General features: G+C 43.9%; 1 protein-coding gene across 1 annotated transcript; it reads left to right on the plus strand.

The window, feature by feature from the left end:
• The first annotated feature begins 30,461 nt into the window (after positions 1 to 30,461).
• On the plus strand, positions 30,462 to 162,323 carry GRIK3 (glutamate ionotropic receptor kainate type subunit 3). Its single transcript, XM_032227932.1, has 15 exons — positions 30,462 to 30,630; positions 50,899 to 51,156; positions 53,286 to 53,467; positions 58,077 to 58,130; positions 82,714 to 82,887; positions 83,340 to 83,483; positions 88,122 to 88,229; positions 102,849 to 102,962; positions 108,728 to 108,931; positions 130,338 to 130,561; positions 144,959 to 145,077; positions 147,711 to 147,928; positions 157,916 to 158,138; positions 159,621 to 159,871; positions 162,129 to 162,323. Exons 1-15 carry the CDS (start codon positions 30,495 to 30,497, stop codon positions 162,321 to 162,323), a joined length of 2,604 nt encoding a protein of 867 aa, XP_032083823.1. The 5' UTR covers positions 30,462 to 30,494.
• Positions 162,324 to 288,358: the final 126,035 nt, after the last annotated feature.

Consider the following 288,358-nt stretch of genomic DNA (forward strand, 5'->3'; position numbering starts at 1 on the left):
GAACAAAATCTGAAGTGTTGAAATAAAAGAAAAGTAGAAAAAGAGGAAGTAAAGAGTGACAAGAGAAAATACCATGGTAGCCCTTTTAACTAAGGATAAGTTTCCTGACAGAACAATTAATCAGTGCAATGATTTGCCTCCAAAAATTGTGGGGGGTTCAACAATGGAGGTTTTTAAGAAGAGATTGGACATTCGTTTCCTGCTTGAGTGGCGGTTTGGAATGGAAGTCTTTCAAGATCACTTCCAACATATTTTGGGGGAAATTAATAGTTTGGCCACTGTTGATGCAACATTAAGAATGTTTGACAATTTCCAAGTTTAATTGAAGACTTTCAGGAAATTTTTCTTAGCAAATATATAAAGGATGGTTGGATGATTAGAAAAACAAAATGTCCCATGGCAAAAGGAAATTTTTCAATGTAAATAAAGCATTTTCTATGCAAATCTCCCTGTTCAAGTCAGTTCGGTTTTCCAGAAAACTAGTATCACCCTAGCCCAGTGTTTTTCAACCTGGGCCATTTTAAGATGTGTGGACTACAACTTCCAGAATTTCCCAACCTGCTTTGGGAGTTGAAATCCACATATCTTAAAGCAACCCAAGTTGTGAAGCACTAACGTAGATCTAGTCATTGTTTAATTTATGGCTTATGGAAGGCACATCTACTCCTTTTTATTAAAACAGAAAGGCTGTAACAATTATTTTCATAATTAACTGGCTCTCCAAATTAACATCAATTACACTGTGTAATCATGATTAAGATATGCATTAATCAACAGCTCTAAGTTGGTGATTAGTCTCTTTAATGACTTGCAAAGAACTTGCACAGAGGTGTGAATTCCTGGGTGACTACAGCTATTTCACAGCAAAGTGGAGGAATGTATTAGTAGAAGTCCCAGGATTTGAAGCTCTCCAAGACTTTGAGTCAAGTACTTCATGCCCAAAAATGTTGTTGGGGTAGGCAAAACATCTTGTATAAGTTTTGGGTTGATCATGCCAGGATTTGTTGCATGATTGTTCTGATCAGTTTATATTTACTTCCGGTCAAATAATAGACAGCATTTGAGAAGAAAATCCCACTTGATAAACCTCAGTATTCTGCTAAGGCATCCAGATGGTAAAGGGCAAGGGTGGGTTGCTGCCAGTTTTATTACCGATTCACTTCCTGCTCATGCAGTTCAATGTAAACTGTTTTTTTAACCCAAGGAGTCCACCTCCAATCTGGCACTATGAACCCAGGAGGGAGGTGGTCTCCCAAATTCGACACACCAAGAGGCTGCTTTCACTGGACTCTTTTTATAGCCCTGTCCAGGGGTGAAATCCAGCAGGTTCTGACAGGTTCTAGAGAACCAGTAACGGAAATTTTGAGTAGTTTGGAGAACCGGCAAATGCCACCTCTGGCTGGCTCCAGAGTGGAGATTTTGCAGCATCATTCCCCTGGAATGGGGTGGGAATGGAGTGTCCTTCCCCTACCATGCCCACCAAGCCACGCCCACCAAGTCACACCACGCCCACCAAGCCGCGCACACAGAACCGGTAGTAAAAAAAAATGAATTTCACCACTGGCCCTGTCCCCTCTCTTTCCACTTCCACCCCTGGCATTGCTTAGTTTAGGCATCAGCAAGAGAAGGTTAGAATGCATTAATGAGGATTAAATGTCTAGCAGGTCTTAGGCTCCTATGATGGCAAAAGGGGGAAATAATGATCTAATTGGGATTAGAACATTAAGTATGACAATTTGCAAGAGTAATTAGCTATGGGAATAGAATGGGAATTCATCAGATTTGCGGATGACACTAAGCTGGCAGGAATAGCCAACACCCCAGAAGATACGCTCAAGATCCAGAAGGATCTAGAGAGACTTGCACACTGGGCCCTATCTAACAAAATGAAATTCAATGTAGAGAAAAGTAGCTTCAAGGTGCTAGTTGTCACCTACAAAGCCCTTCATGGTATTGGATCTGGGTACTTGAGAGACCACCTACTGCCAATTACCTCCACTAGACCAATTAGATCCCACAGACTAGGCCTCCTCCGAATTCCATCAGCCGGCCAGTGTTGACTGGCGACTACCCGGAGGAGGGCCTTCTCTGTGGCTGCTCCGACCCTCTGGAACGAACTCCCCGTGGAGATTCGTACCCTCACCACCCTCCAGGCCTTCCGCATAGCCCTTAAAACTTGGCTGTTCCGACAGGCCTGGGGCTAAAGACTCACTGCCCCACTTCAAATGGTATGACTGTTGTGCTTTTTTAATTATGCATGGTTTTTATGTTTTTTGTAACTTTGTTTGTTTTTCCCCTCCCTTTGAGTTGTGAGCCGCCCTGAGTCCCTTTCAGGGAAAAGGGCGGCATACAAATAAATTAAAATGAAATGAAATGAAATGAAGAGTTTTATTCTTACAGAATAGGTGAAATATGGCTTGATAGCAGTAACTGTGATCATCAATCAGAGTGTGCTGCGACAACCCAAAAAGCCAATGAATGCCTAGGCTGCATTAACAGAAGAATAGCCTTAGTAAGACCACACTTGGAATACTGCATCCAGTTTTGGTCACAGTATTGTAAAATGAAGTGTAAAGAAGTAGTGCATGTTGCAGAGAAAAGGGGATGTTATTTCTAAATGGGGGTAGGAGACCTGGGCTTGTGATAAGATATCCTTTTCAGGGTTTATGGCCATTTCGTTGACTGCTATTAGACAGTCTATGGCAGGGAGGCCTAAGGGTGGTCTAGCTTGTTTGGTCTCTACTTCTTTGAAAGTGGAGACAGTGGAACTACGCCCCTGTGGCTCTTTAGCTATGGCACTTTTAATTAAGAAAGGACGCAACAAACTGTTAGTGTTCAATGTCTATCTTCCCCTGACGAGGAGGCAAGCCGATATCAAGGCTCAATGAGGCACGCTGGAGAACTATATTACTTGTATGGAAACTAAATTCCTAGTGTTGTACATCCTTATAGGGGGTGACTTTAATGCCGGCTTGGGAGCTCAAGTCCCCCCAGCGATAGAGGCATTCTACCCCCAAGAAACCCTCCAGGCCATAGGTCACCTGACTTCAGCCAGACATTCTAAGGATGAATTAACAATTTTTGCTGGCATTCAGTTAACCCTTCTAGCAACCCAACACAACAAGGTAATTCTTAATGGGTGTACCCTAGGTGATCGGGCTGGCGAATTTACTTTTAGCTCCTTACGTGGGAGTAGTGGTTATTGATTTTGTGCTGGTATCTCAGCCTTTAAGAGAGGCAGTCCATACTTTTTATGTGGACTGCCTTACGGAGAGCGACCACTACCCCCCTGGTTACAATTATTGAGCTTTTTTCAAATATACATCTCCCTAGGGGCCCTCAGATATTAGATCCCTATGTGGCCTCGTACACAAGGAGGATCAAATGGTCTCCCAATACTGAAAGAAAGTTTCACTCCTTTTTATCATCTCCGGAGTGTCTCAACTTGTATAATCAGCTACTAGCAAGTAGTGGCTCGGAGATAGTCTTGGCCTTTGAATCACTAATTAACAGTGTCCAAAGGGAGTTTGGAGCTATCTGTGGGCCAAGTGGTCTATAGCAATCACGAAGTAATTCTTGGTTTGACAAAAATTGCCTGATGCTTAGGAACCAGATTAAACGGGTTTACCTGCTCTACCACAACCGAAGGGACAAACGTCCACCAGAGGACTACTACCGCGTGAGTACAAAGGATTAATTGCTAAGAAAAAGAAATCTAAAGAGAGAGAGAAGTGGGATCTACTTCTCCTCTCCATCCAGCAGAAGGACACCCGATTATTTTGGCAAATTGCTGCTCTTTGCCGGGCCATCAGGAACTCCCTCTGCTGTATCTCTAACAGAGACTGGGAAAACCATTTCTTGGCAATTTACCAGGCGTCGGCAAGTTCAACCGTGCCTGACCTAGAGCTGTCTCCTGTAGCCCATGACTGGCAACCTGGGACCCATGCTGAGATCACCGAGATTATCTCCGAACTCAAGTCAGGCAAAGCTCCTGGCCCTGATGCTATTCCCCCTGATCTGCTAAAATCCAATCCTGAATGGTGGATTCCTCTTTTGGCAAGACTCTTTACTTATATTAATTCCACTGGCAGGGTACCTACCTCCTGGAGCTCAGCAATTATTGTGCCAATTTTTAAATGAGGAAATAGAAACAATCCAGCTGACTATCACCCCATAAGCCTGCTCTCCATTATTGGGAAATTGTATGCTAAATATCTCCATCACAGACTCCTCACTTGGGTTGAGGAATCCAATATTATTGGTGCCGAACAAATTGGGTTTAAAGTGGGTTGTGCCACACTGGATCACTGCTTTGTCCTAGCACACCTGGTCGACAAATATACTACTACACCAGGTGGCAAAGTCTTCACTGCTTTCATCGACCTAAAGAAAGCATTTGACTCAGTCCCTAGGGGTCTATTGTGGTCAAAACTGTTTAAAAGTTCTATCGACAGACGTTTGTTGTTCTTAATTAGATCCTTGTACAATCAGACTTCCAGCCAGGTCAGTTGTGGTCTGCAGGGAGAACTCTCTAATCCTATCCTGATTAAGAACGGAGTAAGGCAGGGATGAGTAAGGCAGGGATGTGTGGCTTCTCTTCTGTTTAATATATTTTTATCTGACCTGGCCAGTTACATTGGACATATTGAGTCCCACGCCCCGAAGCTGACAACTACAAAGATCCCGTTTCTTCTTTACGCTGATGATGCAGTTCTCCTTTCATTGTCAAGGCCAGGACTGAAAAGATTATTTTCTGCATTTGGGTCTTACTGTGTTGAAAACCATTTGGCTATTAATTATGATAAATCTAAAGTATTAGTGTTTACTAGAGCCCGAAAATTGTATAACTGGGATATCAGTGGCAATGCTGTTAAGAAGGTTTTCCATTTTAAGTATTTAGGTATTCAATTTCAGAACACCGGTGCCTGGACCAGACACCGAATCCAGGTGCTGAACTCGGCTTCCTGTAGTCACCAGCAGATTTTAAGATTCTTTTATACACAGGGTAGCCAGTTCATTCCTTCTGCCCTACGTATTTACAAAGCCAAAACATTGGCCCAAACTCTTCACGGTATTCCCATATGGATATGGGGCTTCAAGGATTGCATTGAAAGAACCCAGGCTGCTTTTCTTAGAAAACTTCTGGGTCTTTCCCCTTGTGTTGGTTTTGCCCTGATGTACCTGGAACTGGGCATTCAATCAGTGGAATGTATGGCCTGGATTAACACCTTTAAATGGTGGTTTTGGGTGCTTTTTCTGACAGTACCTGGCAGTTACCTCTCCTTGGCATTTGTGGATTCCCATATTTCTTGCTGGGAGAAAGAGCTGCTGAAGAAACTACATCTACTAGGTTTTACAGAGGATGCCTTGGGAAACTATGGCTTAAGGATGCCCAATTTAGGGTAGTCCAATGGCTTGTGGACATTGATTTACAATATCTACGAGACAGAGCCTACAAAACCTGCTCCCCCCTGACTCTCAACCAACTTAATAATTATGGATTGAGGATGGCTGCCTAATCATGCCTTGGAGCAAGATAGGTTTTGTGATGTCTCCGTATCACCCTGCAAAGTCTTCTGTGTTTCAAGGTGCTCCTTTGAGACATATGCATCAACTGATCTGCAGCCCAGGAAGGCTTTTCCCCCAGATGTCACCCTCTCCCTCTCTCACCCAGTTGACAGTGACAATTTGTATGAGCTGAACAATGATTCAACCCCCTTCTGGATGGTGCATTTTCCCAAACAGCCTTTTTCTGGAGCATTCCCCACTGCAGTTAGGGGAACTCAACTCTCCACAGCAGACTGGACCTTCAGTTCCCAAGAGATGCAGCCTTTGGAAAGAATCCCCCCCTCCTGCTCTTTTGTCACTTTATGAGGACCAGATGCTCCTCCAAGAAAGAAGCTTGCTTTTCAACTCTGTGTGTGAATCCCAATTACGATGAAGAACTAGCTACTTATCTGTAACTGTAGGCATTTGGATTTGTAATCATGTGGAATTGAAGAGCTACAGTTAAAGAAGCTGCAGGTTGGTGCTTCTTCAAGGCTACTTTATCTATGAATCACCATGAATGTTCAGCATTGATTTAATCTCTTTAAGAGCAAGCAAGAGTGTTTGGGCCCTTGAGGGTCCCACTTGCCAATGTGCCTTCCCTAAGGGTCTCACAATTGGGTGCTTCAGAGCAACATATCTTTTACCTTCCCCTTCCCAAAAATTAAGCTTCCTTTAATTCCCTTATCCTCATGGTCAAGCTTAATTCTGGCTTTAGGGAGACAGAAACTTCTCCAATCATTTCTTACAGTGTGCCTTATATGAGATCCTAAGGGGTGCTTTGCTCTCTCCAATTCTAATATTTCCAAATTTGATACACAGACACATTTCCTGTTCATTATCTTTTTCAATGATGTTAATCCTTCACTGGTATTCTGGACTAAGGTAAAGGTAAAGATAAAGGTAAAGATTCCCCTGTCACATATGTGCTACTCATTCCTGACTCTAGGGGGGAGTGCTCATCTCCGTTTCAAAGCCAAAGAGCCAGCGCTGTCCGAAGACATCTCGTGGTCATGTGGCCAGCATGACTAAACATTGAGGGTGCACGGAACGCTCTTACTTTCCCATCAAAGGTGGTCCCTATTTTTCTACTTGCATTTTTTACATGTTTTTGAACGGCTAGGTTGGCAGAAGCTGGGACAAGTAATGGGAGCTCATTCCATTACGCGGCACTAGGGATTTGAACCACCGAACTGCCGACCTTTCTGATGGACAAGCTCAGTGTCTTAGCCACTGAGCCACCATGTTCCTTAGTCTGGAATATCAACTGCCAATTTACTGAGCCATGCAAATACTGCTAAATCTTTGACTTAAATGTACTGTTCTATTGTTTTATGATAATTTTTGGTAATGGGTTTGCTGTAGCAATACATTTTCTTTCCCTTTCTAGTAATGTTGGCCAAAGACTGTAATAAAGTCATTTCAATTTCTAAAGCTTCCATTTCCTTCCCAGCAGAAGCCAGTTCCTTACAGCCCACTGAGCATCAGACGGGTGGGCTGCCTGGAACAACTCAGAAGATGAAAGACAGCTTTTCTGTAGGGTCGATTTTGTACGGCATTTTCTTGAGCCATTGACTCATTTTTGATTGCAGCAGCATACAAATATGCTGAATAAAGAAATATATAGCGTTCAAAGGCAGAGGGGGTGTTGTATTATATCTGAATGGAGTGCATAACTCTACTGAAACCAGGAATCGGTATTAAAGAATGAAAGTACAGCCCATGATGTCTGCAGAAGAATAGAAAAGTAGTCGGGGGGGGGGGGGATATTGTTGTACGGATGTGCCAGTAGTTCACCAAACCGGGCAGAAGATCAAGCTGAGGCTCTCAGATCTGATAACAGAACTTTTAGAGAGGAGAGACACTGTAATAAATGGGTATTTTACCAAGGCCCCCTGAATTTTCCAAGGTTTAAAATAGAAAACCTTCCTCTCCCTCCCTCTTTCTTGTCACACTGATTATTCCATTTCCAGGTGGTGAAAAGAGGAAGGTTTTTAAGGAAAACCAGCTGCCTTAAATTTGATCCTAATCAATAAGGAAAAGTTAGTTGCAGAGATAAAAGCAGCGGGAACCTTGGGAGGAATTTAATACTACAGAGAAAAAAAACTGGAATACAGTAATACTAGGTGAGACCCCCAGAGAGCTCCCTTTGAAACATGTTAGGATCTGTTAGGGCAGAACAATGGAAGGAGACCTGCCTTCTTGCAGTGGTAGTGGTGGGGGGAGTAGTGCTAGAAAAATCCCATGGTTATCAGTGGGTGATCTGTCCAGGACAGGGAACCCCCAGAGATGTCCCCCAATTCCAGAGCATAGTGTCACTGCCAGGACAAGAAGACCAGATTGAGTGTGTGAGTCCACTTGTTTGTCTTTGGCCCTGAATTACCTGGAATAGGCCTATGACTGTCAAGATGGCCATGAGCTCCTGAACTACCCCAGACCCCACTTTCAAGAAATGCAGACTAAACCTCCAGGACCATAAGCCCAGGAAATTCCACTCCCAACCAGTGGTGGGATTCAGCCGGTTTGCACCGGTTTGGCCAAACCTGCTGTTAATTTTTTGCATAGTTTGGAAAGCAGGTTGTTTCCACCACTGGTTGGCCCCACCCTGCCCACCAGGGTTGCCATTCAGGGTGGGGAAGCTGCAAGGGCATGACTGGGAGCTGCACTGATCATCTGGGAGGCGGCAATGGAATGGCTGCCCCATCAGCTGGGAGGCTGATCAATCAGTTCAGTCAGACCTTCCAACTTCACGATATCTCCCCCTCCCCCCCCCCAAGAAGTTGGAAGGTTTGACTGAACTTTTTTAAAACTGGTAGTCACATGGTCTTCTTTTGCTGCCCTGCATGCAGGAGAACAGAGCTGGAAAGCAGGTTAGTGAGGGAATGGTGGTTGCTCTGAAATGAGGTGGAAGTCAGGATTTTGCATTATCTTTGCTCTTGGATGGGGTGGAAGTGAGAACTTTGCATTAAAAAAGTTCATTCAGACCTTCCAACTTCTCTGGGGGAAAAATCTCATGAGGTTGGAAGGTCTGAATGAACTTTTTTTAAACTGGTAGTCACATGGTCTTCTTTCGTTGCCCTGCATGCAGGAGAATGTCTCTGGAAATCAGTTTAGTGAGGGAATACTGGTTGCTCTGGGATGCGGTGGAAGTGAGGATTTTGCATTATTTTTGCTTTGGGTTGGGGTGGAAGTGAGGATTTTGCATTCATTATTGCTTATAAGTAAGTAAGAACCAATAAAAGAGGAATGGAAAAATCCCTATATTCATCTCAGCACTTTTCAGTGTTGGCAAGTTTAAGATGGATGAACTTCATGGTGCCTGGGGAATTCTGGGAATTGAATTTGCCAAGTTTGAGAAGCATGAGAAGCTTAGGATTTTCCATTCCTGATGTATTTAGAGTTTGGTGCTATTAAATAACAAATAGTGATTTAAAGGGATATCAACCATTCTGGACTTTTTGTTAGAAACTGAAATTAAAAGTTGATCTGGGCTTTAATGATTAGATATAGGATTATGGAAATAATGTAGACAAACGTTACTCATAGAGCAAGAGTTTGATATATTTTTTACTTATATCTGTACCAAAGAAAGTTTTGGTTTTCCTCTTTCTTTCTTACACTTTCACTCTTTTTCTTTCCTAAGCCTTTTCTTTTTTCAAATCTGTTTTTATTTTGTTTATCCCTTAGCTTTGTATTTTTTTTAATGTATGAAGGATCAAATACTCAGCCATTACAAGTCTACATTCCTTATTTATAGAAATCATATCAAAATATAGAATGAAATCCACCGGGAGCCATCTCATATAAGGCAGGCTCTGAGTCCCTCTAACCAAAAAGTGTTTATCGATAGAAGAGAATATTTGTAGCTCAGGGTTCAACTGTGGGGTCTTTGGTGCTCTCTGAGCTTGATGGTTTTCTTGCAGATGTTTCATTACCAAACTAGGTTACATCATCAGTACTAAAAGGAGTGGAGTTTGTTTGTGAAGCAACTGATCAATACTGACAGGGGAAGCCACTAGTATATGAAAATAAGAGCCAGGCCTCTATAACGTCTGGCAAAGAAGGGCTAGTCTGCACCTCTCCCTCAAATGTTCTTTAAAATATAGAGTTTCCCAGCATTCCTTTAGGAACCGCCAACATGCAAACTGTGGTTACTCATCCTAAAATAAAACCACTACCTGGAGCTTCAAATTTTGCTGTTTTCTGGGAAGATGTGTAGTTAGCAGTCTATGTTTAGTGTTCTTCTGATTTTGGAGATATTTCTTCATAACCAAACAAAAGTGTATTTTCTGTGCAGTTCACACCCCTTGCTTGCTGGATGTCACAAATCAAAGCCCACATTTTGTAATTAACCCCCATGCCCTATTTTGACTGACAGAGTGCTGCAGAGAAGGCTTTGACAGGAGAAATGGGGTTCCTTTGTCTTTTCACTCCTTTATAATTTTTCCAGTTGGGTCCCACAAATGTATAATCTAGCTGGGGGGAAAAACAGAACAAATGACATGAAATAACAGCGTTGAAAGGGACCTTGGAGGTCTCCTTGTCCAGCCCCATGTTCAAGCAGCAGACCCTATACCATCATAAATATTTATAAATACTAGCTATCTGAATATGGGGGTGTAAAATATTTTTCTTATAGTCAATACTGTATATTGTTTTACATTAGGACCTGTTTACGTCTCTTTTGGGGGGCTTCACTAAAATCTTGGTCAAAAGATGAAAGGGAGATCCTGGGACAAGGTGGTGGGATTACAGCAGAATTGAGTATCTGTACAAACTTTGGAACTGCAGATCTGGCCCTGGCATCCATTCTGAAGAGCCGGCAGAAGCTCTGGCTTGTACAGCTGCCAAGTTGAGGTTAAGGAATTAGATGAAAATTGAGAGCCTGAAGCACATTTAGGCTTCATTTATGAATCAGCAGACAGAGTCAGTTACAGGCTTCTCTTTCATATCTACCCCAAAGAAAACAGAACATATATGCAGACATGCCCACCCTCCCTCCCCCTCTCTCTTTCTTCTCTTTCTCTCTCCCTCCCTCTCCTGTTCTTGTGTAGAACAAGCTCACCCAAAGTCAAAAGGAGATTCCCTTGCATATCCAAGGTGGGAATAACTTTAGAAAAACACTGAACATGGATCCCGCCTGCTCTCAGCCTCATCCAGTTTACAGGATTGTTCGTAGAACAGAAGGAGGCAGATCTCATATTTTGCTCCTTGAGCTCATTTGGAGGAAGAAACTGAGAAATACAAATCAATATAATCTAATTAGGTGCCTAGAGAATTGCAAATGTTAAAATACAAAAGCCAACAAGGTCTCCTGACACTGAAACAGAAGATCTGCTTTCTGCTAATGAATTGGCGGATCCATCTGTTCCTGGCTGCATTTGTGTTTTTCATTCATCTATTAATTATTTTGAGTTGCGTATTACTCAGCGAGAGCTGGGTTTCAGTCCCTCTACACAGTTGTGGGGGGGGGGGAGATGCTTCCTACCAATTAGATGCAAGTTTGCAAGGTCCTGAAATTTTGGGGTGGGGGTGGGGGAGAGGAATTCTGGACAAGAAAAACAGTTTATCACCCAAGGAAAGGGGAGGAGAAAAACTGTCATGGCTATTTTGTTTGCCTGGTTTTGTTTTCTATCATTTTAAAAAAGTAGGGATAAAGTTGTTCAGACATTAATTTTAGCAATTGCTTAAGGTGCATCATTTTAAAAAGTCAGGATATTTTTGGCTGGAAGAATTTGGGTCATTTTAGGATGGGGCTTCTCTTCATTTCACTTAGTGATGAGACAGGGAAGGCTGAAGGTTGGTTGGGCAGCTTTGCCCCCCACCCTCAGTCCAGCTGGGTTTCCAGCCCAGGAGAGGCAGGAAGGCCTCAAAGTAGCCCTCCCTTGTGGTGTCTCTGCTCACGTTCAGTGCCATTTCCAGCAGAAAGGAAGACTCACCTCCTGCAAGTCATGATCTATGGAATGACCAATTGGATTGGGGACATTGGGCAAAGCTACAATATTTTTCAAAGTATAAGACGTTCCGAATAATGGTGGGTTATGACCGGTATGCCCCGATATGGGCATACCGGTGCCTGCCGGGAACACTGGGTACCGTTTCGGTACGGTGCTCCGGAGGGTCCACATGCCCGCCGCCGTCCTTACCTGTATTTGAGCTCTTTGGGGCTTCCACGCATGGAGCATACGGTATCTGCTGAGCAGCTGGAGCATTGCGGAGGTGTCGCCAAGTGTTGCGGAGGTATCACGGAGCATTGCAGATGGTAAGTACGCATGTGCGCGCTGTGTGCGTGCATGTCGAGGATGCCGGGTCCCGTTGCACTGTACTGGTTGCAATGCGATCCGGAACTCACCACTGGTTCCAAAGCATAAGACGCACCTACTTTTGGGGGAGGAAAACAAGAGAAAAAATCTGCCTCCCAGCAATTTGCCTCCTTGCACCAAACAGCAAACAGCACAGAAGATATGCACTGTTTCTGGTGTTACATTTCAGACTATACTTGTACAGATGCTGTTAAACCTGATGTGGCTTTCTGGAAATATAGTTAATCTCTGCTATTTAAAGGAAGATACAATAGCGCTGGGCCTCTTCAGATCAAGCATTTATTTTGAAAAGCTTCTTCATTTTAAGTTGTCTAGAACAATAACAAAGCAGTCTTTAAAAAGTAAGTCTAATAATTTGAACACTCAGTAGGCATTTATAGTGATTGACTTGCTCCTTGCAGCAAAGAGCAAACAGCCTGTTTCAGTTTAGCCCAATTAGAAGGGGGAAAAAAATCTACCTCTGCCTTCCAGCAATTTGCCTCCTTGCAGCAAACAGCAAGTTCACTTTCAATTTCAGTACCAGCCTCCCAATTGCCATCTCTGCAAGTCTCATTTTCTCCATTTGCTGCAAGGAGATAAATTGCTGGGAGGCAGAGGCCAAAGGGTGGAGGCCAGTGGGTAGGTGTGGCTACATTCGGTGCATAAGAGGCAGTCAAATTTTCACCCTCTTTTAGCGGGGGAAAGGTGCATCTTATACTCCAAAAAATATGATATCTGGGCCCCAACTCTCCTTCCCTCCGACATTCCATATTCAAGATTAGAGTTACAAAGGCGACCTTCATCATAACCACCTGCATCCTAACAAATTTAGAAGTAAATGAGCTTCTCAACTAAACATGTTCAGTTTAGATTTTGGCAACTAACCTTTGTTCCCCCTGCCCCTTTGATAAGACTCTGTGTCAGGCTGGATGACTGTGGCAACTTTACAACTTGTGGATTTCAACCCCCAGATGTTCTGAGCCAGCCATGTTGCCAGGGTTGCCCATCCCTCCCCATCCCAGGTCAGTCAAGCTTCTTTGGGAGTAAGCAGTGATGGGGGCCCAGGATCAGCTCAAGTTCTACTGGATTTTCTAGAGCCACGGCAATTAATATTTCATTCTGGTTTGCATCTTGACTGAGCAATGAAGGCCTGGGCCTTAACTGCATTTGGCTCACTTGATTGGTAGAATAGTGGATGTTCAACTTCTAATGCTGCTCTTGGTGTCTTTGTTCTGATCTAGGCTTCCTGAGACAGTAAAAATCACACGCTTAGTCCCCAAAACTCTCTTTTATTTAAACGGCTGTGAATTGTGGTCATTCACAGCCCGTAATGATTCACAGTCTGTGAAGAGTCTGACATAAGTCTGCCACAATCTTTCAGGGTAAGGCTGATAAGCACCCACCTTTATCTCCAGTGGTGGGTTTCAAAAATTGTTGGAACCTACTCTGTGGGTGTGGCCTCCTTTGTGAGAGTGGCTTGCCACACATGTGACTGGATGGGAGTGGCTTGCCGCCCATGTGACCGGATATGAAATTATGAATTAGTACTTAGGTCGGTCCAAGTAGCTATTCAGAAACTCTGGCATTGAAGCATGCAAGTCTTAAAGCTGTCAAGTTACAAGACCCTTGCACCCCTAACCCTTTAGAAAAAAAAACCTAGGGGTCTTCAAACCTGACAGCTTTAAGACTTGTGGACTTCAACTCCCAGAATTCCTCCTCCAGTCATGTTGGCTCAGGAACTCTGGCATTGAAGCATACAAGTCTTAAAGCTGTCAAGTTACAAGACCCTTGCACCCCTAACCCTTTAGGAAAAAAAACCCAGGAGTCTTCAAACTTGACAGCTTTAAGACTTGTGGACTTCAACTCCCAGAATTCCTCCTCCAGTCACGTTGTGGGGATGTCATCTGCGCAGATCTGCTCCATCTTCGGCTTTTTTCACAGGGGGCAGGGCTGCCACTGAAGATACCGACGAGCCCCCGCCGCCACCAGAATAACTGCTGGTGCCTCCTCCTCCAACAGCACCACCACATTTGCTGCCCGGTGCTGCGGCTGAGGTGAAGCCGCCAAAGCCACCAAGTGGCAGCAACAGTGGCACCCCCCCTCTGCTTGGAGCACCTGAGCTGGGCCCTGCATTACCCCTGCCGCCGCCTCCTCCTCCTTCGCCGTGCTTTTGAGAAGCCATGAGGCCGTTTTTTTCCTGCTCCAGCCCCCTCCGCCGCCTTCCTACTGGCTCCCACGGCCTCATGGCTCCCCAAAAGCACGGTGGAGGAGGAGGGGTAATGCGGGGCCCAGCTCAGGTGCTCCGAGAAGAGGGGGAGGCACCACTGCCACGGGCGGGGGTGCCGGCAGGAGCTTTGGCTGCTTTACTTCAGCCGCAGCATTGGGCGGCAAATCCGGCAGTGCTGTTGGAGGAGAAGGAGGTGGCAGCAGATATTCCAGTGGCGGGGGGGGGGCTTTGGGGGTCCACTTCAGCCGCAGCACCGGGCACAAGCAGCTAGGACTGGCCACCCACAAAGGACCTTCCCAGGCTTGCTTTGCTGAACATGGGGCTACTGATGCTAGTTTGAGTGACCGCGGCCGGTGCAAACTACCGTCAATTGCCCAGTGCTCGACAAAACAAGTCTGGGGAGGTCCTTTGCAGGTGGCCAGTTCTAGCCACCTGCAAAGGACTTCCCCACGCTTGCTTTGCTGAAAACTGGGCGACTGATGGTAATGATATTTGATATTTTTTGATATTTGAAAATTTATTTATAGGCCGCCCTTTTCCCTGGGGGGACTCAGGGCGGCTTACAACCCAAAGGGGGGGGGGATACAGACAATAACACATAAGGACAATACATAATTAAAAATAGAACACAACATTCATACCATTCGGGTGGGGGTGAGTTACATTCTTTAACCCCAGGCCTGACGGGATAGCCAGATTTTAAGGGCTGTGCGGAAGGTCTGGAGGGTGGTGAGGGTGCGAATCTCCATGGGGAGATCGTTCCAAAGGGTCAGAGCTACTACCGAGAAGGCTCTCCTCTGCGTAGTTGTCAGTCGACACTGACTGGCAGATGGAACTCGGAGGAGGCCTAATCTATGTGATCTAATGGGTCGTGAGGAGGTGATTGGCAGGAGGCGGTCTCTCAAGTATCCAGATCCACTACCATGAAGGGCTTTATGGGTGGTAAGTAGCACCTTGAAGCGCACCCGGAGATCAACAGGTAGCCAGCGCAGCTCGCGGAGGATAGGTGTTATGTGGGTGTACCGAGGTGCACCCACGATCGCTCATGCGGCTGCATTCTGGACTAGCTGAAGTCGCCGGATACTCTTCAAGGGCAGCCCCATGTAGAGCACATTGCAGTATTCCAGCCTAGAGGTCACAAGGGCATGAGTGACTGTTGTGAGAGCCTCCCGGTTCAGGTAGGGTCGCAACTGGTGCACCAGGCGAACCTGTGCAAATGCCCCCCTGGTCACAGCTGATAAATGATGGTCAAAGGTCAGCTGTGGGTCCAGGAGGACTCCCAGGTTGCGAACCCTGTCTGAGGGGTGTAATGTTTGACCCCCCAGCCTGAGTGATGGAACACTAACCAAGTTAGTGAGAGGGAAACAAAACAGCCATTCAGTCTTATCCGGGTTGAGCATAAGCTTGTTAGCCCTCATCCAGTCCCTAACAGCTTCAAGGCCCCGGTTCATCACGTCCACCGCTTCATTGAGTTGGCACGGGGCGGACAGATACAGCTGGGTATCGTCCGCATATTGATGGTATATTATCCCGTGCCGCCGAATGATCTCGCCCAGCGGTTTCATGTAGAGCAGCACAGCCGGTGCCTAGGAGGTCCTAGGAGACTGGCTGTGCCGCATAAGCTCCTGCCGCCGTTCCCGCACCCCTCCTAACCCTAGATTTTCTGGGGCTCCTCAGCTTCCGGAGCCTGTGACAGAAATCACTGCTGCACTGTGTTTTCTTGCCAGGTGCGTGGCCGCGCAGCCACGCACCTTAGAGGGAACATTGCCGGGATTCCCAGAAGTTAACTACTTCTGGGTTCACCAACCAACCGGTCTGCAAGGACCGGCAAGGACCGGTAGGAACCCACCCCTGTTTATCTCCCTTGAAATCAGTGGTGGGTTGCAGGCGGTACGCTCTGGTATGGGCATACCGTAGCCTGCCCGGAGCACCAGTTACCATTCTGGTACGGTGCTCCGGAAGGCCCATCCGCCCTCCCAAGCTCCTTACCTGTCTTTAAAGCCTTCGGCGCTTCCCTGCACATGCATGGTGCATATAGCGCCTGCGCGACACTCCACCTAGCAGCTGGAGCATCATGGAGGCTTGCAGAGGTGTCGCTGGAAGGTAAGGCACATGCACGCTCTGAATGTGTGCGTATGCACACCACACGCATCCATGTGGAGGATGCTGGGCCCCATTGCAACTGTACTGGTTTCAACGGGATCCAGAACCCACCACTGCTTGAAAAGCTTCCAGAGATCTAATTGCTAATTAGTTTTGCAAGGCCAAACAGAGCACAAATGGAGCTTCAGAGTTTAAACCGATCAGAATGAACAAAATTGCTTCCTGCACAGGCTCACGTGCCTTTGCTCCTCCTTTATGTCCCATGCAGGGGCCAATATTGCCCAAGCCTTACTCCTGAGTCACTCCTTTTGTCTTACTATTCTTGCCTTCTGGCAACTCTGCACATGCGCACACTGGGAATAGGCTCCCCCTGTTCCTCTACCTCACTGATGTCAGACTCCAGAGGCTCCAGAAGCATCACATAACTCCCAGATGCTCTGCCTCTGATGAAGACCCCTCATCTGAGCCTTCCTCAGACCCAACCTCCTCACTGTCCAACTCTGCTGCCAGCTTTGCAGGCTGCCAGCAGATCACAACAGTCTTTTAATCTAGATAAATTCCCGTGGTTTGAGCATCACCACAGATGAAGCTTTTTGTGCTTACATGGATTAGTTGACAAAGAAGAAGGGGGATGCAAGCACATTTCCTGGGGATAAGAAACTCTTCTGCTGAATCCACCATAAGCTGATCACCAAACTCAGCAATGCTTCAATGACCAATCATTTGTATCTGTTCAAATGGGAGCATTCCATAGCAGCACACGATGGTTAAAAGGGTTGTATGTTGTCCAAAGGCCACAATGACTGTGCCTGTGATTTGGCATTGATTAAAACTACATTGGGTTAAGGTCAACATTTTGCCCACCCATGGCTTTCCTGATTGAGATCCAGTTTCTTTAGTTTGAATTACTTTGGCTGAAGGTATGACATACTGGGCGGGCCACGGCAATCCGGTGTGTAAATCGTGAACCACAGAAGGATATGTGGGTGTGCCAGTTGCAAATTTTATAAAGGATCCAAAGCTCCACAAGAGTTCTAGAGTGGGAGACTATCCAAGAAAGAGAAGATAACAATATTTTGAATAATCTAAGCATGGTGATGGTGGTCAAGGTTGTGGTCATGGTGAATTCTGCACAAGAGCCCCTCGAATGCCAGTCTCAGTGGGTCTCCATGACTAACACCTGCTAGAGCTGGTCCCAGTAAGGTGGCAGTGAAGGATTCTTCCAGAGTGGAGTTGCTGGTCCATCTTTGGAAGTTGACAACAGAATTTTAAGAGTTATTCCAAGGTGCTTGATTAGCTCAGGCTGAATGTCACCCAGGCAGACATTTTGCCAGATTTCATAAGCTTAATGGCATTTTCTAACTCCATCACTACAAAATGTATTTGAAATTTTCATTCTCTCAATGTTCTTGCCATTAAATCTCTCTTCCTGTAATTTGTTTCGAGGGTTTCTGTTTAGAAAGCAATTGCTTTATTGTTGAGCTGGCTGGTACAGTCTGATGCGGTTCCATTTTCTTTTGGTTATTGTTCAGCTCTCCCGCTCCCTCTCCCTCTCCCTCTCCCTCTTCCTCTCCCTCCCTCCCTCCCTCTCTGTATTAAAGACTGTTTAAAAAGATTAAAATGTAATGCGAAGTGAGAAAAATAAAAGAAGAAAGAAATCAAAGAGAAAGTAAAAGTAAAACATGAATCATAAGTTCATTTTTCCTGTTTCATGCAAAAAGTCTACAAAGAGTGTTCAGTCAGCATTTTTTGATCACAGAAGTCAATCTGCACATCTCGGTTCCCTCCCTTCATCAAACATTCCTCCATTGTAGGTGGTACCAAATGTTTTCAACTTTGTGCATGCAATAATTTTGCTTATATAAAAACAGAGTTCCATGCCCTCTTTCCAGCAGTTTGTCTCTCAGACCCCAAAGAAAATTCTCTGGTTTCAGTTGTATATTAATCTTTAAAATCCTTTGAATTAGTAGATGCATCAGAATCCAGGATTCTTTCGTTGTTGTTTTTTTCATATTGACCAAACATAAAAAATGTTTCTTCCTGTTCAGATTTCCAACATAAGTTTGAAGTGCCTTTGTACTGTCACAGAGAAGGGTGGGGTGGGTGGGGGGGTCAACCTGTTCTCCAAAGCACCTTGGTGTAGGACAAGAAGTAATGGAGGGAAGCTTATCAAAGAAAGTTCCAACAATAGCAATAGCAATAACAATAGACTTATATACCGCTTCATAGGCCTTTCAGCCCTCTCTAAGCGGTTTACAGAGAGTCAGCATATTGCCCCCAACAATCTGGGTCCTCATTTTACCCACCTCGGAAGGATGGAAGGCTGAGTCAACCCTGAGCCGGTGAGATTTGAACCGCTGACCTGCTGATCTAGCAGTAGCCTGCAGTGCTGCATTTAACCACTGCGCCACCTTGGCTCAACAAGAACTTAGGAGAAGTTTCTTGACAGTGGGAACAATCATATTGTGGAATGGCTTGCCTTCAGAAGTTGTGGGTGCTCCCATCACTGGGGGTTTTGAAGAAGAGATGGCACAGGGTCTCCTGCTTGAGCAGGGGGTTGGACTAAAAATTCTTCAAGATTTTCATCCATGGAATCCTTCCCAGGCTCTTTCTAATGTTGTGGAAATCAGCTCTTGTAAAGTGTGAGGCACATTTGACTTTTTTCGGTTGTTTGTGTCTGTATTATATTGAATTCCACTATGAGGTGGTCATTCTCTCCCAAAGTTCTCGCAATTTCAATCCCTTCTATCATTTCTTCTCTATTAGTAAGAATTAGGTCCAGTATAGCTGACCCTCTTGTTCTCTTCTCTACTTTTGGGGAGACAAAATTGTTTGCTCGGTTTGTCAGGGATTTGTTTAATGTCCCAGTTGCTGCAGAGTTTGTCTCCCAGTTGGTAAAAAGATAGTTAAAGGTCCCCATTACTACTATGGTGTTTTTTCTGCATATATTTGTTAACTGGTTAGCAAAATATTCATCTATTTCTTCTGCTTGGTTTGATGTCTTGATGTCACTTATGGCAGTGCCATTCTTTTTTATTAGCTCATATGCATTCTAGGAGTTTTTCATCTTTACTTTGCATTTCCAAAGAGGTGTATCTATCTCTTACATATATTGCAACTCCAGCCCCTCTTTTATTAGGTCTATTTCTTTTAAGCACTTTAAATCCCTCAAGCTGTAAGTTGCAGTCATGGAAGCATGGCAGCCTGAAGAGAGAGCCCTTTGCATCCCATTCTTGCAGTGCTAACTTTAGATTTTTAACTATCAGCCAGTCTTTATTCACTTTTGGGTGAAGCTTATTGAGAAAAGGGTAGGATGGCAATTACAAAAAAGCTCTGGAAGAACTAGATTATCTTTTGCAGAATTGAGATCAAGGCATGAGATGGGATCTATTGTTTGCTCTTATGGATGACCTATTATGGATTTACATGGTGGAACATTGCCTTACTTCTCCTGCTGAGACTCTCATTTCCCTTCAGTATCACTGTGGTATTCTTCAGAACCTTCTGTGAAATTCGGTGATTGGAAGCATCATTTTGCAGTGATCCACTCCACTTATGATGCTCAAATCTCTTTCATTTCTTTAATATCCATATAAAGCTACTGGGAGGATTAATCTGATGGTTTGTATGATATCATCTGCAAACTGATGATCCCCAGTTAAACAAAATATCCATCCTAGACCAAATGTGAGATAGAGTGAAAATCTTGACCTAGGCTCTGAACTCTATAAGGTTTGGATGTGTTGTGGCCTGCCAGCAGCCTGTGGAGCTGGCAGCAAAGTCAGACAGTGAGGAGGTTGGGGAGGAACACGGGCCAGTCCTGGAGTCTGGGGAAGGCTCGGACGAGGGCTCTGTGTTGGAGGCAGAGGGCGAGCAGGGCTATCTGGGAGTTATGTGCTGTCTCCAGAACCTCCAGAGTCTGACATCAGCAAGGCAGAGGAACAGGGGAGCCTGTTCCCAGTGTGTCCATGCACAGAGCTGCCAGAAGGCAAGAATAGTTAAGACAAAAGGGGAGACTTGGTAGTAAAGGAGGAGCAAAGGGACGTGAGCCTTTGCAGGAAGCAACTTTGTTCATTCTGGTCGGTTTAAACTCTGAAGCTCCATTTTGAGACTGTGCTCCATGTGGCCTTGCAAAACTGATTGGCAATTAGGTATTTGGCAGCTTTTCAAGGGAGATAAAGGTGGGTGCTTATCAGCTTTATCCCAAAAGACTATGGCAGATTTCTGTCGGACTCTTTACAAACTATTTGTGACTCATTCAGGGCTGTGAATGAACATAATTCACAGCCGTTGAAATAAAAAGAGGGTTTTGGGGACTAAGCATGTGATTTTTATTCTCTCAGGAAGCCAAGGTCGGAACAGGATGAGGATGAGGATGAAGCTCAAGCCAAGCAAAACAATATGGATTCCAAAATGGTTTCAGTTTTAATTCTAAATATAGTTGAATTTGCACAAAGGAACTGTTTTGTAACCTGGGGGGTCTTTCTGGACTCATGGCTCCAGCTGAATCAGCAGGTGAACAAAAAGGCCTTTGTATAATCTTGTTTGGAGTTGAGTTTAAGTATGACGTTCATGAGATAGGAGGCACTTGGGATACTTACTCATACCCTTATCATCTTGCAGTTGGACTATCTTAAATCCCTTCTGCATATGATTGTCCTTGAACTTCAGATTGCTGAGAAACTAGACTTGGTGTGGATATGGCAGCCTAGATACTAACAAGAGTGTTGTAATACTCCCACATAACTTTTCTTCTGTAAGAGCATCGTTGATTGTCTTTTTGTCTCTGGGTCCAATTTAAGGTGGTGGTAATAACTCTATGAAGTCCTGCATGGCTTAGTACCTGTCAAACCACTTGTTTCTGGAAGACTCTGACTGACCAAGGTAGGCCAATAGAGAGTATGTGTTAAGAGTCGTCACCCTCCTTGCAGTATGTAAGTGGGGATTTAGAGATTAATGTGTGGAGTATCCTTCCTGTGAAATCATTAGATGCAAGCATTGCAACCTCACTATTAATATCGAGAAAGCTGTTAAAGAAAGCTGTTATGCAGATATTTAGGGATTAAGGATGTGATAATTAGCTATCTCAGATGTGTGTGGTGTTATTTACTATGATTTTATACTATTTTGACTTGCTCAGCTGAACAGCATGGAAGGATATAACTTCTATAACAAATACAAACAAATAATGAATAATAATCCTGACTCAGGTGTGAGACCAAGAACATATCTTAGTACATATGACCTAGCATTAGATTGCGGGCTGTTGAGAAATACTACAGTTTTCTTAAATATTTGTCATTGCACCAAGAAGAGCTATGAAACCCTAAAACCTGGCTTTTTAAATCTGAACTAGGGTTAAAAAGTGTAATTATTAGGGTGCTCTTGAAAAGAACAAGCCAACAATGAGGATTTGGCATGGGATCTAAGACAATCTTAATCCATGGTATTACTTCTGACAAAAATGAAATCTCATCTGGAACCTTCTTTCCTTTAAGAATCACGTATCTGGCTGTCCTATTACCTTAATGTCCTCCTTTATTCAAGTTATAATCCCATTTGTTTGGGTTTTACTATTTTACAACTAGTATTAGGGTGGACTTCCCTGGCCATGGCAATAGGTTTGGACCAGGGGTGTGTTCCGGCTTCTGTTCACTCAGGAACGTGCTTTGCATGCGTGCTTGATGTAAAAAATTGCTTCTGCGCATGCGCCGAAGCAAAAAACAAGATAGGCACCGCTGATAGAAGCAGTTTGGGGGCGTGGCCAGCCGACTTACTACATACTTGTCTGAACCAGTCTGGACTGGTAGGAACCCACCTCTGGTTTGGACTCTGCAGAAATGCAGCCTGATATTTAAGGATAGCAGAAGTTCATAGCAGGGGTGAAATCCAGCAGGTTCTGGAGAACCGGTAGTGGAAATTTTAAGTAGTTTGGAGACCCAGCAAATACTATCTCTGCTGGCTCCAGAGTGGGGAGGGAATGGGGATTTTGTAGTATCCTTCCCCTGCCACACCCACCAAGCCACGCCCACAGAACCGGTAGTAAAAAAAATCGAATTTCACCACTGGTTCATAGACACGATGCACCTCATTTAGTTTCTTTATTACAGTCACGAGCTCTGTATCCTGCAGAAGAGAACAGTCTCTCTGGGCCTCATTTGCAGCATTTCAATCCTAGGCCTTTTTTCCTGTCTTTTGAGTCCGTGGAGTCTTAGCTGTTCTCATCCCAGTTTACATGTTGCAGACCTATGGTGGGTTTCTTCCAGTTCGGACCAGTTCTCCCAAACCAGTAGCTCTGCCGTCAAGCAGAGACCAAACCGGTTCTTTGTTGATTTGAAAGTGGGCCCGCCTGCCTGCCTCTGGGTTATACTTATGATAAAAAACATGAAGACATGGTTTTGCCAGCAGGCCAGAGACCCCAGAGCACTACGAAGCCCACCAAGAGGCTGGTCCAATTGTTATCATCAGGGGTATCATTATGCTTTGTCAATCATGAAAGACAGGGAAGGGCTTTTGACTATATAGGTATCCTTACTTACTGACTTCTTTTTCAGCAACCATTTGAAGTTACAACAGTGCTCAACAAGAAGACTTATGGCCGGTCCTTGAAGTTGTGGCAGTCGCAGTGTCCCCACAGTCACAGGATCATGATTGGGGCACTTAGCAACTGGCACACAGTTACAATGGTCACAACGTCCCACAGCCACATCATTACCTCTTGGGATTTTACTGCCAGCTTCCAAGTCAATGAGGAAACCAGACACCACCTGATGTTGTGCTTAATGACTGCATGTGATTCCTTAACAACCACAACCTGAACTGTCATTGTACACTGAAGATCACATTGAATTTTGTTGTGCAAGATGCAATGGCAATAAACTAAATTAAACTAAACTTAGCTTTATTTCAGCTTCTGAAGCCCAGCTGATCAGGGGTGGCCGATTAAATTGCTGCTTCTCAGCTGTTTTCCTTGCTTTCTGAGCAAATTTCTTTCAAGTGCGCACACGCACATGTGCAGCGAACTGGTAGGAATGCCAGTAGGAACCCACCACTGTTGCAGACCCTGGTTCCACATTTATGCAGTACCTCTGCCTGGCCTAAGCATCACCCATCCCTGACTTACGTTGGAAGAAAAATCTGGTCCAGTTCCAAGCTGGGAGAAAGGCGCTGGAAATGAAATGGAGGCTACAAGGAAATAAGGTTTATTTGGATTCCAGAAACTTCACTGATGGAAGGATGTTTGTGGGGTGGCTGACCCCTTGGCTTAGAAATGGGTGGATTTTTTTATAGGGTTACGAGATGCTCTAGGGCAATGTTTCTCAACCTTGGTCACCTGAAGATGCGTGGGACTTCAACTCCCAGAATTCTGGGAATTAAAATCCACGCATCTTCAGGTGGGCCAAGGTTGAGAAGCATTGCTCTAGGGGATTGTGCAATGTAGGAGCCTTGTGCTTTTTTCTATTCTAATGGTTAATCCTATTGTGTCCTAGAGGCCATGTCCTGTTCTTACAATCTGGGTGGGGGATGTAAATTCTTAATCCCATCAGCATCAGCCTGGTGGAACTGTGGCTGAAGGCATTTTGTGAATAGATTGGCCCAGTCTTTCTTAATAGGCACAAAATATCAATTTCTAAAGACTTCAGGCATCTGCTGGAGGCTATTCCAATATTCAGGAAGACTGGGGCTGCTTTCTGCCTTTAAGAACATGTTTCTCCAATTTTCCTTTGGTAAAAATATAATATTCTGCCTCTTTTAATATCCCCCAAGATATTTCATTCTTGGTGGGAGGCGGGGTGGGGGGGTGGGCTTCCTTCACTTGCCAGCTTCAACCCCGGGGCCAATTATCACTTGACTTCATTGAAAACAAATTACTTCTTACTCTCAATAGAAGAGAATATTTGTAGCTTAGGGTTGAACTCTGGGGTCTTCTATTCTCTCAGAGCTTGGTTGTTTTCTTGCAAACATTTCATTACCCAACTAGGTAACATCATCAGTGTGAGTAGGGAGTGGGGATTTTGCTCTCATTTTATATACTAGTGCAGGGGTGTGAAACTCGCATTGTCACAGACTTTTTTCCCCTTCACTAAAACAGGTGGGGGCAGAAACAGCACGTGATGCATCTGACACCCCTTTACTAGTGGCTTGCCCTGCCAGTGGGAGTGGTTTTGGTGATTCCTTGATTGGGCCATTATTCAGTGTTAGCTTCTTTGTCAGTTCCTTGATTGGGTATTGTTTGCGTCTTGATTATTGGCCTAATGTTAATCCTGATGTCAATCTCTGCTCATCTGGGTGTTGATTGCTGATGAAGTGGTCTTTTTGTTTTCTTTTTTGGCCCAATCAAGGAACCACCAAAATCACTCCCACCAACCAGTGACAGAGAAAGCCACTAGAATGTCAATGGAAAATTTCAAAGGTGATGCTGGTGGAAGCCTTATTGCCCTTTAAAAAAAATTGTAACCATCTTTGAAATTGGATTTCAGCTTAATTTTGTGACATGATATTAGTAGGATCAGTGATACAACAGAAACACAATTTCTCTTGGTTCACAAATAGGATCGTGGACACTCCTGCTATGGTCCTGCAGAGCTAATAATTGTGAAGTGTTGTGTTTATAGTTACAGTAAATCAGGGAGAAGGAGATGTCAGTGGATTGCATGTAGGCCTTGATTCTAAAAAAATATTGATCCAGAAATGTAGCAGTGATGGACATGTCAGCAGGGTCCATGAAAGTCTTGGTGGGATGAACATGTGTAGGACAATCATGAAGACTTTGTACAAAAGATTTAATGAACACCAGTTTGAAATCAGTACTTTGTTGGATGTTGGGATTAAGGCTCCAGACTAGAAACTGAGAGACTGTGAGTTCTAGTCCCACCTTAGGCACAAAGTCAGCTGGGTGGCTTTAGGCTAGCTCTTCCCTTTCAGTCTGGGAAGGAGGCAAGGTCAAACCAGTGGTGAAATTCAATTTTTTTACTACCGGTTCTGTGGGCATGGCTTGTTGGTCGTGGCAGGGGAAGGATACTGCAAAATCTCCATTCCCTCCCCACTTTGGGGCCAGCCAGAGGTGGCATTTTCTGGTACTCCGAACTACTCAAAATTTCCACTACTGGTTCTCCAGAACCTGCTGGATTTCACCCCTGGGTCAAACCTCTGGAAAAAATGATGCTAAGAACACTGTGGGGACTTGTCCTGGCAATTGCCAGAGTCAGCATTGACTAGGAGGTACAAAAAAAATTACTCACATACATCAAAAGGTTTCCCACAATCTCAGAAGGTTGCAAAAGCATAATGTGTTATTAACCTATTATAATTGTTAATTGATGAGATACTTGTAATCTGTCCCACATGTAACCAGTATTTGCATAAGCAACCTGTCCTTCCCTGCCTTCTGCTCCCTTTGCTCAGCCTCCCAATTTAAATCCAGATCAGTTTAGCCATTCTGTGTGGCTCTGATGAGGTGGCTGCAGTTCACAAAAGCTTTTGCCTTTTTGGTAAAGCTTGTTTATCAGAAAAGATGCAGGCAATCTTTTCTAGGATATATATTGAAAATGCTTAGATGGAAATATAAAAGTTTTAAGATGTAAGTGTTCTTTTGAAGCTTCAACATCCAGAGCAATAATATTTTTGAACCAAAGAAAAGATTTTATACTCTCTATATACTACTAAAATCCTCCTATCTATTTGTAACCTTTAATTGTGTGAAACTGAAAGGCATAGCGCATCAATTATTGAACTAAGGCAGTGGTTCCCAAACTTGGCAACTTTAAGACTTGTGGACTTCAACTCCCAGAATTCTCCAGCCAGCTCTGAACCACTGAACTAAGGTATAGTAACTTAAATGGTTTAACTTACAGAATGCCATAAACCCATAACTCACATGGGAATAAAATGTGGGAAATTGTGGGTGCTTGAATATTTCCAGGTTGCTGCTGCTTCATTGCGGCTGCTATGTTGCCACAGTCAGCTGTGATCTTATGATCCTCACTTCCAACAATCTCTTGACAGCTCCCCAATAGTCAGTGGGGAAATCGGTGGGAAATCAAAAGTTGCACTGTTTGCTTGCCCATTGGTGGTCATTTTATTTCTCTGTTTCATTAAGGAATGATCTCTGAAAGGTCACCCAATAGTGTACAGATTGTCTAGTATCGTGATGGTGAACCTTTGGCACACATGCTACAGGTGGCACGTGGAGCCATATCTGGTGGCATGTGAGCTGTCAACTCCAGCCCGCATGTGTGCACCAGCCAACTGATTTTCGGCCTTCTGGAGGGCTGGGGGAGGCAGTTTTCACCCTCCCCAGGCTTCAGGAAAACCTTCGGAGCCTGGGCAGGGGGGAAACGGGCTCCCTCAGCCAGAGGCCCTCCAGAAGCCGGAAATGGATCATTTCCGAACTTCTGGTTGGCCCATTGGGCACGTTTTTCACCCTTCCCAGGCTTTTCTGGAGCCTGGAGAGGGCGAAAATGGCCACTCCTGGCCCCATGGAGGAAATACCAAGCTCAGCCTGGCAGCGAGTAGTGCGGCGCATGTGGTGGGGGGAATGTGTAGAGTGCTCCTGGAGCTAGCACAAAAACAAGTCAAACACTACCCATTTTTCTGAGAAAACCGGCCCATTTTTGGTCAAAAAAGGGGCATGCAAAAAAAGGAGGCTTATAAAGTGCTCCTGGGGGCTGGGGGGGCATAATTGAAAAAGGCCCATTTTTCTGCCCTCATTTCTGCCCTACCCAGCCCCCAGGAGCACTCTGAAAGCTTCCTAGAGGCTCTGCATGGCCATTTTGGTGAAGGGGGTTTAGGGAGGCAAAAATGCTGTATTCAGTGTATAAGATGCACCGAGATTTTCAGCCTCTTTTTTGAGGGAAAAGGGTGTGTCTTATACTCTGAAAAATGAGGTATGTTTTTGTTTCTTTTCTATCCCTAACTTCTACCACAAACTAATTCAAGTCTAGAAGAAATGCTGTTAAAAAATAAACCTTTGAATTAAACTGTAGTCCACTTTTCTGCTATGTTGAGATGGGGAAATGAGAAGAGAAGGCTTAGCACCCTTTTACCAGACAGCAAGAAAGAGATCTAGTTCAGTAAGTCACAAAATTTAGCAGAGGAGAGAGATTCTGGTCCCGTCATTTTGACCCATGACAAGAAGTAGATCAGGCAAGACTGGCTGGAAAGTGGAAACTGCTAAGATTAGATTCAGCAACAGCCTGGTGAACTTCAGAATTACATAACCTGAGGAGGAATTAGTTAAAAGGGAAATTGGAATGCAAGTTAATCACTGCAGGACTCTTGAAGGTGACAAAAGCTTATTGTGTGATTCAGGCACAGAATCAAGGAGGTTTAAGCCCTGAAAATAAACAAAGAAAGTAGAACTGTGTTAGTAAATACAGAAAGGTCAGAATAATTTCTAACAATTGAAACATGCTGGAAGCAGAATATCAGCCAAGAGGTTGCTTGGTCTGTTAGAAAATAATGGAGTAAAACAGCTGTCTGAAGAGGGAGGGTCAACTTATTTTCCAAAGAACCAGAAGGCCAGACAAGAAAAGAATAGATGGAAAGTAATCGAGGAGAGAAGCAACCTGGAATTAACGAGAAACTCCCTGACTGTGAGGACAATTAACCAGTTGAACAGAAGTTGCCTTCAGAAGTTGTTGGAGATTCATCATTGGAGGTTTTTAAGATTGGACAGCCACCTATCTGAAATGACATAGGGTCTCCTGCTTGTGCAGGGGGTGGGACTAGAAGACCTCCAAGTTCCCTTCCAGTCTATTCTGATTGATTAAAAATCAGTTTAAAAAGGTGTTTGAATTCCTTTTAAATAGGTGCTTCAAAAGAGAAGAAAAGATCCCCAAAGAGCCTGTTTGAATCTATGATTAGATGTCTGGAGCATATGATGAACAGTTGCGAGAACTGGGTACATCTAGTCTAATGAAAAGATGGACTAGGAGAGATACAATAGCAGTCTTCAAATATCTGAGGGGTTGTGACAGTGAAGAGGAATTCAGCTTATTCTCCAAAGCACCTGAGGACAGACGAGAAGTAATGAGCAATGATTAAAAAGAGATCCAGGCTAGAACTAATTTCAGGGGTCTCAGGCCTAAGCCAATGAGGGTTGAAGCAATAATAATCTTAAGATTAGAACAGTCTTCTAATGTCTTTGGAAACTGCTGGGATATCTCTACAGGAGATTCTTGGGATGCAGCCTTTACAGAGATTTCTGTCTTCTTCTGTAACAATGGTGACAAGTTAGTTTGTCCATCCATGGCAGCAAAATGCAACTTTCAGAGCTAAGACTTTCCTAAGATTGCTTTGTTTGTTCTGAAGAGAGCCTCAGAATCTGAATGCCTCAAGAATGGCCTGCAAAGACTGGCTGGAAGGGTTTGCTCTATTTTTAATGTTGCTCTAAAAAGGAAGAGTGGAACAGCAGCAGGGGTGAATTGCAAGGGTAAAAGAAGCTCGGTGTGCTTGCTGGAAGAACATAAAACCAGGAGGAGAACTGAAGCCTCTCTCCATGTTATGTAGTCCCTTTTCTCATTCTTCTTTCATAATATCTATGATATTTGCATTTATTATGTCGGATCCTGCTTTTTCTCCATTTAGAAAGATAAAGACAGTTTTGGGTTTGACATTGATTGATTTTCTTAAGCAGATCAGTCACAATTCCTGGTCCATATACGGTGATGACCAAAGTAATTGTTTCTCCTTCAGTGGATATGTTCACACAGAGGCTAGTCTGACATTGACTGGCATGCTGCATTGGGGAAGAGCCTTGAACTCAGTTGCCTTGTGTATGATTTCCCGGTGTTTCACTAGTTGTTGTGGGCAGCTCACATAACACCCAGAGCACACCCGAGGGTGCCACTGAAAATTAGCAGCAAAATTGGTTAATTGATGGCAGTTCTTGTTGAGCCACCCAGAGAGAGGACTGTGAGAATTAAGGGAGGAAATGGTCATAATCTGTTTTCCCACCCTCAATTTTTCAAACAAAACAAAGAGTTAGAAAACTCTCATTCCACCCCACCCCTTGCAATTTCAGACATTCTTCTAGGAACATCACTGAAAAATCTTCTAGAACTCCAGAAAATCCAGAGGTTGAATTGAGGTCTATAATTCCAGCACAGCAGTTGATTCTGAAGGAGGCCTATTAATTCTGTTTAGATGATTAGTATCTATAGCAAAGGAGTGTTAGTTAAAAATAGGGCATTTCACTCCAAGAATGGACAGCAAAACAGAATGTTGTACATTCTGTGATATTGAAATAAATACAGGGTAGATGAATGGAAACTAGTCACACAGTAGGTTGTCAGACTCCCAAGTAGACCAGACAAGTAACATGACCAGATGAGCTAACTGTACTTTATTGTATGACTATATTAACAGAATCTTGCAAGTCTGAAAATACAAATCTCTCGCTGTTGCTTTTTACTTTCTGATAACTTTGAGCAGATCCTTTCTAAGTTTCTTTCTCTACCTGTTGTTCAGTTGTGGTCTCCCTCCTCTTTGGTGGCATCCCATCCCCTTATTTCCCAAGGTCATTCCCACACATGACTACATAGGCACAAGCCAAGGACAAACAACAACTATGTTTGTATCTGTCTGAGACATATTCCCTGTGCTGGTCATCTCACTTCTGAACTACTGCAATACGCTTTACATCTGGCTATCCTTGGAGAACATTTGGAAGCTTCAGCTGATGCAGATTGTGGAGGCAAGGGCAGTTCTTGCACTTCCTAGGGCAGTGATGACAAACATTTTTCTTATGGCGTGCCAAAATTGTGTGTGCATGTGCTATCACATGTACATGTGTGCCCACACCAATTCAATCCTGCCCGCTCACTTGTGCATGTGTACGCATTAAAATGGATGGTTTCTGAACTTATGGTTCGTCTGTTGTGCCTGTTTTTTGCTCTTCCTAGTTTCCGGAGGCTTTCCTGAAGCCTGGGGAGGGCAAAAAACGGGCCCAATGGGCCAACTGGAAGTTCAGAAACATCCGTTTCTGGCTTCCAGAGGGCTGGGGGAGGCCATTTTCACCCTCCCTAGGCTTCAAGATAGCCTCTGGAGGCTGGGATGGGCAAAAAACAGGCCCAGCAGGCAAACTGCAAGTTTGTTCCCAAGCTTCCAGTTGGCCTGTTGGGGCCATTTTTTGCCCTAAACCTAAACCAGTTTTTTATTGCACTGTTTGAGGGTTCATGTATCTTCACATTTTTTCTTCTTCTGGAACTGCAATCTCTGCTTGGGCCTGACTGGAATTGCAGGTGGCCATGACAGTCTGTAATTGTCTTGCAGGAGGAATCTTTGAATATGCCGATGGACCAAATGCCCAGGTAATGAATGCCGAGGAACAAGCATTCCGATTCTCAGCCAACATCATCAACCGGAATAGGACTTTGTTACCCAACACAACCTTAACCTATGATATCCAGAGGATACATTTCCACGATAGCTTTGAAGCCACTAAGAAAGGTGAGTTTGGGTGGGGTTTTGTCCAATGAAGGATTTTATGCAAGTGAACTTGTGAGAAGCCATCCTTCTTGGCTCCAAAGTCCATGGGAACTGCAAGTTCATGGAAGCCCCAGATTGACTGTTGGTCCCAAATGGGGACTTGAGGAAGGAAAGTCAGTGATGGAGAAATTAATGGGAAAACATACTTTAAGGGTGGAGGGCAGCAGAGACTATGGAAGGATGGTGGGTGAGGAAGTGAGTGAGGGTGCTGGTAAACCAGCAGTGAGTCAGGTGCCAAAGGGGACAAGAGGGGTAAACGTTGGGAGAGAAAAACACCAGAAGTCAGAAGTTCAAGGAGCTAAATTGAAGAGTGTTTGGGTTCTTTCAGCACTTCAGCAGCTGAGTGGCTGCTTGGTGATTGCTACTTTCCTTGCATTGATTTTGCATTAAAGTCAGACTGGTGCTCCACCAAGAGCCCACTGTGCACAGAGAAGTCAAGGAAATGAGGTGCAGAAGCTGAAATCCGTTTCTTGGCTCCAATACGTGGAAAATCTTTGTGGAATCTTTTTTTTTTAATTATGTTGTACCTAAATTTAGAGGGACGCGGTGGCTCAGTGGCTAAGATTCTGAACTTGTTGAACAGAAAGTTTGGCAGTTTGGTGGTTTGAATCCCTAGCACAGAGTAATGGAGTGAGCTCCCGTTACTTTTCCCAGCTTCTGCCAACATAGCAGTTCGAAAGCACATAAAAAGTAGAAAAATAGGCACCACCTTTGGTGGGAAGGTAACAGCATTCTGTGCACCTTCAGCATTTAGTCATGCCAGCCACATGACCACGGAGACATCTTCAGACAGCGCTGGCTCTTCAGCTTTGAAAAGAGATGAGCGCCACCCCCTAGAGTTGGGAATGACTAGCACAGATGTGCAAGGGGAACCTTTACCTACATTTAGCTGATTCTTTTTGTTGAAGAATTTTAAACTTTTATATCATGCCACTTAGAGGCTATACTGATGAAATGTGATGAATAAATAAGATTAATCTTTTAAAAAAAAACTCTTCTTTGTGTTAGTGTTCCATGTTCCTCTGCTTAAGGCTTGTGAATAAGATTATGATGACAGCTTCCTTTGCACAAGAACTGCAACCCACTCTCTGTAAGCATATTATGCGTGAGCATATCTGTGTTCACACACTCACAGAGTGAAGCATTGGAGCAGATGGTTGTGATATGGCTTCTAGAGCTACAGTATTTGTCTCCCATAGATCGGTTCCCGAAAGTGCCATGAATCAGGAGAAGGGGGACTCCTTATTGCGGGGAGACTCTCTGCCTCAAGGACTTGGCTGGCCTTAGCAAACTCAGAACGCAAGTAGCTTCCTCATCCAAATTCAAGATGGGAGCCAACATTTCCCGTTTTAAAATAGAATTTATTAAAACTTTTAAGAAAAAGATAAAAAACTTATAGAAATTACTATAAAGTGAGATGAAGAGAAAAAGAAGAGAGAGAGAGAGATCAATGAAATAACTAAAAGTGCAAAAAAAGAAAGAAAATACAAAGTGGCTCCTGGTTTTCTTTAGAACAGTTATAAGTAGAATTATAAATTTACCTCCTGCGTTATGATTATAGTGTAACTCAGTTTTTTCTATAATCTATTCTAATCATCAAAGGCATAAATGTTCTTTCTTTTCCACTTCATGCAAAAAAATTACAGAGATGCCTTGTTAGCATTGTCTTTGTTCAAAGAAACCTCAAAAGTTTCATCATCTTCACCCATAATTTTCTCCATTGTGGCAGTACTGAACCTCTCCATCTTTGCCCATTCAAAGTCTCTTTTCTTCTGCTTAAAATTTCAGTAGCAGTTTATACATTTTAGCATTTAAATATTCATTATACACAATTCTGCTTCAACCTCAATATTGCAATGCTCAAACCTAAATGTTCTTGTATCTACATTAAATCTTTTTAATACATAAGAACATAAGAAAAGCATTGATAAACGTTTCCCTCTGCCATCATATCTTCTGATCTTATCTTACATTCCTTCTGACAAAATTGTTGTACCTTATGATAAATTAGCCATTTGAGATTGATTGATTTCTTTTTTTAATATGTACATGTTATTAAAAGTTTTAAATGAATATAAAATATTCTTAAGAGAATAAAAATAATACAAAAGAAAGAAAAGAAAGAAAGAAAAAAGAAAGAATAAAATGCAATAGAAAGAAACTTCAAATTCCCTCTGTAGCAAATGCAAATATTATTACAAAGTTATCCCTTAATCTCAAATTACAAAACAAGCTCACTTTTTAAAACCTTTTTTCCCCTAATCTTCAAAACCACAAATCATAAATACATTGACTGTACATAAATACAACCAACTGTCCCGCCATTGTGGTAGCATCTCATCTTTCCACTTTGGGGCATATAATAATCTCACCACCAGTGTCATATATAAAAGTCTAGTGACTTTTTTTCTAGTTGCTCTTCTTTAGTCCCAAAAGACAAACGTCTGGTTTAGATTTTAGTCTTTAAAATCTTCTGAATTAATGTATATATTTGTATCTACATATTGTTGACATTTCTAGACATCTATCGGATGCTGAAATCTCCATTCATTTACATCTCCAGCAAAGATTCAGAGTACCTGAATTATAAGCAATTTCTTTGGTGAAAAATACCAATAATAGATGGTTTGATTAAAAAAAATCTTTAAGATTAGAACATATTGTAAATTTTAATCCTTTCAATCACATATTCACACTGCATAATGAAATATTGAGATCCAGTATGCTACACTGGTTAAGGTGCTGGCCTAGAAACCAGGAGATGGTGAATTCTGCCTTAGTCATGAAAGCCAGCTATGAGTGACTTAGGGCTGGTCATTCTTTCTCACTTCAACCAACTTCACAGGATTGTTCTTTTGGGGAAAATATGAGAGAAAGGAATATTAGGTATGTTTGTTGCCTTGAGTTTCTCATAAAATAATAAAGGTGGGGTAAAAATCTAATAATTTCTCCCATTGATCCATTTGTATACTGTAATCAACATTTAACCTCATTTTATCATACATTCTTTTACTTGTTTTTCATCTGCATATGGATGAATATGGGTCAATATAAAAGAAGAAAAAAAGAATGACATGGCCATAGGTGTATGCTACAGACCACCCAACCAAGCAGAAAAAATAGATGTACTTTTTGCCAACCAACTAACAAATATATGTAGGAAACACACTACAATAGTAATGGGGGACTTCAATTACCCTGACATCAATTGCAAGACTAATTTTGCACCCATTGAGAAATTGAATAGGTTCCTGGCCAACTTTGTTGTCCAAAAGATAGAGGAGGGAACTAGAGGGGCAGTCATACTGGACTTAATTCTTACAAACAGAGAATGAGAGATAGAGGGAGTTGAAACTGCAAGAACCTTGGGTGAGACCATGTCAAACTAGAATTCAACATAATGCAAACACAAACAATAAAACACAATGATACCAAAGCCCTAGAATTTAAAAGAGCTGATTTTAATAAACTTAGAGAGAACTTGGGAAAGATTCCTTGGATGAAAATCCTAAAGGGGAAAACAACTCAAGAAGCTCTGAAAAATATGATCATAAAAGCCTAGACCAGCACAATACAACTGAAAAAGAAAAACAAGAAATTCACGAAGAAACCAGCATGGTTGCGCAAAGATCTCTCTGACAAATTGAAAGACAAAAAGGACAAGTACAAAAAATGGAAAGAAGCACACATAACTGAGGCACAATATCAGCAGATAGCCAAAATCTGCAAAGACGAAGTCAGGAAAGCAAAGGTTCAGAATGAACAAAGAGTTGCAACAAAAGTCAAAGATAATTTTAAAAGTTTCTTCCAACATATAAATAACAAGACAAAAATTAAGGAAACAGTTGGTCCACTAAAGAGAGAAGACAGCAAAGAAGTAACAGGCAGCAGAGAGAAAGCAGAGCTGCTTAACTCATTCTTTGCATCGGTCTTCACACAAAAATAAACTATGGCCCAACCTACCAAAAACATAATTGTAAAAGACAGTACAAATAAAAGTTAAAATAAGCAAAGCAAATGGTTAGAGAACACCTGTTTGATCTTGATGAATACAAATCAAAGGGCCTGATGGATTACACCCTAGAGTTCTAAAGGAGCTGGCAGATGTCATCTCAGAACCACTGTACCCACCATGGAACTACAAGCAATCCTAGGCTCAATCAGCAGATGGATAGCATCAAGATCATGAGAAGTGATAGTACTGCTTTATACCAGATTAGTGAGGTCATACCTAGTGAGGAAAACTCTGTCCAGTTCTTGTCACCACAATACAAAAAAGATATTTAGAGACTAGAAAGATTTCAGAGGAGACAAGAAGAGGTCCGGAGGCTAAACTATGCAATGAATAGCTAAGGTAATTAGGTATGTTTAGCCTAATAAAGAAAAGACTTAGGGGAGACCTGATAGCTATTTTCCAATACTTGAAGGGCTGTCACAGATTGACTTATTCTTCAAAGCAAGAAGCAATGAGTGGAAGCTCCTCAGAGGGAGACCCAATCTGGAACTCAGGAAAAATTTCTCAACAGTGAGAACAATTAGTCAATGGAACAGCTTGCCCTCCAGAGTTATGGCTGCTCTGTCCCTGGAGATCTTCAAAAGAAGATGGAACAACCATTTGACTAGAATGGTATAAGGTCTCCCACCTTCTATTAGGAGTTCTACAAACTCCCCTCCAGCCATATGATTTTATTTCTGTTTCCTGTCTATGAAATGCTTCTTGAACTTTAAGTCACAAAAGTGTTTTCGGGCAGAAGCTGGGTATGTTCCATATTCTCAGTATGGCAAGCTATCATAATGATTGTTAAATTCTACATTATCCTTACCTTCATTGTGCCACAAGTATCTATGCTACCCAATTCTCAGGCTGTGTCCTTGTAACTCCAAAGGACTTCTATTTCTCAACAAACTTCTATTTCTCATCCAAACCAAACAACACACTGCAAAATGTAAGTTCAACTCAGGTAAACCCGATCCTTCTCTTTCTTCCACATCTTGAGGCACCTTGCATTTTATTCATGTTTTGTTCCCCTGCCATTCAAACTTAAATATGACCTTCTGTCATTGTTTAAATGGCACATCAGTTGTCAGGATAGGTATTATCTGAAACAAAAATAACATTCATCTTAATCACCAAAATTTGCCCAAGAAAGAGAATTGTACTTTGTCCCATCTTAACATATTTTTTTAAAACTTCATTCTATGTCTTAACATAATTACTGTGAAATAGCATACAGTACATTTCGTATTTGTCATATTGATACCCAGGTATTTGGCTTCTTATTAACCCTATAACCTGTTTTATTCTTCAGTTCTGTTTGTGTGATCGTGTCAGATCCCTATCTGCCATTTCTGTGGGGAGGGGGGGGGACTGGATCATTTATTCACTTATTCTTCCTGTTTCCTACATACCCTGTAATTCCTTAGTTTATAACCTTAGCTCTGACACCTACCTGCCCTGTGCTTTGATTTATGTGTAATGTGTAAGGGGGAGCATCTGTTTGGTCTCAGTTTTGAAGCCTCCAGAAAGAAGCACCTGGGAACCGTCCCTTATCTCCTTCCCAGGATGACCGGCTTCACCCAGGGAAGGACTTGAGGAAAGTACAAGCGGGTTTGCAAACTTCTATTGACAATTTATTCCGGCTTTCATGCAAATTGCACTCCCCATCACTAATCTTTTGAAAACAAAAGGGGGAGGCAAGACAAAACTGAAGCAGCCCTTAAACTGGACTATGGAATGCCAGGTGGCATTTGAGAAATTGAAACAATTATTCTGGGCTGAGCCAATCGTAAAGCACCCAGACCCAGAAAAACCTTTTATCATACAGGCAGATGCCAGTAACGTGGCTGTCAGGCCAGTCCTACTCCAAGAAAACGAACAGGTCCAATTACAACCCTGCACATACACCTCTAAAAAGCTAACAGACACTGAACAGAGATGGGCTATCTGGGAGAAAGAGGCATATGCATTGCTATGGGCCCTCTTTACCTGAAGACATTTCTTAGAGGGGAACAAAATCCCTTTCAAAATGTGGACTGATCATAAGAATCTGGGGGCTCTTAAGACCCCGCGGAAACTCTCCCCAAAACAAGTGTACTGGGCTCAATATTTTAAATGTTTCGACTTCGGCCTCCAATATTTTCCTAGGGGAAAAAACTTTCTAGCAGATGCACTGTTTGAAAACCTCAGTATAATAGCAAAAAGCCCGAAGTGACCAAACCCCTTCTCCCAGCCTCCCAGCTGGCAGCCAAGGTAATAACCAGGGCACAAGCTAAAAAAAGACCCCCTAATGGATAATGCCACCATTCAGGTGTTCAAACAAGCCCTACTTAACAATGAATGGTTCCAAGCCCATAAAAATACCTGTTTACTTAGAGATGACTTGGCCTGGTTGGGGTGGGGGTTTAAATTATATGTTCCAGCTTGCCAGAGGCTTCCTCTCATGAAAGTGTGCCACAATTCCAAACTGGCCACTTTGGCTTCGTAAAAACCCTGCATCATATTAAAAGACAGTTCTGGTGGTCATCCCTCAAGAAAGACATGGAAAGCTACGTTGCCAGTTGCCCTGTGTGCACAGCAGCAAAAGGGAGGCAGGGAAAAACCCTGGGACTCTTACAAACTGTAGGCGAGCCTTCAGCACCTTGGAGAGAGATCACTATGGATTTTATTGTAGAGCTGCCCGAAAATGGGAGGAATAGCAATAGCAATAGCACTTAGACTTATATACCGCTTCACAGTGCTTTTACAGCCCTCTCTAAATGGTTTACAGAGTCAGCATATCTCCCCTAACAATCTGGGTCCACATTTGACCCACCTCGGGAGGATGGAAGGCTGAGTCAACCTTGAGCCTGGTGAGATTTGAAATGTCAAAACGGCAGCTAGCTGAAGTAGCCTGCAGTACTGCACTCTGACCACTGCACTACCTTGGCTCAATACTGTCATTTGGGTCTTAATGGACTGGTTTTCCAAGCAGGTCCATTTTGTCCCCTGCCAGAAAATCCCCACTGCCAGAGCATTTGCAAAAATGTTCCTGCAACACATTTATTGCCTGCATGGGCCCCCAGAAAGAATGATATCTGAAGGGAGGGTGAGGTCAGTTCACTTCAAAGTTCTGGAAAGTTTTTTGGACCTTCTAGATACTGGACAAGGCCTGAGTTCAAGTCATCATCCGGCCACTAATGGTGGATCATAGAGAACGAGCGTTCTATAGCAATATTTGAGGTTTTTTAATTAAGTATCAACAAGATAATTGGATTGACCTCCTGCTCTTTGCAGAGTTTGCATACAATAACTGTGCATTCTAGCACTGGATTCACCCCCGTTCTGAGTTGCAACAGGCCAGGATTTCACCCCAATGCCAGAGCTCCCAGTAGAGGAGTCAACCACGCCCTACTTTAAGGAATGCATACAACTTGGCCAGTAGTAAGATTAGCTCTGAATGAGGCTAGGGCCACTTTCAAAGCTCAGGCTGACAAAAAAAGAACAGAACAAAACCCTTTTTAAATAGGGGATAAGGTCTACTTATCCAGCAAATTCCTACAGTCCTTGCAACCCTCCAAAATTTTGGACTTGAGTTCATAGGACCTTTCCCTATAACCAGAGGTGACATGCAGAGCCCTTTCTGTGGGCATGTGAGTCTTTGCCAGCTGCTCTTCTGGTTTCCAATGCACACATGCACACCAGCCAGCTGGTCTTCACAGGTGTCGGAGCACCTGAAAATAGGCTGAAAAACAGCCAAAAAACAGGGCTTTTGGGGGCCATTTTGAGGCCAATTTTGGCCTAAAAAAAGGCCTCAAAACAGCCCAAAATATACCCTCAAAACGGTTTGAAAACAGCCAAAAAAACCTGCCAAGAAACAGGCATGCATGTGCCAGCAAGCTGGTCTTCCGGTTTCCAGTGCTCTGCCGCATGCACATGCACACACATTCTGATTTGGGCACTCAGTGTTTTGATTTACCTTTGGGGAATATGTAAGGGGAGGGAGGGCCATCTGTTTGCTCTCTGTTCTGAAGCCTCTGGAGAGAAGCACCTGGGAACCGTCTCTTATCTCCTTCCCAGGATGGCTGTCTTCACAACATCTTCGCACCTGTGGATTGGCTCATTCAACATCGAACTGAGGGAAGGGGTTTCTAACTCCTTTACCCTAACAGAATCGCCTAAGGGGACCTTAGAGCCTGCTTTGCTTTTGTCCTGCAATCACTTCCTTTCAATCAAAGGTTCATTTTGAAACGCTGCTACCTCAAGAGTCCGTACTTTCTTGAGTGTGGAGTAGAGGCAGGACCTTACAGATAGAATATGCAGCTAGAGAAGGAAGGGTGGAATTTGCATGGCAAAAACTAAGCAGGTACAGGTAGTCCTTGACTTACGACCAGAGTTGAGCCCCAAATTTTCATTGCTAAGCAAGGCAGTTGATAAGTGAGTTTTGGGCCATTTTCTGACCTTTCTTACCACAATTGATAAGCAAATTACTGCAGTGAGTAAAAAAAGTAAGCAAGTAACAGTTATTTGGTAAGTGAGTCTGGTTTCCCCTTTGACCTTGCTTCTCAGATCACAAAAGGGGGTCACGTGACCCCTGGACACTGCAACCATCATAAATATGGACCAGTTGCCACGTGTCTGGATTTTGTTCACATGACCGTGGGGGTGTGGCAACAGCCAGCAGTTTGGCAATTTGATTCTCACCAGCTCAATGTTGACCCATCCTTCCAATCTTGATAAAATGAGGAACCAGATTGTTGAGGGCAATATGCTTACTCTGTAAACTGCTCAGAGAGGGCTGTAAACCACTGGGAAGTTATATATAAGTCTAAGTGCTGTTGCTATTGTGAGTAGAGTGGGAGTTTGCTCACAGGGGACCCAAGGGCAATGTCAAGGTTCCAAGTAACACCCCCAATGAAAGAAAACTCTGAGGCTAGTGATTCCTCAAAGTTCCATTTTATTAGTGATGGCATATTGGCACATATGGGAAAACCTAAATCTGAGAGTTCTGGGTTTTCCTCACTGCACCCATCACATGGTCCAATCATTTCAATATCCCAACTAGAGACACCCCCAGTCACTCCCATCCAAGTGCAGTGTGAGTGTCCTTGGCTCCCATAGAAAACAATGTTCTTATAGCTAATCTGCCACTGGCTCCTTGCAATCCTCCCTCCCGTCTTCCCAGGCCCTAAATGTGGCAGCCCTGAAGTTCCAATAAAAAAGATGGCTTCCAGGACTGTCAGGCAAGATGAAACCAAGGCCAAAAGTCCCAGGTCTTTTACCATAGGTATTCACTTCTCAAGGGAAAGTGGGCAATTTTTCTCTAATCCTGTGGCTGTTTTGCAGGGCAAGTCATTTGACTTGGGAGGGTTGTCAAGCTCGTGACAACTGCCTTCACTGTTCAGCAATCCTGAGAATTTGGAGGGGAGGGAAACAATTTTGAGGAGGGGAGTGATGTGATGGAATGTGCTGTTGGAGGAGGAGAGGAGATCTCATTAGTTGCACCATGGCTTCCTAGGGATGGTGCAACACATTCCAGAGGGAGGGAGGGAGGGAGGGAGGGAGGGAGGGAGAGAGAGAGAGAGAGAGAGAGAGAAGAGAGAGAGAGAGAGGATCTTCAAATGCACCAAATGCTATTAAAATTTTAAAATTTCAAGTTTCTTTACAGAATCTTCCAAAACCAAGATCGAGTCATTTGCAAAAGCGTGTAGGTTCCTTTTCAAATCTTTATTCCTACAATCCTCTCATCTTTTTATGCGTCTATTCAGTATTTCAAGATCTTGTCTTATTCCTTTTTGTAACTTGCATGGTTTTGTTAGAACTCCATTAACAGTGATTTGTGCTTTCTGTGAAGGGCAAATCGATCTCACTCGTTTTATAAAATTCTCTCCAAAGTTGATGCCTTTCAATATCTTGAACAAGGAAGCCCAATTCAAATAGCCAAAAGCCTTCTCTGTATTGATCCAAGATCAATACAGTTTGCTTTTCATTGTGTTGCTCCTCACATTGTCCCTTAATGGTTTTTTAGATAAAAACGCACATTGATCCTCATGAATAAATTATTGCAAAATTATTTTCAATCTTTCAGCTGAAATCATGGTGAACACTTTGTAGTCGTTATTCAGTAGTGGTATCATTCTCTAGTTTTTTGTTAAAAGTTGAATTTTATACCTCTTTGGATATTAGTGCTATATTAGCTTCTTGATAACTGTCTGGCATCTTTTCTCTTTATAAGATAGAACTCATCATGTTTTGTGAAGGATATAAAATTTCATCCTCAGAGCATTTACAGTAAACCACTGATAATAATCGGTCTTGTCTTTCCTGGCTTTTTATAGCTTCAGAAATTTCCCTTATTGTTATAAGTGCATTTATACATTGTTCTTCTACAATCCTTGATAAATTTTGTTCTTTAGATCATGTATTTTCTCTTTGTATTTTGATTTATGCAAATTAAAATAATATTGATTTAAAAATTTTATATGACCACATTGTACATTAATACTGTATATCCCTCTTATCATTTCAACATCATGTTCTTTTCTTTTTATTTTCATGATTTATATGTGAGTTACTTCCTTGGTTTATTTGCAAATTCAATTTTTTCCCATTTCTCTTACTATTAACATAGATGACTCTCATTGTAATAGCTTAATTTATTGATAAATACTAATCTTCTCTGAAAAATTCTTTAATTCTTTTTTTGTCCAAAATAGCTTGTATTTTCTCTTGACTCTTCTTTTTGAGTTCACTATTTTATTATATAAAATAACTTGATAAAAGTTTTGCTTTCATCCCAAACCATTCTTAAATCAGTGCTTTTGCTTAAATTATCTTTAAAAAATTATTTTAATTTACATCCCTCCACTACTGCTTTGTGTAACAGCACTTCATTTAATCTCTATCTAAAGGAACTGGATTTCTTTTTATAAACCAAATTTACAGAATTAAAAACCTTAGTAAACACGTTCTTTGAAATGCAAATCATATCTATTCTTAAAAAGAATCTGTCCTTTTGGGAAGTAGGTCTACTCTCCTGAGTTGCCATTTTTCTGTCTCCAAATATCAACCAGCCCAAACCTGTTCATTAAATTTTTTTAAAAAGTTGGCAATTTGTCTAGAATGAGTTTACTCTTTTTTTTAGAAATTCTCCAGTATTTCTCAACCTGGGCTACTTTAAGATATGTGTGAACTTCAACTCCCAGAATTCTCAGCAAAGCAAAGAATTCTGGGAGTTGAAGACTACACATTTTAAAGCAGCCCAGGTTGAGAAACACTGTTCTATCCAGTTATGGGAAATTACTCAATTCCAATCCCCTGTCAACACCAATGCCAGTTCTGGTATTAGTATGCCTGATGTGGTTCCCATCTCCAAGAAAGGAAAAAGAACCACACCCAGGAAACTATAGACCAATCAGTGTAAAGTTAATACATGGGAAGATCCTGGAAAAGATAATCAAAAAACAGATCTGCGAACAAGTGGAACCAAATAAGGTTATAACTAGTAGCCTGCATGAGTTTTTAAAAAACATCATGCCAAACCAATCTTATTTCATTCTTCAATAAAGTGACTAAATTAGTAGACCAACAAAATGCTGTGGACATAGTATACTTAGATTAGAGTAAGGCATATTTGACAAAGTAGAACAAAACCTACTTCTTGGTAAGTTAGGAAAATACGGGATAGACAACATCACCACCAGATGGATTTGTAACTGCCTGCCAAACCGAACTCAATGAGTAGTCTTTAATAGTACTACATCCACATGGAGGGAAGTAAGCAGTGGGGTGCTATAAGGCTCCATTTTAGGCCCAGTACACTTCAATATCTTCATAAATGACTTAGATGAGGGAATAGAAGGGGAACTCATTAAATTTGCAGATGATACTAAGCTGGCAGGAATAGCCAACACCCCAGAAGACAAACTCAGGACCCAAAAAAATCTTGACAAAGATAAACAATGGACCCTATCCAACAAAATGAATTTCAATGTGGAGAAAAGCAAAGTTTTACACTTAAGCAGGAAAATTCAAACATTATAGATTAGTGAGACCTGACTCAAAAACAGTAACTGCAAGAGTGACCTTGGAATTCTAGTGGATAATCACTTGAATATGAGCAGAGAATATGTGCAGCAGCACAGCAGCCAAAAAGCTGATATAATTCTGGGTTGTATAAACAGAGGCATAGAATCAAGGTCACATGAAGTATTAGTACCATTTTATAAAACCTTTGGAAAGCCCCACCTGGAATACTGCAACCAATTTTAATTACCATATTACAAAAAAAGAAGTTGAAACTTTGGAAACAGTTCAAAGAAGAGCAAGTAAGATGATCAAAGGTCTGGAGATTAAAACATGAAGAACGGCTGCAGGATTTGGATTTGACTAGTCTAAAGAAAAACAGAATTATGGCTGATACGATAGGAATATTTCAGTTTTGGAGGGGCTGCCACAAAGAAGAGGGAATCAAATTATCCTGCAAAGCACCAGAGGACAAGAAACATTGGTTGAAAACTAATCAAAGAGAGCTGCAACCTGGAATTAAGGAGACACCTCCTAAAAGTGAGGACAATTAACCATTAACAGCTTGCCTTCAGAAATCATGGGCACTGGAGGTTTTTAAGAAAAGATTAGACCACTGATGGCTAACCTTTTTCGGATCATGTGCCAAAAGCGGGGGGAGCACAGGGGGGCATATGTAGGCATGCCGGTTCCACCACAAAATCGCGGAGGACAAAATCGTGCTCGACGAAAGCGCGCATTTGACGTCATCACAGCGCGACGAAAACATCGCGCTGTGATTGAAAAATGTAAAAATAAAGCTAAAACCTTACCCTAACCCCCCCAAACCTAACCCTAAACCTAACCCTAAACCTAACCCTTAACCTAACCCTAAATCTAACCCTAAACCTAACCGTTAACGTAACGCTAAACCTAACGCTAACCCTTAACCTAACACTAAACCTAACGCTAACGCTGTAAACCTAACCCTAACCCTTAACCTAACCCTAACCCTAACCCTAAACCTAACCCTTACCTTTATGTGAATCGGCTTGCTTTAATTTTAATTTTATTTCAATTTTTAATTTTTTTCGGCGTGCTGTGATGACGTCACATGCGCGCTTTCGTCGAGCGCGATTTTGTCCTCCGCGCTTTTGACGGGTCACGGGCATGCCCACACCCATAATGCTATGTGTGTGACCCCCCCACCACCATGCATGCATGCGCCCTCAACCTCCCCTGCCCTTTTGGCCCGCAATGGACCCATTTTTTGCTGTCTCTAGGCTCCAGAGGCTTTGTAGGAGCCTGGAGAGGATGAAAACAGCCTCCCCACCCGCCGGAGGCTTCAGGAGGCTTCCCTGAAGGCTCCAGAGGGCGAAAAATGGCTGTACGAGCTACCTGGAAGTTTGAGAACTGTGATTTCCAATTTGTCTCTAGGGCTGTTTTTTGCCCTCCGAAGGCTTCAGGGAAGCCTCCTGAAGGTTCCGGAGGGCAAAAAGCAGCCATATGAGCAACCCAGAAGTTTGGGAATGGTAACTTCCGGATTGCCTGTAGGGCCATTTTTCACACTCGGGAGGTTTTAGGAGGCTTCCCCAAAGGCTTCTCTGAATCCTTTGGAGCACAAAAAATGGCCCAATCTCAAACCGGAAGTCTGTTCCCAAACTTCCAGTTTGTGCGTTGGGAAGCCTCTGGAGGGTGAAAAATGGCTGAAAAAGAAGGTAAATATAGGTTGGCCAATGCGCACATGTGCCGACAGGGCAACATCATGCGTGCCCTAACAAATGGCTCCACGTACCACCTGTGGCACATGTGCCATAGGTTCGTCATCATGGGACTAGGCAGTCACCTATCTGAAATGGTATAGGTTCTGGTTGAGCAGGGGGCTGATCTAGAAGACTTCCAAGGTCCCTTCCAGCTCTATTTATTTGATTGTATTCTATTCAAGAAGAAATTATCTTAAATTATAGGAACTATATTAGGAAGTTTGGAAAAACTCTCCTGAGGACTGCAGATGTCTGCGAAAAGTTGATAATTATCAGTTGTGGATTCTTCAAAGTAAATTCTTGCACCCAGGAATCTAAATCCCTGCCCTTGGTAAACTAAAATGATCCATCCTATGATTTCACATTAGAGTTCTGAGCAGAAATTCTGCACAGTCTGTATAAAAATGCAGAAACAGACAATTGTCAGATCCCTAAAAGTAATATTGCCATTCAGTTAGGAGGTGGGGGGCCTTGGAGTCGATTTATTAGCAGTGCCTGTGACAACTGATATTTTACAACTGGTTTCCTGGTGCCAAAGTGCCTTGCATCACCCCCACCTTTTGGGGGAATGTTTATGATAGCCATGTGGGATGTTTCACTTTAATGTCTAACGGAAGATAACCATGGGAATGTATGTTTATTCTCAGGGCAATTGATAAAGGAAACATCTTCACATTTGTGTATTGGCTAAAATTTGCATTCTAAGTAATGGGAGGGGTCTCTACTGCTTTAATTCTACTTGCATTGCCTAAGGGGATTCAGATGTTGCTTTGAATTCAATGGCTGCTGTTGTGGTCTGGCAGGAGCCGTTGGAGCTGCCACCAGACTCCGACAGCGAGGGGCCCTATGAGTTGACCCTGGAGGATGTGGAGGACCCTGGACAGGGTTCCGACTCCGAGCAGGGCGCAGAGAGACTGGTTGGCTACCAGGTGGCGCCTGAGCCTTGGATCAGTGGGGAGGAGAAAAGAGAGAGTGATCCAGAAACCACATGTGAGTTTTTCCGGGATGCACGCCATCGAAGGGCTTCTCGGCGTCAGGAACAACTGCGCAATTACAGGAGGTAATTGCACTCAGCTGATGGTCATTAAGCTCCTCTCCAGACTATAAAAGAGACTGCTTGTTGCACACTCTTCTTGCAGAAGTCAATGCTTGGACTAAAGAGAAACGAACTTGGCAGGCTAGATTGCTGCCATAGTTTGTTTGCATTGCTGCCAAGGTTTGTTGGACTTGCTGCCAAGGTCCTTATCTATTTGTTTATTTGACTTTCAGCCACCGAGAGTCTGGTCTTGTTATTAAAGGACATTCCATTTTACGCTTGTCTCGGCTTTCGTTACTGAACGGAGGAGGGGGTCAGAACAGGCTGCCATTCTACTTACTAAAAGGTTCCTTTTGAAATACTCCATTTCAAGAGTCTTCACTTTCTTAAGTTAGGAGAGGTGCCCTTACCCTTATTTTGCAGTTGTGTGCTTCTCCTGCAACTGAAGACACCCAGTAAGAGAGAATCTAAACTGTCTTTTATATCTTCCAGGTTTTTTTGCTTCTGCTGAATATGTTCTTCATCCGAATTTTTAAAATCAAATGTTTTATATCATTTTTCTAATATGTGTCTCTTGTAGTCAGATTGTATCTTGCTTCTATTTTAAAAAAAATAATAGAATATTTCATCTCTTTTGAGGAGCATTTGCTCCATTTATATTCACATTTGTAATCATAATCAAGCCATTTAAAAAAATCAATATTAGTAACAGCTAGCATCACCCCTTTCAGTTTCTTTCTCGATGGATTTTTTGTGTAGTCTCCTCTGAATGCTCCATTTGCATCTCCTTCAATTCTTCTTTGAATACAATTATCTCATCATCTGGACAGAATTCAGCCTAAACCTCTGCTGCTTACACATAACAATCACACTAAGATTCTGATAGGAATTCCTTTAAGAACATAATATTTGTATAATGCCAACAAAAATGTGTAAAGTCAAGGCTACGGTTTTCCATTGCAATGTATGGCTGTGAAAGCTGGACCATAAGAAAGAGTGAGCACCAAAGAATGGAGACCTTTGAACTCTGGTGCTGGAGAAGACTTCTGCGAGTCCCTTGGACTGCAAGGCGATCCAACAGGTTGGTCCTAGAGGAGATTAACCCTGACTGCTCTCTAGAAGGCCAGATCCTGAAGATGAAACTCAAATACTTTGGCCACCTGATAAGAAGGAAGGACTCACTGGAGAAGAGCCTAATGCTGGGAAAGATTGAGGGCAAAAGAAGAAGTGGACGACAGAGAATGAGGTGGCTGGATGGAGTCACCGAAGCAATCGGTGTGAACTTAAATGGACTCCGGGGGATGGTAGAGGACAGGAAGGCCTGGAGGAACATTGTCGATGGGGTCATGATGGGTCAGACATGACTTTGCAACTAACAACAACATTTATATTATCAATTTTTAATCTTATATTAAAATCCTGCTGCAAAATCTGATCCCTTGTCATTTTCCTTTTATTTTTTATTCTATAAAAATCATCAATTTCTGCCTCTGCATCCTGCTTCCCAGTCCCAAAAAATTGTCAAGCTTTAATAATCTTTTCTCTAATATCTTCATCAGAAGCATCAAAGTCTCAAGCAAAATTCCTTCACTTTCAATTCCAGGGGTGCCAAATTCTCCGTCTTTCCAATCTCAGCCTATGGCATCTATCTTACTCAGTATAATTTCCTTTGTCATTAGTTTGTTTTATCTCACCAGAGGTTTGTTGTACAGAGATTTCCGTTTTATTAACTTCTTGTTTTACTTTCTCTTTCATCTTTACAAGTCTTTCAGCCATTCTTTTTTTAAAAAAACTGTCAGTTTGGTATCATGTGCTTCCAATTAAATATTTCTTATTTGCTCAATGTCTGCAGAAATTCTGGAGTAATTCCTTTCTGCACATTGCTCTAACAATCCCATCCTCCCTCCATTCTTGTAGTTTTTCAAGTAGTTGCCATTATGAAACATTCTCACTCAAGGTAAAAACAATATTTTCCCCTTTTCTTTTTTCTTCCCTTTTATTTTGGGGAGGTCTTCTTTTGCCTTTAATACTTTTTATCTTTAAGGGTACTTCAAAGTTGCAAACAATATCACAATCCATATCTTCATGGTTACAATCAACACCATATTCTGGGTTATATTATGGTTTTGTTTTTGTATAATTTGTTTTGTATACATCTGCACTCCTTGAGAATAAACAAAAAGCATTTCCATGAAGACCAAGTTCTTTTTCCTAATTTAATTTACTACAGTTTGGTTTAGAGCAGTTTCACTAAAAACAGTCATTCAAAATAAATGTCCCCTTTAACTGTCAAAATCTTTCTTACTTTAATTCCTTTTTATGCTTTTTGTCAGAAAACTGTAAGCCAAGGTGGTGCAGTGGTTAAATGCAGCACTGCAGGCTACTGCTAGATCAGCAGGTCAGCGGTTCAAATCTCACCGGCTCAGGGTTGACTCAGCCTTCCATCCTTCCGAGGTGGGTAAAATGAGGACCCAGATTGTTGGGGGCAATATGCTGACTCTCTGTAAACCGCTTAGAGAGGCCTGAAAGGCCTATGAAGCGGTATATAAGTCTACTGCTATTGCTATCTACTGCTATTTTCATTTATTGCTTTCTAATCCAAAAAAAATGCTAACTCATGAAGTGAAATCTTTTCCTGTCATTCAAAAAATTCCTCTACAGTTATAAGTTCATGAACTCTAAAGGGATTAAGAAAGAAAGATAATGAAGTTCACCTGAACTTTATGTCCACATATGCTACACTAAGGTTGTGAGCTTAAATGGTTAGCTTAGAACAGCTGCTCAGTTTGTGAGCTAACTGCAAAAACTTCCATTTCTGCAGTTTACTCATATGAGGAGCAACTGTCCAGAGTACTAGTGGGCAATCTCACAATCTCTCCTTTATCCAGAGAGACTTTATCAGCCACCATTCAACCTCTGGCTGCTGTTCATCTCACAATGTTGTCCTACTTCTTCAGAAAACTCTAGAGTTTATATATACGCATACGTAGAATCATAAGGCTGGAAGGGACCTTGAAGATCTTTTATTCCAACTCCCTGTTCAAGATGGAAGACTTTATTGCATCCCAGGCATATGACCATCCAATCTTTTCTTTAAAATCTCCAGTGATGGAGAACCCACAACCTCTGGAGGCAAGCAGTTCCATTGATAATTGTTCTTAATATGAGAAAAAATCTAATTATTTCTAGATTGGATCTCTCTTTTACAAGCTTCTACCCCTTATTTCTTGTACTGCAGTTTGGTTCTTTGGAAAATAAGTCAATGTGAAAACCTCTCAAGTACTGGAAGATACCTATCATGTCCTTCCTAATCCTTGTCTTCTTATTTTCTCCAGTTCACTACGATCCACACTGGAAGCCAGGAGCCAGTATTTTCTGTTATTTCTGTGCATTGCAAAATTGACATTAATCAATACAGATTAATTCTGTTACTGTATTTCAGCTTCACATTATGGCAAAAATCATTTCCCATATGTACTTGGGGAAAGACAGTTCTTCACTATCTCACCTCCACACAGAAATACACATAGCATTACTTATTCAGTGTTCTACAATCTCTCTCTCTCTCTCTCCCTCCCTCTCTCCCCCCCATCTCCATCATGATGTTTTCTTTTATAGTCTATCCTATCCAGTTGTCAAAATCACAAATCATTTTTTCTATAATAAATGTACAGACTGGAAACGGTTGTTTGCTTCTGCTCTGATCAAACAGGTCAATTGGACCATCTCAGAAAGTTCTATCATTTTCACCAACTACTCCTCCATTGTAGTATTGCAGATCTTTCAATCTTCATGTGTACAATAAGCTCCCTGCAGTTATCATATATAAAAGCAAAGTTCCATTTTTTCCAACTATTTATCCAGTAGTCCCAGAAGGAAAAGTTCCAGTTCCAGTTTTATATTAATCTTTAAAAACCTCTGAAGCAGTGTATGCATTTGGACCAGTGGTGGGATTCAGGCGGTTCGCACTGGTTTGGCAGAACCAATAACTAATTTTTTGTTGAGTTTGGCAAACCAGCTCTAAAATGGCCAGACTAGCATGCATTCATGTTCCTCCAACTTTAGTGTAGCCTGTGTGGACATAAAGTTCACATAGATCAGTTGCCACAACTTCAGTTCTCTGCCTAAACCAACATTTGCATTAGCAATGTTGTAAGTTTCAATGGAGGCATTTGATTTAAAGATGTTGATCAAAATCAGTCACGAAAACAGATCCATGGCATGATATACTTACATGTGGACTGGAACAGATATATAGCTGATCCAGTTCACATGTACAAATGCCATATTATGGATCTGTTGTCATTCCATTGCTTCTCTTCAGCCCTTTCTCTGGACCTTCTGCATGTCCTCAGTGCATAAACAGATGCCATTTGACTGACAGCCTGGATGAAGCCAATCGACCTTGCTTGATATGCCATGCTGTTGGATGGCATTTGGAGTTTCTCTGTTTGGCAAGGCAGGTCAGGTGGCTTTTATGGCTCAAAATGAAGTACAAAGGCTGATTCATGCCTTCTGCATAACCTAATTTGCCTTCTTGGTCTAGAAATGCCCGCAGCCCATTCCTGAAGGCCCAGGGGTCCTTTTCTGTAGACTTTGTCAAATCATCTTCCTTCAGAAATCTCTTTCCTCCAGTCTCATGGTATTCTGGAAACATTTCAGTGTTGCAAATCATTTTGCTGAAGGATGTGTGTACTCAGTGTGTCACAACCCTGGAAAGCTGAGGTGATAACAAACATAAAGCTCTGGGCTACAACTCTGAAGATACACAATTCTTCTGATCTGCCTTTAATAGTTGGGAATGGAAATTCCATATATTCTGATCATAGCTGAACCCAAAGCCAGAGCCAACATCTGTGTTCTCTTTATAATATTTGTAAAATGTTTGCTCTAATACAGACTTTTGTGAATAAAATTAAATGATGTATGGGCAGTTACTAGAATGGCTAAGCTTATGCCATTGGACAGCACTGCCCTCAAGATGATGTAGTTCTCGTAGGGATCCAGGAAGCCTTCAGAGGAGGCATAACACCAATTTGCTATGGTGATATGCCAGTTCCACAACAAGCAGGGTCAAGAGATAGCTTAGTCTGTTGTTTAAGCATCTTTGCATCATGTGATTCATGCCAACTGCACCATGTACACACCACTGAAACGCTGTGACCAGTATTGGTAATGGATACAAACACAGTCATAGTGTAAAAACTACTAGGGAAAATGAAAACTTAAAGTTAGAATGGAAAGCTAATGGATACAGAAAGAAGCATAGAAAGACACATCATGCTTAGTACTTAAGTGCTAAATGAACATTACAATTACTTGCTGGTGAGGCGGAATAACACCTGGGAGGCTCCTGGGCTGGTTGGTCAGCCACACCATGGCTTCTGTAAGTTACACCTGATATCCTCCAGAGTAAGCCTGGCTAACGGTCTGGATCCTTTTCTTCCCAGCCTGTGACCAGCTTGCCCTGGGTGTTGTAGCCATTTTTGGGCCTTCTCAGGGCTCATGCACGAATGCGGTCCAGTCCATCTGCAATGCACTGGAAGTTCCTCACATACAGCTGCGGTGGAAACATCACCCTTTGGACAATAAGGACACCTTTTATGTCAACCTCTACCCGGATTATGCCTCTCTCAGCCATGCCATCTTGGACCTTGTACAGTATCTGAAGTGGCGGTCGGCCACTGTGGTGTACGATGATAGCACAGGTAAGTTGGACTGTTGTCAAAAATGTCTCCATTGGCCTTATTCCCTAAGCCTCAGGGAAAATATGGATGGTGGCTACAAGAAAGGGAACAAGTGTTAAAGTTGCCCACATTCAGGAGAATGGACTAGATTGGCCCTGTCACCAGAGTCTCTTGCAGCTATTTCCTGGGCTCTTCCAATGGTGATAGTCCTGTTTTCACTAGTGTGGGCTGCCCTTGTGCTCCAACTCCTCTTTTGTTGGGCAATCTTTAATTTTCTCTCTGTGTTGTAAGTTCTGTCATGTGATGTTTCTTTGAGTAAAGACCTGACTCTGCCAGCTGGCTGAAGGCTTCCCATTGGGACGGTTGACTGACTAATAACAGATCTCTCACACACACCACTCATCCTATTCCCACCCACCCCTTTTTAATTAGGGTTGAGTAGTTATCTTTTTATTATTATTTAGTTCCTATAGTGTATAGGTTTTGTAAAATTTTATCTTTTTAATATTGCAAATCACCTAGAATTGCCTTGGGGTAAGGTGGGTGGTCAATACATTTAATTAATAAATAAATAGTATAAATGTATTAAAATAATATTAATATGCTACTAAATAATATTTCTAACACTTCGGAGTGGCTGCAAAATGAGTGCTACTAGCATATTAAATAATAATGGTTGCCTCTTCTAATCTGCTAGAACTTATTCATTTCTTTTAGTGGGTCTCCATGGTCATGTATATGGAGATTCTCAGTCACCCAGGTCATGGTTGTCTATGTTGCCATGAACTGAGGAAGCTTCTCGGATGAGAAGCAAAACATCTTCAAGGAAAAACAAAGTCCAGTTGCCTTTTGAAAAAGCACCTTTGAGCCTCCTTGGTAATGGTTCTCCTTGGCTACAATAGGAAAAGGCTGTCCCTCTCCCTGCCCTTAGTCTTTCTCGGGGCAGTCTGATGACCTCCCTCAGATGACTGCTAGGCTAGACTTTCTCCTTCAGATCTCAAATAGGGAAGGGTCCAGTTTTGCTGTCTTTCCCCAGAGGAGAGAGAACTGGTGATTCCTCCATCAAGGAGATACTTGAGCCAACAGCATGCACCCATTTTCTGGAGGAGATGTCAGAGGATTGCTTCTGGCACTAGATGCCATTTAATGACACTTGTTCTTTTCAGCTTTCATTTCCTTAGCTTAAACTTGCTGCTGCTGTTGCTGTAATTGCAAAACCTGCTCACCTATGTAGATTCAGCAATACTTCGTCTGGGCCAGGTGTTTTTCTGAATTGTTTTGGGATAACACAATAGCATAATTGCAATCACAGATTATTCTTCTGTACAATGGAATAAATTTTCTCTAATGAGCATTTGTCTGAACTTTCAAATCCATTTGACATTGGGAAGACAGCTTTTTATGGCCCTGTATAATTCAGAGTGCTAGATTCACCAACCTGGATCAGTCCAGAGCACCCCAGAAATTCTCCAGTGAAAAAATTCTGTCCTCTCATGACTCTGTACTGCCTTGTTCTCTCTTAAGAAGCAGTAGTATGGGTGTTGTGGCCCATCAGAGCTGGCAGCAGATTCAGACAGTGGGGAGGTTGAGGAGGAACATGGACCAGTCCTGGGGTCTGGGGAAGGCTCTGTGTCAGAGGCAGAGAGGGGACCAGAGCCCTATGCTTTCAGAGCATATCAGCTGCTTTCAGAGTCAGACATCAGTGAGGCAGATGAACAGCTGGAGCCTGTTCCCAGTGTGCCAGATGAAGGGAACAACTAAGGAACAGGGGTCGACTTGGGAGTAAGTCCACAGGTGAATGATGAATGGCCCCTCCCATGGGAAATAAAAGAGGAACGAAAGGGGAGTGGAGTTTGCAGGAGACAATTAGTTCACTTAATTGGTTCATGACTCTCTGAGACTCCTTGCCGAGTTTTGCAGATCTCAGCCTGTCAGTTCTCCAAGCCAGATAAGGTCTGTGACCGTAAATCCTCCCTTGAAAAACTTTGATGCATGTGAATGAGCAGAATTCGCAGTAAATTAATAAAAGGGGTTTTTGTTGGGACAAGAAGTTTGCTTCATGCTCTTGGGAAGCCTCGGTCAGAAGAATGGGTCAAAATGCCCGCATAACTGCTACCCACTATTTTGTGTTGGTCCCTGTCTTCCCCAAGGCCTTATCCGACTGCAGGAGTTGATTATGGCTCCATCCAGGTACAACATCCGTCTGAAAATCCGACAGTTGCCCCTCGACACAGAAGATTCCCGGCCTCTGCTAAAGGAAATGAAACGGGGAAGAGAGTTCCGGATCATCTTTGACTGCACCCACACAATGGCTGTGCATATCCTCAAGCAGGTAGGGTGTGTGTGTGTGTGTGTGTGTGTGTGTGTGTGTGTGTGTGTGTATGTGTATTGCAAGGCCTAGCAGTTCTGATGGTGCTTTTCATATCTCTGCTCAGTGATGAAGCTCAGGATTGTGACTGCAGGTCAGTCTTTCAGTTGCTAGCTATACTGGCTTCATTTGGAGCAGATATGAGAAGTAGAATGAGGAGCAAGATCTGGGAGCAGCTGTAATATCTCTGTAGTTTCTGGTCCTGGTTTTTACATCATAGAAATTGTTGTTGATAGTTCATTTTCCTTGTAGCTCCTCATGTACCTGAATGTGGCTATGATGTCTCCTTTAAGTTGTCTGTTTTCAGGGTGAGCATTTCAGTTTCCTTCAGCCTATCCTTATAAAGTGTGTCCTCAAGTCCCCGAGTCCTCTTCGTTGCCCTCTTCTTAGTCCTTCCTATTCTGTCAATGTCAATTTTCAGATGACACTAAGCTGGCAGGAATAGCCAATAGCCCAGAAGATCCAGATGGACTATGAGAAACTGAAACAACCTGAAAGTGAATGGAGAGAAAAGTAAGGTTCTACACTTAGGCAAGAAAAACCAAATGTAAGGTTCTACACTTAGGCAAGAAAAACCAAATGTACAGCTACAGATTAGGTGAAACCTGGCTCAATAGCAGTAACTGTGAGAGGAATCTTGGAGTCCTAGTGGACAATCATTTAAATATAAGAAAGCCGTGTGTGGCAGTAGCCAAAAAAGCCAATACAATCATAGGCTGCATTAATAGAGAGATAGAATAGGCCCAGTACTCTTCAATATCTTCATAAGTGACTTAGATGAGGAAATAGAAGGGAAACTCATCAAATTTCAGATGATATTAAGATGACAGGAAAAGCCAACACCCTAGATGATAAGATCAAGATCCAGGTCAATCTTGACAGACTTGAACCCTGGGCCCTAACTAGCGAAATGAGATTCAATGTAGAGAAAAGTAAAGTCTTACACTTAGGCAAGAAACTTTTGGTTAAGTACACACAGAGCTTGGAGTATGAACTTAGTAGTATAGGTTGTAGGCTTATCTTTTCAGAGGTTTTACCTATATATAAGGAACAAAAAGGGAAAGGCCAGCACGTAGTAGAGCTTAATGTGTGGCTAAAGGAATGGTGTAAAAGGGAAGGCAGCTGGTCCAATGGAAAACTGTACAAAAGAGATGGTTTGCATCCATCAAAGAAAGGGACTGAGTTACTTGGCATTAAATTCACAGATTTTCTGGATAAACATTTAAACTGAACAGTGGGAACAGAGAATTAATTGATACAGAACATTTCTGTCCCCAGCAATCTAAAATTAATACAGTTATCAGTGCATGTAACATAGATATTTTGCGGGTAAGATTATCAATCTTGCTGTCAAGCAAAACCAAGTGTTTAATCGTGAGTGCCATACCATGTGCTCTAATCAAACAGGTGGCAGGAAAGTAGGGTCAGTCAGGCACAACAGTAGACACAGGGTCAATCAAAATGGACTCAAATGTCTATACACCAATGCAAAGAGTATGAGGAATAAACAGAATTAGAAATTCAAGTAAATGAGGGCAGATATGATATTGTTTCCATTATGGAAACTTGGTGGGATGAAATCCACAAATGGAACATATGAATAAAAGAGAAGGTGGAGTTGCACTATATATAAGAAAACTACATGTCTACAGAAATAGAGCACAACAATGATTAAAATTATTTTGAATGCATTTGGGTCAATATTAAGGGGGGGAATTGTATTTATTAAATTATTAAATTTTATTAAAATGACATTGCTATAGGTGTGTACTATAGGCCACCCAACCAAACAGAGGAAATAGATGAACTTTTTGCTAGTCAGCTAACTAAGGTATGTAGGAAGCACATCACAATAGTAATTTTAACTACCCTGCCATCAACTTGGAGACAAACTCTGCCCCAAGTAGAAGATCCAACAGGTTCCTAACAAACCTAGCAGACAACTTTATTTCCCAAAAAGTAGAGAAGGGAAAAAAGGGGATCAACCATATTGGACTTAATTCTCACTAACAGAGATGAAATGATAGAAGATGTTGAAGCTGCAGGAACCTTGGGAGTGAGTGATCATACAATATTGGAATTCAACATTATGGAAGCATAAGCAATAGAACAAAGTCAAGCTAGAGTCTTGGACTTTAAGAGATCTGATTTTAATAAACAGAGAGAACTTGGGAAGGATTCCATGGATAAGAATCCTCAAGGGGAAAACAAATCAAGAAACTTGGAAAATTTGAATTGTCTAGTTTAAAGAAAAGAAGGACCAGGAGAGACATGATAGCAATCTTCCAATATCTCAGGGGATGCCACAAAGAAGAGGGAGTCAAGCTATTCTCCAAAGCATCTGAAGGCAGGACAAGAAGCAACGGGTGGAAACTAATCAAGGAGAGAAGCAACCTAGAACTAAGGAGAAATTTCCTGACAGTCAGAACAATTAATCAGTGGAACAACTTGCCGCCAGAAGTTGTGAATGCTTCAACACTGGAAGTCTTTAAGAAGATGTTGGATAGCCATTTGTCTGAATTGGTGTAGGGTTTCCTGCCTAAGCAGGGGGTTGGACTAGAAGACCTCCAAGGTCCCTTCCAACTCTGTTATTCTATTCTGTTCTAAAGCATATAGACTGGGTGAAATAGCAGTAACTCCAAGGGATCTTGGAGTCTTAGTGGACTCCAAATGTAAGAATGCAGTGTGCAGCGGCAGCCAAAAAAGTCAATGGAACCCTAAATTGCATTAAGAAATGGATTCACTCAAGATCATGTGAGGTACTAATACCATTCTATAAAGCCTTAGTAAGACCACACCTAGAATACTGCATCCAGTTTTGGTCTGCGTACTACAAAAAAGATTTTGAGACTCTAGAAAAAGTAAAGAAGAGCAACAAAGAGGATAGCAAAAGCACTTAGACTTATATACTGCTCAACAGTGCTTTACAGCCCTCTCTAAGCGGCTTATAGAGTCAGAATACTGCCCCAAACAATCTGGGTCCTCATTTTACCCATCTTGGAAGGATGGAAGGCTGAATCAACTTTGAACCTGGTGAGATTCAAACTGCTAAATTGCAGGTAGCTGGCAGTCAGCAGAAATAGCCTGCATTCTAACCACTGCACCACCACAAGCTCTTGATTAGGGGACTGGAGGCTAAAACATATGAAGAACGATTGCAGGAATTGGGCATGTCTAGTCTAGTGAAGAGAAGGACCAGGGGAGACATCATAACACTCTTCTAATACTTGAGGGGCTGCTAGGGGGGGGGGGATAACCTATTTTCCAAAGCACCTGAGGACTTGATAAGGAACAATGAATGGAAACTGATCAAGGAGAAATTCAATCTAGAAATAAGGATAAATTCCCAGCATTCCATTCTCAGTTGCTTATTGATTTCTTTCACAATTTCTTTGACCCAGGAAATATTTCTAACAAGATTGGAAGTTGGTACATGACAACTGGACTTATTTTCTTGTTGGTTTGAAATGTTTCACCGTTTGTCCTAGTAGCTTCTTCAGTCTGAGCAAGTTGGTTAGGGGAAATCTGAGTAGGCAGAGAGTTGTTGGAATGTAGCAATTCCTAAAATTCTAATGCTAAAAATTCTAATCCTAAAACTGGAAAACTCTTCCCTCAATAGAGGTGGAAACTTTATACACCTGTCCCTCATTTTTTTTATGCTGCTCTCTCATCAATCCCCGGGAAGAGTAAGACCACTTCACAGCTTCACCAGGGGGGGGGAGGGGGAGGTTCCATGACGCTCAGCTGTCCTGTGTGATCATCGTAATCTTTTTTCCCACTTTTTAAAGCATTTTACCACCTATTCGCAAGAACCGGTAGTAAAAAAATGCTCTAAAAAGTGAAAAAAAGGTTCCAGCAATCACATGGATCACCTGTGAGCTGCACAATTGTTGGAACCTTCCCCCCCCCACCACCACCACCACTTTTTAAAGCTTTTTTTTCCTGCCGGTTCGGGTGAATAAGTAGAGAAAAAATGTTTTAAAAAATGAAAAAAGTTGACCATGCCCACCCAGTCACATGACCCTCCCACCAAGCCATGCCCACAGAACTGGTGGCAAAAAATTAGATTTCACCACTGTCTTAAGGGTTTTAGGAGTTGGTACATTCCAATTGCCATGACGCAACTTCCATACAACTCTGAGACTGAGAATCTTCATTGACATTTCTAACTAGAGTTTCCTCACATTGATGAAGTGACCCAGGATTATTTTTTAAATAGCTGTATAGTAAATGGCAAATCAGTACTCCAACTACCCTATGTCATTGTGCTTCTCATAACCCTTGGCCTTCTGATCCAGTTCGGCTTTATCCCTTTGTAGTTCTCAAGATGACAGCTGTCATGGTGCAATCAAACCTCTGGCAGATGTTTCCTATTGCAAGAAGGGTCCTCAGGCCTAACAAGCAGGGATTCTTGACCAGCATTGGTCCTCCTAGCAATGGGGATGGTCTCAGCTTCCAGGAACTGCTTGTCCATCAGCAAAGGGGTCCTTTCTGATCAGGCCTTGGGTGCCTCTTCCTCTGGGTTCAATTTCACAAGTAGTCTTTTAACCTCCTTCTCTCTGCATTTTCCCAGGCCATGGCGATGGGGATGATGACAGAATACTACCATTTCATCTTCACCACACTGGTAACGTATCTTTACTCATTTAACAGTCTTGCCTTCCACAAACTGAGTCTGACACTCTTGCTCTCTGAGAAATTCACTCTAATCAGGGCCAGAAAGGGGCAGATGTTCTTGAGAGACATAGAAATGAGGATCGTGTGCACTGTATTTTTGTGAATGAGTATATAGACATTCTGAAAACAAATGTTCTGTGATGGATCTTGGGTTCGGATCTAATCTGGCCAACAGAGTAAACTCTTAAATATTGAACATACTCTCCATGGAAACCCAATTTTTTGGGTGTGTGTGTGCATTTTTGAGTTTATAATTCTTAGCTTATGTGTGCCTATATACTGTATGGGGAAAAAGAAGTCTAGAATACATTTTATATCCAATATACACTGGTGCAATTTTTAGTCCTTGGCATATGACTACAATTGGGTCCACAATTTCCATCACTAAGCAATGTGGTTCTTAAGTGAGTAATGGCATAATCAGAGCCAATTTTATGATCAATTTTATCACAGTCTAAGCAAATGTAATGGAATGCATGGATGACCTTGGGGAAGGAGGGAAGAGATGCTATCTAGGAAACAATGAAGGGCAGCAGGGAATCCCTGTCACTTAATAGTCCAGAGGAAGAAACTTAGAAGCACCTGTCCTAATAGATCAAGCCATTGAAGGTGCCGGGCGGCAGCAGTGGGGAGTTTGTGCCTTTAGACCTGTTAGATTCTGTGACAATAAAGCTGTCAGGCTCACGAAAGCAGGAGCCAGGATAGAGTTCAAAAGCACTTAATGATACAAGAATCTGATCTACTAACAGCCAACTCCAATTGGCACCTGATAAGAGTCAAGTGGGGGGGGGGCTGTACTTAGGTCTCTTTTGGGGGCATAGAGATTCCAAACTGATCGTGGCCATCTCCTACATCAGCCTTACAATGAAATAAAATTAGTTCATGTTGTGTCTCCTGTCTGGTTTACCTGGGAGGGTTGATAGCAAACCACATGGTCCTTAAATGAATCACGTGGTTGCTAAGCAAATCCAGCTTTCCCCAATTGACTTTACTTGTCAGAGGCTGGCAGGAGAGGTCATAAATCATGATCATGTGACCAGAAGACACTGCAGCTGTCATAAATGCAAGTCAGTTGCCACGTGCCTGAACTGCAATTTCATATGACTAAGGAATGGTGCGATGCTCATCATTTCAAGGACAGCCTGCAAGTGTCTTTTTCCAAGGCCATTGCAACTAACTTCAGACCATTATTAAATGAATGGTTGTAAGTTGAGGATTACCTGTACCTGGAGTTACTCCCATTCTTTTGTGCTTTGCTGCAAGGAGCTTGTTTGGGGGAAGGAAAGGAAAATAGCTTGGGAAGAGACGCAGAGTGATCCGTCACAGAGGCCATGGGATGGCCCGTTGGTTGAACAAATGCATCTTTTTCAGCCAGGGAAGTAAACTTGGAGGGGTGAGGGGGGGGGGGAAGAATCTCTTCAGTTTCTCTTGTTGTTCCCACCATGTCACTTCCAGCCCCCGTAACCTCAGCTGGGGTCTGCTGGGGCCTGACTTTATCTCCAGAGCAAACTTGTCCATGGAAACAACATTTCATTTTTAAAATTACATCCTCCCCCTCCCACCCCCCCGCCCCCCCCGGTACTCAGCCCTGCCAGTAAAGTGATATTTTGGTGACCACTACCATTGTTATCTTTCCTGAGCAGCTTCTGCAACTGTCTGATAGCTTCAGAGCTGGAACCTTGTTTCTGAAGTCAAAATCGAAGATAAGGAAGACGGTGTTTTGGGGCAGGTGAAAATAATGGAAATAAAAGACCAGATAAACCACCGCAACAAGTGTTGTTTTCCTGAAATGTCAGCTGAAGTGTAGACAAGATGTAGGTCCTGCTCACAGGTGCCCATGCTGTGGGATTGCTGCAATGCTCTCTCCCCACTGGCTGCCCTTGGAGCATATTTAGAAGCTTCAGCTGGTGCAAAACACAGCAGCAAGTGCCGTCGTGCTACTGGATGCAGCGTATGCCTACCACTGCTCTATTAGCTGCATTGGCTTCCTAAGTGTAGCCAGGTGCAATTTAAAGTGCTGGGAGTCACCTATAAAGCCCTTCATGGCTTCAGCCATGTGACCTATGGGACTTTTCTCTCCCCACCAGTATCTACCTGGCCCATTAGATCGCAGAGGAGAGGCAAGATCTGGGTCTCGTCCATGACAGAGAGCCATCTGGCAGGACCTTGGAAGAGAGGGTGGGATTGACCATCAGACCAGTCTGTGGACCCTCATCCCCCTGGAGGGCCTGCTGGCTTTTTGCAAGGCATTTATTACTGAGTCATGCAGTTGAACCTGATAGTTTTAAAGCCATGCTGCAGAAAATTAGTTCAGGGTATGCTATGAGAAATATATCAGTAGCATTGAAAAGAAAGCCGAAAGCAGAACTGGGCAGAATGGAAATGAGGGGAAGAATTCTTTGGATTGAAGAAGCAACTGAAGGAGACATTCCCTGGCTTTAGCTCACAAGAAAGATGGAAATCTGAGGATTTGCCCACACCATAAATAATTAAACAAATATGTTCAAGCAGAGTCTTATAATAGCCTGATATGAGTGAATTCTTAGCAGAATCTCCATAGATTTCCTTAGATATTCTGAGCAGAACTTGCAGGCACAATGCTGAATGAATCAGCTAAATTTTGACATATACTACTGGATGAAAAACAACAACATAGCTTTGTATTTTTAATACATCAGGTCAATTTTCAGTGCAGGCGGGCAGGCCGGAAGTGTTTCAGTGCACCACACAATTGATGAAAGGCACTCCAAGAATCAGGATATACATGAAGGACACTCTTGTGTAACACTGATAAAAGCTGATTTAAAGAAACAAAACAAAACAAACAGGTTATCCAATATTAAAGTACAAGATGTACAGTATTTTGTAGGAATATTAGTGAAAGATGCCATTAAATCAGACAAGGCAAAAAAAAAAGGCAGTTGCAGTTATGCCAAAACTGACATGCTAGAAACAAACTTAGAAGTTCATGGGAAAATGTAAATAATGTCACAAAACTGAAGAGTAGCTTGAGTGATGTTTTATTCCAGGAAAAAAGATCCTGCAACAAGACACACATTTCATGAATCAGATTTGGGGTGGGGGAGGGAAACCAATAGGTTAGAATGCTACTTAGATTCAAATATTTTCATTTCTATCTATATGGAAGAAAGTTGAGAGGGTAACCAATCACAAATTCTTGATTATCATCCTGCTGAGAGAACTAATTTATATCCAGAATAACGGGGTGAACTGTGATCCTAAAAGCTAGGGAAGTAGCTTACAGCAGAACCACCCACTGGGCCATCACATCTGGCGGCAATTCACATAGGCCACAAAAGCAGGAGAAGTTCTTCAGGCCGTTTGTTTGGTGATTTGAGGGCATGCCAAGGATGCTGGATGTTTCAGTCTCTCTTGTCTGAGCTGTCCAAATATAAAGGCTTTTTTGTCAAGATCACCAGAAGATCATGCCTCACTCATTACAGGATACAAATTTAATTTGCCTGAATGATGTTAACATAGGGTTGGGATGGCGAACCTATGGCACGCAGAGCCATTTGTCAGGGCATGCGAGACATTTATTTATTTATTTATTTATTTATTTATTTATTTATTTATTTATTTATTTATTTATTAGACTTATATACCGCTTCATAGGGCTTTCAGCCCTCTCTAAGCGGTTTACAAATTTTTTTAGCAAATTGAGTCAGCAACTTGCCCCCACAGTCTGGGTCCTCATTTCACTCACCTCGGAAGGATGGAAGGCTGAGTCGACCTTGAGCCGGTGAGATTTGAACCGCTGAACTGCAGATCACAGTCAGCTAAAGTGGCCTGCAGTATTGCACCCTAACCACTGCGCCACCTCGGCATTGCCCTGTCAGCTGGCCAGCACACATGCGCACACTGGCCAGCTGAGTTCAACTTTTTTTAAAGCCATTTTTTGCCCTCCACAGACTCCAGAGACTTTATAGGAGCCTGGGGAGGCCGAAAAGAGCCTCCCCCCCCCCCCGAGGCCCTCAGGAGGTTTCAGGAGCTTTCCTGAAGCCTCCAGAGCGCAAAGAAACGGCCCTATGGGCAAACCGGAAGTTCAGGAATAGACTTCCTGTTAGCTTCTAGGGCGGGTTTAAGCCTTTCGGAGCCTTCAGGGACCTTCAGGAAGCTTCCCTGAAGCCTCCGGAGGAGGAAAAACAACCCAATGGACAAACCGGAAGACACTCCATTCCCGAGGGTGGAAAAAGCATGCAAAAAATGGGGGTTGTATCTGTCATGCGCGCATGTGCGCTGGGGGTGTCGTGCATTGCATTATGGGTGCAGCACGCCCGTGCACGACCCCCTGTGCTCCCCCCGCTTATGGCACGAGAGCCAAAAAAGGTTCGCCATCGCTGACATAGGGTTTGAGAAGTCCAAGTAATGTTCTAAAGACACTCTGCACCAGCTTATAATGGACTCCTAATAAAATTTAAGTGGGAATTTCAAAGAATAAAGTATCAGATATATCATCCTAACTACCAATCCTTCAAAAAAGAGGTTTTGTTTGGCCCCATAGGAAAAGGTAGGCATTGAGTTGTTCCCACAACATAAATATCATGTTAGGATAAAGGATCATTATTCAAAAGAAACTCAACTAGAGGACTTGTTAGCGTAAGCAACTATTCATCCCATCAAAACTGTGATTGTTAAGTCCATTGCTCAAAAATGTCCCTAAGTATGTTCAATGCTAGGATATTTTGCTTCATTCTGTACCTGTAATTCAAATTTATGTATTCTTATGCTTTAATTGCAATCTTTACTTTCCTCTAATTGCCTCTAGTGCCCAATTTTTAAAACCTGAATATTATTATTTTAAATCAAAACAAAAGTATTTCCCATAGAAAGGTCTTAAACTTGTAGTTAAAACTTTCTTTTGCAAAGGACTGAAGAAAGCTTCCCCACTGCTATCAAATTTGTCGACCCAAAGATTCCTACTGCTGAAAAACAATTAAGAAGCAATTTCTAAAACTAATTAGAAATGGAAGTATACAAATTTAATGTCAAGCACAGGAAATCAGGAATCCAGACAGTTCAAATTTCATTTCATTTCATTTCATTTATTAAAATTTATAGGCCGCCCTTTTCCCTGAGGGGACTCAGGGCGGCTTACAATCACAAGGGAGGGGGGTGCAGTATCAAAAAACAAAACAAAATGTGAACAAAGAAAAATAATAAAACACAACTTTCGTTCAGCAATCAAACACTCGGGCGGGTGAATTGGGAACCTATCCCCAGGCCTGCTGGGAGAGCCAGATCTTGAGGGCTGCGCGGAAGGTCTGGATGGTGGTGAGGGTACGGATCTCAATGAATATAAAGGTTTATTGCAATCTTATGCTTTCTAGAAGAATCTGAAGAGCAGTGGCCAAAGCAAATTGGCGTAGATAAGAGTCAATGAAACTCAAGGTGGTTTGGATTTAGATCTTTTGAGGCCTCAAAGGAACTTGAGACTGATGATGTTTTTGACCCCTCCCTTGAGCTCAGCTGAGTCATCTCCTGCATTTAGTGGTAAGTTTGAGAAAGGTGGCTAATCCCTTGTCTCCCAAAGCTCTAAACCCACCACTGCCACTGCTCTGTTCATGAAGAGCAGCTGCCTGGAGCATTTGTAGGTGATCTCAAAATCACTTCTTTTCAGGAGCGGAATTATTAAAGATGGTCTATATGCTAACTGTTCATTCCAGTTGTCAGCTCTGCTCTTCAGAACTGTCTTCAGTTTGCCATTTCTTCCTCTGAAAGCCATTAATTTTAATAACAATAGACACACCTACTTCTATGGAGAAGATGTGTCTAAAAGGTATGGAAGAGGAACATATTTGACTTGACAAGTTTGAGAGTGAATTGAAAGTTCATTTAGAACAGCAATGGAGAATCTTTTTTGGCTTGCGTGCCATAAGGGGGGGGGCGCAGGTGGGGATGGGCATGACAGGCTTGACCCCTATTTTTTGCATGCTTTATTCCGCCCTCCCCAGGCTCCAGAGGCTTTATAGGAGCCTGGGGAGCATGAAAACAGCTTCTCACCCCCGAGGCCCTCCGGAGGCTTCAGGAACTTGCCTGAAGCCTCCTGAGCACAAAAAAACGGCCCTATGGGCAAATCGAAAATTCAAGAATGGACTTCCAGTTTGCTCGTAGGGCTGGTTTAAGCCCTTCAGAGGCTTCAAGGACCTTCCGGAGGCTTTCCTGAAGGCTCCGGAGGACAAAAAACGACCCCACAAGCAAACCGGGAGTGACTTCCGGTTTGTCCGTTGGGTCATTTTTTTGTCCTCTGGAGCCTTCAGGGCAGTGGTGGGTTTCAAAAATTGTTCGAACCTACTCTGTGGGTGTGGCCTCCTTTGTGGGAGTGGCTTGTTGCCCATGTGACCGGATGGGAGTGGCTTGCCGCCCATGTGACCAGATATGAAGATGCCGATAACACTTGTCAGAACCACCTTAAATTACCTCACACACAGCACTGGCATGCATAAGAATGTGATGTAAATTTGTTTTTTAAAAGGCATCTTTAGTTTGCGTTAAAACAACTTCAACACACGCAATGTTCTGATTGCAACACAAATGCAGTAGTCATCCTTACCTTTCACAGAGGCACTGAGTTTTATAAATATGAGCATGATAGTGTAGAATAATCATATCCAAGGACCAGTGGTGGGTTTCAAAAAAATTTGGAACCTCTTCTGTAGGTGTGGCCTGCTTTCCGGTCCACTGGTGGAACCTCTTCTAACCGGTTCGGTAGATTTGACAAACCGGTTCTACCAAATAGGTGCGAACTGGTAGGAACCCACCTCTGCTTCAGGGAAGCATCCAGAAGGCTCCTGAAGGCTCTGGGGGGCTTAAACCGGCCCTATGAGCAATCTGGAAGTCTAACCATATAGTCTGCAGCATTGCTTGTACACTGCAGTCTTCACATCCCTGGAGCAATGTTCCCTCTAATTTTTTTTCCGTGTGTGCGGAAAAGTATAGTGTTCGAGCAGCACATTTTCATGCCTGAGCACCTGAATTTTTTTTAGCCATAATTGCCATCAGAGCAGATGTTGGGAGGGGGCAAGGAGGAAAAGGGTCCCCTCCCTCTCCCTCAAACCCACAGGAAGGAAGGGAGGGGAGGGGGAGGGAAAGGAAAGAAAATGGGAAACAAGAAAAGGAAAGGAAAAAGGAAAGGAAATAGAAAAGAAGGAAAGGAAAAAGGAAAGGAAAGGAGAAAGGAAAGGAAATAGAAAAGAAGGAAAGGAAAAAGGAAAGGAAATGGGAAATAAGAAAGGAAAGGAAAAGAGAAAGGAAAGGAAAAAGAAGAAATGGAAAAGAAGGAAAGGAAGGAAAGGAAAAGAGAAAGGAAAGGAGAAAGGAAAGGAAAGGAGAAAGAAAAGGAAAAGGAAAAAAAGGAAAGGAAAAGAGAAAGGAAAGGAAAGGAGAAAGAAAAGGAAATGGAAAAGAAGGAAAAGAAAAGGAAAAGAAGGAAAGGAAAAGAGAAAGGAAAGGAAAAAGGAAAGGAAAGGAGAAAGAAAAGGAAATGGAAAAGAAGGAAAGGAAAAGGAAAAGAAGGAAAGGAAAAGAGAAAGGAAAGGAAAAAGGAAAGGAAAGGAGAAAGAAAAGGAAAAGAAGGAAAGGAAAAAGGAAAGGAAAGGAAAAGAGAAAGGAAATGGAAAAGAAGAAAAGGAAAAGAAAAAGAAGGAAAGGAAAAGAGAAAGGAAAGGAAAAAGGAAAGGAAAGGAGAAAGAAAAGGAAATGGAAAAGAAGGAAAGGAAAAGAGAAGGGAAAGGAAAAAGAAAGGAAGTTAGAAGAAGGACAGAAAGGAAAAGGAAAGAGTGGAAAGGATTGGTACTGCTCAAAAATCAAGTCTCAAGATCCCATGGACCCCTTTGGCTCAGGCAGTCCAATCCCACGCTGCTTCCCTCTCTCCCCAAAGTGAAGGGATCGCAGAAGAAATGCTGAGCCCAGAACGGGGCTTCAGATGAGGCAACGCCTGAGAAACCCCAGATGTGCAGAGAAACGCAGGCTACAACCAGCAAATCCCACTTTCCCAGGAACTGACGAAGCCCCAGAGGACCAATGGGAATTCTCCCTTCTGCAGCGTCATCGGTCTCCGGGCAGAGTCTTCCTTGATTTCACAAATCAGAAATCAGAGTTCAGAAGGGAGGGAAGGGGGATATTTTCAGTCACATTTAAAGATATTAAAAAACACTGCGCTGCAGTTTGAAACTTGTGCGTGGTGTTTCTTTGTTACCTGTGCAGCCGCTCACGTTCGCAGCTTAGAGGGAACGCTGCCCTGGAGAAGACCAAGGGGACTTTTGGTGTGTCATCCCTTGGTTTTGCCAGTTGAGAAGACTGTGGGTGGACTCTGGGCAAGATGGATTCAGCCAAGTAGAGATGGACCAATTCTGGATGATTTATTGAGCCCAGCAGAAAAGCAATTCTTATTCTTTTATTCTGGGTACCATCCCTGGGCATAGTGAGGCCCACAGGCAGTTGCAATGCAAGCCCTGCCCTTTGGTACTTGTGGTGTTGTGATGTCAGTTTAACAGTGGCAGAAGTTGCATCTCCATGTCAGGATGCCCTCAGTTACCCCATAGATGCCTGTACTGGAACAGGTGACATTTGTGGATCATTATCTTTGGAATCCTCTCTTCAGGTCAGTTCTGTTGCTGACCTTTTAGCCAAGCCAAACCGTGACCTGACAAAAGCGCGAACGTCATAAGTGCGCCGACAAAACCGCGGCGCTAAAACCGCGATGTCAAAAGCGCATTGACAACAGCGCGTTGACAACAGCACACCGACAACAATGCGCCGACAGAAGCGCGATTTAAGTTAAGGTAAGGTTTAGGGTTAGGTTTAGGGTTAGGGTTAGGGTTAGGGTTAGGTTTTGGGTTAGGTTACAGCGCGCTTCTGTCGGCACGCTGTTGTCGGCGCGCTTCAGGGCTCATTCGTCGCTCCTTCATTGCGCGGTTTTGTCGGCGCGGTTTTGTCACCGCAGTTTAGTCAGGCGCGCTTTTGTCGTTCGCGCATTTGTGGTGGAACCAAGCCAAACACACCTTCTCCACCTGAAAAGCAGCAGGAAGGTAAGCCCAGAATGCATCAGGCAGGGATCAGGCTTGTATATCTAGGGAAAGCCAGAAGACTGCTGGGCCCTTCACCAGGCTTTGCAGAGACCCTCCTATCTACACAGAGCAGCAGGAAGGGGGAGAGGCAGGCAGGTAAGCAGGCAGGGTGAGTTTATATCTGAACTCTAATTGCATTGAAAATACTAGGATTTAACCACCTAATGAAGCACCTAACTTTTATTGATTCTTTGGAAATAAAACTTGAGGTGCATAATTATGGTTTAAGAACAAATGTGATTCCCAGATTATTGTATGCATGTATAATTATTTGTTTCTTTAGCATTTGGGGCACAACATTGTAGCTTCCCAAGTCAAAGCCAAAGTCTAGTTTGGATTGCATATGAGGCATCTTAACTTGGGACATCTTACTTTCGGAATTATTTTATTTTTTCACAATTGTGGAACTCTGCATGCAGGAGAAAAAATAGCAAATCTGTCATACCAATAATAAATGGAAATACTTGAATTAAAACCAACAACCCACAACCTTCCTGAAACTATGTACCATATCAGCAATATCAGAAGCAAGATGAAGTTAAAGGGGAGAAATTCTCTTTAAGCATTCCCTTCACCATGCACACTTAAGAGGGATATCAAGATATCTCTCCTCTCTTCTGCTTGCTGAGTAAAGGGCCAAATTTTCTAAGCTTTTATTATAAAAAGTCTACCAACTAAAAGGAGGGTCTTTGTGTGGAGTATCTTTTCCATTAGTCTTTCATCCCAAGGCCATTATTTATTTGTTTGTTTGTTTGTTTGTTTGTTTGTTTGACTTATATACCGCTTCATAGGGCTTTCAGCCCTCTCTAAGCGGTTTACAATTCTTTTTAGCAAATTGAGTCAGCAACTTGCCCCCACAGTCCGGATCATGTTGCTTTGAGGATTTCAATTTAACCATTTCAATTGTATTGTGGTATAACTCAGTCTGGATTTCTTTCTTTTTTTATTTATAAAGTTTTTTTATTTTATTTTTATACATCTCATTGCATGAATGGTTTGATTCCTGGGTGTCATAGAGTTCTATACAAATAAACATAATAGTATTCCTAATAATTACATTTCATTTTCATTTTTAGTTTTACTAACACATGATTTCTATTATCATCCTTCCATTCTAAACCTTCTCATAGTTCTGCCATATTTTGATTCATCTTAACATCTGTTCTTACTGTTTTTTTTACTAACATAGTCTGGATTTCTAAGGGGGAGGGGCTGCTTTCCAGAGGGCAAAGAGGCAGCAGGATGTCTGGTAGGCAGGAAGAGGGCGAAGACAGCCCCTCCCTGACAGTTCACAGAGTATCTATCTATAGCAGAGATGGTGAACCTTTTTTGGCTCGCATGCCAGAGGTGGGTTCCTACCAGTTCGCACCTATTCGGTAGAACCGGTTCATCAAATCTACTGAACCGGTTAGAAGAGGTTCCACCAGTGGACCCGGAAAGCAGGCCACACCTGCAAAAGAGGTTCCAAACTTTTTTGAAACCTACCACTGTCGCATCCCCTAAGCAGGGGGAGTGCAGAGGGGTCGGGCACGGGCGTGCCGTACCCATAATGTAATGCACGATCCCCTAAGTGCACATATGGGCATGACAGGCATGACCCCCATTTTTTGCATGCTTTTTTTGCCCTTCCTAGGCTCCAGAGGCTTTATAGGAGCCTGGGGAGGGCGAAAAGAGCCTCCCCTCCCCGGAGGCCCTCCGAAGGCTTCAGGAGCTTCCCTGAAGCCTCCGGAGTGCAAAAAGCCAGCGCTATGGGCAAACCGGAAGTTCGGGAACAGACCTCCAGTTTGCTCATAGGGCCGGTTTAAGCCCTTCGGAACCTTCTGGGGCCCTCTGGAGGGCTTAAACCGACCCTACGAGCAAACCAGAAGTGACTTCCAGTTTGCTCGTAGGGTCCTTTTGACTCCTCTGGAGGCTTCAGGGAAGCGTCCTGAAGGTCTCTGAAGCCTCCGGAGGGCTTAAACCGGCCCTACAAGCAAACTGGAAGTCTGCTCCCGAACTTCCAGTTTGCCCATAGGGCCGGTTTTTTTGCATTCCAGAGGCTTCAGGGAAGCTCCGGAGGCCTCAGAGAAGCTCCTGAAGCCTCCAGAGGGCCTGGGTGTGGGGGAGGCTGTTTTCGCCTTTCCCACGCTCCTATAAAGCCTCTGGAGCCTGGGGAGGGCAAAAAATGGCTTTAAAAAAGGCTGAACTCATGCGTGCTGGCCAGCTGACAGGGCAATGCCTCATGTGCCCTGACAAATGACTCCGCATGCCATCTGTGGAATGTGTGCCATAGGTTCATCATCCCAGATCTATAGGTATGCAAATACAGGTAGTCCTCAACTTACAACCACAATTGAGCCTAGTTGCTAAGTGAGAAATTTGTTAAGTGAGTTTTGTCCCATTTTAAAAATTTTCTTGCCACATTTGTTAAGTGAATCACTGCAGTTGCTAAATTAGTAACACGGTTGTTAAGTGAATCTGGCTTCCACATTGACTTTGCTTGTTAGAAGGTGTCAAAACATCGCATGACCCCGGGCCACTGCAACCGTCATAAAAGCGAATCAGTTGTCAAGCATCCAAAGTAAATCACGTGACCAGGGGGATGCTGTGAGGGTCATAAGTACAAAAAATGGGCAGGTCATTTTTTTTCAGTGCCATTGTAACTTTGAACGGTCACTAAATGAACTGTTGTATGTCAAGGACTACTTGTAGTTCCTTCAGTCTGACAAGGTTCTGGCTACAGGTAAAGAACAATAAGGGGAACCACTCCGAAGTAACCCTACATGTCATTCATGGGGCCTGAAGGTTTTAGAGCAGATAGCTGAGGTTTGGATGCCAAGGTGATCTTCCTTTATTCGTGTCACAAGCAAATTATATAGAATGTTTTAACACTGAGGCAGTAAAATAATGCCAAGGGGCTGAAAAAAGACAGTCCTGTTTAAGAAGGGGGGTTGTATCTGAACCCACAAAATTCGAGGACCTCTTTCTTACGGAAGTAATTCATCCGTTTTCATTTATGTTGGCATCATGCAGCTTTTTAAAGGATGTAACAGATTAATAGAGTTGGAAGGGACCTTGCAGGTCATCTAGTCCAACCCCCTGCCCAGGCAGGAGACCCTACATTTGCCTCTACCTAGGGTCGAACTCACAACCTCCTGATTGTGAGGCAAGAGCTCCCAGCCTCTCTTTGCTTCATTGATCTACCCACTAGATCCGTGATGGCAAACCTATGGCTACATGCGTATGCCACAGATGGCACACGGAGCCATATCTGCCGGCACATGAGCTGTCAGCTCCAGCGTGCATGCGCGCACTGGCCAGCTGACCTTTGGCCTTCCAGAGGGCCGGGGGAGGCCCTTTTCACCCTTCCCATGCTTCAGGAAAGCCTCCGGAGTCTGGGGAGGACGAAAAACGGGCCCAATGGGCTAATCGGAAGTTCAGAAATGATCTGTTTCTGGCTTCCGGAGGGCCTCCGGGGGGCTGGGTGAGGCCATTTTTGCCCTCCCCAGACTCCAGGAAAGCCCCCCGGAGCCTGGGGAGGGCAAAAATAGGCCCAACAGGCGAACCGGAAGTTCAGACACGTTGGGCCAGTTTTTCGCCCTCCCCGGGCTCCGGAGGCTTTCCTGGATGAGCACGACACCCGCCTCCCATGCACAGGGGGTTGTGCATGCATGCATGGGGTTTGCATGCACATGCGCAGGTGGGCAGGACATTGCATTGTGGGTGTGGGGCATGCAAGCACGCTATCACAGGTGCGCACACAATTTTGGCACACATTTACAAAAAGATTTGCCATCATTGCACTAGATATTTCTCATTTCAAACGACTAGTGTGACAAATGGATGGGGGAGCAGCTGTTGCCTGATCTGGATGATCCCTCCGTCCCCCCTCTGCCTGGCAGTGTTGCACAGGAGGAAATCCAGGGCAACCCTTTGGGAACTCTCAGGAGGAGAGGAACAGGCGGTCTTCGGGTCTGCAAGACTTGAACCCGGCACCGAAGAGAGCAGCAACTTTTGGTGGGCTGAGGAAGAAAAGGGCAGGATAAATGGGGTCATAAAATACAACATGAACTTTTGGTGCATGCCTTTTAATCAACCAACGTATTTCATGGGGTTAAGGTTTTAAATCATAGCTCATAAAGTGAGAAAAGTGATGGGAATATTATTATGCATAAAAGATTTTTTAAATGATAACAAAAGCGAGATGCACATAATGAGCCTCACAGTGAATCTTAACCACCACCACCCAAATCCCCTTATGGCTCCCATGTGATAACGGGGGAGGTTTCCCTGTCTGAAAATGATAGCTTGTAATTATTAATTACCTTAATTACTGATGGTAATCAAGTTTTTGATTTTATATTTGTTTATCATATTTATATTTCCGCCTATCTCACAGACCATGATTCTGAGTGGTTTGCAGTAAAAAATGGCAATATAAAAGCCAATTAAAACAATAATATATGGTTAAAAGGCAAGGGTAGAGCATTATATCTTATAGAAAATGGAACCATCTCATTAACTCACCAGTCCCTTGAGACCTCGGTGCCCAATGACACAACACAATCAGGTCTTGCGAGGTTTACAGAAAATTAAAAGCACCTATAAAATATGGAACTTGGAGCATGTAAAATATGTTTATACAGCACAGCTTTTTACAAATAACACAATAACTAGCTCCTGTAATTTCCCCGCTGGCTTGGGATGCCTGTTGTGCAAAAGACTCGGTGAGCAGACACAAAATCCCCTTTGACAGTGAATTTCAGGTCTTACTTTGTCCATTTTCCTCTCTCATCAGTTGTCCACCTCTTGTTATATTCATACGACTTATTAGGTGACTGGTGTCAGGTATCAGGTGACTGAACTGAAGAAGAACACACTTGGGAGAGTTTCTTCCCTTTGGGCCCAGTTGTATTTTCTCTTCATCAGGCAGAGTAACAGCCATTTAGTACTTTGACTAACAGGGTTGGAAGGAACTGTGGAGGTCTTCTAGTCCAGTGGTCCCCAACCCCCGGTCCGCGGACCGGTGCCGGGCCGTGGAGTACCTGGCACCGGGCCGCGCAGCGGCCGGGGGCCATGATCGCTGCAGCGGCTGGGGGCCATGATCGCTGCAGCGGCCGGGGGCCATGATCGCTGCAGCGGCCGGGGGACATGATCGCTGCAGCGCAAAGGCTCCTGGGCCGTGCGCAAAAGCTCCTGGGCCGTGCGCAAAGGCTCCAGGGAAGAGAGCCCCGCGCAGGTACGCAATCAATGTGTCGTTGCGAACAACGCCCCCCCACCCCTGCGCGTGCTCAGCGGGCCACGGTAAAATTATCAAAGGCTGACTGGTCCGCGCCGATAAAAAGGTTGGTAGTCCACCCACCAGCTAGAGCAGGAGACCCTAGACTCCTTTCAGTCTGGTTTCAGGCCTGGATACTGCACCGAAACCGCCTTGGTCGCGCTGACCAATGATGTCTGGCGGGCCAGGGATAGAGGACATTCCTCTATCCTGGTGCTCCTTGACCTCTCAGCGGCCTTCGATACCATCGACCATGGTATCCTTCTGCGACGGCTGGAAGAGGTAGGAGTGGGAGGCACCGTTTTACGGTGGTTCTCCTCTTACCTCTCTGGCAGGTCACAGTCGGTGTTGGTTGGAGGGCAAGGTCGACCCCTAGGCCCCTTAAATATGGGGTGCCGCAGGGCTCGGTCTTGTCCCCCCTCCTATTCAATATCTACATGAAGCCACTGGGTGAGATCATTCGCCGGCACGGGATTAAATACCATCAATACGCGGATGATACACAGTTGTATCTCTCCGCCCCGTGCCAACTCAGTGTAGCGGTGGAAGTGATGTGCCAGTGCCTGGAAGCTGGATGGGAGTGAACAAACTTGCACTCAATCCTGACAAGACCGAGTGGCTGTGGATGTTGCCCCCCAAGGACAGCCCAGATAGTCCATCCCTAAGCCTGGGGGGTGAAACTCTACACCCCTCAGAGAGGGTCCGCAACTTCGGTGTCCTCCTGGATCCGCAGCTGACATTAGAACATCACTTGTCGGCTGTGACCAGGGGGGCCTTTGCCCAGGTCTGCCTGGTGCACCAGTTGCAGCCCTACTTGGATCGGGAGGCACTTCAAACGGTCACTCATGCCCTCGTCACCTCAAGACTTGACTACTGTAATGCGCTCTACATGGGGCTGCCCCTGAAAAGTGTTCGGAGACTACAACTGGTCCAGAAAACAGCTGCACGAGCGATACTTGGTGTACCAAGATACACCCATGTTACACCTATCCTCCGCGAGCTGCACTGGCTTCCTATCGGTGCTGGTTATTACCTTTAAAGCCCTACATGCCTAGGACCCGGATATCTGCAAGACCATCTTCTGCTGCATACCTCCCAATGGCCGATAAGATCACACAGGGTGGGCCTTCTCCAGGTGCCGTCGACCAGACAATGTCGGCTGGCAGCTCCCCGGGGGAGGGCCTTCTCTGTAGCCGCTCCAACCCTATGGAATGATCTACCCCCAGAGATCCGGATCCTGCCCACTCTCACGGCCTTCCGTAAGGCTACCAAAACCTGGCTATTCCGGCAGGCCTGGGGCTGTTGACCTCATGACTGAGGTCCAGCCCCGCCCAGATTGAGTGCATGATGTGGTCTTTTAATCTGTTTTTTCTCTGTTTTTTTAATTCTTTATTTTTTAAAATGTATTTCTGTAAGCCGCCCGGAGTCCTTCGGGATTTGGCGGCCTATAAATTTATTAAATACTTAAATACTTAAATACCCTAGGGCCTAGACCATTCTGGATAAAATGCAGTCCATCCCTCCTTGAAAATCTCCATTGAGGGAGCATCCACAATTTCTGGGGGAAAGCCATTACTCTGATTCTAATTGTCAGGAAATTTCTCCTCCAAGTTCCATCTCTGTTTGAAAGTTTCCATTGTCACTTATTGTTCTGCCCTCAAGTACATTGGATAATAGATTGACCTCTCTTTTCTATGACAGCCTCTCAAAAGAGAAAAACTGTTACCCCTCGTCCTTCCTTTTTAAAAAGTAGATATACCAGTTCCTATATCGTATGACTTAGCCTCTAGTTTCCTAATCATCTTTGATGCTCTTCTCTGCACTCTTTCTAGAGTCTCAACATCTATTTGTATCATGGTGATTAGAACTGGGCAGAGTATTATAAGGGTGGTCTCACCAGAACAGTGTGAAGTGGTACTAACACTAATACCTGATCTTGAATTTATCCCCCTGTTGTTGTAGCCTAGAACTGTGTTGGCTTTTTTGGCAGCTGCAACACACTGCTGGCTCATATTTAAGTGATGGTCACCTAGATTCCTCTCAGAGTGGCTACTAGTGAGCCAGGTTTCATCTCTTCTATACCTGTACCTTTGGTTTTTCTTGGCTATGTGCAGGATGTTACTTTTTTCACCACTCAACTGCATCCAGTTGAATAGGGCTCAATGGTCAGGTTTATCAAGGTCCTTCTGTATCTTGAGTCTATCTTCTAAAGTGTTGGCTATTCACCCCAGCTTGGCATTGTCTGTAAATTTGATGAGTTCCCCTTCTATCCTCCCATCTAAATCATTTATGAAGATGTTGAAGAGTATTGGACCTAAGAGAGAACCTTGAGATATCCCACTGTATGCTTCCCTCCATGTAGATTAATTTTTGAGGTCTAGATGTTGAGTGCCATTGATCAGTCAGTTGCAAATCCATCTAGTAGTGATACTGTCTCCCCCACAGGGTTCTATCTTACCAAGAAGCAATTTGTGGTCTACTTTGTCAAATGCCTTACTGGTCCAAACATTGTCAAGGAATGCAATAAGGTTTGTCTGACAATTGTTTATCTTATTATTATTATTTTGACAAACCCATGTTGAAAAGAAAAGAAATCTGGAAGGATCTTGGAGGTCTTCTAGTCCAGCCCCCTGCTCAAGCAGGAAAAAATAGATTATTTCAGATAAGTGGCTTCTTCTTAAAAAACTCCAGTGATGGAGTGCCCATGATTTCTGAAGGCAAGCTGTTCCACCGGTTAATTGTCCTCAATGTTAGGAAGTTTCTGTTTAATTCCATGTTGCTTGCCTCTTTGATTAGTTTCCAACCATTGTTTCTCTTTGGCAGCCTCTCAAATACTGGAATACTGCTATAATGTTACTCCTAATTCTTCTTTTCTTTAGACTTGCCAAACCCCAAACCTGCCGCCATTCATATGTTTTGGTCTCCAGGCCGTTAATCATCTTAATTGCTCTTCTCTAAACTTTTTCCAAGGTCTTAACATCTTTTTTATAGTATGGTGACCAAAATTGGTTGTAGTATTCCAGGTGTAGCCTTACAGGGTTGTATAAAGATTTATTTTTATAAAGGTTTTATTGCTCCAGGATCTTTGAAAGATATGGTTCAGTGACTCTGAGAGCACATCTGTTAGCACACCTGTTGGCTCCTTCAAGAGTGTCTAGACTTGACTATAGACCCTTAACTGTTTCCTCTAGACTCTAACTTTTTCCTCAAGTAATTCAAGTAGTTTATATTTGGTACAAATATAATTAGGGTCTTCTATGGGTACGAATATTTTACACACACACACACACACACACACACACACACACATATATATATGTGTGTGTGTGTGTGTGTGTATGTGTGTATATATATGTATGTATGTATATATATGTATGTATGTATGTATATATATATATATATGTATATGTATATGTATATGTATATGTATATGTATATGTATATGTATATGTATATGTATATGTATATGTATATGTATATGTATATGTATATGTATATGTATATGTATATGTATATATGTGTGTGTATGTATGCATGTATATATATGTGTATATATATATGTGTGTGTGTGTATGTATGTATGTATGTGTGTGTGTGTGTGTATATATATACACACACACACATAATATTTTAATATTTTCATTTAAAAACTTTAAAGATTTACAAGGTATATTTTTTAAAAAAATTGAACAATTTACCCTTTTTTGTTTTAATATTTTTTAATTATACAAATTCAAAAAACTATTTTTTAAAACATTCAAAATTTAATTAAAGTAATATTTTTGTAAATTAAAGTTGGATTCCAACCTGTTGAGGTTAAAGTTAGTCCTGAATTCAAGTATTCTTGAAGTGAAACAGTTTATACTCCTCAGCTCCCTCGTGACTAGTGTCGTAATGATACTTTTGTACTCCTCAGAGGGAAGAAGAAAAAAGGCATAGAGAAAAATGAAGCGAGAAATAGACACACAGAGAGATCATAGAATAATAGAGCTGAAAGGGACCTTTTCTGTAGGTCTTTTGCTCTCTGGAGCCTTCAGGGAAGCCTCCTGAAGGTCCCTGAAGGCTCCGGAGGGCAAAAAACAGACCTACGGACAAACCAGAAGTCAGTTCCTGAAGTTCCAGTTTGCCCGTAGGGCTGGTTTTTCGCACACTTCAAGCCTCCGGAGGGGGAAAAATGGCCTCAAATGAAGGCCGAAATCAGCTGGCCAGCTGACAGGGCAGCGCCTCGCATGCCCTAACAAATGGCTCGTGTGCCATAGGTTTGCCATCACGGCCCTAGATCATTTCTGACAAATGGCTGTCCAGTCTCTACTGGAATGAGAATAATCACAATTAACATAAAAGTATAGAAAAAACATACGTATTTACCTATATACTTAGAGATGCAGTGGCTCAGTGGCTACGATGCTGAGCTTGTCGATCAGAAAAGGCCGGCAGTTCAACAGTTCAAATCCCTAACGCCGCATAACGGAGTGAGCTCCCATTACTTCTCCAAGCTTCTACCAACCTAGCAGTTCGAAAGCATGTAAAAATGCAAGGAGAAAAATAGGGACCACCTTTGGTGGGAAGGTAACAGCATTCCGTGCGCTTTCGGCATTGAGTCATACCGGTCAGATGACCACGGAGACATCTTTGGACAGTGCTGGCTCTTCGGCTTAGAAATGGAGATGAGCACCGCCCTCTAGATTCAGGAACGACTATCACATATGTGCGAGGGAAACCTTTACCATATAGAAAAATAGTAAAGTGTCCTTCTTTTCTTTGTTCCTTTGCTTCTTAGTGTCTCATTTTAACTTCTGCCATTCTCAGCTGTCATTCTGCATGTCCCGCTGTCTTTCCAATGCCATTCTTTCTCCCTCTCTCCCTTTTTTCTTTCCTTTGCTTTTTTTTAACGTTTACCTAACCATTTTTTCTTTACTCTTCCACTCTAAATACCTCATTGCACCTGCTGCTGCTGGCCTTCAGAAAGCATCTCATTACTGCCTTCGGTAAATGTCTTGTGTTGCTACCAGTATTGCCACTGGTTGTGCCAACTACCCAGTTCTCGTGTTCTGCGCTTGGCACACCTGCTGCTGTCACTCACCCTTTGCACTCTTAACAGCTCCTGCTGTTCCTTTCGCCTTCTCCTGTCTTCTTTCTCCATCTGCTGACTTTTCCTTTCTTCCCCTCTGGTCATTTGCACCTGTTTGCCAGCTGTGCTCACTGGTTGTTCCCGCTCACCTTCTCACCAGTTGCAGTCATCCAGGTGCCCTCTCGCTGATTGCATTCGCCCAGGTGCCCATTCATCCTCTCAATGCTTGTGCTCACCTGGGTGTCCTCTCACCTTCTGCCAGTGGGTGCAGTTCCCCTCTCATCAGTTTTACTCACCTGGTTGCCCTCATCCTTGTTCTCCTGTCCTACCCTTCTGCATTTCTTTGCAGCAAATAAGGGCACCATCCTTGTGTTGGCAAGAATGGCATTAGCAATGCAGATAGCTCCATCTCTGTTTCTCCATGTCATTAATTTCTCTCCCGATCCTATCAATGTGATTCTGGTCTTTAGTGGTGTCAGAATAAGGGGCAAACACCCTTCTATCTCCCTCAGGGTTCAAAGCAAGTCATGCACATGAGCTGGGACTAGGATGAAGGCAACTTCATGAGGGCAGGGCAGAAAAAGAGGTTGCCAGGGCATGTTTGTAGCCTGGGTAGGTGAGAGTGGGCAAAGGCCTTTAGATTCAGCTTGTGGAGTCTGAATTTCAGGCTCCCCAGCTTGGGAGTGAATGTTCTGCTCCAGGACTTGAGCAAGTGAATGAAGGCAAGACTTGCAGTGATCCCTTGTGCTAAGCACCAAATGTGCTGCTTCCTCTCTGCTGCCTGTTGCTTCCTTGGCATCTTCTGTCTTAAGTGGACCCGTTGCTTCCTTGATATTTTTCTTCTTATTATATGTTGAAAGAACCTTTTTTTAAAATTACCATATTTTTGGACTATAAGATGCACCTTTTTCTCTCCCAAAAGGGGGTGAAAGTGTCTTTGTGTCTCATAGATCAAATATTGCTGAAGCCCTGCCCTCCCATTTTTTGGCCTCTGAATGCCCATTTTCAGGCCTTTTTCAGGCCTTTTTGGGCTGTTTTTAAGGCTTTTTGGTCGATTTTTGAGGCTTTGTTGGTCCATTTTTGGGGGGGGAATGGCCTGAAAAAATCCTTGAAAATGGGCTGCAAAAACATCAAAAATGGCCCCCAAAAGCCTTAAAAATGGCCCAAAAATTATAAAAAATGGCCCAAAAAAGCCTTAAAAATGGCCTGAAAAAAGCCTCAAAAACGGGCCAAAAAGCCTTCAAAATGGTTTTTAAAAAAGGCTGGAAAAGGGCCAAAAAGCCCCCCAAAAGGGCTGAAAATGTGGCATGTCAAAGCCAAAATCCTTTTTCCCCTCTTCTAAATTTCGGTGCATTGTTTATAGTCAGGTGTGTCTTGTAATCCTAAAAATACGGTATCTGACTTTTGTTGCAAGTCTTTGTTCATTCTGAGCCTTTGCTTTCCTGACTTCATCTTTGCCAATTCTGACTATCTGCTGATATCCTGCCTTAGTTATGTGCCCCTCTTTCAATTTTTTGTACTTGTCCTTTTTGTCTTTCAATTTATCTATCAGACCTGCCCAAAACAATCATTTAGGGAAGCAAACTCTCTATTCCAAATGTTTGAAGTGAAAAGAACTTTTACTAAAGATGTCAGTTACAGGAAGGTGAGGTGGAATCTGATACAAAAAGGCACCCTCATCTCTCCCCCAAAGTTCAGTCCATTGCCAACCAATCCAGGATCACCACAATGTTGTGGGAAACTCTGGATTGTTTAGGATGCTGGAATTTCACACCCAGGGCAAGTGGCCTTGAAGATGCTCGGCCTAACCTGTACAAACATGTCAGCTTCCCTCCCCATTTTCCACCATTAGGTACATAGATGTGGATTACCCTAAATGCTTCCTCCTCCCTTTCCCTTTTATGGCAGGATGCCGGCAAGGCACCAGATTGAGATCCTGACATTATGAAATAAATTTTTGTGCAACCATGCTGGATCCTTTTTGGATTTCTCATTTTTGTTTTTCAGTGATATTGTGTTGGACTAGGCTTTTATGATCATATTTTTCAGTGTTTCCCATGCTTCTTGAGTTGTTTTCCCCTTTAGGATTTTTATCCAGGAAATTTTGCTTAAGCTCTCTCTGAGTTTGGCTGGATTATATTCTATTGCTTGTGTTTAAATTATATTGAATTCCAGTATAGCAATAGCAGTAGCAGTTAGACTTATATACCGCTTCATAGGGCTTTCAGCCCTCTCTAAGCGGTTTACAGAGTCAGCATATTGCCCCCAACAATCCGGGTCCTCATTTTACCCACCTCGGAAGGATGGAAGGCTGAGTCAACCTTGAGCCGGTGAGATTTGAACAGCCGAACTGCAGAACTGCAGTCAGCTGAAGTAGCCTGCAGTGCTGCACTCTAACCACTGCGCCACCTCGGCTCAGTGGTCACTCTTGCCCAAAGTTCCAGAAACTTCAACTCCTTCTTCTTCTCCTCTATTAGTAACAATTAGGTCCCGTATAGTTTTTCCTCTAGTTCCTTCTGAACTTTTGAATGACAAAGTTGTTAGCAAAGTTGATTAGGAATCTGTTTGATCTCCCACTTGCTGCAGTGTTTGTCTCCCAGTTGATATCAGGGTAATTAAAGTCTCCTATTACTACTGTGGTATATTTCCTACATACATTTGTTAATTGATTAGCAAACAGTTCATTTCTTTCTTCGGCTTGGTTGGAGGGCCATATGTCCATTGCAATGTCATTTTCCCCCTTTTATATTGACTCATATGGGTTCCAGGAGGTTCTCATCCTTGGTTTTGTGCATTTCTGTAGAAATGTAGTGATTTTTTTAATATAATGCAACTCCACCTCCTCTTTTGTTAGGTCTGTTTCTTTTGAACAGTTTGTATCCTTCCATCAGTACATTTCAGTCATGAGTTTCATCCCACCAAGCTTCAGTAATGGCAACTACATCATATCTGCCTTCCTGTACGAATACTTCAAGTTTACCCAGTTTGTTCCCTAAACTTTGAGTGTTCATTTGAATCCTTTATGGGTCTTTGGTATGTTTCTTTTATTTCTTATTTTGTAAATGGATTTTCCATCCTTTTCTTCACTCTCTACTTCCTTATGATTTTCTTTTTTTATTTCTTCTTTCTCTTTACTCTCTACCTCCTTATGGGATTGGTTATCTACTGGTTTCTGCTTGGAATTTCCATAGGTCATGAAGATGGGGCGCCTTCCCTCCTCAGTTAAAGCCTTTTTGAGAAGCCAGTTGTTTTCCAAATACATTCTTTCCAGTTTTTGTGAGGTACAGTCCATCCCTTGCCAGGAGCCCTACATGTAGGTAATGCAGACCATGGTCTAGGAAGCAAAAGTTCTGTTGTAGACACTGGTTTTTGAGCTACTGGTTCATTTCTAAAATCCTTTGCTCCCTCATAGGATGTTGGCCTTTTGTTGGAAGTATAGATTAAAACATCACTTGTGTGCCTCATTCTTTTAACTTTCTTCCCTAGCTTTTCGTAATCTCTCGTTATTAAGCTGTCCCATTATCCCTGGTCAGGGTGCGGCAAGACGCAGCTGATAGGCACATATATGGGATCCCATGTCAAACCAGAGACCACATGGAAATTGGCTGTAACCTGAGGGCATACAGGTAGTCCTCAACTTACAGCCTTTTGCTTATTGACCATTTTAAGTGACTTCTTACGGTTTTTCACACAAGATCATTGCAGCAGCTCCATAGTCACGTGATCAAAATTTAGACACATGGGAACTAGCTCATATTCACAACAGTTGCAGTGTCCCAGGGTCATGTGATCATCTTTTGCAACTCTCTGATAAGCAGTCAATGGGAAAGCCAGATTCACTTAACAGCCATTTTACTAGCATAACAACTGCAGTGTTTCATTTAACAACCACAGCAAGAAAGTTCATAAAATATGGCAAAATTCACTTAACAACTGTCTCACTTAGTAATAGAAATGTTGGGCTGGAGTTGAGGACTACCTGTATACTAGTCTAGAATCTTTTTTTTTCATATAAAGGATGCTTTAATGATTAGAAAATAGAATAGAACTGGAAGGGACCTTGGAGGCTTTCTAGTCCAGCCCCCTGCTCAAGCAAGAGAACCTATACTATTTCAAATCAGAGGCTGTCTAGTCTCTTAAAAAACTCCAGTGATGGTGCACCCAAGATTTCTGAAGGCAAGCTGTTCCATTAGTTAATTGTCCTCACTGTTAGGAAGTTTCTCCTTAATTATTAATTAATTATTAATTACTTACATGGCCTAGACCAGGAGTGTCAAACTCAATTTCATTGTGGGCCGCATCAGGGCTGTGGTTGACCTTGGGGGACCGGGCAGGCATGGCCAACTTGATCCACTCCCCAAGCTGCTGGCATGTTTCCTCTTCGCATTGGGTAGACTGGGCCGAGGCAATGCGGGTCAGCTCCTTACATTTTCCAGGACAGTCCCGCGGGCCGGTTCTGACCACATTGTGGGTCGGTTTTGGCCCACAGGCCTTGTGTTTGACACCCTTGGCCTAGACACTGGTATGTGAATATAGGTCTTTTTAACATTCATATTTTATTGTGTTATTTTTAATCTAGGCATAATGTTAACATGTATCGCAAGTCCACATGTGATATGCCATGCACTAAATAAATAAAGAAGGCATATATGGAGAGGATGATTTTCAAGGCTAGAAGTTCACTGCTGTGTCTCAGGCACCCAAGAGAAGACTTACTATTCCACACACTTTGGCATTTCACACAGTTTTTGATTCCTGCAAGTGCTGATAGCAACAAGGCTTAATATCAGAGTTTCCCATTCATTGATTTTTCTTTCAAGCATTTTGTCTTTTCTCCTTATGCTCAATTAATCATCATAATTAACTGATTCTTGGCTGAGATTGGGAGGCTGAGGCTTCCCAATTGGAACCAATACTGATTTCTGCACCTAAATTTTAAGGTTGTTTACTCAGGCGAAGCATCTGTGAATTCCCCAAAAAGCTGAATTTCAGAAACGTGGGTGACATTTCTCAGCAACCTTTCTTTTTCTCTTACTTTACAACAGTTTTAACGTTCAGTCATGCCAAAAGAAGAGCAGGCAGAGGGCTGAGAAGAACGTTTTTTTTCCCCCAACAGGATCTGTATGCACTCGATCTTGAGCAATATCGCTACTCTGGAGTAAACCTGACTGGCTTCCGCATCTTGAACGTGGAGAATCCCCATGTGTCTGCCGTAATTGATAAGTGGTCCATGGAGAGGTTGCAGACGGCCGCCAAACCTGAACCTGGATTAATCGCAGGGGTCATGATGGTACGATGGTCCCTTTGAACTCCTGGCCCTTTTCTTGCTGCTGTGTAATCAGAAAAGGTTTGCAGCTCATACGGCTTGTGCCAGGCTGTGCCAAACGTTTGTAGCACCCTCTGCTTTTGTCAGAAGAGGAGTCTTGCATCTTCAGGCTGAACAACACATTACATCTGAATAGGTAAAATGACTTCCAGCCCCCTTCTTCCAGAGGGGGGAAAGAATCCTAGGAGAAGGAACCGTTTGAAGCAAAGAGGCTGGTTTTTCTCCTAATATTATCCTGGATTCAGGAATGATTCCTGGAAGCCTGGGTGCATGGGAAGTCTACCCTTTCAGGGTAGAAGCAGTGGCTTCTCACAGTGGGCTTAGCTATAGAATCAAGAGAACATTTGGGGGTGGGGAGGATTGCTTTTAGAGTGGCTGCATGTGGTCAAAACAATTACTCTCCACCTTCATTTTAGACAGACGCTGCCCTGTTGTATGATGCCGTCCACATAGTCTCTGTGTGTTACCAACGGGCCCCTCAGATGACGGTCAACTCACTTCAGTGCCATCGACACAAAGCCTGGCGATTTGGTGGGCGCTTTATGAATTTTATCAAAGAGGTAAGAAAGGTCCTGGACTCAGATAACTATTGCTCATGAGGCAGTCACAGAGCGAGGAACTGGGGCTTGGCTCTTAGAAACCTGGGCATGGATGGATTTATACTGTAACACTTCATGTCATCGGGACAATTTTGAGATGAAAGGAATGCCCTGGTGAAGCTACTCCTTGCCTGGTTTGGCTAGCCAGCTAGGTATTTATCCTGACATTTCTCAAGCAAGCCAGACTGAATCATCTCAATTGTAGACGGAGCCCACTAATTCACTTGTCACCCCTCCACCAGATGCATAATTTCAAAGGGTTCCTGCCGGCTCAAGTAGAAGTAATTGCCACGAGAGCAGCAGATATGCTCAAGTACTGTTCAGATTGTTGAGGAGGTCATGCAATGACCTCACAATTGTGTGCATGAAAAATTGAAGTGCTTCTTGCAGGCACGCACAAAAGAGAGGAACAGGGAGTCAGTCTGTTTGTACCTTTGTCCTTGGATTAAGACCTGGCTTCTTTTGAATACGCTGGCCTACGCAGATTCCTTTCCTGAAAATTTTCTTTTTCTCGAAATGCTACACTTGGCCCATGTCCCTTTCATTGGAACACCAGAGGACACTGCTGCCAAATCTCTGTAACCCGGGGCTCTCTCGGGGCTTGCTTGTGGTTTCTCTGGCTCGATGGATCATCGCCGAATGGCGATAAAATGCATACAAGATCAGGCTTTAAGTGGCTGCTGGTTGCAATGGCAATTGGAATGAAGTGATTCTGGTATGTAAAACTATGCATGATGTGGAGAGAGAGAGAGAGAAAGAGACTACACTTATGTTGCTGGCCAGCCAGCGGAGTTAAATGGCCCTGATTGGGAAGGAAATATTTTTGTCCACACGCTGTGGCACTTCTGCGTCACGGTGGAGAGTTGTCCATCCACTTGAAATGCTTTAAAAATAATTCAGCCGTAACATAGAGAAAGATGGTTGTGCAATGACTTGTAATGGAGGCTGTACTTATTACTTTCAGGGTCAGAAAAAAAGGGGCTACTCAAAACTGCTTGTCAAGAAGCAGGAGGTGTGGGACACAGCTACCAACTTCCTTGCTATCTGGTTATGAGTGAAGCCTTCAGAATGATCTGCTGCAGGGCAGTTCTGACAACTAGTCATGGAATGAGCCAAATAATAAGAGGCAGCTGATACTTCTCTGCTGCCTCCACCATAGAATTGAGAGGGGCATTAGCAAAATGTCCATTAGCTGATCAAAGTGCAGTTCACAATCTACCCGGCAGTAAGCAAAGACAGAATTTGGACTAAAAGCCAGAAAGGAAATTCAGAGGCCTGAATGCTTTTCTCGCTTTCTACCCAATTCCCAGGCTAGACGCAATGACTACTTTGGATGCTCTTAAAACTGTTGTGTTTCCTCTGGGATCAGTCTTATCCCAGGGTCTCCTGCTTCCTTGTGCTTTAGCTAGTTGCAAATTTGCAAAATCTGCTGCTGGAAGCAACACCGTAAAGCAGCTACTTCAGCAGCCCTCTTGGGAGCAGCTCTGAACAGACGGCCTTTTTGAAACTGGCCATCCCCTCCATGGCACAACAGATGCTTTTGACAAGAAGGGACAGTTGAGCTGAACTAAAGGAGGCAGGTCAGGCCCTGTAAATCAGAGCTGGAGCCAGGCAAGGCTTCCAAGTTAATCTGCTCTGCGCGCTTCAGACACCATTGAGATCTGGACTCAGTTCTGGCCAACTTATTTTAATTTATCCATCAGATAAAATGGAAGGGAAAGGAGGATGCGTGGAAAACCAAAACCTTGGTCTCTCTCTTCTCAAAAAATATGTTTGGTCAGAGAGGAGAAAGTCATAACCTTATAGGAGGGTAGTCTATCACAAATTGGGAGGAGCGAGGTAGTAGCTTTTCAAATAACAAGATTTGATTAAAAGGTGTTGATTGCTGTTCAGTTGCTAAGTCATTTGAAACTGTCTGTGACCCCATGGACCACAGCACGCCACACACACCCCACTCCCCCCACCCTCCCCCACCTCCCAGATTTTGCCCAAATTCATGCCCAATATTTATTTATTCGTCATAAGCACCACAATTAAAGTAAGGCATACTATATGACATAAAATTTAAAATGTAAAGTACAAGATTAAAATATGTACAAAATAAATAGATCTTGCCCAGAAACTAGCAACATTGTGTTCTGCTATGCTCACTGATGCCATCTAAACCATCTTACCCTCTGCTGCCCCCTTCTCCTTTTGCCTTCCATCTTTCCCGACATCAGGGTCTTTTCCAAGGAGTCCTCTCTTCTCTTTCGATGGCTAAAGTATTTGAGCTTCAGCTTCCAAAGTGGCCAAACGACAATCAAGTTTGATTTCCTTCAGGATTGACTGATTGGATCTCCTTGCAGTCCAAGGGGCCCTCTAGAGCAGGTGTCGGCAATCCGTGGCTCTGGGGCCCCATATGGCCCCTTTGTCCTCCTGCTGTGGCTCCCTGTCGGCTGAACCCACCACTGGCTGGCCCCACCCTTTGCCCTACCCTCCCACAGGCCTGGGGATAGTTGCCCCCTGGGCTAAATTATGATTCAAATAAGATTCCAAGACCTTTCATTGGATGCCATGTTAGTTACTCAAGTTTGGAAAATTTCTGATTAGTTCAGTGGTGAGAGGAGAGCAGCATTCCAATGTGCAATTACAAACAAAAGAATACTGAGAACAGTAAAAAGTCTGCTTTAGGCACATGAAATGGAAAAAATGCAAATATTGCAAATACAATGAAGTTGGTCTTCTTGTGATCTGAGGCTCAAGGAAACTGCCAGTCTCCCTTGGCATCCCACCATGCTTTCTGCCAACCTGATGGGTACTAATCATGATCTAGGTGTCCTTGAGAGGGCAGCAAAGTAGGTTTTTTTTCTGATTAACTATTTACTTGGCTCCCAGGGGCCCCATGTATTCAGCACAAAAACAAGTAGACCAGAGAACAGCAGAGCAGAAGAACCGCTTGGAGGGTTGGAGGGAGGGAATAAGTAACAGTGAGGGAAGATCTGCTGCTTTGCTGTCTCTCCACCCTTCTCAGTCAAGTCAACCCCACAGAATCCTTAAGGCACCAAAGGTTTCCCCACTAATTTCTGCAGGACTTGGAGGAGTGAGTGAGTCACCATGTCATATCCATGCTATAAAAATGGAAGACCACCACAAGAAGCCAGAAAAGAAGGGTGCAACACTATTTGCTACCATCCAAGTTCAGCCCAGATCCAGCAGACCAAAGAGAGGACTAAAACGTTTCTTCTGAATTTGAAGAGCCAGAGGATCCCCTGGAGGTCAACAGGAGGAGCAAGAAAGGGAAGGGAAACACTTATAGGACTCAGGCCCACTTCTGTTATGATGATAGTAAGTCATCTCCCTCTTTCTCATTCAGCCCCTTTGGGGCCACTGGAGATGAACCTGCCCCTATGGCCGAGATTTCTCATGTAGTTTTCCAAGGTTCATGTCGGACCTCTTCACATCCATGGCCAGGAACAGAGAGAAGCATGTGACTATCTTGGTCTTTCATGGATGGAGCAGCAGATACCACACCAAGGCTCAGAATAGTTTTTAAGTTGAGTGAGCCAGGACTGGTTGAACTTAATCTCTAGCCTCACTGCCAGTACAAAGCTTGATTTGAGCAGTCTACCCTCCACCTCCCCAACCCCCCCAACTCCAGCACTCTGCCTGCAGATAGTCAGCTGCTGCAGTGGCCCAATGAAATTGCAGGATGAAGCCAAGATGATCTCGGTGATGACATTATGGAGGGAAAAGGGGAGAAGAGAAAGCACAGGCCATGACATCTCCCAGTCCTTAATGGAGCACCTGGATAGCTCCAGAATGAATGCTGGTTTTGGAAGGAACATCTAGAAAAATGGCCTGCGATGGCTTAGAAGGGTCTCCTTGCTTTCCCTCCAGGCTGTCTCACCCAAAGTTCCAAAGGGTTTTCCCTCTTCAGGGCTCATAGCTCAGCAACACTTCATCATTCTCTCCAGTGAACCGGAAGCGATGGGCATCGACCATTTCTAAGGGGCAGCAGGGTGTGTGTGGATTTCTCCAGTTTTGCAGAACAGAAAGCAGTGTGTCAGGGTTCCAAATAGCATCCAAAAGTAAAACAGAGTCCAAAGTAAAGTATTGCTCAAAGTTCCAATTTATTAAGAGAGCCATGTTGGCACATCTGGAAAAACCCGAATCTGAAAGCTTCCTGGTTTTCCCCACCCAATTGAACGTTCAAGATCTTGCCCCCACACCCACAAGTTCGTCACATGGTCCAATCTTCCACTGCCATGCTGGCAGTCCCACTCATACAGTTCCAACCAGGTGCAAAAGTGCAGAGACAAAGGATGACCTTGGCTTTTTAGAAAAAATGATGTTATGGCTACATATCATCTAACAATTCCCCCTCCCATTTTCCCACCATAGAAAATGCATAGTAGAATAATAGAATGTGTGGCAGGTTTGAGATCCATAAACAAATATTGCTGCAGGCCTGACAGAGTGATGGGTTTAGCAAAGCTAAAAGAGGCAGCTCACTTCTGGCTTATGCACTTGATGCAGAGTTCCGTTATGTCACATGTTCATCGCCCCTCCTTCCCTGGTGCCATCCCTACCCACTGTTCCTTCCTTTCTGCCTTTCAGGCACAGTGGGAGGGCTTAACGGGACGAATTGCCTTCAACAAAACCAGCGGGCTCAGAACTGACTTTGACTTGGACATCATCAGCCTCAAGGAAGATGGGCTGGAAAAGGTCGGTGGCTTCTTTGCTTGCTCTTCTCTTTGCACATCTCAGGAAAGATCTTGGGGGCTGCCAGAAGCCCCTTCGTAAGCAGCTTCAAAGAGAGGAGTCTCTTTGACTCCTCTCTTTGAGGAGTCTGCTGGAGTCCCAACAGAAACAAATACACCTCACTCAAAGATGGGGGGGGGGCTCTACTTTGCCATGGGTTCTTTGCATGTGTGGGGGCTGGGCCCAACTTGGGTGGCGCTTCATCTTTCCTTAAAGCTTTTTGAACCTATCACATTTTTTTCAGCTTCTTCAGCTCCATAGTTCATACTAGCCTAAAAGATATAGAAAATATTATAGAATCCTAGAGCTGGAAGGGACCTTGGAGGTCTTCTAGTCCAACTCCCTGCTCAAGGCCTTTTACCATCACAGTCAAATGGTTGTCCAACCTTTTCTTGCAGCTTAGGCCTTGAATCAGCAGAGAATGGTTTGGCTAAATTGGTTGGAAGACTCTTGAATGTTTCCTAGATGTGAAAGGATGCAGCCCCTCCCCTCTCTCACACACACACCAGTTAGTTCATACACACACACACCATCTGGCAATCCAACCTAGGTCATTCAGAGGAGTGAAAGGTTTGGTGTAGCCATATCAACCAGCAGTTGTGGATGACCCATTGGTCCCAGAGGCCCATGATTTCCCTTGTGTCCATTGGGGATCCTGTAGTGGTGGCCAAGGTAACTCTGTGAAGGGGCGTTTATGAAGGAAATAAATCTCCCTTGTGACATTTGGTGCATTTTCTGCATCTCCAGTTTCTGAGGGCAGTAACCTGAAGCTGAAAGACCCCTGCCATCAAGAAACAAACATCATTTGTTCAGTTCCCTTGTTTCCTAGTTGTTTGTGCCCCCTTCAGGCACTTAATCTCCTCCTGAATGTGTGTTTAAAGCTTTTTCTGAGCTCTAGAGAAGCTTTAAAGTGGCTGCGTCAAATCATGGCAGAGTGGGGCATGACGGCTTTGTCAGGATGTAATGTGAATTAATGGTGTCCCAAATGGAATCAAATCCCTGTTGATACTTGCGCCTTCTGTTCAATATTTCACATTTGCTAAGGTTTCAGGTTTAGCACTTTCTCGCCTTCTGCAACTTGCAGATTGGTAATGTCGAATTCTGTGCTCTTGAGCTACCACAGTTAGAGGAATCTGTTAGGGATTTGCAAAACAACAATGAGTGCAATCAGCTTTCCGGCTCCTGCAGAGACGGCCTCGTCTTGCTGAAGTCATCATCACTGAGGGGAGTGGGAATCTTGGTGTTTTGCTTCCCATCAGAACCACAAGCCTTCGCTCCCACTGCTTATTGTCAGATAAAGGGGAGGGAGTAGCTCTCAGATAAGCGGCAAAGCAAAAAGTGTTTTCAGTAAACTGTTTCATTGCATTGCCGTTCATTTCTTTTTTGTGGGTTACTGTATGAACAGGTGGGTAGTATAGTTTTCTAAAATAATATTTTAAAAAGAAAAGGGTTTTGAATATTCTGTGGTTTGATTGGGACTGGATCCTTTTGTCCATCTGAGAAAATGGAAATCTTTACGTTCTGCTTTCTCATTTGTAAGCTTTATGGACATCAATGATGTATCTCCTAACATTTTGAAAAGATCATTTGAAGTCATTATGTACACATTCCACATTTTCTGCAGAAGACACGTAGTAGAGCTGCCCTTTACGAGACCTGTTTCAAGGCTGAGCTGGAGTCTTTGGATGGCGCTCACCCTGCTGGCCCCCAGATGATCTGGCCATTCCAATGTGTGGGGAGGGGGGGGGCACCAAAGATAAAATGTTGACACAAGTCATGAGTCCCATGTTTACATTTGACACAATTACCAAAGGCTGGGGTTGGTTGTGATGTTGCAACACATTTTTCTTTCTTTTTTTCAACATTCTGATTTGCAGCAGACACCTGTGGATCGGAAGTATCTCTAGTTGAGGTTGGGGAGGGGTTGGAGTGTCATTTCATTCAATGTTCAAGCAAAACCACTCAGCAAAGGAGCTTTGAGACACAGCACAGCCCCCTCCCACTGAAGATAAAATCAAGCGGTCCAGGAGTGGGTTCCAGCAGGCACTACTGTCGTGTTTGCTCAGGGGAGTGCTTTGCATGTGCACATGCATGTGCAGTACAATTAAAATTGTTCTGCACATGCACAGAACTAAAAAAAAAAAAGATGGCACCGCCACTGCCGGTGGAATTGGTTTGGGAGTGTGGCAGACCTGGGTCATTGCCAGTTCCAGTGAACCAGGCCACCAAACCACTACCGGTTCCGCCAAACCACTACTGGTTCTGCCAAACCAGTCCAATCTGTTAGGAACCACCACTGAAGCAATCCCCTTGCTTTGCTCATCTGTGAGGCAGCGGCAGCTCCCAGATAGAAATATACATTTCCAGTTTTTGCAAGGAAGCAGCCACCAAGCAAGTCAAACCAACCTGAACAGATCAAAGGGCTATTCAGAATCCCCAGAATCCTGCCATTGTTCAGAATGAGGCAATTGACTGTACTCTGATTGCAAAAGCCCTGGTGATAGCTGAACGCAACAACTCTCTCCGTCCCCTGTAAGTCACTGGTTGTATTTGCATAGCAGCAAAAGTTGCTGGGAGAGCAAAGAGTTGCTCAACACAATCTCCAGAGAACTGGGACTTAATCTAGTGGATCATGCCACCAGCCCACATACCTAAAAGCCTACAACTAAAAGTCTAAAGCAGAAAGTCTATAAGAAATATATTTGTACCTGCACAAATCCTGAAGCATAAGAAAGTAATAGCTAACACTGTAGCGACCAGCAACGTATGTGCTATGTTTGTATTCCTGCCCACGGAGGATTCAAATTATACCTGCAACAAGTCCAAATGGATCTGATTGTTAGAGGAGAAAATGGAAGGTCTAGAGGCATGTCTAATCACTCTGAGTCTCATCTGAGGAATTCCTTGGAAAGGCAGAAGTCTGCATTCAAACTAAATACAGTAAGGAAGAAACAACTACAGGAAAAAATGAAGCTCATGGGGCAGACCAATGGCAGCATGTCACTGAAAGGACAAAAATACAAGGAGAAGGTCCCTGCCACTGGAGTTGAACAATCATTTGCATATCCTCCCTCTGTAAGAAAACACACAGGACATCTGGAGTTTCAGATGTTCTCATGAGGAAGAAAAGTAGCTCAGACTGTCATAAAGAGGAGTTTGCTGAGTTCCCCAAAGAGACATAAGCAGGTGATTGGTGACTCACTTCTCAGCAATTTGTGGACTGCACAACCTATCAAGAGTTGGGTTGTTTCCCAGATGCAAAGATCAAAGATGTGACACAAGGCTTACCCACATAATCAATCCCATTATAATCCCTTTCTGCTCTTTCATGTTGGGAAGAATGATACAACAAAATAGAGCCTGAAAAACATATCAAGCAGCTCTGAACAGCTAGGCAGGAAGGCAAAAGAATTAGGAGCACAGATGGTATTTCATCTATACTGCCAGTGGAAGGTCAACATCCAATGAGGGAACATAGAATTTTAAAGGTAAATCACTGGCTTAAGAGATGGTGCCATCAAGAGAAGTTTTGATTTATGGGCCATGGTTTACATTACCTAGAGGAAGGACTTCTGGCAAGTGATCGGCTGCACCTCACAAAGACTGGAAGAATGTGTTTGGGAAAGCTCTGGCTTGTCTTATCCATAGGTCTTTTAATTAAAAGGGGGAGGGAGACCAATTTTTAGGAACAAACCCAAAGCTGAAATCCCAAGATAACAAATCAGACAATGCGGAAACATGTGATAAGACGGAAGGGGCACTCAGGCATGTAACAGGAGATGCAGAAAGCAAACACTGGGTGAATCATAAAGGGTTCAAATGCCTGTACATTAATGCTTAAAGTATGGGGAACAAACAGGGAGGGCCTGAGATCCTAGTGCCTGATATTGTTGCTGTTACTGAAATTTGTGTGATGGAACCCATGATTGGAACATTCTGCGTAGAAGGATATACACTGTACAAAAGAAACAGAACCAACGCAAAAGAGAGGGGGAAAGAGTTGCACAGTATGTAAAGAACTACTATATCTCTACAGACATACACAATATCAAGGATGAAAGCTAGTTTGAAAGTATTTGGGGGAATATTAGGGGAAAGGGACATAACTACAGGCCACCAACCAGGTTCCCCAATATGTCTAGCTGACAACTTTATCTCTCAAAAGGTGGAGGGATCTAGAGGTCAACTATACTAGATTTAATTCTTACTAATAGAAACAGAATAATTGAGGGAGAATGACCATATCATACTAGAATTCACCATAATGCAGGGACAGGTAACTGAACAAAATCAAACAAGTGTTATTGACTTCAACAAACTAAGAGAGAGAATTGGAAGGATGGGGATCTTAAATGGAAAAAAAAGGATGCTTCGGATCAGGGACGTGCAGTCACTAGAGGCAGGGAAGGAGTGGCCTCACCAGTCATGAGGAAAAGGAAAGAATTTTAAAGAATTTTTTAAAAATAATTAAAGGCAAGGTAGTTGCTACCAGATTCTAAGTCACAGTGACTTGGAACAGTGCTTAGTGTTAACTATAGGAGGAGGCCAGAGAACTAGGGGCCTCTTTTGCATAAGGAATTTTTTGCCTTTTAAGAGTTAACCAAGGGTTAAAAAGCAAAGAATTCCTTATGCAAATGAGGCACGTGTTCTCTCACCTCCTGTAGAGGGCATTTTTAGAGGCTTTTTAGAGTTCTCTAGGAGCAACTAGCTCAGTCTGACTCAGAGTGCTGGCCTTTCATGAGGGCAGAGTTGAAATCTTCTCTGAAACAGCTGGAAAAGGTGGGTGTGTGGGGAGGGGGGAGGAATTCAAAAAGTTTGATTGCATGCAGAACCCACGTTGCCTTTTCAAACACACAATCACACACACACAGACAGCTGGATAAAAGTATATAAGCCCAGCTTCACTGAAAAGGCAACGTGATTCACCTGCAATCAAAGGCTCCTATCGGAAGGCAGCAGGGGAAGGGGGAGGGGTATGGCAGAGGAGCTGCTTTCAAGCCTTTGGAAAATATATCCAATCCAACTTCTGTGTTTGTGTTTGTTTGAGAGTGAGTGAGTGAGAGAGGGATCCAAGTTCTCTGTGTGCGTGTGTATGTTTGAGAGAGGGAGGGGAGGGAGGGAGAGAGGGAGGAAGGAGGGGGAGGGAGAAGAAAAAGAATGGGAAAACTTATTTTGCAAGGGGCGAAAATGCTGTCGCTTTAAATCGGAACTGAGCATGCCTGGCTGTGGAATTCTGGGAGTTGAAGTCCACAAGTCTAAAAAGCTGCCTCACTAGCCATAAAACTTACCGCACATCACTGCTTCGGATACTTTGAAAAAAAAAAGGATAATAAAGCCCCCCCCCCCCAAAAAAAAACCAATAACACTGAGAAAGAAAATAAGAGGCTCCAGACAAGCTTGCAGGGTTGTACAAAGAGCTTTCTGACATACTGAGGGGCAAACATGCCACCAAACAATCCAAATCAGGAGTGTCAAACTCAATTTCATTGAGGGTCACATCAGGGTTGTTTGATCTCAGAGGGCTGGGGCATGCCCAGGTGGGCGTGACGGGGGGCATGGCCATGATGGGTGTGGCACGGGACTTATGGGAGGGAACCTGTGGTGGCCAAGTGCTAAGGCAGGACTTCCCTGAGACCCTCACTCACTCTCATGACACAGGAAATCCTCAAGTTATGAATGTAATAGAGCCTGCCAATTATATTTGTAACCCGAAGATTCATTTGATTGAATCTCATTAAATGAACATGATTACTCCCAGTTTTCCCCAATGCATTTGTTAATCGAATATGCAGGTCATTAAATTCACATGAGGTATCTCAGAGTGGGGAAAAGCATGTGGGGCCTAGTGCTGGAGGAGGCTATCCAAAGCCTCCCCCAATCCATTGAGATACCTCATGCTCCCTTGGGGTCCCCACAATTGCTTCCTCACCCATCCCATCCCCAAATCCATGGATTACTTACTTTTTAAAGATCTCCAGAGCACCAGAAAAGGCTGACCCACTGGCAGAGAAAGCAAAGTATTTTATTCAGATGATGGTGAAGCTGTAAACATGTGAAATCCTAGGAAAACATTTTCACCAGCTTTTGAGTAAAAGACTTTGGCTGGGCCCATGTGGCCAGCAGGCCTAAGCCTGGACTGGGCCACAGCAGCCTCCTGCTTCAGGGATTGTGTCAGCAGCAGCAGTCAATCAATGAGGAGCTTGCTTCCTTTGTCTCCTTGGACTGAACTGTAAACCCCTTGTTGATTGGCTGCCATGCCCCAATCGCTGAAGCTGCTTATTCGAACCAGCCGGTCAGCTGCAAGCAGGAGGTTGCTTGTTACCGGCCAGACTGGGCCCAAACTAAGCCTGCAGGCCCTCATGGCAGAGAAGCTGGTCTTTTATTCAGAAGGGAAAAACTGTTTTCCTTACATCTCACCTTCTTACAGCATCACAGGCTTCTGAATAAAAGACTTCTCTGTCACGTGGGTCGGCGTCTTCTGGAGATCTTCAAAAAATAAGTACAGCAAAGTCATGCCAAATGGGACCTCAGAGGGCTGGATCCGACTCATGGAGGCTCCTTTTTGGCCTGTAACGGGACAAGGAAGGCCTCTGAAGACCTGTGTGGCCCATTTTTGGCCGGCAGAGTGCTACTGGAGCCCAGGGAGGCCAAAAATGGGCCATGTGGAGGCCTCTTGGGGCCTCCGCATGGCCTGGTTTCAGCCAGCAGAGTGCTTCTGGAGGCTGGGGAGACCAAAAATGGTAAGGGGGGCCACAAGCACCCACCACCACCTGTTTTGGCTGGAAGAGGCACCGTGGTATTTCCAGGCCAGCCCCATGGGCCAGATATATGCACCCTGCAGGCTGGGTCCATCCTGCAAGCCTCGAGTTTGACACTCCTGGTCCAAATTTACAAAGACAGAGTCAGGAAAGCTAAGACTCAAAGTGAACTTGCAACAAATGCCAAAAATAACAAAACAAGTTTCTTTCAATATGTAAGGAAAAGAAGAACAACAAGGAAACAATTGGTCCACTAATGGGACAAGATAGCAAGAAGATGACACACAGCAGGGGAAAAACAGAACTGTTTAATCCCATCTTTGCTTCTGTTTTAACACAAAAGGAAAAAAGAGCCCAACCTGTCAAAAGTAGCACTTTGGGAGACACAATAGGAATGTAGATCAAAATAGGTAAGGAATTGATAAGAGACTACCATCTGCTTTGCAGGAGTTGAAATCTCTGGGACTAAATGGTTTGCATCCAAGTGTACTGAAGAACCTGGCAGATGTGATCTCAGAAACAATGAATGAAATATTTCAGAGCTCCTGGAGCACAGAGGACTGGAAAAAAGCTGGTGTGCTTTCAATCTTCAGAAAGGGTAAAATGTGTTGAAGCTACAGGAACCTTGGGGGCGAGTGATCATGCAATATTGGAATTCAACATTATGCAAGCACAAGCAATAAAACAAAGTCAAACTAGAGTCTTGAACTTTAAGAGAGCTAATTTCAATAAACGTAGAGAGAGCCTGGGAAGGATTCCATGGATGAGAATCCTCAAGGGGAAAACAACTCAAGAAGCTTGGGAAAGTTTGAAAAGTGAGATTATAAAAGCACAGTCTAGCACAATACCAGTGAAGAAGGAAAATAACAGCTCTCAAAAGAAACCAGCATGGCTACATAAAGAACTCTCTGACAAATTGAAAGACAAAAAAGACGTATAAAGAGTGTGTCGGGAATGCCTCCTTCAGTATCCAAGAAAGAAAAACCTCAACTCCATTTGAATAGAGATAAAGTACTTTTACTACACATGAATTGAAAGCAGCGAAAAGGAAAGCAAGATCTGAGCCAAAAAGGCGCGAACAATACATATCAAATGATTACCCAGCCCCTCCCTCCAATTAGCCCAACCCAGTGTCCAATCTGCAACTCCCTAGGGTGTCATGTGAGGTGCACCTTCAAAAGGCTTCATCAGGTTGGTGTGTGAGACGGTTGGCCTTGACCAAGACCAAACATCAGCCATCAGCATGCGCAGAAGATAGTGAGGACAAAACTCCCTTCTAACTCTTCCAGTACCACACAATTCCCTTCCCAAATATCATGCCCCCATCCTCACCGTTTCTATGGCAGCCGATAGCAAGCAAGCGCAGCAGAGGCTGACAAAGTGGAAAGAGGGGCACATAACTAAGGCAGAATATCAGCAAATAGCCCAAACCTACAAAAAGGAAGTGAGAAAAGCTAAGGCTCACAACAAACAAAGGCTTGCGACAAAAGTAAAAAATAAAAAATATTCTTCCAACACGTTAAAAACAAGAAAAAAGTCAAGGAAACAATTGGTCCATTGCTGGGAGAAAGTGGCAGGAAGGTGACAAGCAACAAGGAGAAATAACTACTTAACTCATTTTTTGCATCTGTCTTTACACAAGGGGAAAAAACAGTCCAACCTATCAAAAGCAGCACCACAAAAAACAGATTAGGAACCCAAGTTAAAATAGGGAAGAAAATGATAAGTGAGCACCTGTCTACCATAGACGAATTCAAATCAACAGGACCAGATGGATTACACCCCAAGGTTCTGAAGGAACTGGTAGATGTGATCTCAGAACCACTGAAATATACCTTTCAAAGATCCTGGAGCACCGGGGAACTGCCAGAGGTCTGGAAAAGAGCTGATGTAGTTCCCATATTCAAAAAAGGGGAAAAAATAGATCCAGGAAACTACAGACCTATCAGCCTGACCTGTATATCAGGGAAGATTCTGGAAAAGATAATCAAGCAACGAATCAGCAAACAACTAGAAGCAAACAAAGTAACAACCAAAAGCCAACATGGGTTTGTCAAAAACAGATCATGCCAGACTAATCTTATTGCATTCTTTGACAAAGTGACAAAATTAGTGGACCAGAGGAATGATGTTGATATAATTTACTTGGACTTCAGTAAGGTATTTGACAAAAGGGACCATAACCTACTACTTGATAAAATAGTAATATGTGGGTTAGACAACATCAGCACCAGATGGATTTGTAACTGGTTGACCAATCACACTCAATGTGTAGTCCTCAATGGAACTGCATCTACATGGAGGGAGGTATGCAGTGGGTACCCCAGGAATCTGTTTTAGGCCCAGTACTCTTCAACATCTTCATCAATGATTGGATGAGGGGATAGATGGGGAACTCATCAAATTCACAGACAACATCAAGCTAGCAAGAATAGCCAATACTCTGGAAGATAGGTTTAAGAGACAGAAGGATCTTGACAGACTTGAAGATTGGATGCTATCTAACAAAATGAAATTCAGTGGTGAAAAAAGTAAGGTTCAATTTCAATTCAATTTCAATTTATTGAGTTTGTATGCCGCCCTATTCCCGAGAGACTCAGGGCGGCTCACAATAAAAAGGGAGGGGATACAAAAAATAAAATAAAAACAACAATTTAAAATTCTACAACAGCCATAACCTTGGATGGGGCTGGATAGTTCAACAGCCCCAGGCCTGCCGGAACAGCCAGGTCTTAACCACTTTGCGGAAGGCCGGAAGGGTAGTAAGGGTCCGGATCTCCACGGGGAGATTGTTCCAGAGGGCCGGAGCAGCCACAGAGAAGGCCCTCCCCCGAGGAGTCGCCAGCCGACATTGGCCGGCAGATGGAATTCGGAGGAGGCCTAATCTGTGGGATCCAATAGGTCTTTGGGAGGTAACTGGCAGGAGGCAGTCTCTCAAGTACCCAGGTCCAATACCATGTAGGACTTTAAAAGTAATGACTAGCACCTTGAAGCGTGTCCGGAGACCAATAGGCAGCCAGTTCAGCTTGCGGAGGACAGGTGTAACGTGGGTGTACCAAGGTGCACCCACAATCGCTCGCGTGGCTGCGTTCTGGACAAGCTGAAGTCTTTGAACACTCTTCAAGGGCAGTCCCATGTAGAGCGTGTTACAGTAAACCAGTCTTGAGGTGACGACGGCGTGAGTGACTATCCGAAGGGCCTCCCGGTCCAGGTAGGGCCGCAATTGGTGCACCAGGTGAACCTGGGCAAAGGTCCCCCTGGTCACAGCCGACAGATGATGTTCTAGAGTCAGCTGTGGATCCAGGAGGACTCCCAAATTGCGAGCCCTCTCTGAGGGGCGTATAATTTCACCCCCCAGGCTGAGAGATGGAATAGCTGGACCATCTTTTGGAGGGCGCATCAATAGCCACTCGGTTTTGTCGGGGTTGAGTGCCAGCTTGTTCGTTCCCATCTAGACCCTAACAGCCTTCAGGCACTGGCCCATCACTTGTATCGCTTCACTGAGTTGGCATGGGGCGGACAGATACAGCTGTGTATCGTCCGCATATTGATGGTATTTAATCCCGTTCTGGCATATGATCTCACCCAGCGGTTTCATGTAGATGTTAAATAGGAGGGGGGACAGGACCGAACCCTGCAGCACCCCAAAGTTGAGGGGCCTAGGAGTCGATCTCTGTCCTCCGACCAACACCGACTGTGACCTGTCCAAGAGGTAGGAGGAGAACCACCGAAGAACGGTGCCTCCCACTCCCACCTCCCACAACCGTCGAAGGAGGATACCATGGTCGATGGTATCTAAGGCCGCTGAGAGGTCAAGAAGCACCAGGATAGAGGAATGACCCCTATCCCTGGCTCTCCAGAGATCATCGATCAGCGCGACCAAAGCAGTTTCCGTGCTGTAGCCAGGCCTGAAACCGGACTGAAAGGTATCCAGATAATCGATTTCATCCAAGGACCATCGGAGTTGAAAGGCCACCAGGTTCTACAGGTTCTGCATTTAGGCAACAAAAATGAAATGCACAGGTACAGTATAGGTGGTATCTTGTGCTCAATAGCAGTAACTGCGAGAGGGATCTTGGAGTCCTAGTGGACAACCATTTAAATAGGAGCCAGCCGTGTGCAGCAGCTGCCAAAAAAGCCAACACAGTTCTAAGCTACATAAACAGAGGGATGTAATCAAGATCACGTGAAGTGTTAATACCACTTTATAATGCCTTGGTATTCTGCATTGTTTTGGTCACCACAATATAGAAACGACGTGAAGACTCTAGAAAGAGTGCAGAGAAGAGCAACAAAGAGGATTAGGGGACTGGAGGCTAAAACATATAAAGAACGGCTGCTGGAATTGGATATTTCTAGTTTTATGAAAAGAAGGACTAGAGGTGACATGATAGCAGTGTTGCAATATCTTGGGGGCTGCCACAAAGAAGCAAATTAACAGATTAACAGAGTTGGAAGGGACTCAAGTTATTCTTCAAAGCACCCGAGGGTAGAACTAGAAGCAATGGGTGGAAACTAATCAAGGAGAAAAGCAACTTAGAACTGAGGAGAAAATTTCTGACAGTTAGAACAATTAATCAGTGGAACAACTTGCCTCCAGAAGTTCTGAATGCTGCAACACTGGAAGTTTTAACCATTTGTCTGAAGAGGTGTAGGGTTTCCTGCCTAAGCAAGGGTTGGACTAGAATACCTCCAAGGTCCCTTCCAACTCTGTTATTCTATTCTAAAAGATCCAGGAAACTATAGACAAATCAGCTTGACATCAATGTCTGGAATTTTTTTGGAAAAGATAACCAAGCAGTGTAAACAAGAGATTACTGGAAGCCAGCTGAAACAGAAACAGCACTAGTACTAGCACTTACACACCACTTCACAGTACTTTATAACCCTCTCTAAATGGTTTACAGAGTCAGCTCATTACCCCCAACCATCTGGGTCTTCATTTTACTGACCTTGAAAGGATGGAAGGCTGAGTCAACCTTGAGCCACTCAGAATCGAACTCCTGGAGTGAGCAGTGAGTTAGCCCTGCACTTCTGCATTCTAACCACTGTACCATCATGGCTCTTAAGGTTGGAGCTCTGGTGTTCTTCTAATGGGTTTCTTAAAAAGAGATCATGTCAGACAAACCTTATTGCCTTTTTTTTGATAAAGTAACTAAATTAGTGGCTTAGTTAACTGCTGTGAGTATAGTGTCTGTAAGTCATTTGACAAAGAAAACCACAGCCTACTTTTTGGTGAGATAGAACAATGTGGAATAGGCAATATCAACACCTGATGGATTTGTAGAACTCAGCATACAGTCCTCAAAGGAACTATATTTACATAGAGCAAAACAGACAGTGGGGTACCTCAAGGTTCAGTCTTTGGCGTCATGTTCCCTAATATCTTCATAAGTTTGCAAGTTTGCAAGTTTAATAACATTTATATGCCGCCCAATCCCGTAGGACTCCGGGTGGCTTACAGTACAGAAATAAATCAAAAAATAAAATACAAGGAAAGAAAACATAGATTTAAAAACAGCACACCATGCATTCCGTTCTAAATGGGGCTGGACCGTATTTAGGGGTCAACAGCCCCAGGCCTGCCAGAACAGCCAGGTTTTAATGATGATCTAGATGAGGGGTTAGAAGGGTAACTGATCAAATTTGCAGGTGGCACCAAGCTGGGGGAAAGTGCCAACATTTTTCCCCAGATCAACTCAAAATTCAGAAGTATCTTGACATACTTGAGCATTGGGCACCCTCTAACAAGATGCCATTCAATGGTGAGAAAAATAAAATCTTGCACTTAGGAAGGGAAACATAAACACATAGTATAGAGCATGCAGTAGCTGTCTTAACAGTGAGAGGGATCTAGGTGGCCACATTTAAATATAAGTTAGTAATATGCTGCTGTTATTGCCATAAAAGCAGTGGTGAAATTCATTTTTTTTTACTACCAGTTCTGTGAATGTGGCTTGGTGGGTGTGGCAGGGGAAGGATACTGCAAAATCCTCATTCCCTCCCCACTCTGGGCCAGCCAGAAGTGGTATTTGCCGGTTCGCCAAACTACTTAAAATTTCTGCTACCGGTTCTCAAGAACCTGTCAGAACCTGCTGAATTTCACCTCTGCATAAAAGCCAATGCAGCCTTCTAAGCTGTATCAATAGAGGGATAGCATCAAGACAATGAAAAGTGATAGTGCCATTTTACACTACAGTGGCAAGACCACACTTGAAATATTTCATCCAGTTCTGGTCACCATAATACCAAACAAATGCTGAGGGCCTAAAAAGAACAAATAAAAGAGCAACAAACATAAGGGATCTGGAAGCTAAACCATATGATGAATGGCTAAGGAAAGTAGGTATTTAGCCTAATGAAGAGAAGGCTCAGGGGTGACATGATAGCATCTTCAGTACTTAGATACAGGTTAACAGAATTGGAAGGGACATTGTAGGCCATCTAGTTCAAAGCCCAAGCAGGAGACCCTGCACCATTTCTGACAAATCGCTGTCCAGCCTCTTCTTGAAAGCCTCCAGTGATGAAGATCCCACAACTTCCAAAGGCAACTTCTGTTCCATGGGTTGATTGTTCCCACTGTCAAAAAGTTCCTCCTTATTTCCAGGTTGAAGCTCGCCTTGATCACTGGAAGGGCTGTTACAGGAAAGAGGGCATTGATTTATTCTCCATAGCAGGATAGGATAAGAAGTAATGGGTGGAAGCTTGTCAAAGGGAGATTCAACCTGGAAATAAAGAGGAATTTCATAACAGAATGATATAGTGGGTACCCCATTGCTGGTGGTTTTATAGAAGAGGTTGGACAACCATTTTTCTAGGATGGTATAAGGATTTCTGCCTTGGGTGGGGATTTGGACTAGAAGGGATCCAAGCCCTGGGATTCTGTGATTCCTGATTGCTTGCTTTCTTGCTTCCTTTCCTGGAGCATTACATAAGGAAGCCTCCCCCTGCATGCCTTTTATTAGTGTGGCTGCCACATCTGCATCCATAGTGGCCTGGAGACAGCCAATGGAGAAAGAAACAGTGAGATGGAGCTGGTTCTTCCCTTGAAGGGCAGCAGTGCTGTCATGAGGGCTGAGGAGCTGACCTGGCCACTAGCCAGGACTGGTGTGGGGAGGTTCGGTGTCCTATTGGCCCAGCCTGCTATAAGTTGTTATAGACTAGAGCCTATGGACACACTTACCTCCCCAATTGCTGCTGGTCTTGACCCAAGTTGGAGGGAGAATGGAGGAGAGGAGTCAAAGAGAGAAGAGAAAAAAAATGTGAGCAAAACAAAGTGCTGGAGAGGAAAGTTGGAGAGTGGAATTACAATGAGCAGAGCAGTTGTCATTCCTGGTTGGAAGGAGGGAAGTTCCAGAAAGTCCAGATCCTTGCCTAAAACCAAGATGGAAAATGCTATTATTGGTGAAACTGTAGTACCTGTGGAAGGACTGGACAGGAATCCCCAAGAGCTCTTCCCCCAGTTAAAGTAGAAACAGGTGGTTTGGCTGAGCAGATCCAAGAAAGGCAACAAGTTGGTTTCCGGTCTTTCTCTTCTTGATTAAAAAAAGGAGTCCATCTACTACTTCCCCTTCTCACCTACCCCAGTCAAATTGTTACAGACAAACTATTTGCCTTCAACTGAAGGAAGTACCATCTGAACAAACATGGGTGAGCTCTCCCTTTGCTTTCTTCCAACTTTACTGGTGTCAACATTTGAGGACTTTTCCTGTGCCTTCATTTAGGGCCTTCAAACTATCTGACCACCTTTCTTTGCCACCGGGTTTTTTTTTCAGGACTGAAAGCTCTAGTTTGGTTTCACTCTTCACCTTTGTTTCCATCCCAGATTGGAGTGTGGAGCCCCTCAGATGGGCTGAACATCACTGAAATTGCCCGGAGGCAGGGGCCTAACGTGACGGATTCCCTGACCAATCGATCTTTGGTGGTCACCACAGTTCTGGTAGGTTACTTGGAAATTCAGAAATCCTTCTGTTTCCCTCTACTGTTTCAGATCTGAGATAAATATAGTCCTCAAAAAATGACCCTGAGTAATCCAGCAGGAAGGGATTCTGTAAACTCTTGCCTGCCCAAGAATTTCTCTTCATGATTTAACAGAAATGATTGATAGATTGGAAATGGCCTGATGGGTTTGTTGTCCTGGGACTTCAGGCTCCTTATTGAGGCCACCTATCCAGGAGTGATTCAGGATTTCTATGAACCCATCTCAGTTGGTACCTTTCCCCACCAGTCATTGATGTTCATTGTGACTGGAACTGGTGCTCCGAGGAGCTTTCTGTAACCCAGCTGCCGTAGCTGGTCATTCTGTGGTCACTTGATGACTGCTAGCTACTCTGAATCTCTGCATGATGGAAGATCAATTCAAATGGTTTGTTCCAAGCAGCTCTGGGTCAGGATGATTTCCTAAATAGGTCTGAAGAAACTAATGGGCTGAGCAGGTAATATTATTCTGTGCATGTTCTTCTCTTTTATTTCCCAGGGGGCTACATGCAATGAAGAGGATGGGGGTAGAATAGATGAGGGCCTGCAGGATAGTCCCAATCCTTTGTGGGTTACCTGAAAGAGAGCCGGAGGTTGATCATTATTATCTGGTCTGTTGCTGTATTGTGCCTGATCTCTGACTGGCTCAGAAAGGCTCCTTGTACCATTGTCATTTTGAGTTTGGAAAAGCAAGCCTGCGTGGCAGGGTGTCCAAAAGGCATGGCCCAGAGGCAAGGTGGCAGCGGCAATGATGCAGTAAAGCTCCAAATGTTTGGGTTTTTAAAATAAGCATGTCCTCTTGACATTTTGTCTGTTTAGCTTTCCCTTGGAGGGTATCCTGAGTCTTCATTTAACTGAGAAACTCCAGTTTTGTTCAGGATTAGCCGATCACTTTAGCTCCTGGTACACAAAGAGGGCAGGGGAGGTTTCGTACGTGGATCTGTTCAAAGGGTTTTGAGTGAGGCCTTCCTTAACACTTTGGGGGGGGGGGGGTCAGAAAAAAGAGGGAAGAAATTACAGGAAACCACAGATACATTCCTAACAAAAGATGGAATTGATTCAACTTTCTGTGATGGAGAGCAGTTGCAAGAAAAAATAACCTCCTTTGGAAGCACCCACAAGTTGGAGAGCATGAAGGGAAGCTGATGGCCCTCACCGCCCACTTAGAAGGAGGAAAAGTCTCAGATGCTCTTCTCACTTGCCACCTCAAATATCTTTCTGACTTCCCATCTTTCCCCTCAGTAGCAGCACAGACTGTGGCCATCCACTTCCCTTTCTCTGCTATCATCCTGCTCTCAAAATCCATCCCCAAATATCCCTCTGAGTCAGCCATACATGCTAATAAATGATTACAAGCCTTAATCACAGTAATTTCTAGTTAACGCTTTTATTAAGGCCAAATTCAGCTTTTAAAAATAGTACGCAAGATTTGAGTTTCCTAGAAGTTTTCTCCAGGTCCTTTAAAAAAAAAAAGCAATAATAATAAATGCTCAGATTTCCATTCAGCTTATCTTCTTTACAAGGCAAGCTTCTACCTTTGACCTGCCTTTTTAAATGGAGGGGCCAAACCAGATGAAGGCAGCCTCATTCCTGCATGCTTTCGCTGAAGGAAGTCTAGCTGGAGATGGACTTTCCCAGGTCCTTTGCTGCCTCCAAAGCTTCAGCTTTTCCAAATGCTGAACATTTGCAAATCTATTGTGGAAGATTCAGCCTGCTGCATTTTTAGCACAGATTCACTATCATCAGAAATTAAAATGTGCACCCCTGAATTTTATTCTTGTTAGAGATACTGTGTTTCCTTGAAAATAAGACCCAGTCATATTTTTTCAATATGTTCCAAAAGACATATTAGGGCTTATTTTGGGAAAAACATGGACAAAGGAGACCGAGGGACACCCCAAATAGTGGAGACAGATGATTCCTACACATGATGGTACTGGCAGCAGGCAGAGGCATGGGGGAAGTGGGAGGCAGGTGATTCTGGAAGGTGATTTTGGATCTAGTGAGCCAAGTCTTTCAAAGCTCCAGGAGCACCAGGGAAATACCAGAGGACTGGAAACTCTTTATACTTTACATAAATGACCTTTGTGATTATATTATAAGCAACTGCATTCTCTTAGCTCATGATGTAAAACTATTCAACCCCACTGACAATGCTGCTACCCTACAAAAAGATCTTGACTATGTGTCAGAATGGTCAAAATATTGGCAACTCCAAATCTCAACCAATAAATGCTCTGTCTTACACATTGGCAGAAAAAATCAGAAGACAAAATACCACCTGAATGGATATGACCTCGTAGATGACCCCCACAATTCTTGGTGCAGCTGTTGGATAACCCAAGTAAGAATGCAGCTTTGACAAAGGAAGTAGATAAGAATAAAAAAGAAGCTGAATTGAGAATAGGTCAAGAATTGGTCAGCACCAGACGAAGAGGAACTGCATTTGATTGGTCTGAACCTATTTGTTGCCAAGTTTAACAAGAGTCACCTGAATCATGAGGTGGGCAGGAAATAAAAATAAGGTGAAATCGAAGATTGGTTAACATCTGGCAAAATCTATCTGATTGTAAAAGATCCAACAAAGGGGCAGCACCAACAACTACAGGCCAATTATTTGCTTTGCAACTTTGAAATTACTAACTGGTGTGGTAGCTGATGCATCCAATAGCATCTAGTTGAAATCAAGCTCTTTCCACCTGAGCAGAATGGAACAAAGATCAGCTCTGACTTGGCAAGATGAGTCTAGAAAACTGCAAGTGAAGGAAGACCAACTTGAATGTAGCGTGGATTGATTACAAGAAGGCATTTGACTGCCTGCTACATGACTGGATAATCAGTACCTAGAAATAACAGGAGTCAGTGGAAACATCAGAAACTTTGTGTAAAGATCAATGGGACAATGAAAGATACATTTCCTGGTCAATGATGATAGACTCACTCTCACCACTGCTGTTTGTCATTGCATTGATTCCTCTGTTAACAATATTGGACATGTCAAGCCATGGCTATCAAACATCAAAAACAACTGGCAGACTATCCCACGTGTTTTACATGGATGATCTCAAGCTGTATAGAAAAGCACTCTCTGAAATAGAATTGCTGCTCAACACTGTCCAAATATAAAACCAAAATATTGCAGTGGAGTTTGGAGTGGGCAAATGTGCCACCTGTACCATCAACAGGAGAGAAATAATGAAAATTGATCAGACGTAACAATTGTCATTAAGAAGGACAAAAAAATCTGAATAGTGGACATGGCATTACCTTGAGACAGCAGAAGAGAAGAGAAAAAAAGTGGAGAAGATAACAATATACAAAGGCCTATAAATAGAACAACTACGACAAAAGAAAGCAAAGATAGCATCAATAGCAATAGCCGCCTTGGGTGCAATCCCCAAACACCTGGAGCACCACTTGACTACCAGTAGCACTGACAAAATCCTCATCAGTCAATTGCAAAAGGCAGCTTGACCTAGAATAGCTTCTACCCTGTGATGATACCTTTAACACAGGGTGTCAAACTCAATGCCAACAGGGCTGTCCTGGTCTACCCAATGCGAAGAGGAAAGATCAGGCCAGCATAGCTTCGGCCCAGTCTATCCAATGTGAAGAGGAAACATGCCAGCAGTTTGGGGAGTGGTGTCAAGCTGGCCACATCCACCCAGTTGACCACTTCCACCCAATTGGATACACCCACTCAGCTGGCCATGCCTATCTCCCCCCCCCCCCCGGCATCAACCACAGCCCTGATGCGGCCCTCAATGAAATTGAGTTTGACACCTCTGCTTTAACACCACAAATATCCAGATCTGCCTCTTCCAGGTCCTTGGGAAAATCACCATAGGTGGACAAAAAGGTGGCTGACTGTATGACCAATCATATAAATAATAATGCTTTATTTTTAAAATATTGGCTCTTGATGCTAGTTCTTTTGGAAACTTCTGTGGAAACTCATATTTCTGCAGCGCACACAGCCAAGTGACTTCCTGGGCCTTTGTTGGTGAATAAGGAAACTTATCAAAGTGATGAAAAAGGGCATCAGAAGGGAGAGAACTGATGAGTCTGGGAACAGTTATGGAAAAACCTAACGAACACTCACCCCCCGCCCTCCTACTAGATTTTTTTCTTTCCTTGGTCCTGTTACTCAAGTTTCTACTGGAAAAGCCTCCGTGTTTGCAAGATTTGAATCTAGTAAACCCTTGGTGTTTGTAGATCTCGTTTTTTCTTACATGAGAGCAAGGATAATTTCAAGGGAGGGAGAGGGAGGGAGAGGGAGGGGGAGAGAGAAACGGAAAGAAAGAGAAAGAGAGAAAGAAGGAGGGAGAGAGAGAAAGAAAGAGAGGGGGGAGAGAGGGAGGGATATATATATATATATTTGTGTTTTTTTTATTTGTGCTGATAAAAAATAAATAAAAAAAAACACAAATATAACAAAGGCAACAGTAAAAATATTGGGTTTCTGTCGTGATGGACTCTTGTGACGAGCCGATTGACAGATGTTGGAAGCAGTTAGCTTCCTCCCATAATTGGGGCTTACCAGGGGTTGTAAAAATATATGCTCTCTTGTTCTTTGCTGCTTTGTGTGCAATAATGTTGCTAGCGGGAACTGCGATCTAGAAAGGGGGAAAGGGGAAGACAGGAGAAGGCTGCCTCCAATCACTCCCTCCCTCCCTTTCACACCCTTCTGCTCATATATTGCAGTAACATGTTGGGAGCAGCCTCGTGTTGCCCAACAGACAGTTCTGCTTTCCCCAGGCCCTAGAAGAACTGTGAAGATCTTGAAATTGAGGGCACTTTTGCCGATAAATTTATTAGCAAGCTTTGAAAGCTTGCAAATTGAATGCCCGGCCATTTCCACTAATAAATTGTGAAACAGCCTCTGAACATGTGCCTTGCAGAATTTGGGAATGACTCTGTGTTGGAGAGTGCTGAAGGAAGAAACCTTTTTGCACAGAGCCGTGGCTGCTTTGTTGGTAGATAATGTGGGCTGCTTTGGAGCCTCCTGGGGTTCAGGGGACAGACAGTTTCCTCCAGATGCCCCCAGACATGGGCTACAAGTCTGACCATTTTGCCAATTCCATAGCACATGGGATCTGTTTTTATGGCATGTGTTCAGGCCCCACCTCATTGTTTCTGATACTGTCCACATTTCTCAGAGCTGTTTCTCTTGAGACAGACTCTGGTCACAAACTTTTGTCATCCGATCTGGACACTAGTATTCTAACACTATTGGATAGTGCAAGACATGCATTGCTTTTTTAGTTGAGTGTGGAAATGTGGAGAAGGAACAGTTCAATGTTTCATGGATGCAGAAATCTGTATACGTGAGGAAGTGCTCGACTGGACACAAAGAGAGATGTCCACCAGCAACCTGGTCTTCTGCCATATGTTTGAGCACTAAGAGCCAGAATCCAACGTAAGAAGCCAGCGTGCTTTTAGTGACATTTCAGAATGCTTAACTTTGCTTGAATCTGGTCAGCCAAACCTGCAAAGCGTAGCCAATTATACATATGCTAATGCTGGAATGTGAGGGTTTTAATGATCCAGTTGGTTAATGCCAGAAAATGTTGCTGCCACCATTCCAGCTGACCACACAATTGGGGGACACAACTCTCTGACTTAGGCGCTCTGTGTGTGTGTGTGTGTGTGTGTGTGTGTGTGTGTGTGTTTTGAATTCAGTGCCTGTGTACTTCATGTGATTGTGTTATCTTTTCTGACCATTAGGAAGAGCCATTTGTCATGTTTGCAAAGTCGGACACGGTTCTGTCTGGGAACAGGCGCTTTGAAGGCTACTGCGTGGACCTCCTCTCGGAAATCTCCCGCATCCTTGGCTTCTCCTATGAGATTCGACTGGTGGAGGATGGGAAGTACGGAGCCCAAGATGAGAAGGGCCAGTGGAACGGCATGATAAAGGAACTGATTGACCACGTAAGTGAGCAGACTTTTCCATCAGGGGAACTTTCTCTTGCAGCGTCCTTCTTTTTCTCTTTCTCATTTGCTTCCTGAAATTCTTGCTTAAACTGCCATGACATTCCATGATTTTCCATATTATGAATATGCACTATATTCAGTGCAAACTATGAAACCACTAAATCTAAGCATAATAGGTAAAAACTGTAACAATGATCAGATATAAACAAGAATTGGGAAAATTTTGCTGTACCCAATCTTTCTTTTCATCAAACTGGCTGTGGAAATTCAGAGACTATATGGGGGAAAAAAGAAGTTGATTGCACTATTTCTGCCATCTCACTCACACCCTATGGCAGGGCACTAAATCAAGGGCTGCTGACAGGCTCAAAACACCAGGAGCCACTGTGGACTTCAAAAGTACTGCGAGTTTATTCCATGTCACCTACATACACGAATTGGATGTACTAACGTTCAATGCGAATTGGCACCAGATACGAATCAATGGACTTCAAGGGGGACTGGGTTTGGGTCTTTTTTGGGGGTGTAGCAACTCCAAACTGATGATGCATTTGATTCCTCGCTCAGGCTCGGCCTAGTCATTTCCTGCAGGCATACTTACATGACTTAAGCCATGCTGTCTGGCTTCCCCGAACATACCAAGCCTTTATCAGACCACCCATCTGCTCAGGACTGGGCTTGACTTGAGCAATGCTTGAGTGAAGCGCCTCTTTGAGGCTGTCCTGGGAAGCAGTAAAGTCTCTCACCACACCACAATCCAAAGAGCAAAGCAGGGCAGCCCAGTCTCTGTTCTGGACCGCTTCCAGAGTGTACTTTTGGCTTAAGGAAATGCAGTGTCCCAGATGCTCTTTGATCTTGGTTGTTTTCTTGCAGATGTTTCATTACCCAAACTAGGTAACATGATCAGCTCTCTGCTAGATGATGAGCATAGATTAATTCCAAGACTAAGATCAGTCCATCAATTAAGAAGCAAACAGTCAAACTGTCAATCAAGCTAACAGGAAACAGCCCAAACAAAAAACCCTCCATTACCGCTTTCACCAACACTCACAGGGCAAGCTGCTAGAATATAAATTGAGAACAAACCTGATGAAATCCAGCAGGTTCTGACAGGTTCTGGAGAACTGGTAGCGGAAATTTTGAGAAGTTCGGAGAACCAGCAAATGCCACCTCTGGCTGGTCTCAGAATGGGGTGGGAATGGAGATTTTGCAATATCCTTCCCCTGCCACACCCACCAAGCCATGCCCACCAAGCCACACCACACCACGCCCACAGAACCAGTAGTAAAAAAAATGAATTTCACCACTGGAACAAACCCCATTTCTTACTAATACCGATGAGTAATGAATATCTGCATAAAAACTACAAAGCTCAGAAAGGACCAAGGACCTCTCATTCCAACCCTGAGCTACAAATATTCTCCTTTATTAAGGAAATGTTTTAGGAGGGCCTCACAGCAGTGCCCGAACAAGGCAATATGAAGCCCAGCAGAGCAGCCTTGCATAATTCATGTCGTTTGGCTTAGCTAAGAGACAGGCACAGGGGAAGAAGATGCCAGAATGCCCGGAACATTGTCACAAACAAACCAGTGGTTCTCAACTTTAGCAACTTTTAAGATGTTTAACATGTTAAAGTTGCCAGGGTTGAGAAGCACTGGAATAGACTGCCTGGGGAAGGGACTTATTTATTTATTTATTTTTAAAATTTATTAGCTGCTCATCTTACCATAACTCTGGGCAGCTTTGGGTTGAGAAGATTAAAAAATTTAAGATTTGCTAGGATTTGCATGAACTTCAACTTCTATTACAGAGGAGGTTCTCAATTAGTCTTAAAAGAATGAAATAAGAAATAGGAGAAAAGTTCAAAATTGCTGTAAAGCTTTAATCTGTATTCTTGCGCTCTGTTGAAACAGGCAAGTGTTATCCAGAAATTTTAATGCATTATCAAGTTGGTCTGGGAATGGAAGCTCCTTCATCTCCCTGTCCCAAGCCCTTGTTGAGGGCCCTAAACTCCATCTTTGCCCTTGGAGGGCAGGCCTACCATAACTAGCTCCTCTTAACCATTTTAGAGCACTGATGACACAGTGGTGAGAATGCAGCATTGCAGGCAAGATTTTATTTTAATTAAAAAGTTTTTATTAAACACACATTACAAGATTGGACACAGTGTAACCGTCCTGGCAGTGTCTTTGCCATACATACTAGAATATAAAGTTAAATATTATAACCACCATGCTTATTTACAATTGGTTTATTCAGTATTTACAAATATAAGGATATCATATTTCCATCCATGTTGCTTTGTTTTTGTCTTATACATTTTCACTGTGATGATTTCATACATAATTCTAGTCTCCATTCTATAAATCTTAGTCATTGCTTATTTTAGGTCTTTCCTTTTTTGTTCCAACCATCGATAAAATTTATCCCAGATCTTATAATATTCTGATTTGTCTTTGTTCTTCTATTCCCACATCAATTTATCCATTTCAGCACAAATCAGAATTTTCCTAATTACTTCCTCCTCTTGTGGAATTTCCCTTTTCTTCCAGTTATGCTGCCATAATAATATATATTATTAAGTAGATTGCCCCCTTATTATGTTTATCATGTATGATTCCCAAAAGAAATAGTTCAGGTTTGAATTCTATTTCCTCTTTGGTTATCTCTATCAGCCACCTTTGAGTTTTCCGCCAATATTCTTTTGTTTTTTGGCACGACCACCATATATGGTAGTATGTGCCTGATAAAATGAGAATCCACATTGTTGGAGGTGATATGCTGATGTTGTAAACTACCCAGAGAGTGCTGTAAAGCACAATGAAATGGTATAGAAGTCAAAGTGCTATTGCTATCTTGCTTCCAAACACTTTGTGGCAGGTGATGTTTCTGAATGCTTGACAGAAGTGAGGAAGGAGCAAGGGAGAGCAGTTCTCTGGCTTATCACAATCAGATTTGATATTTCCAAATATGGGCACAGCTGGACATACCAAGCCAAAGAAGTCAGGCACTTCCAGCCATCACTGAGGCCATGTTTTTTTCCCCACAAGAGGTGAGGCAGTCAAACAGAGGTCAGGCTTTCTTCTTATCTCTTTCCTTCTTTTTCTGATCCCTTTCCTTCTTTCTCAGCAGCCTGTTCAGTTCTTCATTGTGGCTCTCATTGTATCCAGTAAGCCCCATCTATAAGCAACAACTTCCCTTCAATGGCTTAGCTGTTCTCATGTAACACTGCCAGAAAAATGTTGCACCCCAAGATATAGGCTGCTAGTGGGAGATGAAAACTCCTGGAGAATGAGCTCAAAAAGGCAGTCACCCTTTCATGGGAATTGAAGTATTTGGAATTCTGACCCAAAGGTGCTTTTTCAAGAGGCAACTGGGCTCTGTTTGTCTTTCCTTGAAGATGTTTCACTTCTCATCCAAGACGCTTGGACAGAGGCAACTGGACAGTCCTGAAGAAAGTCTAGTTGCCTCTTTAAAAAAGCACCTTTGGGACAACCATGACTTGGATGACTGAGAATCTCCATAGACATTTGGAATTCTGACATTCCTCTCTTGAAAACATGGAATGGATCTTGGTGTGGCTGTTATCAAAATAAGTCCTTCGTCATGAAATCAAGCTCTGATATTGCATCTCCCATACTTGTGAACATTGGAAGATGAATATGCTTTATGGGGATGGAGGATCTCTGGTAGCCCTAGTCTGATACTCTACACTCGTGATGGTGAACCTATGGCACATGTGCTACAGGTGGCACATGGAGCCATTTCTGAGGGCACGCGAGGCATTGCCCTGCCAGCTCCAGCGCGCTTGGACATGCGGGGCAGCTGATTTCAGCCTTCCAGTTTGCACATTGGGCTGTTTTTTTTGCCCTCCAGAGGCTTCAGAGAAGCCTCCTGAAGCCTCCGGAGGGAGAGAAACAGCCCAATGGACAACCCAGAAGTCCATCCCCGAACTTCTGGTTTGTGTGTTGGGCCATTATTCGCCCTCCAGAGGCTTCAGGAGGCTTCCCTAAAGTATCAGGATGGCGAAAAACATCAGCATCCCTCCATTATATAATTAGGAAAGAAAGACCAAGAGATTCCATGTGTTGGAAATCAAAAGTACTTTTACTAATTACAAATGGTTAGCGAGCAGTTGCGAACCGAAGTCTGTTTAATTAGGGGCGAAAGCAATTGATATATAGAATAGTCCATTCCCCACCCCTTGGGATCATAGCCTCAGACCAATCATAAGTCCTTCAAGTGTCAGGTGTGAGATAACTTCAAAAGGCATCATGAAGATGGAATGTCGGGGCCGTTGGTCCAGGCGGGAAACACCCACGCATGCATAGTCCAACCATCCAGTAAATACTAGAACATTCCTCCAGCACATCAAATAACCCCTCCCAAATACCAAACCCTCCTTCCCCGTTTCATGGCAGCTGAAGCAGTAGCAAAGCAGAAGCTGACATCCGGCTGTCCCCCGGAAAAAGGCTGTCAGGCCTATAAAAAAAAAAAAATGAACATACAAACAACAAAACAGACAAAGAAGAAGGGAGAGGGTGAGAGAAAGTTAAGGCTTGTCAGGGTATGCAGCATAAAACTTCTGAAGCAGTCTGGGAGCACGAACATGGGATTTATCAACCCATTCTGTGTGGGAGGGAAGAAAATGCTTCCAAGCCACCAGGTATTGGATGCGATTACGGCGCTTGCGGAAATCAAGAATGTCACGAACTTCAAAATGACGTTCCCCATCGACGAGCAAAGGAGCAGGCGGAGGGTCATCAGGGGGACGCAAGTGGGAAACACGAACAGGTTTTATGAGGTTAATGTGGAACACCGGTGGACCCGGTTGAGGTGTTTGGGCAATTGTAAACGAACAGAGACAGGATTGATGACCTTTACTATGGGGAACGGCCCCACATATTTGGGTCCCAACTTCTTTGACCTCTGCGTTGTGTGCAGGAACTTTGTCAACAAATAAACCAAATCACCAGTCCGGTATTCATAGGGCTGAGAGCGTTTCTTATCTGCCTGTTTCTTATGGGCCCGATGCGCAGCGTCCAAAGTGGAGAGGGTCAATGGCCAAACACGACTGAGATGCTCACTACAGTCCACGACTGACGGAACTTGCGGCTGGTCCTGAGGCAATTCAGGAATAGGAACAAAATCTTGACTGTAAACGACCCGGAAAGGGGTGAAACCCGTGCTGGAATGGACAGAGTTGTTGTAGGCCACCTCAGCGTGTGGTAACAAGTCTACCCAATCATCCTGTTGATAATTGATGAAACAACGTAAATATTGTTCAAGAACAGAATTAGTCCGTTCACAGCCGCCATTAGTCTGAGGATGGTAGGCGGAGCTAAGGCCCTGGGTGGAGCCAATACGTTTGAGAAATTCTTTCCAGAAAACTGATGTGAATTGGACACCTCGATCGGAGATGATGCGATCGGGCACTCCATGCAAGCGGTAAATGTGGGAAATGAAGAGTTTAGCCAGCGCCTTAGCGGAAGGAATTTTGTGGCAAGGCACGAAATGAACTTGCTTGGAAAACAAGTCTGTGACAACCCAGATAACAGTGTGCCCCTGACTTTCGGGGAGCTCAACAATAAAGTCCATAGAAATCTCCTTCCAAGGGGCAACCGGGCGAGCGACAGACTGGAGCAGCCCTTGTGGTTTCCCCGGTGGCCGTTTAGCGGTCGCACAAACCGGGCAACTGGCCACATAAAGTTCAATGTCCTTCTTTAAAGAGGGCCACCAGAACTGCCTCTTCACTAGATGCAAAGTTTTCACGAATCCAAAATGACCCGCCAATCTGGAGTCATGTGCGCGACGAAGGACCACCAGGCGTAGGGAGGCGGGGATGTACAATTTGGCGCCGATCCACGGCAGATCATCCCTCATAGTGCACTCGTCGCGATGGTTCAGGAACCAGTCGTCTTGAGGAAGCGCCAGCTTGAGGTCAGAAAGAAGATCTTGAGGCACATCCTTTTTCCCGCGGGCCTGTTGGCGCGTGACCACTGGAGCCGCTAGGAGCGGTTGGACGATGCTCAGTTTAGAGCAATTATATTGAGGCAGTCTGGACAAGGCATCTGCCATGAAATTCTTCCCACCCGGGATATATTTAAGTGTGAAATTGAAACGGTTGAAATATTGGGCCCACCGCATTTGTTTGGGGGAGAGACGGCGTGGCGTTCTCAAAGCTTCCAAATTCTTGTGGTCAGTCCACACCTCAAACGGGTGCTTAGCACCCTCCAGGAAATGGCGCCACATGGTCAGTGCCCAACGGACCGCGAAAGCCTCTTTCTCCCAAACTGCCCAACGTCTCTCTGTGTCTGTGAGTTTTCGGGAGGTGTACGCGCAAGGTTGTAGGTTACCTTGGTCGTTGGCTTGCAACAAGATGGCCCCAACGGCGACGTCGCTGGCGTCAGCCTGGACGACGAAAGGCCTGTCCAGGTCAGGATGCTTTAGTACCGGTTCAGCGGCAAACAGACGTTTAAGCTTTTCGAAAGCTGCCTGGCATTCCATAGTCCAGTCCAGAGGCTTGTTAGGCTTAGGCTCGCCCTTGGATTTGAGCAGATTAGTTATAGGAAGTGCAATTTTAGCAAAAGAAGGAATGAACTGACGGTAGAAATTAGCAAAGCCCCAAAATTTTTGTAACTGTTTACGAGTTTTGGGCGCATCCCACTCAGTGACCGCCCTCACTTTCTCAGGGTCCATCTCAATGCCGGCAGGAGAGATGCGATATCCAAGGTAGTCAATTTTAGTTTGGTGAAATTCACACTTAGACAATTTGGCATAAAGATCAGCGGCTCGGAGTTTTTTCAAAACAGTGCGCACAAGAGTGACGTGTTGGTCATAAGTGCGAGTATAGATAAGGATATCGTCCAAATATACGATAACTCCTTTGTAGAGATGGTCATGCAAGATCTCATTGATTAATTGCATGAAGACTGCAGGGGCCCCCTGCAGGCCAAAAGGCATGACCCGGAACTGGAAGCAACCAAGAGGGCAGTTGAAAGCAGTCTTCCATTCGTCTCCCTCCTTTATGCGGACCCTATAATAAGCTTCCCTGAGGTCCAATTTAGTAAAAATGCAGCCCTTCCCCAACTGGGCCAACATGTCCTTCATCAACGGAAGTGGGTAGACATTCTGAGCTGATATCACGTTCAAGTTTTTAAAATTAACACATAATCTAAGAGAGCCATCTTTCTTTTCACGGAAAAGCACAGGGGCAGCCACTTTGGGGCAAGCAGGTTCAATGAATCCACGTTCCAAATTTTTATCAATGAAAGTCCGCATTTCCTCCATCTCCCTGGGTGACATGGAATATATTTGGGGTTTTGGTAGCTTAACCCCGGGTAAGATGTCAATGGAGCAGTCAGTAGGCCTGTGGGGTGGCAGTTTGTCGGAAGACTTTTCGCTGAAAACCTCCTTAAGGTCCCAATACTCTTTAGGAATTTTTTCCTCTCCATCAATCCTCTCCTGCCCTCTAGCGGCCACTTCAGGAGTGTCAGTCATAGTTTGCCCAGGAGTGCCCTCCCCCTCCGGAGCCTCCTTTGTGCGAATGCGCAAGCGGCCTGTTCGCCAACTTATGTGAGGGTTCCACTTCCGGAGCCAAGGGAGGCCTAAAATCAGTGGCCTGTCCATGCCAGGCGCAACTACAAAAGAAATTAGTTCAGTGTGGGAACCCATCTTCATCTCCAAGGGCTCCGTAAAAAAATGCCCCCCCGCCCCGCAAAGGATCCATCAATCTGGCAAAACACAATGGGGGTTTTCAAAGTACGCAATTTGAGACCCAATTTTTCCACCATAGCCGGGTTGATCATGGATCGGGAGCAACCCGAATCGAGCAAGGCGTGAAAGGTTGCTGGTTGCCCCTCAGGGGGAACTTTTAACTCTATGGGGATTAACAGGGGCCCTTTCTTTGAACTCACCCAGTGAGGCGATGTTTCGTCATCGGAGTCCTCAGAAGAGGAGGAGTGGGTGGCTGCGTCTGCGTCTCCCTCCAAAGCCTGGCTGAAAAGGGGGGGCCTGGAGTCCACAGCGAAGGCAGCTTCTTTCTTCCTCTTGTCGGAGGCTCTGCCAGACTTCTCCTCTCGCTTGGGTGGGGGTTGGGCGGTGGTGGGCAATTTAGCACGGCAGTCGGGGGCGCAATGCCCCAATTTCCTGCAACGGAAGCATGTTACGGGTCTGGAGTTCACTGAGGGGGCCCCTCTCCCCTCGCCCCTCCCTCTGAACTGGGCTTTGCGGCCTGGAGGGGGGGTGCTTTTTGCAGCTTTCTCCTTCTTTTTTTTCTTTCCTCCTTGGCACAACGAAGCCTGTTTAAGTCGAGTTCAGCGTCAGCTGCGTGTTCAAACCAAGTGGTCAAACGTCTGGGCAGATTGCGATTGACACACTGCTGATAAATGTCTTCATCTAAGCCCAAAGCAAATTTGTCCAAAAGGGCGTCCTCGCCCCACCCTCTCATGTATTGGGACAGGCGCTGAAAGTCCTGGATATGTTGGGCTACAGGCCTATCGTCCTGCTCGAGGGTTATAAATTTCAATTTACTTTGCTTCTCAGTCAAGGGGTCATCAAAGCGCCGTCTGAAAGCCTCCATAAACCGATTGAAATTCCTCAGGAGGGGGGAAGCAGACATATGCAATGCAGTGGACCAGGTAGCCGCTTCGCCTTCCAAGGATAGGAGAATCATCCTCACCCTCATAGTGTCTGTCTCAAAATCACGGCCATAAATCTCCATGAAGACTTGCATAATAAAAGAGGCCAGGCTGGTAGAATCTCCATTGTATCTCACAGGCAGGGGAGGGATGTTGGCCATTCTGTGCCTTCGGGGAGGTGGGGCCCCAGGTCCGGCAAAACCCCCAGCCGCAGGGGGTGAAGCAGGCCGAGGGGGGGTGAAGCAGCGCGTGGGTACTCTCGCTCCCAGCCCCTCCAGTCTTCCTCATCTTCCCCACCTCTTTCCCCAAAGTACCTTTGTCTCCCGTAATCAGGCAAATCTCTCCTCTGGGGTTTTCTTACGGCTCCCGTCTCCAGCGGTCTTTGTCGGGGTTGCCTTCAGGTAACCCCTGCATCCCAGCTTGCCCCTTCCTCTCTTTGTCCTACCGAAGTGGACCATTGGGGGGGGGGGGTCAGGCTGGCTGGATATCTGCAGTTGAAACAAATCTTCATGAAGCGAGAGGTCGGGAGGTCCGGCCTCGTGAAGCGAAAGTTCGGGGGGGGCGGCCTCACTGGGATCCACATCACAAGCGGCCTCCTCTTCTTCTCTGACCGGCGAAGACATTTACTCCCTTCACGGTAGACGTAGGTCTCCTGGAAAGGGTTTTAGAGAGACTTCACTTCTTGTCAGCATCCCTCCATTATATAATTAGGAAAGAAAGACCAAGAGATTCCATGTGTTGGAAATCAAAAGTACTTTTACTAATTACAAATGGTTAGCGAGCAGTTGCGAAGAGAAGTCTGTTTAATTAGGCGCGAAAGCAATTGATATATAGAATAGTCCATTCCCCACCCCTTGGGATCATAGCCTCAGGCCAATCATAAGTCCTTCAAGTGTCAGGTGTGAGATAACTTCAAAAGGCATCACGAAGATGGAATGTCGGGGCTGTTGGTCCAGGCGGGAAACACCCACGCATGCGTAGTCCAACCATCCAGTAAATACTAGAACATTCCTCCAGCACATCGAATAACCCCTCCCAAATACCAAACCCTCCCTCCCCGTTTCATGGCAGCTGAAGCAGTAGCAAAGCAGAAGCTGACAGCCTAACACACAAACCAGAAGTTGGAAAGTGGGCTGTTTCTGGCCTCCGGGGGTGGTTGTGGAGGCTGTTTTCGCCCTCCCGGGCTCCAAGGAAGCCATGGGCACATGCACAGGGCAGTTGGGGGGGATGTCACATGTGTATGCACAGGGGGCATGGCATGGAGGGAATAAATTATGTGGGTGGGGACGCGAGCGTGCGCAATAGCACGCACGCATACTTTTGGCACCCGAGGCGAAAAAGGTTCGCCATCATTGTTCTACACTATGCTATTCATTTATTTAGTGGGGAAGGAACTCGGCCATCCATCCTTTGCTTCCCCCTCTCTCCCTTGGAATAGTGGCTCATTCTGTACAAAAAAGAGCTAAGATGTCATTTTCCAATAGGAGGCTTGAGAGGGTGATTTAAAATTAACACACTTTTAAGCACCCTTTCAAAAAGTAATCACCACTTACAGTCATTGGAAGCATCTTTTGAAGTCAGGTTTCCCCCACAAACATCCTTCAAGCATTAATTACGCGCCCTCCCCCTCCACAACGCTAAGTGGGCTCCCTTTTAATTGAAACTGTAAATGACATTGCTCGGAGTTGCACGCTGCATAATCAGGGGAAGATCGATGGAAGCCCCAAATCTCAGCAAGCCAGAATCTGGATGCCCAAGCTGCAATGGGACTCATTTTTGTCAGTTTCTGTCAGCTATTTGAAGAAGAAGAAAATCACTTGGCAAGGTAGGATAACCTCTGAGCAAATAGACCTTGTTAACCTTGATTACCTGGGGGAGGGAGGTCCTTCTCCAGCCATCTCTTTATTAATAGGGCCTCTGCCACCGACAGCGTCTTTTAGCCATTCGATGATGAACCTGAGCTCCAAGAGCAGGAAGCTGTAGGAGGCATGATCCCTTCCTGGGCTCTCTAATAATTGCATGTTGAGATCCATGGAAGGGCTTACTAATCTTTCATCCTGTTCTGTATTTTTCATGCAAATTCAGGGCACAGCTCTCCTCCTCAGACTGAGCCTGCAGAGGAGCACAATGTAATTAATGGCATAATTACCTTCTGAATGCCATTTCAAGAGGACCATGAATGGCAGAGCAAGGGCAGAGGAGCAGATTCTGCCTTCCCCAGAGGGCTTCAGTCACCTCACGTCACTGTAGCTGCAGGGGAGCTTCTGGATGTTTTAAGGATCATCAGGGACATATAATGGAGAACCCTGGGTAACAACGGGCTGGGAATGGGGCAGGGAGCATGGTCGTCCTCAGGACCCCCAGCATTCTGGGTCAGGGGAAGATCCAGCAGGAGAGGCTTCAGGCTACCTCCTGCAGGGAGATATGGGACTTTAGCTTGCTTTCTACCCCAGACAAGAAATGGCTCCCTTTCAGCCTTAGATCTGGACTGAGGCTTCTCTACTGGTAGGGCTGAGGAATCAAAACAGAAGGGAAATTGAACAAGAAATGTGGAAAAGAGAAATCAGGTGCCACATTGTGAGCATACAGAAGAGAGCATCACACAAACTTCAGAAAGCCATGTCTGATGGGATTTAACCCAGAGTCTTGTCTGCTTGGTTGGTTTAATTAAATTGCCATATTTTTTGGAGTATAAGACACACCTTTTTCCCCCCCAAAAGAGGGTGAAAATTTGGGTGCATCTTATACACCGAATGTAGCCCCCCCCACTAGAGGCCAAAAACGCAAGGCATGGAGGCAGCAATGGTCTGTGGCAAACCCTGCAGCCTGGAACAGCTGATTGGGGGTATTCCATCCACCTCCCAATCAGCTGTGTTGAATCAGGCTGCAATAAGTTCTGAAGCTGACTTGGCTAGTCAGAGTTTGCAGCAGCAATCACATTCAGAAAGCACACATAAGTAAGCAGGATTCAAAATAATAATAATATACAATACATTACCAAAAGCAGTTTTTCCAAGGTAGCAGTCAATACAAGCAAAACACAAGCAGTTTCACTTTCAGTTCTCAGCTAAGCCTGTCTCCTTCCTGTCTCCTTGTTGCTCACATGGCAAATACCGTTTCACAGTCCAAATAGCCCTCATTGGCTGACTTAGTTGCTATGCCTATTCATTGACTGACCTTGTTAACATGTGTTCCAAGTCATTCAGCTAGCAGCTGAATACCATGGATGCTGATAGGCAAAGGCAGAATTTTTATTACTTCTTATTTTCTTCCCCAAAAGCTAAGATGTATCTTATTCTCCGAAAAATACAGTATATAGCTGTCCATTTCAGTAACAACTCTTGGTGGCAAACAGTGATAAAAAATAAAAATCAGATCCAGTACAGTCATTAAAATACACAGCAATCAAGAAAACCAACTACCACCTGCATTTCCTTCAGGCACCTGAGGCTGCAGGCCAGACCTAGAGATGGGTCTTCAGGAGCTCACAGAAGGCCGGCTGGATTGGCCATCCTGATCAAAATTGGAAGAATGTTCTCAAGAAAGGGACGCTCAGCAGATAGGGCTGCCCCCAGACTCATATAACTGAATTGGCATAGAGCTGGAAAGAACTGCCCTCACCATCCCATTCTGCAGGAGTTGAAGCTTCCAAACAAAGGTAGTTCCATGTCACCTCCTCTTCAGTAGTCTGGACGAGAGATCACAAGAGCATGAGGCGCAAGATTTCCCAGTCTAGGTTTGAGCAAAATGGATGCAGTAACCAAACCATGCAAAGGCCCTTCTATGTGTCAGTGTTCCAAGTAATGTACCCATAGAAAGGGGAACTCTGAGTCAGGCAAGTTCCTCAAAGAACAGTTTATTGGAAACATCATATTGGCACAACTGGTGAAAGCCGATTCTGAAGTTCTCGTGGCTTTCACCTAATTAAAAAGTAAAAGTTTCCCTTTCCCCCTAAGTCACTGGTCACGCTGTCCAATCCAGTTTGCTGGCTGGTTGCTTGGTTACTGACTCCTCCCCTGCCAGCCACCTATGTGAATGTCCTTGGTTCCCACAGGAAAGCATTATTGTTTTGGTTACAAAGCCCTGTCTAACTATTTCCCCTCTCCCTCTGTTGTATGGCAACTCTGAACCCTCCAAGATAGCCTCAATCAGGTTCACTTCAGGGTTGACACTACACTCTTGAGCAGGAGCCATGAGTTCAGGAAGACTCCCAGATTACACATTGGATCTGTTTGATACTGTGTCATCCTATCTAGAATAAAAAATAGAAGATCTCCAGCAGAAGGTCTAAACACCAAATTCCCTTGGTCTTGGTTGGGCTCAGCTGAAATCTGTTGCTTGTCTTCCAGACCCCAACATCCTCCAACCAGTGGAATGGGATGTTCAAGGCATCCTTCAGAGGCCTGGAGTGAAGATAAAAAGTCAAGCATCATTAGCATACCAATGACCTCATCCAATGTCTTCATGTAGATGGTAAACAGAAGAGGGAGAGAGAACTGGATCCATGGTACCCCCAAAAGTAAAGGCCATGGCTGGACGTCTCCTCATATCCATGCTGACTGTAATCAGCCCTGGAGAAAGGAGAAAAAATAGTGCAGCACACAATGTTTCCCACCCTAGAAGCTTTCCCAGGGAAGAGACAGTAACTCTATAGAGAAACCCAAATTAAGAGACTGCATTGCCCCAAATTGAATGGGGGAAGGAGGAAGAGGTTCAGGATAGCCACAGCCTAGAATTGCTCAGGATATATTGAGGAAGTTAGAAGGTTTTAGCTTTAATGCAGCAAGATTCTGTCCTTTAGGTAGAAGCAAATCTGGGACTGGATTCAGCTACATGTCAATGTTTCATCACTCGGCTTGGACCTGGCGGTACATCATTTTGTAAGAGCCCACTCTCAGACCTCCCCTGACTTGATCCTTTAGGCAAGAAAGACCCTAAACTCCATTTGTAGTGAAAGGTTTACTGTACTAAAAGCCAAGTGGTTGACACAATGTAAATTACAATCCTTTCAGCCACATATTTTCTGCCAATGCCTTTGGATTGATACCAACACTGTTCAGAAAACATGCACAATGACCCAGGTCCTTGAGGCTGTGGTATTCCTCCCCAGGGAGGGAGCCCCTCTGGCATCCCACCAAAATCCCAGGAATTCTGAGTGCAAGGCTGATCCTGCAACCAGATCAAGACTGGCTGCAAAATTGCCCACAGGAAGTGGACAGAAGCATCTCCTTGAGCACTCTCACTTCCAACTATCATTGGCATCTCTCAGAGGACCTGGATGGTCTTGGGCAATGATGCAATCTTGTTAAGTAACATCAGGATGAGTGAAGTGCAAGTACTGCCAGCTTTTTGCAGTGGCCAATTTCTGATTTTTTACACAGATCCTGCAGTTAATGGCAGGGCCATTTGCCCATCTCATAGTGGAAAGTTAGGCTGAAGACTGAGAGTACCAGATCTAGAATGAGGAATAAAAATTGTGTCTAGGTAAGACGAAAGTAAAGCTATGCCAAGACCACCTACCTCAGTGGTGGGATTCAAAAATGTTTACTACCGGTTCTGTGGACGTGGCTTGGTGGGCATGGCTTAGTGTGTGTCATGTTACTGGGTGGGCATGGCCAACTTAGCAGTCCGTTTTGCCAATTTAGCAGTCCATTAAACAATACCCAGCAGCCCCCTTTTCTATTCTTTTTAATACTGCACGAAGTTTTTGCTCTAGGTTTTTTTTTTTACTAGGAGGGAGAGGTTGCAATGCCTGTGGATTTATGGAAATTTCTCCTCTGTGTAAGAGGCACCAAAGTAACCAAGATGATACAAGGTCTTCTGCTGGAGCGGGGGGTTGGACTATATGACCTCCGAGGTTCCTTCCAGTCCTAGATTGCTGTGCTGTTTCAAAGCATCCTCTGAGGCTATGTCTAGTGCCAGGGTTTGTGGTCCTTCCTTCCTCTCCTTTTTGTCTCCCTCACTTTCTTCCTTTATCCATCCATCCATATCTCATTCACTTTCCCTTCCCTCTTTTTCCCTTCCCTCCCTCCTCCCTCCCTCCCTCCCTCCCTCCCCCCTCTCTTTCTTTCTTTCTTTCTTTCTTTCTTTCTTTCTTTCTTTCTTTCTTTCATTGAGGGCTGCATCAGGGTTGTGTTTGACCTCAGAGGGCCAGGGTGGGTGTGGCCATGGTGGGCATTTGACACAGGCTCAAGATGCATTTTCCCCTTCTTTCTTTCCACAGTTCTTTACTATAACCATTTTCCTATCTCTTATAACCAGGTATTACTGGCAAACATTTATTACTTATTCTTCATACTCCACTAAACTTTTTATTTCTAAATGTATACCCCATTGTTTAATAGTAAATTGCTTTTCCAGGCAGGAAAGCTATTTATACTATTGTATTCAACTAATAATAAAAATACAATAGCATAAATAAACATGATAATACAAAATCTAACAACAGAGGTAAATTTCCAGAATAGTAAATTGAAATGGCTGTCAATTATAGATTGTTGATTGTAGATTAAATGGACCTACAGTATGTAAAATCTGGTATTAAACTGTAGTATTAACATAGGATGTTGCTTGTTTTCTATCCAGATATCCACTTACCTGAGGCCACATAATTGTAATCCAATCCAATCCAGTCCTCCTGCAGCACGGTGACCCATTTTGGGCCTCCCCAGTCTCCAGCAGCTGGCCAGAAACGAGCCATGCGGAGGGCCCCCCACAGCCTATTTTTGGCCAGCAGAGTGCTGCTGGAGGCTGAGGAGGTCAAAAATGGGCCATGCGGGGGCTACATGCAGCTGCCTCATGGCCCGTTTTGGCTGGCAGAGGCACTATGGGCTGGTCCTTTGATTTTTCCAGGCCAGATTTAAGCTCCTTCTGGCTTAAGTTCTGGCCTGCGGGCCTTGAGTTTGACACCCCTGACCTAAATCATAGATGTGGGTATCTATGATTGTTAAAAAGAAAGATAACAGCATTTCATATTTATTTAAATATATCTGAAATGCTGTTATCTTTCTTTTTAACAAATCAAGTCAAATCATGGGAATGTTTGTGTGAGCGTTCATTAGAACATAGAATAACAAAGATTGGATGGGACCTTGGAGGTCTTCTAGTCCAATAGAGCAGGATTGGACAAGTGGCTGTCCAATCCCTTCTTGAAAACTCCAGTGATGGAGCACCCACAACTTTTAAAGACAAGCTGTCTAATTGTTCTCACTTTCAGAAAATTCCTTTTTATTCTGGATTGCATCTTTCTTTAATCAAGTTTCCATCCATTACTTCTTATCTTATCCTCAGGTTCTTTGGAGAATAGGCTGACCCCGTGTTCTCTGTGGCAATCACTCAAGTATTGGAATACTATTATCATATCACCCCTATTCCTTTTCTTCTTTAGACTAAACATAACTATTTCCCCCAGTTGTTCATTGTATGATTTAGTCTCCAAGCTCTTTATCATCTTCGTTGCTCTTTACTCTTTCTATGGTCTCAGCGCCTTATTTGTATTTTGGTAAACCAGAACTGGATGCTGTATTTCAAGTGTGGCCTCACTAATACAGTATAAAGCTGTATTATAACTTCTCATGATCTTGATGCTATCCCTCTGTTGATGCATCCTAGGACTCCAGTGGCTTTTTTGGCAATTGAAACACATTGCTGACTCATACTTAACTGGTAGTCCACTAGGACATTTAGATTTTGCCTCCAGAAGTTGTGAATGCCCCAACACTGGAAGTCTTTAAGAAGATGTTGGATAGCCATTTGTCTGAAACGGTATAGGGTTTCCTGCCTAGGCAGGGGGTTGGACTAGAAGACCTCCAAGGTCCCTTCCAACTCTGCTATTGTATTGTATCTCTCTCACAATTTGTATTATTGAGCTAGGTACCACATATTCTGTATCTATGCATTTGACTTTGGATAGGACCCAGTGCTCAAGTCTGTCAAGACCCTTCTGATTCTTGGGTTTATCTTTTAAAGTATTGGCAGTTCCTCCACCTTGGTGCCATCTGCAAATTTGATGAGTTACTATTTTATCCCCTCATCTATATCATTCATGAAGATGTTGAAGAATACTTGGTCTAAGACAATACCCCTCTGCATGATTCCCTCCATGTAAATGTGGTTACTACATATTGAGTGTAGTTTGGCAGCCAGTTACAAATCCATCTGGTGATGATGCTGTCTATCCCACCTTGTTCGGTCTTACCAAGAAGTAGGCTGTGGTCTACTTTGTCAAATGCCTTATTTTTAACAAACCCATTAAGAAGAGCACCAGGAGTGAAGCCTCTTCCAGTTTTGGGTTCTGTTTTATCAAGAACATGCATTTCTTTAAACATTAAGATTCAGTCACTCTGTTCAGTGCATGGATTCAGCTAACCTTCTTTCCTGCCCCTTGAACATAGGACTTTTAATGCATCTCAAGGACATGCAGTATGTAAATCAAAGCAACTTAAACCATCAGAATGATTACAACCATCATTACTCATCCCTGCTTCTCCTTCTTCTTGGTTTTTTTTGTCTTGCAATCTTCCTAGCAAGAAAGTATGTCCATTAAAGAAGAAATGAAAGAATCTTAGGGGCCCTTTTGGTAATTTGTTTCCATTTTTAATCCAATCTATTCCACCACCACCTTCCCATAATGTTATGGTTCATACCAGAATACTTTTCTACACAAATATTGGAGCAGTTTGGGATGGGAAATTTGACATGATGATAACAAAGCTTCAGGCTAACCACTGTGCCTTGCCTGTGATTCTCATCTTCTCAGAAACCTAAACCCTTTGTGTTACCCAAAGCCTAAAAGTGTGCCTGAAAATAAACCCCTCCAGGCAAGAGAACAGAAGCTCTGCTCCACTTCACCTTGCTCCTTACATGCTGCCAGATTCTTTGTAGCTACAAGGGATTATGAGGCTGCTCAAACCTAAAAGAAATTCAGTGAAGTAACTCAAAAATGATGCGCAGGATATGTTCCCCGCTCATTAATCCCCTTTTCAACACATTTGAGGAGGAAGGTTTGCTACTGTTCTGCTTTGCTATTTGTATGCCTCCCACTCAGATCTTTGAAGGCAGCATACAGCTAACAGCTCATTCATTCATTTACTAATTTTTGGTCCCTTCAAATCAGTTTTGACTCTGGGACTGCCTGAACTAGTCCTTGCAGTTTTCTTGACAGGATTTTGGAAGTGGTTTGCCCTTGCCTCCTTTGGGGGCTGAGAGAAAGGGATTGGCCCAAGGCCACCCAGCTGGCTTTGTGCCCAAGGTGGGACATGGTCTCCCAGTTTCTAGCCTGATGCCTTAGCCGCTATACCAGTCTGGGTCTATATCAGGAGTCTATGGGGCTGAAACCTCTTAAAATAGAAGACTTAAGTGAAACATGGCAATTAAGTCATTGTGTGCATCATCTTACCTTAAAATTATTATCATAGCACTTTGAGAGATGCTATAATCCAGATGTTAGCCCTTTTTCAGGGATCCCTGCATAATTGGTATGGTTGAATAGCTCACACTGTGCTCCCCCTGGAAGGGAATTCTGATGGAATTAGTCCACCTTTTGCCAATCACCAGCTTCAACCTGCTGGAACTAACAGCTGCTTATTCCTTTCACCACACCCTGCTGTCTTCAGTAAAATCAATGAAATATGCATTATTTATCTTGTTTTCCAGTGACACAGACAATTAGTTTATGAATTAACTAAAGTAAATCTGTCTAGCTCTGTTGTGGCTTTGGGGAGTATTGTCACCTGTGGGTTTAGACGTCTTGCTTAATTTGTTCAGTGTCTGTTGTACAAATGCATTAATTGTGGAGCCAAGGAGGTCTTTGCTGACAGCGGGTTGAAGTGTGTTCTTTCCACCCTTAACCCAACCTTCTCCATTAGAAAGGGCTCCTTCCTTCTCAGCTGCTTTATGGATGATCATTCTAATGGGTACCACCAAGACACCAATAAAGGGGGATATTTGTAGCTCCTTGGTGCTCTCGGAGCTTGGGTGTTTTCAAGCAGACATTTCATTACCCAAACTAGGTAACATAGGCAGTACTAGAAGGGAGGAGGGGGAGCAGCAGCAACAACAACTGTGGGGTCCTTGGTGTTCTCTGAACTTAGTTGTTTTCTTGCAGACTTTTCATTCCAAGATGATGTTTACCTAGTTTGGGTAATGAAACATCTGCAAGAAAACCACCAAACTTAGAGAGCACCAAGTGTCCCTCACCAACAAGACAATCCTGGGTACTCTTACCTGCTAGTAAAAGGGATCAGAATATCTAAAATAGATCCAAGATACCACAATCCAGCATATTAATGGGATAAATTTTCTTTAGGTTATGGTTTTTCTTCTTTGCAAAGACCAAGAGAAGTAAAGTTGGAAGAGATATTTGATAGTACCAATATAATCTTCTCCATATTATTTATTTTATATTTTCATCACATCAAACACAATGAAAAAAAAGGATTGCACACATAAACAGTGTTACAAAATTTAGAGAAATGAAAGAAGAAAACCAAACATTTTGAGTTGCGAGAAGCCTGTATTTTGACTATGTAAACTCAGAAATGCTTAAGTATTATTATTTATTAACCAGGATTAACAATTAAGGTTTTTTTTAATCTGATACTTTCTACACATTGGGAAGTACAATTTACATGCACCTCAGGGGTGGGTTGCTGCTGGTGTTATTGCCGGTTCACTTCATGTGTGTATGCGCCCTCCGCATATTGCTTGCGCATGCGCAGTTGCCTGTAAATTTGTCTGTGCATGCGCAAAACATTATTAAATGACTAAAAAACATGCCGGCAAAGATATGGGTGACTGGGGAACTGGTTCAGGAGCGTGGCCAGTCTGCCACCCCTACTGGTTCGGCGACCCAGTCCCAATTTTCACTACCAGTTCGCGTGAATATTTTTGTTTTGGGGTGCTTTTAAAATTACATTTTTAACCACTCTATATTTTTATATTATATTCTCCATATCTGACTAGTTAATTACAAAGAGGTTTGTAGCTTTTTTTGAAAAAATAATGTATGCGTTTATTTAGACCTTTCTAGATTAGCCTGCCTGCTAAAGGAGATGGGTACTGGTTTCAGGTTTATAGCAATAGCAACAGCACTTAGACTTATATACTGCTTCACAGTGCTTTACAGCCCTCTCTAAGCAGTTTACAGAATCAGCATATTTTCCCCAACAATCTGGGTCCTCATTTTACCCACCTCAGAAGGATGGAAGGCTGAGTCAACCTTCAGCCAGGTGAGATTCGAACTGCTGAATTGCAGGCAGCCGCCAATGAGCAGAAGTAGTCTGCAGAACTGTATTCTAACCACTGCACCACCACGGCTCAGGAAATGGTGCTATTGAGTTTGTTTCATTATTTTCTTTATACCAAGGCTGAGGGAGGTCTATCTCTCTCATCCGCTCAAATTAGGAATAGTATCTCAGGTGAGGTGCCCTCCCAGAAGATGGTAGGTAACAGCAGGAATTCAGGTGTTCAGAGCCAGAGGCATTGAGGGAATGGAGGAGATTGGGGGGTGGGGTGGAACTACCAGACTTCAACCCTGGGACTCTAGCAGATAAACATGTCCTGCTATTTCTAGCATGACAAATTGTGGGGCATCTGTGAATAAGGGTAAAAAGTGGGCCTTCTCATGAAAGAAAAAAAATGGCCTTGCAAAAAAACTGGATCCAATACAGGTAGTAGTCCTCAAGTTACAACAGCTCATTTGATGAATGTTGGAAGTTACAACGGCACTGGAAAAAGTGACTTGTGATCTTTTTTCACACTTTTGACCATTGCAACATTCTCAAGGTCACATGATCAAAATTCAGATGCTTGACAGCTGACTCACATTTATGACGGTTGCAGTGTCTGGAGGGGGTGTCACGTGATCCCCATTTGCTCCTCCGGATTCACTTAACAACCGTGTGGCTAACTTAACAATTGCAGAAATTCAGTTAACAATTGTGGCAAGAAAGGTTGTAAAATGGGGCAAAAATCACTTTAAAAATGTCTCATTTAGCAACATAAATTTTGGGTTCAGTTGTGGTCATAAGTCAAGGACTACCTCTAAAGGCTAAAGTGGATAATCTGCATGTGTTTGCTTCTTAGGAGCATGAAGAAAAGTTCCAGATATTTTTTAATATGTTACCCTTCAAACAATAGTCCCTCTCCAATTCCTTTGTGGTGGTTGTTAAGAGAGACTCTTGTTCCCTTAAGAAACTGCTCACCAAGACAATTTGATATTTTAACTGAAGCTCAAGAGTGGCCCCTCAAGAGGTGTCATTGCTTGGCTAACTTACTCAGGATCAGATACTAAGCACTGCCAGGACAGGTTAGTCCTTGGACAAGAGATCGCCACAGAATCCTGGGGCTGCAGTGCAGTCTAAAAGCATCCCTGAAGGAGCGGGAAAATGCTTCTATATGGTGGCCAGAAAACATCAGAATGTGGCATCACTAGGAGCTGAGCTACTTTACCTAAAGGAGATGCAGTTGTAAAATCACACCCAGATCTCTCTGGAGATTCTCAATCATGCAGGTCTTGGTTGTGCCAAAGGTGCTTTTCCAAAAGGCAATTGGACTTGTTTTTTCTTTGAAAATGTTTCATTTCTCACCCAAAAGGCTTCTTTGGTTAAGTGAAACTTTTACAAAGGAAAAACCAAGAAAGGTTTTTGGAAAAGCACCTTTGGGAAATTGACCCAGATCATATTCCTTTGCTCCACCAAGTCTTTCCTGCTTGCCTCTAACCATTGCTTTCATCTCCCTCTACTTCTTGCTGATTTGCTTTGCAGAAAGCTGACCTGGCAGTTGCTCCCCTCACCATCACCCACGTCCGTGAGAAAGTGATCGACTTCTCCAAGCCCTTCATGACTCTTGGGATCAGCATTCTCTACCGAAAGGCAAATGGAACCAACCCCAGTGTCTTCTCCTTCTTGAACCCATTGTCTCCTGACATTTGGATGTACATCCTCCTTGCTTACCTGGGAGTTAGCTGTGTGCTTTTTGTGATTGCCAGGTAAGGAACTTGCAAAAAATAAGCTTTGGGTATATAGTGAGAGCTTTCCCCTGAGCCTATGGATCGGCCTCTGTACCATATCAGACTCTCCCTCCCTTTCTCTCCCTCACTAGAAGGGGGTTTCACTCATATTTTACATGGTTAGGAGAGAAGAGAAGAGAAGGGCTGCACTACTAGCTTCCACTCTCTGACTAATAATTCTATCTCACCATCTCATAAAGTCCCCCCCCTAATTTAAAGGAGGCAACCACAGTTCATGTTCTGACTAGGGATTTGGTCTAGTGGTTTCATCCATTTCCATCAATTCAGCCGCTGATGGCTTTGCTTAGAGTCTGTCATTGAAATAATTTGCCCTGCATCCTTGCTCAGCGCTTAATCATTTATGGCAGGTGTCTCCAAACCTTGCAACTTTAAGACTTGTGAACTTCAACTCCCAGAATTCCTCAGCCAGCACGAGCAACTCCCAGTCAGCATGGAGGAACTCCCCCGGCCAGCAGAATTCTGAGAGTTGAAGTCCACAAATCTTAAAAGTTGCCCGGTTTGGAGACCCCTGATTTATGGGGAGACCCGATACAAATATAGGTGGGGCTGTAACTTCTGTGCTTCTTCTTCAACACCACTACTAGTGGAGGTGCAGGATCCCTTCTCCCTTGCATGTACTCTCTGACCATGCTTGGATGCAACTTGCCTTTTGGCTCTCCCCGATAATTGTTTGTTCAATCTAGGTCTGGAGACTAAGTGGCTCCAATAAATTCCCTTCCATTTTTACATGTGGGGTTGGCATTTCAGCTGTTGGGAAGAGGCATGAGAACTTCCCCAAGACTTAGTAGGTGACAGCTGCCTTTCTCTATAAGTAGCACCACCCTCAGTCTGGTCAGGTTCACTTCAATGCTGGTGGTCTGTAAGATGTGACCTTGACATGGATTACATGAGCAGCTGCTAGGAAATGAAAAAGAGCACGTCACAGAGCCCTACATGCATAGGCCAGGTTATCTATGGAACTGGCTTCACCCCATTATATCAGCTTGTCCCACTCATTGAGGGAGGAAGGCAGGGTCGAAGACAGGGATGTCATATTTCGTTGCGGGTCGCATCAGGGTTATGTTTGACCTCAGGATGTGTGTGACCAGCTCAATGTTATTCATATGGTGGTCAAGTGCTAAAGCAGGACTTCCCTCAGACCCTCCTTCCCTCTCATTATAACCTTCCTTCCTTTTTCCTTCCTTCCTTTTCTTCTTTTTCCTTCCCTCTTCATTCTTCTTTCTTCTTCCTTTCCAACCTTCCTTCTTTTTCTTCGTCTTTCCTCTTTTCCTTTCTTCTTTCCTGTCCCTTTTTGGATGCTCAAATGCAAAAGGGAAACATTTCTCCTTTTGTTTTGCTTTTAGTTTGTTTTGCTAGCCCTGTGCTAGAAAAAATGGAACCCGGGGGGCAACGCAGTACACCCCCCCTGCCCCTGAGCCCTATTTTGGCTACAATGGAGCCTCCATTTTTGCTGGCAGAGGGCTGCAGGAGGCCATTGCAGCAAAAAACAGGTCCTTCCCGAGCTCTGTTTTTGCTTGCAGAGGCACTGTGGGGCAGTCCTTCGCTGTTTCCAGGGCAGCCCCGTGCGCCAGATCTAAGCAACCCTGGCCCTTGAGTTTGACACCCTGGTCTAGGACTTGCTGCAGGACAGCTGGCCGCAGCCAACACACCACAGGAAAAGAGTTACAATAATATCAAAGAAAGGGTGGAATAGAATCATTAAAGAAAGGATGCCAAAGGAGGGACAAAATGAAGTGTGAATGATTAAAAAGTAAAGTTTTAATTATTTCAGATAATTAAATTGAATTGCTGAATTATCCTGCAGTCAGTAGGCCAAGATGAGTTGTCCCATTCCAGGGAAGGCATGCTACAGAGCCCTCTGTCAGTGACTTCTGACTGGCGGGGTCAAGGAAGACAGCCTTTTCTGCTGCTGCCCCTGCTTGGTGAAACATCTTGCCAAGAGGCAAGATGGCGGTGCAGAAAGTCCCCAATCGCCTGACCTGCTATAAAGAGTCAAAACCTGGCTTGGTAACCTTGTATGGGGGACGCAGGGGCCCACACAGCATGGGGTTGGATGGCCTCAGGAGATCTCCCTTCTCCCCAGGTGTCTGTATTAACAACAATCTCCCCATCTTGGATCTCTCCACCTCTTGCAATTTTATGTTGTTTTACATTTAAAAAAATAATAATCTTAATCTGCTTTTCATTTTTTATTGTATTGATTGAATTGTACACCACCCAGAGCCCCCAGTAAGGGAAATGGGCAGTTAATAAGTTTGATAAACAAATAAATAAACCTTTGCCATCATCATCAGGACCAAAAAACAGACAATTAAAAAGATAGGCTGTGTCATGAAACTGGTTTTGTGAATCTACTCAGCATATACATGCAGAAACTTGCAATACTCCCCTCCCACAGACACAGACACACACACACACACACACACACACACACACACACACAGAGGCAGATTTTGATAAAAACAGTTCTACCCTCATGTAAAACTGCTAGTGGTCTGAGATGCAAAGAGGCGGATTTGGTTCAACTTCACAAAGTATTTCTACCTGTAAGTGCAGTTCAGTCCAGGAACCGCATCAGTTTTTGGAGTCCCAAATCCTGACTCCCAGCTTAAAAAGCAGGATGAATCAGTTGGGTTTGAGTTTTTCCAGGCTCCCTGTATCTTTAGGAATTTGCATCCTAGATTTCTCGAATTGGCTTTCCTTTGATCCCAATGGTGTCTCAAGGTCGGTTTTACTTTCCTTTAAAAAAAAAGGGGGGGGGTATTCTTCAGACATACGTTCATAAATATACATTCCCATATTTATTATTAATATTGTGTGTATATCTTTTAACATTTATAACAATTCATTTTTCCATCTAAGGATTTAAATATATAATCGGGACTGATTTACCTGCCATCCCATTCATCCATCTTGTTTTACCACAACCCTACTTTTTCTTCCCTCTCCATTTCTCCTTCCCTCCCTTCTTCTCTACTTTTTTTTCCTTCTCTCCTTTCCCTCTTCTTCTTCCCCTTCCTCTCCCACACTCCTCCCCTCTGCTTCCCCTTCCTCCCCTCTCTCCTACACTTACTTTTCCTCCATTTCTTCCTCTCCTTTCCCTGTTCTTCTTTCCCTCTCCTTTCCTCTCTTCTCCTCTCCTCCTCCTACCTCTCCTTCCTCTCTCCCTTCCCTCTTTCCATTGTTGTAATTACATATTTTCCTCTTCAATCTGATGTATTTTCGGGATGGCATTCGAGCAAACCCGGTTCTGTATTTACATAACCATCTTGACTTCCCTTTTCCTCATTTTATTTTCCATTCTATTAGTTACACATGTATCATCTTTAAACATATATTTGTATATTAATACTGTATTGTATGTAAAGTGAGGAAGTGGCCACTGAAGAGGGAGAAGGAGAAGCTCCCTCCCACGTTGAGATCCTCATTCCCTCCCTCCCCACCCAACAAAGATCCTTTTTCACTGAAAGGAATTCTACACTTCTGGCAGCAGCAGAGCAGAGGTGAATTCCTACCAGTTCGGACCAGTTCTGCCAAACCGGTAGTGGTTTGCTGGCCTGGGTCGCCGGAACCGGCAGTGACCCAGGCCTGCCACGCCTCCAAACCGGTTCCCCAGTCAGCGCGGCACTGTTGTTTTTTTTTTTAATGTTCTGTGCATGCAGAAACCTATTTATGGACAACACATCAGGCGCACAAGTGCAAAATTGCACATGCACTGAACTGGCAGTAATGCCAGCAGCAACCCACCCCTAAATGGCCATAGACACAGTCTTAGGTTGCAAATCATCCAAACAGGCTTTTGTGGCTGCAGCCCCACACAGAATTAGCGGTGGGCAACTTGACTGCCTTTGCTGCATCTGTTAAAAAGGGAGAAGTGTCACATACTCAGTATGATCATCTCTCTCTTGCTGACGGCAGGTGGGGGAATGGCTTCCCACCCCTCCTGCTTCCTGGGGATGGGTTAATGGGAACTAACTGAAAGGTGGGAAACCTGCTGAGGACCACCTCTCTGTCAGTTTAGCCAGAGCCTCTCCAGGTAGAGATTAGAGAGAAGAGGCTGGGATGATTATCTCCATCCGCCTCAGGGCTGGGGGGGGGGAGGGGTGATGACGTTGGGCTGGCTCCCCGGGGCCATTACAGCATTTGGAGGTGATTACCTGAGCTTAGTGCCTAATACCCTAATTTTGTATAATGTGCTTGTCAAAATTAGCTCTGTGGGGAACAGACCAGCTCCTTTTTTGCTCTGGCAGATCTGGATTGGCTAAGTGGTTACTGCAAAGAGTATGAGGCGATGAAAGCTTTAGAGATGCCTTTTGCCAAATCTCCTGAAAGGAGATTTTTAAGAATGCAAGATCTGGGCCGTCATCCCTCTCAGTCAGGGTCCCCTTGCACAAATACAGTTCACGGGAGGGGCAGTGGGCTTTTAGTAGTTCTGTCTTTTCTCTATACTCAGACAATTTTACCATTTAATTGTTCTAACTGGAGGCAAATAAAATTGGCTTTGGGAAGACTTGGCAAAGAAGCACAGGGGTCCTCTGTTCCTCTCCTGCTGCCACATGTGTTCGTCTTTATCCCTCATCCAGTGATGGAACCATGACTTTTAAAACTCATGAAATTTAAACACAAGCCCACATTGCTGCTGCAGCTGCTGATTTCCATTTTCCATACCAAGCATTTCCAGCATTATTATTTGAGAGGCCTAATAAGAGTATTGAAGAATGAGCTATACTACAGGCCACCCAACCAAGAATAAAATCAAGAAACACTTTGCTAAACAACTAACAAATGTATGTAGGATACAGACCACAGTAGTAATAGGTGAATTTAATTACTCAAATTATTTAATTAATTATTTAATTAATTAGACAAATTATGCAGCAACTGGGAGATAGAACAAATTCCTAACCAACCTACCTGACAACTTTGTCATCCAAAAGGTAGAGGAGGGAACTAGAGGAAAAGCTACATTGGACCTAATTCTACTAATAGAGAAGAACTGATAGAGGGAGTTGAAGTTATTCAACCCTGGGTGAGAGTGACCATGTCATAATGCAATTCAATATAATGCAAATAAAAGCAATAGAATATAACTCAACAAGTGACTTAAACTTTAAAACAGCTGATTTTAACAAACGTAGAGAGAGCCTAAGAAAAATTCCATGGATAAAAATCCTAAAGGAGAAAATAACTCAAGAAGCGAGGGAAACACTGAAAAATATGATTATAAAAGCCCAGTTCCAACACAATACCACTGAAAACAAAAATAAGAAATCCAAGAAGAAACCAGCATGGTTGCACAAAGATCTCTCTGATAAACTGAAAGACAAAAAGGGTAAGTACAAAAAATGGAAAGAGGGTCACGTAACTAAGGCAGATTATCAGCAGATAACCAGAATTTGAAGTCAGGAAAGCAAAGACTCAGAATGAACAAAGACTTGCAACAAAAGTCAAAGATAATTAAAAAGTTTCTTTCAACATATAAATAATAAGAAAAAAAATCAAGCAAGCAGTCCATCCTCTAAAGAGAGAAGGTGGCAAGGAAGTAACAGACAGTAGAGAGAAAGCAGAGCTGTTTAACTTATTCTTGGTGTCAGTCTTCATGCAAAAAAAACAACAACCCTATAAACCCAATATACCAAAAACAAAACTATAAAAGACAGACTAGAAATAAAAATTAAAATAAGCAATAAAAAGGTAAGAGAACCTGTCTGACCTTGATGAATATAAATCACTGGGACCTGATGGATTATATCTCAGAGTTCTGAAGGAGTTGATAGATGTTTTCGTAGAACCATTATATTATATTTTCCAAAAATTCTGGAGCACCAGGGAACTACAAAAGGATTGGAAAAGAGTTGATGTAGTTCCCATCTTCAAAAAAAAAAAAGTGGGGGGAACAGACTCAGGTAACTGCAGACCAATCAGCCTAACATCAATACCTGGGAAGATACTGGAAAAAATAATCAAAATCCGATCCATGAACGTCTAGAAACAAATAAAGCCAGCACAGGTTTGTTAAAAACAGATCAAGCCAAGACAATTTTATTTCATTCTTTGACATAGTGACACAGTGACCAGTGAAATACTATGGATATAGTATATTTGGACTTCAGCAAGGCATTTGTCATGCCCCCATTGGAGTCTGAAACTGTGGGAGAAGATGAGCTAGAACAAGAGCTGACAGTGATTGAGAGGGCAGCTCCATTGGCCTTGGAGGAAACCGGGGAAGGGCAGAGTCAGTCAAGCCAAGGTTTTTGGAATTAGTCAGGCCTGCAGGCAGGGAGGAACGGGGGCAGGACGAACATGAGAGACAGAGCTCAGATGAGGAGCAAGCACCACCCCCTCCTGATCCAAGGGCTAGGAGAGTGCAGAGAAGGCGTGATCAGTGCAGACTGAGCAGGCTACTTGGGAGGAGAGTGCCCCACCCGTCTTCAATAGCAATAGCAATAGCAATAGCAGTTAGACTTACATACCACTTCATAGGGCTTTCAGCCCTCTCTAAGCGGTTTAGAGAGTCAGCATATTGCCCCCAACAATCCGGGTCCTCATTTTACCCACCTCGGAAGGATGGAAGGATGAGTCAACCCTGAGCCGGTAAGATTTGAACAGCCAAACTGCAGAACTACAGTCAGCTGAAGTAGCCTGCAGTGCTGCATTTAACCACTGTGCCACCTCGGCTTCACCAGGCACACCTGGGGAATGAGACTTAAGGAGCCGCTGTGGGGAGGGGCATTTGTCAGGAAGAAACGCTGAGTTCCTGAAGTGTTGCATGCCGATGTTTGAACTTTCCAAGAGGCATGGCGTGGACTAATTATCTGGATCTTTTGCTCCCTGAACTCCTTGATTTGCCCTTGCTTTGCCAAATACATTTGGGATTTATTGCCATGCAGCCTTGGTGCAGACAGTGCTGGGCTGGACTAATTGCAGTCAGAGGCTGCTTGAGGTTTGTGTGGTGGTTTGTTATCACTCTGCTCTGGGACTTGCCAGAAATGTGGGAGTGTTTGGGGAGATTTGGAGCAATAAAGGGGTGGTTTGAACTGCCAGCTGTTATCTCTGTGCCTGCTCTGGGTCTCACAGCATTTTACAAAGTAGATCACAACCTATTGCTTAGTAAACTAGAAAAATGTGGGATAGATTGCTGTGGATTTGTAACTGGCTGACAAATCATACTCAATGAGTAATCCTTAATGGTATCACATCTACATGGAGACAAGTAAGAAGTGGGATACCACAAGGTTCTGTCTTAGCCCAGTACTTTTCAATATCTTCATAAATAACTTAGTTGAGGAAATAGAAGGGGAGCTGATCAAATTTGCAGATGACAGTAAGCTGCAGGAATAGCCAACATCCCAGAAGACAAGCTCAGGATCCAAAAAGATCTTGGTAGACTTGAACAATGGGCCCTTACATGAAATTTAATGTGGAGAAAAGCAAGGTTTTAGGCAAGAAAAACAAAAGGTACAATTACAGATTAGGTGAAATCTGGCTCAAAAAGCAGTAACTGTAAGAGGGACCTTGGTGTCCTAGTGGACGATCACTGAAACATGAGTCAGCAATGTCTGGCAGCCACCAAGCAAGCTAATACAATCCTTGGTTGTATAAACAGAGGCATAGAATCAAAATCACATGAAGTATTTGTACCGCTTTATAAAGCCTTAATAAGGCTGCACCTGGAATCCTGCATCCAGTTTTGGTCACCACATGACAAAAAAGATGTTGAGGCTTTGGAAAAAGTGCAAAGAAGAGCAACTAATATGTTTAAAGGCCTGGAGACAAAAAATATGAAGAATGGTTGAACGATTTGGGTTTGGCTAGTCTAGTGAAGCGAAGGACTGGGGGGATGACATGATAGCAGTATTCCAGTATTTGAGGGGCTGCCCCAAAGAAGAGGGGGTCAACTAATTTCCCAAAGCACCAGGTTGCAAGACAAGAAACAATGGATAGAAACTAATCAAGGAGAGAAGCAACCTAGAACAAAGGAGAAATTTCCTGACAGAACAGTTAATCATTGGAACAGCTTGCCTCTAGAGGATGTGGGTGCTTCATCACTGAAGGTTTTTAGGAAAAGACTGGACAACAACCTATCTGAAATGACATAGGGTCTCCTAGCAGGGGGTTGGACTAGAAGACCTCCAATGCCCTTCAGCTCAATTCTGATAGATTGAGCTCAGAGAAGGGGAAAACCATACGGCTTTTATCATACACAGCAAAATATGTTGGATGAGGACAAATTAGCACCATCAGGACTAATCAGAATCAGAATAGAGCTGGAAGGGACTTGGAGATCTTCTAATCCAACCCAGTCCTTCTTTTCTGTAGACTGCCTATTCCCAAATCCTGCAACCAGTCTTCAAATGTTTTTGTCTCCAGGCCCTGAATCATCTTAATTGCTCTTCTTTGCACTTTTTCCAAAACCTCATGTTTATAAAGAAGTATTAATAATTTTTATTCTATGGCTCTGTTTAAACAACCAAAGACTGTATTAGCTTGTTTGTCAGCTACCAAACATGGCTCATGTTTAAGTGATCCTCCACTAGGACTCCAAGTTCTCTTTCACAGTTATTGTTTTTTGTGCCAGCTTTTGCCTAATCTGTACTTGCACCTTTGATTTTACTGAATAGAATACAATACAATATAACAGAACAGAACAGAATAGAATAAGGAATAGAGTAGAATAGCACAGAACAGAATTCAGAATAGAATAGAATAAGGATTAGAATAGAACAGAACAGAATTCTTTATTGGCCAAGTGTGATTGGAATTTGTCTTTGGTGCACAGGTTCTCAGTGGACATAAAGTGTATACAAATGTATGAAAGTTCCTTAACTTTCATACAAATGTATGAAAGTTCCTTAATTATGGATGGTGAACATGACAAACTCCTAAGGAAAGGAAAGTCAGAAGTCTGTATCAAAACAAAACACAACAACAACAACAAAAAACTGAAAAGGCTGTATCTTCACATCGGAAACCAAACAGTTGTTTTCCTACTCTAACTTTGGAAGAAAATATGCAGATACCTGGAGAAGAGTCTTTGTCTAGATGAGATTAGATTAGATTAGATTAGCAGAATTGGAAGGAACCTTGTAGGTCATCTAGTCCAACACACACACACCCGCCCAAGCAGGAGACCCTGCACCATTTTTGACAAGTGGCAGTCCAATCTCTTCTTGAAAGTCTCAAGTGATGAAGCCCCCACAATTTCTGAAGGAAGCTTCTGTTCCATGGGTTGATTGTTCTCACTGTCAGAAAATTCCTCAATTGCAGGTTGAATCTTTCCTTGGTCAATTTCCATCCATTATTCCTTGTCTGGCTTCAGGTGCTTTGGAAAATAGCTTGACCTCCTCCTCTCTGTGGCAGACCCTTAAATATTGGAAGACTGCTATCATGTCTCCCCTGGTCCTTCTCTTCCCTAGACTAGCCATGCCCAGTTCCTGTAACCGTTCTTCGGATGTTTTATTCTCTAGTCCCCTAATCATCACGGTTCTTCCAGTGTTCTAGTGACAGGAATTAAAGTAGCTCAGCCTTTCCCCAAAGGGAAAAAATGATATGTGTTGGTGATCCATAACTTACTACTCAAAGGAACAGAATCATCAGTTTGTAGACCATACAATTTTTCTATTGTGTTGTGCAAAGATTAAAAATGTGACAGAAAGTCTTAATAATCAAAACCACAGATTATAATCTCTTTCTTTTCTTACATGCTGGGATGAATTATAGAATTTAGAGCCAAGACAACACTTTCAAGGCACTATAAGTAACTAGGTCCGTGATGACAAACTTATGGCATGTGTGCCTGAAGTGGCACATGGAGCCATGTTGCCTGGCACACACAGCGTTGCCTGTTCCTCTTCCAGGTTCCTGGTGCGCATACGCGCATGATGATCATCTGGCTTTTGTGCATGCGGCAGTGCTGGAAACTGGAAGAGCTGGTCTTCCATTTTCTGATGTGAGCATGCATGCCAGCTAGCTGATCGTTATGCACCTATGCATGACAGTAACTGGAAGACTAGCTGGCCACTCTCCATGTGTGCGCCAGAAGCCAGAAGTTCATTTTCTGGCATGCATGTGCCCCCTGGGCAGCTCCTCTTCTGGGTTGTGTCCCAGACAAGTGCAATACACACACTCCGAAAATGTTCGCCGTCACTGAACTAGGCAGAAAAGCAAGACATCTGGGAGCACAGATGGTGTTTTCACCTGACTTCCAATGGAAAGTCAACATCTAATCAAGGCATGGAGGATTCTAGAAGTAAACCTCTGGTTTAAGCAATAGCTCCCCTGAGAGAACTTTGGATTTTTGGACCATGGCTACAGGAAGGGCTTCTGGCAACAGATAGGCTGCCTCTCACAAGAACTAGAAAGAAAGAAAAACCATCTGGCTTGTCTTTTAGAGCTTTAAACTAAAACTGGAAGGGGAGGAAGACTATTGAAGGCCAATCCCCAAGATAACCTCCAAGACAACCAATCAGACAATGAGAAAGGGAGTGGTGAGAAGGGATGGCCAGCCATATTGAGCTCAAATTCCTAAACACTAATGCTTGGGTTTGGGTAACAAATGGAGAACCTGAAGTCCTAGTACATGAAGACATGTATGATATTTGTTCTTATTACTGAAACTTGGTGGGATGAAACCCATGATTGGAACATGCTTCAAGGATATAAATTATTCAAAAGAAACAGAACCAACTCAAAAAAAAAGGGGGGGGGTTGCATTGTATGTAAAGTAGTTAGTACCACAGAAATACCTGTTAGCAATGCAAGCCTTCTTGAAAGTATTTCAATGAATATCAGAGGAAAAAGAAATGACATTGCCATAGGTTTGTATTACAGGTCACCCAACCAAGTGGAAGGAATCAATAAACTTTTTGCTAATCAGTCAGCCAAAGTGTGCCGGAAACACACCACTGTAGTAATGGGGAACTTTAACTATCAGCTGGGAAGCAAACTGCAATGAGCGGTAGATGGCACAGGTTTCTGACATGCCTAGCTGACAGCTTTGTCACCCAAAAGGTGGAGGTGGGAACTAGAGGGTCAGCTGCACTGGACTTAATCATAATTAATAGGGCTGAAATGGTTGAGGGAATGTACGTTATAGGAGTTTTGGGGGAGAGGCATCATGCCATACTAGAATTTGCTATAATGCAGGTATAGATATTTTAGACTTTAAGAGAGCTGACTTCAACAAACTAAGACATTAGGAAGGATTCCAGGAATGTAAATCCTGGAAGGAAAAACAGTTTAGGATCCATGGTAAATTCTGAAAAACAAAATACTAAAAGCTCACGCAAAAACAATACTATAGAGAGAAAAGAATAAGAAACTCCAGATGAAATCAACGTGATTGCACAAAGAGCTCTATGACAATCTAAGGGACAAGAAGAACAAATATAAAAATGGAAAGGCGGGCATATAGCTAAAACAGAATGCCAGCAAATAGCCCGAATCTGCAGGGATAAAGTCAGGAAAGCTAAGACTCAGAATAAACTAAGAAATGTTGTCAGGCTGGGGAAAATGTTGAAGAAAGGAAGAGAAAATTATGCATGCATACATATTAATAAGTAATAACAATAGATCTCAGATTGCTTCCTTCCCTTCTTTTATCTACAGAGAAGAATGGCCTTAGAAGAAATGTTTGTAACTTGAGATTCAGGAATTGTAAAAGGGCATGTTCTGATAAAAACATACAAGCCCCTCTGCGAGCCGGAACTTACAAAGCCACATTCTTTTTGTTTTAAATTGTTCCATTTGTCTGAATGCTGATTTTGCCCATAGAAGAAAGGAAAGAAAATTTCCGATGTTCCCTGCTCGCTTCCCACAAGCAATGTCAGTGGGGAAGCCTGCAGGAATTCAGAAGCCACTCCCAGTCTCATTGCTTTTTTTGCCCACCCATAATCATTCTGTTTCTCTTTCTAGGTAAGGAAATATCTTTCAATCAATGACCCAACAGGGCATGGCTTGCCTAGTTATTAACAAACCCATGCTAGTACCTGTTAAACAAATTTTAAATTTTATTTCAACTTTTATACTTATACTTGGATGGGGTTGTTTTATATTTTAATGTTTTATTGTACACTGCCCAGATTCCCTCTTTGAGGGAAATGGGTGGTATAGAAATGTGAAAAACAAATAAAATAATTTTCTAGAGGCTAATAAACTGACTGCTCAATAATCTACACTTTTACCAGATATCAATGTCAAATTGGCCAATCTGGCTCCTCCTTTCTGGCTCTTGGTGCTTTTTCCAGAGTTGGGTTCCTACCGGTTCGGACCGGTTCAATCGAGTATGTAGTAACTCAGCTTGCCATGCCCCTAAACCAGTTCTATCGGCATCTTGATTTTCGGCTATGTGCATTGCAAAAATTTAATCTTTTAAAACTTTTGTAATGTCATGCACATGCGCAGACCTTTTTTAATTGCAAATGTGCACGCACCGAACTGGCACGCTGAACCCATCCTGGCTTCTTCCCCCTACTTTGTGAAGATAGGATTAATATTCATTGTCCTTTAATCCCTAGAGAAGTGCTCCAATATGCAGTGACATCTTCACGTTCCTTCAAAGCTCTGAGATAAAGTGTATTAGACTCAAAGTAATACCTGGTGAAAAGGTTGCCATCCCTTCCTTTTACTACTGATACAGCAAAAAGAAAGGAACCAAAGGGGCGAGGGGGGAGCCCCTTTTGTACTTCCAGTATTTTACTTTGGATAAGATTCACCCACCTTTAGACTTGAGAATTTCCTTCCATGGGATCCCACCTAATATATCTCTAAGATTTTGTAGCTGCGCGTCATGAAATCTGGCTTTCAGGGACTCCTGCTTGGGCAGGGGGTTGGACTAGATGACCTGCAAGGTCCCTTCCAACTCTGTTAATCTGTTAATGACTTTGTTTCTGTAACTAGAGGAATGAAATGAACGTAGGAAGCTTGTTTTTTATAGAGATTTGGCAGGAACAGAGGCTTTTGCTCTCCAAGGAATATTTTCCTCTTGGTTGGAATCAGTTCTAAAAGAGAAAATGTTCTTTCATTTTGTTGGGGAATGAAAGAACCAGCCAAACCACTAAGGATCCGGGAAGGGAAAAGCGGAGGGGTGTGTGTTCAATCTAGATTGAATTGGTTTTCCAATGAATGTTTGGGTATCTGAGGTGTCCAATCATTGTATTCCTGAAATGCTGCAATAACTATATATGAATTCACCTATCGTGTTTCATTCTTCCACAGAGCTGTCTCTTAGCTGCATTTTTTTTTTTACATATATGGAAAAGATTTTAATTTAAAATTTCCAGTTGGCTGGCTGGAAGTGATTCCTACAGTTTGAGATTCCCTCAAAAGTCCCTTTTATGCCTCTTTTCGTCCTTTGCCAGTACCTGTTCTAGCAAAATAACTAACGTGTGCGAAAGTTGGGAGGAGAAAGGTTTTCCCAAATGAGGATCTTTTTCACAGCTAACCATCATTTCCATGAGTCCTCCCAGAGCAGAAAGATTTCTATCACCTGCATGGCTGTTCAGAACCTCAGAGGTTCCTCTGCTTAAGTGGAGACCCAATTTGCATCAGCCAGAGGATGGTATGCCAGCAAGAAAACTGGTCTCATTGCATGGATGGCAAGTTTGACTCGGCCTTGCTTCCATTTTATTCTCCTAAGTGGAGCCCCAGTATTGCTTCTCTTCCCTAGCTTGGCCTGCTCTCCTCCTCCTTGGCTCCCAGCTTGCTTGTTTGTAGAATTTCTATCCTGGTTTTCACTGTAAAAACCTGTAAATCACACTCTCTTTAGTACTGTATAAATTGTTGCCAAGAAAACAACCTGGATCTGTTTGCAATCACTGGGAATGAAATTCAACTTCAGGCTACAGTCCATCATTTCAAATGTTTGTAAGCATTTCAGCACTAGGCACATGTATTGGTAGCAATCTACCAATACCATTCAGGTCATAAAAGGACCGTATGAAGCATTTTATTTTTATACACATCAATACATGTTTATGCAAAGCCCCTTCCTCTTACTTATCCCAATTGATTGGGGTCCCTCTCCTCAGAGCAGGCAACTTTGCAAAATAAAGGGAGAAAGACATAGGAAAATTAAATTATAAAAGCTACTTTCACAATTCATCCGCATCTCACTGTCTAAAGGTTATTTTTGCTACGTGTATCAGCCAGTTTCACCAAAACATCAGTACTGCCATAGGCTGTTTCTCCAGTGATGGTTAGGGAAGGCCAACTTTTGAATTTTACTTTTGCTCAAACCTGAATGGGTTGAACCTGATTCAAATTGCCCAAGTGATGCCCGACCCATGGCATTTTTCTCCTGCCCATCCGTGCCTGCCTTCTCTGCAGGAGTGTGACCTCCCCTCTTTCCACATGTAGGTTCAGCCCTTACGAATGGTATGATGCTCATCCATGCAACCCTGGGTCAGACATTGTCGAGAACAACTTCACTCTCCTCAACAGTTTCTGGTTTGGAATGGGAGCCCTGATGCAGCAAGGTAAGTCCTGCTCCTGCTCCTCTTCTTCCCTTCTTCTTGTATTGCTCCATGTGCTTGTAGCGTGCTTCTTGACTGACAGGTGCGAGATGAATGTTGTTGTTAGGGGGGGAAAAGCCTTGGAGCAAGAGATGTAATACGGTGTCTTCTCTCCTTCATGGTTACAAGCAGCAGCAGAGCACCAAGGAGTTGCTGTCATCACACAATGACAAGCAAAGACGTTGCTTTTGAAATTGGGAGGGGGGAGAGAGGATGTCTCTAGGCAGCCTCTGAAGAGCTTGTCAAGATCAGCTTCTCTGTCTCTTCCACTGGGGAGGATCTTTAGAGCAGAGGCGAGACCTACTTAGATAGAACTACCCAGTCCAAAGGGTCCTGAGGAGTGAGACTCCCTCTGCTCCCCACAGGACCTGCTCACCAGCCCTTCCTGCCAGGGAGAAGTGGGAGTCCAGGGGTTTCCACAGGTCTAAATAGCTAAACTAATGGAAGGCCCGGAAGCCAGCAGGGAGTAGATTTCCCTGTGCTCAAAGCCTGACAGGGATTACTCAGCATTTGCTCTGGGTACTTTTTCATTCGTGAAAAAAGAATAAAGACCCAAGGAACACAGGGAGGCCTCGGACCAGGGTCACAGGGCCCAAGCTGGGGAGGATGAAAAAGTCACGGGGGTCGTTGTGGCTGCACCCTAGACAACTTTTGCATGCAGGGGTGACGTTGACACATATACAAAAAGAGGGAGGCTGTCATCATGTTGAATGTCTATGAATGCCACTAATCAGAACCTGAGGTTCCATAGGAAGCTGCCCCTTCATCATTTTTAAAGAAATTTACTTCCTTTCTTTCTGAATATTAATCCGAGTCTCTAATTTGCCATGCTCTGTGTAGTCACCGATCTGTTCTGTGAGTCATAGCCATACTGGAAAATGGCACAGAAAGAATGCAAGTGTTTGAGTTTTCAAGAACTCTGCATCAGGCAGGAAGTTATCCAGTGGCCAGGAAGGGGGGTGGGAGGGGGTTGAACCTGATGGCCTCAAGGACTCTTTCCTGAAGAGACCAAACGCAATACCTCACATCCCCCAGACCTGTAGGTGGAAGGACAAGAAGCAATTGGTGGAAACTGATCAAGGAGAGAAGCAATCTAGAACAAAGAAGAAATTTTCTGACAGGACAATTAATCACTGGAATGACTTGCTTCCAGACTGTATGAATACTCCAACACTGGAAGTTTTTAAGAAGAGATTGGACAACCATTTGTCTGAAATGATGTATGGTTTTCTGCCTCAACAGGGAGTTGGACTGGAAGACCTCCATGGTCCCTTCCAACTATTCTAATCTAACCTAATCTAATCTAATCTGGAAATGGTGGTTGTGATAGGTTTGCTGGGATCAATTTACACTGTAACTCCAAGAAGGCAGGAGATTCAGTGCTGTAATTCATGGTAGGGTTTTTGATAATGCCTACCTTTTAGGAGCAAAGAAAATGTAACCATTTTCCTTGTTTTTCTTGTCCAATTTTGAAAACAGAGAGACAATGTCCAACTAACTTTCCTTCATTCCTTCTTCCTTCCTTCCTCACTTAAAATTATATTGATATGGCTACAGCAATGTATTTGATTAACTACTCTTTTATCACACTTTCTGATCTTAGAGAAACTCCTGCATATTAAGGATAACTGAACAGAGGAACTTTTGACCTGGGGTGGCATCATGCTCCTTTTCTATCTGGGATGTTTCCATTTGGATTTTTGCACCAAGCAGGGGGTTGAGCATGATGGGCTCAGGAGGTCTTTCCATGTCTATGAATTGTAGGCTTGAGGAAATTCACCAGGAATCTGGCCAGCCAGCACAGAAAGAGGCTCCTTGGCTGGAGCAGACTAGGTAGCAGCAAGGCGCCAAGTCCACCAGGTTTTCGGACCTCCTGTCTGGAGTGTTCTTCCCTTCACAACTGCTATCACTTTTCAGCACTGAAGCACAGTGGGGATATGGATTCAATGTCTTTGAAGACACACACTTTTTCATCTCATAATTTTCAGACTTCTGGGACACAGGTTTCCTCCCCTGGATCCCTTTTTGAATCTGGTTCTACCTGGAATCAGGAGCAGAAGAGATAAAGCCATCCATGGATGTCCTTCCCTCTCTTTGGACAAAGTCACTGTAGGCCTGTAACACATTTTAAATGGTGTTTGCTGCCCTTGGCTGCTACTTATAGCCCTAATAATTTCTTGCCCAGAGGTTTTGGATTTTTTTTAAGCCTGTATATTTGGAGAATGTCCTCGGAGTGAGCCCTTTTGAAAAACAATCCACATAAAAGGAGTTTCTTTTGATTTTAAACGATTGAACAAAAGAGACATAAAAGTTCACAAATGGCTTGCTATTCAAATCACATAAGTGCTGCTTAGTTAATTACTCTGATTTACAGCTCCCCATAAATTACTGGCTGTGCCACAAGGTCAGCAGGAATGGGCTGGGGATTTCTGCCAGGGGCAGAAGGAAAGAATGGAAACAGCAGGATGCGTTTCTTAGGCGTCACTCAGGTTGACCTGGTGTAATGGGGTGCAGCTCGTGACTCAGACGCAAGCCTGGAGAGGGGAGAGGCTGTCCAGCCTGTGACTGTTTCCCTCTCTTTCTCTCTTCTTTCCCAGGCTCCGAGCTGATGCCCAAAGCTCTGTCCACTCGGATCATTGGGGGAATTTGGTGGTTTTTCACCCTCATAATCATCTCTTCCTACACGGCCAACTTAGCTGCCTTCTTGACGGTGGAGAGGATGGAATCCCCCATTGGCTCCGCAGATGATTTGGCCAAGCAGACCAAAATCGAATATGGAGCAGTCAAGGACGGAGCCACCATGGTCTTCTTCAAGGTGAGCTTGCAACCTAAGTGACTCTCCTCCATAGTGGCCCCGGAGCATCTGTCACAGCCGAATGAGCGAACAGAGCCCTTGTGTCCATGCAGACCTGCCAGTGGGATGGCTGCTTCCTCTCTTGGCCCTCTCCTGTCTGCCCATCCCAAAGGGGGCCCACTGCAAAAGTGGGTTCCTATCAGTTTGGATCGGTTTGGCTGAGTAGGTAGTAACTAGGCTGGACACGCCCCCAAACCAGTTCTATCAGCGGTGCCTTAGGTGCTGCAATTTTGTTTTTTGATTCTGTGCATGCATCTGTAGCATGCTCACGAAGCATGCCCCTGAGCGAACCAGCAGTAACAGAAGCCGGAACCCACTCCTGACCCACTGCTTCCCCTTTCAGCCTCCCGCAGCTTTCCAAGGGCCCTGTCAGTATAAGCAGAGAGTGATTTGCCCAGGGAAGCAGGAAGGGGGGCCCGCCAAAACAGCCGGGAAAGAGGGCGCCTGTGGTTGAGAAGCTCACCGGGGCTGGGCATTCTTGCTCTTGCTGAAAGGGGGAGGGAGGTTGGAGGCTGCCACTTGAGGAGGAATCATGGTGGGACTTCAGTTGCTAATCAAATCTGCAGGTCCTTGTCTGTGAAATATATTTGGGCCTGGGATAAAACAGCTGCTTCCATGCAACTGGGGCCCAAGGCATGGCAGGGGCTCTGGAATTTGGTATCAAGGGGTTTGGTGGCTGTGAATGCCAAAGAGGATCCTGGCACAGCCCAGGAGCATTTCCAAACTCCTGATCTGTGATCTCCAATAATGGCTCCTCAAGGGGGAATGGAGCAGGAGCAACATAATGGGAGTTGCCTAACTTGATGGTATCTAGTTTTCCTGGCCAGGATTGACAGGCTAGGAACCATTTTGTACAGTGACTTCCCTACTTTGCAATATGTGAATATTGCTAATGTTGCTCTCAATTAAGTGTGTATGTCAGGGTTCCAAATAGCATCCAAAAGTAAATCAGAGTCCAAGGCAAAGTATTGCTCAAAGTTCCAATTTATTAAGAGAGCAATGTTGGTACATCTGGGAAAACCCGAATTTGAAAGCTTCCCAGTTTTCCCCACCCAGTTGAAAGTTCAAGATCTTGCCCCCAAACCCACAAGTCCAGCCCATGGTCCAATCTCCCACTGCCATGCTGGCAGCTTCCACCCATCCAGTTCCGGTCAGGTTCAGAGATGCAGAGACAAAGGATGACCTTGGCTTTCTAAAAAGAATTTTGTTATGGCTACATAACATCTAACTCCGTACAATCCCCACTCCCATTTTCCCACAATAGAAAATGCATAGTTGAATAATAGAGAGTGCAGCAGGCCAGGGATCCAATAGAATAGATGGCTGCAGGCCTGACAGTGTAGTTGGGCCTGAGCATCGTGCAAGGGTCTGACAGGAGGACAGCGGAGTCTCAGCCAAGAAATGTAAGCAAGGCCTATCAGGCCCCCAAAAACTCTTGCTGATTGCCGGGGCAGGGACTCCCTGGCGGTGGGAATTCCTTGCTCAGAAAACTGTGGGATGCCATGCTAGCCACCCTCTGTTGGATTCTCCACCTGCAATCCCTTGGATGCTGGCAGGATGGAATGACTGCTCAAGCCAAGAACCCTGCAGACTCATTCTGGAAGCAAGCTCTGGACTGCTAGGACAGCAGGAGCCTGGCTGGAGGCCCAGGAGAGTCCCGTGGATGTTTCTGCCATTACAGGTAGTCCTCGGTTTAGAACAGATCATTTAGTGACCGTTTGAAGTTACAGTGGCACTGTAAAAAGTAACTTACAACCATATTTCACACTTACGACTGTTGCAGCATCCCCATGATCCAAATTCAAATGCTGGCAAGTGTTCATATTTATGATGGTCGCAGTGTCCTGGTATCCCGTGAGCTCCTTTTGTGACCTGACAAGCAAAGTCAATGGGGAACCATGTTGCTAACTTAACAATTGTAGTGATTTACTTACCAACTGTGGCAAGAAAGGTCGTAGGATGGGACAAAACTTACTTAACAACTGTTTCGCTTAGCCAGGTAAATTTTGAGCTTAGTCATGCTTGTAAGTTAAGGACTATCAGTGCTGAATAGTTGCTCTGATGCAGACAGAAGAAAAGCTACTGGGACGGCCTCAGTTTCTTATGCGATTGCAGCCAGACTCTCCTCTCCACTTCCAAGGAAGCACCCCTGGCCAGCCCAGGTTACCTGGGCCTTCTGCCAGCCAAGCTGCCCTGCCTTTCTGGGCAGGAACAAAGCAACTGATGGTGGAGACACAGAGTCAGGGGGGAGATCAAGAGCAGCTTTGAGTTGTAAATAAAGGTAAAAATAAAGGTTCCCCCTTCCAGTCAATTCTGACTCTGTGTGTGCATGTGTGTGCGTGTGTGTGCGTGTGTGCGCGCATGCACTCACTCATCTCCATTCCTGGGCTGAGGGAGCCAGCCTTGTCCGAAGACAATTTCCATAGCCATGTGGCCAGTATAGCTATAGAGCCAAAGGCAAACAACACTGTTACCTTCCCACCAAAGTGGTACCTATTTGTCTACTCACATTTGCCTGCTTTCAAACTGCTAGGTGGGCAGGAGCTGTGGCAAGGAATGGAAGCTCACACCCATCACCTAGTGCTTGGGTCTTGAACCTGGATTGTCAGTTTTCCAGCTGACAAGCTCAGCATCTTTAACCATTTGGCTCTTGTGCCTCTCCCAGCCACAAATTTGAGGGTTTAAATGAACCAGAACTCAGAGGTGGGGATGATGGGCTGTGTGCCTGGCAAAGGATGATCCCACTTTTGAAAGCTCTGCTCCCATTAAGTCAGAAGATGAGGCAGCTCCTTTGAAAAGGAGACAAGCCAGGCCAGTTCTCTCTCCCTTGCAGTAATTCTGGTCATCTACCCACCAGAAGTTGGAGAAGCAAGCATTCCAAAAAACAACTGATCTGGACTACAAGGGCAATTATGTTAATAAACTATGATTAATAACAGTTTGTTTAAAATGCTGGCTGAACCAGCCTCGCTATAGATTCTTTTGGCATGTTTTTTGTTTCTTGTTTCAAACTGCAAACTTGTAAGGTTGGAGAGCCTTTTCCCACCAGCACACTTATCCCTGTAGAATAGAGGTGTAAAACTCCGTGACCCGTCAAAACCGCGGTCCACTAAAACGCGCCCGATCAAAGCGCGTACGTGACGTCATCAGCAGCGCGACAAATAAAATTAAAAATAAATTAAATTAAAATTAAAATAAAATTAAAGCAAGCCGATTCACATAAAGGTAAGGGTTAGGTTTAGGGTTAGGTTTAGGGTTAGGTTAAGAGTTAGCGTTAGGTTTAGCGTTAGGTTAAGAGTTAGGTTTAGGGTTAGGTTTAGGGTTAGGTTAAGGGTTAGGCTTAGGGTTAGGTTTAGGGTTAGGTTTGGGGGGGTTAGGGTAAGGTTTTCACGTTAATTTTAAATTTACTGCTCACAGCGTGCCGTTTTCATTGCGCTGTGATGACGTCACGTACGCGCTTTCGTCGAGCACGCTTTAGTCTACCGCGGATTTGTGGTGGAACCTAAAACTCAAGGCATGCAGCCTGCATACAGCCCTCAATTAGGTCATATCTGGCCTGGGTGGCCAGAAACTGTAAGGCGCTGGCCTGTGTCACTTCAACCCAGCCCACACCATTCCGGCAGGCGTGCGCACACAAAGGAGGAGGAGGCCGCACATGCATATAGGCCTAGTTCTCTGCCACCCCATGCAGGGCAACAAAAGTAGTCTATGGGGCTACAGTAAAAATAATTAGTTCAGGCCTTCCAACCTTGCGAGATCTTTTTTTTTTGTGAGAAGTTGGAAGGTCTGAATTATTTTTTTTACTGTAATCCCACAGACTATTTTTGTTACGCTGCACGCAGTGTCGGAGAATGGAGCTGGAAAGCAGATTAGTGATGTGGCTGCCCTGGGGGTGGGGTGTGTGTGAGGGTTTGGCACAAGTGGCCCGGCTGAAGGCCCCTCAGGTGAGCCAGTGCAGTGTGGGTGGGGTAACTCCACTGCTTTGCTTTGTCCTCCTCCACCACCACCTTGTTCCATCTTCCACCTCCCAAATGCTTCATTTCATCTCCCCACCACCACCATGCTTTGTGGCACCACACCAGTGCATCACTTATCCTCCTATCCTCCTGCTCCCTTATGGCGGCGAGCAAGGAGAAGTGGTGAAGAACGAAGCGAGCCAGAGAGGGTGGGTGAAGGACGGATCAGCTGCAGGCCACCATGGAGAGCATGATTAATGCCAGTGCCATGAGATGGGATGAGAAAGTGAGAGAATAATCTGATCAACCCTTCCTCCCCCTCTCTCCCTCCCCCCCTCTCTCTCTTGGCAGTGGTGGCGCTTCAGTGCCTGGCTGGCGGGGCACTTCTCACTTGGCCACTTTCCCTCTTTCTTCTCCCCACTCCTCCTCTTCCTTCAGACAAAAGCTGCACTTTTCATCTGTCCATTGCAGCGCAGCACCTGGGATTTACTTTGACAGCAGTGGGGCTTGGGGGATGGTCAATCGCTGTTCGTGGCATGGCAGATAAGGTGGAAGGCAATCCCTCCCCCCCAGAGCAGCACAGCCTGGCAGGGGTGGGGTGGAAAACCGAGTTTCTCAAAGCAACTGAAGGCACACCGGCTGTAGCTTCCCTGCCAACCCCACCTGGATGCCACAGGCACCACCCACACAAGTGAAGTCAAGCTGGCCATGTCCCCACCCACACCCATTCAACTGCAACCACCCCAGCCACGCCCCTCTCTCCCCCCTGGTCCCCAAAGGACTGTAATGATGCTAATCCGGCACTCAATGAAATCTAGTTTGACACCCCTGTTGTAGAGAGTATTGTGATATCAGAAGCTTTTCATTGTCAGTGCAATGGCTGTGAGTCCTATATGAACCAGACGTATGCTGCAGCCACCGAAGAACCAGTGCAGTCCTAGACTGCATTAACAGAGGGATAGAATCAAGATCACACAAAGTACCACTTTATAAGGCCTTGGTAAGACCACACTTGGAGTACTGCATTCGGTTTTGGTCGCCACAATGTAAATAAGATGTTGAGACTCCTGAAAGGGTGCAAAGAAGAGCAATTAAGATGATTAGGAGACTGGGCGCTAAAATATATGAAGGATTGCAGGAATCTAGTCTAGCGAAAAAGAGGACCTGGGGTGACATAACAGCAGTGTTCTGGTATTTGAGGGGCTGCTACAAAGAAGAGAGGGTCAACCTATTTTCCAAAGAACCAGAAGGCAGGAGAAGAAACAATGGAGGGAAACTAATCAAGGAGAGAAGCAACTAGAACTAAGGAGAAATTTCCTGACAATTAACCAGCGTCTGTTGGAGATTCTCATAACCAGCGGAATGGCTTCCCTCCAGAAGTTGTAGGTGCTCCAACACTGGAATTTTTAAAGAAGAGATTGGACAATCATTTATCTGGAATAGTCCAGGGTCTCCTGCTTGTGCAGGGGGTTGGACGTGAAAACCTTCAAGGTCCCTTCTGTTATTCTGTTAAATTGTGTATGTGGAAACAACCCAGAATCTTGCACTCACCACAGAGATACATGACAAGGTGCACAAAGGGTTTTCTTTGTTGCCAAAAGCAAAATGAATTCCAAATCAGCAGCTTAAATGGCAATTGCAAGACGCTATCAATTTGAGCAAAAGAACTAATTTAAAGTGCTTTTCATTTGCTTGAAGGTGGAGAAGCATTACAACACCCAGTCGTGTTGTAACAAATGTGGGGGTATCTCAATAAATCTTTTGTTTGGCTATTTTCAAAATGCTATGTAGCAGTTCAATCAATATATGCCAGATAGCCGATTAACTTCAAAAGCTGATACTGTTAACCACCTTTTGTATTGATGTCAGCTTCTAATTGCTAGTAATATAACCTCTTCAAATGCAAGGTAAGGCTGGAGTGCCTGTACATACACTTCTATGTTAATTGTATATTGCCTTCTCGTAAACTCAGGTAATTTTTCTGGCAATGAGTGAAAATGTAGTGCTTTTATGACACATGTGATTCTCCATGTATATACACACACACACACCAATAAACAAAAAGGCTAGCTTGGCATGGAAAGTATAAGTTTCTTTTTGTAGGTGCCCTCAAAATTTGCTGGAAATCAAAGCCAATGCGCTAGTGACAGATACCAAGCAGAGGTGGGATTCAGCAGGTTCTGACCAGTTCTGGAGAACCGGTAGCAGAAATTTTGAGTAGTTCTGAGAACCAGCAAATACCACCTCTGGCTGGCCCCGCCCCCATATATTCTCTGCCTCCCGAGTTGCAGCTGATTTGGAGGGAATGGGGATTTTGCAGTAATCTTTGCAGTATCCTTCCCCTGGAGTGGGGAGGGAATGGAGATTTTACAGTAATCATTGCAGTATCCTTCCCCTGGAGTGGAGAGGGAATGGAGATTTTACAATACCCTTCCCCTGGAGTGGGGAGGGAATGGAGATTTTACAGTAACCTTCCCGTGGAGTGGGGAGGGAATGGAGATTTTGTAGTTTCCTTCCCCTGGAGTGGGGAGGGAATGGAGATTTTACAGTAACCTTCCCCTGGAGTGGGGAAGGAATGAAGATTTTATAGTAACCTTCCCCTGGAGTGGGGAGGGAATGGAGATTTTTCAGTAACCTCCCCCTGGAGTGGGGAGGGAATGGAGATTTTACAGTAACCTTCCCCTGGAGTGGAGAGGGAATGGAGATTTTACAGTAACCTTCCCCTGGAGTGGGGAGGGAATGGGGATTTTGCAGTATCTTTCCCTGGAGTGGGGAGGGAATGGAGATTTTACAATAACCTTCCCATGTCATACCCACCAAGCCATGCCATGCCCACCAAGCCACACCCACAGAAACGGTAGTAAAAAAAATTGAATCCCACCACTGATACCAATGGTCTGTGTAATTGTGGTAGGCTGCAAATCAAACAAACAAACAAGAAGTTAAGTTGAAAATCATTTCCTATGAGATACAATTTGCTTCTCCTTCAGAAGAGAAGCTACTTTGTTTTCTGCTAAGCTTAGCCAGTTGCTCCTTCAGCTTGGATTTATGGACCATCTGCAAGTTCAGAGAGTAAGAGACTAAGTTCAGAGACTAAGAAGCAAAAAAAGGTGTGGGCCTCAAGATAAAACTTCCTGAGAAAAGGTTGATGGGCCTTATTACACCTTAGATTGCTTTAGGAATGAATCAGAGACAACATTTTGGAATATTGGAAAGGCTGATCCATGAATGATGAATCAAACTGGTTCCCCTGCAATTATCAAGACAGAATGGCCAGGCAGAGTGAACTCCTGGAAGTGGTCTTGGCTTCCTCCAAGGATTTAGACTCTTTCTTAAGTTAAAATTAGCAGATACTAGAAAGGTAGACCGGGCTACTGTCTCAGCATGGGGATGGCCTAGATTACTTTTGATGTCAATTCCAACACAGCCATTCTGTCTGTCAGGGTTCCAAATATCATTCAAAAGTAAATCAGAGTCCAAGGCAAAGGATTCCTTCAAGTTCCAATTTGTGAAGAAAGCTATGTTGGCACATCTGGGAAAACCCAAATCTAAAAGCTTCCTGGTTTTCCCCACCCAGTTGAAAGTTCAAGATCTTGGCCCCACACTCACAAGTCCATCACATGGTCCAATCTACCACTGCCATGCTGGCAGTTCCACCCATCCAGTTCCGGTCAGGTGCAGAGGTTCAAAAGACGAAGGATGACCTTGGTTTTCTACAAAGAATTTTGTTATGGCTACATCACATCTAATTCTGTACAATCCCCCTCCCATTTTCCCACAATAGAAAATGCATAGTAGAATAATAGAAAGTGTGGCAGGCCAAAGATCCAAAAGAAAAGATGGCTATAGGCCTGTCATGATTTAAACCCTATTGTCTAGGGCAGGAGTCTCCAACTTGGCAACTTTAAGACTTGTGGATTTCAACTCCCTGAATTCTTCAGACAGCATGGCTGGTCTAGGATTGCATATAAGTACAGCCAAATACATCTTTATTTGCTTTTGTTTTAGAAACAACTGAAATGGATAACTTTATTTATTTATTTGGTTTATTATTTATTGATTTATTTTTATTGATTTATTTTATTTTATGTTCTTATTTTCTTTCATATTTCTAAACCTCCTTCCACACCATGTACAATATTATATAACCAATGAGCAAAACAATGTAGAAAAAGTAGCATTAAAATTAAAAATTAAATTAGGGTTAAAAATTTTAGAATTATAGGATGACAATTAAACATCAAAAGAAGAAAAAAAGTCATAATATGGCCATTTAAAATTTGATTGTTATAGTCAGGGGGGTTCTCACGGAACTACCCAGCCACACAGTTGGGATTTTTTCTGTGCCCCCCCCACCACCACCACCACCACAAGGCCAAGGAGTCAGGTTCTGACCCCTTTGTGGAAAGTCAATTGGGGGCTTTCCTCCCTTCTGGGGATTGGATGTTCAATAAAGCAGGGGCAGCAACTGAGAAAGCTGCCTTCCTAGACTGTGCCAGTCAAAATCATTTGACTGATAGCATACTTTTCCTGCCTGATCAAGTGAGACAGGCTGATGAGATTGGGTGAAGCTCAGGGGTGAAATCTGACAGGTTCTGGAGAACTGGTAGCAGAAACTTTGAGTAGTTCGGAGAACCAGTAGTGGAAAGTTTGAGTAATTCAGAGAACCAGTAGTGGAAAGTTTGAGTAGTTCAGAGATCTGGCAAATGCCACCTCTGGCTGGCCCCAGAGTGGGGTGGGAATGGAAATTTTGCAGTATCCTTCCCCTGCCACACTCACCAAGCCACACTGATCAAGCCACGTCACACCAACCAAGCTGGTAGTAAAAAAAAATGAATTTCACAACTGGTGAAGGTGGATCTGTAGATAACCCAATCCTATGCCTTGTAGAGCTTTATAAGCGATGGCCAACACCTTGAATTGGACCCAGAAGCAAACAGGTACCCAGTGCACTTCAGTGAGCAATTGGGAGATGACAGGGCATGAGTGATTGAGTGTAGAGACTCCCTGTCCAGGGAAGGGTGCAATTGGTGTGCAACACAGAATTAGGCAAAGAGCCTTCTGGCCATGGCTGTCACCTGCTCTTCAAGCAGGAGCTGTGAGTCAGGGACCCCCAAGTTACGCACCAAGTCTGCCTGGGATAGTTCAGCCCCATCCAAGGCCAAGGATGATAATCACCAGGGATCTCTCCTAGTTGAGAGTTGTATTCTATCCTGTTTTGCTTTTTAAAAAGAAACATTCTTATGCTTGTGCCACTTTCTAATCTTAATGATCCTCTTTCTTTACATCAGTGACAATCCCCCAGTGGAACGGTTTGCCTCCAGAGGTTGTGGGTGCCCCATCAGGTTTTTAAGAAGAGATTGGATAGCTATTTGTCTGGATTGATATAGAGGTCGCTTATTTGAGAGGGTGTTGCACTAGAAGACCCCAAGGTCCCTTCCAACTCTTCTACTCTGTAGTTCTGTTCTTCTCCTCCAGCATTTGAAAACTTGGAAAGTGTCATGGTGGCTACCTGATAGTCTGAGCTTGTTTGCCTTAGTTACAGGTTGCCAACCTAACCATAGAACCGGCCATCAGATTATGTGTTCTGCCATGAACAGTCCTGGCAAAAGCTCTTTGAATTTTGGATTAGTTTTCTGTGATTCCACCTGCTCAAACACTTCTCATTCATGATTTTCATGGAACACCATCCATCACCAGAAACAGTAGGCACCAAAGAGCCATGTGCATTATGGAGGAGCTGGAGTAATGTAGCTCATGCAGAATCCTTCTGTGTAATGTAAAGGAAGAGTGCTTTTGCTATACCCCCTTTTGACAGCTGGCCCATTTTGAGCCCAAATCTCCTGCTGTCTGACATTTGAGATGAAGGCAAGGGCTGGGCAGGAGCTGGCCCACAATGGCTTTTGAGTGAAGTTTACCTTATCCCTCTTGCTTTGGCTTAAAAAAACCTCCCTTGTTGTTCTTTTGTTTTTCCATTGATCTTCCCTTCCAGAAATCCAAGATCTCTACTTTTGAAAAAATGTGGGCCTTCATGAGCAGCAAACCCTCAGCTCTTGTGAAGAACAACGAAGAAGGGATCCAGCGTGCCCTGACTTCTGATTATGCCCTGCTGATGGAATCCACCACCATTGAGTACATCACCCAACGAAACTGCAACCTAACCCAGATTGGGGGACTGATTGATTCCAAGGGCTATGGGATTGGCACTCCCATGGGTGAGAGCAACAAAAGGCTAGAGGGTGGGAAGGAGGGTGGCATTCGATAAAAGCATGCAGGAATTTGGGCTCTGTAGACTGTGGTTTAGGCCAAATGGGCTGCTATCAAGGCACAATTGCAAATTTTGTCTTGGACCAGTCTCGGGTTAGAGATAATCCCTGATCATCCCACATGTCTACTATAGCAATCAAAGAACCAATAGAAGAGTATATTTGCAGCTCAGGACTGAACTGTGGAGTCCCTGTGTTCTCTTTGTTGTTTGTAGAGAAAAGTAAAGTCCTACACTTAGATAAGAAAAACCAAAAGTACACATATAAACTGGGTGAAACCAGGCTTAATAGCAGTGACTGTGAGAGGGATCTTGGAGTCTTAGTAGATAACCAGCTAAATATGAGCCAGAAGTGTGCAGCGGCAGCCAAAAAAGCCAATGCAGTCCTAAGTTGCATTAACAGAGGGATACTGTTACTCAAGATCAAGTGGAGTACTAATACCACTCTATAAAGTCCTAGTAAGGCCACACCTAGAGTACTGTATCCAGTTTTGGTCACCACATTATAAAAAAGATGTTGAGACTAGAAAAAGTGCAGAAAAGAGCGACTAGGATTATTAGGGGACTGGAGGCTAAAACATATGAAGAATGGTTGCAGGAACTGGGCATGGCTAGTCGAGAGAAGAGAAGGACCAGGGGAGACAGGAGAGCAGTGCTCCAATATTTGAAGAGCTGCACAGAGAGGAGGGGGTCAAGCTATTTTCCAAAGCACCCAAAGGCCAGACAAGGAATAATAGATGGAAACTGACTGAGGAGAGATTCAACCTAGAAATAAGAAGGAATTTCTGACAGTGAGAACAATCAATCAATGGAACAGAAGTTGTGGGAGCTTCATCACTGGAGGCTTTCAAGAAGAGATTGGACTGCCATTTGTTAGAAATGGTGTAAGATCTCCTGCTTCAGCAGTGGGGGGGGTGTTGGACTAGATGACCTATAAAGTCCCTTCCAACTCTGTTAATCTGTTAAATCTGTTTGCTAGTAAATGTTTCTTTGGCCAACTAGATAACATCAGTGCACTAAGGATGTTACCTACTTAGGTAAGGAAACCTTTGCAAGAAAGCAATCACACTCAGAGAATACCAGGGACTCCACTATCAAAGAAATCCTGGACTAAAAAATCCATCCTCCTGCACATGATTTAGAATCACCTCTGAAACTTCCTTTCTTGAGCTCTTATCCTGCACCAAGAATGTGCAGTGATTCCCTTGAGGCAGTGAAAATGATCAGTGCAAGCAGATAGGAACCTTATGGCTGTATCAATTATGTCTGACATTCCAGTCAATAGGAATGTCTGCAGAAAGTGTGTTGCTTTTCCAGGTTTGTGGGAGTCCACATATCTGACTGAAAATTCTTGTGTAGGTTTTGTGTAGAGCAATCTTCCTTTTCGCTTTGTCACCTCAGTATCCTGCAATGGTCCCCCTCTGCCTTATAGGTTCACCCTACAGGGACAAGATTACCATCGCGATCCTCCAGCTTCAGGAAGAGGCGAAGCTGCACGCCATGAAGGAGAAGTGGTGGCGAAGCAACGGCTGCCCAGAAGAGGAGAGCAAGGAAGCCAGCGCCCTCGGCATTCAGAATATTGGTGGGCTCTTCATCGTCCTGGCTGCTGGTCTCATCCTCTCGGTCTTCGTAGCCACTGTGGAGTTCATCTACAAGCTGCGCAAGACAGCCGAGCGGGAGCAGGTATTGGCTTCCTTCTTCCTCTTCCTTCTTTGTTGGACCATCCCAAAGGGAAGAGGTGCCCCAAGCATCATTGAACGATCTCCCCGTTGAGATCCGGACCCTTACTACCCTTCTGGCCTTCCGCAAAGCAACCAAGACCTGGCTGTTCCAGCAGGCCTGGGGCTGTTGATTTATCCAGCCCCATCCTAAGTTATGAATGTTGTGGAATTTTTAATGTTGTTTTTTATTTTTGTATGTCCCCCCCCCCTTCCCTTTTTATCTGTAAGCCGCCCTGAGTCTTTCGAGAGTGGGCGGCATACAAACCAATTAAATAAACAAACAAACAAATAAACAAATAAATAAATCATGGTTTTGCTAGCTCAGAGCCAACCCACAGTTGAATTCCATGGTGGAATTCATAGACTCCACCACCCCTTTTTAAAGAGAAGATTTAGAGAAGATTGTCCTGAGAAGGAGGGGAAACAGCTTCCTAGGCACCCAGCTTGAAATCCCTCCTTCCCTTTAGCCATGATGAGGTCTCTGCCCACATTCTAGGGTGTGTCTATGGAGATTCTCCCATCATCCAGGTCAAGGTTGTCCCAAAGGTGCTTTTCTTCAAAAGGCAGCTGAATTTTCTTGTTTCTTTTTTCTTTGGAAACATTTCACTTCTCAACCAAGAAACTTCTTTGGTTCTAACTGACTGGTGGGGAATGGAAGGATCTATATTCCTTGCAGTCATCCAGTCTTAGCACTCGGAGAGTCATTGAGGCCACTTGGGGGGTTGTCTGTATCCTCAGAGTCACCTGAATCAGAGTGAAAATGTGTGTGGAATCTTCTTGGCACTGCTGGAAGGACTGTGCTGTAGACAGGGGATATGTAGGTCCCTCTCTGCTGACAGGGAGCCAGGAATCCAAGGCAGGAAACTGGGAAGTTGAAAGACATGCTGTCTGGGGCAGAATGGGACTGTTTGCCTCGTAACCTTTGCCGCCCCTTGTTCGCTACCAGGATTCCACCCCCATCCATTAACCCCTACCATTTGTCCTCTGCTGCTACGACCCTAGCTGTTTGCGCTGGACAATGGGCCCCAGCCTTTCCCGTTCCAGAAAACAGAAAACAAAGGTTTTCTAGCTCAGACCCAAGGCAACTGGGTGAAGGAACAAACCCCCAGAGAGGAAACTCGACACGGAACACTTTCTCCCTCCCTCCCTCTCTTTCCCCCTTCCCTTTCTCTGATTGGCTCTCATGCACCCAAGCCCAGGATGAACAGTATTTCACCGAAAGGGCCATGATGAAGAGCCTGGGACAGATATGGCTGGGGCCCATTGGCCAGCACGAACAGCTAGGGTCGTATCAGTGGAGGACAAATGGTAGGGGTTAATGGCTGGGGGCGGAACCCTGGTGGCAAACAAGGGGTGGCGAAGGGTACCAGGCGAACAGGCCTAGACCAGTCTAGGGAGGGGGAGAATGACTTTCTCTGTCACCTGATGGTTCTGTTCAGACTGTTGGGGGAGCAAAGACTGTCCCAGGGACCATACTACATACACTAATCTGAACTAACATGCTCCAGATGGACAACAGTTGGCTTTACTTCTAAACACAACCAACGCAAATCAACACATTCGGCTTGCTGGCTTTATTGGAAAACATCCCCCACCTCCCAGCCCCCCCCCCCAAAAGCACACAACTTCAGGATGGGACAAAGTGTCAATGTGTTGGGGTTTATATAACAAAGAAATTGGTAATCAATTAGAAGAGCCAGAGTCTTAAAATCATAGAAATGTGTGCTGAAAGGCACCAGAAGCATCATCTAGTCCAACCCTCTGTGATGTGCAGGAAAACGGCTTAATCCATCTGGCTCTCCTGGCACTTAAAAGGAGTTGGAGATAGACTGCTCTACTCTGTTGTAAAGGAGACTATCATACATTTCTTCCATACATTTAAACGAAGTCTAGGGAGCTGCAACTTATCCCTTTCATTTCTGATTCTGGATGCCCTGGGAATGGAAGAGAATTTCTGACCATTTTCCTTAGGCCGTATCTGAACACAGGTATTCTGTCTCCCCTCCATCTTTGCAGACAGTCCCCATATCCCCTTAGTTGCCCTCATCTGACTCTCCTTGGGTTGGGGGGGGGAGAAGAAGAGGGACTTCCTCTGTATGGCTCCCCTGCAGCACCATGGTGCCATCCAGGTGGGCCTTTTGGGGTGCTGGGCTTACCTGCCCTTGAGCGAGCCAAGTCCTGACTCTAATGTCCTCTTCCTTTGGCCTCTCTGCTTCCAGCGGTCCTTCTGCAGCGCCATGGCTGAGGAGATTCGGCTGTCCCTCACCTGCCAGCAACGCACGAAGCACAAAGCCCAGCCTCCCCTCATGGTGAAGACTGACGCCGTCATCAACATGCACACGTTCAACAACCGGCGGCTTCCCAGCAAAGACAACCTGGCCTGTAACACGGGGTTGACCCCAGCCTTCCCCTAGCCAGCAGAGGGGTGAGGACTGGGGCACCAAGGAAAATGCTCCCTGGAAGGATGGACTCAGAGCAGGCCGCCCCACTTCTGCAGCCGGGGATCTTACTCTTCCCTTGCAGGCCTCGCAACAGCCAGCCCCCCCATTCCTCACCTGGACACCTCCAGGAGTCTCGATGTTTACATATCAAGAAAATGTAAAAGACAAAGCAGGCACCTCCCGCCATCTGAGTTCTCGGATCCCGCCCTTTGGATTAAGTATGGCAATAAGCAAAAGGGCCTTGGGTCAGGAGATACATGGAGCCCTCCATGGACCAGAGGCTTCAGAGACAAGGGAGCGGAGGGGGGAGGGCAAGGGAGGGGTCCTGGCCAGAACAACCACCCTTGCTGGGAGATGTAGAACTGTGTTTTTTGACTCCCTGCTGGGCTGAATGATGGTTCCTCAGGAAGAGCCCCTTGGTATGGCATGTAGGGTGAGGGTGATGCTACGGGAACCCTCCCTTCTCCAGACGGAAGGTGTGGGGGTCCCTCAGCTGTCAGGACATGCAACAAGGGGACAGAGCACACCATGGCAGGTCAACATAGTCCTGCTACCATGGAGAGGAATTCTCTTTGCCGGGTTCTGCTCAATCCAGTCGCCAGATCCAGCAGGGCAGAGTTCCCAGGAAAGAAACATGCCAACATCTGCAAATAGGAAGCAATGACAATGTGGATTTTTTGGGGGGGGTGAACAGGGGACAAGGTTGGGCATTTGAGAGCTGTAGGGTCTAGTGACATTCCATACATGTGGATGAACATTCCCCCATGCTGGCAGCAGTGGCAAGGCCTCTGGCCGAAACAAGTGCACAGATGCCCCTGGTTAGCCCCTCTGGGTACAGTTCCTGAAAAGTGCCATAGTGCCCAAGGATACATTTCAAAGTAAGGTCCCAGGTAATTTCCAATATTTGAGGGGCTGTCACAGAGAAGAGGGGGTCAGCCTATTCTCCAAAGCACCTGAAGGCAGGACAAGAGGCAACAGATGGGCAACTTATCAAGGGGATCCAACCTAGCATTAAGACCTGGGTTTCCAGAAGGCTTCTCCTAGTCGTCCCTAGCTGTTCCCAAAGGATGAACTGATTCCAAAGCTTGGCCTTGACCAGGCACCACGGAGAGCACATGGTTTGCATTTTCTTCCAAGCAGAGTTTTTCTCTCCCAATGACCAAAGACCATCACCCCCTGCCATCTGGAAGGAGTCAGGGGTGAGGCTGCTCTTCCCCACCCTCCCCTTTATAGAATTGCCAAGTGTAGATTCTGTGCCACCCCCTGGCCTGGGAAGTTACTGGTAGAGAAAAGGCAGGATGGTGTAGTGGCAGCTAGAGCCAGATGACACAGTTTTATTCGACATCAGCATTTAGCATCAAGCATCTCTTGCTAAGCTTGCCACATTTCTGGAACTGGTACCTGTCCGAGCTGAAAGAAGTTCAAGAAAAGCATGCCTGGGAAGGCATAAGCTTCCCTCCATCCCTCTGAATCCTCGCGTCAGTGGATGGCAAGAGGGAGAAAGTTGTTTCAAGGCTGTCCTCTAAAGTGCCTTTTGAGAGCTGTCCCCTTGACCCCTTCCACAGCCTCAGCTTCACCAAGGTCACCTAAGAGGTCTGGCCGCAGCAGGTTCAGCAGGCCCATTAGCCGCAGAAGCAGAGCTTGGCCGGAGACACATCAAGAGTTCTCTGGAATCCTTGACACTCTCAGAGCCTGTTTCTTTGCTTGCTTGCAGATGCTTTGTTGCCTACTAGGTAGCATCAGCGGTGCCAGTGAGCGTGGGTTAGCTCCCTGTTGATGTACGGCAGCTTGCTGACACCAACAGTCTGTTCTCCTTTTCCTGCTCCTCCAGCAAAGGTCTAGCATGCCAGACTGCAACCAGAGAGATGTCATAACCCAGGGGTTGAGGTGGGAGGCTGAGCTGGGTCCAGCCTCTTTGGGAAACAACAGGCTGGGAGAGAGTTCGAACATAACTGCAGCCCAGGGAAGGATTTCAGTACCCCCTTCCCATCTCATTTCAGCTCCGAGCAGCTGCTTTCAAGCTGGTGAAGAAAATACTCCCAGCCTCTTCCTATCTTGCGTAACTTTTATCAGCAGTGATGGCAGGAGGTAATAAAAGGGAGCCAAGAGTTTGGGAATATTTATTAAGATGTTCAGTCCCATCCTGAAAGAGAAAATATTTGACTAGGAGAATATTAAATCTTTTAGCTCATTTCAAACGGCCTCTTGGGACCTTGAAAAAAAGAAAATGGAATGGGGGCTTCTCTGTCCTGTGAGGAGGGGGGTCTCAAGGCAGAAGAGGAGATGAAGGATGCTCCTTAGGCTAATCCAATCTCCCCACAGAGTCCTTTTTGTACAGCATTGAATGTGGTGATAAGTAAAGCCACTTCTGTATATCCCTTTCATTTACTCATTCTTAATTACCAATTCGTTTCTCCCGCTCCAAGAAACACTCATGGTTCAGTATATCAGAACACAGCTCTTTTAGTTATCACAGAACCCTTTCGAAAGACAGTAGCTCCTCTCTTTGTTTTGTGTTTTGGTTTGGCCAAGTTATGCTCATCTAGAAGAGCTCCCTTAATCTGATCTCTGAAATGTAGGTGAAATGGACTCCTTTTCTTTTCAGTTTTAAGCATGGCAGCAAGCTCTTTTCTTTTCTGCTGTCTTTCACCCTTCCCAACCAGTCTGCTTATGCAAGTCTTTTCATTTTGTGTGTGACGATGAAGAGGAGACTTCCAAAGGTTGAACTTGGAGGAAAGACCATCAGAAGAGGTCACCTGCCCACTGAGGGAGACCAGGCATCTGAATCAACAACCACTTCTGTTTTTTCCAGCTTTCTGAGAAGAAGAACTAAAAGTAAATGCGAGGTATATCTGAAGACCATGTTTCTTACACGAAGTGCTGCTGGCTGAATGTGAATAGAGAGCTGTGGAGTGTCTGTTCCTCCATTAGAGCAGCTGAGCTTTTCCACAGCTGAGACCCAGGCCAGGGCAGTGCCCTGGAAGTCTAAGATAGCCCACCCGCTTCCCTTGGCAGCCAGCGAATGCTGACCCACCAGACCAGACGTACAAGGCCCTCCGTCACCTTCAACATCTTGGCTAGAGGAAGACCAAAAAGCTTTGGCTTTGGACGTTGAGCTGTTGGTCTACCACAGATGTTGCTGTGCAAGACCAGTTGCAAAAGTGCACATGCTCCAAACTCACAACCATGCAACTCATTCTTTACCCTTAGTAGGGCTTCTTTGGCTCTTGAACAATGTCTCTGCACAAAAAGATTCTATTTGCAGTGATTTTGGGGATGGCAACTGAACTGCCCTTCCATCTTCCCTCTCTGGACTGATTTCCTAACAACAGCCACAGAACTGGTCTCTGTGACATTCAGGGGGAAAATTCCTTTGTGGACATGCAGAAATTTCTATAAATTTAGTTTTTTGTAAACATTTTGTAAGAATTTTGGTTTCATAGTAACTGTGTTACTTGCAGATCATTCTAGGCAGATGTAAATAGAATTTCAAAAAAGAACAATTTAAAGTTTTAAAAGAAACAAAAATGATTATTTTCCTTTTTAAGACACTGTGATATATCAAGTGCACAGTTTTGCTGTATGCGGTAACATTGTTAAAATTTTAAATAAAACATTTCTACAAAAGAAACCTCCAAACATTTTGCATCTTTTAATTTAGAAAAAAAGCTTAAAAGAAGCCACAATGTCTGCAAGAGAAAGAGTTGGACTACTTTATGTGCCAAAAAATAATAATAATCCTCCATTGAATGAAAAATCACCAACAGGAACTTAGATGAGATGGGAGAAAAAATAAAAGAGGAATAGAAACAGAATCAGGAAATTGGCAAACATTTTCTTTGCAATCAAGAGATTTAAACACCATTAAAGTAACAAAAATTTTGTTTTAATAAACTTTTTAAAGGGCCAGATTCTTCCTTTTTTCAAGGAGCTTGTTATTTGCAAGGGACTAAGACCCGTACAAGGAGAGGCAGTTTTGTGTAGTGGTTAAGGCATCAAGCAGGGAACAACAAGACTATGAGTTCCTGTCCCTAAGCCGGTCACTCTCTCCCAGCCTTAGAAGGCTGGTAATGGCAAACCATTTGCCAAGGAAATTGCAGGGACTTGTCCAGTGCATCAACAGGAATGAAGACTAAATAAGGAGTACCAAAACAACAACAAAACTCTGTACAACCACATGGAATATGCACATACATTTGGTATAACAATCCTTTTTATAATAAATATGTAAATAAATATATAATCTAATTTCCACCTCCCTATCTGAATATTTTAAAAAAAATCTAACAGCAAGCTTGGTTTCTCTAAGCATGCTAATAGGCTAATTCTGCCATTAGCGTAATTGCATATGGACTATGAAGTTGTAAACTAAGTTGTGAACTTTATCCAAAATCCTCCCAAAAAACAGCTTTGCCACCACTCCCAAATACTTGAAAAGTTCCAATTCTTTGAGTTTAATTTTTGTAGGAATCAACTTCAGTTCTACACCTAAACTCTGCATTATTTTTTGGGAAGCCTTGTATCTTGAAAATTATTCTAAAAATATTGTAAACTGGGCCCATCAACCAGAAGTGAGGCTCCTTCCCTTCCAAATTTGTTCTTATTTTGAGAGTCTCCAATCCTGTGAGGTGTTAATCTGTGAGAGGCTGAACCTAAAGATGGGGATGAATGGAAACCTTGAGCTGTGGCAAGAACAAGTAGACACACCTTGAAGATGGCCTCTGGTTTGCAACAGAATAAAGAATGACTTCTCTGCACGAGATGATTGTCCACTGGCGTTTAGGGAGTGGGAAAAAGTTTTCTCTGTTGTTTTAAGTGCAAGGTTATCCTGTGGAGGCAATTCATACATTCAGCTACAAGCTGTCAAAGGATAGCTTTCATTTCAGTTTTCCATAATTCACATAGTCCAATTGTGATAAGCCTCTAAGCATCCGTGAGGTGAGGTGAGATTGGGTTCCCCAACTTCTCTACAACTTTCAATAGACACAAGCTTTTGCACAAGAGAAACATCCCTTCCTCCTTGCCAATTCAACACTAGGCAATGTTCTTTCGCATCTTCCATTCGACCTACCTAATATAATTAAAATTTCTCACTAGTGATCCCAAGTCCAAAAGCAAGAGCTGGAGTTTATTGTAGTTTGGAAAGGAGAGCACAAAAGAGATCTCATCTCAAACAGTAGCTGGGGAGTAGGGATGATAGATTGTCATATGACCAGCATTCATTTCCACTTTAGAGTTGTCAGAAAAAATCTCTCAACAATTCAGTTCTGTACTTGGCTTCCCAAAAGATTGCTGTTGATTAAGAAATAAAGTGATCGACTTGAAAAAATTATCATTTGAAAATCACATTAAGGTCCATTTCCTCAAAAAGCTGAGATAATGGACAAACTGACTTTATGGCAGAGTCTTGATGACCTCACAGTGCCTAGCCCCATGTTCACTTAATCTGGTATATCATAAACTAGTGGGATTTGTGAACTGATCTTCCAGGCACTCCTCTAAAATGTAATCGCTCCTTTGGGAGAGAAGGAAAAGCTAAAACCTCTTCCTCATCAACTACTGTGCAATTTCTCCTTTGGATGTGCAATTTTTAAAAATCTCGTAGCCAAAGAGTTTTCCTGCATCTCAATTTTTTTGTAACACAGACTCTTCCCTTGATTGGAGCTCCCCATGTGAGACATGCCACAAATAAGGCAATGTCATGTTTATTTAAAACAAAAAGGATAAACTTCTAAAAAATGACTAATTACTGACTTTAGTTGGTTAGTCGCATAGTCCTCCAGAAATTTAGACTGGGTTTGGCATTTTTACCCACTTAAGTCTTTCCCAAGGACCTGGGATAAGCAGATGTTGTTGTTTAATAGTCTGAAAGGTACCGTCAAAGGATGTAGTTTGTTCCACATTAAGCTGCATTTTGCAATTGATTAATGGGGATTTTGTCAAAGCAGATGGGGTTCAATTGGTGCTCCAGATGTTTTGGAATTGCACCCAAGGCACCTATTATTATTTGTACTATTTCACTTTTCTTTTTGCCCAGTTGTTTTACATCTATCTGTAGGTCTTTGTATTTCATTATCTTCTCCATTTCCTTCTCTTTTATTCTGCTGTCTCCAGGTCACATCCACTATCCAGATTTTTTGGGGGTCTTTCTTATCAACAGTTGTTAAGGTGTTGCATGTCAGGTCCTTGCCTGTTTTAATTCTAAAGTCCCAAAGCACTTTGGCTTCTTCATTTTCTATGACTTTTCTCTATTTTATGGTCTTGTTATTTCTTGCTTGCAGGCAAATGGTACATCTTGCAGATCTTCTAATGCAGCATTGTTGTTATTTCGTCATGCTGTTGTTTATGGTCAGTCCATGCAATCTTCTTGCAGCAGCTAACCAGGTGGTCCACCTTTTCTTCAGCTTCTTTGCAGAGACAGTACTTGCTGTCTGTTGCTGTCTTCTCAATTCTGGTTTTGTATGCATTTGTTCTTAAGGTCTTCTGCAGCCAGATTTAGCCCCTCTGCCTCTTTCTTCAACTTTCCTGTTCTTGCTGATTATTAGCCCAGTTTGGTCTTTTTGGTACCCACTAACAATTCATGGTATACTAGCTGTGATGCATCTTCGCTGTTCTTCAGATATTGTACCAATGTCCTTTTCTTTTTCCCTTCACCTCTCTGGTGTACTTGCAACATTCCATGCTCACCTATTTTCCTCGGTAAATAAGAGTCTGTCAACATTGCTAGGTAGATGAAAGGCATGAGAATCATAGAAACATAGGGTTTGGATCCAGCTCTCCAAAAACAACAAACCCTCTGGAGTTAAATCAATGATTCCTTTATTAGGCGCACTAGCAGCCCCAGCAAAAAGTTTATCTCTCACTGTAGGCTAACAAGTCCATCCAGCAGGGAGATGAATAGTTGTCTGCCACATCTATTCATCTCCGTCACCTGCCTTTTATCCCCAGAACTAGGGTGGGGCTTCGCTAGCAGTAATGGCTCTTCCTTCCCAAAGACTGGCCCTTAGATTTCCACTCCTCTTCTCTCCTCTGCCTTCTGTGCATCCACATGTCAGGCACTGGACCCAGCTGTTCTTCTTCTTCCTCATTAGCCACCTCCAGACCTGGGGGCTGTTGACTTTTCATCTGAGGGCTGATGGGTGGCCCAGGCACTCTCTCTCTCTCTCTCTCCCTCTCTCCCCCTCTCTCTCCCTCTCTCCTTGCTTCATTCCTTCTCCTCTTCAGAGCTTTCAGGTTGCTTTGATGCTGACCTTAACTCCCAATCTCTTTGATAAGTTTCCATCTGTTACTTCTTGTCCTGCCCTTAGGTGCTTTAGAGAATAGGTTGACCCCCACTTCTCTGTGACAGTCCTTCAAACATTGGAAGACTGCTATCATGTCATTTGCTAGTCCTTCTCGTCGTTAGACTAGACATACCCAGTTCCCACAACCATTCATTGTATACTTTAGACTCCAAACGCCTTATCATATTTGTAGGGCAGGGGGTCAAACTCACGGTGTCACATTGTTGTCATATGACCTATCGTGACTTTTCCCTCTTTGCTAAACCAGGGTGGGTGTGGCCAACACATGATGTATCCGGTCCACGGGCTGCCACCCCTGTTCTAGGGTCTCACAATCTTTTTTTGTATTGTGGTGAGCAGGACTGGAAGCAGTATTCCAAAGTGGTCTCACTAGTGAAATAGAAAGCAGAACTATAACTTCTTGTGATCTTGATGTTTGTCCTCTGTTAATGCAGCCCTGGACTACATTAGCTTTTTTTGGCAGTTGTGGCGCAGGGCTAACTCATACTTAAGTGATTGTCCATTAGGACACCTAGATGCCCCTCACTTACTGCTGTTGAGTCAGGTATTGCCTATTGCTGTGATGGTGAACCTATGGCACGCATGCCAAAGGTGGCACATGGAGCCATCTCTGAGAGCATGGAAGTCGTTGCGTGCACTGGCCAGCTGACCTTTGGCCTTAGAAACGCCTCCAGGGGGCTAGGGGAGGCCATTTCGTCCTCCCCCGGCTTCAGGAAAGCCTCCGAAACCTGGGGAGGGTGAAAAATAGGTCTACCGGGCGTATCCTACGGCTATTTTCAGACTTCAGAGGCCTGCTTGGTCCAAACAGGGCAGGGGGGTTGTGCACACATGTGCAGGGAGTCAGTGGGGGATCATGCACACATGCACGGGGGGATTGAATTATGGGTTTGGGCACATGCACGCGTGCCCTTTCGGCACCCGAGCCAAAAGTAAAGGTTAGCCATCACTGGCCTATTGTATACATATGCATTTTTCTTGCCTAAGTGTGCCACCTTACTTTTCTCATCACTGAATTGCATTCTGCTGGATAGGGCCTACTGTTCAAGTCCATCAAGATGTTTTTGAATCTTGAGACTATCTTCTAAAGCATTAACTATTCATCAGGCTTGGTGCCATCTGCAAATATGATGCTTTCCCCTTCTGTACCCTCATCTAGAACATTTAGGAAAATGTTGAAGTGTCCTGGATCTAAGACAGAATTTAGAGTACTGCATTGAATACTTGCCTCCATGTAGATGTACTTTCATTGAGGTCTCCACACACTGGATTGTAGGAAATGCTCACAAATCCATTAATTGATTATCATTTCCAATATCTTCCCAGATATTGGTATCAGGCTCATTGGTCTGTAGTTTCTTGGAGCCACATTTTTCTCTTTTTGTAGATTGGAACCACATCAAGTATTTTGCAATCCTCCAGTTCGTCTGCTAGTTCCCCTGTGCTCCAGGACCTCTGTTCAGTGGTTCCAAGATCAAGACTCCAGCTTCTTCAGAACCCCGGGATATAATCTTTCTGGTCCTGGCAATTTGAACTCATCTAGAGAGGGAGGTGTTCCCTTACCATTTTCTTGCCTATTTTGACTTGCATTCTGACTCTGTCTTCTACAGTGTCACTTTTGATAAGTTGAGCTATTTTTTCCTTTCCATAAAAACAAATGCAAAGAATGAAGTAAGCAGATTCTAGCTCAGCATGTGCAGAGAGTTTGGTTCATTTCAATTAAATCCAGCCATCCTGAAGCTCACCACAGTGATGACATGGGGAGTCATACAGGCTTTCAGCAACCAGCACCAGGAGAGTTCATAAGGACAACTGAGATCAACTGCTTTTGTGCTCTGAGCTCCTTCAGATCATTCCCCCCTCATCTTCAGACTACCAAGGCACCAGCTGAGCCAGGAGCCCTTCCTTGATGAAGGATCCTTGTGCAAAAAAATTATCCCAGCAGACCAGTCTGAGATGTCACTTGCTTCATTCCATTCGGGTTTTCCCCTGGCCAACTTTTCCTTTCTTTGGTTTTATTATAGCAATAGAAGTAGCACTTAGACTTACTTGTATACCACTTCATGGTGCTTTACAGCCCTCTCCAAGGGTTTACAGAGTCAGCCGATTGCCCCCAACAATCTGAGTCCTCATTTTACTGACCTTGGAAGGATGGAAGGTTGAATCAACCTTGAGTCAATCAGGATCAAACTGCTGGCAATCGGCAGAATTAGCCTTCAATATGGCATTCTAACCACTGTGCCAGGGAGAATATTAAGGCATAGAATTGACATTTTATTTTAAACCAGCTGAAAAAAAAAGGCTGGAAGTCAGCTACAATGGGCATCTCCAACTTGATGTCCATTGTATCAATTCTAAGTAAAACTAAACAAATATACTGGAAGTTGGCCAATGAGAGGGCAAAGGGAAGGCTGAGTGAAGTGCATAATTGATATAGACCTTTAGTATGGAAGATTTTGAAGAGAAACTCATATTTAGGCCAATGTGAAGTTGAAATGGCAGCTAAAACATAGAATAAGGGACGTTGGAGGTGTTCTCAGCAGGAGATCCTATACAATTTCAGAGAAATGGTTGTCCAGTCTCTTTTTGAAAGTCTCCAGTGATGGAGCAATCACAACTTCTGAAGGAAAGCTATTCCATTGACTGATTGCTTTCACCGTCAATTCTCCTTAATTCCTTGCTTCTCTCCTTGGTTAGTTTCCATCCATTAGTTTTTGCCTTGGATTTTGGTTCTCGGGAAAATAATTTGACCCCCTCATCTTTGTAGAAAATAGTTTGACCCCCATGTTTTTGTTAGAAGCCCCTCAAATATTGCTATTATGTTCCTCTGAGGAACTGTTCTTCTTCATCTGAGAAGAACATGTTATTCATTTTTTTCTCCTCAAAGCTCAACACTTTTTGCTGTCATTGTTCTTCTTAGATGCAATAAACACCTGATGCTTAAGAGTGTATCTGTCAAGGCAGTGTGTCAACCATTCTGCTAATGATGAAACGGTGACAGTGACACCATATACCACATATATGGAAACAAAAATGAATGCAAAATATTAGTAAACACAAATATAACTAGCTAGCAAAATTAGTAGCAAATGGAACATTCCTTAGGGTAATTTAAGATGGATGGATGGATGGATGGATGGATGGAAGGAAGGAAGGAAGGAAGGAAGGAAGGAAGGAAGGAAGGAAGGAAGGAAGAAAGACACTTCCAATGTGCTTAGACCTCACATGTATATCTCTATCCTGGCAAATGTTGGGTTTGTAGACATACCTAAATGAGCCAACCATAACTTCCAACAAAAGGATATTTTTGTATTCCTCAATACAAAAAAAGATTGTTGAGTTTCTTTCTAGAGTGCAAAGAAGAGCAGCAAAGATGATTAGGGGGCTGGAGGCTAAAACAGGATGAACAGTTGCAGGAACTGGGTGTTTTTAGTCTAATGTGGGTACTCCATCACTGGAGATTTTCAAGAAGAGATTGGACAGCCACTTGTTTGGAATGGTATAAGGTCTCCTGCTTGGGCAGGGGGTTGGATTAGAAGACCTTCAAAGCCCTTCCCAATGCTGTTATTCTGTATTCTGTTCTATTCTGCACTGAGTCTGTGTGCCAGGAATGTTCTGGCAAAACTTGATGGCATTGCTGTTCCCTTCCCCACTAGCCACTAAGGCAGCAGGTGTGACTTGGACTCTGTACCAAACATTGTTTGCTGATGCTTGACCTCACACTGGGATCATTGTGCTTTCTGTCTCACCAATTCTTTGTCTTGCAGTAGAAATGATTGTTTCATAGAATTTGTTATTCATTCAACATAGTTGATCATGGGAGGATAATTGAACCCATCTGATTTTTAGTCAGAACAAGTTCTGTGCTGCTGCCCCAGTGCTAACATGCTACAAGAGACTTGTCTTGACTTTGGCTTGGTGAAGTATGTTGTTAGAATGCAGATGAGATGAATAGGAGCAAAAGAAGGAATTTTCTAAAGAGGAAGTTGAAAGTAGGAGAAGGGGGAGGGGAAAGGCCACAAAAAGTTATTAGAGAATGGCGGTGGTGGGGGAGGAACTTCAGTTGCTGGAGAGCTCCTGCATAAAGCTATCCAAAGACCCTTATGCTAATAACAGCCTTCTAATTGTGGGGTGCTGTGTTGTGTTGGAGATCACAGGGTCATGCTTGAGTTGGCAAACCAGTAACAACTTATTTCCCAAATGAGGCTGCCTCAGTTTCAGCTCAGCGCAGACATTCTAAGTCTCCGTCTTTCTGACATCTATTTAAATGACTCATAATATGGACACCTTCTGCCGTTGAATGGCGTTAATACTACCTTGTAGTTGCCACATCCCTGATTTGACAGAAAATGCATCAGGAAAATAAATGGTTGTTAGTTACTGCACACTAAGTACAATTAACAGCATTGGAAGAAATATCCAGGTCCAGGTCCAATCCGGGAGAAAAGCACTAGAGGCAAAATGGAGGCTGGAGACTGATTGGAAAGAAGGTTTATTTATTGATGAACTAAACCACATTCTGGTGCAGCTGACCTCCTTTTTATGGGGTCTGGGTTTTTTTTAACGGTTTGTTTCCTTCTATCAGTATGAGCCAGTCATGGATTTTGTCCCACCAAGTTTCTGTAATTCCAATTATATCATTTCTACCTTCATGTATTAATAGCGAGATCATCCGTCACCATGGACAGAGGTATCACCAATAAGCTGATGATGCTTAGCAGTATGTCTCAGCTGTGGTGAGTTAAGGGATGCCGTGTCCTCCCACTCACAATGCTTAGAGGCTGTTAGGGGCTGGATGGGGAGCAACAGGTTGAAACTAAACCCTGGCAAGACCAAGTATCTCTAGATTTAGGGTTTGTTGGCTCAGAGAGAATTGCCATCTCTGGTCTTAGATGGGGTGGCAGTACCCCAAACAGACCCTGTGCACAATCTGTGGGTTCTCCTAGATCAGTGGTTCTCAACCTTCCCAGTGCCATGACCCTTTAATACAGTTCCTCATGTTGTGGTGACCCCCAACCATAAAATTATTTTCGTTGCTACTTCATAACTGTAATTTTGCTACTGTTATGAATCGTGATATGCAGGATGTATTTTCATTATTACAAATTGAACATAATTAAAGCATAGTGATTAATCACAAAAACAATATGTAATTATATAGTGTGAAATGGTTTGCTAATGAAAATAATATATATAATATAGTATAATCTCTAACCTTATTACAAAAAGTCCATGAAACATTTCAGTTGGTAACAAAATAAAAATAAAACAGAGAAGAAAGACAGTAACAAAAATGGGTCAAAGAGAAATACAGTATATTTCTCTCCTATTTTCATCTTGTCCTACTGGTTCTTTATGATTTATCAATTGTTGTTTGCAACTAATGATTGTATTATTATTATTATGACCTATGACCTATTACTTGCTGTTTAAATGTACAGTGAGTTGGTGCACTGGGGACAAATTCCTTGTGTGTCTTATCACACTTCACCAATAAACATTTCTATTTCTATTTCGTTCTATTCCTATTTCATTCTATTCTATTCCATCCTATTCCTATTTCATTCCCATTCTCATTCCATTCCATTTTCCTGTTCCATTCCATTCTATTCTATGTATGGAAGCTGAAAACTTATAACTAAAAAGATGTAGTGCTTTATTTTTTTCCAAAGCGGCTGCTGAAGATGTTTTGTGATGGCTACCTTTTTCCCCCTCCGCCCCTAAACTCCTGGAATCCTCTCAATCACAAGTTTTCCAACCACTCATTCATTCATAGATATTGTGGGAAGGAAACGAAGGCGGGTCTCCTTGTGAATGGACAGAGGTTTTTACAGAAAAGGGAACACCCGAACATCTGGAGCCAGCTGCTGCAAAATGCCTGTGTGAACTTCCGAGTCTCCGAGGAGGCGGCAGCTGTGTATTGAAGGGACATTGTCACCACCCTTCCGGCCTTGGTTCTCGGCTCCTTTTTCCCAGTGTCCCCTCCCCGCTGGGAGACCAAGCTCAGCCCAGCCACCTCTCAGGGGGCTGCCTCGCTGGCGCTCAGGTGCTCCATTCTCCCCCCTCCTCTCCCTCGTCAAGCACAGCCATTCGATCCAGCTGCCGGTGCCTCTCATCTCACAATTGGCTGGGCGCTGGCTGTCCTCATGTCATTGCTTGTCAGGTAGCCCCTCCCTTTCACAAGGCAGTGCCTGCCGCCACTGCTCCCTTGGCTCGAAACACTGGAACGCAGGTGTCTCGGTTCCTAAGGCCATCAAAAATATGTGTTTTCCAATGGTCTTAGGTGACCCCTGTGAAAGGGTCATTTGACCCCCAAAGGGGTCGCAACCCACAGGTTGAGAACTGCTGTCCTAGATTCATGACTCCTGCTTGAAGAGCAGGTAATGGTCGTGGCCAGGAGGGCTTTTGCACAACTGCGGGTTGTGCACCAGTTATGCCCTTTCCTGGACCCAACAATCCTTACTCACAGTCACTCATGCCCTAGTTACTTCCCGTCTTGACTATTGCAACATGCTTTATATAGGGCTGCCCTTGAAGAGCATCTGAAAACTCCAGTTGGTGAAAAATGCAGTGGCCCGCATGGTTTTGTGCAGACCCCACTGTGCAAATGTACTACCTTTCCTGCGGGAGCTGCATTGACTGCTGATTTGCTTCTGGGTGTAATTCAAGGTGCTGGCTGCCACCTTTAAAGCTCTTCATGGGACGAGGGACCAGGTGATCAGAGAGACAGTCTCTTGCCGGTCACATCTACCCAACCCATCAGAGTGGGGAGGCAGGGAATGCTATGGGTCCCATCCCCAAGAGAGATACACCTGGTGGGACCCAGAAGAAGGGCCTTCTCCATTGTGGCCCCCTCTCTCTGGAACATCATTCCCCCAGAGATTAGAACGGCCACCACTCTAATACTCTTCTGGAAGATGCTGAAGACCTGGTTCTGCCAGTGGACCTGACGAATCCAGAGTGGGATGGAACCCATTAAATGGCTCATGTCACTGGTGGGAGGGAGGAGTGGAGGTGATTTTATTATATTAATTTATCTGATTCTTTTATTAGTTTTACTGTTTTTTAATGCGGTTTTAAATTATGTACACTTCCTTGAGTCGCCCTGGATGAATAAGTGGCAGTATAAATTTAATAAATAAATAAATAGTTCAAGTTCACCCTGTTGGTTCCCCAAACTTTGCGCATTTGTATATAGGCCCTTGAGGACTTTATGTCTGACTCTGTGTATGCTTCCTATGTCTCCTATTTGGCATTTGAATTTGCCATCCCTCCTTTCCTCATTATTTGCCTTGTTTTCTAGGGGTTAAAGGATATACCACTCTGTACTTCACTAGTGAGGCCACACTTGGAATACTGCATACAATTCTGCTCATTGCAATACAAAAATGATGCCCTAGAAAGAGTGCAGAGAATAGGAAAAAGATGATTAGGAGTCTTGAGGCTAACTGTAGGATAAACAGCAGTGGTGGGTTCCAGATCCCGGTGCAACTGGTACGGTGCAGCGGGGCCCAGAATCCACCACATAAACATGTGCAGCACATGCACATGTGTACTTACCATCTGTGACACTCCAGCTGCTCACCAGAGTGCCGGGCAGGTGCCGTACGCTCCTTGCACATGAGCGGAAGCCCTGAAGAGCTCAAATACAGGTAAGGACAACGGGTGGGCGGATGGGCCCTCCAGAGCACCGTACCAGAATGGTATCTGGTGCTCCCGGCAGGCACCAGCACCCTCATAATGGGGCATACCGGTCATAACCCACCACTGATGAATGGTTAAGAGAACTAGGTATATCTATTCTAACAAACAGAAGGACTAAGGGTGACATGATTTAAGAGTCTTCTAGTAGTTGAGGGGCTATCATAGAGAATAGGGGCCTATTTATTCTTCCAAATACTGGATGCCAGGACAAGCATTGTGTAGAACCTCATTAAAAAGAGATCTGACCTGTTACTGTTGTGGCCCAGCAGGATCCGGTTGAGCTGCTGATGGACTCGGATAGCGAGGAACCATATGAATCTGCCATGGAAGATGTGGAGGACCCTGGGCAGGGTTCAGACTCGGAGCAGAAACCAGAGAGGCTGGTTGGCCACCAGGAGGCGCCTGAGGCATGGAGCAGTGGAGAGGATCTGAGGCAGTTTGTCCCTCATGCTAGAGTGCATCGAGCTGAGAAACGGAAGCAGCAACTCCGTAGGCAGTCTCATAGACGATAATTATGCACAGGTGGTTGTGCCTGGACCCCTCCCAAGAAGGTTTATAAGGAAGGGCGTTGGGAGGAGACATTTGCAGGAAATAACTGTTCGAATTCTTTTTTTTAATATACATTTTTATTTTTATTACATAGACAACACATAAATACAACAATAAATAGGAAAAAAAGCAGAACAAAAAAAAGACAAAAAAATCATCATCACATACAGCATGTCGTTTGGTTACAAGTGTTTTAACATCCATATTCTCGAATAACATTTACCATCTCAAATTTTTCATCTAGTATTACTAAATACCTCACTTTTATTGTATAGTATATGTTCAATTACAATTAGTATTATTTTTTTTCCAATAAATCATAATTCCCTTACATTCTTGATTGTCTATCTGATAACAGTATACCTTTATATAATCCCCATGTGATAGAAATTTTTTTTTTTACCAGCCATTTGTATTTGTATATCACTATTTTCAGTTATGCATAATTCCACCAATCAACCATCAGGTATGCTTATGTTCATTATTATCCTTGTACATCATACATTCAAACAGAAATCTTATTCCTTCATTTTTCAACAAAATATTCTAAATAGTCGCTACATATATATACCAATTTTCAATTATTCCCCTATTAAAATTATTTATCAACAACAAGATATCATTGTAATATGTTCTTAACATTATACATTATATCACCAATCCTCTATCAAGTATACATAAATCATTATTATCCTTATCCTTTTTAAAGCAAAAATTTCTAAAGTATTCAATTCATAGATATATCAGTTTTTCATTGTATCATTGTTAATTTATTTCACAGCATGATTGTGTTATCATTTAACTCCTTCAGTTAAAACATGAGTAAAACATTTTTCATTTCCAGGTTTTTTCCCCCAGTCACTGATAAAACAAGTCCCATATCTTATAAAATTGCTCGTCCTCTCTAATTTCAAGTGTCAACTTACTCATTTCAGCACAGTCCATTATTTTTCGAATAACTTCTTCCTGTTTTGGTATTGTTTCATTTTTCCAGTTTTTTGCAAATATGATTCTGGCTGCTGTTAACACATTTACAATCAGATATTTCAAGTCTTTATCATAAATCTCTGGTATGATCCCCAATAAAAAGAACTCTGGTTTAAAGTCTATTTGTTTGTGTGTCATTTTCTCCAACCACATGTGGATTTTAGTCCAGTATCTTTTAGCTTCAATGCAAGTCCACCACATGTGGTAATATGAGCCCGGTATCTGATGACATTTCCAACACTTTTTTGATTTATTCTTGGACATTCTTGCAATTCTGGTTGGGGGTAGATGCCACCTATAAAACATCTTTTACAAATTTTCTCTATAAGCAGTAGACATTGTCATTTTATAATTTTGAGACCACAGTTTCTGCCATTTCTCTAAATCAATCCCATACCTAAAAATTTTTCCCCAAGCTATCATAGTTTCTTTGACTTGTTCTTCTTGTAATTTAACCTCCAATAAATATGCGTATAGTTTTTTAATTACTCTTTCATAAGTACCTGTTAAAATTTTGTCTAACTCAGTCATTTTATTGTAAAAACCTTTGCATTTTCTATCTTCATTATATCTAGATTGTATCTGTACATATGAATACCAGTTCATTTCTATCTCTTCTTGTTTCAATTCTTGGATAGATTTGAGTTCACCCTCTGCATTCAATATTTCAACATATCTAACTTTTTGTTCCTTTTTATATATTATTGGATATAAAAATGCTTCAATTGTTGATATCCAGACTGGAATTTTTAAGTAGTGTAATCTTTTTACCTTTTCCCAGTTTAATAACAACGCCTCCCTTATATAATGTCTTCTAAAGTAATCATGTGCTTTAGTTCCCTTATACCATAAGAAAGCATGCCATCCCAACAGCAAATCATGACCTTCTACATTCAATAATCTAGAATTTTTTAATGATATCCACTCCTTAATCCACATCAAGTTTGTTGCTTGGTAGTATAGCTCCCAATCAGGTAGGCCCAATCCTCCTCTAGTTCTAGCATCTTGTAACAATTTAAGTTTTATTCTAGCTTTTTTCCCTTGCCAAATAAACTTCAAAACTATTTTGTTTAAATCTTGAAAAAAGTTCTTACCCAATCTGATTGGTATTGTCTGGAACAGGTATAAAATTCTAGGTAAAATGTTCATTTTAATTGTAGAAATTCTTCCCATCATTGATAGATGCAAATTTTCCCATTTCATCAGATCAGTTGTTCGAATTCTTATTGAAGAAATCTGTGTCCTAGTCGTGTCTTGTGGAATTATCTGAGTTGCTTTCTTGGAGCTTCTGGGTTGCTGCCAACCGATTATCTTGAACTTGAGTTTGCCTGGGCCTTCAGCCAAAGGACTGGTTATCACATTCTTTAAATAGTGGCAAACAGCCATGCCTGTGGTCTGGTTTATTCACAGGCCAGGGGGGGTCAGAACAGTTTGTTTCCTGCTGAAACTAAAAACAAAAAGTTACATTAAGCCATCATGGACCAGCTCCGTGCGGAAAATGCTCAACTTGCGCAGCAGCTGGCCTTGCTGGCTGGCCAGATAGCTCAGCTTCAAGGGCCTGCTGTTTCCCCCCAGCCTCAGAGGAAATGTCCGGTTGCTATGCCGGATAAGTTTGACGGCAACCAAGCAATGTTTCCAGCTTTCTTGGGACAGTGCCAGCTTTTTATCAGTCTGAGAGCGGAGAACTTTCCCACTGACTGGGCTAAAGTGGGGTTTATCATCAGCTTACTCTCAGGCTCCGCAGCTCGTTGGGCAACTCCGTTGTTGGCTCAGGCTAGTCCTCTGCTGGATGATTTCAGGGGGTTTTGCGATCACCTCAGACTCATGTATAAGGACCCCATTAAGGAGGAAACAGCCATCAGACGTCTCAAGACGCTGAAGCAGGGCCAGGGCTCCTTTTGAATTCTGGCTTCTTAGTCATGATTCGGCCTGGAATGAGGCATCCCTCATGGGCACTTTTCAAGATGGGCTGTCGGACGACCTGCAGGATGAGCTGGTGTGGGTGGACAGGTCATCAATGTTCAATGCGCTGATCAGTTTAGAGTAGTTGTATAATTTGAGGCCCAACTTCTCCACCATAGCAGGATTGATCATAGACCGGGAGCACCCTGAGTCAAGCAAGGCGTGTAGGGACTCTGGTTTCCCATCGGGCAGCACTTTTAACTCTATGGGGATTAGCATGGGGGCCTTGTTTGAACTCACCCAGCGAGACGATGTGTCATCATCTGAGTCATCAGAAGAGGTGGGGGAGGCGTCCGCTTCTCCCTCCAAGGCGTGGCTGAAGCGAGGGGGTCTGGAATCCATAGCGAAGGCAGCCTCCTTCTTCCTCTTGTCCGAGGACTTGCCAGATTTCTCCTCCCGCTTGGATGGGGGTTGGGAGGTTGTTGGTAATTTAGCACAGCAGTCTGGGGCGCGATGGCCTAATTTCCCGCAACGGAAGCACGTTATTGGTCTGGATCTCCCCTCACCCTTCCCTCCAAAAGGGGCTTTCCGGCTGGGGGGGGGGTTGTTTTTGCAGCTTGCTCCTTTCTTTTGCGTCTCTCCTCTTTAGCGCAACGGAGCCTGGCCAAATCCAGCTCAATGTCAGCAGCGTGTTCAAACCAAATAGTTAAGCGTCTGGGGAGATTTCGATTGACACATTGCTGATAGATATCTTCATCTAGGCCCAAAGCAAATTTGTCCAAAAGCGCCTCCTCACTCCACCCTCTCATGTTCTGAGAAAGGCGTTGAAACTCTTGAATATACTGGGCCACCGGTCTGTCGTCTTGTTCGAGGGTTATAAATTTCAACTTGCTTTTTTTTTCAGTAAGGGGGTCATCAAAGCGCCTTTTGAAGGCATCCATAAACCTGTTAAAATTCCTCAGGAGGGGGGAAGCTGACTGATGTAAACCAGCACTCCAGTCAGACGCTTCGCCGTCCAAGGATAGTAAAATCATTCTTATCCTCATAGTATCTGATTCAAAATCTGGTCCGTAGATTTCCATGTAATTAAAGATTTGCATGATAAAAGACCCCAGCTTCGCAGGGCTTCCATCATATCTCACAGGCAAGGGTGGAATCTTAGCCATTCTGCGTCTCCTGGGAGGTGGGCCCCCTACTCCGGCAAAAGCCCCAGCAGCAGGGGGTGAGTCAGCTCGAGGGGGGGGGGTGAATCAGCGCGTGGGTTTTCTCGGCCCCAGCCCCTCCTGATTTCTTCATCTTCCCCACCTATTTGCCCAAAGTACCTTTGTCCCCAGTAATCAGGTAGATCTCTCTCCTGGGGTCTCCTTTCGGCTCCTGCCTCCAGCGGTCTTTGTTGGGGTCTTCTTCTGGTAACCCCCGCATCCCAGCTGGCCCCTTCCTCTCTTTGTCCTACCGAGGTAGACCACCTGGGGGGAGGTGGATCAGCCGGGCTTGATATCTGCAGTTGACACAAATCTTCATGAAGCGAGAGTTCGGGGGGAGGACATTCTTCCTCAGCAGGGAGTTCTGCCTCCTTTTCTTCTCTGGCTGGCGAAGACATTTGCACCCTCCACGGTAGATGTTGATCTCCTGGAAAGGTGGGTTTGAGACTTTGCTACTTGTCAGCACCTCTCCATTTAATAATTAGGAAAGAAGACCATGAGACTCCATTTGTAGAAAATCAAATGTACTTTTACTAATTAAAAATGGTTAAAGAGCGGTTGCATAGCAAAGTCTGGTTAATTAGGCGCGAAAGCAGTTGATATATAGAATAGCCCATTCCACTCCCCCTGGCATCATAGGCCTAGTCCAATCATAAGTCCTTCAAGTGTCAGGTGTGAGATAACTTCAAAAGACATCACGAAGATGGAATGTCGGTGCCGTTAACTCAGGCGGGAAACATCCACGCATGCGTAGTACGTCCATCCAAAGACCTCCAGAATCTTCCTCCAGCACAATAAGTAACCCCACCCAAATACTATGCCCTCCCTCCCCGTTTCAATGGCAGCTGAAGCAACAGCAAAGCAGAAGCTGACACTGTGCCTCTGAATAGACGCCTGGTTGCAGTGGCAGGGGCATTGCTGTGTGTCCCAGGAGACCAGAGAGGTGCCGATTCCATGGGAGACCCTAGCTCCACGGGAAGAGCCCATGGACTTGGGTGTTGCCAAACCCCACTTGTTGTGAATTGAGATGGACAGATGGCATGCAGGGGGGTTGTGTTTTTATTGTGGGGATCTTGGACACTTGGCAGCGGTTTGCCCCAAGAAGAGTAGGGGGGCTGCGAGTTCTGGGTCTACCCCTCAGCTCCAGAACAACTTGTCGGGAAATGGATGGAGCCCGATCTGAGGGAGACTTTAGGTCGGGCACACACTGGGACAGAGATTGATGGCCCTCCTCGGCACTTGATCTTGGCAACATGCATTCTCCTCTCTGGTAGTCTGCCAGGGATTCCGGCCCATGCCCTGGTGGATTGCGGGGCTACCACAAACCTCATGGATGAGGCGTTTGTGACTAAGTATGCCATCCCTCTGTGTCCGGTGGACCCACCAATGCTGGTCAAGACCATTGATGGCCGTCTGTCTGCTTCTGTCTGGGCCTATCAAGGCCGCCACGCAGTCCTTGCACCTGGTCATCGGGGATCATGAGGAGGCCATCCAGTTTTACATTGCCTCAGGCCTGCACTTCCCCATGGTTCTGGCCTTGGCCTGGCTGCAGGTGCATGACCCCCAGATTTATTGGTCCCAGAACCTGGTCACGTTCCCATCCCTACAATGTGTCAACCACACACATCACGTCTGTGCAGGCCAGGTGCTGAGTTCGACCAGGGTGTCCTTGCCACCGGACTTAGCAGAGTTCACGGACGTCTTCAGCAAGCATGAGGCAGACCAATTGCCACCGCACTGGCCCTATGACTGCCCCATTGACTTGGTACCGGACGCGAAGCTCCCTGTGGGTCTCCTGTACTCCATGTCTGAGCCGGAGTTGGCCGCATTGTGGAATTTTCTAGACAAGAACCTTGCCCGAGATTTTATCCAGCCCTCATCTTCGCCACTGTCTGCCCCGGTCTTGTTCGTCAAGAAGACCGGGGATCTGAGACTCTGTTGTGATTACCGTCGCTTGAATGCTATCACGGTGTGCAACCGTTACCCTCTGCCTCTGATTCCTGACTTGCTGAGACTCAGAGCAGGAACCAGAGAGGCTGGTTGGCCACCAGGAGTCACCTGAGGCATGGAGCAGTGGAGAGGATCTGAGGCAGTTTGTTCCTGATGTTAGAGTGCGTCGAGCTGAGAAACAGAAGCAGCAACTCCGTAGGCAGTCTCATAGACGATAATTATGCACAGGTGGTTGTGCCTGGGCCCCTCCAAAGAGGGTTTATAAGGAAGGGCATTGGGAGGGGACATTTGCAGGAAATAACCGTTTGAACTATTATTGAAGAAATCTGTGTCCTAGTCGTGTCTTGTGGAATTATCTGAGTTGCTTTCTTGGAGCTTCTGGGTTGCTGCCAACCGATTATCTTGAATGTGAGTTTGCCCGGGCCTTCAGCCAAAGGACTGGTTATCACATTCATTAAATAGTGGCAAACAGCCAAGCCTGTGGTCTGGTTTATTCACAGGCCAGGGAGGTGGTCAGAATATGATACTAAAGAGAAATTTCCTGACAGAGCAATTCATCATTGGAATGGATTACCTCTGGAAGTTGAGGATGCTTCATTGCTGGAGACTTTCGAGAAGAGATTGAACAGCCATTTGTCCCAGTTGGTATTAAGGTCTCCTGCTCAAGCAGAGGGTTGGACTGGAAGATCTCCAAGTTCTCTTCCAACTCTGTTATTTTGTATTATGTATTCAGTCAGGTTTACAGTGCAATGCAGCCAGTATGGACATTGGGTTCTCCCAGTCTGATTTATTACTCACTTTTGGAAATTGCTTTTTAACTGCTTTTCAGCTAATATTAAACTTTGGATCAACAAGGTTTATGTAGTGATGAATTTCTGTCAATCCTTAGTGAAATATGTTTTAACTACAGTGTTAAGTACATTAAAAATCTTTTTGGGAATAAATAGTAAAAGGGTGATTAGACTATTGATTTTGGAAAGTTAGAAAGGACTAAGGGCCCAGATGGATGTCAGTGAGATTTTAAAATTTATTTTTGGAAAAGGCTATTGTTTTGAATTCTTAAAAGAGCATGATCAGATGAGACTTTGAATGTTGGACATTAGAGGAAACCAGAAGGAAGTATAAGTTACAATTAAAGGAGAACACTTAAATTTAACTTACTAAAACAGAATGGAGCTAAATACTTTAATGTTGGCTACACCGGAAGAGATTACTGAACAATGAACCCAGGAGTTAACTTTAGGAGTATAGGCCATTATACAGAGTTTCTTTGAAATACAAGTTTTACTGGACAATATTGAATTAAGACTGACAGGCTATAAGAATGATATGGAAAAAGAAGATACACTGAATGTACAAATGAAATCAGTTGATGTCTTTATAATTAAAAGGGATATATGAATAACAAATGAAAAAGTGACCTAAATAAGTTTTTTTCTGCTGGATTTACAAAATAAACCTGTTAACGTTTTGAAGGAATTTCTCACAAAGAATAAAGGAAAATAAATCAAATTCTAGGACATTATTTGAAGATCAAGTTTGTTATAAGGGAGGAATAAAAAGTAGGTTTATCTTAACATAAAGGTTCCCCTCGCACATAGATGCTTGTCGTTCCCGACTTTAGGGGGCAGTGCTCATCTCCATTTCAAAGCTGAAGAGCCAGCGCTGTCTGTGGTCATGTGGCTAGCATGACTAAATGCTGAAGGTGCATGGAACACCGCTATTTTATCACCAAGGTGGTCCCTATTTTTCTACTTGCATTTTTACATGCTTTCGAACTGGTAGGTTGGCAGAAACTGGGACAAATAATGGGAGCTCACTGTGTTACATGGCACTAGGGATTCAAACTGCTGAACTGCTAACCTTTTTTATCGACAAGCTCAGCATCTTAGCCACTGAGCCACCATGACCCTTTGGTTTATCTTATCAAGGTTAAAATAAATTGTTACCTCTGGTAACCCTTAATGAACTTTTGCTGACAATAATTGAATAATAAGTCTTTAAGATTTGGTTATAGGTGAGAAATGAGATAAGGGAAGTAGTGATCATTTGATGTATTTTAAAAGAGAGTATAAGTTACTAAATTGTTAATGGTTGTGATGAGGGGGTAAGTTATTGTTTGTATATTTTTTCCTTTTTCTTTGCTATATTTTTCTTTTGCTAGTAGCAAAGATTATGTGAAATACTTACATATATTTGGGTCCTGGACGCTGGAATATGCCTGCCATAGATCTGTGTTATTCCCCTTTTCTGGTATAGTACAGAGACTCACTGGCATTCAGTTTATCCAGCTGCATTTTTAATTATTGTTTGCTTATTTTCCTATCTGTTTACACATGTTTTTAATATCTAGCAGCTCTTCAGGGGCATCTACACTGGGACATCCTACAAAGACCAAAGTGTCAGGTTGTTTGTTTTGCTTAGTCAAGAAACAATTTTCCAGTACTTAGTGTGGGAAAGACCTGGAGGAGAATAATTTGATTTGATGCAGCCAACTTGCCTTGCCTAAATGGGGTCTACCTTAACTAATCTGCTGGATGCCTTCCAGGTTTTCATGGCTGCTGCACTGATTCACAGTAGCTAAGCATGCTCAGTGGAGCTGAACTGGGGTAACAACTCACGTGCCATCAGAGAGGGTGCTCGTGCCACCTCTGGCACATGTGCCATTAAGTTCACCATCACTGACCTATAACATTCTAGTGACATACTCTGTGAGGATGAGCAGTCAGGTTTTCCTGCTGCTGTTACAAAATCGGCTGGCCTCAGAAAAGATGTTTGCTGTCTGGAAAAAGAAAAGGAAAACATTTCTGCTTAAGTCTTGACACCTTTCCAAATTCTAAAGTGAGTTTAATCTTGATTTTTTTTTAAAATCTCCTAAATTCCCCCTGCAGAAAGATAGAAGTAGTGCTCAACTATCCACCCAGGTGAAAGAGGGATTCCTGCTCAAGAATTTCATTCATTCATTCAATTTTTAATGCCACCCAATTCCCCTACAGGGTGTCTTTGGACAACTTACAGGTTATAAAATAAGTAAAAAAATAGGTAAAATGTTAAGATTAAAATATTTTTTATTTTTTTTCCTCACTTTTTATCTTTTACTTTTGATCCCAAAGAAGCCATGTCAAAATCAGCCATGCCCGCAAAGGTGAACTTCTCATACTATGTTTCTCATAGAATCATACGCCTTGAAGGACCTTAGAGATCTTCTAGTCTAACCTCCTTCCCATGGCAGGAGACTTTATATTATCCTGGACAGACAGACAGTTGTCCAATCTTTCCTTGAAAATCTCCAGTGATGTTGCACCCACAGCTTTGGGAGGCAAGCTGTTTAATAGGTTAATCATCTCACCCTCAAGAAATTTCTGCTTAGTTCTAAGCTTTAATGAGCTTCCACCCCTTGTTTCTTGTTTTGCCCTCAAGGACTTTGGGAATAGGTCCACCCAATCTCTCTGTGACAGCCCCTCAAGTTTTGGAAGGCAGCTATCCTGACACCAAGTCCTTCTCTTCACTAGGCTATACATACCTAGGTCCCTTAAACCATTCCTTGTATGATTTATCTCACAGACCAGTGGTGGGTTTCAAAAAATTTTGGAACCTACTCTGTGGGTGTGGCCTCCTTTGTGGGAGTGGCTTGCTGCCCATGTGACTGGGTGGGAGTGGCCAAGACGATGTCACTGAATTCTTTGCCCCAATGGATGAACTACAATAAGATTAAAATAAGTACAAAAACAATAAAAGAGCTACTTACAGATGGAAGATGACTGTTCTTGCCAGTCTTCAGTATCACGGACTCCAATGAATGGGCTGCACAAAGAAGAGACACAGAAATGAACTCTTTCATTGCATGCACTGCATTGGGATGAAACCAGCACATAAAATAATAGAAAAGGAAAATTACTCTTCTTTTTTGCGTCTTCTGCACCACCACCTCACCACCTTGCTCCAACAACCTGCACAAAGGGGAGACACAGAAAGCAAGATTTTAATTGCTTGCACTTCACTATCTCAAGGATGAACACAGCACAGACCACACCACACCCAGCAATAAAGACAGCTACTTACAGAGGAAGCATCGCTGGCTTGCCAGTCTTCTGCACACCACTTTATTTCTTTACTTTGCTGAAACAACCTGCACAAAGGAGAGACACAGAAAGCAAGACTTTAATTGCTTGCACTTCACTATCTCAAGGATGAACACAGCACAGACCACACCACACCCAACAATAAAGACAGCTACTTACAAAGGAAGCATCGCTGGCTTGCCGGTCTTCTGCACACCACCTTATTAGATTTAGGTTTAGGTTTATTGGCTTTACTTTGCTTTACTTTGCTCAAACAACCTGCACAAAGGAGAGACACAGAAAGCAAGACTTTAATTGCTTGGACTTACACCTTACATAATAATAACACAATGAAAGAGATACACTCAAGTACTTACTTGTGTTATTGCTTTTCTGGTTATTGATATCTCCATATTGTTCTTAGGCTTCCAGATTCCTCTGTTGCAGCTTTCCTCGTCTTTACACGTGGATCTTCAGCCATGTGGTGGTGCACTCTGAGCCAAACTTTCACTGTAGGAATTGGGTCCCATCTCTCAACAGGTATGCCAACAACACTTATCACCATCAGATTACTTATGTTTGGAACAATTAGGCATGTTCTTTGCTCTGAACATATGAGGTTCATTTTTGAGAACCCCCTTTCCACCTCTGCTGAACTAACAGCAATTGTCCTGACAATATCTCTAGCTTTTCTGACACTGTCAGGAATTTTGTTGTTTTGTTGTTTTGTTTTTCAGCACATTTCCCAAAAAATCCCTGTAATCGTTCAAATCAATTTCATAATTAAAATAATTATTTAATTAATTCAATTAATTCATAATTAAAAATACGGCCAAATTCAACCAATGCTTCCTCTGCGTCACCCCATGGAACGACTACATCTTTCATGTTCCAGTAACCTGGCTCCAAATATGTGATAAAGTATAACTTTTTTGTTACTGGCAATTGGTTACCTGTTCTTAGATGGTCGCAATCCATCAGCCTTTTCTTTAAATTGGTGATGATGCTTTGCAAAAGGTTTTCACAGGGAAGGGCAACAAATCGTTGATTTGGAGCTAAATTGATGTTTTGGAAGGTTTGTGTTTTTAGCAATTCCACAAGTTCTTTCTCATATTTGCCCTTTTTCTGTAGTAGCACTTCAAAAGCACCAATTGTTCGCAACACTAACTTTTCGGCCACGATGATATTTGTCGCTCCCCCCTGTAGGGCATTTGACAGAACAGAAATCTCACTTAAGATGTCGATCATCAGGGTCAAATCCTGCAAAAAATGTAAATTTTCAAAATGGGAAGCCATGCTTGGGAACCTTTCATTGCCTTGAAAAAACTGATGTAGCGCTGGATAAGCACGCCACATAGCCATGGTTGCCCTTAAACTACAGGCAGCCCATCTTGGTCCCAAAACTCTGCCAATCTTCACAATTTCTATGCCCAATTGCTCGGAGATTTGGGAGAGGTCATTCTGGCTCTTGCAGGATTTGTGGAAGGTGGTGTGCACTTTATCCAGGAAGATCTTGAAGTGGTTGATCTGCTTCACTTCTCTTATTGCATCATCCAGCACAAGTTGTAGGCGGTGGTTCAAGCAGTGCCAGATGATGATGTTTGGGAATTCTTGAGCTATTCTGGCGCTGACTCCAGATTTTCTTCCAAGCATAATGTTGGCACCACTGGAGCAGAAAGTGATTAAATTCTTCTGTAGCTATTCGGTGGAAAAACCAACTTTGTGCAAGCTTTCCATTGATGCAGAATATATGGTCTCCACATCTTGTCTCTGTAATTCGAGAAGCTCAACGAAGATGGTTACTGGGCATTCTTTTTTTTATTGAAAATTTTTAAAAAGCTTTTACAAATATTTACCTCCCCTCCCCTCCCAAACCCACCCACCCCCAACCTCTCCCCCCAGCTTCCCAGAGCAAATACAGGGTATAAATATTTAACAAGCATATTCTACGATAAACTAAAAGAAAGTTACTATCATCTTTCATTTGTGCTTTAACTCTTTTGTTAGGCTAACTATAAACAGATTATCTCATTCCTCGCTTTTTTAGTCATAAACTATCTGGAATTTCTTAGTCCCGTATTTATTTTGAATATAATCAATCTATCTTCTCCAGTCCATTTTATATTTCTCATCTGAGTGATCCTTAAGATATGCTGATATTTTAGCCATCTTTGCTAAGTTTGTTACTTTTAATGTCCATTCTTAAATAGTAGGCAAATCTTCCTTCTTCCAGTATTGCGCCACCAACAGTCTTGCTGCTGTTATTAAGTACAAAATCAAGTTAGTCTCCATAACAGTACAATCAGTAGTTATACCTAACAAGAATAACTGAGGAGTAAACTTTATCCTCTTTTTAAAAATATTTTGCATAATCCACCATATTTTTATCCAGAATGCTTTAACCTTTTTACAAGTCCACCATATATGGTAATATGTAGCATCAACACAATCGCATCTCCAACATTTAGGTTGTAAATTCGGATACATGCAAGCCAGTTTTTTAGGATCTAAATGCCATCTATAAAACATCTTATAAAAATTCTCTCTCAAATTTTGGGCTTGTGTAAATTTTACATTTCTTACCCATATCTTTTCCCATGTATCCAGCATTATTGGTTCTTCAAAATTTTGTGCCCACTTTATCATACAGTCTTTAACTAATTCTGTTTCAGAATCCATTTCTACTAATACTTTATATAACCTTTTTATATGCATTTGGCTTTGATCCCTAATTTGTTTTAGTAGATTGTCTTCATTTTGCATAACACCAATTTTCTGATCTTTTTTCCATCTGGCCTGTAACTGTCCATACTGAAACCATGTTTGGATCCCCTTTTCCTCTTTTAGTACATTCAAGGGTTTTAACTATAATACACCTCTTTCTATAGTAAGAAGCTGTCTATATGTAGTTACATCCTGTTTTTGTGCTATATTTATGTTTTCTATTGCATGTCTGGGAATTGCCCACATAGGTATCTTATCATTTAGTTTATATTGATATTTTTTCCAGACACGCAATAGAGCATTCCTTAAAATATGACTTTTAAAATTCTTTATCGTGTTAACTCCTGGCTTGCCAGACAGAAGCAACTACCAAGAGACATTGTGGTCTACTTTGCTACAAGAGACATCAGGAATATGATATTGCAAGAGTCTTACAAAACTAAGCTTCAAATTGGGGGTCAGGAGGTGACTGTTTTGAAGAAGATACCACCTAAAATGTTGAGATCTTGAAAAGACTATGCTTTTTTAGTTGAAGAGCTTAAAAACCGTCAGTTACAGTTTAGATGGGAAGCGCCAGCTGGACTTGCACTCACCTATCAGGGGCAAAGATACCGTCTTAATTCAGTATGGAAGGCCCGAGATTTCTACAATAATATATTGAAGGCTGGACATTCTGCCCCGCCTGGACCCAGAGAAAGAGAACAAGAAGGACAGGATAGACAGCAAACTACACAAGTATCAACAAGGTTGGATCAACTTTCTCTCTCAGAAGTACAAGGAGCCAAGGAACAAAGACAAACCCGTGGGATTACCAGACGAATGGACCAAGAATTAAAAAAGCAACAATTACAACAAACACCTGCCACTGGCCAAGAAGCTACAGGTATCAGTCTAGAAGCAGTGGGAGGAGCCAGGCCAAAGATTAAATTCCAGGATGTCCAGATGGCTCTTAAAAAGCTTCAGGGAGCTAAAGATGACAACTAAGTTCCTAACGTGGAACGTTAATGGATTAAATTCCCCACAGAAAAGGAAGAAAATAAATCCCCCCCCCTTCGCATTTGTAGGCCACCCTGAGTCTTCCGAGAGTAGGCGGCATACAAATTTAATAATAAATAAATAAATAATAAACAATTCAAGAATGACATAATTTGCTTGCAAGAAACTCACATTAGATCAACTGATCAAAAATATTTGATTAATACAAGACTTGGACAACACTTTATAGCTTCTGCTCCAGAGAAGAAAAATGGTATAGTTATCTACTTAAGGAAGGATATGAGAGCTGAATTGATTGAAGCAGTCTTCCAAGGAAGATACATTGCAATAGATCTGGTATTAGAAGGGAAAAGGATATTGCTACTGGGAATATATGCTCCCAATCAACAACAAGATAGATTTTATAAAAAGCTCCATGCTAAATTAGTACACTGGGATTATAGATCCTGCATATTATTGGGTGACTGGAACAGTGTTATGGATACCAAGAAAGACAAGAAGGCTTTTCGGCAAAATATTCAAATGCGAGCGAAACTACCTAAGTCCTTTTTCGACATGATAGATGATTTTGAACTGAGAGATATTTGGCGAGAAAGAAATGCAGAAGAACACGACTTTACCTTCTTTTCTGATAGACACCAATCCTTTTCTAGGATTGACTTCATACTAACTACCAATGATTTGCTTTCTAGGGGAAAGAAGACAAAGATATGTTCCAGAGTTTTATCAGATCATAATCCGGTTTGGATAGAGTTGGGAGTTGGGACACAAGCAAGAAGGTCTTGGAGATTGAATGAAAATTTATTTAGATATGAGAAATATATTAATGAATGTAAAAAATTGTTAACAGAATGCTTTCTTTTTAATATGAATAAGGGTACATCTATGGAAATAGTATGGGACGCAAGTAAAGTGTATATGAGAGGAGCTTTGCTAAATCTAAATAGATTACATAGACATAAACAGGGGGAAAAGCGAATCGAACTGGAAGATGAAATTAGGAAGAAAGAGCTGGAGTTAATTTTAAAACCAGGAGATAAAAAGATTAAAGAAGCAATTACCTTATTAAAAGATCAATTTAATATGCTGATTTCAGACCAGGTAGCTACCAATCTGCTATATGCAAAACATAACACTTTCTATAATGCAAACAAATCTGGTAGATGGTTAGCATATTTGATTAGGAAAAAACAAAAATCTTGTAATGTAGCAAAATGACATTATAGAGGGAAGGAAGTGTATCAACAGGATGCAATTCAAAAGGTCTTTGGTGAATTTTTTATAGGATTGTACAAGAGTGATAAAATTCAAGGCCTAGATATAAATAGATACCCGGACAAAGAAAAAATACCCATAGTTAAAGATGAGCAGAGGGAAAGATTGAACCAACCAATAATTTCAGGGGAAATTCTACAGGTAATTAAACAGTTAAAGGTAGGGAAAGCACTGGGTACAGATGGCTTGACGGCAGCTTATTATAAAAATCTACAATTAGAAATGGTAGAACCTCTTAAGGAATTATTTAATAAGATTCAAGTGGAAGGCAAGGTACCCTCATTTTGGAAGACAGCCTTCATATCCCTGATACCCAAAGAAGATCAAGATTTTACTCAACCAAAAAATTATAGACCTATATCATTACTTAATGTAAATTATAAAATCTTTACCAAAATACTAGCGAATAGGTTAATGTTGGTTATCCAGCAATTGATTCATAATGATCAAACCGGTTTTATACAAGGGAGACAAATGAGAAGTAATGTAAGACAAATTGTTAATATACTGGAATACTTGGGAAAGAATAACCAAATCCCTGCTGCGCTCATATTTCTAGATGCTGAGAAAGCCTTTGACCGAGTTAATTGGAAATTCCTGCTGAAAATATTGCAAAAAATGCAAATAGGAGAACACTTCTTACAATCAATCAAAGCAATATATCAGCAACAAACAGCTCAAATTATAGTTAATGGAAGTTTAACAGATTCCTTTCAAATTGAAAAAGGTACAAGGCAGGGTTGTCCCTTGTCCCCATTATTGTTTATCATAACTTTGGAATTATTGTTGAATAAAATACGGGGTTCGGAAGACTTACAGGGAATTAAGATTAGGCAGCAAGAATATAGAGTACGTGCTTTTGCGGATGATTTGGTTATAACATTAACCCAACTGCAGGAATCTAGTAAGGTCTTAATGAACATGATTAATCAATATGGTCAAGTGTCAGGATTTAAAATAAATTTAGGGAAAACAAAGATATTAGCTACAAATATGAATACTAAACAAAGGGAAGAACTAGAAGGAATGACAGGATGTGAAATATTTAAAAAGGTCAAATATTTAGGAGTTTATATCTCAACCTCAAGTGGGAAGCTATACAAGTATAATTATGAATCACTTTGGCATAATATACAGACAGAGATGAAACAATGGGAGAAATTACAGTTATCTTTGCTGGGAAGAATAGCAGCAGTGAAAATGAATATTTTACCTAAATTTTTATTTCTTTTCCAAATGTTACCAATACTTAAAAAAGATGTGAACCTGCTAGAATGGCAGAAGGGTATTCATAAATTTGTATGGGCAGGGAAGAAACCGAGAGTAAAACTAAAAATAATGCAAGATGTGCGCGAGAGGGGAGGCTTGAAATTACCCAATTTAAAATTATATTACGATGCAGTAGTTTTAGCTGTAATTAGTGACTGGATTAATTTAACAAATGATAGAATACTTAATATTGAGGGGCATGATTTGGTATATGGTTGGCATGCTTACCTGCTATATAATAAAAAAGTGGACAAGAATTTTAAAAGTCATATTTTAAGGAATGCTCTACTGCGGGTCTGGAAAAAATATCAATACAAATTAAATGATAAGATACCCATGTGAGCAATTCCCAGACACGCAATAGAAAATATGAACATAGTACAAAAACAGGATGTAACTACTTAACAGACAGCTTCTTACCCTAGAAAGAGGTGTACTACAACTAAAACCCTTGGATGAATTAAAAGAGGAAAAGGTAATCCAAACATGGTTTCAGTACGGGCAGTTACAGGCCAGATGGAAAATAGATAAAAAAATTGGCTTTATGCAAGTCGAAGATAATTTATTCAAACAAACAAGAGATCAAAATCCAATGCATATAAAGAGATTATATAATGTATTAATAGAGATGGACTCGGAAACAGAATTAGTTAAAGACTGTATGATAAAGTGGGCTCAAAATATTGAAGAACCAATAATGTTGGATAAATGGGAAAGGATTTGGGTAAGAAATGTAAAATTTACACAAGCCCAAAACTTGAGAGAAAACTTTTACAAGATGTTTTATAGATGGCATTTAGATCCTAAAAAGTTGGCTTCTATGTATCCGAATTTAAAACCTAAATGCTGGAGATGTGATTCTGTGGATGCTACATATTTTCATATATGGTGGACTTGCAAAATGGTTAAGGCATTCTGGATAAAAATATGGTGGATTATGCAAAATGTTCTTTAAAAAAGGATAAAGTTTATCCCTCAGTTATTTTTGTTAGGTATAATTACTGATTGTACAGCTGTAGAGATTAATTTGATTTTGCACTTAATAACTGCAGCTAGATTGTTGGTGGCGCAATACTGGAAGAAGGAAGATTTGCCTACTATCCAAGAATGGACATTGAAAGCCACAAATTTAGCCGAGATGGCTAAAATATCTGCATATCTTAAGGACTACTCAAACGAGAGATATAAACGAGACTGGAAAAAATGGATTGATTATACTCAAAATAAATATGGGACTAAGAAATTCCAGATAGCTTATGATTAAGATCAGGAATGATATAAATTGTTTAGAGTTGCCATCCCTTCTCTTATAGCTATAAGGATAGGGAGAGGAGACTATGGGGTTATGAAATGGGGAAAATGCACCCTGAGATGAGAAAGATGTGCTGTATTTTTTGGAGAATATAAGCACAGAACAAAAACAGTATGTAACCACAAGGATAATCCAAACATAGTTTCAGTATGGACAGTTACAGGCCAGATGGAAAAAAGACCAGAAAATTGGTATTACGCAAAATGAGGATAATCTAGTAAAACAAATTAGAGATCAAAGTGAAATGCATAATAAAAGGTTATACAACATATTGATAGAAATAGATTCTGAATCTGAATTAGTTAAAGGCTGTATGATAAAGTGGGCACAAAATTTTGAAGAACCAATAACGATGGATACATGGGAAAAGATATGGGTAAGAAATGTAAAATTTATGCAAGCCCAAAACCTGAGAGAGAACTTTTACAAGATGTTTTATAGATGGCATCTAGATCCTAAAAAATTGGCTTGTATGTATCCGAATTTACAACCTAAATACTGGAGATGTGATTGTGTTGATGCTACCTATTACCATATATGGTGGACTTGTAAAAAGGTTAAAGCATTTTGGATAAAAATATGGTGGATTATGCAAAATATTCTTAAAAAGAGGATAAAGTTTACTCCTCAGTTATTCTTGTTAGGTATAATAATAGACTGTACAGTTATAGAGACTAATTTGATTTTGAATCTTACAACGGCAACAAGACTGTTGGTGGCGCAGTACTGGAAGAAGGAAGAATTGCCTACTATTCAAGAATGGACATTAAAAGTAACAAACTTAGCAGAGATGGCTAAAATATCAGCATATCCTAAGGACCATTCAGATGAGAAATACAAGCGGGAATGGAGAAGATGGATTGATTATATTCAGAATAAATATGGGATTAAGAAACTCCAGATAGCTTATGAGTGAATGAGCAAGGAATGATACAACTTGTTTAAAGTTAGCTTTATAAAAGGGGAGTTAAAGTACAAGTGAGAGATGATGCTAAAGTCTGTTGGTGTTGTGGTGGTCTCTCATGAGGAATAAGACACGCAGGCAAGATGTCTCGGGATGAGAGCTCAGAACAGACTCTGAAACCCCCTTTTATTCTTATTACACTCATTAGCATACAATGTTATCACTTAGGGCCAGAGCTTGCCTGTGGCCAGTTACTTTTATGAGTCATTTATCCTGTTTTCCACATTCCCATGCGCTTTCATTGTTTCGTGTACATCCTGTGGGAGCATTTCTCTGCAATTATTCCCACAGGTGTATTTTAGAATATGGTTGTTAATGTTTATACCCTATATTTGCTCTGGGAAGTTGGGGGGGGAGGTTGGAGGGGAGATGGGTTCGGGGGGGGGGGAGGTATATATCTGTAAAGATTTTTTAAAACTTTTAATTAAAAAAATATGAGAAAATAAATAAATAAATAAAAAACAAGACGCACCTTTTTCCCCCCAAAAAGAGGGTGAAAATCAGACTGTGTCTTATACACTGAATGTAGCATTTTTGGCTTCCTGAAACCCCACCCCTTCACAAAAATGGACATGCATAGCCTTTAGGAGGCTTCCAGAGTGCTCCTGGGGGCTGTGGAGGGCATAATGAGCAAAAAATGGCCCATTTTTGCTCATTTTTGATCCCCCAGCCCCCGGAGCACTCTATGAGTCTCTTAAACTTCCTGCATGCCCCATTTTTCACAGAAAATGGGGAATACAGAGGATTTGGGAGGCCTGCAGAGTGCAAAAACCTGTTTTAAAATTTACCTCTTCAAAATCTTGGCGTGTCTTATAGTCCGATAAATACAGTATCTGTGTGTGGGGGATGGCAGAAGAGGTGTGCATGGTGTGCAACTCATCCCTGGTAGAAATCTTCTGGGCCCACCAGGAATTGGGCCCCTTTGAATCCAGCATCCTTTTCCAAATGGAGGTGCCCCAGGTGAGGCCTGGCTGGTTCTCCTCAGACTCATCCCTCTTCCTGCAGCTGCTGCCTCCCTTTCTTGTTTACAGTTGGGCTGGTACATCTCTGAAAAGAGGCCAGGAGGCTCTAAAAATATCCCCTGCCCTTGGTGTGCATCAAAGAAAGTCTTTCGGTTTTGCTCCCTTTTATGTTAAAAATATCCCAAGCCTCACATTTCTTATTAAGCAGAGAGGGAGCGTGTGGGGGCATTTCCCAGAGAATGCTGGGGTTGCTATTGTGCTCAGCTTCTTATTTGGGCTTTTCATCTTCTCCCAGCAGCCTTGCTCAGGAGCTGCAGGAAACAAATGGCTCTGTCTTCATCCCACAATACATCCCATTCCCTTTCTTGGGAGACTCTTGGACCACCTAAGTGTTCTCTCCAAACTCCAGAGCAGGGGTCTCCAAACTTGGCAACTTTAAGACTTGTGGACTTCAAACTGCATGGCTGGCTAAGGAATTCTGGGAGTTGAAGTCCACAAGCTTAAAGTGGTCAAGTTTGAAGACCCCTGCTCTACAGCTCAAACTTCTGCTCTTCAGATTACAACCAGGTTCACCTGTTGTGCCATCCAACCTTCCTTGTTCCAGCCTCCCTGGCCTTTTGACACCCAGACCATTCGTCAGAATCTCCTCAATCAACCACTTCTCTAGTTTGTCTCTGCATATTTAGCGAGGAGCTGCAAAGTCTCACCGGCCTCTGGCTGGCATTTCATAGGCCAAGAAGGCAGGACAAGTCACACACCCCCACAACTGCCCCACAGGAATGGCCATCTGGATCACTGGGACTTTGGGTCAGGCTCCCCACTGCTTCTGGGTGGAAGCTTACTGGGCAAATGCACTCATTAAGCCATGGTGGTGCAGAGGTTAAAGTGCCGTACTGCAGGTTACCTCTGCTGACTAGTGGCTGCCGGCAATTTGGCAGATCGAATCCCACCAGGCTCAAGGCTGACTCATCCTTCCATCCTTCTGAGGTGGGTAAAATGAAGACCCAGATTGTTGGGGGCAAGAGGCTGACTCTGTAAATCGCTTAGAGAGGGCTGCAAAGCACTGTCAAGTGGTATATACCATAAGTCTAAGTGCTATTGCTATTCTTGTGTCCTTGAGGGGCTCAGCCCCCTTCCTCAGCAATGCACGACTGCAAGCAAGAGTGAAGAGCAGAGCCAGCACAGGTGAAGAAGGGATCCTGGTGAAAGGCAGGAATAGATCCTCTACTGTTGCCCTGAGAGGCCACCTCAGGACACCTTAGAAATTTTTCTGCACCTCAACTATTCAGCCTGTGCTCTAAGCTGGTAGCAAAGGCCAGGAGGATGGGATGATTTCCAAAGAGGTCTTAGCTCCTAGCCCCTTCCGTTCACCTCCAGAATCTGCACCCGTGCTGCCTTCTTAAGTGCTCGCAGTTGGAAGCAGCCACCGTTTCTCGCAAAAATGACAGCATTCGGCTGCCTGGCCCTCTTTGCTAGCAATTAATGAGGTTTCTTTCGCTCTTTAGCCAAATGGCTCCTTTGCTTTTCTCCAGGGATCCATTAGACTTTTAGAATATCAATCTAATGCAGACCTTTCTGAGAATTTTTAAATTAATCACCCTGATTACTGCTTTATTTACTCACCCAGGCCTACTTAGAACGTCCTTTGTTGCTGTAAAAAGCTTGTTATTCTCTTTAATTGAGCTGGCTTTTGTTAGCGGCATGCATTTTTGCTAATCACTTTCCTTGATGAGAGTAGAATTCCTAATTGCTAATGCTTGGGCTGAAAATTCATCATGTGATAAGGGATTCTATAAGGAAGAGCTGCTTCATGGAGAAAGTGGGTGGGAGTCCAAAGAGGCTCTGCAGGGTCCAAGGGAGGATGCTGAGGGCCACACATCACCTTGAACTGAGCATCCATTTCATTTGGCTTGGCTGCAATCAGGCAGCTTCAGCTGCTGACTTGTTTTCCACAAACATTCTCAGAGGTGCTGAAAATTGGTCCCTCTGCAGGTTCTTGCAGGCACTTGGCTAAAAGCTTCATTCAAGATATGCTCATTGTCCTCATTTGCCTGACTTACTTTATAAATTGAGCAGTGGCAAAAAGGATGAATAAAAATAAACACACCAAAAACCTGCACTATTGTCCTGATGCTCCCTTTAAAGGCAGCAGCTGAGTCTTGCTTGATCCATTATAAGGGAGTGCAAGGCAGGGTCTTCACTAGCTGAAATACAGATGGAAAAGTGGGTGGGGTGGGGAGGGGTCTTGAGACCATAAATTGAGAGGGAAGGAAGAAGACATTTCTCTTGGTTTGGATTCCTATTTCTCACTGCTGGCCAGGAGGACATATTCAATACATGTTCAGTATGGCTGACATTCTATTCTATTCTATTCTATTCTATTCTATTCTATTCTATTCTATTCCATTCCATTCCATTCTGCGTTCTCTATTCTCTATTCTACATTTTCAGTCTATATTCTATTCTATTTCCTATTCTATTCTATTCTATTCCTTTCCATTCCATTCTGCATTCTCTATTCTACATTTTCAGTCTATATTCTATTCTATTTCCTATTCTATTCTATTCTATTCTATTCCTTTCCATTCCATTCTGCATTCTCTATTCTACATTTTCAGTCTATATTCTATTCTATTCTATTTTATCTCCTATTCTATTCTATTTTTAATTTTCAAAACAAACACAACCCATAAAATCTTCCTTCTTTACATACTGTAGAAAGTGTATCAGTTGGTTACAAAAGGCTTTCATGCATCTCTTCCATAGTCATCAAGCATAATTCATATTAACTCAAGTATTTTAACTCAGATATTTATACATGTTACCCTTATACCTCCATTTTTTTTACTATAATTGTTTAAATGTCCTTCATCATAAAATATACCAAGATTTAATACATAACCACATACTGGCATTTCATTTAATATTTCTAAAATCCTCCAATAACACTGAATCCTTATGTCCTATTCTAGCTAAACATTCATAATATTTAATAACAAACTTTTCTAATCCTCCTTTCCAAATCACTGTTTGCAATTTTCATCCAGTTTCCTTATGTTGTACCCATACATATATATAGGTTGTCATCATTATCCCTCCCTTATTTGACTATATTCTGTATCATAACATTTTCCCCCTAATAATCAAAACTTAACTGTATCTAACTTAGTTTTTTTTATTAACCTTTGTATGTAATCCAAAAGGATTTCTAATCTTCCTTTCATGGGTACCATTCAATATTCATATCCAATTATTACTTATCATAACACTACACATTGTATACATTATTACCATTATCAATTATTTATTTAACTATATCTATTATCACGAAATTTCACTTAAGTTTAACTAGTTTTAAGTTATATTCTTCCATCTATCAACCTGTATCTTTCCAATAACAAAACAATCTCATATCTTCTGCCATTTGTGTTACCAATCCTCTAATCATCTTCTTGATCAGCTTTGTATGGACTTCTCTTAGCAACTCCTTGCTTATAAAATCTCTCATATAATCTTGATGCCCTCTTTCTGTTTCCTTATTCAGCTTGTCTTTGTTTGTCAGCAGTGTTATTAATGCTTAATGAATTTCTTTCTTTAAGTCCATAGATTCTTTAATTTTATCTTCTTCTACATCTTGACCTTTGGAATAGATTTCCTCTCCATTTAATTCCTCTTTCAGTATTCCATTCTTTCCATTTTCAGGAACAAACCAATTACCATAGATATCAGCAGGTTAGTCTCCTCATTTTCCACTTCATTTTTTTGAGTTTCAATCACCGCATTTTGCATTTGATGAACATCCTCAATTTTTTCATCATATTTTCTTGTTATGTGCTCTAGGTATTCCAGTTTTTTCTCTACTATATTTGATAATTTCTGTAGTTCTGAAAATATATTTTGCAAAGTTAAGACCTCTATTTTCTCTTGACATTGTTTCATTCTAACAAACACAGCTGCTCTAGCTTGGAAGGTTAATAAAATTAAAGCATAGATTCACAAAGAACATTGTTTTCACTTTTCTCTGATTGAAAATATACTTCAAATGGACATCTGTGTGTTTCCCTTCTTATCACTCTGTAGCCAAACAGTAAAACCTTGTGGTGCCAGGTCAAAGCAATCCGTGAGAAAAAAACATTCCATTTTGAATACACAAAGCTCCGATCAACAAAACCTCCCAGCCTCTGAGCGAAAACACTGTTAAAGAGTTTCTTTTTGTATCTTTTTTGTATTTAAATTAGAAAAAGAGGTCCAATCTTTAAATGAATTAGAAAAATACCCACAGCAATAAAAGAGGAAAACTTTAGTCTATAGATTACAGAGAGTCACAAAGAGAAGGTAGAAGAAGAAAACTTAATCCATCCGTTTCCAAAGGTTTCCATAGATTCGATCCATGAAAATAACATTTAAAAAGCAGTGATGTGCGGTGAGGTTTATGGCTGGTGAGGCAGCTATTTTTTAGACTTGTGGACTTCAACTCCCAGAATTCCACAGCCAGGCATGCTCAGTTCTGATTTAAAGCAACAGCATTTGTTTTTCTCCTTTGCTAAATAAGTTTCCTTTCTTTTTCTTCTCCCTTCCCCTCCTTCCTCCCTCCCTCCCCTCTCTCAAACACACACACACACACACACACACACACACACACACAAAGTTGCACCAGGAGGATGAAGTTTGAATTCCTCCCCCACCCTCCAACCCACACGTACCTTTTCCAGCTGTTTCAGAGAGGATTTCTACTCTGCTCTTGCCTGTCATCATGAAAAGAAAAAAAAAGTAAAATGAAAAAGGCAAGAGCTGAGGTCAGGCTGGGCTAGTTGCTGTCAGAGTCACTGTGGATGACTCTGCTTAACTGTTTAAAAAAGCCTCTAAAAAGCACCCTCTACAGGAGGAGGCAGGAGAACGACGTGCCTCATCTACATCAGGAATTTTTTGGCTTTTAACCCTTGCTTAACTCTGCTCAAGTGATCATAAAAAGTCAGTCTAGATGAGGCATGCCATTCTCTTGCCGCCTCCTGTAGAGGGTGCTTTTTTAGAGACTTTTTTAAACAGTTAAGCACTAAGCAGAGTCATCCATGGTGATTCTGACAGCAACTAGCTCAGCTTGACCTCAGCTCTTGCCTTTTTCCTTTTACATTTTTTTTCTTTTCATGATGACAGTAGTGAGGCTCTGCCTCCACTGCCTCCCCTGACTGCATGTCCCTGTTAAAAAGTAAGATAACCATTGTCCAAAACCATTCCAAATTTAATTCCGCCGCTTGATTCTTCTATTCTTCAATTTAAATTCATTTTTAAGTTTTTATAGGCAGGCTCTTTTTTAAAACAATAAAAATTCATCAGCAGCTGGAAACACTTTCTCTTTCCATATCCTTCCATTTTGGAGCTGCCCCAATTTTGTCAGCCTTAGCTGGATTTTTTGTCGCCGGCTTGAAGAACTTCTCTTGCTTCTTTCAGGGATTTTGCGATATCCCTGAGATCAGCAAGATGTAGTCTTCCTGTTCACCATCTCTTCAGGACGGTTTAGGTCCGTTTGGACCACCCAGCGGCAAAAGCATTGGCTGTGGTCTCAGAGCATTGAGACCACACAACCATATCGTCGTGACATTGGCTCCTCCCTCCCTCCATTTATTCTATTCTATTCTATTCCATTCCATTCCATTCTGCATTCTCTATTCTCTATTCTACATTTTCAGTCTATATGCTATTCTATTCTATTCCATTCCACTCCATTCTGCATTCTCTATTCTACATTTTCAGTCTATATTCTATTCTATTCTATTCTATTCTATTCTATTACATTCCATTCCATTCCATTCTGCATTCTCTATTCTCTATTCTCTGTTCTACATTTTCAGTCTATATTCAATTCTATTCTTATTCTATTCCATTCCATTCCATTCTGCATTCTCTATTCTACATTTTCAGTCTATATTCTATTCTATTCTCTCCTATTCTATTCTATTCTATTCTATTTCATTCCATTCCATTCCGTTCTGTTCTACATTCTCTATTCTCTATTCTACATTTTCAGTCTATATTCTATTCTATTCTATTCCATTCTGCATTCTCTATTCTCTATTCTACATTTTCAATCTGTATTCTATTCTATTCTGCATTCTCTATTCTACATTTTCAATCTATATTCTATTCTATTCTATTCTATCCTATTCTATTCTGCATTCTCTATTCTACATTTTCAGTCTATATTCTATTCTATTCTATTCTGTTCTATTCATTCCATTCCATTCCATTCCATTCTGCATTCTCTATTCTCTATTCTCTATTCTATATTTTCAATCTATATTCTATTCTATTCTATTCTGATACAAAAATAAATAAGCAATTTCTTTATCTGTAACTGTAATTCTTCAAGTGATTATTTGTAAGTCTATCCTTACAGATAAGTAGCTAGTTCTTCATTATGTTGTGATTCACACACACAGAATGTTGCATTTACACACCAGAAGAAAATGTGGCATGAGTCCTCAAGTCATTGGGTTGACTGCTTTGGCCCAGAACAAGAGGGACAATCTTTTCTTACTCAACATTAAACTCTTTTAACCAGAAGCTGCTTATTAATCAGTTAATAACTTGTTTAACTAGTCCAAGACCCATTTGGCTCCAGCTTACATCAATATTTATACTTGGCCTAGAAACATCTGCAGAATATTTGTTCAAATGTTAGCTTATATTTTCTTTCAATCAAATTTTCCAAGCACTCACTCTAATGTATGTTCTTAAGTGTGCATTTTGTATACATTCCCCCATATACAAACTTTGAAAGGGCAAAACTGCTATGTTCTGATGGAATGAATTTCTGGTTTACTTATATGGAAAAATTATACGGTTGCCCAAGTTCAGCAAATAACGTGGGCAGCCAACAATATAAAAAGCATACAGAACAGAAGGATACAACTTAAAAGCAATGGCTATAGGCATCGCACCAACCATTCTTGGCCCCCAAACATGCATATGGTGCTCCACAAGCTGCTGCCTCTAATACCTGAGTGCAAAGTTGGGTTTCCACATCTCCCCAAGAATATGATAGATAGATAGATAGATAGATAGATAGATAGATAGATAGATAGATAGATAGATGATAGATAGATAGATAGATAGATAGATAGATAGATAGATAGATATAGACAGACAGACAGACAGACAGACAGACAGACAATGATAGTGCAAGCATATAGACATATATTGCTCTACAATATTTTACAGTCCTCTCTATGTGGTTTACAGAGTCAGCATCTTGCCCCCAACAATCTGAGTCCTCATTTTACTGATCTTGGAAGGATGGAAGGCTAAAACCACTGCACCATCAGGGCTGATGAGACAGAGAGACAGAGAGATAGAGAGACAGAGAGAACAAGAGAGAGAGAGGGAGGGAGGGAGGGAGGGAGGGAGGGAGGGAGGGAGGGAGGGAGGGAGAGATGGTCAAGAGGATTTGTGCCAAGGCCTGCCTAGCCACAATTGCCACCTGCTTCTTCAGCAGGAGTGGTGTTGGTCCAAGGAAGATAGCAGACTGTGCACTGGAGTGGGACCGTGCCACTCTATCCACAGTTATTGGTGGAAAACTCAATATCCAGGCAATGTGAACACCCAGAGCCCTTCACATTTGCCAGGGCGGAAGCCTTCCTTCGAGATCCTCATTGCCATCAGACACAGGAGAAGAATTTGACAGCATCATTTTTATGACCAGCAGCAGAGATGCATGGATAACAATAGCAATAGCAGTTAGACTTATATACCGCTTCATAGGGCTTTCAGCCCTCTCTAAGCGGTTTACAGAGTCAGCATATTGCCCCCAACAATCCAGGTTCTCATTTTACCCACCTCAGAAGGATGGAAGGCTGAGTCAATCTTGAGCCGGTGAGATTTGAACAGCCGAACTGCAGAACTGCATTTAACCACTGTGACACCTCGGCTCTCACATCACCAATGGTATTTAACCTATGCTGAGGAATGACATCACCCCTCAAAACTGGAGAGAGAGTCCAAATGTGCTTTTTCAAGAGGCAACTGGACTTTCTAGGAGGCAGGGCTGACATCGCGGCAACGCAGTGTGTTTTCACGGGGCTCCGTGAAAACTTGGCAAATTCTACCTGCCAGAAGGTCCTTTGAGATCCAAGTCACCCTGGAGGAATGATGAAGACAATCACAAGCAGACTGCAAACTCCTTGTTCGATCTGGAGGAAGCTCTCAATCCAGTGGAAAGAAAAAGATGGCCATTACATGCCTGACTAAGGCTGTGACAGCCGATCGATGAAGCAAGACTGAGGAACAGTGTAGTTGAACTGGGTGAGACTTTTCCAACTTTTGTTGAGGAACTTGCCCCCTTAATGATTAGCCTGGGTAAAAGTGTGACTTAAAGATGAGGAGGTAGAATTGTTTGCTTTCCACATCCTCCCCCCAAGAATAGTGGCAAACAAGCTTGAGAGCTGTTTACAGATCCAGAAAAGGGAAAGAGAACTGTCTGAGAGAGAGAAATAAGTTTGAAGCTGGGAAAACTGGACTGGTCATTTCAATAACAATATTTGTACTCAATAAGAATTGAGCAGCCAAGGGATTGACATAGCATGGTGGCAACAAGTGCAGATACATCTTGATATGATAAAGATGCTAAAATATATGATTTTTATAAAGAATTAACAGAATTAGATAAGATATTAACAGGGACAGATGAAAAATGAACAAGAAACTATATAGCTATTTATTTATATAATACTTAGCTATAAGTATTAAAATGGAAGGTGAGCAAGTAAAGGAGACAATGATAATATGGGCTAAAATTTTGGTTATACAGTAGAAAATTTTCAGAAATTGTGGGATAGGAACTATAAATTCATGATGTCTACTGCATATAAAGAAAATCTTTATAAAATAGATGGCATTTTTCACTCACAAGGTTGGCAAAGATGTTTAAGGACATGTCCGCTAAATGTTGGAAATGTCACCAGATACCTGGGTCGTATTATCATATGTGGTGGACATGCCCCAAAGCAAAAAAAGTTGGACAAAAATACACACATGGTTACAAAAAATGATAAAGCAACATATAGCTTTAAAACCAGAAATATTTTGGTTGGGCATTTTATTGGATATGTATAACAAGGGGAATACATATATGATTTTACATGTATTAACTGCAGCTAGAATTGTATTTGCACAACAATGGAAGAGCGAAGAGATCCCTACAGATGAAAACGTGATTTAAAAAAATATTAGAATGTGCAGAAACTAACACTTACAATTAAGAAAAGGGAAGAAACTGAATACTTTTTGACATGGGACTTATTTTATCAATGGCTAGCTAATAAAAACAGAAGTCCAGTAACGAATGCCAAGACAAGCTTAGCTAGAATGCCACAACTCTTTATTAGCAGGAAACATAAAAATCTTGGTGGCTGAAAGCCCAAACACAGCCAACAGATAAGAACCTTGGTAGCAACTCAGACTTCGACAGATACAGATAACAGCTTCTCCAGCGTTAAGAATTAAGTTGAATCCTGCAACCAGACTCCTGACAAAGTCCCTCCTAAATACAATCTTGAGAGGAGCCTATTTACAAACACCTGGGTCCAATTATCTTTTGTATCTGTGTAGCTGTTCTCTACATCAATCTGCCTGGTGTTGCTGGGCATCCAGGACCACCTCCCTTGTCTCCTCATCACTACTCCAAGGCCTGACGTCAGGAGCACACTCCCTTTGGCTTTCACTACTGCTCCATGTCTCAGGCGCCTCCTGGTGGCCAATCAGCCTCCCTGCGCCCTGCTCGGAGTCAGAACCCTGTCCAGGGTCCTCCACCTCTTCCAGAGCCGACTCATAAGGCCCCTCGCTGGCGGAGTCTGTTCTGGACTTTCTTGTTTTGAAGCTGTTTCACTTCTCATCCAAGAAGCTTCTTCAGCTCTGACTGGATGGTGGAAAATGGAAGGATTTATATTCCTTGCAGACAGCTGGTCATTTGCATCCTTTTAGAGGGTCGTTAAGGCCACAAAACAACCACTTCAGAAACGCATGGCACAACATAGGAGCACAAACCCATAAGGATAAGATTCAGCAGTCCAGCTGCATTTAAAAGACACAGGTCACTCTTTTGAAGACAACAAAGCCCGCATTTTGGACAGAGAGGCTCCCTCTCTTCAGCAGTTACAAGAAGGCTCCAAACCTATTTGCATATTCAGGTTACCCTGACAACACAGGTAAACATCTAAGTGTCCTCAATGGCTCTCTAAAAGGATGCAAATGACCAGCTGTCTGCATGGAATATAAACCTGTCAGCCTCTGCTTTGCTGCTGCTCTTCGGCTGCCATTGAAACGGGGAGGGAGGGCATGGTATTTGGGGAGGGAATCATTCTGTACTGGAGGGCTGTTTAATGGGAGTTATTCTCACCATCTCTTTGAGCATGTGGAAGGAGGGGAGTTTCCCGCCGAGGCCAACTGTCCAGCATTCCAACCTGATGATGATTTTTGAAGATGTCTCCCACCTGACAGTTGGGTAAATATGATTGGACTATGGACTGGGGTACCAAGGGGAGGGGATTGAATCACATATTGATATCTATTGCTTTTGCGCCTTTTTACGCAGATTGCTTTGCTTCTCATCGTTTATAAAAGTAAAAGTACACTTAATTCTGAAACATGGAGTTGAGTGGTTTCTTTCTTTGTTATTAAATGAAGGGGCAGTGACATTAAGTTGAATCTCACTTCGCACCCATCCTGGAGTGAGAACCTTCTGAGGGGGGTGCACCCAACAAAAAAAAAGTCCCTCCATGGCAGTGATCAAGAAGAAGACATGGGAGTGGCTGCAGCACCCTCATTGACGGAAATGCTGGCTGACCTGCAAGTGGAGGAACCATCTGTTTGACCCAGGTGGACTTGGGGAGTGGGACAGAAAGAGAAATCTGAAGAACCATTGACTGGGATTACGGTGAGGAGACCCAGAAAACCAGCAGCTGACTGGCGTGGCCCTGAAGAGGAAGATCTCATGATGTCCCAAGCCATGAAACTTCTCGAAGGAGCCTGGGAAAAGCGCTGGGCTCGAGAGAGTGGAATGGATAGAGGACCTGAGGAGGAGACAGAAAAGAGGTACATTTTGCCTAGTTTAAGAGAGGCCGGGGGGGCTGAAGGGGGAATTTCACAAGATGACCCAGCACTGACCCCACTCTCTGCGGCTAGAGACATTCAAAGAGCGGGGGGGGCCCTCGCCGACGCCGAATGGCTAAGGTTCCTCCTTTAAGTGTAAAATACGCTGGAGATCCTAAAGAACTCAGGCTATTTTTAATTCAGGTCTGGAATTATATGCAAATGTATGGACCAGACCTGGGATCAGATGAAGCTAAAGTAAGAATTGTGTTAATGGCATTGGAAAAGAAAGCAGCTGACTGGATGGTCGGACTACATAATAATGAGTCCCCTCTCTTAAGAAATTTTAACGGATTTATGGCTGCTTTGAGGAAGCACTTTGATGACCCTCTCACCGAACGCAGGGCAAGAATTAAATTTACAACCCTTAGACAGGGGAAAAGATCAGTGGCTGAGTATGTGCAAGAATTTCAGGAGCTATCTGCTTATACGAGGGGTTGGTCTGAAGAAGCCTTGCTAGACCGTTTCACTGATGGTTTAAACAAAGAGGTTTATCAGCAATGTGTGAACAGGCGGTCCCCCCAGAGATTGCAGCCCTGGTATGAGGCAGCCAGTGATGTGGAGATTGATTTAGCCAGACTTTATTACAAAGGAGAAGGGGAGAGTGAGGAATCCCCCCCTCCCACCAACCCCCCCCCTCCCAAGGTTACCAAAAGGGGGGAAAGGAGGATTTACAGGCAAACCCAAACCTTCCATGTGCTTCTGTTGTGGAAAGGAGGGGCACCGTGCGGTAAACCGCCAAGACAAGAACAGCCAATCCGCCCCACCCACTCGGAAAGAGAAAAAGCTAGAGAAACCTCCCAGCAGAAGGAAGGAACTGGCTTTGATGAGGGGAGGAGCCTTCTCGATGCTTCGACACGGAAGAGGGAGGGAACGAAACCCCCAGCTCGTCTGATGACAGCGATTCTGAGACTGAACACTGGGTAAGTTCCCAGTCGGGCCCCATGACTGTCCCAGTTGAGCTTAGAGTGCCATCTTCTGGCACGGAAGAGAAAATTCTTGCTCTTTTGGATTCCGGTTGCTCACGATGCATTATAAGCCTGGAAATAGTTGAGAACTTGGGATTAAGACTAAAAACTTTGAAAATCCCAATTGCATTTTGCTAATTAGATGGCTCCATTGTGGGGGGAAGCCCTGCTCATTTTGTTACTGAACCAATTGAAATGTGGATGGGAACCCACCAAGAAATAATAAGTTTCATTGTAGCCCCGGGGATGGACCGGCCCCTTATATTGGGACTACCCTGGCTCCGTAAATGGAACCCATGCATAAATTGGAGGAATGGTTGGTTGCGCATTCGGTCTGCCATGCCCCCTGAAGGGGAAGAGGGGATTCCAGAATCAGATAAAGCAGGCCCCAACCTAGCGGCCAGAGGGCAGGAAAAAATTGAAGGGGAGGAGAAAATCCCGAAAGAATACTGGGACCTGAAAGATGTTTTCAGAGAGAAATCTTCTGATAAGTTGCCCTCTCACAGACCCACCGATTGCACCATTGATATTCTGCCTGGGGTAAAACTCCCTAAACCCCAAATTTACTCAATGATCCCTAGAGAAATGGACGAATTAAGGAAATTCATTGACAAGAATTTGGAAAGGGGTTTCATTGAACCAGCTAGGCCCCGGGTGGCAGCTCCAGTCTTATTCAGGGAAAAGAAAGATGGCTCCTTCCGTCTCTGTGTGAATTTTAAAAACCTTAACGGCATTTGTGCCCAAAATGTCTACCCTTTACCAGTGATGAAGGACATGCTTGCACAATTAGGGAAGGGGAAGATCTTCACTAAGTTGGATCTGCAGGAGGCATACTATCGGGTCAGAATTAGGGAAGGGGATGAGTGGAAAACTGCATTCAATTGCCCTTTTGGCTGTTTCCAGTTTTGAGTTGTGCCGTTTGGGCTACAGGGCGCGCCAGCTGTTTTCATGCAATTAATTAATGAGGTTTTACATGACCACCTTTACAAGGGCATGATGGTCTATCTAGATGATATCCTTATTTACACGGAAACACGTGATGAACACGTGAAACTGGTTCACACAGTACTCAAAAAGCTTCGTGCAGCAGAACTATATGCTAAGTTGTCCAAGTGTGAATTTCATCAGGAAAAAGTGGATTACCTGGGTTATCGCATCTCCCACAAGGGGATGGAAATGGACCCAGCAAAGGTCAAAGCAGTCACCGAATGGGAAGCCCCACGCACGTGTAAACAGTTACAAAGCTTCCTAGGTTTTGCCAACTTCTATCATCAATTTATTCCTTCTTTTGCTAAGATCGCTCTACCAATTACAAAATTACGCTCTACCAATTACAAAATCGCTCTACCAATTACAGAAGAGTCGAGGTGGCGCAGTGGTTAAATGCAGCACTGCAGGCTACTTCAGCTGACTGCAGTTCTGCAGTTCGGCTATTCAAATCTCACCGGCTCAAAGGTTGACTCAGCCTTCCATCCTTCCGAGGTGGGTAAAATGAGGACCCGGATTGTTGTTGGGGGCAATATGCTGACTCTGTAAACCGCTTAGAGAGGGCTGAAAGCCCTATGAAGCGGTATATAAGTCTAACTGCTATTGCTATTGCTATTGCTACAAACCTCCTGAAGTCAAAAGGGGGGGGGGGAGCCCAAACCTAGTAAGCCCTTGAACTGGACTATGGAATGTCAGGCTGCGTTCAAGAAATTAAAATGTCTGTTTGCAGCTGAGCCCGTCCTCAAACACCCAAATATGGACACACCTTTTGTGGTCCAAGGTGGTGCTAGTGATGTTGCAGTGGGGGCGGTACTGCTTCAAGCAAATGCACAAGGGAAGCTGCAACCCTGCGCTCACACCTCCTGTAAGCTAACAAAAACTGAGAGACGTTGGGCTATTTGGGAAAAGGAAGCTTTTGTGGTTCGTTGGGCTTTGATGACCTGGCGTCATTTCCTGGAGGGCGCAAAACACCCTTTTGAGGTATGGACTGACCACAAAAACTTGGAGGCGTTTAAAAACCCCAGGAAACTGTCTCCCAAACAAATGCAATGGGCACAACATTTCAATAGATTCAATTTCACTTTGAAGTATATACCGGGAGGAAAGAATTTTATGGCTGATGCTTTGTCCAGACTTCCACAGTATAACAGTTCAAAACTGAGTGTTGTTCAGCCTGTCATACCTACGAGAAGTCTGGCCGTTCCTGTTGTCACCAGAAGTCAGGCTGCCTCCAAGTTGGAGGTTACACAAGACCTCGTCACAAAGCTCAAAGGAGCTCTTGCAGGGTGGTGTACGGACATGATTTTGTGCCTATCCCCGAGATTCTTCGCGAGAAGCCACAAGTATTGTCCCTCTCCGAATGGAGTGACCGCCTCCGGGAGATGTGGCCTCTGGCTTACCGGGCACTGGATGCTGCTCACCGAGCACACAAGAAACAGGCGGATAAAAAGAGAGCGAAGCCGAAGGAATATAAAGTTGGTGATCGTGTATATTTATCCACCAAGTTTCTTCAGATCTCTCAAAAATCTAAGAAGTTGGGTCCCAAATATGTTGGGCCATTTCCGATTATCAAAGTTATCAACCCTGTTTCCATCCACCTCCAATTGCCTAAATATCTCAACCGTGTCTATCCTGTATTTCATGTTAATCTCCTAAAGCCGGAATACACTTCTCCGTTGAGGGCTCCTTTCCCGGCTCCACCTGCCCCGCTTCTGGTTGAGGGTGAGCAACATTTTGAGATTAAAGAAATTTTGGACTCTCGGAAAAAAAGGAACCGTGTTCAGTATCTTGTGGCTTGGAGGCATTTCCCTCCCTCTCATGCTGAATGGGTCGATAAGTCCCATGTACGGGCTCCTCAACTTCTCTGCAAGTTCTACTCTGCCTACCCTGACAAGCCCTGACCTCACTTGACTTTTTTTATTTCCCCTTCCCTTTTCTCTTCTATGTCATGTTGTTCGTTTGTTTGTCTGTGTTCTTTCATTTCTGCAGGCGTAAGCGTCTTTTTCTGGAGGAGGGCTGGATGTCAGCCTCTGCTTTGCTGCTGCTCTCCGGCTGCCATTGACATTTTTATAGACATTTTTTTAGACATTTTATTAGGATTTATAGGCCGCCCTTTTCCCTGAGGGGACTCAGGGCGGCTTACAATCACAGGGAAGGGGGTGCATGGTATTTGGGGAGGGAATCATTCTGTACTGGAGGGCTGTTTAATGGGAGTTATTCTCACCATCTCTTTGAGCATGTGGAAGGAGGGGAGTTTCCCGCCGAGGCCAACTGTCCAGCATTCCAACCTGATGATGATTTTTGAAGATGTCTCCCACCTGACAGTTGGGTGAATTATGATTGGACTATGGACTGGGGTACCAAGGGGAGGGGATTGAATCACATATTGATATCTATTGCTTTAGCGCCTTTTTTCTCAAATTCAGCTTTGCTTTGCTTCTCATCGTTTATAATCAGTAAAAGTACACTTAATTCTGAAACATGGAGTTGGGTGGTTTCTTTCTTGGTTATTAAATGAAGGGGCAGTGACAAAACCCTTCCATTCCCCACCATCCTCTCAGAGCTGAAGAAGCTTCTTGGATGAGAAGTGAAACGTCTTCAAAGAAAAACCAGAAAGTCAAGTTGCCTCTTGAAAAAAACACCTTTGGGACAACCATGACCTGGATGACTGAGAATCTCCATAGACTGGAGAGAGAGTTGAACCAAGAAGCACCCCACATCTTCATCTAGGTCTATACTTTTGCAACCCCCTTCCCAGTGCCTTGGTTTTGCCTGGCTCAGCAAATTTCCATTTTGCTGTTCCTTCTTTCCACATGCAAAATCATTTCAGAGGATCCTGGACTGGACGGTTCTGGAAGATGGCCTATTTGAGAGAGTCTTCACACTTCCATTGTTGCCTCTCTGAGCAATCAATTTAAAGTATAAAGGGAGAGAAAGGTTGAACTCCAATTCTGGCATGGAGCCCAGTGAAGGAGGAAGGGGGCAAACTTTCCATGTAAGCAGACGTGATCTTTTCTGGAACCCATCATGACAGAGGTGTGTTGCAAACCCCGCCACTACCGGTTCACCTGATCTGTGCTAAATGGGGAGCAACCCACCTCTGCATCATGAACTGCCATAGGAAGCTGGCAGCTGTGTGACTTTGGCCCTGACAAGTTCCTTGCCTAACAGACTGGCAAGGACTGGCATTTTAGATGCAGGCAGGCAGAAGACTCTCTTTCTAATTACCTGGCATGGGAAGAGCTGGAAGCTTTTGTTCCCTGAGCAACACTCATCTATGCCCTGCCACAAACAAACAAACGTTCTCTCGCCTTTGATGTTACAGCACACTTTTTAAAATAATCTGAGATAGGACTGGAACAGAACAAAAAACAAACCTGGTGAGGAGTGAAAAACCAGTAGCAAATGCAGTTTTGATTGGAATGGCGGCTTCAAGCACAGATAAAGGCTCCTTTTAAAAGAGAAGGGGGGAAAATTACTGGGTCTCCTAGAATGTTTTTTCTTCCTTTCATCCTTCATGGGTGGCTGTCATTATATCTGACTACTGGAGCTGAAACTTCCTGAATCGGAAAAGTAGCATCTCAGGGAATTACCAGGGCCATCCAACTCACTTCCTGTCATGAATCAGGGGGTCTGGGAGGCCTCTTTCTCAGCAGCCCATTTTATTCAAAGGCTTTTGCGAGCTCCCTTCATTGGATGCCTGGAATGGCCGGTGATTGATGGAAGACTGAACGGGAGGGAGGGAAGAAAACTGGTTGGTTATGAAGATGTAGATTATATGTGAATGCAAGACCTATTGTCATGCGTGCCTCTTTCAATAGCCAAGAAAGGAAACCCCCAACTCCATTTCTTTAGAGTAAAGGTACTTTTACAGGATATGAAGTAAAAACAGCAAAAGTAAAGCAAGATCTGAAGCTAAATGGTGCGAACCTGTACATATCAAAGGTTTACCCAAATCTTTCCCCCCAACAACCCCAAGCTAAATGTCCAATCTCCAGCCCCCAAGGGTGTCATGTGGGGTGCAACTTCAGGTGGCCTCATCCAGCTGGTATGTAGAGATGGTTGGCCTTGACCAAACTCAAACATGAACCTTCAGCATGGACAGAAGATGGTGATGTCTCCTCTAGCACAATTCCTTTCCCAAATAGCATAAACCCCCTTCCTCCCTGTTACTATGGCAGCCGATAGCAAGCAAGTGATATAGAGGCTAACACCTATTACAGGTAGTCCTCAACTTACAACAATTCATTTAATAACCATTTAAAGTTACAATGGTACTGGAATGAGTGACTTAAGACCATTTCTCACACTTACGACCATTGCAGCATCCCCACGGTCACATGATCAAAATTCAAATGCTTGGCGACTGGCTCATATTTATGATGGTTGCAGCATTCCAAGGTCATGTGATTCACCTTTGGCAACCCTCTGATCAGCAAAGTCAATGGGGAAGTCAGATTCACTTAATAATCATGTTACTAACTTAATGTTCACTTAACAACTCTCTTGCTTAGCAATAGAAATTTGGGCTCCATTGAGGTTGTAAGTTGAGGACTAGATGTACAATTACCTGATTAGTTAATAATAATGAGGTCTTTAAAAACTATTCTATTTGGGACACCTTCTTAGACTGCCTTGGTTAAGTCCTTTTACCACGATATCAAGGAAGTGAACAAAATGTGGAGGGTTGTGGTGGCCTAGTGGTTATGACACTGGGCTTGTCAATCAGAAGATTGGCAGTTTGAGATCCAAGTACTGCATGATGGGTTGAGCTCCTGGTCTTGCCCCAGCTCCTGCCAACTGAGGTCAAGACCTGGGGTGGGCAGTTAGTTTTCCTACAGGACCACATGAGAAACTGGGAATGTTGTGGAGGGCTGAACCAAAAGGGTTGTGAAGGTGTGTAGGCATGCACGCACACACACATACATACATGGGGGAGGGGAATCAGTTGTATTCAAAATACTGTATTTTTCGGAGTATAAGACACACTCCTCCCCCAAAAGAGGGTGAAAATTTGGGTGCATCTTATACACCGAATGTAGCCAAAAATGTGAGGCACAGAGAAGGCGATGATCTGTAGCAATCTCTGCTGCCTGGAACAGCTGATTGGGATATTCTGGGAGGCTAATCCAGCCGCCAATCAGCTGCTCATGCTGAATCAGGCTACAATAATGTGCTGAAGCTGACCTGGCTGTATGTTATTTGCTGCAAGGATGTGTCAGAGTTTGCAGCAGCAATCCCATTCAGAAAGCACACGCAAGTAACCAATTCAGCAGGATTCAATAACTTCTCTTTATATATAATGCAACACATTAAATAAATATACAATACCAAAAGCAGGTTTTCCAACATGGTAGTTCAGCAAAGAACTTTCAGTTTTAGTTTCAGATATCAGCATGCAATTTTAGTACAGAACAAGCCACGCCCTGGCTTCTTGCTGTCTTCTTCCTTGTTGCTCATACAGCAAATACTGTTCATTTCCAAACAACCCTCAATCTCTCACACACTGACAGGATGCTAGCCAGATGAATACCATGGATGCTGGTTGGTTATAATATTGGCAGAATATTTTTTTTCTTATTTTCCTCCCCAAAAACTAAGGTGCATCTTATATTCTGGTACGTCTTATAGTCTGAAAAATACAGTAAATACAATCCACATGGGCCAGACAGACACAGCCAAAGGATGTGGCCCAGAGGCCATAAAATGCCCAGATGACTAAGATTGATGGTTGGAAGAAGTTGTTAAAAGTTGAATGGATTTTGATGAGAGATTATATTTTCTATGAGAACAATAAGTATAAGTATAATCTTTATTGTCATTGTACTTAAATACAATGAAATTGGTTGTATTTAATGAGATTTCTATGAGATATAAATGCAGAAAACAAATTGTTCATGACTACATATTGCCCTGCATATCTACAGGCTTCCAACCTCTTGCTAGGACTCCTCACCACATTTATCCTATGTAGCCAGGTTCTATAGTGCAACCACAGTTCTTCTCATCCACTTCACTGGGATGCTGAGGGAGCTAAACTAGGAATTCAGGAGACTAAATTACTAACCCACTGAGATCAATAGAGAAATCAGTAGAGCTGAGTGGATTCTCAGGGAGGAACCATTAAAAGGCGACAAACAGAGTAACAGAACACCATAGGTTGTTACCTACAGTTCAAAGCTCAAGCCACTGAAATATATTATTAGTAGGCTGCAACCTGCATTGGACAACAACACTGCACTTTTTCAGCCATTAGGTAGCACACCCATATTTACATACAGACAATCACACAACCTGAAGTAGATTTCCACAAGGAACATGGTGCCCACATGTTCACTCTGCAATGAACCTCAATGTTTATTTTGCCCCCCACATTTACACCCATAGTAGCATCATTCCAGACTCTCACAAGTTCACACAGGATTGGATTCTCCTTCAAATAGTCTTCTTCCAATATGATCTATGCCATCATCTTCTAGCAATACCCCCAAAACATAAGGGACCAACTTTGTCCAAAAGAATTATTTGACAGCAATTAATTTATCAAAAAAATAATAATATCAGGACTCAAAACAAAAAATAGTCAAAGCATTTTAACTCCCCAGGCCATTTCATTTCAGATCTCAAAATAGTTGTAGAGGGACAAAAAAATGGCAGCACAACTGAGCAAAAGACTGCTGAACTGATGGGCAACAATAAGTTTCTGATCATGTCAGAAAGTCTCAACAAACACAATAGCACAAAGTGGATGGGCAGAGAAAACTATAGAGACCTGGTCCCTCAGGTAGCTAGACCTTTGCAAGAAAGGTCATTAAAGGTTATAACCAGAATTTGCATTCTGTCTAGAAGCCAACTGGTAACCCAGGGCAGCTGATGAAAAAGTGAGCTCTCTCACACACATAACATGCTGCCCCATCTCTGCCTACACTGTTGTATTCTGGATCAGCTGTAGGTTGTAGGTAGGATCCAATCTGGGTTGGTCATTGGGACCAGAGGTTTAGTCTTCTGAACTGTTGGAACCATCCTGAAGGAACTTATCTCTAGCAAAATGTGTCCTCTAGCAGAATGTGTTCTGCTATAGAGAACGTCCCTGAGGACAGGCTCAAGCTTGAGTCCAAAAGCTCAGAAGACTAAACCTCAGGTTCCTGTGACTGACCCAGATTGGATCCATTATCCTGAGCCAGTATATTTGCTTTCATGAGTTTGAAGATAGTTTATTGAGGGCAGCCCGGTGTAGAGCACATTACAATAATCCAATAATGGATGCAATTAGGGCAGGAGTGACTGTCTCTTTCCACCCACTTTTCCATCATAAATCCCACAAGTTCCCTGATAGAGTGAATCATAGTTTCCAAACGTATCTGCCTCTAAATCATATCGGTTCATCTGAAAAGATACTACAAGACTCTTCCTGATGTTGGGCTATCATAGATTAATGTGGCTCTCTTCTTACAATATTTCCTGTCATAGGAACATAATCATTTCATTTTGATGAACATGCCAAGCAGCCTTCAGGCCTCCTAGCCAGAGAGAGGTTTATCCCACTAAGTTAATCCCACACCAAAGAGACTCTTGTATGCATGGATCTGCCCCAGGAACACTTTCTGTCTCAGCTTTCTTTCATTTTCTAGGGCTGAAAAACCACAAATCAGGCCACAGAAATGAGATTTTGAGATCCAAAGGAGGCAGGCGACCTCTTGGTGAAGGGGCAGAGAAACACATTGTGAGCTAATCTTCAGCAGGATGCCACAGAGATGCGTAGTGCTTGAAACACACAGAGATAGCAATAGGCACTGTTAACCAAGCCCTGCAAAACCTTCATAATTTATCTCTCCTAAAGCATCATAACAGAACTGCTATTCACAAGAGCCAATAAATGAGGCAATATCTCAGTATTGATTTTGTGCCTTTCCCCACTGGGAAACTGGCTTTTGATAATTCAAACTCTATAGATTTTCCTATAAACAAAAAATGAATATCTGCAAAAGGAGAGGGAAACAGAAAACTAGTTACAGCAGAGACAATATTGTAGAACTGCAGGAGATGGATTTTCCAAAACAACCTCTTGCATTTCAGAGGCTGATAGCAGGGCCAACAAAATGTCTGAAGAAAGAAATGTCTATCGAAGAAGATTGAAACAGCCCAGATCTGAAACAATGAATGCTTCCCATTTTTTGTTCATTGATCTGATTTGCTTTTTAAGCATTTTTTTTAATCTAAGTTGCACCGACAGAGCTACACATTTGTTGCAAGAGTTGGAGCTGGGTGCAGATGGTGGAAATAACCCCATAATCCATTCATTAATTTAATAAGACTGAAATAAGTGTCACTGTTTTCTTCCAAGGCCAGTAGAAGTCCATTCTTTGAATGCAGAATTCATAAATATCTTGGATTCTATCCAGTGAGTAGAGCATTCCTCTGCTCAGATGTTCTTCCTCTATCAAGAGGAGCAAAAGTCAGCAAAGGGTAATCAGCCCACATTAGATGGAAATTCAAGCAATACACTCACATTTTTGCTTTAGATTTTTCTGCAGATATTTTGATCTGGAGTTTGTAGATTACCTCTTGGTGGAGGGTTTCTGTTTTGCAGAAGATGCATTTAGAGGAAATCTCAAGTCTTCATGAAAACAAATAAATATAAAAAGATTCTCCCCCTCCATCTCTAGCTTTTGGAAAGAGAATAAGGATTTTCTTAGGAGAGGACATTCTTGTTGGGCCTTTGCAATGTAACATCACCCAAAGCTTTGGACAAAAGTAGAAACCCCCTCCCACAAAAAACACATGTCCAAAGGGAAGAAGCAGTTCTCCTAACCACCCCTGCTAAATCTTGTGATTTTTGAAGTTTAGGGCTTCTTCATACACAAATCAGGTGAGAGCTGCAGTTGGAGAATGTCCAAGCTGCAGTTGGAGAATTCTCCAAAGCACCTGGAGGCAGGACAAGAAGCAATGGAGGGAAACTAATCAAGGAGAGAAGTAACCTAGAAATAAGGACACTTCCTGCCAGTTAGAACAATTAATCAGTGGAACAGTTTGCCTTCTGGAACACCCAGAAGTTTCAGTCATTTGTTTGAAATCAGTCTTTTGCTTGGTCAGGGGTTGAACTGGAGTCCCTTCCAACTGTATTATTATGTTCTGTTTTCCTGTTATTCTTTCTATGTCTATCCATCCCAATCCCATCAAGCCCCCCAAAAGTCTGGCAGGGGTTGGACTAGAAGTCCTCCAAGGTCCTTTCCAACCCTATTATTCCATGTTCTATGCTGGAGAATCCCATCTAGATAATGGTCCCTCAGAATCTTCAGCAATGACTGAAAATTCATGCTTGAAACTCTGAAATATCTTCCTATTATTTGTCACAAATGTTGGCTTATCCCACGTTCACTTCCATATTGCTGGCCTGATTGGCGCTGAGTCACTTCCAACAAGAGAAAGGAGACAAACTAAGAGAAAAGACTTGCTGCAGCACAAAATATCTAAGTTTGAACATTTCTGCAAACCCCACATTGTGATTGCCGACTTCCTGGGAAACTGTTCTTCTGTTTAGATATCTGTCAGTCACTCAATTCCTCTCCTCTTTCTAGCCAGCATTCTTTTTATGCGAACAATGAAAGCCACATTAACCTGTATATTAAGAGACCAGGAGAAGAGATGCCTAAGGAACAGTCAGATAAGGGAGGGTATAGCCTGCAGCTGTATAAGGTGCAGAGAAAGAGACTCAGAAGGGCTCCTCCACACAGACACACAAAGGTTCTTCATCTGTAAAGATGAGAGATAAACATTTGTACTGTCAGACTTGCAGGATTCTGCTTATTTAGCTTTACAATACATGTAGTCCTTGATTTACAAATGTTTTGAATAATGGTCCAAAGTTCTGACATCCTCAGGAAAAGTAATTTATGACCAGTCCTTGCACTCACAACTCCCTCTGCCTCTCCCTCCCCTCCCCCCCTCTCTCTCACACACAGAGGTCACGTGGGGGCTATTTGGGCACTTGACTACCAGTTCTCATTTATGACTGGTTGCGATCACATGGATCATGTTTTGTGAACTTTCCAGAAGGTTTCTGGGAAGCAACATCAACTGGGTAAACTCAGTTCACTTAACCACGTGATTTGCTTAATGACCATGGAAAAAGCGGTTGTAAAATGAGTCCCATCACATAATAACTAGCTTTACAAGTGCACTAATGTACAATGAAGTTTCAGATCTCAATCATGGTTGTCAGCTGAGAACTACTTGTAAACTAGACTTAGCCACCCTTCCAATGAAAATGGCTAACTACATGCTCAGGGAGGGATGCCTAAAGAGTTTATCCCTGGGCTGTAGCTCTTCAACTGCTAACTGAAGGGACTGGCATTCCTTCAGTTTTTATGACCCACCTGGATCAGGGAGAGGCTAAGAATTACCTCTCAAGATCCTCTGATACAGCTGAGGTCTGTGAACAACTTCAGGAGCTGAGCTTGACGTTGTTGAGTGCCAAAGCTGTGTGGGAGGGGCTGCAATCTGGTTCTTGTTGAAGAAGTCACCATTTTGAAATTTACCTTTCAAAAGGACAGTATGTTATGCCTTTCATTTCTTAATCTCCTTTATGGACTAGTAATCTTTACTGTGTTAAGTTAAAAGAAGCTCTCTTTAGTCATAGCCTACTGCACCTTTTTGAAGACTTGTGCCATTTTGGGGTTTTCTTTAGTGTTAAACAACAAGGAGGAAGGCTGTTAAGGAAAGCCAAAATAAAGAAGTGTGGAAAGAAAGGAAGGAAGGAGGGAGGGAGGGAGGGAGGAAAGAAATAAAGAAAGAAAGAAGTGAGTGAGTTAGCACCCACCCATCTCCTAGAAAAATGAAATACTCTAGGAAATACTAAAAAAGAAGAATATTATATTTCCCTGGATGAGAAATGGAGAAACATGTTTTTAGGCAGGAAACAGGATCACTCTTAGTAGCTCCTACCATCCTCAATAGCCCACAGCAGATGTCCCACACTTAAAAGATAAAGAGATAGCTAGGTCTACTCATAGGCAAATTATGTATTATGTATTGTTTTATGTTGTTGTCAAATTGTTTGTATCCCCCCTTCCCTTGTTTTGAGCTGTGAGCCGCCCTGAGTCCCCCTCGGGGGGAAAAGGGCAGCATACAAATGAAATAAACAGTTAAACAGTTAAATGCCCTCTACCCATCTCATCACATGGCACCTGGGAAGATTACATCACCCAGCAAGGCTCAACCTAGCCTGGGACTCAGGACAGCTACAGAATTGCCCCTACATGGCCCCATGGGAATCTGACAACCAATCAGAATACAAGCTCGAATTCAAAAGCCCAGAGAGGGTATAAAACCCAGGCACTCTCAGCATCTCTTCCCTTTTTTCTTCACTCAACATCTTCAAAGCATGTGATCTTGTGTCCACCATTAAACCAGTTTTCCAAACAGCCACCATGTTTTTAGTGTCTTTCTCTTTAACATACTCAAAGAGATTTTTCTGCTGCAGGACTAGAGAGAAGCAAAAGAGAAACATGCACTTACTAGCTTCTCACTTCTAGTATGTATCTTGAGGAAGGCTGTTGTAGGGATGATTCTGGGGCCACCAGCATGAAACCTATGGTCCTCCAGATGTTCTGAATTAGAGTTGTATGTTTTGAGGGACACAAACTGAGGAGACCGGTTAACTGTAACAAGAACCTTTTATTCAACACTAGAATAGGCAAGAGCTGTCAGACGGGGAACCAATGAGAAACCCTGGTTTCTCCCGCCAGCTGGCAGGCGCGTCCTGGCCAATCAGAGGCGCCTTGCACAGCACCATCTGCTGGCCAGGACACAACACCCCTTTCCCCTGGACTGAGCACGCATAGTCGTGAAGGTACTTGGGGCATCTGCGCATGCGCTGTGAGCGTCTCAGTATAGGTGTGGCCGCCGCCGAAGAAGGAGGAGTGCTGGTGTCTCTGCTCCACTGCATTAGCCATGAAAACAACGCTGAAGGACCCACCCTGGCCATGGCGCCAGTTCGTAATGGTAAGTGTTCTGACGAGAACGTGGCGGGCTGTGCGGACTCTGAGCTAGTGGTTTTGTGTTGGTCGGGCCGGCAGGCAATGTTGGTAGTTTCCGGAATGGCAGGATGGTCCCTGGGCCCCTCCGCAACTCACCGACGGAGCTGGTCTACATGCCTCCGCCAATGTCTCCCATCGCCGAGGAGGACCCTGTAGGAACAGGGCCCGGTTACATCTTACCGTTGCCTAGGGCATGTAAAACATGCTGGACAACTGGCACTGGATAGGGGTGGGCTTGCAGGGCCTTGTTGATGGTGGACTTAAAATCTCCGCAGATCCTAATGGATCCATCGGATTTCAAGGGGACCACAATGGGGGTATCCCAAGGAGTGAAGTCCACCGGCTCCAGAATGCCCTGCGCCAGAAGCTTATCAAGCTCCGTGTCCACTTTAGCTTTCAACGTGAGGGGCAAGCGCCTTGCCTTCAGGCGAATGGGTGCGACCGCTGGGTCTAGGCTGAGAGAGATAGGGGTAACAGTATAGCAGCCTAAAATGGGAGAGAAAACATCTGCAAATTCAGAAAGGAGGAAGGAGAGGTCATCCCCTAAGGGCGGAGAGGAGCAGGTAGAATGGACCCCAGCAATAGACAGCCACAGAGCCCTGAACCAATCCAACCGCAGAGGGGAAGGCGGGCCTGGAAGCCGCCATAGGAAACCAAGAAATGGCCACAGCCTAATAATGAAATTGGGTCCCCCTGATAGTCACATAAACGGCAGTTAGCGGGAACCAACTGGTGCTTCTTGTAGTGGAGCAAAAGAGTACGCAGAGAGTCCCAAGACATAATGGATCTAGCGGAGCCAGTGTCCAACTCCATAGAGCAGGGCCGGCTGTCCAGCAGGAGGCGGAGATGGAGCTTACCCCGAACCCCCAGGGAGGAGGAAGAGGCTGAATCTACCAGCCATTTGGGGTACGTGTCGGTCACGTCCCTGATGGAGAGACAATTTTGGCGGCGGCCAGTAGGAGAGGGCGGAGGGCAGTAGGCAGCAGAAGGCAGGCTTGACTGGCATTGATCAGGCAGGGGAGACTTGCAGACGGACGCTAAGTGTCACTTCTTGCTGCACTTGCGGCAGACGGCGGCGCAGAACTGGCAAGTAGATCGGGCATGCCGGCCGCTGCAGCTGAGGCAGGAATGGCCATCTTTAGGTGAGAGAGACTACAGCCGGTCAATAGCCAGGTCCAGCTCGGACTGGAACATGTCCAAGGCTTGCTGGCGGTAGATAGAGGAGGCAGGAACCTGAGGAGCAGCAGGTTGAGGGAAATGGCGGAGATCAGGAGTGGACCGGTCAGCCATTTTGTAGGCACAGGCATCATCAACAGCAATTTTAGGTGTCAGCTCTGAGCGGGAGAGAATCCAACAGTGCAAATGGACGTCTCTGAGACCATAAATAAACTGTTCAAGGAGGGCCTCATCCAGGTCAGCGAATTCGCAATTAATGGCCATAGCCCATAGGGTAGCCACGTATTGGCTGATGGACTGTCCTTCTTTCTGCATACAGCGGTGGAAGAACTAGCGCTGTGCAAAATGGGAGGGCGCGGGCTTGTAGTGGGTCTTCAGCCTTGACAGGAGCAGGTCCCATGACACAGAGTAGACTGGGATGGGAGCAGAGAGAGCTCGAGGCGTAGCGAACATCTCCGGCCCACAGTAACGTAAAAAAAGCCGCGCTTCCTGTCAATGGACAGATCAGTGAGGTCATGGGCTAGGAGGAAACATTCAAAGCATTCCATGAACGCATCCCATGCCTCAGACTCCAGCCGGAACGGCGAAAAAACAGTAGCGGCAACCATGGGAGGCATGCAGTAAGGATCCAGTTCTCCAGCCCTTGTCGCCAGTTTTATGTTTTGAGGGACACAAACTGAGGAGACCGGTTAACTATAACAAGAACCTTTTATTCAATGCTAGAATAGGCAAGACAAGAACAACCCCCGTCTGACAGCTATTTATACCAGGAGCTGTCAGACGGGGAACAAATGAGAAACCCCAGTTTCTCCCACCAGCTGGCAGGCGTGTCCTGGCCAATCAGAGGTGCCTTGCACAGCGCCATCTGCTGGCCAGGACACAACATAGAGCTCCCAGCATGGGACAGGATTATTAAACTGTGGGATCTGTAGTTTGGCAAGGGTTGGTTTTCCAGGAAGGACAGACAGAGGAACAAAGACGCCTGCAAACAACCTGCACAGTTGTATTGGGCTACTTTTCAGGCTGCATGGTTGGAAAATCCCCTGCTCTTCCATAATGCTTAAAAGAGGATTATGGAGGACTCCTTTAAACGTGCAGCTTTTTTGTTGTGTTTCCGACCCATAAAGAAAAACAGGGAGGGGAAGGATAGATGTTCCAGGTCTACTTAAAGTAAGTCCCAAGTGTTCTAGGAAGGGATGCCTCAGGCAAATAATATAGGATTACAGGTGAACTGCCTGGAGACAGAGAATCTCTCCTCTTGCCAGATGTGGAGAAGGCAACCTTTTAGCAACTCAGAGTGTACAAAAAGGTCTTATTTTTAATTTTCCGGATTCAGGCTTCTAAATGCAAATTCCCCTGAACCAAAGTCTTATTTTAAGAATAGTAATGTCCACTGTTCATCTTGTAACAGGGTATTGTTTTTCCAGATGTACTGTTTTTCAGAATTTTAATAAGAAAAAGAAATATTAGTGAACTTTATTTGATGCTAGTATTCATTTTACATGTCTTACAGTGAAGTCCAATGATAGCTTCGTTGTTATTTCTTCCTTACTCCATTACAAATGTATACTGTATAGGTTGTCAGCATTCACTTGGACTAACTTCTTTGGTTTGAAATACAGACATTGATTTTTAAAAATTTAATTAAATTTAATATAGTCCTTCACTCCAGAAGACTCTGGGCAGCTTACCAAATCCACAAATAAGAATAAAAAACTTTAAACCCCCATAGACCGGCAATCCAGACTAAAACAACTAGAATAACAAACAGTACAAACCATACAAAATAACAACAGGACAAGTGCCATAATAATAGATCACACCCACAGCCTGTGTGAACAGAGCCAATGTGTTCGTTTTTTATAAAGAATAACTCTCTGAGGCAAGGCAGGGATTTATTAATTACAAGTGTTAGAACATTGAAAATATTTCTGGAAACTGAGCATTATTCCCATTTTTCTGGTCAGAATTTGGCCCTTTCAATCCAGTCCAGAGTGCCTTGGATCGATCAGTACATCACCTGAATATGGGAATACTAATACTTGTGGGGTTTTTTTTTAATTCAAGGTTTTTTATTTTTTTAATACAAATTGTACATATTATAGAAATAGAGCATTGTCCAGATCTTTTCTTTTACATCAGTGGTTCCCAAACATTTTCAGTCCACCGCCCCCTTGGTGCTACAAACTGATCCTCAGTGCCCCTCACCCAGTGGTGGCATTCAATTTTTTTTACTACTGGTTCTGTGGGCATGGCTTTGTGAGGGTGGCTGGGGGGGTCATGTGATTGGGCGGTTTGCACGACAGACAGTAGTAACAGTAAAATTCTAAGCTGTAACAATTAATTGTACATTTATTCAAAATCCAATTTAAAAACCACAAACAATATCTTCAATTGCCCCGTCAAAGTTACACCTAATTTTTATTTCTTATTTTCTCCTTTGGTATATTTTGCTATAAACAACATATATCCTCTAATTTAATTGAAACATAGAGAACATTTATTTCAATTTTTTTTTTACTATTAGCAATATACTATAATTTATTTATTTCTTAATTATGTAATAATAACAATCTTACTACTATTCTCTTTAGTCTACTAATGTTCTTTTTCTCTTTCTTCCTCTTTTAACCATTTTCTCTTGGGCAGAGCCAAATTTTAAGGAGAGAGGACACTATCCATATCTCAAGGGGGAGGGATTGGAGGCTGTGATAGAGAAGGCACATTTCCTTGATACCTCCAAGATGGCAGCATTTAATTAAAGGCATGTGGAGTACACTCACTCAGCCCAAACCTACCAAGTGGGCAGAGGAACTTGAAGATAGGCAGACCCTTGGATATTTAGGCCTTACTCTTGAAGGGCATTTTTGGTGGTAACTATCTTGAATAGCAACAAAAGCTGAACTGCCAACTTGTCTATGGGCATCATGAAAAGTGCCCATTACTGTTCATGCTGCTGTATTTTGAACCAACTGTAGCTGGTCTTCAAGAGAAGCCCCATGTAGAGTGCACTGCAGAAGTCCAGTCGCAAGGTGACCAGGAGGTGAGTGGCCAGGGCCTCTCAGTCAAGAAAAGGGCCCAACTGGGTGCACCAGATGAACCTATGGAAAGGCCCACTGGCCACAGGTGCTACCTGCTCTTCAAGCTGCAGCTATGAACTTAAGGTGGATCTCCAACATTGTGCACCAGTTTTGAACAACCTCATGCAACCTCATGCAAGGCCAACAATGTGCACATTGAAATGTGGAAATGTTGTTCATCTAAAAATGCTTCATTTGCTAAATTCACCTGTTTAGTAGTATAGTAAGGTACCAGAAAGACATAACCAAAAAAGCATATCCTAGAAATTAATAAACACATACGGGCAAGAGCCATAGTCAGGAAAAAACCATACAGGTAGCCAAAAGGGGTTACATTTAATCACAAAAGGAAACATAGTATAAAGGATTAAAAGTAACAAAAGCATGGGAAAGAGTCTGGCGATGACCACTAGAAATAACAAAGATATAGAATCTAATCTAAGGCAAGACAAACATCATAACCATTTATATAAAGCTGACACCTACTCACAAGCACCCGCACAGGAAATACCCTTCCTCCCCTTTGTGACAGGATTAACCCCAAGGACAAAACACCAGATGAAACAGAATCAGAATCAAGATCAGAGCAATCATCCAGAATAAATAAATCTTTGTAAATCAGAAATTTACACAAAAGCCTCAAAGGAAAAAACTGTACAAAGGAGAAAACCAATGCATCAAGGGTGTGCTGCAGACCTGGGAACGTCAGAGCTGTGCCTCGTCCTTCCTGTTTTTTCTTTCTTCAGTAAAACTCATAACTTCAAGTCAGCTGTCTTCATGAAACTTTCTTTTAACGTCAGTGGTTTCTCCCAGCTGGGAACGGACAGGAACATTCCTTCCAACAGTAGGACACTGTTAAAGGCATAAATAACAACAGTGGGAACTGAAAAACCTACATTTAAAAGTAAAAGATTTCATAGAGAAAAGAGCTGACACATGCTGAATCCAAAAGCAGATATAGGCTGAATTGGATGGCTAATCCCATTGTCGAGTTTATATAATTCTGAAACCAGGTTTACTTGAGAGCGAATCCAATGAGAGAAAATTTAGGAAGAAATACACGGCCCACAAATGGCTGGATAAAAAAACAAAAGGAATAAACCTTGAACAGTTGGATGTAATAAGCCCTGCTCTCCATAACTGTAATAATCCATAGTCCACCGTATCATTTCAGACAAATGGGTGTCCAACCTCTTTAAAAAAAACCTCCAGTGATGGGGCACCCACAACTTCTGAAGGCAAGCCTTTCCACTGGTTAATTGTTCTCACTGTCAGGAAGTTCTTCCTTAATTCCATGTCACTTCTCTCCTTGATAAGTTTCCCTCTGCTACTTTTTATCCTGTCTGAAGGTGCTTTGAAGAATAGGTTGACCACCATCTTCTCTGTATCAGCCTTTTAAATATTGGATGACTGATATCATGTCACCCCTGGTCCTTCTGTTCATAGAGTAGATATACCTACTTCCTGAAACTTTTCAGCATATGCTTTAGCCTCCAATATTATTGTGGTGACCAAAACTGGACACAATTTTAGTTTCAAGATCCTTGTACCATCCCTCTGTCCAGGTGTCAGCTGGATCTCCAGAGTACAGTTTGCAGCTTGCTTGCCCTTGGCTGCCATAGAAATGGGAAGGAAGGGCTTTGGCATTTGGGGTGGGGAAGTGAGCTGGTGTGAAGTGTTCCTGTGAGAATCGGAAGGAAGATTTGCACCCATCAACTGAGTGGAGTTGTTTGGACTTTTCCAAGGCCAACCATCCTGGGCCTCCAGAAGGATCTTCTGAAGAGGTTTTCTTCCCATAACACCATATTGGACACTGATTGGTCTTTCTGGAATGGACCCTGGTGGGGAGGGATTTGGGGTGACTTTCAGTGTATAACGTTTGGGTGGATTTTTCCCAGATCTTGCTTGCTTTTGCTGCTCTCAATTCATTCTTAGTAAAAGTATTGTTGTTAGTTGGGAAGTCATATCTCACCCATCGTGACCCCATGGACAACCTTCCTCCAGACCTTCCTGTCATCTCCCATCCTCTGGAGTCCATTTAAGCACATGTCGACTGCTTTGGTGACTCCACCCAGCCACCTCATTCTCTGCCTTCCCCTTCTTCTTTTGCCCTCAATTGTTCCCAGCATGAGGCTCTTCTCTAGTGAGTCCTTCCTTCTCATTAGGTGGCCAAAGTACTTCAGTTTGCTCTTCAGGATCTGGTCTTCTAAAGAGCAGCCAGCCTTGATCTCCTTTAGGACTGACCAGTTGGATGACCTTGCAGTCCAAGGGACTCGCAGGAGTCTTCTCCAGCACCAGAGTTCAAAGGCCTCCATTCTTTGGCGCTCAGCCTTCCTTATGGTCCAACTTTCACAGCCATCCATTGCAACTGGGAAAACCGTAGCCTTGACTATACACGCTTTTCTTCTCTAAATCCATGGAGTCAGAGGTTTTCTTTCTTAGGACTTGAATGGAGGCAGTCCTGATATTAGGACTTTGGTGCAACACACTGCTGGCTCATATTTAATTGGATGATCCATTAGGACACCTGTATCTCTCTCTCAGTTACTACCGTTGAGCCACGTACTACCTATTCTATATCTATGCATTTGTAAGTGCAGGACCTTACTTTTCTTACCACTGAACTGCAGTGAACAAGCCTGTCAAGAAGATCCTTCTCAATCCTATTTTGAATTAACCTGAATCATTGATCATAGTAGAATCCTACTAGACTGCCCGTCAGGGTTAGGAGGCACTGATTCCATGTAGCTGCTTAACAATAAGTCACACCCTGGTTAACCATATTATTCAGTTATTTCCACTCAGCGTTCTACTCCAAATGTCCTCAGTCTCCACATGTTCTCTAGTTGGCATTTTCAACCAACTGTCATGCCCATTCTGTGTTCATGTCAGCTTGTTCCTGACCTCTAGTTAGATGCTACTGAGGAGATTTTAGGTGAAGGGCACAGGTTTCTTCAATCTAAATATACTGGTTTGCAGCTGAAGAATTTATAAGCATGCTGAAAATTGGTATTTGTCATAATTTTGTGATATTATTCACCAATTCAAAAACTGTGCACAAATGCACATATTAAATAGTGTATATAGCAAGCAAAAGTATTCTTTAAAAGAATAGTTCATACTAAGGGAAAAGCAGAAGGAAAAGTGAACACAACAAAGCATACAAGTTTTTATGCAATTCTTGATGTATGCCCTCTGAATTTGCAAACTGAGGTTGAAACACTGCTAAAATGAATTTACAATTGGGAAAATGAGAAACTGAGCCAAACTGAAAGAGACAAGCCTTCCTTCCCAGGGGCATTTACAACCTCATATTAAAGATGAGTTGTCCTAAATTGGATGAATATAAGCTCTGCTAGCTTTCCCCCAGAGGTCAGTTTAAAAGCTACCTTTGATAGTAAGTATCAGCAACCTAGTTCCATTTTGGGCTTCATGCATTTTATGCAAATGGTGTGGCCCAAAATGTTAGAGCTTCCATTGCACTTATCTAGCAAACTCCATGGAACCTAAAGGGCATAGGTCCTTGAGAATGTTTTAAAAATGCCAGAGACTTGGAGTCTTAAGCTGAATGCCATTTTAGTCACTGTCATGCCTACAACTGAAATTCCATGGAGACATCTTCAGGATAAGGAGGTGGGGGGGGGGGGGAAGCAGAGAAGATGGCAATCAGGATTGGGAGCATGGCTGGCATGGTCTTCCTGCTCATACACACTCATGTCATCTATTGCTCAAAATCTTCTTTCTTCTTGATTGGCCTGATGTGTCTTCTTTCTCAAGGGCAATGTCATTATGGCTGGGGCAGTGGGATGGGGGTGCATTCCTGTCCATGAAGGAAGACTCTGAGATGGGACTGTTCCCTGCAAACAGTTCTTGCACAGAACAAAGGCCAATCCTTTGGCTTATGTAGATGGAACACAAGCCAAAACATTTTCCCTCTTGACAAGCATCATTAAAACACCACTAGTTGCCATCTGTTCTCCTAATTGAAAATTTATTACCTATTACTTTTTATTAGCATAAATAATACAACATCTCTATTTCATGATGTTTAGACAGCATATAAATAGGTGTGAACCATCACAAAATGCAGGGATTGAAGAGAATCCAATAGAAATCAATGGATTTCATTAAATCAGCTAGAAATATATAGGGCTATATGAAGCTATAAATGGGTGATAAGACCTGAAGGATATTTGATTGAGGCAAATCTTAAATTGAATCTTTGAATTAAATATTTAAATCTGCCCAAGTCATTTAATCACATGCCTCACAATCATTCACAGAAAGATTTGACACTTAGTTGTAGTCTTTCATTCACACTAGCAAAAGTCAAGCACAAATGATTTGAAAATGATTCAGTTTCTGTTTTGAAGACTCCAAAATACCCACCCATCAGTCATTCAATTCAATTCAGTGGATTTGATGAAAGATCAGAAACAAAAGAAAAGATCAGCGAAAAAGAAGAGAAAGTTAACATGCAAATGTTGCCCAACAAGAGCCGTCTATTACTCAATAGAAGCAAAGGCATTTGTTTCTAAGAATCCTGACAGATGTCCAAAACACTGTGGCAGTTGACCACCTCTTCCAGGTGGGTAAAAAAGAGTCTTTGTGCTAGAATGTCTTCAGGCAGTTCGTTTGGAGAGAGAGAAAACCAAAGGAAATTATTTATTCTGTTGTTCCACTTACTTACTTACTTATTTACTTACTTAGTAAATGTCAGTGTTCCAAATATCATCCCGAATTAAATCAGAGTTCAAGGCATAGCTTCCATCAAAGTTCCAATTTAATAAGAGAAACATGTTGGTACAAACTGTGGAAACCCAAATCTGAAAGCTTCCTGGGTTTCCACCCAGTTGTAAATTCAATATCTTGCCCCCACACCCACAAGTCCATCACATGGTCCAATCTTCGTCTGTCACGCTGGCATTTCCACCCATCTAGTTCCGGTCAGATGCAGAGGTGCAGAGACGAAAGATGACTTTGAGCTTCTAGAAAGGAATGTTTTATTTTGACAACAACACATTCTGCTCCTTACTATTCCCCCCTCCCTATTCCCCACTAATGAAACAGCATAGTAAATAGAAAGTGTGGCAGGCCAAAGATCCTAAAAGGAATATGCCTGCAGGCCTGACTCTTTACCTACTTACTTACTTACTTATGTACTTACTTAGTTGATTTGATTATTTATTTGCCACCCATTTCAACCAAAGACTCTGGGGCAGCATCCATCATTAAACATAAAAACAAATTAAAAATGATTAAAAGAATATAAAATCAATATATATGGTCATCCAGTAGAACTATTGCCATGGATGTTAATACAGCCAAGAAAGAGGCCCTTAACACAGAGAAGGGTGCAGGCCCTATCCAGTCAAGTCATCATGAGCCCAAAAAGGTCCCGAGATTGCACACTGGATCAGTCTGGGGCAGGGCCACCCCATTCAGAATTAACATTGGGAAAACCTTGTAATTGGAAGGCCCAAATACCCCAATCCTCTTGGTTTGCTTAGGCTGAGTTGAATCCAATCCAGACCCTTAGAGCCTCCATAAAATATTCATGGCATCATACAGGCAGCCCAGGATGGAGATCCAGTATACGGTGTCATCTGCATACTCATGATATCTCACCCTGAACCATTGGATAATCTCACCGAGCAGCCTCAGGTAAATATGAATAGGAGAGGAAATACAACTGAGCCCCCCCCCCCCCCCCCCGCACATACACACAATCAATGCCAACTGAAACTGACTCTGGATGGAGGAGAACAAGCACAATACTGTAGAGTATTGTGAAGAGTATTTTATCCAGGATCCTCTGCAGCTGCCATGCAACCTTCCCCACAACCTTCCTCCAAAAGAGGAGGTTGAGACCTGGAGGAAAGCTGGTTGGGTCAAGTGATGGCCCGTTCAGGAGAGGGCGCTTGTGAGCCAATGGAACTGATCCTTCCCTCAAAGAGTTATTAACCACTGCCCAGACCCAATCATATGTCTCTTCTGGGACAGACTTAACCAGACAGAAATACCACAGACCTAACACAGAGTTAACTGAACTAGCAGCTGCAGGTGCCCTGTTCACTTTCTCAGGTGTAATGAAATCAAGGTTCCCCCCCCCCCCAGATAACCCTGTATGACCCCATAGCCTCTACTGGCATAGCCCTAAAACTAGAGTCCAAAGTAGAGTGAATGCAGGTAAGATTATCCACTAAGCATACAGTACAGTATATTCTTCATAGCAACTTTCTAATTGACTGGTGAGGAAAACACTAGAGTCCACACCAGTTAATTAAAACTGAAGAAGCTTCTTGGATGAGAAGCAAAATATTTTCAAAGCAAACACCAAGAAAGTTCACTTGCTTTTTGGGGAAAAACACGTTTGGGACAACCATGATCTGGATGATTGAGAATCTCCATCATCATGGTGACCCTGTAAATAAAACTCAGCATTATTCCCTCCAAGAAGGGACCAGGTCTCACAAAATAGGGTTGTTGGACCTCTATTGGCAGTTGCAGTAAAGAAAGAGAAAGAACCATGTACTTCCATCCTAACCACCACAGAAAAAGCTCTATAGTGGCTGCAGCTGGTGGATCACCTTCACTTCCCATCATTCAGCACAAGTCAGAAGCTTCCCAATTCCACTTGACTCCAAGCAGCTTTCAGATTTAAGAACTTGAAAAGAGAAAAACAAACAGATCATAAGTGTGAAGAAGGCAAACTCTGTATAGGGATAAGGCACACAAAGAGGCCAACTATCATCTATCCATCGAGGTCTGGAAGCAAAGCCAAGATTTTAGTGATCTTCTGCATATCACCAGGAAAACACACAGAGAGACACACCAGATCTAGCTGGCTGAGGAATTCTGGGAGTTGAAGTCCACAAAAAGCTACCAAGTTGGAAGATTGCTGTTCCATGGCCTTTCCTCTCCTGCTCTTTGCATCACAATCTGCCAAACAATGGAGCAGTTTTCCAGAATGGGAGGAGGGAATGGTCACACGTGGGTTTTATCACAGCCTGATTGGTCCAAGGCTGAGAGGAAATCTATAAATACCGGTGCCTGTCCATTGCTGGCCCAGATTCTCTCTCAGCCTGGTCCAAGCTGTAGAGTAGTTTGATAGGTTTCTATTTGTTTTCTCCTTTTGGGTGAGTTCTATTCAATCTGATTCCTATTTGGCTAATTGGGCACTTTAAATCCTTTTAAATTCTAAATTGATCTGCTGCGGCCCCAAGGGACAGATCTCTGCCTCGGGCGGCTGGGGGAGAGCCCAGTGGGGCACTAGTCTCCCCCCCCCGCAGGCCAGGAGCCTTAGCCCGTCCCCGGGGGTGCGGGGGTGCGGTTCCATTCAAACTGCTTCATTCAAACTACTTTGAAGCGGCTGTTTTTGCAGCAGGAAAGTTAAAGAGAAACTTCAAAGCCTCGAGGCTCGAGCGAGCAGATCGCTCCGGAGGGGCCTCGCTGCAGGCTTCTTTTGTTTGTGTTGCCGGGGAGACAGAGCAGGGGGAGGAGAGCTGCTCTCCCTGCTCATTTTAAAGTAACGCCGGCTAGAAAAGCCTGGCTGGGCTGCTGGTGATTATTTCCAGCCCTTTTCTCCCACGCACGGAGTTCCGGCGGCCATTTTGGAGGCTGCCACATGCGTGAGGCCTGGCCCTTATCGACGGGCCTAGTGCGGCCTAGTGAGAGGCCTTGAGCCTAGGTCTCCCCACAGGCTTCAGGCCCTGGTCTCAGGTGGGACTTTGGAGGCCGATTCCTGCTCCTTTCGTCAGACACGTGAGTGGGGCATGGACGAGGGAGCGGAGATTCCCCAGGGGCAGGGGGCAGGCCCTACTGGGAGTGAGGAGGCCTTGGATCAGGAGGTGGGGGGGAGGGCTCCCCCTCAGAGACCCCTTTCTTCAAGGCGCCCCTCCAGTTCTGTCTCTAGGGATGAGGCAGCTCGCTATAGGGCGCTGGAAAGGACCTTTGCCAGGGCAGAAAGGCAGGCCCAGTCCTCCAAGTCTTTATCTAGGGACAGATCCAGGTCCCCTGTTAGGCCCATTTCACCTCTTCCCCCCAAAGGTTGGCCCCTCAGGGCCCTGCTTCTACTTATGGGGATGTGGAGGATCTGGATAATCTCCCTGAAGGGATTAAGAGGCTTATTTCTGCAGCCATCACTCAGGGTATTGCCCAGCGGGACAAAGGCTCTCTTTACTCTAGGCATGGGGGGCTGAACAGGACTCAGTTTCGGGCTTCCTCCCCTTCCATGATCAGTGAGACTTCCTTCCTGGGGGGTGGGGGGAGTTACCCCAGGAGATGGGATTCTCAGATGATGAGAATACCACTGTTTCGGAGGAACCTTCTTCTAAGGTCCTATTTATGCCCGCCTTGTTTAAAGTTCTCTTGGATAAGGCGAGGCACACCACCAAGGTGGGAACTGGGGATCCTTCTGTGCCCCCCCCCAAGGGATCCCGACATGGTCATGTTCTCTGCCACGGCCACCAACAAGGAAGAGATCCCTGCCCCTCCCTTGTTCCTTGAGGTTCTGACCGACCAGTGGGCTAAACCTTCTAATTTCTCTTCTCCAGGCAGTACCGACCGTCGGCATTATAACATGGAGCAAACCTTTGCTCAGGCCATTCAGCTCCCGATGGTTGACATCCCTGTGGCCGCATTGGTGTCCTCCTCCCCGGTGGTGTCGGGCGATGCGGCAGATAAGTTGAAGCCGGAGGATAAGCGCGCAGATCCCTGCCCCTCCCTTGTTCCTAGAGGTTCTTTTATATATATATATATATATTTTATTATGTTTTCATTCTATACAATCACATATTTACTGTGCTTGATCAGGGCATATAACATTGAGTAATAAACACGGCCTTCACTTATATAGAAAATGCCCTCTACAATACAAACCCAATATACCACCTTGGCCCACCATACACCCTCTTTCAACCCCCTCCAACTTTCATTCTTCCTTCTCACACACCCCTCTATGCCTACTTCCCCTCCCCTTCTTTCTAACCCTAACCCTATCACTCCCTCTAATCCATTCCCTCCCTCCCTTCTCCTCCTCCTCTCTCTCACCCTCTCCACCCTCCTTCTTCTTTCACTCGACTCTTTCCTTCGGTATATTTCTATTACCTTCCAGTATATTCGGTTTGTTCTATTTTCGCACTAACATTGAAAAGCCACAGTATACAAATGCAATCATGGAATTTAACACATATTGTATTTCCCCCCTCCCCCCTCCCCCTAAATCCCCACCTCCCTTCCTAGAGGTTCTGACCGACCAGTGGGCTAAACCTTCTAATTTCTCTTCTCCAGGCAGTACCGACCGTCGGCATTATAACATGGAGCAAACCTTTGCTCAGGCCATTCAGCTCCCGACGGTTGACATCCCTGTGGCCGCATTGGTGTCCTCCTCCCCGGTGGTGTCGGGCGATGCGGCAGATAAGTTGAAGCCGGAGGATAAGCGCAGAGCTTACTTTGCGGAAGAACTTCAACGCCACAGCGTGGGCCATTAAGGCGGCGGCTTCAGCTTCGTACTTTAATCGTGCCACGGTCATGTGGCTCAAGAAGCTGCAGGCACGCATTCCCATACAGGAAGACCGGATCCATCAGGATCTGGTCAAGATTCTGGCAGCGTGTCAGTTCTCAGCTGACGCGACCTTGGATACGGTCAAGTTTGCTTCTAGCGCCCTGGCCACCTCGGTCACCTCCCGTAGGCTCCTATGGTTGCGCCATTGGCAAATGGACAACAAAGCGAAATGGGATTTGGCGGCTGCCCCCTTCAAAGGGCCCGATCCCTTCGGGGAGGCCCTTACTCGCATCCTTGTGGAGGATAAGGACAAGAAGAAGGTCCTCCCCTCCACGGCTAAGAAGGCCGAGAACAAGTCACGTCCCTTCCGTAGGCAATGGTATAGGGCCCCTAGCTTCGGCTATAACCAGCGCTTCTCTTCTTTCTCTTCTGACAGGCAGTTCTTGGGGCAGCCCTTCCAGGACAGGAGCCGATTCCAGGGCCAGGCTCGGCGGCCCTTTCGGGGGGGAGGCGGCCGTCCCTTCCTCAGGGGGAAGTGACTCGAACCCGAGTCATCCCATCGGCGGCCGCCTCGCTCTTTATGCAGACCGGTGGGACGACATCACGTCGGATGCCTGGGTCCGAGCCACGGTTCGTTACGGGCTCAGGTTAGAATTTCTCTCCACTCCTCCAAATCTCTTTCGGTTGTTCCCTCCATCCCGGAGTCGAGAGCGCCGCCACCTGATGAGTCAGGCGATCGCCCACCTCCTCGAAATCCAAGCGGTGGAGGCGGTTCCTGCAGGGGAACGGGGCCGGGGCCACTACTCAAATCTCTTCGTGGTCCCGAAGAGCACGGGGGGTTGGAGAGTAATTCTAGACCTCAAGCGCCTGAACAGGTTTCTGGTCTACAGGCGGTTCAAAATGTCATCGCTCAAGTCCATCCTTCAGGGCATCAGGAAAGGCGATTTCCTGGCCTCCGTGGATCTCTCGGAGGCCTATCTTCACATTCCCATCCTGCCTGCTCATCGCCGGTTCTTGAGGTTCTCCCACGGGCCCCACCATTACCAGTACAGGGCTCTTCCCTTCGGCCTGGCCTCGGCCCCGAGGACCTTCACAAAGGTCCTGGCTGCTCTGGCGGCCCATCTGAGATCGGTCCCGGTCCGCCTCCAATGTTATTTAGATGATGTTTTGCTTCAGGCGGGCTCCCTGTCTCAGGCCGTTTCAGATCTTCGGATTACCATTCGAAGCCTCCAGGCCCTGGGGTTCTCGGTAAACTTCGAAAAGAGCCATCTCACTCCCTCCACTCGCATTCTGCATCTGGGGACAGTCATAGATTCCAAGTTGGGGGAGGTGCGTCTGTCTCAGGAGAGGCAGGTCAGCCTTCGTCGGCTGGCGGAGAGCGTTCGCACAAAGCGCTCTGTTTCCATCCTCTCTCTGTCGCAGTTATTGGGCAAGATGGTCTCTTGCATAGGGATTGTCCCGTGGGCCAGACTCCATCTTCGGCCCCTTCAATGGGAGCTTATCCCCTATCAGAGGGGACGAATGAGCAATTCCCTTCGGACTCTCCGCATCTCGGCGGGGGTCCGTGCATCCCTGGTGTGGTGGCTCTCCCCGGCCATCCAGCGGGGGTGTTTGTTCTGGGAGCCGAGCAGGGTGACCGTCACCACGGACGCGAGTCTGTTCGGGTGGGGGGCCCTGGTGGGCTCTCGGATGGCTCAGGGCAGATAGACGGCCTCGGACCTCCGTCACAACATCAATTGGCTGGAACTGAGGGCCGTGCGTTTGGCCCTGAGTCACTTTCGCTCCTCGGTGGAAGGGAGCCACGTTCTCCTCCTGACGGACAATGTGGCCACCAAGGCGCACATCAATCGTCAGGGTGGGACCCACTCGAGAGCCCTCTGGCTGGAGGCTCTGCGATTGGGGTCGTGGGCGGAGAAACACTTACAGTCTCTGGTGGCGGAGCACATCTCAGGACTCTCCAACGTCCAGGTGGACTGGCTCAGTCGAGCAACTCTGGACAACGGTGAGTGGCAACTCCACCCGTCGCTGTTCCGGGAGATCTGTTGTCGGTTCGGGTCCCCCCGGGTGGACCTGTTTGCGTCTCCCGAGAACACACAACTCCCGCGTTTCTTCACCCGTTTCCAATCCAGCTCGGCGGAGGGCACGGATGCCCTCAGGAGCCAGTGGCCCCCGGGCCTTCTCTATGCCTTTCCCCCCATTCCACTCATCCCGGGGACCGTCAGGAAGGTGGTGACGGAAGGGGCCTTGGTCATTCTGGTGGCCCCGTTTTGGCCCAGGAGGCCCTGGTTTGCGGACCTGGTTCAGCTGTCGGTGACTTCCCCGTGGAGGATCCCGCAAGGGGAGGTGGTCTTACGGCAGGGGGCCCTGATTCACCCAGAGCCTCAGTGGCTTCAGCTGACCGTTTGGCTCTTGAACGGCGGCTTCTAGGGGGGGGCTCATCTATCTTCCGGGGTCATTCGCACCATCGAGGCGGCACGTCGCCCCTCGATGACCCGCATTTATAACTCCACCTGGGCGGCGTTCGCCCGCTGGTGCTCCCCCAAGGGCATCTCTCCCGACAGAGCCACCATTCCCAACGTCTTGGATTTCCTTCAGAAGGGCCTGGAGGACGGGCTCTCGCAAAACACCTTGCGACGCCAAGTGGCGGCTCTGTCCTCGGTCTTGGGGGGGGGGGTCTTCTTCCCTTTCCCAGTCTCCTCTGGTCAAGCTGTTCCTCAAGGGGGCGGCTAATCTCAGGCCTCCCCCCGTTCATAGATTCCCCATGTGGGATCTTCTGCTTGTCCTCAAGGCCTTAACGGGAGCTCCGTTTGAACCTCTCCGCTCGGTGCACTTGCGCTTCTTAGCACTGAAGGTCTTCCTGGTGGCCATCACTTCCGCCCGGCGTATATCCGAGCTGGGCGCCCTGTCTTGTAAGGACGACCTCTGTCATTTTCACCAGGACAGAGTGGTCCTTCGCCTTGACCTGGCATTCGTCCCCAAAGTAAATACCCCCTTTCACAGGGCTCAGGAGATCGTCCTGCCCGACTTCTGCCCGAGTCCGTCCACTGACAGGGAGCGTCTTTGGCATCGTCTGGATGTCCGCCGTGCCCTGCGGATCTACCTCCAGCGGACCAAGGATTTCCGCAAGTCTGAGGCCTTGTTCGTCTCCTTCCTACCTGGAGCTCTGGGTTCGAGGGTGTCCTCGGCTACCATCGGCCGTTGGCTGCGTCAGGCCATCTCGGAGGCCTACATGGCCTCAGGGCGGCCGGTTCCATCAGGCGTCACGGCGCACTCTACAAGGAGCGCGGCGACCTCGGCAGCGTGGGCCACGAGGGCCCCGTTTGAAGACATCTACCGGGCGGCTACCTGGGCCACTCCAACCTCGTTCTTCCGGCATTATCGTCTGGATGCTTTCACGTTGGCGGACGCGTCCTTCGGTCGTAGGGTCCTACAGGGGGTGGTGGCTGAGGCTCCCCTTGGGTCCTAGAGTTCCTGTTCTCCCTCCCTGGGACTTTAGCTTGGGTATGTCCCACGTGTGACCATTCCCTCCTCCCATTCTGGAAAAAGGACGTTGGTCTTACCTGAACGTCTATTTTCTGATGGGAGGAGGGAATGGTCACAACCCGCCCTGAGTTCTGTCTGTTGGGGCCAAGGGGAGGGCCCGGGGGGTGTTTCCCGGGGTTTGTTGTGTTGTTTCTTGTTTTTCAGTTGTACCGTTCATGTTCGAGAATCTGGGCCAGCAATGGACAGGCACCGGTATTTATAGATTTCCTCTCAGCCTTGGACCAATCAGGCTGTGATAAAACCCACGTGTGACCATTCCCTCCTCCCATCAGAAAATAGACGTTCAGGTAAGACCAACGTCCTTTTTCTTTCTTTTGATACTCCCTCATTATAACCCCATGGAAGAAGCTTTTATCCAACTGAATTTCAAAATTCGAATGGAGTCAAATACAATCTTTTTGTCTTTGGATTTCAGTTGAAATTGGACCTTGCTGGAGGTATTAAAAGACTGCTGCATGCTCTCTTCTACATGGCATCACATATTTATTCTTTTCATTGGCTGCTTATCGATCCATATTCCAAAACTGAAGACAAGCAAAATTAAAACAAACTGTATAATGAAGAATACATCAAGTGTGGGTGAACACAGAGAGCCATTTGGTCTACTGCAATGATGGAGATGCTGATGGTCTAGACTAGGGGTGTCAAGCTCAAGGCCCATGGGCCGGATCCAGCCCATGAGATGCTTAGAGCTGGCCCATGGGGCTACCCTGGAAACAGCAAAGGACCAGCCTGGCAAAAATGGAGCTCGGGAGGAGACCCCTCCTGAAGAAACCATCTTTGGATCCAGCCGTCTTAAACAACTATCGTCCAGTCTCCAACCTCCCCTTTGTGGGGAAGGTTGTAGAGAAGGTGGTGGCCTTTCAGCTCCAGCGGTCCTTGGAGGAAACCAGTTATCTAGATCCCTTCCAGTCGGGTTTCAGGCCTGGCTACAGCACGGAAACTGCTTTGGTCGCATTGATCGATCATCTCTGGAGAGCCAGGGATGGAGGTCATGCCTCCATCCTAGTACTCCTTGACCTCTCTGCGGCTTTCTATACCATCGACCATGGTATCCTTCTGCGACGACTGCGGGAGGTGGGGGTGGGAGGCACTGTCTTACGGTGGTTCTCCTCTTACCTCTCGGACAGGTCGCAGTTGGTGTTGGTCGGAGGGCAGAGATCGACCCCTAGGCCCCTAACGTGTGGGGTGCCACAGGGTTCGGTCCTGTCCCCCCTCCTCTTTAATATCTACATGAAACCGCTGGGCGAGATCATTCGACGGCACGGGATAAAATACCACCAGTATGCGGACGATACACAGCTGTATCTGTCCGCCCCGTGCCAACTCAATGAAGCGATGGACGTGATGTGCCAGGGCCTCGAGGCTGTTAGGGACTGGATGGGGGTTAACAAGCTTGTACTCAATCCAGATAAGACCGAGTGGCTGCTGTGCTTCCCTCCCACTAATTGGCCAAGTGTTCCACCTCTCAGGCTGGGGGGTCAAACAGTATACCCCTCAGATAGGGTCCGCAACTTGGGAGTCCTCCTGGACCCACAGCTGACTTTTGAACACCATTTGTCATCTGTGACCAGGGGGGCATTTGCCCAGGTCGGCCTGGTGCACCAGTTGCGTCCCTACCTGAACCGGGAGGCTCTCACAACAGTCACTCGTGCCCTTGTGACCTCCAGACTGGAGTACTGCAATGTGCTCTACATGGGGCTGCCCTTGAAGAGTATTCGGCGACTTCAGCTTGTCCAGAATGCAGCCGCGCGAGTGATTGTGGGTGCGCCTCGGTTCACCCACGTAGCACCTATCCTCCGCGAGCTGCACTGGCTGCCTGTTGATCTCCGGGTACGCTTCAAGGTGCTAGTTGTCACCTACAAAGCCCTTCATGGTATTGGATCTGGGTACTTGAGAGACCGCCTACTGCCAATTACCTCCACTAGACCAATTAGATCCCACAGACTAGGCCTCCTCCGAATTCCATCAGCCGGCCAGTGTCGACTGGCGACTACCCGGAGGAGGCCCTTCTCTGTGGCTGCTCCGACCCTCTGGAACGAACTCCCCGTGGAGATTCGTACCCTCACCACCCTCCAGGCCTTCCGCATAGCCCTTAAAACCTGGCTGTTCCGACAGGCCTGGGGCTAAAGACTCGCTGCCCCACTTCGAATGGTATGACTGTTGTGCTTTTTTAATTATGCATGGTTTTTATGTTTTTTGTAACTTTGTTTGTTTTTCCCCTCCTTTTGAGTTGTGAGCCGCCCTGAGTCCCTTTCAGGGAAAAGGGCGGCATACAAATAAATTAAAATGAAATGAAATTTACTGTGGGCTCCCAGCTGCAGCCCTGCCTGGCTGGGTGGCTGGCCAGGAAAGCAGCAAGGGGGGAGTGCCAAGAAAGAAAGAAAAAGCACTTATGATCACAATTGAGCCCAAAGTTTTGGTTGCTAAGCAAGAGTGTTGTTAAGTGAGTTTCACTACATTTTCCAAGTTGGCCACACCCACCTGGTCACATGACTGCTGAGCCACTCCCACAAAACAGGTCACACCTACAAAATAGGTTCTAAAAAAATTTGAAACCCACCACTGTCGTGAGGGCTGAGCACTGCCCACCTGGGCTCTGTTTTCAGCCATGATGGCCTCTACAGCCCTCTGCCAGCGAAAATGGAGCCTGGGGAGGCTGAGTGACCGACCCCCTGAGGTCAAACACAACCCTGGTCCTCAATGAAATCGAATTTGACACCCCTGATCTCGACACCACAAGGTGGTGACTTCTAAGGCCCTTCTTTGCCATCCAAGCTGGCTGATTAACTTGGGCCAATCACTCGCTTTCAGCCTGAGCCACCTCAGGGTTGTTATTGTGGGGAAAATAGGATCAGGAGCAATAGTATTACTAGTATTGGGTGGATTTGCTGCTATGGGAAGATCATACTACATATTTAAAAAAGGAGGGATAAAAATTTAATAAAGAGAAACAAAAGCAACACCATTCTTACTTGCCTAAATTGTTTTATACTGACTTATATCTATTACTTATAGAGTGACTCCTGAATAATGGAAACAGTAGCTATTTAATACAGGTAAACCTCAACTTAAAAACCTTAACTGAGCCCAGAATTATGATTGTGCTGGTCATTAAGCCAATCACAATATGACTGCTCCTGATTTTATTATCTTTTTTGCAGATGTTGTTAAGTGAAAAACAACGGTTATTAAGTAAACAGCAGACATTAAGCAAATCCATTGTCTATAATGGGTGTTTTTTCCCTCAAAAATGGAGTCTCTGTCAAAAAAAACATCATAAATCACAGTCTCATACTCATGGGACACTGCAAATGATCGCAAATGAGGGCCAATTACCAAGCACCCAAAATATGTGACTACAGGCAATAGGAGGCATTTGTCAGAATGTTGAATCTGACCCATAAGTAAGTCCGTTGTAACTTCAAACAGCCATTAAGAGATTGGTTGTGAGTCAAGGCCTACCTGTAAATGAATGATCTATAATAAGGCTTCCTTCCCTTGTGACTTTTCAGGGCTGACCTGGCGTGCCTTACCAAGTCCTGGTTGGGCCTGGAAAAAGGGAGTTCCCCTGTCAGAAATGTGTTTCAGATGCGATATCAGCCAAGATTCTGGGTCAGGAATAGAACTGTGGCAGTCATCATCTGGGAACCTCTTATGGCTTTCAAGGCCTGTTCCATAGGTTACTATATAGGGGACCCTGCTTGTTATGATGGGCTCTAGGGATCAGTTGGGATTGTGCTACTGTGCCAACTTCATTAACCAACCCACTCTATGACTATCATGATGTATGACCATGATGGGAAGCTCTGTTATAACTCAAGGACTCCCTAGGATGGGACTTGCCCTGTACATAATTAGACTGTACTCTTTAACTCTGCTAATTCTTGGCTGGATGTACCATCTCCCTTTACCCATTCATGAAGAGAACATCTGTCCTAGATTTCTTAAAGCTGCTGCGAACTCTGGTGCAAGCTGAGTCAAAGGATTTACCCTCTCTGGGGGGGGGGGCACATTATCACCTCTCCTTTCAGCTTTTCTGAGTTATTCCTCCACACCCCATTATTTGCGATTAGCCCAGGAGTATTATCAACATTTCTCCTGACTGTTCTGTTCTTTGCCACCCTGTCATCATTTTGTCTCATGCAGCTGGGCTGGAACTTGCTCTCCAGGGAGCTGAAGAAGGGAAAGGCAGAGTAGCAATGCCACCCACCCACAGGGCATTGAAGTGCTGGACATCCTTTAGCTTCAGCAGCTGATTCTCCCTTATTCCCCACCCTCCCCAACGTAGCTCCAAATATGCATTTCCTTGAGCCGCACAATGATGTTATTTTGATAACACTATTATTATACCTTAGGCAGATATTCTGGAGACCAGACAAGATCCATGGATGGGGAGGGTCAAGCTCTGACTCTAATTCAGTCTACTTCAGCAAAAGAATCTGTCTTTTGCTGGAGTTGCTGAAGGAAATTGTGAAGAACAGGAATGGCAGGACCAAAGTTTGAGCTCAATAGAAGTTTGAAATGAGTTTGCCTTCAGAAGCAGGTGAATTGCACTGTGAGGTGAGGAAGGAATTCAGTTGATGACCTATCCAAATGCTTGCCTATGATCTCTGAGCAATGCTATCCAATACATTTGATCAAGGCAAAGACAATATCTACATTGGTGACTGGAAATCCTGCATGGACTTTTTATGAAAAAAAATGAACGTGATTTATGGTTTTGATGATTAGACAGGAGAGATTATGAGAAGAAGAGAGTTATGTTATAACCATAGAGTAAGAGATAAATTTATAATTGTACTTATAAGTGCTGTAAAAAAAGATCAGTATACACTTCTTTGTATCATTCTTCTTTCTTTTCTATTTTTACTTTTTTCTTGAACTTTTTAGCTTTCTCTGATTTATTTTTCTTTTATTCTTCTTACTTTATATTAGTTTGTATTAGTTTTCATGTTTTTAAAAAAATCTTTAATAAAAAAGAAATGCTGGGATATATATGAAGCACCAAACAATTAAAAGAAAACAAATATGCCTGTCTTCTTAAATACAAAAATAGGCTTTGGTCCTCTACTTTTAAATATTTTTATTAATATCTGGATGAAGAAGTGCAGGGGGTTATCAAATCGGATGACACAAGAATTTGTGGATGAGCTAATAGCCTGGGAGACACAAATAACATATAAAAGATGCCTGATGAGAAATTGACTGAAAATAACAGTGGAGCTTAAAGCTGAAAGCAGACAACTGCCAAGTTCTTTCACTTAGAAAGCCAAAGCTGAATGTATGAATATTTGTCAACAAGGAGGTGGCTGACTCAAAGCTGAAAGGGAGTGAACAGAATGATGTGGTCTGTAAAAAAAAGTGGTGAGATGATGATGATGTTATTCATTCAGTCATTTCCAACTCTATGGGCCAAGTCTCTCCACATCTTTCGATCTTGCACTACTTCTTCGAGTTTTTCTATGTTCTTTCTGGTGTCCACTTTGATGGTGTCCAACTACTGAGTTCTTTGGTGGCCTGGTTTCCTTTTCCTCTAACTCTTCCAAGCATAATTGCTTTCTCCAGGGAATTCCCCTGCATGACATGGCCAAAATAAGTGAGATGCAGTTTTGTCATTTTGCCTTCCAGTAACATGTCTGGTATTATGTGCTTCAGCATTTGCTTGTTAGTCACTGTCAACTGTCCAGTTGGTGAATCCAGACAAAGAAACTCCTGGGATATTCTTTTACCAAGCGTATAAACTTTACTGAATAGATCCACGCTGGCACAGAGGAAGCAAAACCAGCTCTCAGCTTCCCGCACAAACACATGCATTGTTCATTTCCTCTTTCCCCATAGGCCAACCACAGACCTTATGTCCACCAATCACTTATTTCATTTTGTAATGGGAACTACACGGTGACATCTTCTCTGGGCGTGCTTGGGGGGGGGCAATGTCTCATGGGAACCAAGAATGCGTGGATACCATTCCCCCCACCCTTGCATTCCAATCCACCTCCCACCTCCCATTCTTTGTCAAGCTGCAAGCAAAGTGGAATGTCGGTAAAAGTTTGAGTCAGTCTTGATATTCACCTTTCCTGTCCAAGGAATATGTAGGAGACTTCTGCCAAAGTACAATTTCTACATCACGAGACATAATCCCTCTACGGTACTCTGCTTAGGTCAGAGCCAACTTTGAGCAATAGATCCAGTTTGGAGTAGAACAATTTAAGATTGAGAGGAACTGGAAATGTTTCAGAGAAGGACAGTGAGGATGGGTGAGGGATGAAAAATATCCAGTGCTATAATCATAACTGAGATATGTTTTGCCTAGGGGGAAAAATTGAAAGCGGATTTGATAATACTCTTCAAATACTTGAAAAAATATAAAAATACTTTTTCATCTCAGCAAGACAAAGAATAGTATGGCAGATTCCAGTTGAATGTTAGGAACAAAAGTCCTAATTGTAACAGCAGTTCAAAAGTGGAACCAATTCCCTCATGGAGCCTGGATAGTCATATTTTGGGAAGATTTGATTTGGATTGCAACACTGAAGAGGGGACTCCTTACAATCCTGGATGGTCTAATTCTACGAAGCAAGGCAGGTGACTAAAAAGAAATCACTTTTTGTTTAAATAGCAACTTGCTTAAAGAGACAAGGCTGACCAAAACCTGATGGTGATATAGAATTCATCTGATAAACTACCCGGCCCTTCAGAGACCATGAAGTGAAGGGCAAAGGACCTGTTGGATAGTGAGGACAGATTTCAGTAGCCTTTCCTTTGAGGATCTTGAAGTCAGTGGGGGAATCTAATTTTTTTGCCCACTGGTTCTGTGGGCGTGGCTTGGGGGGGTCATGTGACTGGGTGGGCATGGCCAACTTTTTTTCACTTTTCAAAGCATTGTTTCCCTGCTGATTTGGGATAATAGGCAGGAAAAAATGCTTTAAAATGTGGGTGAGAAAGCTTCCGACAATTGCGCAAATCAGCTGTGAGCTGCGCAATTGTCGGAAGCTTCCCCCCCCCCCCATTTTTAAAGCATTTTTTCCTGCCAAACCAGCAGGAAAAAATGCTTTAAAAAGTTGTGGGGGGAAGCTTCCCACGATTGTGCGGCTCACAGCTGAACTGCGCGATCCTTGTAAGCTTTTTTTTCCACTATGGTTTGCAGAACCAAGGACAATTGTCCCTACCCATTTGGCCAAACTGTCAAAGGCCAAGGAGGAACCTGCAAGTAAACAAGGGACTTTGCATTTGGGGCCTCCAAGGGCCACAGGCTCTGTTGCTCCCAAGAAGGACCCCTTTGCAAAAGCCGGGATTTATAATCCCAATAACTGGGAAGGATGATTTTGGCAGGGCCCTCGTCAAACAGGGAGGTGCTCAAGTAGAGCCAAGCATGGCAAAATATACAGGTAGTCCTCAACTTACAACCAGTCATTTAATGACTGTTCAAAGTTACTGAAAATAGTGGTTTGTGGCCATTTTTCATACTTATGACATGGAGTCACATGGAGTCCAGACAGTGGAAGGTATTGTTCCACTCCTCTGCCTTGGCCAGGCCCATCTAGTGGGCACCATCATTCCACAGGACAGAGACAGCATGGCCAAGGCAGGAAGTCGCCTGGAAAGGGAGTCCTGCTGTAGCACCTGGGCCTGTACTGCCTACTGCAAAGACCACTCAGGAGAATTAGTCAGAGTGGCTTCTGATGGATCTAAAGTATCATTATATCAAAGCTTGCTCTTGGTCACCGGAGGGCTGCACTAGAATCAGTGGGTTAAAATCTCAGGGAAGGAGGCTCAGGCTAGTTATGAATATTTTGTGAAAGTTAGAGCTGTCAACCAGTGGAATAAGTTACTCCATAGAAGACCATTTCCCCCTTTATGGAGGTCTTCAGACAGTGGCTGGATAGCCATTGGCCTAAGATGACTAACAGATCATCCATTGGGTTTGACTACTGGATCTCTGACTTCTCTTCCAAACCTAGGACTTTATTATTGTTTTCCTGAGAGACAGGAAGAAATGCAAGGACTTTGCAGTTGAAGGCACCTTGCAATCCCTTCCTAAGACTGGAGGAAGGCTGGACCTTGGAAAGAGCTGGGGGTAAGAATTGGCTGCTGCCCTTATTTGCAATCTGTCATTCGATTCTGCAGCAGGTGGAAGGAAGCTGAACTGTGAGCTCTGGCACTGACAAGGCAGGAGGACAGACTGGCACAAATGACATCTCTGGGTGGTGAGTTTTAGGTCTTAAAATCTAATTTCATTTGGTCCAGTAGGTTTCTAAATTACCCACCCAGGTATGCTCTTGTGTTTAAATTTCAAACTCAGCTGGTGGCCTGGAAGTCCATTTCAGGGCCATGCTATACCTGCCAATCCCTGGAGCATTCTGTGCACATCCGTTACAATTAGAAAAGGAAATGCTTAATGGCGCAAAGAGGCTGTTAAATCTAATGTACATTTCCCCCCAAAAGTCAAGCCTGTCAGTTGCTGAGCAGCAGAAGGAAAACAGCAGCTTTAATGAAGGTGACGGAGCCTGCTGGATTTGTAAATAAGATTGTGTGCCCTCAGCCAATTGCTCTGCATGGCAGGTGGGAGAGCCCTCCCCCCCCCCCCAGCCGGGCCAGCTGCAGACTGGTTGGCTTCCAAACCCCTGCCTCGGGCAAGCATATTTCCTGGCCATGCCAAGCTGCTCTTTCGGAGGGTGGAGGGAGCAGGAGGAGAGCCCCCCCAGGCTGAAAATGGAGGCGCTTTTTCTAAAATATTGGAAACCTTTTCCTTTAGACTAGGTTTGGTTAGTTTCCTTTTTAAAAAAATCTTGCAGAAACAAAACATTTCATTTAACCACAGCTTATTATGTCCCCTAGTCATTTAACGTCATGCCACCCTGATGATGCAAATGCAGCACAGTGTTAATTTATGGCTCTTATTTAAGCTGATTTAAAAAACCGGAGATTACCTGATGTTTGCTAAACTCAGGTTGAAAAGTGCACAATAAACAAACAATACAAACCAATTTATTCTTTACTTAAATAAAATTTCAATTTTGGGCCAAGAGCAAATTAAAACTATCAAAACTTCTTGAAGTGATGGACTGAGAGAACAGTATTTTCATTTCCACTAATAAAAAATAAGAAAAGTGGATATTTCCCCCCTACTGTACTGATCTAGAGAGATGTTCAAAACCAAGAAAGGAGGTTCAAAGTAGGTATCAGATTTTCTGAATGTAACAGAATATCAAAGTTGGAAGGACCATGGAGATCCTCTAGTCCAACCCCCTGCTCAAGAAGGAGACCCTATACTAGTGTTGGCGAAGCTTTTTGGCACCAAGTGCTGCAATGGTAGCATGCACGCATGTGCTGGGGAGTGCCGGAAACTGGAAGAGCAGCTCCCTGGTGTGCACATGTGGGCGTGCCGGGAAGCTGAGCTTCCAGTTTTCAGTGTGTTCATTTGCACCAGTCACCTTGTCTTCCAATTTCTGGTGTGCATGCACACGTGGAGACAGCTGGCCAGTGGACATGCATGTACTGGAAGCTTGGTTTCCTTGGGCACATGGGGCGCCAGAGAACTGCTCTTCCAGTTTCTGGGACTTACACACACACAAAGACCAGCTGGCTGGCGTGCATGTGTGCAAGAACATGGAAGAGAAATGGGCGATGGCTGGCATGCCTGGAGAGATGACTCTGCATGCCACTTCCAGCACATGTGCCATAGGTTCACCATCAAGGCCCTCTACCATTGCAGACAAGTGACTGTCCATTCTCTTTTTGAAAACCTCCAGTGATGATGCACCCACAACTTCTGAAGGCAAGCTGTTCTACCAGTTAATTGTTCTCACTGTCAGAAAATGTCTCCTTAGTTCAGGGTTGCTTCTCTTCTTCGTCCTTCTCTCCTTAGTTCTAGGTTGCTTTCCATTCATTCCTTTTTGTTCTGCCTTCAGGTGCTTTGGGGAATAGATCCCCCTGCTTCTCTGTGGCAGCCCCTGAAATATTGGAACACTGCTATCCTGTCACTCCTGCTCCTCCTTTTCACTATAGTAGACGTACCCGATTCCTTCAATCCTTTTTTATATGTTTTACCCTTCCAGCCTTCACACCATCTTTGTTGCTCTTCTCTGCACTCTTTCCAGAGTCTCAAGATCTTTTTCATATTGTGGCAACCAAAACTGGATGCAATGCTCCAGCCATGGACTTTCCAAAGCATTATAAAGCGATACTATATGTCATGTGACCTTGATACTATTCCTCTCTTAGAATCTGAGCATCACCCAGTGGGATAGGCTCCAGATGAGGGGGAAGAGGTGCCCGTCCCTCAAATGTTCCTTTGGGTCCTGCACTAGATCAGGAGCCTTATTAGATGACCTCTGTGGTCCTTCCAATTATATGATTTCCTGAAATGTTGAAGAAAGATCCAATATAGTATTTTTTAAGCTTCCATAAAAGTAGTGCGTAGCCTGTATACCCCAGAAATATTTCCTGCAACTGAATGAAACTCATTAAAAGGTTTCCTGCCAAGACCTGGAGAAAAGTCAGGAAGAAGTGACACTCTCATTCAAACCTGATTTTAAAAAACTGAGCAAGATCTGAGTTGGTCAGTACTTCAATTGGAGGCCAATAGGAGATCTCACTGGTGGCCAGGTCAGAAGTGAAACAAGGTAAACTTTGTGATCTCTTTTATGGTGATGATGGTGGTTAGAAGGCATGAAAAGCACATCTGAAAAGCAAATGTTAAACACACCTTTTTTGCTTGCCCCCTCCCCCAATCCCAAGGTCCTGGTCTAGGTGCAGAAAGGGCTTCCAGTCAATGGTCCAGGAGGGGTGTTAAGTACTTTGAATATGTTAAGTACCTTAAATGCATGTAGTTTCCACCAAGGTCCGCTGCTACCAGCAGAAACTCATTTAAATCTGATTTGCCAGAGGCCCTGCCAGAGCCCTATAAAAAGGCTGCTGCCGGACAGAACCTTCACTGGATTGTAGAGAACAGTCACTGAACAAAGAGCTGTTGTTACTGAGCCTGAGTCTGTCTCCTCTGTTCACCCGATCTAACAGGGCAGCTCCTGAATCCTGCTGCAGAGATACTGTTGAGCCTCTTGAAAAGAAAACCATTTGCCACTGGGCAAAACATGAGGCCACAGCAGGCCTGACATCCCCCTAACCCTCCCCCCCTGTATTTTCAGAAAGCCCCCTTTTTAGCCTTGGGGTGGCTAATCACGGTCTCAGGCTGTCTCTCCTGTGGATTGGGGAACAAATGAATAGTTGCATAGATTAAAACAGATGATGCAGATGATGTTTGTTCATGCTGTCTACCCTGAAATGAACCTGGCTGAGGCCATCTTTGAGGCTTCAGAATTGCCACAAGGAAGAAGAGGTGACAGGGAGGGGGAAGTAGATAGCTGGGGTTTTGTAGTCAAAACAAAAAAGTTTTTCCTGTAGGAACCAAGGACATTCCAACAGCTGGGGAGAGGAGGAGTGGAACAGAGGTGGGTTGTACCTGGTTCGGCCCAGATTGGGCAAACCAGTAGTAGCAGTGGTGGTAATAGCGGAAGGCTCCGACCACCTGCCTGGATGCTTCTGCGCATGCACAGAACATTGTGTGTGTGCACACAAACCTGTAGTAAAAAAATTGGCAACCCACCACTGGAGTGGAGTATCCAAGCAACCAGCTAGCACCTCTTTTGGACAATGTGACTGATGACCGGGGAAAAGGGGAAACTTTTACTTTTAATCAGGTGAAAACCGTGGGAACTGTCAGAGTCGGTTTCCACCAGTTATGCCATTATGATGTATCCAATAAATTGTTCTTTGAGGAATCTACCTGCCTCGGAGTTCTGCTTTCTATGGCTGCATTACTTGGAATGCTGACACATGCATCATGGGATGGGTTTTGGTTGTTCATTTAGGATTAAAAATTCATCTGGATATCAGCTGAATTCCATCATTGGGAGGGGAAACCTGATTGTGATATGACTGAGGGTGAACTATTAGCTTCTTAAAGGTAAAGGTTGCCCTCACGTGTACATTCCCGACTCTAGGAGGTGGTGCTCATCTCCATTTCTAAGCCGAAGAGCCAGTGCTGTCCGAAGACATCTCCGTGGTCATGTGGCCAGCATGACTAAATGCCAAAGGTGCACAGAACACTGTTACCTTCCCACTGAAGTGGTCCCTATCTTTCTACTTGCATTGTTACATGCTTTTAAACTATTAGGTTGGCAGAAGCGGGGGCAAATAATGGGATCTCACTCTGTTACACAGTGCTAGGGATTCAAACTGCTAAATTGCTGACCTTTCTGATTGACAAGCTCAACATCTTAGCTACTGAGCTACTGCATCCTCGTATTACCTTCCTAGGCATAAATAATAAATGGCTGTCAGACCAGCTGCATGTCCTGTAAATGATGACTAAGCAAGAAACACATTCACAAAGTGCACAATCTAGGCAATATAGGAGACCTTGGGATTCTTGACAAGAAACAGGAGCCACCATGTACTTCAAAATCACCGCAGGTTTATTCCATGAAACCTATATGGAAGAATCTGATCCAGAAGAATGTGAATTGACACCAGATAAGAGTCAATGGACTTGAAGAGGGGCTAGACATGGGTCTCTTTTGGGGGTGCAGAGATTCCAAATTGATGGTGCATTTGACCCCATCCTTGGGCTCCACCTGATCGTCTCCTACAGCTTCACAAGAGACGTACAAGGAACCAGGTCCTCGCTCCTCAAGGATGGCAAGAAGTCATCCATAAGAAAGGCTCCTCTGTAAGCTTCAGTAAGCCGACTGTAATGTGCATTTCAGACTGGCTGGGAATCTTCTAGTACTCTTGAAGTCTGCTAAGTGCACAGCAGAAAAATGATGGAGCCATTTAGGGCAGTTAACACCTTCTGTCCACTAAGTGTCATGCAGGCTACAGAGTTCCTTTTCCTGCTTTAATTTAATTTCTACCCTCTTAAAAAAGAAGGGAGACCCCATTCTGTCATTACTCAAAAACGTCTCCTTGGCAAACATGAAACAGCTTCTAAGATGACATTTTAATTTCCTTTACCAGACTGCTTTCTACAGATTGTCTTGAAGTAGGAAAATGTCTCATTTAATTTAAATGCTTCCATTTCTTTCTCCAACTAGAGAAGCCTCATTTACAGGCTGAATAGTTTTGAAAACGTATGTATTTTGTTTCCAAAAGGCTTAGTCCTCAGCTTCAGTCTGTGCTTCCCTCCTCGTTTGCCTCTTCCTCTTTCCTTGAAAATTTCTAGACTCCTTGATTTTTAAAAGACTAGGCAACCCGTGTCTGTTGGGTCAACATTTCCGAGACATTTCTTTATGTAAACAGAGAAACAAAATGACCATGAGCAGATGAGAAAGCAATGGGAGCAGAAGTGACTTCCATTTCCTGCTGGCTTCCCCACTGACTTTGCTTTGGGAAGCTGGAAGGGAGCATTGAAAACCACTGCTTCTCCTTGGCTGACCTGCAGAACTGCCTGCCACTTTACTGGGGATGGGGACAAAGGAAGTCATGGACAGCGAGGAAAACATGATTCAGTTCCATTATTTTTCAACATCTTTATAAATAATCTAGATCGGGTATCAGCAACCCGTAAGTCCAGAACTGCATGTGGCTTTTTCATCCCTCGCTGCAGCTCCCTATCACCCTGTCACAGCAGAGGGATGAAAGAGCTGTTACCCTGTTGCAGTGGTAGCAATGGTTGGAGCCTTAATGCGGGAGCGAAGCAACCCTGCACTTGCCTTTGTGTGAAACAGCATTCTGTCTTCGGCATGGTATATTTGCTGTTGCTGCCTCCATGGCCTGCCCATTGTTCTCACAGTGCCTGGCGCAGCACAGTGAAATGTAGTGTGCTTCACAATGGGGGAGATGGGGTCCCCTCCTCTTGGAGCCCATTATGATGCATCACCACAATGCGACCCTGCATCATCATTGACTCACTCTCACTCCCGGATGTCAGTTACTTTTCTTGCAGACTGCCGCTGTTGTGATGCCCTGCCTCCCTGCCAACCAGCTGATCATTGGCACACTGCTACTGGGCTCGTTGGCCTCTGAACATCAGATTCCTGCCACCCAGCACCAGTTCAGGGGTCCTTAGCCTCCACCAGGAGGGGGAGAGAGACAGAGACAGACTGAGGCAGAGAGAGAGGGAAAGAGAGAGAGGGAGAGGGGGGAGAGGGGGAGAGAGGGAAAGAAGGGAAAAGAGAGAGGGAAGGAGAGATGAGACACAGAGATAGATAGAGAGAGGGGGAAGAGAGGGAGGGAGGGAAAGAGAGAGAAAGAGGGGAAGGGGAGGAGAGAGGGAGGGGAGAGAGAGAGAGGTGAATAACATTCTTACAGAACTATAAATACATTGAGGCCTTTGAGGCCAGCGGCCGGGAAGCGAGGCCGGTTCTCTGCCCTAATGACCATCTGCATAGGTGTGGCTGGGGGGGTCGTGTGACTGGGTGGGAGTGAGTGATGTCGAGTTGGCCATGCCCACCCAGGTTTTGTGGCTCACAGTGTTTTCTTTTCTGTGGGAAATGGGTCCAAATGGCTCTTTGAGTGTTTACGGTTGCAGACCCTTGATCTAGATGAAGGGATAGAATTCTTTAGATTTGCAGGTGATACCAAGATGAGAGGAATTGCTAAGATAGACTCAAGTTTCTGAAGGATCTTGAGAGACTTGAGCAATGGGCCCTATCCAAAAAGATGCAGTTCAGTGGTAGGAAAAGTAAGGCCCTGCACCTCGCAGGAAAAGCCAAATGCACAGGTATATAATAAGTGGTACCTGGCTCAACAGTGGTAACCTGTGTGTAAGATCTTGGTGTCCTAGTGGACCAACAAGTATGAGCCAACAGTGTGCTTCAAGTCAATGCAGTCCTGGACTGCATCAAAAGAAGGATAGCATCAAGATCCTGAGACATGGTAACACTGCTTTATAAAAGGCAACTGGTTTCTGGTTTTTCTTTGAAGACATTTTGCTTCTCACCCAAAAAGCTTCTTCAGGTCTTGGATGAGAAGTGAAACATCTTCAAAGAAAAACCAGAAAGTCCGGTTGCCTCTTGAAAAAGCACATTTGGGACAAACATGATATAGATGATTCAGAGTTTCCTTAGGCATACTGCTTTATAATACATTAGTGAGGCCACTTTTGGAATATTGTGTCCAGTTTTGGTCACCCCAATCCAAAAAGATTCTGAGACCCTAGTAAGAGTGCAGGAAGAGTGACAAAGACAATAAAGGGTCAGGAGGATAAATAGTATGATGAAGGGTTGAGGAAGCTAGATATGCCTTGGATAAAAGAATTAGGGGGGGACATAATAACTCTCTTCTTAAAGCAGATGTAAAGTGAGATTTGGACATTAAGTGTGAAACCTACTGGGTCAGGCTGGACAGCCTCTTAGAGCCCCTTTACTTCTATATTAAAGCCACATAGGCAGAATTGCAGCTTGCAAAGAACAGGAAGCCAGTGCCTAACCACAAGATGTCCCTATGTCAAAAGCCTATGTCAAAAGTCCATGTCAAAAGTCCAAGGTTCAATTAAAGTTCGTTAATGACACGTAAGCCACACCTGAAACAAAAGGAGAAGTAAGACCCCATCTCCTTATAAGGTTTTCTCCTCAAGGTAACCACTAAGAAATGTGTTAAGTATTTCTGTGTTGCAATGCTTTTGAGAATGTATAAGAATGTGTGCTTCGATAATGAAGGTTGTTCAGAACTTGCAATGCTAGCCATGGGCTAGCTTTCTGAACCTGGCTGCCAAATAAACTTTTTCTAAAGCCTGTCATTTTCTGCAACATTCTAGTACTTGAGAGGCTGCCATAAGAAGAGGGGATTGGCTTATTCTCCAAAGTACCAGAGGACAGACAATAAATAATGGGTGGAAGTTTGTTAAAGAGAGATCCAACCTAGACCTAAGAAAAAGTTTCTGACAGAAAAATTATTCAATGGAACCACTTGCCTCCTGGATTTGACCAGAATGGTATAAGGTCTCCTGCCATGAGCAGGGGATTGGACTAGAACAGGGGTGTCAAACTCGTGGCATCATAGTGGTGTCACATGATGTATTGGGACTCCTCCCTCCCTTTGCCAAACAGGAGATGAACATGGCCAACACATCCAGCCTGTGGCCCATAAGTTTGACACCCCTGGACTAGACGATTTCCAAGGGTGGACTGTTCCTTCCTTTTGCAGAAAAATAGATGCAAGGAAGGAATTAAGCAATTCTGCTTTCTCCCTGCTGTCACCTTGTTACTATCCACTCCCATTAAGGGACCAATCTATAGAAAGGGGGCTCATTCATTGCCAGCACTCTATCTAGCCCTACCATAGCTAGCATCCAGGTTGCTCCCTTATCCTGCCCTTGGTGACCGCTGCTGTTAAGGTATTTCAAAATTTAGGCTTGGTTCCAAAACATCCAATTGTTGCTCATCTATTGGGTCTTGCTACCAGCCAGTAGGGTGTAAAGGCCAGAGGGAAGAGAGAGGGGATACAGACACCCCAATGTCCCTTGCACCAGGCAACCTCTGAGTTTCTGGGAATTATAGTTGGAAGGGGAAATGGCACTGAAGTATCTTCAGGTTACCCACATTTCATTCCCACAGAAATTCTGGGTCTTGGCATTCTGTAAGTTTGCTTTTCTTTTTTAACAATACCTTGATTCAATAATTGTAACCCCATACTTTTCAATTTTACCCAATTGAAGATTAACCAAAAAAATATACTTAGAAACCGTGACCATTGAGTCATCATTTCAGAGATTTCAGAGATTGGTTGCAGGAATTGGGTATGGCCAGTCTAGAGAAAAGAAGTAGGGGAGACATGATAGCAATATTCCAGGATTTGAAAGGCTGCCATAAAGAAGAGAGGGTCAAGCTATTCTCCAAAGCACCTGAGGGCAGGATAAGAAACAATGGATGGAAACTAATCAAGGAGAGAAGCAACCTGGAATTAAGGAGAAACTTCTTAACAGTGAGGACAATTAACCAGTGGAATAGCTTGCCTCCAGAAGTTGTTCACTGCTCCATCACTACAGGCTTTTAAGAAAAGACTGGACAGCCAGCTATCTGAAATAGTACAGGGTTGCCTGCTTGAGCAGGGGCTTGGACTAGAAGACCTCCAAGGTCCCTTCCAGCTCTATTCTGATTGGGGGGGATGATATATCCCTACCAGATTCCTCAGTCCCTTCAACAATTGCAAAGCTTCTAATGTACTAGAAATTTTTTTTTAAAATTCAGGCAGATATTAAAGATATATTTGTCTTGAAAGCACTCCATGTTAAACTGTATAGTACAATCAAATACCAGGAATTGGCCACAGGAAAAGTTTTGTGACATTTTGTATGATGTCATAAGATGCTTTATGATAATTTTTATTATAAAATATTTTATAAAATTTGTCAAATTTCAATTCCAGGGAAAGGGGCCTGGATTTTGGACATTCTACAATTTAGCTCATTTAAGGTATCTTGGTCCAATTATAAAAATTCTGACCCTGTGACACACTGTTTTGCCTAGTTAAAGGTTAGGGGTTTTAGAGATAGATATATGGATGCTAGATGTGTGTGAGAGAAAGGGGGGAGGGAGGGTGGGAGGGACAGACAGACAGACAGACAGACAGACACAGACTGTGGCTAGGAGATTCTAGATGTGAGGATGTCATGATATGTTCATTTTACAGTCAGCATTAGCTATTCAGTAAATTACACCTCTGTGAGCACCAATGGCTCTCAAGCCTCTCTCCTTTTCCTCTGTTTTAATACACCTCCTCACTCAGGGTGAATACTAACAACCAGATAGGAAGCTGTACTTCACCAGAGAAACCATGGAATAATGTGAATGGTTTGTTCTGAATGAAAATTCATTCATGTTTTCATGCATTTCACCCTAAGTAAGCAACACCCACATACATATCCACAGGAAGAAAACAGTGAGTAATGAAATAGACCAGGGGGTGAGGGGCTCAGGGTTTTCCCCCCACTGAAATTCAGGCTAGTGGAATGCGAAACATCAAAGTTTTACCAAGAAATACAGTGACAGAATTCTTGGTGACTTTTACTCATCTTTTCAAAAGAACCTCTGCCACGCAGCAGCCACACACTAAAAGCATCCACATCCCTCTTCCATTTTTATCTTCTTTGAAAAGGATCTGGTCATAACACCAATTTTACCTGACCATGAGATGTTGCTTCATCACCATGGCAACTGGAATGGTATCCATGGTAATGGTGGTCAGGTGACTGCTGTATCATCATCTAACTAGTTCTAAAGAAGATGATGATTAAGGATGGATGGAAAACTCTAGGTTATATTGGCACTGCATACCGGGGTATTTAAATTAATAGAAGATGGCAGAAATCAGCAAGAAGGTAAGCCAACCTTCATTTTGCCTTCTCCTCAAAATCCCTACCAGAATTTGGGTCCCAAAATGCCCCAAATTGTGATTTGACATCATGCCCTTAAGGTAGATCTGAAGCCAAAAGCTTTTGGCCCAACTGAACTGAAGGCGCCTTCAAGTCAACCTAGACTTCTGTTAATGTCATAGAAATGTGCACTGTGCAAGCAGTTTTCTGACTACAGAAATACTTTTGGATATATAGATTTTTAAATTTTTAATAGTTTGGAAGTTTCCAATCCAAGTACTAACTAAACCTAATCCTGCAGAGCTTCCCTCTCAAAATGCATCAGATGCTTCCTGTCTCAGAAGCCCTTGCATCCTCATCCTATGCATTCTCCCAAGGTAAGGCAGTTTGATGTTCTGTGTTTCTAAAAGCCCACAAGTGTCTGCACTGCTATTTTAACTAGCTGTTTTATGTTGATTGAGCATTTAAGAGAAGGAAGCATCAGACCTTGGTGGTGAGGGTGGTGGTGGTTTTAATTCATAAATCTTTTTCCACTAGTTATTTGAAGCATCACCAATGTGCCAGGCCCTCAATGTTTGCCATCTGTCTCCATCACATTGTCCTTGGTCCACCCAAAGGGCTACTTATGCACAGAAGCGGACGAGAAAAAGCACTTCATTGCTTTTTCCAATGCAGAGTGAGGATGGGATCCCACTAAGGAAGTCCATGAGCCACCGTGGGTCACCGTAACTCTAATGACACCTCTGTGTTCCGAGGTTGTCAGATGGAAAAAGTGCAAAGAAGAGCAACTAAGATGATTCATAGCCTGGAGAAAAAAAACATATGAAGAACGGTTGCAGGAACTGGGTATGGCCAGTCTAGAGAAAGGAAGGACTAGGGGCGACATGATAGCAGTCTTCCAGTAGTTGAGGGACTGCCTGTAAGGCCTGCAGCCATATTCCTTTTGGATCTTTGGCCTGCCACACTTTCTATTATTCTACTATGCCATTTCTATTGTGGGAAAATGGGAGTGGAGATGGTACAGAGTTAAATGCTATGTAGCCAAAATAAAATTCCTTTCTAGAAAGCCAAGGCCATCTTTGCCTCTGCACCTGGCTGCAACTGGATGGGTGGAAACTGCTAGCATGGCAGTGGGAGATTGGACCCTGTGATGGACTTGTTGGTGTGGGGGCAAGATCTTGAACTTTCAACTGGGTGGGGAAAGCCTGGAAGCTTTCAGATTCGGGTTTCCCCAGATGTGCCAACATGGCTCTCTTAATAAATTGGAACTTTGAGCAGTACTTTGCCTTGGATTCTGATTTAATTTTGGGTGCTATTTAGAACCCTGATACTGCCCCAAAGAAGAGGGGATCAACCTATTCCTCAAAGCACCAGAAGGCAAGACAAGAAACAATGGATAGGAACTATGGTAATCAAGGAGAGAAGCAACCTGGAATTAAGGAGAAACTTCCTAACAGTGAGGACAGTTAACCAGTGGAACAGAAATTGCCTTCAGAAGTTGTGGGTGCTTCGTCACTGGAGGTTTTTAAGAAGAGAGCCACTTGTCTGAAATGTTATAGGATCTCCTGCTTGAGCAGAGTGTTGGACTAGAAGAGCGGGAAGTTCCCTTCCAGCTCTATTCTGATTGACAGCCAGATGCTGGGGAACCACACAGTAAGCATCTGGATGGCATTGTAGGAGCACCAAGAATACACAAGAGGGGGATTAGCAAACAAAGAAATGGCTGGTAACAATTGTGGAGACAAATTGCAAATCATTTTAGGCTCTACCTGTAGACTGGACAACCAGGATATGGGCCAGCATTGAGATTATCTGGATGGCCTTAGAAGTATATGGCTGTCAGGAGTCTGAGAGTTCTCACAGTTCTCAGCATAGAGGCAATCAATAGACATCTGTTGTTGCTGTTGTTGAAGGAGCCAAGTGTTCCACCACATTGATGCCATATGAAGGACTTTAAGCTTCTCAACAGGGCCAAGCTGCTAAATTGGCTGGAAGAATCACCTGAGCTGTGTCCTCCCTTTCAGTCCCAGCCAGGATGGGCATCAGCAGTGCTTTTCAATTCAGGTTGGGGAAGGCTGACCTAAAAAAAGCTCTTTGCGGCACAATCACTCTGCAGCAATGTTTTAGCTGCCTCTGCCGTGCTCTGTTAAAGCACAACGAGGCTCAGAGGAAAAATCAGCCGCCTGGCTTTTTCGTAATAGCAACATTCCTGGCAATTAAGCAGCTGGTTTCAGGGTCTCCAGGGGCTTTTTCTGCAGGAATTGTACATCTGTGCTTCATTGTAGCCTCCCCATTTTATCTGCATTTGGAATTGTCCCTGGTGCAAAGCACTTAGATTGCCAAGCCCAGCCTTTAGTGTCACAGGCATCGTTTCTGATCCATACTTAGGTAGTTTCAAGACTGCAATGATTCCATTTCACATACATTTTCACACATGCATACTTGGGGAGGGGGAAAGATCTTTCACTGCAAAGAACCTGAAGATTGGTGCTTTGGAACTAAGCAAGTCCAAGGACCTCTCTCCAGTAAGAGAAACTCTTGAAGGTTAGAAAAAGACTGTTTCCAAGTACATAAGTAATTAGAAGTCAAGAGCAGTTTGCCATTTTTGCAGGAGAAGAAACTTGATAAGGGGTTAAAAGTCTCCCAAAATCAGCATATGTTCTCCAAAGAGATATTCTAGAATTCCTTATTGTGGACTTTCTTCTTCTTTAGCTTAGCTTGGAACTTGCCCCTGAGCAGTTCATGATCTGCTCCACCATCAGCACCTGCCATGACTTTGTTGCTATAATGGAGCTCCACCACCTCCTTTTAGCAATGCTAATGCTAATGCTAATGCTAATACTAATACTGGATGAAACATGTAACAGTGATACCCATTGTCATCATGGCACTTGGTTCCATGTCCAAGAATTTTATAAGGCACATCAACAAATAGCAGCTTCCTGCAATAACACCAGTAGTGCAAAAAAACTGTGATACTCGGAACATCGTAAAAGTGGAAAATACGATTAGAACAAAAAGTCAAAAAATTAAGGGCAGATGCTAGTAACTTAAAGAACATGCATGAGCAATGGCTTAAAAAATCATAGATCAGCTAATCAGAAGATATAGATTGGATACAAGAAACATCAATGAAGCTGTAGAGATTGTAAAACAGCAGATAACAGCAAAAGCTAGAAAAATTGAAAGATATGAGGCACAAATCATCCAATATAAACAAAATCAGCAATTTCGATCAGACCAAAGGGGCCTAATGTGAATGGTGACACCAAAAGTGAAAACCAAGAAAACCAGGCCACAGTTGAATTCTGGAAAGAATTGTGGGAAAATGCAAGTATTAGAAATAACCATTGAGATGGTCAAAAATTGAGTAAAAAAAGTAAAGAATTGGACCTCACCTGGAAAAGACCAATTACATGGTTTCTGGCTCAAATATCTGACCAGTTTAATGCAATATTGGCCAGGCAACTGAATGAAATTTTACAAAAGGGCCAAATTGATGAATGGTTGACAACTGGAAAAACATACTTGATTCAGAAAGATGCAACTAAAGGAACAACACCTGAAAACTACAGACCAATAACATGCTTGCCAACAACCTTCAAATTACTCACAGGCATTATTGCAGATAACATTATGGATTATTTGGAAACAAACAACATCTTGCCAGTAGAGGAGAAAGGCAACAAAAGAAGGAGCAGAGGCACAAAAGATCAGCTCCTAATTGATAAAATGATATTAGAAAATTGTAAGAACAGAAAAACGAACTTGAATATGGTCTGGATTGATTACAAAAAGGCATTCGACTCATTGCCAGATTGTTGGATCATAAAATGCTTAGAAACAACTGGCATTAGCAAAAAATATTACATCTTTTACTGAAAAGGCGATGAAACAGTGGAGAACTGAGTTGGCAGTAGGGAATGAGAACTACGGAATGGTTAATATCAAATGAGGAATTTTCCAGGGTGATTCACTTTCACCTCTTCTCTTCATCATTGCGATGATCCCATTATCAGTAATCTAAAAAAAAAAAATGAAATTAGGCTGCCAAACTGCCAAAGAAGCTGAAAAAAGTTCGCATTTATTATATATGGATGATTTGAAACTCTATGGAAAGTCAGAAATAGAAATCCAATCACTGGCAAACACAGTCCGAGTATTCAGCACCGATATTTCAATGCAGTTTGGCATGGAAAATTGTGCCACTGTATCCATAAAAAGGGGCAAAATCACTATATGTGAGGGAATTGAAATGCCCAATGGCCAACTAATTAAATGCAACAAAAATGAAGCCTACAAATACTTAGGCATTCTGCAGTTGGATAACATCAAGCATGGAGAAGTACAAACTATTGTCAGGCGAGAGTACACCAACAGAGTTAGGAAAATTTTGAACTCTAAATTGAATGGTGGAAATACAATCAAGGCTATAAATACCTGGGCAATACCAGTTATAAGATACACAGCTGGTATAGTTAACTGGACACAAGCTGATTTGGACATTTTGGACCGAAAAACCAGAAAACTAATGACAATGCACTACAGTTTACATCCACGTGGTGATACTGATAGACTATATCTGCCCCGAAAATCAGGTGGCAGAGGATTATTACAAGTGAAGCAAACAGTTGAAGAAGAAAAACATGCACTGGCTGATTATTTAAAAGAAAGTCAAGAACATCTATTAATCGAAGTAAAGAACAAAAATCAACTGAAGGCCCAACAGATGAAACAAGAATACAGAAAAGATGTGATAAAATCAAGAATGGAGAGTTGGCAGAACAAAGCATTGCATGGCCAATTTCTGGAAAAAATAAAAGATAAAGTGGACAGTGAACAAACTTGGTTATGGTTAACAGCAGGTACATTAAAGAAAGAAACAGAGTCACTAATCCTGGCGGCGCAAGAACAAGCTATCCGCACAAATGCCATTAAGGCCAAAATCGAAAAATCCTCTGATAATGCCAAATGCAGACTTTGCAAAGAAGCTGATGAAACTGTTGATCACATACTCAGCTGCTGTAAAAAAAATCACGCAGACTGATTATAAATTGCGGCACAATTCAGTAGCACAAATGATCCATTGGAATTTGTGCAAAAATTATAATATTAAAACAGCAACAAACTGGTGGGAACATCAGCCTGAAAAAGTCACCAAAAATCAGATGGTCAAGATCTTGTGGGATTTCCGTATACAAACGGACAAAATACTGGCGCATAATACACCAGCCATCACACTGGTTGAGAAAAATAAGGTCACAATCATAGACATCGTAATACCAGGTTACGATGGTAACCTGGCAGGGTCGCCGAGAAGGAACATGAAAAAAATCGCAAAATACCAGGACTTAAAAATCGAAATTCAACGACTATGGCACAAACCAGCAGTGGTAATTCCAGTGGTAATTGGCACACTGGGTGCTATTCCAAAAGCACTGGAATTACATTTAAAACAGTTAAAAATTGACAAAATCACCATCAGTCAAATGCAAAAAGCCGCACTGTTTGGATCTGCACGCATATTACGAAAATACATTATGACGTCCAAGGCCCCTGGGTGGGGCCCAACTAGTAACCAATGCCAAATCCGGCAAAACAACTGGCTGCTGTGATACAATTGTATAATAACTGTCAGTGCATAACCTATGTACAATTAGATTAGTTGAGCTTCCTCAGTGTACTTCCCCCCAAAAAATAATACAACTCACAGTGAAGACAAAACGAAAAAGAAAAAATAATATCCCTAACACAATAAATCATATTAACAAACGCCCAGTTTCATTACACCAGTGTGAGCATGTTACACGTTGCAATGGCTCTGCAAGTCCATCGTGCTACTTAGTTATGATGTTACTTCACATTCAGGAGTCTGACAGCCCACGGATAAATACTGTGCGACTGGCTGTGCCTCTCTATGTCCTTCCCAATGTTAGGAAGGTAAAAAAGTGCTGACCAGGGTGTGAGTCATCCCTGATGATTTTCTTCACTCTTCTAAGACAAGGAGCCCTAGTCAGTTTGTATACCTCACCTGGTGCTGTTCATGCACAGAGACATCATTTTTGTTGGGTCAAGTCAGTTTAGGAATGAGCAATCCCAAAAGTTCAATCCATGTCAGAGAGAGTGCCATTTAATCTACTTTAAGAAAGATTGGACAGGCGTCTGTCTGAAATGGTTTAGGCAGTGATAGTGAACCTTTTCGGCACTGAGTGCCTTGGAGCGCACATGCCCTTGCTCATCTGGGTCAAAACCCGGAAGAGGAGCTGTCAAGGGAGCATGCGCGGACCAGAAAACGAACTCCTGGTTTCCAGCGCAGGCATGCATGCTGGCCAGCTAATCTTACGGTTACTGGTGCACATGTGACAATCATCTGGCTGGCACGCAAAATGGAAGACCAACTCTTTCAGTTTCCAGCACTGCTGCACACACAAAAGTCATCTGATCATCGCACACATTTACGTGCCAGAAACCTGGAATAGGAACAGGTGATGCTGCACGTGGCAGGCAACATGGCTTTGTGTGCCGCTTTGGGCACGTGTGCCATAGGTTCGCCATCACGGGTATAGGGTTTCTTGCTTGAGCATGGGGTTGGACTGGAAAACCTCCAAGATCCCTTCCAATGATGGTATTATGCAGGGATGGGTTGCTGCCAGCATTGCTGCCGGTTTGGTGCCTCAAAAGGTTTGCTACACATGTGTGCGTATTTGCAATTAAAAAGTTCTTTGCATGCACAACCTTAAACAATAATAAAAAATAAAATTTCCTCCTGAAAATTGTTTTGTGCATGCGGAGAACCAAAAACCAAGATGGCGGCCCCTTAGGAGAACTGGTTCGGGAGTGTGCCAGGCCTGGGTTGCTGCCAGTTCCAGTGACCCAGGCCACCAAATTACTACTAGTTCGGCCGAACCATTCCAAACCAGTAGGAGCCCACCTCTGGTATTATGTTATTCTATTATAGTTTGCCTTACAAGGATTGAATTGCAGTTCTTTCTACTGGCATTTTCGCACAGACACAGAAACTAAAAGGAATTCATCCCTCCATCAAGTGTTGATCTATAAATAACTTTGGCTGGGGAATTCTGGGAACTGAAGTCCACAAGTCATAAAATTGCCAAGGTTAGCAGTTAAGACATCAGGGTAGAAACCTGGAGACAGTCAGTTCCAATCCTTACTTGGGCCCAAAGCCAGGTGGGTGACCTTGAGCTGTGCATTTTCCCTTCACCCTAAGGAGGAGGCAATGGCAAACCACTTCTGAAAACCTTGACAAGAAACTGCAAAGATTTGTCCATGGTTGAATGGAAGAAATATATAAATAGATCTATACTAGTCTCCCTTTATTTATTTATCAGCACAAATAAAAAACACAAATGTAACAAAGGCAACAGTAAAAATATTGGGTTTCTGTCGTGATGGTCTCTTGTGACGAGCCGATAGACAGAGAATGGAAGCAGTTAGCTTCCTCCCATAATTGGGGCATACCAGGGGTTGTGACACTAAATACATACCTACTTCCCTGGCTCAGCTGATAAAGAGGAGGACCATGTGGCTTAATGATTAAGACATCTGCCTAAGATGTAATACAGCACAGGTTCGAATCCCAATAAGGGTATGGCTAGCTGATGAGAGCTAAACAGCTTGAAATAGATCTATACTAGTCTCCCTTTATTTATTTATCAGCACAAATAAAAAACACAAATATAACAAAGGCAACAGTAAAAATATTGGGTTTCTGTCATGATGGTCTCTTGTGATGAGCCGATAGACAGAGAATGGAAGCAGTTAGCTTCCTCCCATAATTGGGGCATACCTGGGGTTGTGACACTAAATACATACCTACTTCCCTGGCTCAGCTGATAAAGAGAAGGACCTTGTGGCTTAATGATTAAGACATCTGCCTAAGATGTAACACAGCACAGGTTTGAATCCCAGTAAGGGTATGGCTAGCTGATGAGAGTTAAATAGCTTGAAATAGATCTATACTAGTCTCCCTTTATTTATTTATCAGCACAAATACAACACAAATATAACAAAGGCAACAGTAAAAATATTGGGTTTCTGTCGTGATGGTCTCTTGTGATGAGCCGATAGACAGAGAATGGAAGCAGTTAGCTTCCTCCCATAATTGGGGCATACCAGGGGTTGTGACACTAAATACATACCTACTTCCCTGGCTCAGCTGATAAAGAGAAGGACCTTGTGGCTTAATGATTAAGACATCTGCCTTATGGCTAGCTGATGAGAGCTAAATAACTTGAAATAGATCTATACTAGTCTCCCTTTATTTATTTATCAGCACAAATACAACATATATATATATATATATATATATATATATATATATATATATATATATATATATATATATATATATATATATATATATATATATATATATATGTCTCTAGTTGTTCGGGTTTTCTCCCACGTAGAATTGGAGGTGTCTTGGCGACGTTTCGACAAAGTCACATTCGTCATCTTCAGGCTGCTGCTGACTACTTCAGGTTTGGTGTTTCCAGGAGTAGTCCTTCCACTACTCCTGGAAACACCAAACCTGAAGTAGTCAGCAGCAGCCTGAAGATGACGAATGTGACTTCGTCGAAACGTCGCCAAGACACCTCCAATTCTACGTGGGAGAAAACCCGAACAACTAGAGACCTACATACTAACACCCGCGAAAACCTCAGAAAACATATATATATGTATGTGTATGTGTATGTGTATGTGTATGTGTATGTGTATATATGTGTGTGTGTGTGTGTGTGTCTGTGTGTGTGTGTCTGTGTGTGTGTATAAAAACGCAGAGTTGCTGGGAGTCAGGCAGCATTTAAATTTAATAAACTTCTATTATTATAGAGACATAACCCAAACACTGAAAGTGGTTCATCACTACTGTTCTGTTCTAAGGCAGATTTATTTTTCATCCTGGCATGAATGACTTGTACCAACTTTTGTCTTTAGATCATTTCTAAAGAAATCAAAATTACCTTTGATGCAGTCAGTATGTGCAAATATTTTCATACACACAGCACTGAAATATTTTAACATGATATTAATGGCCCACTCAAGTAATAAAAATACTTTTTTTCTCTTGATTTCCGTGGTCCTTTTACTGTTGAAAAACTGAAGGGAAAAATACAGCCATTTGTAACATCAATTTACAAAAATCTATTTAAAAGAATTGCCACCTATTTCTTCTGTAGTATAAACATATTAATATGTAATGAGACAATAAATATTAATAAGAGCTCATATCTGGTGAAATAGGAGTTTACATCTCCTTAGAGTTTAATTAACACAAAGACTATATTAGTTCTGAGTTTTCTCCTGGGCGAAGGCATCATCTCAGGAAATGCTGATGAACGTAATAAAGTCAGGAAAAGATTTGTAACTACAGCTTCTCCTTGCCACTCAGGCCTTCTGTTTATCAGGAAGGAGTTTTTAGTTAAGAAATATCAAAGGATAAAATATGTTTTTGCATTGTTCTGTTGGAAGAAATGTCCATCTGGGTTCAGTTCCAAGTGGAGAGGAAACATGGAGGCTGATTAGAAAGATGGTTTCATGGTAGACAGGACCACATGGCTTGAGGTCCTGGGCAATCAAACACATGGGCGAGAGAGAGAGAGAGAGATTTATACCCTCTCTTGGGCCCTGCCTTGGAACTTCTTGTTCCTGTGTAAGAAATGTATTCTGATTGGTTGTCAGACTCCCGTGGGGTCATGCAGGCGTAACTTTGTAGGCTGTCCTGAGTCGCAGGCTTGGTTGAGCCTTGCTGAGTGATGTAATGAAGAGGCTTTGGGCAATTCCTATTATGGCTTAATGCAGTGGTGGGTTTCCAAATTTTGTACTACCAGTTCGCTCTTGCGCGCTTGACACTTCTGCGCATACGCAGAAGTTTCTGGGCAGGTGAGTGGAGCCTCCTGCCACCACTACTACTGGTTTACCTGATCCGGGCTGAACTGGGAGCAACCCACCTCTGGCTTAATGGCTTTGTCCTGGTTTGGATCTTGCGTGAGGGCTAATCCGATCCCCCTGGACCTCAAGGTCTTTTGTCTTGTAGATAGGATGGCCCAGTCTTTTTGGGGCTATTAACAAAGGTGGGGATTGCTTTCCAAGGACATGTTTCTCCTTGTCTCATCCAGGGAGGTATAATATTCTGCCTTTTTCATATTTCCTAGAATATTTCATTCTTCTAGGAGAGCGCCCCCCCCCCCCCAGGAAATTATCAACTTGAATGCTTTTGTATCAAATTATAGCATTATAATTGACACTTTTGTTTTCCTAGAATGCATATCTCCAGAATGTCGATAACACAGTGATATTTTCAACATTTTTGACAAGCTGGAATCACAGTGAAATCTGCAATGGCAATTCCAAAACTGCTGCTGCTTTGTTTTACTTTTAAGTTTGGAAGGATTGGGTGTGTGGCTCCCTCCCCAGAAAAGAAGAAGATCCGTTGTCCCTGAATTCAAAATAGGATTTGCAGAAGAGCCGAGGATCTGGATGGACCATCAGTCCAAGTCCTCTCCTCAACATGACCACCCATGACCAGGACTCGGTTTGGGCAATATCTCTCCTCCTACCCTGGAATTTTAAGGAAGCAAATTGGTATATTAATTCCTTATTTTTAAAAAAGTGCTTAAGTCTAGGTACATTGAGAAAAATACCCTAGGTTTCCCCAAAAGATCCCTTGGTACCTGAAGTATTGCTGACAGCCAAATACTTCTTCTAGTTAAAGGCAAGAACATCATTCTTCTTGGGGTGTCCCTGAACTCAGTGACATAAACATGTGGACCAGTGGTGAAATTGAATTTTTTTTACTACCAATTCTGTGAGCATGGGTAATCTTCATTCCCTCCCCACTCCAGGGTAAGGATACTGCAAAATCCCCATTTGCTCCCCACTCTGGGGCCAGCCAGAGGTGGCATTTGCCGGTTCTCTGAACTACTCAAAATTTCCGCTACTGGTTCTCCAGAACCTGTAAGGACCTGCTGAATTTCACTCCTGATGTGCACCAGCAGCAATGGAGACAGAAGAGGTGATCCTCGACTGTTGTGTTTTCAGCAGGCCTGATGACTGGGTTGCCCAAGATTGACGAAGATGTCAAGTTTTCCATGCCATGTCAAGGATACCCCCTCTGCAGTGGTGGGTTTCAATATTTTTAAAACCTATTCTGTGGGTATGGCCTATTTTGTGGGTGTGGCTTGGCAGTCATGTGACTGGCAGGTATGGACAACTTGACATCACACATGCACACTCAGTCACATGACCACCACCACCCCCAAGCCATGTGGCAAAAATTTTTGGGACTCCTATGAAGGGGGGGAGAGAGGGAAAAACCTTACAAAAATAGACAACTGGAGGATTAAGGGCCGAAATTAGGGAGATCTGAAAAGGCAGGATAGAGGGGAATCCAGGACAAAGCTATCACACATTGGGGAAAGAACTTTGGGAGATTGGAGGAGGAAGGACAGAGGGGAATCCAGTAGAAAGCTATCACACTCTGGGGAAAGAACTTTGGGAGATTGGAGGTGGCAAGACAGAGGGGAATCCAGGACAAAGCTATCACACTCTGGGGAAAGAACTTTGGGAGATTGGAGGCAGCACGACAGAGGGGAATCCAGTAGAAAGCTATCACACGCTGGGGAAGGAACTTTGAGAGATCTGAGAAGGCAGGACAGAGGGGAATCCAGTAGAAAGCTATCATATGTTGGGGAAAGAACTTTGGGAGATAGGAGGTGGCAAGACAGAGGGGAATCCAGGACAAAGCTATCACACACTGGGGAAAGAACTTTGGGAGATCGGAGGTGGCAAGACAGAGGGGAATCCAGGAGAAAGTTATCACACCCTGGGGAAAGAACTTTGGGAGATTGGAGGCACCAAGACAGAGGGGAATCCAGGAGAAAACTATCTGTCAGCCTCTGCTTTGCTGCTGCTTCGGCTGCCATTGAAACGGGGAGTGGGGGCATGGTATTTGGGATGGGAATCATTATGTGCTGGAGGAAGATTCTAGACGCTGGCCTGATCATCTCATTGCGCATGTGGAGCAAGGGAGTTTCCCGCCAAGGTTAACTGTCCAGCATTCCATCCTAGTGATGTCTTTTGAAGTTATCTCCCACCTGACAGTTGGGTGAATTATCATTGGACGATGGACTGGGGTGCCAAAAGGAGGGGATTGAATTATACATGATATTCTTTGCTTTCACACCTAATTAACCAGATTCAGCTTAGCTTCGCTATTGTTCATTTCTAATTACTAAAAGTACACTTAATTTAAACAAATGGAGTTGAGTGGTTTCTTTCCTAATTATTAAATGAAGTTGCACCTGACACTATCACATGTTGGGGAAAGAACTTTGGGAGATCGGAGGTAGCAAGACAGAGGGGAATCCAGGACAAAGCAATCACACTCTGGGGAAAGAACTTTGGGAGATCTGAAAAGGCAGGACAGATGGGAATCCAATAGAAAGCTATCACATGCTGGGGAAGGAACTTTGGGAGATCTGAAAAGGCAGGACAGAGGGGAATCCAGTAGAAAGCTATCACATGCTGGGGAAAGAACTTTGAGAGATCTGAGAAGGCAGGACAGAGGGGAATCCAGGAGAAAACTCCTGAGCTTGCCGCTGCTGTCTGGTGGATTGTGCTGCTGGACCTCTCAATGCTTCTCCGTTCATCACCTCCACTACCAGGTATTGGACTTGACAGCGAATTGGGCTAGGATAGTGCGGACGGGCATGGGCAACGAGCGATGGAGCTGCTTCCTGACCAGCGGGAGTGAGCGAGTGAGCGACAGGGCCAGAGCAGGCATTCTGGAAGTTACTTCTGGGTCCACCGGTTGAACCTCCTCTCACCGGATAGGTAACTTTCACCATCCGGTTCTCCTGATCCACTGCGAACCAGCAGAAACCCACCACTGCCCCTCTGAAAGTGGGAAGTGGGGGAGTCCAATGGATGCCTTAAGACCCCATAGTGTTGAAGCTCAATTTTTTATCTGATACTCCAGTCTTTCAAAAATAGAATCAATTAATGACATTAACGGAGACCTTGGAGGTATTCTAGACCAACCCCCTGCTCAAGAAGGATACTCTATACCATTCCAGGCAAATGGTTGTCCAATCTCTTCTTAAAAATCTCCAGTGATGGAGCACCCCCAACTTCTGAAGGCAAGTCATTCCACTGATTAATTGTTCTAATTGTCAGGAAATTTCTCCTTAGTTATAAGTTGGCTGTGGTGGCGCAGTGGTATGCAGTCTTGCAGGCTACTTCTGCTGATTGCCGGCTGCCAGCAGATCAGCAGTTTGATTCTCACTGGCTCAAAGCTGACTCAGCTTTCTGTCCTTCCAAAGTCAGTAAAAGAGGAGCCAGATTGCTGGGGGGGGGGGGGAATGCTGATTTTGTAAACCACTTAGAGAGAGCTGTAAAGCACTGTAAAGAGGTACATAAGGGCTATTGAATCTCTTTTTGATTTTGGCCCATGTCAGCAGGTGTCTTTTAAGCTGCCAGAGAGATATCATCTTGTTCTTCTCATGGACTGTACCCTCTGGAGCCCTGCTTGATAACGAAGAGAACAAAATGTGAGAAATGCTGATGCCCCAATATGATGACCATCCCAGGTCTGTTACTGTCCAATAAAAGGTTGGAAACATTGGCTCTTGGATCTGCTGAGCCCCTCGATGTTGATTTGGCAAATTCGAATAATATTCCCAACCTCTCTTGTCATTTGGGCCTGAGAAGATCTGTTTTTTGTTTTCATTTTCAATGCCATTTTCATTTTCATTTCATTTTGAGAGCCAGGGAAGTCTACAGAGCAGTCTGTCTGACAAGAGTTGCAGTTTGTTTAGTTCAGGCTGTCATGCTACCCAGAGTGCATCACAAGGAGGTGAACTAATTTCACACTAGCTTCACACACAAAAACTGGTCCCACCCCCCAAATATAAGTGATGGTGTACTTCAACAATTAGATGGCCTATACATTGGTACTTGAACATTGATCTTTTTAACATTTACTGTATATTTTGTAGTATAAGACGCACATTAGTTTTTGGTGAGGAAAACAAGAAAAAAATTCTGCCTCTGCCTACCAGTATCCATCGGTATTCATCTGGCTAATACCCTTGCAGCAAACAGCAAACAGCCTGGTCAGCTTCAGCATGTTATCACAGCCTGATTCAGCATGAGCAGCTAACTGGCGGGTGGATCGGCCTCCCAGAATACTGCCAATCAACGGTTCCAGGCTGCAGGGTTCACCACAGCCCATCGCCACCTCCATGTGTCACGTTTTTGGCCTCTGCGCATCACATTTTCCGCATACTACATTTTAGACCTCTTCCAGCCTGCAGGGATTGCCACAGCACATCGCTGCCAATCACCGCCTCCAGGCGTTACATTTTTGGCTTCCACACACCCCATTTTTGGCCTCTGTGCATCACATTTGTGGCAAGGAATTCCTGCCACCACCTATCCTCACCACCTGGAACTGGCTAAAAATGTGACATGTAGAGGTCAAAAGTGCAGAGGCTGAAAATGCAATGCATGGAGGTAAAAAAAAAAAGGCACAGAGGCAGCAAAGTACTCTGACGATCCCTGCATCCTGGAACGGGTCTAAAATGGAGCATGTTGAGACCGAAAATACAATGCGTAGAGGCTGAAAACAGCCAAAGGGTGGGGGCCAGCAGATTGACGGAGCTTCGGCAACGTTCTCTTTATAAGACACACAGACATTTCCACCGACATTTGGGGGGAGGAGGGAGTGAATCTTATACTCTGAAAAATATGGTATATTTTATTGTGTTTTACTAATCTAGGTAACTTCTGCCAACCTAGCAGTTTGAAAGCATGTAAAATGCAAGTAGAAAAATAGAACCACCTTTGGTGGGAAGGTAACAGCGTTCTGTGCACCTTTGGAGTTGAGTCATGCCGGCCACATGACCACTGAGATGTCTTTGGACAGCCCTGGCTCTTCGGCTTTGAAATGGAGGTGAGCACCACCCCCTAGAGTCGGAAACGACTAGCACATATGTGCAAAGGGAACCTTTACCTTTAATCTAGATGAAATGTTAATATATAACGCTAGTCCATGTATGATATGCATATGCTAGATAAATAAATAACCAATATGATCAGTAGAAACCTTTTCCAGAGATACTAAAAGGCCAATCTAATGTTTAGGGAACAGTGTAAAATATCTTTTTACATTCTGTATTCTAAATTCTAATTTTCTGTGGGAAATTCTCACTGTCATTTCAGAAGAGAAATGTTTTAATTTTCCATGTCAGCCTGAAAATTCCCTTCTCCTAAACATATTTGTAGGAGGAGAACTTAACTGCCTTGTGTTGTGCATGTCAGGGTTGCAAATAACGTCTTGCAATATTTTTGGGTCAACCAGTCTTCTTGTCCAACAGTCTCATCTTGAGAGGCTGAAGCCCCCTTGGATGGGCAAGCTGTCAGCTGGCAAAGGACAACATTCTTTTTCTGCAAAGGGAAGTGGTGCCAAAGGATCTTCCAGAATCCCAGCACAAATACTATCATGTTGAAATATTCTAAATTTAATTGGCTGAAGACAGGAGTCTTTTTGCTCTCCAAAGGGAAAAAGGTTCCCGTCAGCTCTGCTAAATAGTTTACATTGCTAGTCCCTCTTAGGTAGAAATTGTAATAACTCCCATTAAGAGTCGAAAGTACTCCACAAACTTTACACAAGGGTGGTAAAAAGTAGCAGGAAGGAGGAAGGGGAGTTCTGCACAAGAAGGGGTTGGTTCCCAACGGTTCAGCTCCCAGAATCCCTTAGCCATCCATGCCAAGTTGCCAAGGTTGGAGAGGTCTGAAATAAATAGACTGCTGACTGTTTTTAGCCAGTGTGTGTACCTTGTGTGATGTTTTCAGTTACACTGACCACAAGGTCAAAAACAAAAAGCACGGGTACAGTATAGGTGGTACCTTGCTCAATAATAATGAGGAGGATCTTGGAGTCTTAGTGGACAACCATTTAAAGATGAGCCAACCATGTGCATCAGCTGCCAAAAAAGCCAATACAGTTCTAGGCTGCATAAACAGAGGGATAGAATCAAGATCATGTGAAGTGTTAATACCACTTTATAAGGCCTTGGTAAAGCCACACTTGGAATACTGCATCCAGTTTTGGTCACCACGATGTAGAAAAGATGTTGAGATTCTAGAAAGAGTGCAGAGAAGAGCAACAAAAATGATTAGGAGACTGGAGGCAAAAACATACAAAGAACGGTTGCAGGAACTAGGTATGTCTAGTTTAATGAAAAGAAGGACTAGAGGAGATGTGATAGCAGTGTTCCAATATCTCATGAGCTGCCACAAAGAAGAGGGAGTCAATCTATTCTCCAAAGCACCTGAGGGTAGAACAAGAAGCAATGGGTAGAAACTAATGAAGGAGAGAAGCAAGGCAGAACTGAGGAGAAATTTCCTGACCGTTAGAACAATTAATCAGTGGAACAACTTGCCTGCAGAAGTTGTGAATGCTCCAACACTGGACATTTTTAAGAAGATGTTGGATAAACATATCCAACATCTTCCTCAAATGGTATAGGGTTTCCTGCCTAGGCAGGGGGTTGGACTAGAAGACCTCCAAGGTCCCTTCCAACTCTGTTATTCTATTCAAGAAGAACAACAATCGCCTGCGCAGGGAAGATGACTGCCTGAGCTTGCTGCTCAGGCTGGAAGAGAGACAAAATTCACTTAGACTGAGCCTCTGCCGAATACCTGACCCGTGAAAAAGTGGAACCTGGGTGAGAAGAATCTAAGATGTTCTGGAGGGTTGATTATTTGGAGAGACGCTTCCCAGGTGGCTTTGGACGGTCTTCGGCGGTGTCAGACGGTGTCGGACGGATTTTTGGGCAACGCCCCCCCTCTCCGCGGACGGCGGTCCTCAGCTGGCGGTGATTTCGGCTTAAGTTTGGGTCAGTTTTCTGTTTGTGGAGCGGCGTTTTGCCTGGAAGGGCGGCGTTTTTCACCTGGAGGAGCACTGCTCTGGTGGCTCTGGACAGTTTCTGGCGGTGTCGGGTGGTGGCGAGCAGCCTTCAGGCGGTGCCCCCCCTTCTTTCCCGCAGATGGCAATTTCCCCAGCTGATGGCAATCTCGGCTTGAACTCGGATCGCTACGGCCCTGCTTTCTCGTTGGCGAGACGGCGCTGAGCCATGCTGCCGGTTGATGAGTCTAACATCATGTGCTATGGGTTTGTGCGACTGGCCTTCTTGCCGTCGCTGCTGCTGACCCAAGCGCACCCCCCCCTCCATCATGGCCTTTCTGACTCTGACTCTGACCATCATTACTACGGACCAGCTGTTGGGATTCCGGCTTTTTGGACATCGTGGCCAGCCTTGCTGGCTCCCGCTGTTGCTGCTGCTGCCATCCACAACTATTCCTAGGCATGCCTTTTCCAGACGACGCTGCCCCCCTGGCTGTTTTTCACCTCGGCCGTTTCCACTCTCGCCTTCGTCCCTAAGACCACCATATTGGAGAGAACTGGACCTGTGAGATCAGCCGTTTGCCACCTTACCATCGCCACAAATTGGTTTCTGGCACGACCCATCCCCCCCTCGCCTATTCCCCTCTGCTTTCTAACCCGATCCTTAATTAACAACGGGGACATGAGGGCTCCCCCCACTCGCCGTTTTGGCTGCTGCTGTTCAGCCATGGAGTCTTCAGACCTCCACCTTTGCCGAGAATCCTGCATGCCACTCTGCGTTTACAATCTCTGCAGAAAGGGAAAACAGAGGACAAAGAGGACGTGGGCAGGGAGCTTGTCCCCCTCCCCTCCGACCGGCGTCAACCCCCCATCCACTTCAAACTTTATACCTTTGTACTTTCTACTGGACTCTGTGGAGGAGAAGTCTCGGAGCACAAAGACTTTCCTCTCTTATATTATTACTAACTTTATTTATTTAAAAACTGCGCTTATCCGCTTGGCGGTTCCAGAACGGCGTTTATCTTGTGGCTGAGTGAAGGAGTGACTATAGGTATGTATGGTTGAGAGAATGTTCCCACATGTACTTAAATTTAAATTTTTTAAACTTTTATTCTGTATTATTGTATATTTTAATATTTTATTATTGGTGGGGTATGTGTGCGGAGAATGTCTGGTCGGTATGTATGAGGGGATCGAGAGTGCAGCCTGGAGCACCCTCCATTGAGTGCAGAAGCAGAAGTGGATGGGGGCCCGGTCCCGCCTCTCGTCCCAGAGTGTATGATGCGAATGGCGTGCTGAGAACGGAGGCCGTGGGAGGGGGGGGGTCTACGGCGACGGGGCCGGGCCGGAGCATTTTGGTCATGGTTGGGAGAAGCAGGTACGATGGGAGTTTCAGGGCTAGCCATTACCGGGGAAGGAGGGCTCGCTATGTTACAGCGATCCCTCGTTCCGGCCCTGAAAACTCAACCCTAAGACCAGGTGGCAAGAGATGCCAGGGCCCTGGTCTCAGGTTGCTGATGCTAAATGCCAGGTCTGTGATTCAGAAAGCTCCCCTCGTCCAGGACTTAATATTAGACGAGGGGGCAGATCTGGCATGTATTACTGAGACCTGGCTGGGCCATGAGAAGGAGGCCAGAGAAATAGGGGCCTCTTTTGCATAAGGAATTTTTCACCTTTTAAGAGTTAACCAAGGGTTAAAAAGCAAAGAATTCCTTATGCAAATGAGGCATGTGTTCTCTCGCCTCCTGTAGAGGGCATCTTTAGAGGCTTTTTAGAGTTCTCTAGGAGCAACTAGCTCAGTCTGACTCAGAGCTCTGGCCTTTCATGAGGGCAGAGTTGAAATCCTCTCTGAAAGAGCTGGAAAAGGTCCATGTGTGGGAAGGGGGGAGGAATTCAAAAAGTTTGATTGCATGCAGAACTCACGTTGCCTTTTCAAACACACACACACACACACATACAAACACACACACACACAGCTGGATAAATGTATATAAGACCAGCTTCACTGAAAAGGCAACGTGATTCACCTGCAATCAAATGCTCCGATCGGAAGGCAAGAGGGGAAGGCGGGGGGGAGGGGTATGGCAGAGGAGCTGCTTTCAAGCCTTTGGAAAATATATCCAATCCAACTTCTGTGTTTGTGTTTGTTTGAGAGTGAGTGAGTGAGAGAGGGATCCAAGTTCTCTGTGTGCATGTTTCTGTTTGAGAGATGGGGGAGGGAGGGAGAGAGGGAGGAAGGAGGGGGAGGGAGAAGAAAAAGAATGGGAAAACTTATTTTGCAAGGGGGGAAAATGCTGTCATTTTAAATCGGAACTGAGCATGCCTGGTTGTGGAATTCTGGGAGTTGAAGTCCACAAGCCTAAAAAGCTGCCTCACCAGCCATAAAACTCACTGCACGTCACTGCCAGTCTCCTGCTAGCCCAAAGCATGCTCCACCGTTTCTTATTGGAACCCACAGCAGAATGTTTTCATATTTGGCTGGAATTGTGTAAGTAGTTTGTTCCTTTCCAATGCAAGCGGATAATGGTTGTGGGCCATGACTAATTGCAGCTGCCTATGAATAGCGCATTCGAAATAATTAAGGGGGCAGAGGAGGAATACACACCTAAGGAAAGAATGGTGCTCCCTATGAAAATTCTGGGAAGCTTTCCCCCCTTACAATGGTCAATGTCAGTGTTATGCCATGAAACTACTGATTGATAACAGGAAGGTCATTCTTTTTCCACAGCCCATTCAAATGACGGAGTTCAGCCGCCAGATGTGGTGATGACACACAATTTAGACAGCTTTAAAAGGGAACTGCACAGATACATGGAGCCCCTGTGTCAGCCTCGGTTTTGCTTGCTTGCTTTCGGCTGCCATGGAAACAGGGGGGAGGGCATGGTATTTGGGATGGGAATAATTGCTACAGGAGATTTAGTAAAAAAAAAAAAGGGAGTTTTGTTCTCACCATCTTCTGTGCATGCTGATGGCCGATGTTTGGACCTGGTCAAGGCCAACCGTCCTGCATACCAACTTGATGATGCTTCTTGGAGATGCAACCCACATGACACCTAAGGGAGTTGCAGATTGGGCAATGGGGTGGGGGCTGTTGGAGGGAGGGGGCTGGGCAAATGTTTGATATGTATGATTTTGCACTTTTCTGCCTCAGACCTTGCTTTATTTCACTTGTATCTTTTCATAACTAGTAAAAGTACTTTTAATTCCACAAACAATGGAGTTGAGAGGCTTTTTCTTGGTTGCTGAAGGAGGCGTGCCTGACACCCTGGCTATCAATAGCTCCAAAATATGAATCTATAGTACTTAAAGTAGCAACTACGGGGAAGTAACCATGGATGCAAATGATCACCCGCCTGGTCTGCTTGTGAGCTGCTGGAAGGAATGGGATTGCGTTTGGTTGGATCTAGAAGAAGCAGGGGCTTGATCTGATTCCAACACTGACTTGCATGGTTTGGGTGTGTTGGTGCAAATGTACATGCTTGTATATGAATACATGAATATATATGTATATGAATATGAGAACAGAGTGAAAAGAAGCGTAGGGAGATTTTAAGTCTCTTTGGCTATGGAAACCAAAAAAAAAAAAAAAGGCAAAATGGCTATGGAGACTCTCAATCATCCAAGTGATGTTTGTCCCCAAAGGTGCTTTTTCCAAAAGGCAACTGGACTTTATTTTTCCTTTGAAAGCATTTCATCCAAGAAACTTCTTCATATCTCAAAAGAAATGGCTAAAAATGGCCAATGGAAGGCACAGAGTAAGAACGCTGAAAAGGAAAGGTTGATTCCAGACTTCTTCCTTTGTAGCCCAGATATTGCATACCTAGATCAGGGATGGTGAACCTTCTTGCCACCGAGTGCCGAAAAGGTCGTGCAGAAACATCACACATGTGCACACACGATTGTCAGGGCCGCGCTCTGGAAAAGCTGAACTTCTGGGTTCTAGAACACCTACGCGCCCGACGATCAGCTGGCCAGCTTGTATGAACACCGTTTTTTGGCTCTGCCACACACGCAAAGGGATCACGCTCCAGAAAAGCCTAACTTCCAGGTTCTGGTGCAAATGCGCACCCAAAAATCAGCTGGCCGGCACACACGTGCACACCAGTTTTCAGCACTGCCACGCATGCAAAGGAAAGCTGATCGTCATGCGCGCATGCATGCCAGAAATCTGGTAGACAAACAGGCAAGGCTAGGTGTGCTGGGCGACATGGCTCCGAGTGCCACTTTGGGCACACATGCCACATGTTCGCCATCAAAGACCTAGAGTTATTCCATGGATAATGCATGCTTTGCTTCCTATCCTGCTCAGTTTTCCTTAGGAAATCCCACTGTCCTCTTTGTCGCTAACACTTATAACTACTAGAGTTGGGTTTCAAAGGCCCCTGCAGGAGGGCAGAAGAGGAGGATTTTGCCATTGACACCAAGCTCAAGTCCTTTCTGCTCTTTCAGAAGGAGCTTATCTTGCCCAAAGCCAAACGAAGGGTCGTGGCTAGAAAAGCTACGTATTTGTCCTGTGGCGGCCTGAAAATCAGGAGCTGTTATCGTGAGTAACAGAGTTTTGCTGAGCTTGGACAAGATAGGAATCCCTACCTCTGAATCATTTGCAAACTGTGCACGGGGCCTTCCCTGTGGCCCCTTTTACCCCTCAAAATTGCTCCTGGGACACTTGGCTACCAAGGCCATCAGCAGCATCTTAAAGCTTGAGCTCCTTCTGTTTTTTTTTATTTGCTATGTGTCGCTTTCCACTGACCTTTTGTGCCTCTTTCCATCCCTGGTATTTTGCAAGGAGTCCAGCACCTCTTGGGAAATGCGAAAATTGAATATTTGCAAAGTGGCACTTCAGAAACGTGGCTTCAAAGAGCCATCGCCTTTCCACCTCAGAGTCACCACTGAATGTCGCTGAGGAATTTCTCATCTCTCGAGTCAAATTAAGGAGACATTGGGCTTCATGGCACGTTTGACAGCTGCCATTCAAATTCCTGGGGAATTTTTTTTCACTCTCTCCTTCCAGAAATGTGTGACAAACTGCCTGCACTTTTGAGCCACCTTCAATCTTGCAATACACTATACAGATGTTACAATGAAGCTGTGAGGTTTCTTCTTACAATTAATTGTTTGTGGCAATTCTACAGGGGGGGGGGACAAGGAGCTGGTGTGAACTCAAGCGAGGCCCCTCGTGGAGGCACGGACTCCATGCCACCTGCAGACTAGTTTCATCCCCACAAGAGCAAGCAACGTGGAGGGGATTCAGAATTTCAGTGGCGCTTCTGGCTTGGCCCAGGCTCAATAATAGTGTGGCAATGTTTCTTCCATTTATGAGAGATTGACTGGTGTAAAGAGCTCTCTGAGATGGGCATGCACTGAAGGCCAATTAGTTTTATTACCTCCTGAAATCCTGTCAATCTCAGCACTGGAAATAGTGTTCTTTGCCCAAAAGTCCGCATAAGGCAGGAGAGCCAAACACATTGAGGATGAGTTTGCAAACAACTGAAGATTACTCAAGGATTACCTATAACACCTTCCATAAATTGATAAAACAAGAGGGAAGGCCTCTTCCTTTCCCCTCACTCTACCCCATTGGGATTTCCTGAGTGATTGTGAGCTCTTTTGTCAGGGAGTTGCCCAGGCCTCTTCTCGTGGGTTACGATTTGTGGTTTACAATTCTTGCACCACTCTGCATCCCTCTGACCAAGTGCATTGTCCAGCTAACATTTTGCCCTTCTCTCTCCAGGAATCTCAGGGGAGGTTGGGCTGATTGTTTTGCTGAAGTCAGTGTGGACTGTGATCCTTGCATGAACTGGTTACTGTGTCAAAAAGTATTCCAGCTGCTTTTGGATGATTTATTCTTGATAACCGATATTTGCTTTGGCCAGGAATGACCGATCCATCCTTAGGCAATGTTGGACCTGCATAAAAATTAAGTTTCTATGATGCAGCCATTTCTCTCTCTTTAAAAGCGTAAGCCTTATTAAATATGAAATGCCAATCAATATCAAACATTAATTCTATAAGGAAAACACAGTGAAAATTTTGGAAGGAGTTCTTCTTTCCCAACCATAGATTGAGTCATGTTGCCTTTTCAAAATTATTGTAAATGTGCTATAAATTTTCATCCATTGATGCATTTCAATTTATTGAGGCTGAACTCCCCCTTAGCTCACTGCAAATATTTCTTGGTCTATTAAATGTCAAGAGTTTCAAAGCTGAGATTTGCAGCAATGCAATGGTGATCCATCACTCAAATAAAGATCCACAGCTACAGAAGGGGGGGGGGGGCATTTCATACCTGTCATACTCAATGGTAAATGTCCAATATCATAGGGAGAAAAAGCACCTTCAAGACAGTTGTCTTGGCTCAGGGCCTAATCCAATGAAAAATTGAGGGTTTCTGCTCAATCAATCACTGGAGGGTGCTTCCCAAAGAAAACCCTCACAATTCATAAAGTATTTGTGGTTTCATGAAATGAGCAAACGGCTGCACGGAGCAAGGAACAATCAGGCCTAGTGGTTAAGGCATCAGGCTAGAAAGCAAGAGACCATGAGTTCAAATCCTGCCTTAGTCACGAGGGCCTGTTGGGAGACTTTGGGCCAGTCACTCTCTCTCAGCCAACTCACTTCACAGGGTGGCCGTTGTGGGGAAAATAGGAGGATGGATTTGTATTGGATCTGGTCGCGACCTAGAGTTATTTATAAACACAATAAAGGCAAGAAACAAGCAGACATTGTGCTAATGTGGTTGTGCTGGTTGTGTCTGAGGGCAGCAACTGAGCACTCAGGATTGTTTGGAGTTGACTACAATGGGGAAAATAGGAGAATGAAGTGTTTGATATGTTCACCACCTTGAATTATTTATAAAAATAACTAGGTAGGAAACAAACAAACATTATTCCAGGGTGTCCATTGTCTGGTTGTGCTCTGAGGGCAGTCAGGGGTTGACTACAAAGGGGGCTGAGAGGAGAGTGAGATGGGTGCAGAGCAGAGGTGGGTTGCCAATTTTTTTACAACCGGTTTGGGCGCACTCCCGCGTGCGCTCGATACTTCTGCGTATGCACAGAAACTTCTGCACATGTGCAGAAGTGTCCCGGTGGGTGGGTGGAGCCTTCAGCACTACTACCAGTTCAGTTGATCTAGGCTGAACCGGCAGCAAACCACCTTGGATGCAGAGGATCAGCAAGGCTCCTGCTTGAGCTCCTTCACGAAGTGGAGCATTTGGAAAAGTTACAAAAACCTCATCTAAACATTCAAGAAGAGAACCATCCATGTTTGGTTAATGGCCAAAACCTGATCTAGGTGCACTTTGTCTCCAAGAAGTTGCTGCCTGGAGGGTGGGGTAGGGTGGGGGCTTTTCTTTCTTGGCCGTGCGATGCTTGCTAAAGAAGCAAGAGAAGGCAGCCTCCACTCTCTACACTTAGTCCTTCTTCTTTTTCCACCTGTACAAGTTACCTGTATGGCAGTTAATCCCCAGAGACAGGAGGAAAAGCCAGCCCCCAACTCCATTCTTCGTGTCCCTAGATTTTAGCCCCATTAAATATTTTGGTATCCCTCCCAGGAGCATCTCCAACTGCCATGTTTATGGAGAATACAAGGAGAACGTTATCTAACTCATGGCTGGAGGGGGAAAGGTGCAAGTGAACTCTGCAGGGTTTTTATTTTTATTTTTTTTGCAAACAAGGTTTTCTTCTTCTGCTAGCTTTAGGGGCAAACTGGTCAACTGGTCAAATGAAACAATCCCTGTTGTTAAAAGTTTTTTAAAAATTGCACAAAGAACAATAAAGTTGATAAGGGATCTAAAAGTTAAATTGTATGATGAATGACTGAGGCAGTGGTGGGATTCAAATTTGTTTACTGCTGGGTCTGTGGGCGTGGCTTGGTGGGCGTGGCAGGGGAAGGATGCTGCAAAATCCCCATTTCCTCCCGATCAACTGGGACTCGGGAGGCAGAGAATAGATGGGGCAGGGCCAGCCAGAGGTGGCATTTGCCGGTTCTTGGAACTACTCAAAATTTCCGCTACCGGTTGTCCAGAACTGGTCAGAACCTGCTGAATGCCACCTCTGGAGTGAGGGAACCAGGCAGGTCTACCCTAGCAAAAAGAAGAATTAGGAGGGACATGACAGCAGCCTTCCCATACTTGAAAGACGGTCACAAAGAAGAAGAGGCCAATCTATTCTCCAAAGCACTTAAAGAAATGCGGGGGGGGAGAATCTTGTTAAAGAGAGATCCAAACTTAAGGTGACCAGACGTCCCGATTTCAGCGGGACAATCACGCTTTATAACAATTTGTCCCGTGTCCTGGGCCGTTTTAAAAAAGTCACGATTTTCTGGCTTCATGTTGAAAGCCCAGTGGATTTGCTTAAGAAATCCTAACCGGGGCAAGACAAAAGGCACCCTGTCTAATCCCTCTCAATGTCTCAGTACTTTCATTGAAGATATTAAAACGTTAAAGCAACAAAACGGACCCCCCCGCGCCCCTTTTACCTCATTTTATAAGAAAAAATGACCAAGTACCATAGAGCTCCAGGAAACACTTGGCTAGAGAGGTCGCGAGTGTTACTTCCTGGATATTCCAGAGGGGAGGGGCACAGAGGTTGGAGGTTTGCTCGTGTGCGAAAAATGGTGGCAAAGTTTCTTTGAAAAATATTTCCCTGACTAATTTCACCATTTCAATTTGCTCAGTTCTTTGTATTAACATCTACATCATTCTGGGTTTACTTGGAATGCAAGCCTGCTGGTAAGTGAGCTTTTATTTTTTTAATGTATTTTAAAATAATATTTTATTTATTGTGCATAGGATTTTTAAAAATTCTGTGTGGATTCTTTTTTTAAATTCTCTTAGACTATTTAAAAAAAGATTCTATCCAAAATAAATTGAAGTGAAACCATGTTTAAAAATTCTATGCACAATACTTTGAAATATATTGTGCATAGAAAGAATAGTTTGAAATGTTTTACTTCAATTTATTCTGTGTGGATTCTTTTTTTAAATTGTCTTAGGCTATTTTAAAAAAGATTCTATCCAAAATACAAAATACCAGCTGCAGTTATTCACTTAAGAACTGCGGCAAGAAAGGTGGTATAATGGGCTTAGTGACCAAAGTTACAATGGCATTGAAAAAAGTGACTGATGACCATTTTTCACACTTAGCAACCATTTTCACACTTAGCGACCATTGCAGCATCCTCATGGTCACGCGATCAAAATTTTGATGTTTGGCAACAGATTCGTATTTATGATGGTTTCAGTGTCCTGGGGTCATATAATCACCTTTTGACAAAGTCAAATGGGGAAACTAGATTCACTTATGTTACTGACTTATCAGCTGCAGTTATTCACTTAAGAACTGTGGCAAGAAAGGTGGTATAGTGACCAAAGTTACGATGGCATTGAAAAAAGTGACTGATGACCATTTTTCACACTTAGCGACCATTTTCACACTTAGCGACCGTTGCAGCATCCTCATGGTCACATGATCAAAATTTTGATTTTGTCAACAGATTCGTATTTATGATGGTTTCCAGATTCACTTATGTTACTAACTTATCAGCTGCAGTTATTCACTTAAGAACTGTAGCAAGAAAGGTAGTATAGTGACCTAAGTTACAATGGCATTGAAAAAAGTGACTGATGACCATTTTTCACACTTAGCGACCATTTTCACACTTAGCGACCATTGCAGCATCCTCATGGTCACATGATCAAAATTTTGATGTTTGGCAACAGTTATAATTTATATTTGTAAATTGTAGTTATGTTGAAATAAAAAAAAATTACAATACTATTTTTGCGTTGTATGAAAAATTTTGTTGCTCTGTATAAAATTTTTAATCAACCCCCACCCCCCCACCCCCCGGTCAAAGGTGTCCCTCTTTACCAATCTGAAAATCTGGTCATCTTATCCAAACTAGACCGAAGGAGAAATTTTCTGACAAAACAATTGTTTGCCTCCTGGAATTGTGGGTGGATGCTGGCTCAGGAATTCTGGGAATTGAAGTCCACAGGTTATAAAGTTGCCATAGTTGCCCATCCCTGCCATAGAAACAGGGATCCGCTCAGTGTTTTATTAAAAAGAACACCTCCTAGTCCAGTGATTGTGAACCTTTTTCACCTCGGGTGCCAAAAACGCGCACTGGGCTTGCATGCCCACCCATATAATTTAATGCCCCCACACCATGCGCCCTGCTCATGCGTGCGTGACACCACCACCACTACCCCGCTGCCCCGTGCATGCATGCACGGCTTTCTTGGAGCCTGGGTGAAAACCGCCTCCTCCGCCCTCCAGAGGCCCTCCGGAGGCCGGAAACAGACCATTTTCTGACTTCCGGTGAGCCTGGTAGGTCCATAGAGCCTGGTAGCTCCTAGAGGCTTTCTAGGAGCCTAGGAAGGGGGGAAAATGGCCCAACACGGAAATCGGAAGTTTGGGAATGAACCTCTGGGTTGCCTGTTGGCCTGTGTTTCTCCCTCCAGAGCCTGTAAGAGGCTTCCCTGAAGCATCTGGAAGGCGAAAAACAGCCCAATGCGCAAACTGGAAGTCAGTTCCCGAACTTCCAGTTTGCACGTTGGGCAGTTTGTCACCCTCCAGAGGGCGAAAAACAGCCAAAAATCAGCTGGCCAGCGCACACATGCACACTGGAACTGACAGGGCAACGACTCACATGTCTTCAGAAATGGGTTCATGTGCCATCACAGTCCTAATCAGATCAAGTCACAAGAAATCCATATCAGTATCTTATTTACAACTGCTTCCCCAGCTTCTCAGAGTCATTTAACAGCTAAGTTACTATGATAAACAAGGGAACTGGTAGTTTTCTAAGTATCTCACTATTTCTTCTTTGGACACAAATATTATCCGAGACCAGGTAACTAACCACTTAACCACTTCCAGGTTTAATTACACAAATACAGTAACACCTGATGAAGAATTAGTACCTGTTCATCACTCAATGGCTCTCTTGGTTGCATAAACTTACATTGACTTAGATTGGAGGATAGCCAAAGATTTCTTGATAATTAGATTCAGCCACTCTCTTTATTGCTAGAGAAATGCACATATTTTTTTTCTAAAAAAGAAAATAAACATGCTACAAAAGAGTTATGGATATATCTACACATAAACTTATACACAAGAGCCGATGATCAGATCTCCAGCCCAAAAGACCACAAGTGAAGAAGGACAAGGTTAGCCTGTCATATCCCCACAATACATTTTTCTCATGCATCAGTCAGGCTTTGTCACAAATGCAGAAATTAATTTTTTTTTGGCACCGGCTGTAGCAGACAAAGCAGCAGGGAGCTGTTATATCTCCACTGAAATCTTCACAGCTCATATTGATTGGTGAGCAGTTTTAGCATCCCTTTTGCTGCCATGAACTCTTCCCAGTAATTCCAAAAGAAATAACTCCATAATTCTTCCCAGCTCTTTAAGCTGGTCCTGAAGAATACCACAATTAACAGTATGAGAAGCCATGGAGAGATCAAGGAGCAGAAGAGTAAATGTACCACCACCATCCTAGTCCACCACAGGTCATCTACAAAGGGCTGCCTCCATACTGAACCCTGGCCTGGAATCCAACTTGCATCTAAATAATTGACTCTTTCCAGGGGTTTCTGCAGCCACACTCCAAACCCTGCTCAAAATCGTCCCAAAAATTCCTTTGGAAATGGATGCAAAACCCGAAACCCAGATGGGCTGAGCTCCAAAGAGAAGGTGGCAGCCCAACCTAGAAGTGCCTTCATTCCCCTTTGGCATGTGTGTCCCTTGTGCCAATTCCTTGATTGGGGAGGCTTGCTCACGCTCACTCATGCCCTCGTGACCTCCTGTCTGGAATACTGCAATGTGCAGTAATTGCATGGGTAGTGAACACTGCACAGGGTCACATAGAGTGAGATGGGTGACTGTCATGGCTCCTATCCAAGCTTCATGCGCTGACAGCCTGACATTAGCCCTGTCAGGAGAGGGGAGGGAGAATTGGAATGCAAGGAAGAAGGGGAGGATGGGAGGCCAGCTGAGCCTTGTGAAAAGCTTTAGCCAGCCAAGGTCAACCATTGGTATGCAGAGCTGGGAACTGAGAACTTGTTTCCTAAAAAATATACAAGCATCTAATTGGACTGTTGGAAGAAATATCCATCTGGGTTCAATTCAGGGGTGGGATCCTACCTGTTTAATAACCAGTTCACTGAGCGTGAGCTTCACACACACATGCTTTCTTCTCTTATGCACACACCAGTACGCGTGCTGCGGGTGCATGCAAGGTTAAGAGAAGACGTACCTTCCGGATTACTGCTTGGAAAGGAAAATAGCGGAGATGGTTGCGCATCTCAGCTGAGAAGATAAAGGTAGGTAAAGCGCAGGGGTGGGCAGGTGGGCTGATCTTGCTGACCTTCAGAGCTACCAGTTCACCTGAACCGGTAGAATCTCATGCCTAGTACAATTCCAAGTGGGGAGAAAGACACTGGAAACATGGAGACTGCTTGGAAGGATGGTTTAATGGTGGACAGAACCACATGGCTTTGAAGTCCCGGGTAGCTGACCCCATGGAAGAGAGAGAGAGAGAGAGATTTATAGCCTCTCTTGGGCTTTGAATGTGAGCTTATTCTATTGGTTGCAGCCAAACTCACATGGGGCTATGCAGTCATAGCCGAGGTTGTCTGGCTTGATTGAATAGCTGGCTTGGTTCAATCTTGCTGGGTGATGCAATGAAGGACAATTTCCTATTGTGGCTGAATGGCTTTGCCTTGAAGTATAATCCCATCATCCTGGACCTGAGGTCTTTTGTCTTGTAGATAGACCGGCCAAGTCTTTTCCCTTAACCAAAATATCTGCTGGGGGCAGGGAGCCGGGGTCTTTTGTTTCTGTTTCCTTTAAGATTTTTTATTTCTCTTTTAGGGGAAATATTCTGCCTTTTTAATATTTCCTAGAATATTTCATTCTTCTAGATGAAGGGTGTGTGCTAACCTTCTCAGGACATTTTTAGATAACCTGGGGATGGATGGTAGGTGAAGAGGCAAATTTACTTTGTAAGGTTTGCAAGGGAAAAACTCAGATTCAGCTTACTTCTCTACACCTAAGCTTTAGTATTCTTGGCAAAAATGCATGGTGCTGAGTTTTTGTTTGCTAGATCAGTGGTCCCCAACCCCCGGTCCGCGGACCGGTGCCGGGCCGTGGAGTAC

The sequence above is a fragment of the Thamnophis elegans genome, chromosome 12, assembly GCF_009769535.1.
Source record: "Thamnophis elegans isolate rThaEle1 chromosome 12, rThaEle1.pri, whole genome shotgun sequence".
NCBI lineage: Eukaryota > Metazoa > Chordata > Lepidosauria > Squamata > Colubridae > Thamnophis > Thamnophis elegans.

What these genes read in the sequence shown, in the direction of transcription:
- GRIK3 (XM_032227932.1), top strand. Translation starts at nt 30,495, where the DNA reads ATGAATGCCGAGGAACAAGCATTCCGATTCTCAGCCAACATCATCAAC. An exon ending in TAATCGCAGGGGTCATGATG is followed by an intron (nt 82,888 to 83,339) that starts GTACGATGGTCC and finishes CCTTCATTTTAG; the next exon opens with ACAGACGCTGCCCTGTTGTA. An exon ending in CCACCATGGTCTTCTTCAAG is followed by an intron (nt 147,929 to 157,915) that starts GTGAGCTTGCAA and finishes CTTCCCTTCCAG; the next exon opens with AAATCCAAGATCTCTACTTT.